The following is a 288,358-nucleotide window of genomic DNA, read 5'->3' on the forward strand; positions in this document are numbered from 1 at the left end:
AGCTCATGGAATATATATCTTTAGAGTTTAGATACTCAATATCGCAATCGAATTGTGTGATATAGGGTATATCTACTTGTTTGAAGAAAAGAATTGCGCAATTTACGTAGTCTTGCTTATTAAAAATTGAAAGTGGGAGAAATCTGCGACTACAGGGAACATACAGATCATGTTTATAGACTACTATATCGGAAATGTATTGTCATGTACGTATAGGTTATAGAATTTGTATGAAAAATATGACAACCGAGTTTTTGGCGCGTAAACGTCCACGACAAAAACCGAGGTCGTCATATTTTCCAATATAAAGTATATAACCTTTTTATTATATACTTTAAATTTGATTTAGAAACTAACAACAATTTATAATTTTATTTTTAACAATTTCTTTATTGGTTTAACGGCGTAGTAATTCTTCTGTGTATTGATTGTAAGGTAATGTTTGCGGGTCGGAATGTTTCCGGGCATATACCGTGTGATATATGCCCGCAAACATTTAAAGAAGAAAAAAAGAAGAAATGGAATTGAAAGGATATAATAATGAGTTGTACGTCACAATGTCTTAGAAATAGGGTTTGTAGTTGGTTCAACATATATATCATCCGATTTGGGTATATTATAGTGGGATATCCATAAGTCATAAACTTAGTCAGGATAAAGTACATGTGCATAACAAACTGTATTGCAAATCAAGGGATGGGTTTCATTGTATGTCTAAAAAGTCCCTGCTGTAGTGGGAATCTGCATTAAATAGTTAGCGTTCGAAATATCATATATTTTAGTGGCATGTGTTTGCACAAAGACAATTTAAAATCCAAATGCACAATGGGCATGAAGGCACCACTAGCGTTCTTCAGTCGATGAGGAAATATTTAATGAAGTAGAAAATTTTCAATGGGAAAAGAAGTGGTCCAACTTAAGCAGCAAAACAAGAGATAGCAACTTATTCCTTTGTTGCTCATTTGAGATTAAAACATGGAAGATCAAGTGTTTGCATTAATTTACTGAACGCTAAGTTGCGTGTAATTTACTGACAGAGTATTGATCCCTGCAATCTGATAACATATTCGTTATAAAATATGGCATAATACCATCTCAAATATTATTTATTTCTATGGAGTATTGAAATGATTCACAATTGCATGTTTATATTCTCAAAGTTGAATGTTTGGCGGTTTAGTTAACAGTGGTATTTTGTCCTCTCCTATTCATTATGTTTAAAGGGTTCACTTACTCAATTTACTTCCTTGTTCGGAATGGCTGTTCCGTATTGGTTCTGCTGTATTTTGTCACTGGGATTTATATATTGCTACGGTATGTACAGTGTTCTGTTGGTAGTTTGTCCTAGTGTTTATACGCCCGTCATTAGACATGCCGTATCATGTTATGGCGCTGTTCGTGCGTATGTCTGGTTGTTGGCTGTTTCATTTTCTCACTGTGATTTATATATTGCTACGGTATGTACACAGTGTTCTGTTGATATTTTTCCTTGTGTTTATACGCCCGTCATTAGACATGACGTATCATGTTATGGCGCTGTTTGTGAGTCTGTCTGGTTGTTGGCTGTTTCATTTTCTCACTGTGATTTATATATTGCTACGGTATGTACTGTCTTGATTATATTTATCGTTCAAAGCATCCATCAAAATTTGTCTATGTAGCCGTTGGTTGTCTATGATCTACTAATACGTATTTGTTGTGAGGTATGAAGTGTTTTCCAGTTGTAAAGAATGGGGAATTCTATGACTCAGCTTTTATAATTGATGAAAAATGATAATACAGATCATCCACAGCGTGTCCTTTTAGAATTTTTTCCGCAACATACAATTTTTTTCCGATTCTTGTTTTCAATTAATAAAGTATTGAAAAAAAAATGAACGATAGGGTACAAACTTGGGAAGTCGCTGAACAAGTTGTTTTGAAATCCATCTCATCTGAGACGTTTTATACGTAAAAACGTGTCTGCAAAAATTAATAAATTGGGATCTTTTACCATGTTTAGCAAGTACAGCAGGTATTGGTTTATTTATTTCATAACATCGAAATATAGAAGTACAATGTTGGCTTGAAGATCAATAGTACAAAAGGAAAATATGTACAAAACCCGCTGATGATTTGATGACATAATCGATGAATATTGGGATATACATAGAAAATTGATATGATGAAGGGCACTCTTTTCAAGGAGTTGAAAACTTGCGAAAAGAAACATTTTCCTTTTATAGCGTCACAAAACGACATACATTGTGAAACTATGTACATGTCAGAAAGGATTAGATAACGGTATATAAATACATAATAAGATAAGAATGATTTGAGGTTTTACTTTAAAAACTGGTAATACTGGCGATTATCAGTCTAGTTGTTGGAAGCTAGCTTCATTTTCAAATCATCACCTAATGTCATTTCTAACACAGACCTTATCAATGTACGCCTAAAGGTTCTTTTACATACACCGCGATGTGCTAATTCAAATATTAATTTCAAAAGACTAGTTTCCTACACATAAATGTTTGCAATTTTCGAATTAAATCACTTCATGATATGGGGCTCACGGCGGGTGTGACCGGTCAACAGGGGATGCTTACTCCTACTAGGCACCTGATCCCACCTCTGGTGTGTCCAGGGGTCCGTGTTTGCCCAACTCTCCATTTTGTATTGCTTGTAGGAGTTATGAGATTGATCACTGTTCGTTATCTTCACCTTTCATGACAACTTCATTTTTTTAACTCTCAAATGAATCTCCCTTTTAATTATCAGTGTTTAATTGCATGGGCGTTTGGGCCATGAGTTCAGACATCTCCCGAAATGAAAATCAGAACATAAACAAAAATAAATTATAATTAAATGTAACTACGATAACAACCTCTTTTTTAATATTAAGGTTACCCCTACCACTGTGTATAATTACAAGCAAGACCCAGTATGAGTCCACACATCCATGTAATATATATGAAAAGTTGATACAAAATTTAACATGTTTTGTATGTATTTTATGCAGTAGGTACTGTATTTTTGAACCCCAGTAGATGCACATCCAAACTCCAACAAAAAAATCAAAGGTTGATTCCCAAGGTATATTGTTGGGTTTCATTTACCACTAATGAACATATGTACTTCATCATGTAAAACTTGCACGGTACCAATTTTGATGCACCAGATGCGCATTTCGACAAATAATGTCTCTTCAGTGATGCTCAACCGAAATGTTTGAAATCCGAAATAACAATGAAGTTTTAGAGCTATTATAGGAAAAAACAGTGTGCCAAAAAATGTGAAGTCAAATTCGTCTAAGGATAAGAGCTATGCATTAGGGAGATAATCCTTAATTTTGAAATAGATTTCTAAATTTTATAACAGCAATTGAATATACATCCGTATTTTCAAGGTAGAAACGAAGTATTTAGCCACTGGGCTGTAGAGACCCTCGGGGACTAACAGTCCACCAGCAGAGGCCTCGACCCAGGGATCATGATGTAAAACTTACACGATACCAATTTTGATGCACCAGATGCGCATTTCGACAAAGTATATCTCTTCAGTGATGCTCAACCGAAATGTTTGAAATCCGAAATAACAATGAAGTTTTAGAGCTATTATAGGAAAAAACAGTGTGCCAAAAAATGTAAAGTCAAATTCGTCTAAGGATAAGAGCTATACATTTAATTCAGTTCGTTCTGTTAGAATGCTCAGCAAAACAATAATTCACGAGAACACAAACGACAAAGTACACATGCTATACTAATGTTCGACGAAATGCGGATAATTCAACATTATATTGGACTCTGAGGAATAAATACATAATTGTTTCCATAGCATGGCATGAACAAAGTTTACAATATCCATACAGTCAGAAATGTTATCAACACAATAAATATAGAATGTGCCTCGGTCAATACCTTATGATTTAACTTACCTATTTTACTGTCTAACCATTTGCACATTTTATTTCAATTTATGTTCAAGCAATTTTTTTTCAGAAATTAATTCCTGAAAAATCATTCATATTTAAAGTACCCCCACCTTTTTTGTTAGATGAAAGTCGTCAATTATATTTGAAAAATCTAAATTATTTTTAATTTTTAACAGATCTTAAGAGCCATTCTCTGTAAGCATCAAAACATTTGGAAAACGACCGACACGGATTTTGACGAAATTTTACACAAAGTATACATACTTCAGTCCTTTAATCATGACACCTTTAAAAATGGGAATTGACTCGTGTTTCCATGGCAACAAGACATCCAATTTTGTACAAAGACGTGCCCCTCAGTAAATATTGAATTTTCCTTTATAAAAATGTGTATATTCATTTTTCATTTAATTTCCATTGCTATTTAATTAAGCTATGTTGTGTATAATTTTTAAAAATAAAATTAATTTGCTGCAACACCTTAACATGAAATGTATGCCCTCAAATACCCCCAAATCCCACTGAAAATGAGAAAAAAATTGTTTCAATTTTGTGTAGAAACACAACCACTGGTGGATTGTTCTTACATTGACAAATGTGTATCGTATCTACTAGAATAACATATCAAAAAATTAGAGATGTCATATTTCATTTAAGAAAATAAATTGATTTTAAAATTTGCACTATTGCGAAAACATGCGAGTTTTTCCGAAATCTAGATCACCTCGACTCTTGACTGCAATGCGTATTCCAAGTATATTCATGGTCAAGACAAGTTACGTCCCTTTTCTGAAGTGAAAGTAGAAGTTCGTGAGTGGTGATTTGGATATTTTGAGCTGGTTTAAGTCTTTAAATCAACTAGAATTTTACATTTGATACTTAAGTGTTTGTCGGAGACCGTTATGCTCTCGATGGGTAGCTTTCAATGATGATGTATCAGTGGATTTACGCTGCGATCGTGATTACAACAGGGAGAACTTGTATGCAAAAACTTCTGAGAAGATTAGCCGAAAAAGAAACGCATAGGTGGCATTAAATGTGTCCAATGCTGTTGTCATAACAATTCAGATCCGTAAGTACTTTACTATCATTCATTTTGCCTCAGTTTGTAAAATAACTAGACAGTAAACAAATATATTATATAGTTCATCCATTTCCACATGCAATTCACCGTTGAATATAAACTTCAAGCAAAATCTTGTATATGAGAAATGCCTGTGCCGATAGGTGTTTGTGAATAAGATTTATCACATTAACTTTAATGTTTGTAAATATTCATAAATCTGTCAATTTAATTTCATTTTGAAGTTTCCAATTGCCAATTCTGATGTTATTTAAACTTATCAATCAGCAAGAAATATTTATTTTTCTTAATATACATTTGTAGCTCTGACAGTCAGGGGTGCAGATTCAAGATTGGATGTTCTAAATGAAATTAAGACAGAAATATTTTCTGTGAGGAATGTATAAGACTCAGCATCATCATTATGACAACAGAGTTGTGGGTCATTAAAATTTAAGTGGATCCAACATGGTTGGAACTTGTTTAAAGATTGTTCAACTGGAATGTGTCCACTGAGAAAATCACAGAGGCTGAAACTGTTGGAGAATATCTGACAACCTGTTTTTGAATTTATCATCCCCTTTCATGAAAGGAACTGTACTCAACTGAACAATGCAACTGTGCATGTCCATAGTTTACAGAAAAATACTGATATACATTGTATATGCAAAAACAAATATAGTGTGTTAGTCATTGTTTACAAACTCATTTTTAGATAAAGCTTGAACATATGATTGAAGATTGTTTAATTTATTTTCTGGAATGACTGAGAGCTTCACAGACGGCAATTTAAAATGTACAATTTTAATCTAATACAAAACAATCAGGATAAGTCTGACAGAAACAGGACAACTTTAAATTGATATTCTTAATATAACCAAGATGGACAAAAAATTTGCTTTTAAAAACAAAATAATACCCCACCCCCCACCCCGAATTGGAAGTTGGGCAGTATTGTTTGTAATGCGTGCATCTTATAAGTCATTCATCTACATGTACGACACATAAACCCACATCACAATTTTGATACAAAACCAAAACCTATTTTTAACAATAGCAATCCCCCACCCCTGTAAATTGTGTTGTTATAAACAATGGATGTTTTGGGAATTTTAATGGGCATTGATTTTGCATTGCAAGTCTTTTTTAATGTCATCGTCACAGAATCTGGTATTCATGGAAATGAATGAAATTATTTGCAACAGAGTAATTAGAAAAGTGCACTTATGTACTTATGGAGAAAGCACTGACACAAGCCAAAAGGCCATCCATATTCAGTTGTTTTTCCCCCACTAAAGTTGGATTAATCGAGAAATAAAGAAATGAAATGAAAGGGCATATTAATGATTGGGTATGCATTCTTTTCCCAACATTTTCTCGACACTGATTTTTATCAGCTACCCACATACATATGTACTAACGATTTCTAAATTGTTTTGTGTGTCAACTAAAGCTGCAAGGTATCAGGAAGATGATGTTACTTAGGTCATAATCTACTTACACCAGTACACCACCCTTTCATTTCATTTCTGTTTAATCATTTGAATTTAATTATTACAAAGGGGAAAATATGAAGAAAAATGTGTTACTATGGAAAAATCAACCATAATCATTGAAAACAATTTAATGTTCATGTACTTCAGTAGATTTATTCTACAATATCATAACTTCATCTTTGTATTCTATATATACTAATATACTAATTAAGAAGGAATTCAATTTGCAGTTTAGTTGCTATAGAAACCTACTTCCATGGAAACAGTATGTTGACGATTTAGATTTCTTTTCATTTACATTTTAAAGTACAAGTATTTTACCTACTTATACTCAGTTGAGTCAGTTTTGACCAGAGATGGCTAGTCCAAAAGTCCTGTTATGAAAATGTTGGTAATCTGACTGTTTTGTCTCCATGGAAACATTAAGTAGGAACTGTTATGAAACAGCTGCTACAGTTCCTATTTAATGTTTTCATGGAGACAAAACAGTCAGATTACCAACATTTCATCACTAATACTATAATTCAAATGATTGAACAGTCATATAATGCTTTTACAGGAAATACCTAGAGATAAATAGATATAAATCTTGTGAAAAGTAAAAATTCTATTCAATACAAAGTAATTCAAACACATTAAAAAAAATTCATTTTCATATTAAATGTAATGATCTTCTACCAATGCCTTTTGACTTGAAGATTTTTTTCAAATGTTTGCTACACCAACTAATCCAACTTATGACTAATCCATGGAAATTATGAAATTTGTACTTTATAGCAATTATTAAGATTATGACAGAACACTTTCACTTAATAATAGGCACACACGTTTCTGCTTCCTGACACAAATCAGTGTTATAGTCAGCACTTTTCTTCAAAACTAAGGAACCATATACATTTATCTTATAATGGTTGCTATGGTAACAAAAGAATTAATCATTTATATGGCTAATTTAACTAGACTTTTACATCAATTTACATTTTCAAATATAATATGACAATGAGTTTACACTATCACATGGTAATAAGCAGATCTGTAATGATTTCTGATACAAATTAGCATACTAGATTACTTATTAAGAGCCATTCTCTGTAACCACTTAAACATTTATATAAGGGGTCCGGCACGCACTGTCACCGATTTTTTTCAAATTCGGCACATCGACTTAATCTGGCATAAGTAATGTAAAACCATCATAATTTGGTTGCTATGCAACTCTGTTGCCATGGTAATACGTGCATGCCATTCAGGTCACAAAAGAGTCAATTTTCGCATGAAAAATGACATTTTTCATTCAACTATACTGGATTAACCTATTTGAGTTCTTATTTAATCATTATCAAATGATACTATATAGCATTTTTATTTTTTAGTTTGATATTTAGTTGAAGGTTTGAATAATTCTGTTATATTTTCATTCTGTCTGGAAAAGAGGGTTGTTTGATACATTCTGAAAAAGCTAATTTAGAGGCACATTTGAATGATGGATAAAAACTCCCACATTCAGCTTGAAATCTATAAATGCTTGTACAACATACATTAGATATAGTACTATCATATAACAATGAGACATGTTTGGGAATCTACCATCTAAGCTGTGTTTCCATGGGAACAAAATGATGCATTTCGTCATGATATGACAGTAGAGATGCATTTTTCAATGTAATTCAAAATTCAATTTTCTATGTATTCAAAGTATATAATCTTAATAACCGATTGCTACTGATGTTAGATTTTAAATTTTAACAAGTGTAATATGAGAATTCATGTTGGTTGCCATGGAAACGAAAATTGCTATTTCTTTTCAAATTCGAAATTCATGCAAAATAAATAAATGTTTAGACCAAAAAAAAACAACAACTTTTATAGACAGATTCAACTGTAGTCAATGTTATAGTTGATAAATTATTAATACTGATAGTTAATTCATATTACATTGTTGATATGGTAACAAACTATCATATAACAGCAAACTCGATGTTCACATTCTTTTCAAGTAAATCTCATTTTGTTATACATCATGCATGTTCTTCAATCATACACACTCCTAATTTGTAACAGATAATTAGATCAATGCATAGTTTTTGGTTTTTTTCTTCTTTTTTTCTTCAAATGTGCATGATTTCTATTTGTGTATTGTACATGTATCACAAATTGCAAATGTATATCTTAAGAATTCATCAAAATAACTACCATATCTAGAAAATGCATATTTGAATATTTCAGTTATTTCAAACTATAATGTACATTTTTTCACCTTACCAATCGAATTAAGTGTGACATTGAAATCGAATAATTGATCTTAAAAATTGTTCAAGTTAAATAAACTAAATAAGATACATAAAGATTGTAATTTATCATAGATTCACGAGGAATTACCCCCCTCTATGCAGTTCAATATTAGCTCTGCTTACTATGTATGTGCAAGAAATGTTATGCCAGTGCCATATATGAAATCTATTAAACTAACATTGTTTATTACATGACTTGACAATTTACAGTTACTTATGAGGAAGTATTTTGACCTTGACTCGTGACCTTGGCATTTGATTAAAAACAATTGAGGGCCTCTGTTTTCTAGAGTATGGACGTTCATCATGGTCACTCGTTTAACGTATCTTTTTAAACATAGGTATGCGAATTATATTTCAACATCATAAGAAGACCTTGCTTATAACTATAACATACCAATGATGTTCATATTGAAGTCATTTAGTATGCTGGAAAAGTCAATATCTTTAATATCTGACATCGTTGGAACCCACGGGTTGATTCATTGATTATCATTTAACGTACCGCCGAAGAATTTTTCACTCATATGGAGACGTCACCATTGTCAGTGAGGGTTGCAAAATTTAGGCCTATGCTCGGCGCTTAATTACGGCCTTCGAGCAGTGGGTTCCGATGATAAATATTTCATAATCGTATCCTATTATAAATAGTATCCCTTTATTTTAGAATCATATATTACAAAATAGACAAGATAAGCACACACAATCTTTTTCATTTTCTAATTTTGCGCATATATAGTCATCATGGCTAATCGTCTTCTCAATGGCATAGAGACAACTAAAATATAATGTGATCTGCTGTCCTGATAGAAATTCTTTCCGGTTAAATGAACCACACCCTATCATATCCTTTGAGGCAACATAAGCATCGAACATACACTGATGCTTCTAACTTGGCCCCCACCAAAATGACAATATGACACTTCCTACAAAATCAATAGATAATATTAATTTTAAGAGAAATACCAAGATGAATATATGCAAGCATATCAAAATCTTATGTCCCATCTCAAATGTATTACTTGTTCTCCCCATGTCATCTACGTCTACTACTACATGTAGCTGTAATATGTATTCCTTAAATTATATGTTTGAATGAAATCTTATTCAAACCCTTTTCTTACGGTAGGTAATAACCAATCCAATTAAAATTAGATCTTCCATCCGCTCCCCAGTTTTCGATACGTCGCGTATCGAAAACTGGGGAGCGGATGGAAGATCTAATTTTAATTAGATTGGGTAATAACTTACTTAAATACATGTATTCTTATCTAGATTTAGTTTCATCTAAACTCTAAGGTGATTATATGACTTCAATTAATCAACACATGGGTTAATTATAATATTAAAAACAGAGAGAATTGTTTTGCGGTATTTTATCACTTGATGACTTATGCGACGTTTCTCAACAATATATATAAATTTTCATGAATGTGCACTCTGCCTCGTTTCTACAAAAACAAATCTTGGGGTACGTCGTATTACCATGTCTGTTTTAGAGATAGCATTCTGGTACTCGGTATTTTGATAGTTTCTAATATTGTTGCAATCAAAAGTTATGTATTACATCAGGTTGTATATATAAGGACAGTACAAATATGTTTGAGCAAATAATGGATCAAATCCAGGACCCCTACATTACAAGATAGGTTATCTAATCGCTAAGCTACCCAGACCGGTAAAATTTGAATTTATTTCCGAAATCATACGATAGCTTTTTATATCAAGAAGATGGAAAACAAATAAATGTCAGAAATGTTGCTTGTATGTCCTTAATGCAAGGTGAAGATAACGAACAGTGATCAATCTCATAACTCCTACAAGCAATACAAAATAGATAGTTGGGCAAACACGGACCCCTGGACACACTTAATAAATACTTTTGTTTTGTTAGTGGCATGTGTAAAATGAAAACAAAATCAAGCTGAACAAAAAAAAAAAAAAAAAGAAGAGTAAATTCCCATGCATAACATGTATAGTCTAAGGTGTATCAGTATTGGTATTTCTACAATATTTCAATTCTGTTTAATTAATTGAATTTATTCATAGAATTGATTTTTTTTAAAGTGTTATCAAAAGTAAAGAATAATTAATATGTGGATGTCTAATAATACTGAATAGTGTCCCCACCTCAATTCACTTCTCAGTTGAGTATCTGTACATGTATAACACCCCCCCCCCCCCCCCCCGAACTAATACAAGTAGAAAGGATTAGAGATAAAATTCAATGTTATGACCCATTACTTTATTTCATGAAGGATAGCTTATTCAATGTTTTGGCATGTATCATTGGGGGGGGGGGGGGGGAGTATGCAATAGCTTAATCACAACAGGGCGTCTCTTTTCTTTTATGTAATATGTATAATAACGAAAGGTCATGCATTTTTCAAATGAATAAATATCTATGATTTTTTTTAATGATTCTATTACTTCATTCTATTATAAAACAAAATTATAATGATAACGATTTTGCATTTATTATCTCGATTTCATCCTAGTCATACGATCCCCTACAGAATAAAGCGTGCTGCATCAGGCCTAAGTAGATCTAAGTACTGTAATGTATGACGCCACAGTCTACATTTTGACGTCATATCAATACAACTGAAGCAGTGGCGAGTTGAAGGGTGAATATTTAGCACGCACGCACATCATATGTGCCATGCTATATTGGCAGATCTAGAGAAATCCATAATTGTACACAATGTGTATGAAAACATTTGACATCAAATGATTGTGATCAAGTTGATTAATTCTAGGCTTGTGAATGGATATCAAAGTAAATAGAATAATTACCTGTATTACTAGAACGCTGGTACTCGGAGATATGTCTCTCACACCTTCTTTCGTGTGGGTGAGTGGAGAGAATATTTTGAATGCCACATGTCTTCGTCTAAACTTCTGTCAGCATGCAGTAAGACATTATCCCGCCAAATTATATGTGTTTCTATGTAATTTTACTGCCTTATCACGTTGAAGAGTTTCAAAGGGGAATAACTCTTGGTTACAGAATGCATTTCCCCCCATAAATCATTCATTTCAAATTGTATGAAATAGGCAGATTCCCAAAAGTTTTAGTTTAGATTTATGAAGAACATAGATTAGTTGTTTTAAAAACCTTTGTCACTTTATTTGAGGTGGATGCGAATAAAAGTTATTAAGACATAAAAACCATTGAATTTAAACACAATTTTACAGATTTGTTCAATTATAAAAATCACTTAGGATTGTCCATTATTCATTTTTTCCCTTAAATGACAAATATGGGATCTGTTTTATAATTTAACTTGAAAATTAGAATTTTAAGACTATTCATAATCTTTTATATTCAACTTTTGTGCCAAAACTACCAAATTCTAGAAAATGGCCAAACTTGATAAAAGTGTACCTGTTTCTATAGCAACCATGATCACTATCTAATTTTTAAATATATTTTCTTGAATATGTTATATAGATGTTTCATTCAGGTGAGTTTCGTGAAAATCGGTGACTATGCGTGCCGAATTTTTTTAAGTGGTTACAGAGAATGGCTCTTAAAACCTTGTTATAAAATACTGAAATATGGTTGCTATGGCAACTGAAATATTTCATAACATGATAATTCATGATATTTATCATTGTTTATGTCAAATTTAATAGATTAAGGATATTATATTGAAAAATTATTAAAATTGGACTCATATATTCATATTATGAGATTTTTCATATTACCATGGCAACCAATTTTTCAAGCTATATAATTTTATTTTGCAAAATAAGACATTGGTCGTTTTTTTTATTTTACACATAATGGGATGAATTAAATCATATATAACTTTCATTGATGTGTGTTGTTGTGTTTTCTTGTAAATGATGTCATAAAATGGCTTTAAAATGATTTTTTTTCAAAAATAGTCAAAATGCTAAAATATTGATTTTTCAACCTTAGGAACAATAGGTAATCCAATATTGATTTATTGATGTTTTATTAAGAATTCATTATGCTGAACCTAATCTTTAAGCAAGCAGTAGAGAAATGTGTACATCAGTAAAATTAATTTGTTTATGTTTAATCAAAAACAGGCCAAAATCGAGCATTTTTAAGCATCTTGGGAGCTGTTTTCACAGTGTTCTTGTTACCATGGCAACGGTACCTCAATTTCGAAATTTGTTACCAAATTCTATGAGAGGGTATCAAATAATCACTATATGCCAAATTTCAGCAAAATCGGTGAGGGTACTTTTCCACCCCTATAATAAAAATTTTGATGCTTACAGAGAATGGCCCTTAAAGACACTGTGTATATTGGAGATCTGATAATGGCTTGGGAAAGCAATCGGAAAGTTCTTCTATCCTGTGTTGTGAATAGCATAAGAAATCATTCCATCACAACAGTACCGTGAATTTAAATACCCTTTCCTATTTATTTAAATGTGTGATAAATTTGTAATGCATTTCTCATAAGTGATATAACTAGATATGAACAAGTAAACATAGTTTGATGTTTAGTTTTTATTTTATACATAATACATATCATCAATTTACATAAAATATGAAATTTGGGTTTAACCCAAAAGGTCTACAGGCCCCAGTCACCTGAATTTGACACATGTTTGTAGGAATATGTGATCAGGGCAGGATAATTACCAACAACACCCACTATATTGACTTCCTGGAGTTTCTGTATAAGCCAAACTGATCACTTCCTGAATCAATTCAATAGCTTAATCTGAAATACAAAATTGATAATAAAACGTTACAATTCAATAAACGTGTACTTATTATCTAGTATTACGAATATCCATTCACATTCATACATGTACTAATTATATGGGTCGATTTAAAAAATATAGATATTTGAGCTGAAATAAAAAATTTCCAATGTCGCAGAAAATTAATTTTCATATTCATGAAGCACTGTAAAATAAATGTCTATACTATTTAATAGCAATGTTCTTTAATATTTTCTTCATTGCGATTGCTAATTAAATCAAGTATTTCAAATAATTTAATGCAAATTAGTAGATAAAAAGTAAAATAAGTATGTCAATGGTCAAAATCGACCTAAATGTAAAATGTGTACATGTATTCCGTTTCTTCGTCTAACAACTGCATTTATCAAATGATGCAAGTCTAATTTTTCATTTCATAATTATAAGAATATTATCAAAAATATGGTTGTACGAAATATTCTTTTATTAATTTCACAATTTATCAATTTAGTCAATTGTAAAATTGCTCTTTTTTGGTTCTGTAACTTGGAAAATTTGCGTAGTACATGTATCGACATATATATTATATTGTAAAGCTTATATGGTACCAATTTTGATGCACCAGATGCGCATTTCGACAAATAATGTCTCTTCAGTGATGCTCAACCGAACAAGCTTTACAAAAATATATACATAGCAGTATCATAGTAACGGTGGTTATGACGTCGAAGGTAGCGGAATGTTACATCTATATTGTAACGTCATGGATAATATACAAAAATGATCTGAAAAAAGTACGGGAAAATCATCGGCAATTATAAAATATATTTTTAAGACATTTATTTTACAGTGCTTCACGAATATGCAGTTGAATGTTTTTGTTGATTGACTATGATACTGCTATGTATACATTTTTGTAAAGCTTCTGAAGATGAAATGAAAGCGCTAAAGCTTTACCGAGGATTTTTGTGTTTTTTCGTTTCATATTTTTTAATATTATTATCCGATTATTGAGACTCTATTTCAGTTTTGGATATATATATATATATATATATATATATATATATATATATATATATATATATATATATATATATATGTGTGTGTGTGTGTGTGTGTGTGTATGTGTGTGTGTGTGTGTGTGTGTGTGTGTGTGTGTGTGTGTGTGTGTATGTGTTTGTAAGCCCTGTCAATTGAACCAGTGAATAAGAAGGCACGCGTGTAAATCAACACGGGGTCGGCCAAAGGAACACGGAAATGGTGGTGTTCAGTTGGATTTTTATAAAAATCAGCATACAATCATTAAATAGGTCATCTACCATCAAAATCCTGAAGTGTTTACTTAACAGGATTTATGAGATGTGTGTAACAGGTGTGTAAAGATTTAGCACTCGTCCATCTTTTTTCCTTGCGAGCATGGCTTACACACTTTCGAAGTGCGCATGCTCTGTTTTAAATGACGTCATTTGTGATATCATCATAATGGAGTTTTCCAGGGAAAGAAGTTGGCCCATCTGAGGTAAGTAAACACGGTTGAAAGAAATTTTTTGCATGTTATCAATGGGTTTTTTATTACATAGACTGATTAAATGGTGTTTCATACCGATCGTGTTATGTACAAGCGACAGAGTACCCGAGTTACTGAAAATTTCGATGATAAAAGTGATAAATCTGCGTGAACTGTTTGGTGGTTTTTTTCTTTTTGAAATATAATCTTTGCAGTTAATGTACTCTGTATACTAAGAATTCATATTGATTTTGGATAGAATTTCAGAAAAAGAAATGCGCCAGGTCCTTAGGAATCAACCCCCCTACCCAACCCCCCACACGGCACATTTTTTGGATGATTGGAACGTATACCCCTTTACATCTGTCTCCCTACTTTGAAGTTTTTTCCAACGCCATGACATAAATAATAAATAGATAAATAAATAAAAATGCAAAAAGAAAGATGTATATGTATTCGGATTGGCATGTTCCACTTTGTCCGGGTTGAAATCCCTGAGGATGCAAGTGTACATTACGCCGCACTGCTTGCAGTACGTACATGGTACAGACGTACCGCATAGGCATGTAACTACTAAGACTATAAACTAAACATAATATGATATGTAAAACTATTACTCTGAATGCATTTTACTTGTTTACAATGTAGCCTGTCGGGCTGTGGTGTCACACGCGTGGTTTACACGTGCACTTTAGGTGGCAGTGGAGGAAATTCGAACGATGTATGGATTATTGTCTCCTGGTAACTTTAGCAGTTACCTTTTGCTTTCAATCTACTTTTTAAGAATAATTCAACCTTCGCTAATCATTTCCAAGCTGCATTTCGATCTTCGAAGAATGATCTTCAGCTACAATACAAAATTAAGGAATGATGTTGTGTACTGAGTTTTTCTTGATTGTTTACATCTGTGATTGTTTATGTGATGTATACTGATCAAGCTGTACAGTGTCATGACATATAGTGGCATAGCTTCCATTTATATGCTAGCGCATCATTTTGTCAGAAGAAGAAATTTCTAAAATTAAGATTTTTAACATGTATATGATTATATGTGTTTGTTTGATTTTAGTATAATACCTGTAGAGAATATTTCAGTAATATGAAGTGCGACACATTTAGACGCATGCATGTGGTGTTTGAAGGTCTCATCTGAAATACCAGCAACTTTCTCTTTTGAATGCTAAATATGACGATGGAGCATTCACCTCACTACCTACATTTACACCCTAAATAAAGTACATTAGCATGGCTCGAAACCATGATTTCTTCATCATGAAGCAAATGCTGTGTTACCACTGAGCTACCAATTTTTTAACATGAATTCATAGCTAAAAATTTTAAAAATGTATAACTAATTTTTTGGTTAATTCCATAAATATTATTCCTCTCTCTAGACACAATTCTGGGTAACCCCCTGCCTTTTGGGGATATAAGCACATCATTTCTTTCAGAATGGGACAATGTCAGGAGAGCTTTTGTTATTTGTTATACTCTTAGTGTTGATGGCATCTATGAACAACAGGATAATGTTTTTAGATTATTATTTCTGATATCATATTTGTAAATTGTTTATGAGGGGTTGTTAACGTTTGTGGACAAAAGGACACACTTATTAAAAATTCAAAGTTATGATAAGTAAAAAATATAGGAGATGTGTAACAAGATTGTAGATTTGAACATTTTAATTTTAATTAATTTTTATAAGTATTGATTTCAGATACATGTATGACATTGTATGCTTGATCGGGGAGGGGGGCTACAGTTAGATAATATTCTGGTCAGCACATTCGATAAACTACAGTTGTACATGGAACTCATTAAATCACTTCTTTTTCTTTCAGTGGTCTTCAATTTTTAATCTCCAAGAAGGAAATGTAATTAAAAGATGAATAAAGTATCCCTAAGAATACCAGAAGAAAGGCTGTGTTGAGAAAAACAGCCCTTCCTCAGTACCTCAGAACTAGATGATAGCCCTTGTTACTTTATGCTGAATATGACACAGTATAGAAGATCTGATCATGAAGAAGTTACACCATTGATACACTTGCCAACTACCAAAACTACTTTCTGATAGTATGACGAGATTAGAAGATATCATGGTGTAGTCATGACACAAACTGCAAATCAAAGATTGTCTTCCCCAGAGGATGAACAGAGTGCTTCACATGGATAACATTTCCTTTTCGAGTTTTGAAATTAGTAAGTATACAAAATATTTTAGGCCACATAGTCATAAAATTATTTTTTAGATTTCCATCCTTGCTTGGAAAAAAATGGGGCAGGTGGTGTATTTTTTATTTTTCAGAATATATATTTCCCGTTCATTATACTCGCGTGTTGCTGTAGAGTGTAGATTACTTCATTTTTTTTTTTTTACATTGTTTTCTTTGGACAGAAAATTTTCATACAGCAATATTATAATTGTTTTTAAGTGATTTTGAAGTACATTTTCATGTAACACTGAAGTTGAACATTCTTTTGCGCTTTTTTGAATAATAGTAATTTTTAGCTCACCTGAGCTGAAAGTTTAAATGAGCTTTTCCAATCCCCTGTTGTCCGTCTGTCTGTAAACTTTCACATTTCTGACTTCTTATCAAGAACCACTGGGCCAATTTCAACCAAACTTGACAAAAAGCATTCTTTGTGAAGGGCTTTCAAGCCACACCCCCTTTCAAAGGGAAGATATAATTACAAAATTGCAAAAATAGGGTTGGGTCATTAAAAAATTTTCTCCTAAAGAACCACTGGGCCAGAAGAGCTGACATTTACATGAAAGCTTCCTGACATAGTGTAGATTGAAGTTTGTTCAATCATGACCCCCATAGGTAGGATGGGGCCACAATAGGGGATCAAATATTTTACATACAAATATAAAGGGAAAATCTTTAAAAATCATCTTCTCAAGAAACACTGGGCTAGGAAAGTACAAATTTACATAAAAACTTCCTGACATAGTGCAGATTCAGGTTTGTTAAAATCATGACCCCCTGGAGTAGAATGGGGCCATAAAAATCTTCTTCTCAAGAACCATTAGGCCAGAGCAGTTTACATAATTTACATGAAAGCTTCCTGACATACAGCTCTGTAGTGCAGATTCAAGTTTGTAAAATTAAAATTTCGAAAAGGTGTCGCTGTGTTTGGTGTAATTTTTGTTCGTTCTGCACAAACTTGCTCACTCAGCTTGACACAGTCTAGGTGTTCATATGTATTTTTTTTATTTTTCGTAACTTAAAATGTCGTGTAGCAATGGTGGCCAGATCAAATTTTCCTTCCAATGTTATAATAGGACTAGACATGGGTATCATTTTGCATACAATTTAAAGTATGTTTTTGCATATACACATTTTTCTAATGCCTGTACACATTGAATTATTAAACACCAGGCACGTCCTCCTATCCCCTTTACAAGCTATGTTTGTGTGGGGTTTTTTGGAGTTAGATTTTAGGTAGGAGAAATCATGGCCCCATGAGTAGGTTGGGCCACAATACTTAAATAGGGATCAAAGTTTTAGAAGCGAATATGTAGAACAAATCTTTAAATATGGGCCAAGGTGAATCAGGTGAGCGATGTGGCCCATGGGCCTCTTGTTTGAATATGCAGTTTATGCAGGATCAGGATATGCCATTGCCGTATCCGCTAATTAATGAGTCATAATTACCATCATTGTACCACAAAGCAACAGTCACTGTACTGTAGTTCTTTTGCTTAACATTATTCAATTCAGTTTGCCATCATCTTCTTCTAGTCTAAGACACGCACACTCAATAATAAAAGTTCCAAACACATAATTGGGAAATGGCATGGTATCGCATACTTTCACATTCAATAGCATCTCCATTAATCAATTTTAACAAGGCATACATGTGCAGTCACTTGACCAAATGCATATCACACTGCAACAGTCCTTCACAACTACCACATCTTTGGGTACCCTTATAATAGAAACATGTCAAATATAACCACAACATGCCAAAATGTTAGGGTCAGTCATTGAAATGCTCTAAATGTTTGATATACAAGCCAAATATTTGTTCTCAACTTCTTTTAAAAAAAAAAAAGGTAGAATAAAAAACAATGGGGTGGATAATTTTGAGAGGGGTGGGCGTGGATGATAATCTGTAAATATGAAATTCTATGTGGCCTTAAGTACAGTAAATATGAAAGCAGATCTTAGTATTTAACAATTTTGTTGATCCATAATTTATTTACAGATTTTATATGATATTATTTTGTATAATTAAAATCTTAGATGATATGTGTAGAATAATTATATCATTTAGCAAAATGTAATGATTTGTAAACTATAGATACATATACATGTAGTAAATTTGTGTAACAATTAATACATTCAACCCAAAAATGAATTTGCATATTTGAATTGATTTTTAGCTCACCTGAACCAAAGGTTCAAGTGAGCTTTTCTGATCACATTTTGTCTGTCGTCTGTCTGTCTGTCCGTCTGTAAACTTTTCACATTTTCGACTTCTTCTCCAGAACCACTGGGCCAATTTCAACCAAACTTGGCCAAAAGCATCCTTGGGTGAAGGGCTTTCAAGTTTGTTCAAATGAAGGGCCATGTGCCTTTCAAAGGGGAGATAATCACAAAAAGAGGGTGGGGTCATTTAAAAATCTTCTTCTCAAGAACCACTGGGCCAGAAGAGCTGAAATTTACCAGAAAGCTTCCTGACATATTGCAGATTCAAGTTTGTTCAAATCATGGCCCCCGGGGGTAGGATGGGGCCACAAGGGGGGAATCAAAGGTTTACATACAAATATATAGGGAAAAACTTTAAAAATCTTCTTCTCAAGAACCACTAAGCCAGAAAAGCTGAGGCCAAAAATAAACATTGATTTGTTTGATGTACTCCGACCGACCAATCAAATTTGTTCCTACACGACCATTTTTTCCAGCAATTTAAAACTTTTTTGGGGGGTGGGGGGTCCCTTGAAAAATAGAAAATTCTCCTTATTCTAAAAGAAAATATTACAAATTTTCATGACGTTAAAAAAAAAACAAAAAAAAAAAACCTACCTACCGACCCACCTTGAAAAATGTGAGTCAGAGTACATCAAACAAAAATATTTTCAATGATGGCCTGAGATTCACATGAAAGCTTCCTGACATAATGCAGATTCAAGTTTGTTCAAATCATGGGCCCTGGGGGTTGGATGGGGCCACAATAGGGGATCAAAGTTTTACATACAAATATATATGAAAAATCTTTAAAGGCCGGGAGTAAACTAGAAAAATTTACACCCCTACAGCAATTAAGCATATATGGCAAGAGGGCAGGGCTTAGCAGTGTTATCAGAATAAGCAGCAGTCTGATGCTTGACTCTACACGTGCTCTGTAGCAGACGATATTTTGAACAGGGAGACTGGCATGATTTATCAAAATAAACTAAAGTTTTCCTGCATTTTTCTACCACTCTGCTCAATCTGTGAGGCACTGAAAGGATATGTTTTTACTTTAACAAAACTTCACCCTAGGAACTACAAATGAATTCATCATTGTTTTATGCATGTCTTTTAAAACACGTAGATTTTTGATAATATACACAAATATTGGTATATATAATATACTAATACTTATGATGTTCCTCTTGATGCCTTTCAATTATGAGAAGAATTTGGGGGGAAATTGTAGCTGTGCAATGGAGGACATGTGCATTGAAGGATTATTAAGAAACACTTTGTCCATTATAATATTTGGAGACCTACTATCTGTGATTGTCTCTTTTGACATTGTAATGTTCACACGTAAGAGTCCAGATTGAGGGTAATTTTAGAGTGATGGTTGATCAATTGGACATTTGTCATCATTGGTGAGAGATAATGGGAGTTACACAACTGGCCTAGGATATTGTTGCTTAATCAGACAAACATCATGCTTGACATTATTCGAGAAAAGGTACCAGCAATCCTGCAAAACTCTGAAACAGCGATCAGACTGAACAGTCCTAATGAGCTATTTTTATAAAGTTAACCAATTTTTTAAAGGAATGTGATTATATATAATTAAAAAATAAAATCTGGATTTAACAATGATATATGAGTAAGTACTTTTTTTCCACGTTATATACAGTGATTTGATTACATGTTCCCTTTGGTACAATCCCCCTTATCTAGAACTAGACAAGCATGCTCATGCAATATGTGAGTCAACATCCGGTGTAAACAATAACAAAAGATAATCACACCCACAAACTGCCAATCTCTAGTTTGAAATACAAATTTAGCCCTGCTTCAGATTTTTGAGGCCAAAATTAAAACTTCATGAGAATTTATATCTAAAATAGATATGGCCAATATATGAACAGTTATGAGGGGAACAAGCATACCCATTTAAAAAATTCAGTACAACAGCTTAATCTTTATTTTTGCAAAATAAGTGCTGCAATCTGAATGTGTCCAGAAAATTCATATATTCCACCATTTTCACCGATTGGCTGCTTTTATACCCAATTGCCGGCCTTTAAACATCTTCTTCTCAAGAACCACTGAGCCAGAAAAACTGATTTTTACATGAAAACTTTCTGACATAGTGCAGATTCAAGATTGTTCAAATCATGGCCCCCGGGTGTAGGATGGGGCCACAATTGGGGGGGGGGGACCCCATCAGTAAACACGCCCCTTACTTCCGGTGTAATGGCAGTAACTGCAAAAATGAAGGCCATTGTGTACAATACTTCATTATCATTTAATGTTGTTCACGTTCTTCTGACCCAGGGATCGAATATTTTCCTACAATTTACAGTGGATCAAAGAGAATTGTTTTATAGTTTTTTTCTTCTTTATGCATATATGACCCAGTATGTCTCTGTAGAGCACAGATCTACATCTGGTATTTTCTAATTACTTAATGCTCACTATTTTTAGCGATCAATTAAGTTTTTTAAAATTAGTTTTTCAGTCAAAATTAGCATAAATATAAATCTATAGCTAACCAGGGGTATGATGCATGTGACCCAAATTTGTCATTATGCAGGGGCCTATATCTATTCTACGAAGTATATTTGATGTGCATTAAAGTTTGAAAATTTTAATTCAAAATATGCATTAAAACCGCTGTTTGAACAAGGCATAAGTATCATTTTAAAGTTACATATGTACGTAAGTATCTTTGCTAGATATGATGTTCAAAAAGATTAATCAGTTTTTTTAATTACTGATTAGATCACCTGAGTGGGTATAAGGATTGATAAACTAAGATTTTGAATTTTTAAAAAAGCTAACAGACAGATGAAAGAGCTTGATAAATACCATAATACAGTCCATCATAACATGGGTGCATAAAATCAGGTTCTAGAGCAGATATTAATATATTAGGTAGAACATTAATGATACGTCTTATCTGGTATATGTAAGTTGTAACACCCTCTTCATTAATACTGTGCATTTTGACAAAATAGTATATGAAGTCCAGTGGTTCCATTGAATTTGAACATATGTTGAATAAATATATAGTTAGTAGTGGTAGGGAACAGGTATTGCTTGAATGTGTCTACTAGATTTCTTGTTAAATAACCTTCACTTTAATTTCAGTCAAACATAATTTTGCATCAAAGAGAAAAAGTGGCTTTGACATAACCTAGAAAATACAATATTCATTAAAAAGAGCATGGCACCAGGATAGCTAGATGCCCATATTCCCAGCTAAATGAGCCAGTCCTAAAGAGAGTCCACTAGAGATGAAATAAAACGCATTAAAATGTATTGAGAAAAGGTATACAAGTTTTGATTTGCACCTTAAGAGTATATTGATAATTTGTATTTTGACAGTCTCCAACTGAAATACAGTGAAAATATTGCTGCAGTACTGTAATTATGTCTCCCCTCTTTCAGGGGAGACATATTGTTTTTGTACTTTCTGTCCGTCTGCCACAAAATCTTGTGAACACTTCTCCTATATGGCTTATCGGATAGACTTGAAACTTTGTACAATGCTTCATTGCCATTTGTAGATGTGCATATTGGTGGGACGGAAGGATCCAATTATTTTCCTAAAAGTTAATAGATCTTAGAGGGGTGGAGGATGTAAAATACCTTGTCAACACTTCTCCTCCTATATGGATTATTGGATAGATTTGAAACTTTGTACAATGCTTCATTGCCATTTGTAGATGTGCATATTGTCGGGACAGGAGGGTCCAATTATTTTTCTAAAAGTTAATAGTAGATCTAAGAGGTGTGGAGAATGTTAAAATAGCTTGTGAATACTTCTCCTATACGGCTTATCCGATAGACTTGAAATTTTGTAGAATACTTCAATGCCATTTGCGATGTGCATATTGCAGGGACAGATCAAAGATCCAAATGTTGTCCCTAATATAGTGGATTGTAGGGGTGGAGGGTGTAAAATAGTTTGTGAACCCTTCTCCTATGTGGCTTAATTATTGGAGTTCATAATGTCTATGTTCCTGCTCATGCTTTATCTTCCATACCATGTAGTACATTAAGGGGTTGGAGGTTTCATTTGGAGCACTTCCAATTTGGGGAGCTGGGGATACATTTGTTTTTCATAAAAACAATCTGAAGTTATGATATATTTGTCATAACATTTTTATGATATCTGTATCACTTTGAATCTTTAAAAATGATAATTGATGTGTGAATTAATATTTACAGCTGATCATTTGATAAACACTTACTTTGTAGAAATAGAAATTATGATTTTTATCTAATTGTACATTTCTTGCTACCTTTTACGAAGACCTTTTACTAATCACTTCTCTAAATATTTTTGCAGATTTGTCAGAATGTTATGCATCATGATCAACAGAAAAGAACTTCACAGGTAGACCAAAGCTGACATGGGATGAGATCCTAAAACGAGACCTAGAGTTTAGAGGATTGGATAGGATCAATCCACTGGGTCGCCAAGTGTGGAAGTACAAACTTCAACCTCGACAGGACAGCCAGGCCTCACCCTTGCAAAAAGATTAATTTGGCCTGGATAGTCAAAATGAGTGATGATGATGATATCAAGGTCTGACACTGTAAGCTCAGTAAGGGTAGATGCTGGCAATGGAGCTGTTAAGCAATACAACAAACAGGTTTAACATTGAACATGTTTATATACTTTTTTAGCTCACCTGAGCCAAAGGCTCAAATGAGCTTTTCTGATCACCTTTGCCTGTCGTCTGTCTCTCTGTAAACTTTTCACATTTTCATTTTCTTCTCCAGAGTGAACCACTGGGCCAGTTTCAATCAAACTTGGTATGCATCATCAATAGATAAAGGGTATGCAAAAATAGGGTGGGGCCATTTAAAAAACCTTTTCAAGAACCACTGGACCAGGAAAGTTGAATTCACATAAAAGGTTCCTGTTTTGTGCAAATCATGGTATCCAGGGGTAGGGTGAGGTCATAATCGAGGATCAAAGTTTTACATTCATATATAGTACAGATTCAAGTTTGTTAAAGGTCATGGCTCACAGGGGTAGAGTGGGGTCACAATAGGGGATCTAAGTTTTATATATGAAATATATACAAGGAAAATCTTTTAAAATCTTCTCCTAAAAAACTAGATGCAGAACTAAACCCAAAATCGTAGCTCTTTGAGAAGATATCGGGGCAAGTCAGAGCACTAGAGCTTCAGATGAGCCCCTTATTAAACATCTTCAATTTACGGCACAGAAAAAAAGTGCATGGTTAAGTCCCTCTATCACTGCATTCCTGCATCGCTGTCTCATGAATTTAATATTAAATAATTCCTAACATATTTTCCCACTATACTTGTTTCCAAGCATACTTTCAAATATTCCTTAAACCCACATATAACCTAAAAACTCACAGCTTCAAGTGATTTTCTTTGTTGATGTAGCCATGTTAGGTATACGTAGCCAGTCAATTTGAACCCCAGTTCATTTCCATACTCGTACTCATTTTGAAACATAATGTCTGTGTGAACTAATATCCCCACAAATATTTTTAGTGAAATATTTTGGATGAAATCATCCCAGTTGGGTTAAATACTTATTATTCAAAAACTGTAGGTTTGAATATTGAACTAATCTCACAGCTTTCTTAAGTTTGGTCCCCATCCACTCCAGTCTGTTTTTACGCTTAACTATTGAAATGGAGTGTAAGGGATCAGACTAGGCTTTAATAACATTATCAATTTTCAAAAGCTTTAGAAAAATTATACAATTTTAGGTCACTTGAGTAAACTCAGATGACATATTGCTATTGGTCTGCGTCCGTTGTAGTCCGTCGATGTTAACAATTGAAAGTTTTTAACTAAATTCTATAACTGAAAGGTGAAGATAACGAACAGCGATCAATCTACGATTGGAATAACAGAATTCTTTTCAAATTTAGTATGAAGCACACAAATTTACATTAAACCTTCCTGACATAGTGCATATTCAAGTTTGTTAAAATCATTTCCCGGGAGGTATGGTGTGGTAACAATAGGGGATCAAAGTTTTATATGCTGATATATTTAAAGGAAAAATCTTTAAAGATATCTCTTGAACTATTTAAGCTAGAGCTTTCATATCTTGCATATACAATTTTTATGGCAAAACAAATCTGACCTATTCAGTGTGTCCTGAACTACATTGTGTTTAAGGTAAAACTTATACGGTACCAATTTTGATGCACCAGATGCGCATTTCGACAAATAATGTCTCTTCAGTGGTTGGCGTGGGTTCGAATCCTGCTTGCACCGGTAAGTGAGAAAGTTTCCCAGTTTACTCTCGGAAGGTCAGTGGTCTCTTCCCAGGTACATTGTACCTGGGTTCTCTCTTCCACCAATAAAAACTGGGCACCACCAGATAACTGAAACATTGTAGAGTGTGGCGGAAAACAGCTAAAACAATCAATCATATTATGTTCTTTAACCTTGTGACCCTGAACTCTGAGTTTGACCTACTTTTAAGAAAGTATAACTTATTAAGTATATCCAGGACTATTTTAGATAGGGCTTTCATGTATTGTATATAGATTACTTATGGCAAAGTCTTTCATATCATACCAAGACCTATGACTTCATACCATGGTCTTATCCAGAACAACAATATCATGCTTGTCATATCTTTGTGTTATATGATTTCATTTTAGTAATGTTGTGTTCTTTAGAGGTAGGTTTGGGTCACATTATTCATGAGAATAAAGATTGATAAAATAGCATTTAAAAATCAAAACAGCAGGACCAAGGTGACTCAGGTGAGTGATGTGGCCCCTGGGCCTCTTGTTGATTTTGATATTTGTACAGATATTATTTGTATGAGAAATGGAACTCTTTTTTTTCTTTTACAAATACATGTATTATCATATGGATCCATCTGTGTTGATTATTTAATCAAAGGACTACATTCAATGTATTAAATGCAAATTTATTGATATGTCTGTGGTTGAATTACTCATGTATGTATACATTTTTTTGGCACATGCAATTACATATTTTATGTATATATATATATACTAATTGTACATATAATATCCCCTGTAATATAATAAAATATATGACTGAGAATAAAAGACCTGCTGTTTTCATTGCTACCATGAAACATTAAAAGATTAGAATAATTCAAATATCTTAATGAATTCTGTAATATATGAATTTGACATTTGTATACAATTGCCTCACTGGTGTTGAATGTGAACTTTGGTTGATCATTTCAGTTTGCTCTTTATATCAAATCAAAATTTAAGACAAATAAGGAATTATTTCCGAAATTGGTTAATATGGTACACTGTAGTAAAATAATCAAAAGTTTATTCATATGAGATAGCTAAATTCCACATGGATAACCAGTGACTGATTCTTAATTGTCAACATTTTCACCAAACAGTTTAGAAATTACCCCGGTACATATTATTGGGGGATTATAAAATTCCTTGAAAAGTGACATATTTTTAAATATCACCTTTTCAAGGAGAAAAATTCCTTTAAGTATATGAATCCTATGAAGAAATTAAAAGAGAGGTGGCTATAGGTATATGCGACCCACCTGATCTTTATTTGTCTGCAAGATATTCAAGTGTTTTTATCACTTGTATGGTGAGATTCATTTGTAGCAAGAGCTGTTATGATGTCTGAGTCAGAAAGCACCAGAATCCACTAGGAATAGTTTTAGATCTATGGAGTGCCAAATTAACAAACTCAAATATTTGAAGATATCTTTAATTATTTGAAGATATTATCAATTCATTTCATGCACCAACATTGCAATCAAAGATCTCTTCAAATAATTAATATCTTCAATTCTGCATTATATATATATTGTGAGCATGAATTGAATTATTGATATCATTATTTATTCTGCTGAATTGATGCACGCAATAATTTAATTGTTGCTCTCCTCAAATGAATATAATTTAATGATACCAACAATATAATTAATGCATGCTACAATTCAATTGAAGAGAGCAATAATTCATTAATGCTAACATCACTTAATGTGCACAATAATTGAATTATTGCTCTCTTCTATTGAATTAATGATATCATTAATTAAATTGATGCGTGGAATAATTATTTTAGAGAGATTATCTAATTGAGATATAATATTCAATTCAAGATATCCACAATTGAATGATTTCTTTAATTGAATTGTTGCTCTTTTAAAAAAAAAAAATGATGCGCGCATTAATTGCTTATGAAATAGCCTTGTATATATAATTAAAAAGATCCTCCATTGAATTAAAAGAGATAATCAAGTCATTCATACAGAGCTCTAAATTAATTTTTGCAAGCAATATTTCCACCACATGGATGTGCGCATCAATTGAATTAATGAGAGCGATAATTGATTTGATGTGCGTATATTATTGTACTTTAATTTGAGCTTATGTAAAACATTAATAAGATTTTAAAAATCAACCTGGTGAATTTGTATTATAAAGGTCATGAGAGGACACGTCCAGTTTTTGAACAAAAACAGAAGGTAATATATTCCCTTGAATTTGCAATTGGTCATCTCTATCCTCAGATCGGCAGGGAAAGGAGTGGGGGTCCAAATCACTTTTATGAGGGAGATTATTTCTCATTCGAAGGCGCGAATTGTCGATGTTCAGGGAATGTTTTAAATCTCTACTTGCCTTTCGAGACTGGACGAAGTTCATCAATAAAACTTACAAATATGTAACTTGAATTTTACCTTTTGTTATAATAGTTCAATTTATGCGCAATGTACCAGGTTCAATTGTCGGTGTGTTTCAGATGTGGTTAATGAGGGGGGGGGGGTGTCCAACACGTAACACGTTTAGGGAAGGGCGTAATGAGTGCCAAAGGCACGAAATCTCTAAACAAAAATATCTAAGATGTTCAGCAAAATCGTGATTTTTGGGGGTTATCTATTACAATTTTGTCCTCATATTTCAAGGTGAGATGATAGTCAAAATTGACATAATGTGCATGTACATATCATAAACATGTAGATATTTTTGTAACAGTATATAAAGGAACCGGGAACAAATCCTGATTCTGAAGTTATGTTATATAAACTGGTGTTATAAACCGGATTTTCAAAGAATTTATGGTTTTTGCAACGTTTGATTAAAGTTTTCTGTAAGGTCACATCTATGTAGTTACATATATAAACAGAATGTTCATGAAAATGTTCCCTTTTAGAGTGGAATTAAGATATCGCGTAACATTTCTTTACAAAGATATCTAATTTTTATTCATGTCAAAAGTCAACGAAAAACTTAAAGTGATACAAAAAATTTATATAATTATGAATACTTGTTTTAGATCCTTTAGGCACTGTATTACAGAATTTTGATTTTATTCATCATACTTTTTGGTCGAATTACTACAGAGTCTGGCCCGTACAGCATGCATTGGCAAACGAGGGAGTCTATAATCATAGAAGTATATATATATATATATATATATATATATATATATATATATAATAATAATAATAATAATGATGATTATCATAAGTTATTATTACATTAAAAGTCATCATTATGGACACTACTACCCCTCCCCCCCGACCGGTCGCGGAAGCTCAATGGTAGAGCGTTCGCTTCGTAACCGGGAGGTCGTGAGTTCAAGCATCGTTCATGCGTCAAACCTAAGACGTTAAAATTGGTAGTGTTAATTGCTCCTTCGCCAAACGCTCGACATTTAGAAGTGAGAATCACGGATCTTTTGGATGTGACCTTATAAACGTATATCCCTTGTCGTACATGTAGTAGGTGTTGGCACGATATTTCAAAGAACCCTCACTGCTACGACCCTGAACCCTATGGATACATTGGATAGGTCTAAATTCGTGGTACTCCGCTTAAAGCTGGTTACGTCTCAATATGAATAAAATATTCTCGACGGGACGTTAAATATATAATCAATCATCCAATCAATACTACCCCCCCCCTTTTTTATTTTCTTGCGGCGATAATTTCAACGAAATGTGTGGATTCCATGTCTATCCCATGCCAATTTCGATTTATATCATCGTTTCACGCTTTTTTGTAAGCTTTAGAGATTTGGCCTTATTTATTTAGCGTGGTGAGAATGATTGTTTGGATGTTTCAGAGTGTTTGATTGCCGTGTGTATCAGAGTGTTTAACTGGCTGCGTGTATCAGAGTATTTAATTGGCCATGTGCGTCAGAGTGTTCAATTACACGTGTGTGTCAGAGTGTTCATTTGCCCGTGTGTGTCAGAGTGTTCAATTGCCTGTGTGTAAAGGAAAGTGTTCAATTGACCGTGTGTAAAGGAAAGTGTTCAATTGACCGTGTGTAAAGGAAAGTGTTCAATTGCCCGTGTGTAAAGAAAAGTGTTCAATTACCTGTGTGTAAAGGAAAGTGTTCAATTGCCCGTGTGTAAAGGAAAGTGTGCAATTGCCCGTGTGTAAAGGAAAGTGTTCAATTGACCGTGTGTAAAGGAAAGTGTTCACTTGATAAGCAAAAATTCAAGGAGTGAATAAAACATATTTCACAAATTTCGACCGCAGCAATGTAATCTGTTATTTTTAGTACCAAATAGTAAATTTTCGTACTAATATACCAATAACTGTAGAAGTGTTCAGTTGCAGGTGGGAAGTTAAGGTGTTCATTTGACACGCGTTACACGTATGTATGTGTGTGTGTGTGTGTGTGTGTGTGTGTGTGTTGTGAAACTGCAGAAAAAGTCCATGGTGTGGAAATTTTAAAAGTAGAAACAAATATATCCAATGATGACTAAGTGCATATGCTTCACATTTAATTAATCAAATGTGGATCATGTGTACTTAGCCATGTTGTATGTATATATCATAAAGTCGATTAAGTATATTAGACTAGTGATATTTTTATTGTACTTAGTCTACATCTTGTGTAGATTTTTCTACACCTACTTCTGGATTTTATATCATTATACTTGAGAGAAACTCATTACAAATATGTGTACCTATATTTACTTGTTTTAAATATTTACATTTATGACAAAAAAATATATGAATTTTAGAAAAAATACAAATTTGTCATATGTTAGGCCAATAATTGTTGACACTGTATTGAATTTGTATTCAAACTCAGTAGCAGTATCAAGAGTAACATCATGGACAAGGTGTAAACAAATCTAAAGGGGATGTATGCAGAGCACAAGTGACAAAATATTCAGATTTTATACAAAGTTGATGATATCATTCGTGTCATGTGGCCCTAGTACACGTTTTGCAATTATTCCATATGTGGTTTGTGTAGTCAGTCCATGTGTTTGTCCCATTCATGATCAAATAATTTCGAATGCCAGGATCATAAATGGAATTGGATGCATGTTTTTGTTGATTATCGTGGAATTGGGGAGGTGGGGGAAGAATGATTCGGATATTGTCATCAAATTCTAACTAATATAAACTAATATAAACAAATCAATAAAAGTAAACTTCAGTTATGAATGACTTGTGTGACTGAGGGGTGGGGTAGTAAAATAAGCTTCAGTATGAAATAAGAACTGTGTAACGGGTGGGGGTAGGGATATATTCGTACATAAAGCAAATAAATCGTGTCATACTATGTCAATGTAAATAGAAAAGTCAATACGATTTAGATCAAAACTTACGTTCTTTTCACCACAGTTCTGGAATTTTTGTTTTTGAAGGGGAAACTCCAAATCTGTTTTCCGTTTTTTGGCCATTTTTTGGCCTTTGTAGCTACGTGTAGCGGTTGGTAATTAAAGACAGCTGGAGTTGCCTCTTCTTTCCATTGCATTCTTGAGTGTCCCATGCAAAGATCGTGCCTTGGACGGCTTATCATGTAGGCCTTACAGTTGCTAATAGAGTGCTTCAACGGCCAATAATCAATACATTGTTTTTAATTTCCTCACCAACACTCCGCAAGTTTTGTGTGTTTAGGGAAACTAAACATTGTTTCTCCCTGTGCATATTAAGCATGGCAGACTGAAACTGCACATAACATCATATTAACTCGTTGTTTATCGGACGTCACCTGCTGATTAGCGTCTTTAGTTTCAATATGGTGGGTTCGTGTGAAGGGGCATAACTCTCGCATTATTTTCTGCTCTGACACAGATGCGCTATCTTTATCCGCGCGTATCGCGTATATATGACCAAAATAAACCGAACAAACCCGCATACTCATTTTATACGATCTAAATGAAGCAAATGCATACTTAATATAGAAAAACTTACATTTCGTTTCAGTTTACCTTTAACTGTATTAATCAAACTCTTATTTTTGCCAGTATAACAAACGTTTTTTAAAAATGCATTTTTTTATATCTTGCAAATAATGTATTGGTAATTTCAAATAAAAAGCAAAAAAAAAAAAAAAACCAAAAAAAAAAACAACAACAACGTTGAACTCAATTCATAATGTAATGAGATGAGGCAATGTACATACCACCGGTGGATTAATTATTTCATTATACTTTCATTACTATACATTCGTGTGAAATCGTATTGGTCGAGAATCATTTGAAAAAGAAATTTCTCCCTGGGGATAAAAAATAAGAAGCTCCATGGTGATCGTATCTAACAACGGGTGAAACTACTTGACAACGGGTGGTATTATAAAAACATATCACATGCGTTAAATTTATGCACGGACGTTTTTTTTTTTCTGCTTTGTTGTTTGTATGATAATTCAGTATAATAAAACAAATATTACATGACTACACATCGGTAGACATTGGTTTACTCGTGGTGAAATTTTCAAAGTTATCAGCTAGTACAATGCCCTTGATTCCAAATGCATGATTATACTGACGCGTAAATGATTGTAATGGTAAAAGAACACGCCTTTATTTTCTCCGGCATATCTATATGCTTTAATAATTCTTTCGAACCAAAAAAAAAAAAAAAAAAAATGGATGATCTTTTCGTAGAATATGGTATCACAATTTCCGGGTTTTGTTTTTTTTCGTGATAGCGAGAAAATTGCCTTACAATTACGTTGGTATGAAGGCATTTGATTTACTTAACAAAGAAGCATGTGCTTTACGTATATATCATGTAATGGTTATCATCCTTTCTTCAGAAAATCTGAGCAGAAGATCGACAACAACTCTATCGCAGAGCTCGACCCACTATGATCGATTTGCATACTATGCCAATGATAATGACTTGCGGACAAACTATGCCCGGTGTGCCCACACTGATGCAAACAAATCTATAGCCTGGTTTCAAGTGGATCTTGGAAAAGAATACAGTATAAAAAGCGTTAAAGTATACTATAGAAAAGAAGATGCAAAGTGTAAGTAAACATATTTAAAGTTTTATATGATTCATCTGTTTTGCATTCACCAACATTTATTTCAATAATGTAGTGGTTTGAACCATGTGTACAGTGGATATATGCTAGGATAGTTTGTTGGTTAGAACACCGTACGTGACCAGTAATGCTGGGGTCACAGATTCGATATCCAGTTAAACCATATGTTTCTCCGTTCTTCTCAACAGGGTGCAAAATTGAGTGTACAAAAACACCCCGCCGTCTTATTTGATCTTGCAAACTTGCATCTTGTTCACCTGGAGTTAGGTAGATGAAATTAATTCCAGTTAATCCCCAACTGTATATTTCTGTACGCCACATTAGGTCTACTATATCTAATAGTTAATATTAATTAAATGTCAAGTACGGTAAAAGTAGATTTGATAATAAAGTTTACAGTTCATTAAAAACCGTTTTGAAAAGTTTATTGCCGTTGTTTTATTTAATCCAAGGAAAAGCGCAAAATACCTATTTAAAAATCGTTATTTAGAGAATCGAATGACAGAAGTATCGCCCTTAACTATGGCGTCATCTGAAATAATAACATTTGTTTAACAATAGGCTCTAATCAACAACACGAATTCCGAATGGTTAATTGTTCAAACAAAAGCAGTACACTAAAAAAGGTATACACTATACTTTTTCAAGGACCAAAATCAAATAACACCCATCTCATATTCTGATTTTTTCACCTACTGTGATAGTTGGAATCCCCCGTCATTATTAACATAATGGAATGTAATTGGCTTTTAAAATTTGGAATAAATTACAGATGTGTGTTCTCCTTTTGTTGCTGTCTGAGTGTTAGGCAAAAACACGTCCCTGTCTCTGGTGATTTTATAGTAGAATCTATGGAAGGTCTATGTAAAACTACGATGTAAATATCATTATTTTTCTTCAGTATAGACAAAAACAGGTACAAATTAAGTTTTAATTCATAATTCTAATATTAACTCATTTAATTCATTTCGAAAATCGATAATATTAAATCATTTGTTATGTAAGGATTGACTGAAATGCAGTTTGCTCATGTTACTATAGATATAATGAACTTCATCTATATTTAGGTCTCACGATTCACTCACTTTAGACAATGCATTGACATAATATTATCATCGTTGAACAGTTTTAACACCCCCCCCCCCCCCCCTTGTGGAATATGTTTCTGATTTTCCTTGTTTCTCTCTCAGACAAATACTTAATATAACAGCATGCTTTACACATTGCACATCTGTTCGATATATTTAGCCTCAACTACAAATAAAGTATTTGCATTCTTTCTTTTCCGTGACGTTATGCAGGAGAAATTCGACAGTTTCTATTTGTTTCCAGATATGAATAGAAAGAGTGTCCACTTATTTGACTGCAAAAAGATGGGAGGTGTTTCATTATTAAAGTAGGAGTTTACTTTATTAAAACCGATTTTCTTAAATCGTGAGATCGTCCTCATCAAAACGTTACCGAATTTTGTAGTATTCTTTTCTACACAGATTTCATAATCAGTAAACGTAGTGGGTGGTCACTTAACCGGCGTATTTATTTTTTAGGATATGGTCTTTGTCTGGAAAAGTGAAACTCCCATCCCCAATATATAACATACTTAAGGTATTCCATGTATAATGACCATATTTCATATCTAATAAATGGATGGTGGAATTTTTGTAATCATGGTATCATTTTGAAGGGTTCATCAAATAAAAATAATCCACCATAGGAATTTTCAAAATTTTGTTTACTGCTTGATTTATTTCACATAGAATTTAACATTGAAGTATATGGGAAAAGCATGTTTTATTACAATATTTGAAAAAGAAATTATATTTTCATATAAATCTCTTGGTAGAAAGTTACAAACACTTTCTCTTAGTGAAAATATGAAATAAAATTAATCATTGACCACACACATTTTTAGAAAAATAGATTTTTCTTATTTTTACAAAGGGCAGACAACTCTTCCAAAAAGTCTTAAGTACAAAAAGGTCAGCTTCTAATCATTTACCATTCATGTGAATTTCATCTGCTTCACGTTCATCATTATTTAACAATAAACATTTATGTTGATCTAAATCCTTCAAAATTGTTCATTATCCTTTCATTATACATGGAATACCTTAATACGTTCAGTCTTACTCCACAATGAAGAACACATACACTTTTAAACTAAAGAATATAGTGTATACTACAATACATTATTTATGCACGTATTTAATTTACAACCACCTTCTACCAATGTATACAATTACTCTTAGGCATGCATGCAACGAATCCTTTATTTTATTTCAAAAGCGAATACAGTGAAACTTCTCCAAACCAGCTCCTCAGAAAACCGGTTGGCCGATTATCGAAGTCCCGTCAGAAATCTCAACATTTCGTTACAAAGAAATTTTTACAAAACTGGCCACCCCCGAAAACCGGACACGGCCACTTTTTAATGACCATTTATTAACAAACATGTGTAACTTACCCTTATGATAACGACCACTTTTTGAAGACGAGAAAATTTTGGCAAGATGGTGATCAAGATCGACCTGGTGTGAAAATGGCTGATTAACCAGCCAGGTGGGAAATTATCCATCAGAGTTGTGAAAAACACAAGTGGCCCCTATAATCTCCATAATTTACCTGTGCTGTCAAGGGTATTAAGGTTCACTTGGCTAATTACAAATGGTCTTCGTTACACCCCAAATCGTCGCCCCATTCCAAATCGTCGTCCGGTATCCCAAGTCGTCGCTTGGGCGACGATTTGGGACAGCATTGCACTGTCATTGGGGCGACGATTTGGAATGTACTATTGTACACCCCAACTCGTCACCCGTCCTCAATCGACTCTCCGCTAATATTTCATTGACGTTTTTAGGATACATTACACAGAAGTTATTTTATTGTACCTCCTCTTATATGGGGATATATAGGTTTCACTTGGTCTGTTTGTCTGTCTCTCCACATCCATAGCTCTTGTTTTTATCAATCTAATGGACTGCAATTCTGTATGTATATTACAGGTAACCCTCTGTCATGTCTCCCTAAAAATTAGAATTTTGGAATTAGAGCTTAAAGCGCTTCGAGCTATACACACTTTTCAGCAACTCTGCAATATCTCTGGTATTTGTGAACCGATGTGTGGGTTAAATGTGTTCCTGACATGTGGTTCTCGTCACAAGAAATATCTTGATCGCGATCTCAAAGAACCGCGAGCTTTAATCATAGCGAACTATTTTCGAATGTCACGTTGATGTTTGTGAAACGATTTGGCTAGAATTTTGTATATAGGTTATATGGGACCAAGCACATATATTCCATTTATTTGTTGCTTTGCTTGTTTGTTAATTTACTTATTCAGAGAAAGAGAGTGAGAGTAACGAGTTAAACAAACACAAATACTGAGAAATAAAGAGGAAAGGTGGGTGTTTCTCGAGGTTTTCACGAATATCTAAAACGGCGGGAGAGTGTCCAAACGGCGGCTAACAAAATTGGAGGTTACTAACAAATCTGAGGTGCACAAGACCTATCAAACCCATGTTCAGCAGAATGACCCTACAACAAAGGGACAAAACGATTTATTGTTGGACACACACCCCTCTCTTTCTCTGGAAGACTGGGCGAAAACAATTTATATTTACAAAAATGACATCACCACCACCAACAACGAAAACAACAAATACAATTATTTCAATATTAACAAAACCACTATCAACCAAAACAACAATGACTAATACTGTGATCATAATAAATCTTTTTACAAATTATACAACAAAACAAGTAGAAGACAAAGTAAAATATTAAGATGCTTGTAAGGTGGAGAGAACCTTTGTGATCATACGTGTAGCTGGACAGAAGAAGAACAAGAAGAAGAACAAGAAGAAAGTTGCGGAGAAACGACGGAGTAAACACACGGGGCCATTTTGTATGTAAATGATGTTTCCAAATAGTTGGAGCAAAGGGGTGACAATTTGGAGTGTGAGGCTATACCCAAAATCGTCACCGCCGACGATTTGGGACGGGCGACTATTTAGCGTGTTACATAAGACACCCCAAATCGTCGCATCCCAACTCGTAGCCGGCGGCGATTTGGGACGGGCAACGATTTGAGGTGTAACAACCCTTCCGAATTCTGAATAAAATGTATCAAACATGAATACAGTATCAAAAGTCATATTGCTGCACCATACTATTACATGAATATAAGCGGTAGTTAATAAAGAGCAAACTCATGACTGTTAATGATAATTGTCATAAGAGAAATTAATTTTCTTGGTTTCCATAGACTTAAATACCTAAGAAGTATTAAAATTGTAATTTCATATTTACTACTGTACTCCTCAAAAAACGTCAAAACAATTTTTTTAATGGCATAAGAGATTGATGTAAACAGAATTCTAATTCGTAAGAGGGACTCCAATAATAGGTGTCTGTTTTTTATGTATTCTGTTATAGATTTTCAGTTTAGAATTAGATGATTTCAGCGATAATATATATAGTAATAATAATACCATTTTGACAATCAAAAGTATGACCAGCCGGCGCTCCATACACGATGTGGATATTACATCCGGTTACGACGATGTAAACAAAGAAGCAAAATAACGACGTTTTGCTCATGAGAATGAAAATAAAACCGTCCTTGTACCTTTCAGGTATGTAAAAAAAAAAGACTGAATATTCCGCATAATGTCTAACGTATACATTTGTGTTAAACTATTTTGAAACGCAGAAATGAACTGTAGGAGAAAATCAACATTGTTGTTGCATTCGTTCTCATTCGCATTTTATCAAATAAACGGGGTAGGGACGGAATCTTCATTATTGGTCGTTTTTCAAAATGTGTTCTCTAAGTAAAAAACCTCAGTTTATCAACATTGTTTCATGAATTATTGAATACAAAAATGAAAATCAGTTACATTATGATATGCAATGGAAGTATTCATCTGATATTTAGTAGCTACACGTTTGTTTGTTTATTGTCGACAAATATCTCGTAGATGATTCTGGGAAGAAACGCAGACCCCGCTCTTCTGTCAGGAAAATACCCAGTCGAAGACGCTGATCATTCAGAAATATTTTTGATAAATAACATCAATTGAATTAAGGTGTCCCATTCAGAAATAAAGTAAAATACATACATAAAACATGTCTAATATTCAATGAAAATTTTTCGAGAACGAATAATGTTTATACCGATATCTCGTAGGTTGCCATACATTTTCGTCGAGGCAGGTATTTATTATTACGAGACTATCATGTGACATTATCAATTCAGAACTAACAGAAATACTTGTAATAATCACAAAAGTACAACGATATCGGCTATTTCCAGGCGGACTCGTTTTAAATTGAAAAACAAAGCTTACGTTATATTAAATGAAACGTCTTGGGACAAGTTCTCCGATAAAACGAAAGTAGTTTGAAATGCATCTAATGCAGCATATTTTTTGATTTCCTAGAGTACGCAAGAGATTATTAGATGTGGAAAGTTTCTTCTTTTTGTGTTGGAAATTGCTCATAAAACTTCTATGATATGTCAATATAATACGAATATATATATATATATATATATATATATATATATATATATATATATATATATATATATATATAATTCAATAAAAAAGCAGGAAAAAATACAGTTCCAAAATATATTTAAATCACTAGCGCTTTCTGGATTTTAACATCCATTCTCAGGTTATTAATTTGTATTCACCTGAGGATGGATGTTAAAATCCAGAAAGCGCTAGTGATTTAAATATATTTTGGAACTGTATATATTCCTGCTTTTTTATTGAATAATTTTGACTGTGGGAAATCAACTCTTTTTATTTGGATTATATATATATATATATATATATATATATATATATATATATATATATATATAAAACTAATACAAACAGAATAAAACTTTCTAAGCAGTTTTGGAATATGTTGAGTCATAGTGGGGAGTGGGACGATGGTCGGTAAATATGCTGTACTTAGCCAGAAAACCTGTGCAGTACAGAGGAACTCCCGTCGAAAACTGTATGTTGGCAATCATATATCGTTGGATACCAGGTATCCGACGAAGGCAGTCAAATGGATACAAGAAAATTTAGAATAAAGAATTTTCTGCCTAATTGTTGAATGATTAACGTTATCATTTATACAAAATGAATTAATCGAGCTTTAATTTTTACATGTTTGATTCATTAGATTTAATTGTCAACATTTCGATTAACCTGCACAAGAAACATGATTACCCTGAGTTTTTCAATCTTACAAAAACGTACAGGTAATGCAGGTAACATAGGTAACATCCTATATATTTTGGACGGTATACACATCTAAATTTAGCGAGCAGGATTCGTTTGGGCTCGTTCCTTCACACCTGCTAAAAATTAGCTCCGCCCCGCACTTACCTTTTCTGAGGAAAACCGACCGGTTCAAAACCTCGGCCTTTATCCATCCTCATCTAAAATATCCTTATTTAGGTTATGCATTACGTAATTAGGAGTTTAAAGGGCCAAAGCCATAATTTCTTGTCTTTATATCTTGTAAAGGAAACATATTTTCTAAAGCATTATTCCATAAAAGTTGTTCAGAAAACTGTTTTTCAAAAATGGAATTTTTATTTTCTCACTATATGCTCCCATTAGGGAGTTACGTAGTCAACCCCTATTAAATACTGATTTAAATAAATCGAAAACGGTAACGAATTTCTAACTAATTATTGAATAATAATGTTTGAAAACAGAAGGTCTCTCCTTTGATATCAAACAAAATGGGCTGGCCCTTCAAATAAGGGGTCCATAAAATGTATTTCATGTGTATCTCCTGAGCTATTTATATTTGTTATAAGTCATAGAGTCATAGAAGAGAAACTGTTAATCTTAACCAACCTCATCTAAGCACATATCTAGATCATCTACCACATTATTATGGGTTTAAAGGGTCAACAGCATATTTTTTGATCTTTATCTTAAAAAAGACAAATATTTCGTAAAGCATTATGGAACAAAAGTTGTTCAGAATGATGTTATTAACAGTATGTACTTTTTATGTTTTTGCTAAATGCTCCCATTAGGTAGCTACAGGGTCGACCCCTATAAAACATATATTCTAATAACTCGACAATGGTAAAGAATTTCTGAATACTTACTAAACAAAACATGTTTCAAAAGAAAAGGTCTGTCCTTTGATGTTAAGCAAAAAAAGGGGGGGCTGGTCATTCTAATAAAGGGCCTAGGAGAGTCTAAAGTATTCTAAGTATATCTCCTAAGCTATTTATATTTTGTTACATGTCAGAGACGCGAAACTGTTCACCTTAACGATCCCCATCTAAAGATATCATTATTTAGGCCATCTATTATATAATTAGGGGTTTAAAGGGCCAAAACCATATCTTTTTATCTTCTATATCTTGAAAAGGACAACTACTTTATTGAACAAAAGTATTCAGACTGATGTTGTGCAGAAAATAAATGTTTCGAGGTTTTTTTTTTCACTAAACGTTCCCTTTAGGGAGTTACAGGGTCGGTCCCTTAAAGATACTTACCTAAATAACTCGAAAACGGTAAAGAACTTCTGAATGTTTATTGAACAAAAATGTTTGGAAACAACCGACAAAGAGTATAAAGCCTTTGATGTGTATCCCCTGGACTTTTTATATGTTGTTATAAATCATAAAAGGAAAATGTTAAGATTAACGATGCTCATCTAAACTTATCAATATATCCGTCATTTATCAATAATTAAGTCAAATATTATGTAATTTAGGGGTACAAAAGGGCCAAAGTCATCAATATATCACCTCTTATTTCTAGAAAAGGACCAGTATTTTGAAAAACATTATTGAACAGAAGTTGTTTAAAATAATGTTCTTAACGATATGCATTTTTTTTATTTCTTTGCTAAACACCCCCATTTGGGAGTTAGAACGTCAACTTCTATATAATATTTATCTAAATAACTTGGAAACGGTAAAGAATTTTTGAATACGTATTGAAGAAAAATGTATGAAAACAAAAAACCTTTCCTTTTATAATCAGAAAAAGGGTTGACCCTTCAAATAAGGGGCCCAGAAGAATCTAAAGTCTTTGAAGTAATCTCCTGAGCTATTTATATTTGATATAAGTCAGAGAATCGAAACTTTTTATCTAAATTTAATTTAAACAATATTTTATTATGATAACTCATAATAGGCACTGTCTATATAAATCCTCTATATAAGTCCTCTTATCTTAAATATCCTTATTTAAACATATCATTATGCATCTAATGTATTAGCTAATTGGGGGTTTAAAGGACCAAAACCATAATTTTTTGATCTCATATATCATGAAAAAGACATATATGTTGTTAAGCATTATTAAACAAAAGTTGTTCAGAATAACGTTCTTCACAAATGTACTTTTCATTTTTTTCACTAAACGTTCCCCTTATGGACTTAGAGGTTCAGCCCTTTAACAATACTTACCTAAATAAATATATTAAATATTGTTTAACGCCCCTCTAAAGAATATTTCACTCACATGGAGACGTCACCACTACTGGTGAAGGGTTGCGAAATTTAGGTATATTCTTGGCACTTACGGCCTTTGAGCAGGGGGATCTTTATCGTGCCACACTATCTGTGGCACGGGACCTCGATTTTTGCGGTCCCATTTGAAGGACCTCCCCATTTAATCGCCTCTTACGACAAACAAGTGGTACTGAGGACCTATTCTAACCTGGATCCCCAAATCAAAAACGGTAGAGAATTTCTGAAAAGTTTTTGAACAAAAACTGTTTCAAAACACAATACCGTTTCTTTCGATATAAAGGGGAAAAAAAGGACTGGTCGTTAAAATAGGGTGGCCAAAAGTGTTTAAAAGTATTTTAAGTATATCTCCGAATTTATGTTAAAAATTGATATGATATTGAGATACTTAATCTCTTGAAAATGGCACTTCTCAACATTCTGTATCTATAAATCCAGAAAAGTGTAATGCTTTTTTCTACCTTCATATCTCATATATTTCTGAATCCTACGGAAGACATAATCGTTGTTTCAAAGACATATCTTCTAGTTATCCTTCTTCTTCTTCTGCATCTTCTTCTTCCGCTTCTTTCTCGCGCCTAAAACTGTCCGACACCGTTCCCCGTAACCAATTGATGAAAATAATATATATTCAAGGATATGATACGCCAATGTATCTAGATATGCGGAAATGTTTTTGTGTTCAGATTGAAGGGGTTTATGTTACATTTTGGGGGATTCAATGGGGGTGGTGTTTAACATAGATCTCCATGGAAAAAAATCAATTCCAAAATTCAACAGATATAACTTGACAAATATGATAGATAAAGTCCTGGAATCTTCAGAAATGAATAGAGAATAACAGGGTTTACAAATTAGTATCAATGTCAAGTAATTCCAGCAACCTTCACCTCTGAAGTGACCATGGTATAACTTTAAAACCGGGAAAAATAGCGACATGGAATCTCAGAAATTGTGAGAAAATGAGAGGACCTACTAACTAGAATCAAGGTCAAGTGAGTCCAGTTACCTTGACCTCTAACCTTAGAACATAGAATTCGTATTACTTAAGAACCTGGTCTGATAAAGACATGCGGTCTTCAAAAATGATGAAAGGATGATGGTATTTACAATTTGGTATCAAGGTATAGGGACTTCAGTGACCATGACATCTGACCTTGAACATACAAACTCATATGATTTTAGAACTGAAATTGATAGACTTCGGAGCTTCAGAAATGATAAGAGGATGATAAGGTATACAAACTAGTATCAAGGTCAAGTGACACCAGTGACATTGACCTCTGACCTTATATCATAATCTTGGTATTACTTAAGAACAAGAGGTCTGATCAAGAGATGGAATCTTTAGAAATAATAAAAGGATGATGGGATCTACAAATTGGTATCAAGGTAAAGTATCTCCAGCGACCTTGACCTCTGACCTTAAACCTAAGCCTGGTAAAACGTTTGAACTAGGACTGATAGAGACATGGATCTTCATAAATGATAACAGGGTGGAGTGACAAAATTAGTATCCCCAGTGACTTTGACCTTGATTTTAAAAACTTGAATAACTCTAGAACCAGAATTGATAGAGATATGAGATTATAAAAAATGATGACAGGATGTTGGGACCTACAAACTAAGAGCAAGGGCAAGCGACAACATTATTACTAAAGGAATAAATGGGGATTTAAAAAAAATCAAACTCTTCGTGATCTAGAATTTTTTATTAAGTTAGAATTGGCATATATATTGCCAAGGGAGGAAAGTAGTAGTACTCACAAAAATCCACTTTGTACAGCCAGTCTTCTTTGTTTTGGAGACTTTATAATCGGTAGATTATAATCATATTATTTTATCAAACTGCAATTTTGTTTCAATGATAGTGCGCATATTTTCAAACTTAGATCTATTCACTGTTGTTTTTCTTTTTCGCCTTCAAGACACCTTTTTCTACCTACATACATTGCTAAATTGATTGATTGTATGGTCTTTAATCCTTATTGGCAATATTTCAGCCATTTTATGATAGTTAAGTAAATATAATCAGATTGTGGTTGAAGAGTGTTGGAGCCGCTGTAGGATTTGACTACAATATGTAAGCAGTATATATAACATTATTATTTTGTGACATTTTGGATTGTTCGTCAACTCCCTTCATTGCGTTGACTATTCATTATTATAAATGATTTATTCCTTTTTACCCTACATATTACCGGCTTCAATACAGATTTAAACATTTTTATATGGACGTATCTATCTACAATAATTGCTACAATCATGCATTTGCACATTCATTATATATTCTTAATTTTGTTTTACACTACAGGCCGAAGATGTTTTTCAATTACAGAGCATTGGACTTCCGACTATTGATGTTTTACAATGATTCTTATAATAATACACTTGCATATTCATTACATATGTTTGATTTTTTACCTTGCAGGTGATGGAGATTATTCTTAGAAGCAATGGATATTTAGATAGTCTTATCTGACGTACATATCTACAATGATTGTTTTCAATCATACATCTGCAAATTCGTTATAAATGTTTTATTTTTACGTTACAGATAATTGGTTACAATACAGATTTAAACATTTTTATCTGGACGTCTCTAACTCATCAGCTACAATGACTAACACGTCAGAGAGAACTCGTTGTTATACCGACCGATCCACGGGATTACCTGACTATATAATAGACATTCCATGTAAACAAACGGCAAGATACGTCATTGTAGAAACAACATATGATGCTCCTGAAGATGATCCTGTAACTGGAGCCTTCTTGGAAATTTGTGAAATACAGGTTAACGGTAGGTTCCATGATATACATCATTCATTGCTTGGGTCTCTATGTAATAACCTCAGTTGAGTATATTGCTTGCTTCGCTTAATCTATAATCCGACGGATGTTGTGCTCGAAACAGAATACTAGTCAACGCAGCACAATATACACTCAGACCCTATATATAACGTTAACAGTACAATGTTATATGACTAAGTGACCTTGACATTTGGCATAGTTCTTTAAAAAACGCGATACGCCATATGATTTATCATATATTAAAGAGAGGTATATTTGAAATTTCCAAATAAATTTGTAAAAAATTCTATAAAGCTACGGTGTATTATCAAATGTTTAATAAAACCCACATATACTACATACGTTTCTATGAAACCACCTTTATTGTGATAGTTTTGAAAAAAAAATATTTACTCAATAATTCAACAGAAATACATTTCTCAAGAATTGAAAAATTTCTAAAAATGTTTTATTGGTGCATCAATAATACATCTCATGTATTAATAACTGATTTACATTAATGTTTTATCAACCAATAGAAAATACTACGTAAAGACGACACGGATTTTATACACCCCTCTGTGGAAACGACACGGTGAAAAATCCACGGAGATACACCGTGTCCTTCGTGTTCCACGGCGTATGTTATTTGCGAATATACACATCTTTTGGGAGCTTTGTTGTGACACTGATTCAGTGGCCTAATTTCCCACACTTGTAAAAAAGGACCTTTTCCTTGGTTTTCGTGGCTTTCTGAGGGGAATCTGGCGACCGATGCCCCGTTTTCCCATACGTAAAACAAGGGTTACTGGCTAGTTCCTTCCTAGGCCTGGTTGTAAAGTCTTTACAGGTTCTGGGTTCTGTTATTTCCTCGATTTTTTGTACCAGGACACCCGTGTGATTGGATATCTCATCAGTCAGGACGTTGATTCGATTAACAATCCCGTGCAAATTTAATGGTGGCAAAATCTTCTCAGTGGGAGGAGTGTACTGGACAAACTCTAACCCCGTAGCTGTGTCTCAGTAAAATAAAAGCCTAATGCCGGGTCCGTTGGATTCTGGCTAGGGAGGAAATCCGAGGTATTTGCCATCTTCACTTGATTAGCAATGTAGGCTTGCTGTCGCTGCTCTTCAGTTAGGTAATCTCTCTGTGGCGCTGTTTCTGTAGCAGCTGGTGTACTTTCTTCTGAGCTTTGTCGACACATTTTAGTTGTTTCTGAGCCATGTCTTCTATAAAGTGACTGGATCTCGAATGTTGTTCTGCTTTGATAGTCAGTAAAGTGTCTAGAATATTTTTCTCGAATGGAGCGCGTGCTTGCATCATCTTTTCTTGAAAAACCAGTGATGGAAAAATATAGAACATTCTGTATGGTACAGCGCGTGCTAGTGCACTAAATGAACTTGAAAAAAAATAGTTACATCTAATCTAGAATATTCTCTGTACCCACACGACCTTTTACTATAAATGCTCTTGTGTTCTTAGTTTATTTATTCACTATGGGTTGAACTTTTAACACAAGGTTAGCGATCTTGCTTATATCACGGATTGTGTCTTGGTATACAGCTACCAAAATCTATGTGAAATCGACGATATCCGATGTGTGGAAGTGGTAGATCGTTATCTAACGGCACAAATACCGGGTGATTGATCAATGATCTAGGTGTATGGCGAGGAGCTCAAGAAATTAATCCTAGATCAAATGCGAGACATCGAGATCATTCTACAGGAATGTTTACAAGGGGGATTCATGGAAATGATACGTTTAATTAAAGAACGATGATTGTTTTGTTTTTTTTCATTAAGAAAGCATAACTGAAAGGGAAAAATCATAGGAAAAGAAGAAAGGACTTGCATTCTTTTACATCATTTACAAATCATGGATGGAAGTGACAACATAGCAGAAAAAGCGCAGAAACCTGTGTTACAATGTATTGAGAAAAGACAACATGATGTGGTATTTCGAATTCCTAAAAGGTATTTCATATCAGGTGTAATTCTAATGACCCTAGACGAATATTCAGACATACTCAAGTATGTGAGCTAGATCACTTATACTGACGATGGAATGATATTGATTCATATCATGGGGGAGGGATTAAAGAAACGCATGCAAGACAATACCCGCGAGATTGAAACTATCACAAGGGACTGGCTCCGAGAAGTGTACATCAAGTATAAGGGACTTTCATAGTTTGATTTTTCAATGATGGGTCATGGCTGAGAGGGATAACATCGCAGAAAAAATTGTTCGTTTGTCGAACAGTATATTGAGGAAATACAACATTCACCAGAATTTCAATTTGTGAAATATCATCTTCGTTCAGAAATAGTTCTAATCACCCTAGACCAATATTCACGGCTATGCAGACATTTGATCGAGAACCGTAGCAACCGCGAGGCATTGGTGTTGATTTATCAATGACAGAGGAATTAAAGAGAACGATGCCGCACAATACAAGAGAGATCGAGACCCTCCGACTGCAGTATCTTCACGACGTTTACATCAAATTACCAGAAAATGCGTTACCTTCAATCTGGACAAAAATCAAGTGTATCTGTTACCGGGAGAAAATCAAAATAATCAAATATTGCTCAGTTGATATAAATTATGTTCCATAGGTGTGCTCCGGGGTGGGGGTGCAACTCTCAGATGTACTCTTTGAGGGATAAGTTTAAAATGCTTTTGACGTTTCTGTACCTTCACTCTTTTTCTCTTTTATTTGTGTTTAGCCCCCTTGCGATGTTTGATTATGTAGGCACGCATCGTGTCATAACATAAATTGCAATGATGTCAACAGATTTAGAGGGGGTGTTGCCACAACTCTACGAAATAATATGAGTATAACCACCTTTTTTACCCAAAATGGCTATATTTTCAGGTACATCCCTATATATTAAATTCAGGGGTTTAATTAGTTTTATTTTCAAAGATGTGTAAATGTTAGTTTAAAGATGGTTTGTGACTATACATTTCTATATGGATATACTTGTATTTGACGCTGATTTTGTGAGTAGTCTGCTGGAATCTGTCATTGGCCTATCATTTATAAATACAGACTGGATTCAATTTTACTCGCCAATCAATGGAGGTGGATCACTTTTCCAGAATCTAAAATTCTTAGTCTAACATACCTAAACCTATATTATGTCAGCACTTTCATCGCTGAATGTATTACACTGATATTGAAAAAAGCAACCATTGACATGTTATTAAAAATATAACTGTGTTAAAAACAGGGGCCTCTAATGTAAGGTGCAGAGTAAAGATCCTGAGGAAAGTTATGCAATATATGATATAAACTAATTTCAGTCATAAAACACGTGAAATCCCGGAAGGAGGGTAGTTACTATGATCTACATGTAACTGTGTCTCGCGACAGCCCCCCCCCCCCCCCCCCCCGTAGTAAATTGCATCAATTTAACGATAGAACATTCTATTGGTGGAGGGTCCTTTATTGACAACATCAATTTTCTATTATTTTTACATGCAAATTTGGTTATTTTAACGTTTATGAAGGAACCCTATGCATTGCGAATTTTTTTATTAAAGGACACATCTCGTGTTTTCAAAGTATACAAAATTAAATGCATTTTGTCTTTCTGATTCTTATAGAAATTAATTGTAATAATTCGTTCGCCGAAATCTAAGCCCCAAATCTCAAAAAGCCTAGTTAATTAGATAGGTAGTCACGTAATACAGTGACGTCATCAGCGACCTTCGTCGATCAACTTAATGTAAAAGTAGTGTTAGATATTTAAAAAAAATTTTGGGCCTAATCTATTTACCATGGATAATATTTAATTCGATGTTGACAAATTCCCCAAGTCATATCTTTTAGCCACCAGTGCATACAAATAGCGACCCAAATGTAGCGAGGAGAGCAAGTATGAAATCTGCATTTGCGAGTAAATAATGTTTGTAAACATGGGAGTGATGTCTAATGATTATTCGGTAATTCTATTCCTTTAAACATCAGTAATTAGCGCTGTTTGGTTTTTTTTTCTAAAATAAACAGTGCAATTATTATTAAATTTATTTTTGGATAACTTAGATAGGCCTAAATTATGATACGATGTATCATTGACAACTAGGTCTAGGCCTACTATCGAAACCAAAAAAAAAGAGGTAAATATGATCAAATTTATAGTGAAAATCACAATACTTTCAAATCATTCTATTAAAGCAATTTTATTTATCATTATTTTTTATTCTATATGTTGTTAGGAAGTGGGAGCGAGGCGTAGGGTTACTGCTGTTGAACATTACGTACGCGTTCTTTAAAGAAATGAATTAAAACATAATGATTGAATTAAAAGTTAGGAAATATAACATTTCATTATTTATAGGTGAAAATGCAATTATTTTGTATGTTTAACTTTTTTTAAAACAACAAGTTGGTAGAAACTGCGAGCACGAGTTCTACCTATATGTTTTTACAAGGTGAAGGTCAGTTGGTGCGAGTGTGTATTGAATTTGAAATGCATATACCGTAGGCCTATATGTAACAGTGCTTAGCTTTGATATCTCCATTTTCTCGCAGTTTATCTACGTCTTTGCCTAAGTGCTTTTTATGAAAAAGTACAAGGACAAATGCTACTGGGTTTTTTATGGAAAAGTAATTGTGCCGACAAAAAATATTCAAGTCTTTTCCCTTATAACTTCTTTCGAAAATTGAAAAATAAACAGTCTAAATCCTCTCTACTGACAGCAAGTGCACCCTTAAACGTCATAAATTACCCATAATGCAGTGTTATTTACAAGCCGTTAATGTGATAATTGGTTTTCTTGTCAATTAAATCTAATCTGTTTATGAAATGGCTAACAACTGTTTTCAAATCTTCTCGCTCGAGGTCGCGTATGACATCACAGAAAATAGCGCATAGAATATCGAAGAAAATATGCATATCGCAAGATTTGAATTTCATCGCTTTCACACTCGACAACTACACAGGTTGTTTCATTTAAAACATTTGTAAAGGTGTTTTATGCATGGAATAAATTAATTTTGCTGAAAAAAAGAATAAAAAGTTTAGACACATGCGATGTGATCTTTATTGTTGACATATTCGTTGGCATGGTTGCTGTAAAATTATACAGCAATATCTTTGTGGTTTTCTGCACTGTTGATGATGGTGCTGTTCGAATATACTACCCGGAAGTCTTAAATTAGTGTTACACAAGCGCACTTCGTTCCGGGTCAAAGAAAGATAACTCATGTTTTCGGATTGGCCTATAGCTCACTCTCTATTTTTACGTCTTTCATTCGTTTTTGTAATCAAAAAATAATTATATCACAGGTAAATAACAAACTGCAAATCGAAAATGATTGATAAGAAACACTTCAAATCATCGTTTGTTTTTAAGGATGCGAGATTGGCAAGTATGGTGATGGATGTCGAGATTGCAGTGGATGTCGAACATGTGACGTCATTAGCGGTGTCTGCCGTAAGAGGAATTCAACAACCTTTGTCTATCTAACTTTACAATATTAGTATTACACTTCCTCTCGTTGAACAATATTTATATATTCCCAATAGAATTATTGTTTTACGTCCATAGATATTTACAACACATTTTCCCAGTAGTACTCCATTATCATTGTCTAACTATAATTAAACATTTCAAATTAACAGCATCGGTACCCTGCAGTGTTAATTGTATCAGTGGATTATGTGATTCCACGACTGGATATTGTACCCAAGGCTGTGTTAACGGATACTGGGGGAAAACGTGTACATCAATATGTCCACAAAACTGTCAGGGTGGAAGTTGTGATAGTACCAGTGGTTACTGTAACGACTGTAGTAATAACTACTGGGGACAAACGTGTAACACTTCGTGTCCACAAAACTGTAACAGGGGTGTGTGTGATCAAAAGAATGGATCTTGTTATAATGGCTGTACACAAGGACGGTACGGATTACAATGTGAAAACACTTGTAACGCAAAATGTTCGGGGAATGCTTGTATACAGAACAATGGAGTATGCACGAACGGATGTTCTGATTTTTATTATGGAGATACATGTGATTACGAGTGTAGTCCTTACTGTAGTCCCAGACGTTGTAACAGAGTTTCCGGTACATGCACTGGATGTAGCAGCGGTTATTTTGGTTCGTCTTGCCGAGAAACTTGTAGCGTAAACTGTGCTGAGGGAACGTGTGATCAACAGATGGGAAAATGTCACAGAGGATGTAAACCAAGCTGGACCGGGGACCAGTGTGACAGTAAGTTAAGATTTACTAAAGTAATTGATATCAAGTTGTTTATATTATTGGAAATATAGAGATAGTGCAATACTAGTACGTTGATCAGGATAATTGTTACTAATTCTCGTATAGTCTCCTGGTCGCAATGTGTATAATAGGAACAAACTAAATATTGTAGATTTATTTATTGACGAAAGCTTACATTGAGACTTTATATTTATGCACAGACAAAAATCATTGTGGTGAATAAATGAATCATAAGAAAGCCAAATCTTTTATGAAGATAAAGGTCACTTTAATTGTTTGACTCAGTATTTTTATTCAAAACTACAAATGATGAAACATTAACTGTTTGATAATGTCAAAACAGATAAATGTAAAAGGTTATGTTTATCATCACACGGTTTATAGTGCATTTTAAGATTGGTCACCGCAAGAGACGAAATGGTACGGCATCAAACCTTTTATAGAGTGAATACTTTCCCTCTGGGTGTCAAGTTCTGACGTGCGAACCACTCGTTAAATTTAGTTCTAGAGAGATACATGTATTTCATCCCGGCAGTATGGTTTAAAGTCAGACTCCTCAAGTGAACCTCGTCTCAGAAAGATATTCCCCAGCCTTCCACACAGATGACCAGTCACAGTACTAGTTCAGTGACAGGTCGTTCCATTCGTCACCGTGACCTCCTAAGTTCAAGCACCACACAAGACAGAAACATTTCAAACCTAAGATGTAAACATAGGTAGTGGTTGTTCCTTCGCCAAACGCTCGACATTCAGACCTGACAATCACGGGCCTTTGGGATATGAATTTAACGGAAATCACGTGTCGCGTTTTTTAAACGTATATTTATTTCATGTAATGTAAATGATGGATTCAATTATTCTACTATATCCACTAAAAGAAAAATATATTGTATGTTGTTTAACGTCCCGCATGAGAAAATGTTCGATCATATGGGGATGTCACAAAGAACGATGAAGGGCTTCAAATGTAGGCCTATGATCGGCGCTTACGTCCATTTAACAGTAACAGTTCTTTAGCGTGACGAGCATTTGACGATGGAAATGTCACTACCTGTTTTAACGCCTTAGGTCTGTCGCGGCTGAAATTCGAACCCCGACCTTCCGTTTTAGGGGCGAATGCTCTATATCTAGACCACCGCGATATTAGAGACAAGTATACAGTGCATATATCCTACAATTACCGTGTGCTATAAAATTCAAAACTATTCAGAAACTGTACTCATCGAATAGGCTATATCTTTAAATTCAAAAACGAATTACGATTACACATATACTGTAAAAAAAAAAAAAAAATAGCACGAAAATGCAGATCTGAATTATTTGCATTATAATCAAGGATTTCATTCTTTTAGGCCATCAAATGAAGTTGATTCTTAATAAATCATTCATGATTTAAGCATACAGCTTGAAATATAAAAATTCAATTCAGGTCAACGAGGACCGTCGGGGAAGGGTTTCGTCACATTTGTAGATAAAAATGTATATGGAATATAGAGGATATCAATTAAAATATTTTAAAAGTAACCGGACTACACTCAATTATATAAAATGTCAAAATGCGAACGCCCTTAAGTTGTTTATAACGTTGGATGGTGAGTGAATGTGCTCTCATATCTAATATACGCATTCCATGTGATAATATTTTTATTTTGATACCAAAATAGTTGACCTTGTGACCTTGATATTTGAGTGAGACCTATCTGAAAGAAAGCCTCACCTAGACAATATCCCTGCACTATTCATGACAGTGATTTAATGTTCTGTACATGTATATGCGTTTATCAGGGATGACAATTAATTTCACTACCATGTTTTATGACCTTGACGTTGGAGTATGACCCAAATTTGAAAACTCTAAACTTGGTCCAATCTTTTTAATTGTAAGGGATTTTGGTCTAATATTTCAAATACACACTTCTTGTAACAAGACCTTTTTTCTTTGTACAATCGAGGACAGAGTGTTTCACAAACAAATCGTTCGTTACGTGCTCTGTCACCGTTACTCTAAATTCAGAATATATTATATGATATGATATATATATAGTATTTTCTTCTATAGCTTGTGATTCAACACATTAAGGAATTGATTGTTCTCATGAATGTAACGTAAATTGCAAAAATCGCGTCTGTAGTTCTGTAAATGTATTGTGTACTTCAGGATGTAAAAGTGGACTTTATGGAGACATTTGTAACAATGCTTGTACAACGTGTCCATCTGGATGCAATAGGCACTCCGGCGATTGTGAGGGAACATGTCCGAATGACAAATATGGAAAACTGTGTGATTTACCCTGCAGTCCGGGTTGTTCAGGTGGATGTAATAAGTACACTGGTATGTGTGATCATGGCTGCGTCTTCGGTAAATTTGGAGTCAACTGTAGTGAAAACTGCAACATTGGATGTATTGCCGACTGTGATCAGAACAACGGACGTTGTGAATGCAAAACTGGATGGAAAGGGGACAGATGTGATGGTAAAAAATAGGTTATTTTGTAGTTTGTTTATAGGTAATTACCTATCCTTTTGTAATCTGTGTAGTAATCACAAAAACAATAGCTTCATTTAATCGGGGAACTATTTATTATCCAATATTTTTTAATTTGATTTCATTTTTCTTTGTTAAGATTTTTTACACACTTTTTAAACTTATCAATATACATCCTATTATTATGAAGAATACCTGAAGGGACGTAAAGCAAATTAATATGAATAAGTGTAGAGTTGCATGGAAAGTTAATGGAAATGATTTGTTGTAATTCCAGAGTGCAGCTCAGATCATTATGGTCAGTCATGTGATCAACGATGTAGTTCGCATTGTGTAAATGGAATCTGCTTTTCAAACAACGGGACGTGCGTGAGGGGATGTACTGGTACATTCAGTAATGACAAGTGTACCCAAGGTAGGAGACATAGTTATGTAGCCCCTTGGTATGATCTATCACCTCAGTACAAAGGAATTACTATATTTCAGTACACATATCGCTCTATTTGATTTTTTTTAGATCTAGTAAACCATACATGGTACATATAATATATGAAACAAGTTCAATTTAATATACAATAACAAAAAATATAGAGTACATAATGATTATAGGATATTGTTTGAAAGATTATCAATAATAGCAATATTTTTAGTATCCCATGCATGGGCATTTTGTTAATTTTAGAAGCAACAAATTAGTCTTATGTTACATGATTAAAGATATCATTTATTAGAGTAGTAAATTTCTTATATGAACGTTAACTACATGTAGTTTGTTTTGTAAGATTATATATATATATATATATATATATATATATATTATATATATATATATATATATATATATATATATATCAGCATTATACCAAAACTTATTAACCTTTTGTGTGTGATTATACTGTTGATATTCATTACAGAAAATGTGCAACCCTTTACCACTGATTGTGACAACAGCATGGTCATCGTCAGCATTGTAATGTCTGTTGTCATTGTTCTCACAGGAAGTGTCGTAAACTTCCTGTTGTGGAGGAGAAACCAGTGTAAGTAAACCGATTATCAACAAGAGCAACTAATTCTGATAAGTTCTTAATTTTCATATTTTAAAGCCCTTGTTTAAAAGTAGAATATTATATACCAAAAGAATGAAGGGAATACATTTTTTGTCGTAAAATGTCTAAAATCATAAATTAATTTTTAGAACCCAACTGTTGGAACATATGTCTTCCCTAAATTCATTTGTTACTTATATTCCCCATATATTTCATGTAGTTGAATTTGGTAGAGTTAAAGTTTTATTAATCTGATATATATTTTTTTATTTCAGCCCAGAATGTAAAAAGAAGGTGACTATCATGTTTAGTGTAATTGTTGATAGTAGGTATGTTCAGTTATTTTCCCATTATGCAGGTAAACCACAGTCTATTTTTCTTCTTGTTTCAGATTAAAAGAAAAATCTAATAGCCACACTACAGTGCATGGACTTTCAGGTAACTTAATATTGGAAATAGAATGATGAGTGTGTCACCGCATGGAATAGCTAGTGTCGCTATGGAAATGTGAATATACCTAACATTGATCAATCCCATAATTCCTATAATGTATTTGAAATCAAGGGTAGAGCACACACATACCCTTAAACACTAGAGGTGGGATCAGGTACATGTAATTATGACAAATAAACATGTTCAGTTCACAGGTGACACTCACCGTAAACCCTCTTGATAACGTAAATGAAATAGTCAGTAGTCAAAGTCAGATTGTAAAGAATGACCTGCCAATTGGTCTGAGAAACGCCAGGCAGCATTTAACCCAATACCAGGCTGCATTTTGAGTACTATTGAATATTATGCATTTATTGCATGATAACAAGGGATATATGGATATTTATAAACCAAAGGAAAATCATATTCATGTAAAACTTACACGGTACCAATTTTGATGCAACAGATGCGCATTTCGACAAAGAATGTCTGTTTAGTGATACTCGAACCGAAACTTTGGAAATTCGAAATTAAATTAAGCTTGTAAGAGCTACAAGGAAAACTAGAGTGCCAAACAAATAGAGTCAAATTCGTCCAAGGATCAACCTATTTATGAGGGAGATATAAACATTAATTTTGATGTGAATTTCTAAATTTTTATCCCAGAAATTAAATATACATTCGTATTTTTCAAGCTAGTAACGAAATACTTAAGTACTAGGCTGTAGAGACCCCCAGAGACGAACAGTCCACCAACAGAGGCATCGACCCAGGGGTCATAATGTAAAACTTATACAGTATAAATTTTAATGCACCAGATGCACATTTCGACAAATAATGTATCTTCAGTGATGCTCAAGCCGAAATGTTGGAAATTCAAAATGACAAAAAACTTGTAAGACCTAAAAGGAAAACTAAAGTGCCAAAAACTGTAGCCAAATTCATCCAAGGATCAGAGCTATGCACGAGGGAGATATCATCCTTAATTTGCAAATTAATTTCTAAATTTTATCCCAGCAATTAAATATGCATCCGTATTTCCAAGCTAGTAACGAAGTACTTGGCTTAAATTTTCATATCTCCCGAACATTCATGAAATAAATTGTTTATTATACCGGAACAAAGGAAGACTACAAAAATGCATTTAAAATTGGAGTCCGCTCATCTATACATTTTATGTAGCTGAGATTTCCCTAACGGTAATACCGCGCCAACAACGCATTGGAAGGTGCAAACAACGAAATGCATGTACAGCGATAACCAGGTTTTGTATTTCCAATCTCCCTGAATGCTGATTTACTTGCTTGTTTTGTGTATCGACCAAAACAAGGTGATTCAACTGTGTATCAGAGACCCTCATATTTTGTGTCTTGCGAACTATGAAAGTAGAATGACTCTTGACTTATTGTGACTTATTGTGACGTCACAATACACTTGGTCTACATTGCCGTTAAATACCGAGAATAGCCTAAAAATGTTACACCCCTACGGTAATTAAGCATATATGGCAAGAGGGAAGGACTTAGCAGTGTTATCATTAGAAGCAGTAGTCTGATGTTCGTCTCTACACGTGCTCTGTAGCAGACGATATTTTGAACAGGGAGACTGACATGCATATATCAAAATGAACTTAAGTTTTCCCGATTTTTCTACCCCTCTGCTCCATATGTGAGGCACTGGAAGGGTATGTTTATACTTTGACAAAACTTCACCCTAGGAACTACAAAATGAATTCATCATTGTTTTATCCATGTCTTTTAAAACATGTATTTTTTAGATAATATACACAAATATCGGTATATATGATATACTATTACTTATGCTTTTCCTGTTAGTATCTTTCAATTTTGAGAAGAATTGGGGTGGGGGTGTGGGGTGTTGTAGCTGTGCAATGGAGGACATGTGCATTGAAGGATTATTAAGAAACACTTTGTCCATTATGACATTTGGAAACCTATCTGTGATTGCCTTTTCTGACATTGTAATGTTCACACATAAGAGTCCAGATTGAGAGTAAGTTTAATGTGATGGTTGATCAATTGGACACTTGTTATTATTGGTGAGATAATATGGGAGTTACACAACTGAACTAGGAGATTGTTCCTTAACCAAATAAACATCATACTTGACATTAGTCGAGAGAAAAAGCTACCGGAAACCCTGTAAAACAGCTATCAGATTGAATTATGAGTTATTTTTATAAAATTAACCAATTTTTTGAAGGAATGTGATTATATATTATTAAAATCTGGATTTACCAATGATATGTGAGTAAGTATTTTTTTTCCCACGTCATACAGTGATTTAATTGCATGTTTCCTTTGGTGCAATCCCTCTTATCTAGAAGTAGACAAGAATGCTCGTGCAATATGTGTGTCCGAACCCGGTGTAAACAATAACAAAAGATAATCACACTCGCAAACTGCCAATTTCTACTTTGAAATAAAAATTTAGCCCTGCTTCAATTTTTTAAGCCAAACTTAAAATTTCATTAGAATTTATATCTCAAATAGATATGGCCAATATATGCACAGTTATGAGGGGAACAAGCATACCCATTTTAAAATTTCAGTACAACAGCTTAATCTTAACCAGAATATTCATATCTTCCACAATTTTCACCGCTTTGCTGCTTTTATACCGAATTGCCGGCCTTTAGATTTATGGAAAATGCATGAGGCTGTCCAAGTGGTGAAATATGATAGGGAGGTATGATGTTTGAGAGGGATAAATGAAGTTTTATCACCCCTGACACTAGACCAATCAGATTCCGCGTTATATAGAATTCTCATACTGAGACATAATGACATCTACAATGATCACTGTTTATCAACGTGTGCATTACAATCCATTGCTGTCAATGACGTTTTCTTGTTTTTTAATTATATAGAAAAAAAAATTCTTACATTCATTTGATATATTTTGATCTGATGTTTCTATTTTATTATGATTTGTTTTCACTCCATGTTAGTATGTTCTTTTTAATCCAGGGTACATTTGTTCGATGCATAATTACGTTACTATTAAAGGAATTAACCAAGCATTGTACAGATATAACTGTAAAATGTGATAACAGAATTATTTCATTTCCAGACATACCAAACAGCGAAAACCAGTATGTACTACATTCATTCACTGCTTTATTAGAATTGTGTTCAATGTGATGTAATATATGTCATAACAAAATATCAGAACTTATTTTGAATTTTCATTTATACCAGGGTTATATCCTCTTATGCAGAACTCGGAGACCTCGACAGACCGAACACATACGAAGCCCTCCACCAATATGCCAACGCTGTTTAAAAGAATGAGACCTGGATTTGTATGCTTATAGATCAAAATAAAACTGTATATTAGTATTTGAACACTCTCATCGAAGACAATGACAGGTGCTACTGCATCACATGTGAATATTATGTTATAGAAACATGTTTGGCTTTGAATACATTCTACGGAAACTCAAAATCTAATAACAATACTCATGTTTGCTTCATTTGCTTACCACTATCATATTAATACACCATTTTATGAATCAATTTAGCTTCTTCAATGCAAATTGTTTTATAAGCATGGACGGTTGTTTTTTTAATGCGTGTGGGAAACATCTTATAGACAAGGGCTCTATTGTCCGCTTTTAGATTACCAGTTCGCTCTGATAGGGCCCAGGAGTACCCCAAGTTCCGTGATCTGTGGTAAAGCTAATGTAATTTTGAAGTATGCATTCTGCATTTAATTTGGGAAGAATTGTTTGTGTTTCTAAACTTCATCCAATCATGTTTGGCTCCCTATGTTTAGTATTTTTTTATAGACAGTCTTGTGTGACGTCCGTATTTTGTTATGTTTTCTCTGAACTTCCTCGGTATACATGATGTAGCACTTGTAAGTTTGAAATCTTTCGAACTGCATCTGCTGATTTTAAAATGAATCATTTTAAGTTCCGCTGCGATTTTAACTGGATACATTTTAATACTGATGCGTAAAAATGACATTTCAGATAATCATAACTTTTTTTGGAAAAAAATTAAGTGTTCTTAAACAAGTTGTAGTATTATTAAGGATGTTTAAAGGAATATTCAAATTATTTTTTCTTTATGTTTCCGTTTTTAAATAAAATATTCCCTAATACTATTTCTCTGTGTTTCTTTCGAAATAGTTGAGAATATTCAAACTTTTATCAACCGATTTGATGATATACATTAAGATTAAATGGTATCAATATTTATATTATTTTGACCTTCATGTACAAACTTACATATGGGAAATAAACACTTTTTAAAATTACATTTATGTTAAAAATTAAAAAATCAGAACATACACCCCTAATTTCTTTTTCTTTGAATGTGAAAGCTGCTTATTATCTAATCTGTCGGAATGAACTATATTAAATGATTGACTTCAGGGAAAGTAAGATTTGATTATGATTAAAATATGAAGATTTCTATATCGTTGGCTTTACATAGCATGTGTTACATTTACTTGAAACCTCTTATGCTGGTAAAATAATTCCGATAGTCATCAACATGTCACAGCCAAACTTCACGCTAGTGTCAATGAAAGGTGTAGATAGCGAACAGAGATTAATCTCTTAACTTCAAGGAATGCAAAATACAACGTTGGGCAAACACGTACTCCGGACATATCATATATGAGATCGGGTGCCAATTAGGAGTAAGCATCCTCTGTAGACCGGTCACGCCCGCTGTGAGACCCATATCTTGATCAGGTAAATGAAGTAATCCACTGTCAAAATCAATGCGCAAAGAACGGCCTAACAATCGGTATGAAACACGTCAGACAACATTTGACCCATTGATATGTTTATTTCACAAACTAGATCATTATACGATTACAACATTTGCGAAAAACTTACTTTAAACAAGACTGTTGGAACTTCTGTAACATCAACTTCTTTGTTATTAGTCTACCTTGATTAGAAATTGATCATACACAAAACAAGCTCTTAAGTATCTAATCAGTTGAGAGATAAAAATATCATATGCGAATGACAATGGAATATTGCTAAAAGCAATATCAACATTGCTACATAAATGAAAGAAATCGTAAAAACAGATATAGTCGGACTGTTCAAATATTATAACATAAAAAGTACAGACATCTGCCCCACAGAAAACCATGCGATTTCTCAAATTTTATTTCATGTGATGGGTCGTCATATTAAAACAGATGAACAACAACTACAGTTTCTTCTAGCAACACTGTATACACTGGCGCATTGAAAATATTGAATAGAAATACCATTGTTATTCAAAATAGTATCGTACTTATAGCTAGGCGATATAAAATAACTTTGAATTTTTAAATTATTAACAACACTTCTGGAGTGCATAGCGCTAGCTGAATGAAATACAAGGATGCAATGATTTAAAGCTGACGAGAATTCTCAAATAATTACTAATTACAATTTTCAGTGCCCGCTATATTTCTCTATTTATCCATTACATTTTTCTATTCATACGTCTTATTATTCTATTTTATCTATAATAGATTTGGCATACTATGTAAGAGGATGAATTCTGCTATGTTTCACTTCACGTCACTGATTTACCTGTGCGGATAAAATAAATAGGGACATGCACATATTTTATAGTACTCTGTTTAGATAATATAAAAGGAAAAAAAACCAACATTTGCATGCATATACATGTGTGTCAGTATGTGCCGTAGATATATCAAAATTATGTTATAAAAGCTGAGACATAATTTACTCTTTGACTATTGATAAAACAGAAATCAAAGGACATGGTATTCATTATTCACATCGATCAAAACGCAAATGTAGAAATGCAAAAAGGAAGATAACAATGACTATTTTTTATGAATCTCACAAAATAATACAAGGTAAATATAGGCCCTTGGATACACCTGAGGTAAGATTGGGTGCCTGAGAGGAGAGAACATTTCCTGTTGACCGGTCACAGCTGCCGTGAGTCCTATACGTTGATCAAGTAAACGACAATGGGGTTCCGGAGTCTTTATTTAGTAAAGTTTAACAACATCAATAACAACTTTTTAGTAGTAGGGCAAACACGGACCCAAATATAGACAGACTACTGACAAATAAACTGATGTTTCAACACTATCGTTTAAAGTCAACATTTCGAAAATGTTATGGTCGTTATAGCAATCTAATTTGCAAATACAACATGTGTTATTAGGTAAAATGCTGCCTGGTGCATTCCATACCAATTGTCGGGGCTTTTATTGCCTGCTGATCTTTACGCATATTAATTACTTTACTTACCTGATCAAAACAGAGGGCTAACACCCTGTGTAACCGGTCCACAGGGGGAACGTGTTTCGCTTGTGAACAAGTTGACCAGTTAGTTTTTTTTAACATTGTGACATAAAGAGCTAATATGGGAAATAACAGGATATTCTACTGAGAGTACGGGTGATTTATTTCTATAAAAGGAAATGTCTCTAGTCTTGTCAACTCTAGTCAGTGTAATTTACATTACAATTATTTCATTGTCTTTATACCTTACAACTTTTCACTCCATAAGCGCTAAAATTCACATCCCTTTCAATCTCATAAAATTGTTCGTTTTCTGTAAAATTTGATAAATCAGATGTCCAAAATTAAGGATTATCTCCCTCACACATAGCTCATATCCTTAGACGAATTTGACTCCACTTTTTTGGCACACTGTTTTTCCCTATACTAGCTCTAAAACTTCATTGTTATTTCGGATTTCAAACATTTCGGTTGAGCATCACTGAAGAGACATGGTTTGTCGAAATGCGCATCTGGTGGATCAAAATTGGTACCGAATTAGTTTTACATTATGACCCTTGGGTCGAGGCCTCTGCTGGTGGATTGTTAGTCCCCGAGGGTCTCTACAGCCCAGTATCTAAGTACTTCGTTACTAGCTTGAAAATACGGATGTATATTTAATTGCTGTTTTAAAATTTAGAAATTCACTTCAAAATTAAGGATTATCTCCCTCACATATAGCTCCTATACTTGGACGAATTTGACTCCACTTTTATAACACACTGTTTTTCCCTATAATAGCTCTAAAACTTCATATTTATTTCGGATTTCAAGCATTTCGGTTGAGCATTACTGAAGAGACACGATTTGCCGAAATGCGTATCTGGTGCATCAAAATTGGTACCGTATTAGTTTTACATGTTAAGGATAGTAAACTTGTTTGTATTCCTATTACTCCTTTATTTGTAACTGCATTAACTCGTATTTGACATCCGTGGAATTATGTTTTTCCTGCTCTGTCGGCATTTCTTTTCCGTGATGTGAAAAGTCGTTAATCAGACGACATTCGTAATTGTATTCCACAAAAAAGTAAGTCATAGGATTTTCATACCGGACGTTTTATGAGATCACATGTGGTGGTGAGTAAGTAAAACTATTTTTTATCTAAGATTATTGTTATCGAAAATACTAAGACGTCCATTTTGTGAATTCATTTATGATACGTGACCGTATGTGTCTTATCTTCAGACAAATATCTACAATAATACAAAAGGAAATACTTTATCATTATCCTCAACATATAGTATATTGGCCAACGTAAATCGAATTACAATTTATAAAACACGCCGGATTATATCTTGCCGTACCTTTATATCTCGCCATTACTTCTGTTTCCTGATAGTTCAGCACAACGTCCATATTTATACTGTTATGTACTCGAATTCCCGTCAGATGATATCGTATTGCCCTGCTTTATGCGATAAAATCAGATTAACTTTATGTTTATATTTAGTATATATCTGGTATACTATACATGTTATGACATGTGCACATAATTTTATTAGCTTTGTTATAGCTTGTAAAATATCACAACGTGTACAGAACATGTCCTTATACACATGTGGAACCCATCTAAAGTTCAATAAAATCTTGAACTCGACACCTCATTGACGTGTATACTGCGTAATGTAAAGCTGTTCGGGGCAAGTTAGAACAAAATATAACACAATTGAAATCAATCAAGTACATGCATTTTGATGGAGAAAAAGTAACGCCCAAATATATGGATAGTAAATACTAATTTACCCCAAAAACCATTCATGTCTGCCCTTCTTTAAATATTGAATTATTTTCGTCCTACACATACCAAGCAGTGTCTAATGATCTTAATAACATTTCCCCTTGCAAATGTAATGTTTTATCGAGACATCTCTTCCGATTGATAAAATGACCTTTGTGTTATCAGCCGTACCTAAATAAACTTCCTAGTTCCTGATGCACTAGAATGAAGGGGCTTACATTTCGTTTTAAATTCACGTCTTAAGGTAGGGATACGAAAGTATGTACGTTTGAAGAAATAATATCGATTTTAAAGCATGCGGAATCATTATGTTGTGTGCAATGCTTACTTGTTACTTCTTATTTGTGTTTTGTGTTGTACTTTATATACCCTGTGATATAATTTTTAATTACTCAATGTCACAAAAAATAGCTCCAAATATACCGATGGTGTCCGTGTGATTTATGTTTCGAGGTTTGTCTTTACGTGACGGACCGGGTGCATTGTTAAATGACCTTATACACATATAGTGCATAGTGTATAGGAATTAAATACCTGACTAAGCTGACTAAGCAAAAAACAAATAAAAACAAAAATATATTAATTTTGTCGAGCCTCTATTGAAATCACTATGAAATACAAGCATACTGGGGGGGGGGGGGATCAAGAAAATATTGAAAGGCTAAGAAATATTTGGTTGTCTTCATTTACTCTTGAAATATAATTTTACTCTAGTAGAAATAGAGAAATTTTCTTGAAATGAGAAGTAATTGCAACTAAAGGCGTGTGTTTTTTCTTTCATTTCCTGTTAGTGTGATGTACTTGTAAACACATGTGGGAAGTTTAGAAAGATATATATATAGAGAGAGAGGAGATGGCTGTTATTTTGATGTTAAAACGCTATTTATTGATGCAAAATCATTGAAAATGGAAATTAATCAAAATATATTCCAATTCGACTTTTTTATTTATATATTTGGATTTATTAATGCATCCTCTAACACTTATGCTAACTTTAGAAAAAAAGATATTGATAGGAAAGCTGCTATTTTGAGCCTAAAACACCATTTATTAAAGAAAAGTATTTGAAAACTCAAAAATCAAATTAAAATTTATATTTCAACAAATGTTTATCACTATGAAAGGCAAACATAACGAACAGTGATCAATCAAATTTAAATATATTAATATATCATATAACACGTATAACAAGCTTAGGAAAAAATATTGAACGAAAGATTGTTATTTTTGGCTTAACACTATTTATTGGTAAAAAAAAAACCAATTGAAAATAGGAAATTGAAACTAATTGATTTGGTATGGTATTTAGAAATATTAATGCATACTTCAACATATTTTTAGAAGTTTAAATGAATAATACGGAAGGGGAAACTGTGTTTTTTTAAAGGCTGAAACACCATTCGTTGATGAAAGATTAATTGAAAATTTGAAAATCCAATCAAAATATATGTTTGAATTAAAACTCTTTGATCTTTATTGTATTTGGGTATATTAATGCAAAGTGAAGATAACGAACAGTGATCAATTTCATAACTCCTACAAGCAATACAAAATAGATAGTTGGGCAAACATGGACCCCTGGACACACCAGAGGTGGGATCAGGTGCCTAGGAGGAGTAAGCATCCCCTGTTGACCGGTCACACCCGCCGTGAGCCCCATACCCTGATCAGGTAAACGGAGTTATCCGCAGTCAAATCAGTGTGCCAAGAACGGCTTAACAATCGGTATGAAACACGTCAGACAGCATTTGACCCAATGCGAGGTTATATTGACGAACTAGATCGTTATAACGACCATAGAATTTGCGAAATGCTGACTTCAATCGAGACTGTTGAAATCCCTGTACCATGAACTTGTTTGTCAGTAGCTTACTTCGATTTAAAAACTGACTATACCCAGAACAAGCTCTTGCATATCGAATCAGTTGAGATATATAAACACCATATACAGGTGATAATGGAATATTGCTACATAACTGTGGGAAGTTGACGATGGAGAAGCTGAAATCATGACGTTTGTCATACAGTTGAGTTGTCAGTTTGCCGTTAATATCTACTTTCAATAAAATATCTAAGTATGAAGCAGAAGTGGACGACTCTGTGGTGTCCTTTATTTCGAGATCACAGGGATATATCAAATCGACATATGAATGAAAGCTATCATTCTTAATAGACAAAACGTCATCGATATATCTAAATGTATCTTTAAAAATGTACAAGTTTAGGAACAATGCTAAAGGACGAGCTGTTAGGTTGAGGCTAAAAAATAATTTAATGCCAACAATCGATGGAAAGATGAAGTCAAATTTATACATATACATTGATTGCAATTATTTGTTTTACACCATTTTTAGATGACGCAACACATCATATAAGACACATTAAAAAACTTAGTACAATCGGGATGGAAAAGTTTATAACTGTAATGTCAAATTGTCACGTTTGAATTGAACATCATCGAAAGCTATGGAATTTCATTCATAATCCATTGTTGATATTTTCAAAACCAACCTTTATTCTAATGATAAATAAGAATATGTTAGAGTCCAAAAAACCGAAGTCCATGACATAAATGATTCATTTTAGGGAAAATGACCATTAATGTAAAACTTATACGGTACCAATTTTGATGCAGCAGATGCGCTTTTCGACAAATAATGTATCTTCAGTGATGCTCAACCGAAATATTTGAAATCCGAAATAAATATGAAGTTTTAGAGCTATTATAGGGAAAAACAGTGTGCCAAAAAAGTGGAGTCAAATTCGTCTAAGGATAAGAGCTATGTGTGAAGGAGATAATCCTTAATTTTGAAATGAATTTCTAAATTTTATAACAGCAATTAAATATACATCCGTATTTTCAAGCTAGTAACGAAGTACTTAGGTATTGGGCTGTAGAAACCCTTGGGGAATAACAGTCCACCAGCAGAGGCCTCAACCCAGGGGTCATAATGTAAAACTTATACGATACCAATTTTGATCCACCAGATGCGCATTTCAACAAATTATGTCTCTTCAGTGATGCTCAACAGGGAAATAGAAAACATAGGAAAGAAAAAGAAAACAAAAACCATACAATTATAATTTACATTTATTTGAAGTTTCTTTACAAACAGATAGTTTGCATGTAACATTGGCATTCGACTGCTTTATCTATAGAAGATAAGGATCATCCCTTTGTGACAGAAGTTCTTCATGTGAAGTTTCATAGCTATATACAAACAGCATTTGAAATATAGTTGTGCATTATGTAAAATGTTGACGTTTGGTAGACCAAATATTAAATGAACTTTATTGATACCTCCGCTATGGAGGAAGTACATGTCATGTTTGTGTTGGTAAACAAGGCATGACGGATTGCCTACATTAATCATGGAAGGCAAGTACATGTATGTATCTTGCAATCCCGATGACTGGACGACCTTCCCTCTTATGTTGTCCTCTAATTTGATAAATCGGATGTGTTTAAGCTGCCTTTAGTGTCTGGCGGACATTATTTACAGTTACCAAGTTATTTTCTATTTGCTGAATATTTCTACGTATACCACATTGTCAGGATGCTTATCTTGAAAAGAAACCAGTTATTGAACTTTTAAATAAATGGGCATCCTTTCATATAATATATAATTTAATGTGGATTTTTTTTTATTTTATAGATTCAATATCATATCAACACTTCAAAGTAAGTGATTTCGCAAGGTGCCAATTCAATTAGGTCGTGTTTGGAGTGCCGGGTTGTCACTTTCGAATGTGAAAATTACCATATTTTAATTAATATTCATGTATTTATATAACCTTTCTGAAGTTTAAATATGATATATCAAGTCACATTATTTCGTTAAAATACATTTTGTTGCAATTTGTTCTATTAACTTTTCATTTCTATTGGACTATTAAAGTAGTTCACTACTCAATCACGGGGTATCGGATTCAATTATCAAACACGGCCTTGTGTGAATTACGACTTTTAAAATGTTTTTACACTCCACGACACTTGTTCTTGGAAAGCATATAGTCATTGTCGTGTATGTCCGTTCGAACTGATACCTTCTAAACTTTTCATCAGAAAGGTCCTTTCTAACAAGTAATTTTTTTTGGAAAGGTCTGGGTCACTCAGAACATATACCTTACATATGAAAAACACCCTTTATCTCAACGATATTTCAGCAGTTATTGCTGTTTTGGACAAAGGTCTCGGAAGGTCATTTTGAAAAGGTCAAAGTCAATCAGAAGAAATACAGACCTCGATGCGTACCACTACACTATCTGAACAGTTCCGTTCTCGATAAGAACCATCCCTTTCCTACATCAAACCGTTCTGTTCAAACCATTCAACACTCCATTTTCAGTCAAAAGCGTTGCATTCTCAGACCAAAACATTCCGTTCTCTTCTAAAAATGTTTGTTCCCTCAAACCGCTCGTTACCGCATGGTCATCGCGCTTAAGTACTTCATTATAGTTTAATGAGGCGCTTAGTTGATGTGAAAGAAGAATATCCTCTTGATTCAACACCATATCTTCAAGTTCTATAAGGCGATCAAGGGTGATTAGTCCCACAGTCCATAACCATATGCTTACCTACAGTATTTGTTATGGTCAACCACTTGTTGCGTTACAAGCGATATCCAATACTCACAATTCTTTGTAATGTAAACAAGGCTCGTGCCATGTTTTGTTTACATACATATTACTTAATAGAAAATAGCAAGTTTAAAGCAAAATAAGATGTGTCAAACACTAGAAACTATTAAATTGTGTTCAGAATTCAATTTTCAATTTTAAATTAACTGCTTTAAACGAAAGTTTTACTAGTATATTCAGCTTATGTAAACAAAAACATGGATCGGTCCTTGTTTACATAACAAAGAATAGCGAGCTCTACATATCGCACATACCTTGAAACCTGACACTTAAATTTTTCTTAACATTTAAAAATGCCTTAATTAAGCATTCTAAACATTAAAAATGAAGGAAAGGAAATTGAAAATGTTCAACTCAATTCATGTCGATGTTCTTTTTAAGGGGGCGAATTCTTCAACTTTGTTTAGGTTTACACATTTTACACAAAACCCCAATCAGAAATATATTTTAAGAACAACCGTTGGAAGTCGGCTATTCATAACATAAATTCAAAGAGCATCATTGTATTGCAACTTATACAATTTATTTTTAAATCCTTGAAATAGCAACAAAAGGTAATATTGGAATATGTACTACTCCCTTTTATTTTCATATCCAAATTTGGGTGCGCACCCTGCCACTTTCTTATGGCAGTAATGAACCGCAGTGGAGTGATAATATTGCTACTGAATCGAACCCCATCCCACTTTCACTTTCAAAAGCGATGCAATGAAGCTGTACTCGCAGTACTATCATTTCAGGAAAAAAAATACATTCAATACTTCTATTATATTTTGTTTATTGTAGGACATACAGTTCTTCCATTTTGGTTCATTTCATTATTTAGTCAGCAAATAAGGATTTTTTTTAAAGCTTGGACCCCCCTCCCCCCGCCACATCTTACAATCAATGTGCATATCTTTTGGTGAGCCATTAAAATAAACTTTTCTAAAATATTGATATTCATAATTAAACTGCATTCAAAGAAGTGTACAAGTAGTTTTCATTAATTATAATCTTGTTTGAAATAATATTAATTGATACAGTTCAACTCTACATACACCAATAAACAATAATAAAATTACTAAGCGTCATATCTCAACAGTTGATGGAATCAGTTATGAATACTCACCGTTAAACATGCTAAAGAACTTTCAAATTATCCATTAATTATTTTTTTCTTTTCATTCATTGCAATTTAATTCATCGTATTCTAACTATTTTTTCCCCCTGTTTTCTTCATGTAAGAAACCTTTCAGTCAACAGCCTTCGAATAAACGTATATATTGTAAGAAACAAATATTTAACTATGCGATATACACTGTACATTTAGATATGTATCATGTTTCCCATGATATAACATGTGTCTTTTTTTCTTTTCCCGTTCTGGAAACTGTTTGCAAAATGCTTCAAATGCAGATTGGTGATATCGGTACTACAGAATTGATTCATTACTTAGATACAAATATATTTTTTTTTACTCATCCGTTTATGAAGGAGGTACAATGCATGGACAAATTTAAGACTTTCCGAATAAATTCTTCATCTTGCGTTCGCTGTCCATTCACTTTGCGCTCTGTTCGAGTTCTGCGTTCGTTCAGTGTTACAAATCACTTGCTGATAGCGCATTCATCGTTTGGGAAAGTAGAACGTTTCAGGGACTGTATAGCAATTCCATTTCGTAAAATTTCTATTCGGGGTCTGAAACACACCACTCGCCGTCAACACGTCCCGATGGTCTTGCTAATTTTTTTTTCAAAATGCCTGATAATACTTGTACTGACTTTAACATCATTTATTCACAAAAAGATGTTACACCATATTCTTTTGACATTTAGGATCAATACAAAGCCATTTTCTTGACACTCAATGCTATGATTAAAGCACCATTCCATGTGCAAAATAAAACTGAATATATCAAGAAATTGGAGTCGATGACTAAAGATCAACTGGCCAATGGAAGTGAACTTTGACAGGAGTTCAAGGTCAGTAAAGTGATTCGCTACTTGTGTATGATGCTTGCAGTCATGTATATTCAATTAATGGTTGCTGATTATTTGTTTTCTATTAAACGTGTATGTAGAGATACATTTTATGTCCATACAAAATAATATATTCATTCACTAAAATTAAACAAATCCCTACATTCAGAATTTATTCAGTTTGCGGCCATCGTACACTGAAGTTGATTACAAGTTTGCTCTACAGGCTGGGAATGAAATATCTTCCATCCTACCACGTAAGTGTAAGGCTATAGAGCGTGTTGGTAAAAATATTACCATTTCATTAATATAGCTCTGTTACAATTATATATGTATATGGTAACAAATTCTCACCATAAGCTATATTTTAGGGAATTGTAAAACCAGGTAGTGTATAGTATACGTGCTATATTTTTCCTCAGATTGAATTTCCTTATTATTACATCGATAATTGTATAATAAGCTGCTTGTGTAACATCATTTTAAAGTTATTTGTCATTTCGTTTGCTTCGTTCGGAAATCGGTGCCATCTTATTAATTTCAGTTGACAAGTACAGTCTCTTCCTAACCTCCAGTGCACCAAACCGTACCTGTTACATCAATGCAATTAATCTTCCTGTAAGCATGTTCCATCATCAACGTCATAATTTCGTCGTCGTCGTCGTCGACGATTTCTTCTTCTTCTTCTTCTCTTTCTTCTTCAGTTCTAACCTTACCATCATCATCAATCTCAATAAATTCTATGTGGGTAAGAAACATATGCACTGATGAATACAATTCTTCAAAATTGCAACAGTTTTAAGATAAATCCAGGTAATGACCAATGAGGTAATGATATCGTACTGATGTGGTGTGTACTGTTTTCAGCCAAAAAACACAACACTAAAAGTTCATTGTTGTTTGCTTCACTACATCATCTTTCATAACAAATCTCGCAATTGTTGAAAAGTTCCATATTTACAAAGTGCAGTTGTTATATGTGTACCACTTCTTGATTTCTGTATCGACAGTCTTCCACCAACAACAAGGCATTTATTGTAACACATTATCCACCACCAGAGGACGCTGTTGACTTTCTGCGCCTGCTTACAGATCATGAATAACTCATACAGGTAGTTACTCTCAAACACATATGGAAATCAACTAATCTATGCGTATGCGTAGTACATAATCAAATAAAGTAAGGGTCATGAAGCTATTTGTGATGGGTTTTTTTTTATGGTTTTGTATGGATAAACCAGTGAAATTTAACAACTCTTTCGTCGTCGTCCGGAAGACTTTTTGTATGGATTGAAAATTTATGAAAGAACTGACAATTCCTCTTAATATCATCCCAGACGACGAGGGAAGAAGGGTTAAAATATCAATTGAAAGATGCTTACATAATTGTCATCATGACGTAATTTCGAGTGATGAAATTCCCACTTCTTGGCAGTTGAAGAGGTAACGGGAATCATTGGGGTAGTACATGTATTTTCAAAATCTATATGCTCATCGGATATTTATTTAAAGGGTTTAACATTTATTGGAAACATAATAATGAAAAAAAATGAAAAAAATCCGGATGTATTTAAGTCAATCTTACAGACCGGATTTCATATTTGTTGTTATTGCCAGTGTAAAGACAATGGTGTATCTATAAGACCTACCAAAGCTCCATGAGAATTCATGTTACACACAAGATAATCAACATTTAAATAATTTATCTGATGATGAATGAATAATATCACAAACAATGTATTCGTTGAAAATTTAAGCATTATATCAACTATGTACATACATTTCATTAAATATAAAACAACATGTGATATCAACAGTAGACGACAATGTTTTACTTAGGCCAATTTCAACCAAGGAGCCTACGTACATCAATGATATTTAGTGGACGTGTGAAATTTTTAAGAAAGTATACAATTGTAATCCGAGAATATAAATTTTTACGTACCACCCATCCCCTCAACATTTCAAAAAGGACGATACGTGTCTGGTGATGCATTATACCATTCTTGTATACTGATTGTGTGTTGTAGCATTGTACCATTCTTGTATACTGACTGTGTGTTGTAGCATTGTACCATTAGTGTATACTGATTGCGTGTTGTAGCATTGTAACATTAGTGTATACTGATTGTGTGTTGTAGCATTGTACCATTCACCATATTTGTTTTAACAATTGTTTTTACACATTTATTACTTTTGTAAACAAATTTCATCATCAGGAATTTAACTGTAAAATAAAATTCGAGGTTATTCTTCAATTTAAATCCCAGAATGTCACACTATAGTGCCCAGGTATGCGCGTTAGCTGCAAACATACTAGCATACATTGTATATGTTATCGCCCGAGAGTGCTACAATGCAGCTACAATGGAGGGAATTCCAACAACGAATAACTATTTCTCTCCGATCTAAGTTGTCTCTTTTTTAAATTCACAAATCATATGTTTTAGGAAGCTTACACACCAGAGAACACTAATTTATCCACGTTTTAAACAACGCCATATCCCACTGATTTATGATATATAACAAGGCTTTTAATTCAATCCACCCCTTTCCGTACTCCATGAGAGATATTTCACGATTAAAAATATATATATTGCTTACCAGCTGGTTTCATAGCCCCCTTCACTTCCGGTAATTTTCTTTATGATTAAAATCCTCTAATAGCAACTACCTACCCGTTATATGTTTTAAAATGGAAGTAATATCAGCCCCGTCAGTGTTATTGACAATGCGCTTTCTTTAGAATGGTAAAGAAGTTCGATTTGCTGACAATCCCCCTCCTCTCTCTCTCTCTCTCTCTCTCTCTCTCTCTCTCTCTCTCTCTCTCTCTCTCTCTCATATGATAGGCAGTCGAAACGGTATACAGTAGTGAGAAATTCAGTTTAAACGATGAATGAAGTGATGTTTTGAGGATTTGGTATATTGAGTATGTGCTTTATTTGAATAGCTTTCGGCATTGGGTTCAAACTCACTACGTCCCGGTTACGGAGCGAATGTTATACCACTGATTTCCGCGACCGTTTCATGCTTATCTCCCCTCTGAAGTTGTATTTCTAGTTTCTCAGAAAAAAGATTTTTTTTCTGAGCATACCTATAACATGACATTTTGCTCCAATTGCCAAGCGTATGCTATCGAGAGTCTACATTTATGATGTTTTATCATCAAATTTCATGGAATATTGCGTATGCCTATTAAAACAAATACCGATGAATTCCATTGTGTTCCGGTTCGTGAAATACTACATTGGTTATTACCCAAACTTTGTATGAAATTATGTGATTTGAGTGTGAGCTACCTTTGATATCGTCATCTTTTTTTTCTCAAATGCACGCAGGGCTCTAATAAATATAAACATTTTTTTTCTTAGAATCCGCCACAATAAAGAGATTTGGAGACATAAATAAGAAATCGCTGTTACCAGTGTATCAATACTTCTTTAATTTCGTGTTCGGGCCATTATATTTCTGGAATAGAAAAGCTTTCTGCGAATACCTGCAGTTCTTGTCCTGCGCGGCATATTTGGTGTGGTTTCAATTTACATTTAATACCCATTCAAATCAGTACAAGAACCAATAATTTCAAATTTATTAAAAATGAATAATTCTATGCGTGATACAGTTTTTATTTTCCTACCAAGAACATCCCTTGGGGAGAATTCTCGAATATTGCAGATGTACGTCAAAGTTGGTGACGTCGATAGTTTAATGTAGAATATTCCGTTGAATATATAACAGCTGCTATGGTAGATTAAGAATAACAATGGTCATTTTCATAAATGGCACATTCTCAAATACCAGATTTACTATTTTGGTGAATTTTCTTGTCAGGGCAGATTTTGGCTAAACCGTACCTTGTTCTTCTTCACCCCCCTTAGGCACTTAGTATACAACGACTTAGCAAAATCACACTGTGGCTTCTTTGCTAGTTACACAAATTAATTATAGGATCCAGCGATGTAGATGGGGGAGGGATGTTATCCAAAAATGATTCGATAAAAACACGTGTAACACCCAGTGCCAGTTAATCTTTTATATAAATTGTACATTAAAATAATTGCCTATAAATAGTAGCAGCATCATATTGAAAAACCACAAAAATGTCCCCCAGATTGGGGGTGGGAAGGGCCAATCCTCGGAAATTCCCTCTGGGTGTGACATTTGGATGGAGAGTATATTCAAAGGCAAACAATTAGGTGTGGGTTTTACTGTCTTATGACAGCATCTAATTTGTATTGGAGGCATTTCATTTGAATGATTGTATCTTGTTTAACGTTTCTCTTGAGAATGTTTCACTCATATGGAGACGTCACCAACACCGGTGAAGGACTTCAAATTTAGATCATTGCTCGGCGCTTACGGCCTCTAAGCAATGGGGGTTCATCTACTGTGACGGGAAATTCACTTCCAGTGTCATCTCCGAGGACCCGTGACATTTACACATGATGCCGAACGTTTGGCGATGGAACTGTCACTACCTGTTTTAACGATCGAGTCTGTCGCGACCGTGATTCGAACACAGACCTTCCACATGCAGGGCAAACGCTCTAACCTCTAGACCACTCCAGCGTTACTTTTTCATTAACTTCCTATGCAACTTATTAATGTTTTCACTTGAAACGTCTAAGTAGTAAGTCGTAATAATTTTATATTGCATGTTTTGTCATATTATGGTAACTCTTTTATACGCGGACCAGTCAGAGTTCTCTTTTTAATGCTTTATTGCGAAGTTGATCTCAAATTCTGTTAATGTTGTTTTCGCATCATCGAATCATACCATGGTTTATCTCGTGGGCGAACTGTTCTATTTTGTTCAGGTATACGTTTACGAATACAGGGAAGGAATACACTCAATATCGGCGGGTTCAACGTCTGCCTTTTAAATAGTGGGCTACATGGGGGTCTTGTTAACTGTGGTATTTTGTCCTCTCCTATTGATTAAGTTTAAAGGGTTTACTCACTGAATTCACTTCATCGTTCGGAATGACTGCCCCATGGTGGTTCTGCTTTATTTTATTAATGGAATTTATACATTGCTATGGTATGTACCCACCGTTCTGTTGTTTTATGCTCCCGAGATCGAAGATCGGGGACATATTGTTTTTGTCCTGTCTGTCATTCTGTAATTCTGTCTGAAGCTTTAACATTTATTAATAACTTTTGAACAGTAAATGCTAGAGCTTTGATATTTCACCTGAGTGTTTCTTGTGACAAGACCTTTCCATGGGTACCAACATTTTTTACCTTTTGACCTTGACCTTGGAGTTTGACCTACTTTTTGAAAATGTTAACCTTGCTAATAACTTTTGAACACTAAGTGATAGAGCTTTGATATTTCACATGAGCATTCCTTGTGACAATACCTTTCCGTTGATTCTAAACCTTTTGACTTTGACATTTGACCCACTTTTAAAAAAAAATGACAATGGTTTAAATGGTAAATAATAGAGTTTGCATATTGCTCATGAGCATTTCTTGTGACAAAATCTTTCTACTGCTAACAAAATATCTGTCCTTGTTACCTTGGCCGTCTTTGGAATTGGTCATTATCAGGGGCATTTGTGTTTCACAAACACATCTTGTTTCTTTTGTTTATGCACGCGTTATAATGCTCTGCAATTCTGTCACATTTTGTGACATTAATTATAGACATATATACTGCAACTCATTATTAAGTTTTTATGATTGGCAATAAGCACGTAGCACTTTTTTGAAGTTTGAGAAGTTGACTTTGCAATTGTTACACCCACCGGGAGCCCTATATATATCTAAGCAAGCAAAAAAATGATATAATTTTTTATGTTATGGCGCTGTCCGTGCGGCTGTCCGGCTGGCTGGTTGACTGACCGTTCGTTTGAGGTCATGTTTTCCGGACTTTTTTTCTGTAACATATGCATGTATGACTTTGAAATTTGGTCAAATTTTCTCCTTCAAAAAGGGTAAGAGTGAGCTTGCCTTTCAGCTGGATTGGTCCATCCTTGACCTACTTTAGAGCTATAAGTAGGTCAAACCGTTTTCCGGACTTTTTTCTTTACGAATATAGATATTACTCTGAAATTTACATATACGGTTCCTCTCAGAGGAATACAAGTTCAGTTTGTATTTCAGCTGGGATGATTCGTCCTTGACCTAATTTTGGGCTAAAATAGGTCAAACAATTTTCCGGACTTTTTTCCCATTACAGATACAAATAATGCCCTTATATTTAGTCAAGTCTTCATCTCGGAGGAATACAAGTGGCCTACTTTAGGGGTAGAAGTAAGTCAAACAGTTTCCCATATTTTTGGCGGTATGGTCACAGTTATTGCTCTGAAATTCTGTCACATTTTGTGACATTAATTATAGACATATATACTGTATCTCATTATTAAGCTTTTATGATTGGCAATAGGGACGTAGCACTTTTTTGAAGTTTGGAAAGTTGACTTTGCAATTGTCACACCCGCCGAGAGCCTTATATATATATATATCTAAGCAAACACAAAAAATGATATAAGCCAGGGGGACAAGCCTTGATCCTAAAGTGCATGGATTCAACCTCATGTATTCATAGATACATGTTCTACTCTAAAATGAAATGGAAAAAGGCGGGACAGATGGGACAAAGACGTTGCAGGTTGATATAAAGTTTTGATGTAAAAAATAAAAACGTGTATGCCGTCAAAAACATTGCACCCGAAGTGCCTAATGAATGAGGAGTACATGTATGCATAGGTACGTATGTATGTACGTATGTAGGTACGTATGTATGTATATGTATGTATGTATGTATATATGTATGTATGTATGTATATGTATGCATGTATGCATATGTATGTATGTATGTATACATATGTATGTATGTATATATGTATGTATGTATATATGTATGTATGCATATGTATGTATGTATATATGTATGTATGTATGTATACATATGTATGTATGTATGTATTTATGCATGTATGTATGTATGTATGCATGCTTGCATGCATACATGCATGCATGCATGTATGTATGTATGTATGTTAGGGCTGTGCGGTGCACCGAAAATTTCGGTGCACCGCGATTCATACCATTCGATTCGATGCACCGATTACAAATTCCGGATTTCGGTTCGGTTCGGTTTAGATTTTACTTACACCAAAACAACAAATATGGCGTCCGAGTGATGTTGAAAACATGTGTTTTTTTATGCAATGGAGATTTAATTCACTACTGTGTTAAGAGTTAGCATTTTCACCACTCAGATACCAACAGAATATGGTCCGTAAGATCATTGCAGTTTATCTTTACATGACATATAGCATTTCTGTCAGTGGTGGAGTGAAATCAACATCGTAGGTAATGACACAGATTTGACAGTTAACATTACATGAGAGAAGTAAATCAATAAAGGAGAGATTTTCAAAGACTCTCAATTGATAGAATTGTTGAATTTTTGCATATCAATGAAAACGATATCATATAGATTTTAGATTCACTATAGATTTGTTTAATAATCCAAAACTTATGCAGCACAATAATATAACAAATTTTGATAGACTGTCAGTTTTCTTTTTTCTATCAAAGTTATAAAATGCCATTATGAATAGATATGATGTTTACAAATGACGACATATAGTTATATAACTTGAATTAAATCAAATCAAATATGCTACTCATTAAAATTGCTAATTTTTGTGGTGTCATTAGATAAATTGGACCTAACATGAACCGAATCGAAAATAACCGAACCGTGGTTTTCTGAATCGAAACCGAACCGAATCGAGCTAACCCTGAATCGTCCCAGCCCTAATGTATGTATGTATGTATGTATGTATGTGACACATATCATTCCTACTTAAAAATATGTACCCCAGTAGACTAATCAGTGCTTACTATGAGTCCTATATTGCACTTCTATCTGTTCTTGTGGAGATCATTGTTAACAATCTTCTTTGTAGTTCATACAATGACGGTGTCTCTAAACTTAACCAAGGATAACAGACTACATTGCATATACAAAGAGCAATATTTAAAATCCACATACACAAGATTAAAACAGGAAGTTTATATCCTCGTGTAAATTTAGACGCCGAGTGTAGATCACCACGGCCTGATAACAGTGTGTTGTCGTCTTAAATGTAGCTGAATTAAGTGGACCCTTGAAATGATAGGCAATGTGCATGTTAACAATTAAGGGGGTTACTTGACGGTCTTTTTGTATATCCTATTTTATTTATACTTTTAAAGGGACGGGTTGTTGATTTTATTTCCTTTTTCGGAATGGCTGTCGCGTGGTGGCCCTGCTTTATTTTGTCTTTTGGATTTATATATTGCTACGGTGTGTTCTGTTTGTTGTTCTTTTATTTATTTATTGCTACAGTGGAATAGACTGACCATCAAAACTTTGTTCCTGTAAGCTTTTTGTATTCGTTGATGGTGCACAACTTTTCACATGCATACCCCCGGTTTTGAAGCAAGAGAACATTTTTTTTTTAAATTTTTGAAATATTTAATCAAAGTATACCCATATACTCTTTTACATGCACAGTAACAAGGTTTTTCAAATATCAATTTCAAAACAATAATTTCCTACATGTATATGTATGTAATTTTCGAATTAAATCACCCCATGACATCTTCATATTTTAAGTGTCAAATTTAACACATTTAATTATTTAAGTTCATTGCAAAAATGTTTGCAGCAATTGAATAATAGAGACATAAATACATAATGAAGAAATATATCTCTTCGTGACCACTTTCTCTTTTTAGATATGAAATTCAATCTCCCCCAATTGTTTCATTATTAGACAGATCCAGCCTGCGTAAACACATCCACCCCTCAATAATAAAACTGTTTTTGCTATATAAATGTTAGGTGAATAAATTTGCTATTTCTTCATGATAACGCTAGCCGTGAAATAGTTTCTGAACTATCTGCCCTAGGAAAATAGTTTTGAAACTATTTACCGGATGCGATATTTCCCCGTGTTTTCTTTTCTGTGACGTCAAAGTCTGATAACTCTAATTAGTTTACCACTCGGATCACCTCAGTCGATTCCACCTAATGCCGAATGTTAGTTTACTTCACTGTGGTATGTCTGACACAAGTAAAGTCTACTTTGGTATAATAAAACACCTACATACTGACTATTCGGACAGTATAAAGTGTATTGTCCTCATTGCCAGTAGATAGGTGAATACAATTTAAAAGAAATACAGCGGATATAATTAGAAACGTATACGTATTTCAGCGTTACGGAATACAAATGGTTCTGTTGGTCATCATTTCGCATGTCTTTTGTCGTCTTATAGAATTTTCACATGGCGATTTGTCTTTTTTTTCCCAAAATTCGGGGCGACAATTTCCCATATATTCCCGTGTCATCTTTTCATTACCTTGGTTTTGTTGTTGTTGTTTTGTTTTTTTTTTTCTTTTTTTTTATTCGAAATATTGACAAGCGAAATCACAGACAATGGTCGCTAATTTACAGGTTTTCTTTGTCGTCTTTCTGCGGGTATTTTCTCCTTTGCTTTGTTTGAATGTCTTTTCGTTTCGTTATTTCGGCATGTATATATACACTGCCCACCATAACTAAGTATACACTCACTATGGTAAGTTTTTTGCGCATGAAAAAATGAGCTACATCATAGATACATTTCGATGCAAAATACATAACTCTTACATATAAACATATGTCGTTAAGCTTTCAACTTTTTATATCCTTATGTTTTTGTTAAAATACCCGATTTTTTGAATTCTCTAAAGAGATGTATTATATGCAAACCTCAACTTAAAACCATTTCAAATTTATTGCTAATACATATTATTGTGTATTTGATATAGACTTTTATAAGATCCTTTGATTTTTCACCTTCTTGAGAGAGATATACCGGTATATAGAACGGTGAAAATTGCCCCAAATAGTTTCACATACTAAATAAATATCTGCGGCGCAATCAAAAGTTCTTCTACGAGGGTTTGTAAATATTCAACTAGTAAAGGATTATCCATTGACAAAAAAATGTATATATAAACACACACGTGTTTGTATAATATCACAAAATAAACATATAGAGTAGACACCTAGCTTCGGCTCTAGAGAAATAACTTGAGAAAATTGACGCCGAGAATCGTGGGAAGTTTAGCGATGTACAGAAGTTTGTTTTATCTATAACTGCTGTGTTTGTTGAGGGATTTCTATTCTTGTGGAGTGAGGAAATGTTACCATGGTAACCATAATCGGTCATATGTTACTGTGTGTAATATACACCACAGCGTATGGTCTCTCTCTCTCTCTCTCTCTCTCTCTCTCTCTCTCTCTCTCTCTCTCTCTCTCTCTCTCTCTCTCTCTCTCTCTCTCTTATTATATTGCACGTGACGTTATCATGTATAGGAAGTAAGCTAATTCATTTTCATGAAAATGTAAAGATAACGAACAGCAACATGTGCACTTGGCAATTCTATTAGTTACAGACCAGATTTTATTATCAAGATACAGTTGAGTACTGGGTGCCCTGGGGACGACCAACACACTCCTTTCCTTTCTGATTTTTCCCACCCCCTCTAAATTTAAATCCTACAGTCCCTGAAACGTTCTTCTTTACCATTTTTCCGTTCGCTCACCGTTCGTTCACCGTTCGCTCACCGTGCGTTCACCGTTCGTTCAGCGTGAGTTCACCGTTCCTTCAGCGTGCGTTCAGCGTGCGCTCTCCGTTCACAGTTTTGCGTTCAGCGTGCGCTCACCGTTCGTTCACCGTTCACAAAGCGTTCAGCGTGCGCTCACCGTTCGTTCAGTTTTTCCATTGTCATTCGGAACACCAAAGTGAAAGGTCCAATCTTGATAGCAAGGCGAAAATGAAAGTGGAAGGATACTTTCTTACTATATGAGAAATTTAATATTGAAGTACAAAATATCAGGATTATCCACTGTGAGTGCCGAAAGGTTTATTTGAGCTTTTATTAAAAACAATACTAAATGAGAGACCAATATAAGAGCTTGTCGTTATGAATTTAACCCAAGTACAAAAAATAAGGCAGGTATCAGGTAATGAAAACATCTCCCCCTTTGTTCACGATTTAGCATTTACAAGTTCGGGCACAAATTATTATAATTAATTTGCATTGCTTGACAAAAGTTTTAAACAAGTCACCAACCCCCCTACTTTGAAAAATAAAAACAAACAAATGATGCTACATAATGTATATTGTACCGTATGTACGTGTCAGAATGTCAAACTGATGTAACTATTTTCATGCCTATATTTATGAATGGCATTGTCATTACTACTCTTGCCAAATTTGAAACGTTTGTAACATTTGTCCTTAATGCAAAGATGTAATTGTTTATCTGGTACGTTTCTGCATTAGCCTTAAAACATTATACGGGTAGTTCAGTGTAATAAACAGTTTTATCTACATCAAATATATACAAATATTGCACGATCTAACTGCAATCTATGGTCACATCAATAATAAAAATAAAAAGTTTTGTATTGATTATTTCCTCGGGTCGATGTAGCTGTGACAAATGAATGACACAAAATGTAAGTAGGAATATTTAATACTGTTAGGAGTGTTGAGGTGTTGACACAAGGTTTACCGTCCGTATTGTTTGTTTACTGCATCTATCTTGACTCCTTTCGGGGGTGTTTGTTAATTACAGGTATCCCAAACGATCGGGCTCGTGAAGTTTGAAGCCATACATGAACACCTGTAAATTCTGGATGTCACTACGCATATAGAATATAGTGTTTTCCTTTTCACATGCATTGTATATATATTATACCCATGCATTAAATGTATATGTATACGTAATGGTACATGTATACGCAATGTACATACAAAATTTGCTTTTGATTGTGTATGACTGTTGCGTGTATTAATGTACAATTTGCGATAATTTCATGAAATATATAGATGTATACTCGGTATTTGTACAACAATATGTTACATTGAATGTATCCAGAACTGTAAAATATGCTGTATCATGATTCCAGTTTATTTTTTTTTTTTATTAATTGATGAAATATACATGTACATGTATTTTATTACTTGATTATGAAATAAGTAAAACCCCAGGGGAAAATCCGAAACATTCCGAGTAAATAGATCATTTTGCGTTCAGCGTGCGATCAGCGTTCGTTCACCGTTCACTTTGCGCTCTGCGTTCGCTCACCGTTCACTCTGCGTTCGTTCGCCGTTCACTCTGCGTTCGTTCACCGTTCGCTCTGCGTTCGTTCGCCGTTCACTCTGCGTTCGTTCATCGTTCGCTCACCGTGCGTTCACCGTTCGCTCATCGTGCGTTCATCGTGCTCACCGTTCAAGTGGGAAAGAAGAACGTTTCAGGGACTGTAAATCTGCCCATACTTGTAAGGAAATTTGCATTGACGAAGCTAATTAGATTTTTAAGATGATAAAGTCCAATTATTATGGTATGTACATGAAGCAAACATGAATATCATTTGATTTTGATATTCAATAGATTGCAGAAACCAAACTTGCATCAGAAATGTGCTTATACAATGTAGTAATATATTTATATTACAAATCACATTTTCCTCTATGAATTAACCAACCAATCTCAGCGCGCGACACAATCCGTTCACATTGACTATGAACGGATTAAAGCACGTGACTGAGAGAGCGTACTATGATTTGAAACAAATACAACATGTGTTACAAATATCTCGCAAGCCATACCTTTGGATTAAGATAGTAAACTTACGTGGATTAGCATCCCAATCTTGAGGCCTCCTACCTCCAAAATACAGGCACCTTGCAATGTTGATAAAAGGCAGGATGCCATAGGCTAGGAAATCGTTTTATACAACAAAATAGAAGCAATGTAAAGAAATGATGTTTTAGTAAATGAATATAAATGTAAGAAATGAACATCACTTTTGAGCTGTTCATGGTCAAAATTAACGGATTTGGATTTGAGGCAAATTCTCTGTGAATCGCGCTAAGTGCCCAAGAGTTTATAAATAAAATGTAATGACAAGACCTATATCTATATATCACATGATGATGACGATATCATCTGCTAGACTGGCTATACTGTGCATGTCTGTAACTCTGATTTGCACGCCAGGTATTTCAAATAAAGCAATAACCAAAATACACATACATGTGAATGGCAAAACCAAACCAAAACAACTTGTTTTAATAAATTAATTTATTTAAGAGTGACAGACGTAATTTGTTTCTACAATAGAGATTGCATTCAAATTTTGATATAAGGTCAAACATGTAATGATTTAAAATATATGGGAGAAAACCCAACTACAAACAAATGAAAATAGTATTTGATTTTCAGCGGGGGGGGGGGGGGGGGGGGGGGGGGGGGGGCAGTAATCGTAATTGCAAAGGATATATACGGGTATTTTCAATGTGAAATTGTGAAATATAAAAGATAAAATCAAAATAGTTGTACAATAAAGTTTTAATCGAAATCAAATTAAAGACCGATTTTAAGAATATAGTAAGCTTATTAACTGTCAGAAAGACATATGGGTCATTGGCAATTTCTTTTAAGGGGAGCATGTCAAAGGACGATTTTTGGCCAGTTTTCAAGGACATTTTCTACGTGTATTTTCATATTTTCCCATTAAACTAAATAATTATATAGATTAGGAGGAAAGTTTATCAATCATATATAACCACTTTGTCATTTAAGGAATTACTTTAATTCTGGGTCAAGTTAAGCGAGTATAACCTGGTTTCGGTCAGTTTACTCTTTATAATCCGTCTCAAGATCTCAACCAGTGAGAGGTTATCGTTCATCTCCAACAACACGGTATAATATTCGCTCGAAGCGTCATTTAAGAACAAGTACTTAGAATTGGTTGTGATACTCCATATCTTTCAATTGTTGACTGCAAACTAGCGGAACACTCTTGTGCAAGAAGGATTTTCAAGTAGATTTCCCATCATACCGCAGATCCGTGTATCTAGGTTAGTTTGTACCCGTACCCATTGCGTGTCTCCTTCATAAAAGTACCAGTGACCTGGAACGGGGTGTGGGACACTGGGGTTAGCCCCAAGTTGGAACGCCCATGGAATGGCGTATAATATTCTGGTAAATGGGGCCGAAAATGGACAGATTGGTCCTGCCAATGATATGGGACGGCCATGTCAACGATGTAGTGCATATATGTGCCCGCATAGCCACAATACACAGGGAATATCAATGATTGGACATACTGGGCACTTGTCCATACATACAGTCAGGGAAATGGAATGCATATGTTTTGCGATGCTAAAGTGCATGGTGAAGGACCAGATGATCCTGTGAGATCAGGACAATGGAGGGAATACGGGACCTGGTGAGTTACAAGGGTAAACCCGATAATAGGGCAACCAGGGGATACGGTCTTGGTGTAAGGATATGCTGGCAATGATCAGAACCCCTGATTCCAACCATGACTAAATTGACTTGAGGTCTGGTCTTCAACCTATCGGTGTGGTGGTTGGGCTGAGCTCAGACACTGGAATGAAGGGATGTAGTGACTGGAGTATGATATTTTGGGAGATTCCAAGAGCTGGGTATGTAACCCTCGACTGTATAGTCGTAGTAGGTCTCACTGAGATATGGGATATAAAAGAGCCCCTCTCCCATGGGAGACGAGTAGTCGTCAAGCCAACCTATGTATGTACCTAAACCGTCGAATATTATGACTAGGACTTTTCTTAGGTGAAGCGAAACTATTCTCCGGGGATTCGCACTTGCACTATGGATCCCCATGTAAAATCTAAACTTCAATCTCCTGAATACTGAACCGGGAACAAGTAAACCTCACCTTTACAATTACCACCCCTGAACCTTCAACACCCTCCCTCAAACAAAAAGGCAAGGACGGAGTGAAATAATCACCATCTACTTCCCTGAGAAAAAACTCTAACTTAGGGCCTATCATACCGCCATGGGCACTTCCATTCCGTGTGTTGTATAAACTAAAACCTACATTGCCTCCCAACCTACTCATGTGTAAGTACGGGGATGCGGGGTTATTTCGCGTTATCGATGGCGTATCGGGGGCACGTCATCCATATACAAATACATCCCCTTTATACACAAAAATATACTAAGCTACCAAATTGTGATTACAAACTGTCTAAATAATTGATTATATTTATATCTAAAACAATTTCTAAACCTCAATTTAATTAAAATTGAATAACATTAACTAAATTGAAAGACCCGACAACAATGTCCACAGACCAGCGTTCTGCAGAGAAACAAATACTTTGCAATATCTTATGGAGATAAGTCCGTGGCTTGGTGTTAGGCGCCGATAAAGCACTCATATTCAACCATGAAAGGTGTCTGAAAAAGGGACCGAGACTCGGAAGTCCCAAAGTGGAGCCCCAGCAGTATAAAAATGAGAGCGGAAAATTATAATCCGAGGGCTTCCCTGTCTTACTTCCGTATTCCTTTTGTGGATACTTCAAAGATTAAGTTGTTATTAGTCTTCCTTATATATGATCTTACTTGATGGAAAATCCTGAACTTTCGAGTGAGCTAAATTACCCGTAATTGCCTATTTGAACCTTTTAAAGGGTTATATATGTTTGGTTTCGTTGCTCTCTATCCTTATATCAAAATTGTTTCGTTCATCACCCAATATTCAAACATAAGAACATAACAAACATAAGAAATGTTGTCCCACTCTTGGTGGGATCGAGATACAAGGCTGTACCTTTACAGTCCAAACCTGAGAGCGGAAAATTATAGTCCAGGAGACCCCCTTCCCTGCATGCATACTCCTTTTGTGTACTCTTCAAAAAATAATTTGGTATTGCATGTAGCCTCTATTATGACTACATTATGTAAAATGAAAAACTTTCAGGTTAACTCAATTGTTCGTATCGTAACGGCCTGTATGACCTTTTAAGGGTTGTATCTGTTTGATTTTGTTGTTGTCTACCCGTCTGCAGACTCATTTAGCGGACTCTTTAAAAAATCAAGTTGTCATTTGTCTTCATTACAGGTATGACCCTGTATGATGCAAAAAAAATCATGTGAAGTAAATTGTACTTTAAGGTCTATGTGGTCTTTTAAAAATTATGTTTTATGGAACATAAAAACATATATGTTTAAAGTGTATATATGTGTCATTTACCCTATTGGGGACCTCCTATAACTTTACCCCGTTGGGGGCCTCAAGTTTGGTAGCCAATCAATGGCTTGGATAGGCACGCGATAGCTTGCGTTTTGTTCACGTTTGCCCATTCGATATACATGGGATTCAGTGAATACAAATTGTAAAGCGGATCAAAGTTTTTTTCATTTTGTTCAACCCTCCACCACCCCAACTTTCCGTCCTAAATGTGGAAGTTTACTCCGGTGCTATGTAACTTTTTATATACGCTTTTTAGTCATTTGGGTTGGCCTTATTTGCTCGCCATCTTTTTGCTCTGGGTTTGTTTTGATGAATTTTTGTTTGTCATCTTATAGCGTAGCATTATATAAGTTATTTTGTCTTCTTTGGGGAAAATCAAACTTTGAGTAATTTAGCTTTACAGGTACTTTGATGTCGAATGTATTATCTGATTTCCCCCAAAATCTTATGTTGAAGATTTGGTATTGTAATAAATGACAGTTTTTCAATCTCAATCATTCTTTTGTTCAGATTTTTTTATGACAGCAAAAACGAGCTACGGTGAGCAGAGTTTTGGGTAATAGAAGCTATGTCAATATACATTCATAAGAGATGTTTGAAAGAAGATACCACTCTTGGAAAGCCCCAGGTGGTACCCCTACATCATCAAACTGAGGGTGGTAAATGATAATGCTAGACATCGGGGTAGGCGTCTCCGATGATTCCTAACCAAATGTTTATTCATGAAATGCATTGCATTATGAATAAGAATAGGGGCGGATCTTCGTAACCATCAATATTACTTTCAACAAATCTTCATAATGGTGGGAGTGCCCACTATTACCTTACCCTCGGAAATTCAGGCCCGGGGATAGGGATCTTCGATGATTGCGAACCCGATGTTTATTGACTAAGTGCGAATTGTTATTTATAAAAATTGGATCAGATCTCCGTAACTAGAGAAAGTATTATCACCATCTCTTCATAGTGGTTTGGTAGACCACCAATACGCTATCACCAACATTTCAGTTTCCGGGGTAGCGGTCTTCGATGATTCCGAACCCGATGTTTATTCACAAAGTGAAATGCGTTATGTATAAAAATTCGAGGGATAGATATCCGCAAGTAGAGAGAGTACCATCACCATCTCTTCACAGAGGTGGGGGTAGACCACTAATACATTGCCCCAAAAATTTCAGTTCCCGGGGTTTCGATGATTGTTAACCCGATCTTTACTCACTAAGTGTAATACGTTAAATCTAGAAATTGAGAGGCGGTTCTCCATAACTAGAGAAAGTACCATTGTCATCTGTTCACAATGCGGGGGTAGACCACTAATACCTAAACCCCCAAATTTCAGTCCCCGGGGAAGGGGGGGGGTCGATGATTTCGAACCCGATGTTTATTCACTAGGTGGAATGCGTTATTTATAAAAATTGTAGGGGCGGATCTCTGTAACTAGATAGAGTACCACCACCATTTCTTCACAGTGGTGGTGGTTGACCACTACTGCCCTAACCTCAAAGTGTTTGTCCCCGGGGTAGGGGTCTTCGATGATTGCGAACCCGATGTTTATTCAATAAGTGTGATGAATTATGTATGAATATTGGAGAGGCGGATCTCCGTAACTAGAAAGAGCACAATCACCATTTCCTCGAAGTGGTAGGAGTGGACCACTAGTACCTTACCCCTGAAATTCCTGGAGCAGAGGTTTTCGATTATTTCAAACCAATCCTTATTCACTAAGTGTAATGTGTTATGCATAAAAATTGGAGGGACATATATCCGTAAGTAGAAAAAGTACAATCACCATTTCCTCACAGTGGTGATGGCAGACAACTAATAACTAAATCCCGAAATTTCAGTCCCCGGGAAGGGGGCTTCGATGATAGCGAACCCGATGTTTATTCACTAAGTGTGATGTATTATGTATAAAACTCGGAGGGGCTTATATATAGTACCATCACCATCTCATCACAGTGGTGGGGGTAGACCACTAATACCCTAATCCCGAAATTGCAGTTCCTGGGGTAGGGTCTTCGGTGATTCCTAACCCAATGTATATTCACTAAGTGTGATGCGGATCTCCGTCACTAGAAAGAGTGCTATCAACATTTTTTCACAGTGGTAGGGGTAGACCACTAATACCCAAACCCCGAAATTTTAGTCCCCGGGGAAGGATGATTCCTAACCCGATGTATGTCATTAAATGTGATGTGTTATATATAGGAATTGGAGGGTCGGATCTCCGTAACTAGAGACGCAGTTATGTTAAATCACAGAAATATGTCAGAAAAAAGCATTAATAAACAGATTAATTTTTGACAAATTCTGTAAACACAACCCTTTTATACAAAATAATTAGTATATAGCATTAAATGCATATTGACCTCCTATACATCTTTCACCAAACCGACAGTCTCTACATCAGCTGTTTATCCCGTTATCAAATATCAAGATGAAAACGTACCGTATATGTATACATCGTTCCATTGGCACGATATCCAGATATCAATGCAAGTTGAAGTTAATATAACTTCAAAGCATATTAAATTCTTAATTTGAAAAAATGTTGGGACCAAGTTTATCGTGACTTGTAACATGTCTAATTTTTGCATTGAATATGCAAGATGCAGCGATTTTTGCACATACGAATTTGAATCCAGCTTCTGTTGAAGCCACAACTCCCTCCCCTAACTCTCCTTTTGCACTGAAGTTCACATGTCACATAAATCAAATATCTTTCACTCAAAAATTTAGGGGTGTCGTTCCGATGATGAAATCTTTATGTACGGAAACCATTTTTTATGCAAATGAGTGCATTGTGAAAATCACTATACGTGTATATTAGGAGCGATATCAAGACCACAATCTAATATGGATATTACTTTAGCATGTATGTTATATAAAGAAGAAATTGAAACTATTTCAATATCAAAGAGAAAAAATATATAACCCATTTGATAGAAAATTTTACACGATTGTGGTTTCTCGTTTGACAGCGGTGATAAGTAACTAAAATTAGTTTGATATTTCCAACTGCAAAAGGAGAGTAGATATATGATTGCGCCCATGACAAAAGGGCCCTTATGGCAATTTTTACCCATTTCCACTTTTTAGCAGATTTAGATAGATAATAGGTAGAGGATTAAAAATATGTAATTGTATGGTCTTCCTTCACTTCTAAGACGTAATTTTTTGCGTTTGATGCACTGATATATTCTATAACATCAGCGCAACGTCATGACGTTATTGGCGTCATTACGGAGAACAACAATTTATTTAATCTGAAAGAGAAAAGGTGCTGGATATATCTTTTAAGTTTAATTTCAATTCTTTAAATGCTTGTGTGTGTGTATTATTTGATAGAGAAAAAAGACACTCAAATTTTAGGCACTTAAATTTTTTTTTCAATACAAATAAATCAAATCACTTAAATTTGATATTCATGGCTTAAATTAAAGGAACATTAGATTTTCACATTTTTAGTCGAACATAAGACAGTCAATTTGATGAAAACATGAAAATTGCAATTTAATTCATAAAAATTCCGAATTAAAATACACTGTACAAGTTTACTAGCACACGCACGCACCACACACGCGCACGCACACACATACACTTGATTAATCAAAATTTCAAATAAAAATACAAAATGACTGCCGATTGATACAGAGCATGTTTCAAGTGACTATTCTTCCGACGGTGTAGGGCACAGACTATCTTGGTGTGCAGGTCGTACATTAGGCCGTACATTTCTGTATAAATACTGCTGCCTTTCCCTCGTCAGTCCGACAGGAAGAAGAATTTCTGGTAGTGCTGCGGCATCAAATGAAGGTGATCCATTCTTTTTCAAGAAAACCATTTTCTCGTCAGAGTCGACACGCTCCTTGATGTAAACATTCCATGGTTCCTCTGATGTAAAACGGAAATGGTGGTATTTCCTTATGCCTTTAACCGCTCGGTAATAAGTGGAGAGAAAGGTTTTCCAGTCTCTCCAATTCCATGCATCTCCATAAGGCACTGCTTCATTGGAAACTGAAGATTTATTGACTAGCGTCTGGAACTGGCCTAGGGAATCAACGTCTGACCTTCGGAAGAGCTTACGAATGTGGGCAAAACCACTGTCTACAAGACACCTGTAATACAAAAACGACAACCTTTTACTATTAACATACATTTTCATTACCTGGGTATTTATTCTTTTCACAAATTATTTTTGAAACTCCCATTTGTTTACCGGGTGTGTCCTGGAATCTGCATACTGTAATTGATGTCACTGTGACGACCAGTCATAACTCGCCAACATAAATAACCTAGTACATACTGGTTTTTGTTTTGTCCTGTTGGAATAAGTATATATTTACTGTTCTTACTATCATTACTAGAATCAAAATCTTAAACAGAGCTTCCAAGTATATTTATCTTTCGTAATTTACAAACATCTCACCAGAACAGTTGTCTGCGTGAAGTGAACAGGTCATCTCTCCAAATCCATGCTCACTAAGGGCGTGGTCTAACATGCTGATCACTGCATTTGGCCCATTTGTCAGTGTTCCATCCGCTCCTTTAAAATAAAAGTGGATATTGAAAAATCATTATATTTGTAACAATATACATCATACCATTTCATACATCTATTAATGAATATAGAATGTACCTATTGTTTGATCTTCATCTATGATGTAGTTCAACTGTTTTGACACACTATCGACTCTCACACCAAATACTTGGACCCGGCGGAGCTGTGCAAAGTAAGTAGGACCCATCTGGCGAGAGTGATGTGGTAATTGGAAGTGCTGAGCGAAGTCGAATGGGTAGTGCACATTATTTAGTTCTCCTCCCTCCCACCTCCCCATCTCATTTGTTGCAGTTTCTATGCAGCTCCTATAATGCAATCTTTCCTTCTTTGCGTCTGCTATGTGTTTTTGAAAATTTTCAACAGCTGCTAGCTTCTCTTCTTCAGTCACGGCATCAATAATTTGTTTGCGCAAACACTCACATCTCTGGCAAACGTCATCCCTGGGTTTGCTGATCTTTATGTGTGGAACACATTTCAACCATGCATCCTCAAAAGATGATATTCGCAGAGCACGAACTCCTGTCTCTTGACATGAAGTGTTGTATCGCTGGTGAATTGCTTTTTTGGTGTCAGAAGAGGGTAGATAGATAGGAGGAATACCGTCACTTCCTCTGGGGGCTTCTGGTTGTGGCATCCCCACTTCAGCAGCATAATTAGTTATGAACATTATGGCACGTTGTATTTCCTCGAATTGTAGAGCATGAACCGGTTTTTTTCCTTTATTTCCGTGCTCTCGTGGAACAGCTCCATGATCATCAAGATGTTTTGCAATATTTTTTAAAACTTTTTCTGTTGTATCATATACGATGAGAAATGCTTTTCTACAGATTGCCTGACTTTCAAAACTATACTCATATCTCGCACGTTTGCGTTCCTTTCGTTTGGATGTTACTTTCTTGTTCCCAACCTTTTTTATCGAACCCATTATATACATTTCTTTTTCCTCTTTTGTCATTTCCCTCAGTCTGTAAATGTGGTCTGTAATTTCTGATTTCAAAAAATTATCCAAGCAGTTACTAGAACAATTGCACACAAATTCATCTTCCACTTCAGTATTTTCGTCATTACTGTCATGTACAACACTATTCTCAATCTCTGAATACTGTGAAATTCTAGACATAATTAGCTCCTGCTGATCGCATTCATTTGCTGAACCTTCATCCTCACTACATGTATAGCTATCACGTTCACCCTGATGGAGCCCAAAATGTTCCCGAAACAGGTCATCAAGTTCCTAAATGAAATTGATGTCTCGTATTTTAATGAAACATGAGAAGAGAAAAAAAAACGATTTAAACATCACAAGGATATTACTAGTAATAAAAACTTTAACCCCCACCCCTCAATTTAACAATATCTATTCAATTAATTTAGCATATCTTATTTCAATACACTGTAGAAATGAAACAGGACAGTAAAGGCATCTCAGAGTCGGGCTTCATAAATGGAAAGTCACAAAATACATGTAGATTGCAGAAGGTAGACCACTTCAGTGGCGTAGCTTCCTATGAAACACGGAAGTATGTGCTTCCACATTGTTGCGTAAAAAATGAAGTAATTTAAAGTCAAGTTAAAATGAATGGATAATCTTTTTTTAATTGAAGGAAGTTACGATGTCCTTACCCTATGTGCCTGGGTGTAAAATTAAAGAATATGTGTATTGGAGACTTTGAAAATACCTTTTTTAATTGTCTAAAATGCACCAGCTTTCGGGGGCTTCGCCTCCTGGGCCCAACCAGGCCTTTGCCCTGGACCCATTTGGGGCCATAGGGCAGCCCCCCAACCCCCTGCCCTTTCTGCTTCCATATTTATCTTCCCCAAGCTACGTCCCTGCACTTGCATGTATACTAACCAAGTTATAAGTTATTTCCCGGGAGAATTTTCCCTCTATTCACTTTCGACTGACAATATTCTTTTCGTATAACCAGGTTCATTCTAAAAACATCTATATGTTAATCATGCTCTCTCTCTCTCTCTCTCTCTCTCTCTCTCTCTCTCTCTCTCTCTCTGTATATATATATATATATATATATATATATATATATATATATATATATATAAGTTACGGATGTCAAAATATTGTTCTACATCATTTAGCCTATAGACTATATGTTTTTTTTTAATGAGGACGATAAAGTTTTATTAAATAATTCTTCTTTTTTCATGAAGATATTTAAAAATTTTAAAGTTTCACCGGTTTATCAATACCAGTATATTAACATCTATCGACTATGCATGAAATCGTAATTTTGTTAAATTCACACATAAGATTTTCCTTTGGGGTACCCCAACAATTAAGTTAATGTCAAAGAGTTATTTCTCTTGGATTTATAAATAGGACTACCAGACGCACAGACTTTTCATACAAAGTGTAGATGTCTAAGTACTATCCCCAAATTTATCCAATTTTTTCATGACTACGTTGTAAATTTTATATTGACTATATAATGAATTTTAATAATATATAGCTTTATATATAGTGGCGTACAACAATCGTCTGTTTGACATTGCGTCGATCCCGTTGACAACTGTAAACATTGCAAATAACGAGGCGGATCTTGCATATTTTGAAAGTGGGTTCAACTTTTGTATTGATAATTATGAATTGTTTTTACCTCAAACTCATCCATGATTAGTTGTTCAATGAAATGACATAATCTTTGATGAATCTTCGTGGAGTTGTTATATCTAGGCCCTATTTGCTAAAAGTTTATTTCGGTCCGCTGCATATGTAGAAAAAGAAACCGACGCGGAACATTCCGACTTTTTTTTTTTTAAAAAAGAAAGAATATGTTTATCATGAAAATCATTGGATATATAAATGTTTCATTCAAACATATTGTTTTCAAATTGTCTTCCTCGTTTTGGTTTAAAGTGTAGAGCTCTATATCATATGCATACATACATTAATAAATTTAACACGTGGATCTCTGAATTATTGGTGCACGAATCTTTACGGCGCGGCGCTACGTAACGTCAAATCTTTGTGACGTTATTTCTCTGTTCTACTGAATATGCCATAAGGACCTTTTGTCATGGGCGCAATCATATACGTTATGACCTTCTTCATGATGCATTTTTTATTATGACGTCATGTAATGTGCCAGTGTGGTAAAGTACAGTTATGTACAGCACTGGTATTTACGGGGAAGGTCTTAACTCAGCCGCGGAGAGTACCATCACCATTTCATCACAGTGATGGGAGTTGACCACTAGTATATTACCCATATCTTCATAGTAGTAGGGGTAGACGCCTACTACACCAACTCCAAAATTTCAGTTCTTAGGGTAGGGGTCTTTAATGAGTCCAAGCCCGGTGTTTATTCACAATGTGTGATGGGTTGTGTATAAAAACTGGAGGGCGGATCTACGTAACTAGAATCAGTGCTATCGTCATCTCTTGAAAGGGATGGGGGTAGACCAATAATACCTAAACCCCAACATTTCAGTCCTCAGGGTAGGAGTATTTGATGATTCCAAACCCGAAGTGTATTCACTAAATGTAACGAGTTATGTATACAAATTAGAAATAGAACCATCACCATCTCTTCACAGTGGTGGGAGTTCACCAATAGTACCTTACTCCAAAAATTTTAGTTCCCGTGGCTAGGGTCTTCGATGATTGCTAACCCGATGCTTATTCACTAAGTGTGATGCACTATGTATAAATTTGGTGGGGCTGATCTCAATAGCTTAAGAGAGTACAATCACCATCTCTTCACAGTGGTGGGGATAGACCACTAATACCCTACCCCAAAAATGTCATCCCCGGGTTTGGGGTCTTTGATTATTCCAAAGTTGAGGTATGATCACTAAGTGTAATGCGGTATGTATAAAAACTGGAGGAGGGGATCTCTCTTACTAGATATAGTACCATCACCATTTCTTCACAGTGGTGGGGGAAAACCATTAGTACGTTACCCCCAAAATGTCAGTCCCCGGGGTAGGGGTCCTCGGTGATTTCGAGGCCGATGTGTATTCACTAAATGTGATGTGTTACGTATGAAAATTGGAGGGGCGGTGTAACCGTGCTGGCGGTCGCTGGTGACCAGGGTCGCTCTTAATAGAATATATAGGGAAAAGAACGACTCGGATCACCGGCTTCTGCGCATGCGTGGTATTTAACTCGAAGCGGTGCCCTACTGGTTTTAAATCCATAGTAATAATAAACCCCCTTCTCAGTTTTTCTGTTTCGTATGCACATCATAACTTGAAAGATACAAATTAACTTGTATTATCCAACTTCAAAATTGATATTTTAATGCATAACATTTCTGAATTATGTCTAAGATATCTAATAACGAATAAACAACTTGAAAACAATGACTGTTTATTCAAAGCATATTTACAATAGTGTTATCTCCATAACAATTCCTAAGTCATCTTTTATATTTTAATCACACGATAACAGGTGTGAACAAGGCACAGCTAGACGCCTTGAACTTGGATTAACGTGCAGGTTTAAACAATTACCTGTAAATAAAATAACACCAGGTTATTCTACCGTGACCAACTTTCGTAATCATAAGTACAAATACCACTCGCCCAATTTACGAACAATACGTAGGCACATATTCAGCATTGTTTTATTATTTATTTATCTATTTTGCATAGTATGTTTCTTCTCTCACCCTCTTTTATTTCAAATATATTTTCTGATTATCTGAATTCAAATTATCTCCGATATGCGAACAACCACACATCTACTGTATACAACTTGGAGGTTTACTTTGGGTGTTTTTGTACAAAAGTGGAAGACTTTCCTATTACGAGATAATTCTTTTTGTGTTAAAATTTAACCAACTAGACTCTATATACATGTACATATAGCAGGATCGTGTATAGGAACCAGCAGGCATGAGGGATCGTGCCATCCTTCTTATTCCCAATAAAAACCATAAGACAACAAAACTAACGTCTGGCGGTTTTTTCGTCTTTATTTACCTAATATCTATTTATTTATTTTCAAGGTCAACGTATATCTGTTCACTTATGCCCCAACTATAATTGCTTACAAAGGACACGTTTCAGTTTCACGAAATTAGTCAAAATAGGATTCATGTTTGGTATACGGACAAAAAGTCACAGGATAAACGTCACTGGACAGAAAGTCACACAATATGTAGAAAAGTCACAAAAATGACTTAGCAAATGAGACCCCATATATACTTTTAAGATAATAATAACAGGTGGTACCCAAATGCTCACTAAAGCTGTTGTTCAGACACCAGCCATTTCTTACAGTGGATAGGAGGTACAAGGGAATACATGTCATCATTATTGATGTTTGTTTAGCCACATTTAGCACCTTCAGTTCATTATTAAATGTTCATTATCAGATAATAAGAAAGGAAAAATCATTAACTTGTTTATATATCAATTATTATATGATAGTTCACTTACTTCTTGTTTTGACAATGATCTGGAGTGAAAGGAAGCCAACCATAATTCTGTCATCAGATTTTGTTTTGACAATCATTACATGTAATATGTAGTATACTAAACCAAATGATCATCAAGCTTATTTCATCGAAATAAGAAATCTCTCTTTTTAAAAATCAAAATGATAGTTTACAATAAATATGATAAAAGGAATAACAATTTTATAATTATTATCAAAATCTCATAGAAAATATAAAGTTTGCATATATATTTTCTTAAACTTTACAAAAAGAACAGATATGTTTTCAAATATATATAAAAAAATCAATAGTTTTTTTATTTTCTTATAAACTGTGACTTTTTGTCCTATGACATTTTGTTCTACTATCATAAAATTCTAATTGTGACTTGGTCTTATTTTCTTATAAAATTGTGACTTTTTGTCCTGTGACATTTTGTCCTGCTTTCATAAAATTTCTTATTGTAACTTTTTGCCCATGGTCATATTGGCCGTGTCTTTTTGTAATTTGTAAAGCTGTAAATGGTTTGAAAGGTACATAATTTCAGCACAATGTATATATTAATTATGACTTTAAAAGTTGAAATATTTTCATAATCCTGGTTCTAATTAGGAACATTTATTTGAATATTTTTTTTTATATATCATAAAATTACAATTTTCTTATATCAAATTCATGACAAGGAACTACGTAAAAATGAGCAGTACTTTGAGTGAATCTCATTCTTTGCAGTCAGCCAATAATATGATAGGACTGGCTTCACGAGTATGTACAAAAGCCACGGTATCGACGTCCAGTTGTTTAATATCATCATGAAAGCTGCTGTCTTTGGATCGTATTTTGCCTCGCGTCTCGGAAGATCTACCGAAGCAGACCCGAGAATAAAATATTTTGGAGTTGGTGGCATGACAGCAAAGGAGCCAATCAAACCTGCCTGCAAAACCTGCTTCAGTATTCCCCTGATCGAGTTTTCATTCATCTCGGTGGAAACGACATTAGCGTTGACGGACAACCTAGGAAGGTGGCTGAAAACGTCCTACAACTGGTGCAGGTCCTAGAAGACAGCGGAATTGGAACTGTTCTCGTGGGACAGATTCTAGACAGAAATAAGAAGACCTAGGGAAGGGGACTCACCCCCACCCCCTCTAAATCCGCAACTGCATAGATATGTAGACTTCTATATATTTCGAATTAAGGTATGCCATGTATAATGAAAGGATAATGAACAATTTTGAAGGATTTAGATCAACATAAATGTTTATTGTCAAATAATGATGAAAGTGAAGCAGATGAAATTCACATGACTGGTGAATGATTCGAAGCTGACATTTTTGCACTTAAGACTTTTTAGAAGAGTTGTCTGCCCTTTGTATAAATAAGAAAAATCTAATTTTCTAAAAATGTGTGTGGTCAATGATTAATTTTATTTCATATTTTCATTAAGAGAAAGTGCATGTAACTTTCTACCAAGAGATTTGTATGAAACTATAACTTCTTTTTAAAATATTGTAATAAAACATGCTTCATATTTTGTCAGAAATGACTAGGGTATGGTCTGTAGAAGTTGCACAAGGTGCAAATGGGTGGCGGTTTGATTTGAACTAGCTAATTTAAGTGTAGTTTCAGAATTCAGGAGAGAAAAAATGGGGAAAATAATTATTTTGAATTAATTATGAGCGTCGGTGTCTGGGGTCGCTCTTCAGAATGACCGTTTCATATTTTGTCAGAACTGACTAGGGTATGGTCTGTAAAAGTTGCACAAGGTGCAAATGGGTGGTGGTTTGATTTGAACTAGCTAATTTAAGTGTAGTTTCAGAATTCGGGAGAGAAAAAATGGGGAAAATAATTATTTTGAATTAATTATGAGCGTCGGTGTCTGGGGTCGCTCTTCAGAATGACCGTTTCATATTTTGTCAGAACTGACTAGGGTATGGTCTGTAAATGTTGCACAAGGTGCAAATGGGTGGTGGTTTGATTTGAAATAGCTAATTTAAGTGTAGTTTCAGAATTCAGGAGAGAAAAAATGGGGAAAATAATTATTTTGAATTAATTATGAGCGTCGGTGTCTGGTGTCGCTCTTCAGAATGACCGTTTCATATTTTGTCAGAACTGACTAGGGTATGGTCTGTAAAAGTTGCACAATGTGCAAATGGGTGGTGGTTTGATTTGAACTAGCTAATTTAAGTGTAGTTTCAGAATTCAGGAGAGAAAAAATGGGGAAAATAATTATTTTGAATTAATTATGAGCGTCGGTGTCTGGGGTCGCTCTTCAGAATGACCGTTTCATATTTTGTCAGAACTGACTAGGGTATGGTCTGTAAAAGTTGCACAAGGTGCAAATGGGTGGCGGTTTGATTTGAACTAGATAATTTAAGTGTAGTTTCAGAATTCAGGAGAGAAAAAATGGGGAAAATAATTATTTTGAATTAATTATGAGCGTCGGTGTCTGGGGTCGCTCTTCAGAATGACCGTTTCATATTTTGTCAGAACTGACTAGGGTATGGTCTGTAAAAGTTGCACAAGGTGCAAATGGGTGGTGGTTTGATTTGAACTAGCTAATTTAAGTGTAGTTTCAGAATTCAGGAGAGAAAAAATGGGGAAAATAATTATTTTGAATTAATTATGAGCGTCGGTGTCTGGGGTCGCTCTTCAGAATGACCGTTTCATATTTTGTCAGAACTGACTAGGGTATGGTCTGTAAAAGTTGCACAAGGTGCAAATGGGTGGCGGTTTGATTTGAACTAGCTAATTTAAGAGTAGTGTAAGAATTCAGGAGAGAAAAAATGGGGAAAATAATTATTTTGAATTAATTATGAGCGTCGGTGTCTGGGGTCGCTCTTCAGAATGACCGTTTCATATTTTGTCAGAACTGACTAGGGTATGGTCTGTAAAAGTTGCACAAGGTGCAAATGGGTGGCGGTTTGATTTGAAATAGCTAATTTAAGTGTAGTTGCAGAATTAGGGAGAGAAAAAATGGGGAAAATAATTATTTTGAATTAATTATGAGCGTCGGTGTCTGGGGTCGCTCTTCAGAATGACCGTTTCATATTTTGTCAGAACTGACTAGGGTATGGTCTGTAAAAGTTGCACAAGGTGCAAATGGGTGGTGGTTTGATTTGAACTAGCTAATTTAAGTGTAGTTTCAGAATTTAGGAGAGAAAAAATGGGGAAAATAATTATTTTGAATTAATTATGAGCGTCGGTGTCTGGGGTCGCTCTTCAGAATGACCGTTTCATATTTTGTCAGAACTGACTAGGGTATGGTCTGTAAAAGTTGCACAAGGTGCAAATGGGTGGCGGTTTGATTTGAACTAGATAATTTAAGTGTAGTTTCAGAATTCAGGAGAGAAAAAATGGGGAAAATAATTATTTTGAATTAATTATGAGCGTCGGTGTCTGGGGTCGCTCTTCAGAATGACCGTTTCATATTTTGTCAGAACTGACTAGGGTATGGTCTGTAAAAGTTGCACAAGGTGCAAATGGGTGGTGGTTTGATTTGAAATAGCTAATTTAAGTGTAGTTTCAGAATTCGGGAGAGAAAAAATGGGGAAAATAATTATTTTGAATTAATTATGAGCGTCGGTGTCTGGGGTCGCTCTTCAGAATGACCGTTTCATATTTTGTCAGAACTGACTAGGGTATGGTCTGTAAATGTTGCACAAGGTGCAAATGGGTGGTGGTTTGATTTGAAATAGCTAATTTAAGTGTAGTTTCAGAATTCAGGAGAGAAAAAATGGGGAAAATAATTATTTTGAATTAATTATGAGCGTCGGTGTCTGGGGTCGCTCTTCAGAATGACCGTTTCATATTTTGTCAGAACTGACTAGGGTATGGTCTGTAAAAGTTGCACAATGTGCAAATGGGTGGTGGTTTGATTTGAACTAGCTAATTTAAGTGTAGTTTCAGAATTCAGGAGAGAAAAAATGGGGAAAATAATTATTTTGAATTAATTATGAGCGTTGGTGTCTGGGGTCGCTCTTCAGAATGACCGTTTCATATTTTGTCAGAACTGACTAGGGTATGGTCTGTAAAAGTTGCACAAGGTGCAAATGGGTGGCGGTTTGATTTGAACTAGCTAATTTAAGTGTAGTTTCAGAATTCAGGAGAGAAAAAATGGGGAAAATAATTATTTTGAATTAATTATGAGCGTCGGTGTCTGGGGTCGCTCTTCAGAATGACCGTTTCATATTTTGTCAGAACTGACTAGGGTATGGTCTGTAAAAGTTGCACAAGGTGCAAATGGGTGGCGGTTTGATTTGAAATAGCTAATTTAAGTGTAGTTTCAGAATTCAGGAGAGAAAAAATGGGGAAAATAATTATTTTGAATTAATTATGAACGTCGGTGTCTGGGGTCGCTCTTCAGAATGACCGTTTCATATTTTGTCAGAACTGACTAGGGTATGGTCTGTAAAAGTTGCACAAGGTGCAAATGGGTGGCGGTTTGATTTGAACTAGATAATTTAAGTGTAGTTTCAGAATTCAGGAGAGAAAAAATGGGGAAAATAATTATTTTGAATTAATTATGAGCGTCGGTGTCTGGGGTCGCTCTTCAGAATGACCGTTTCATATTTTGTCAGAACTGACTAGGGTATGGTCTGTAAAAGTTGCACAAGGTGCAAATGGGTGGCGGTTTGATTTGAACTAGATAATTTAAGTGTAGTTTCAGAATTTGGGAGAGAAAAAATGGGAAAAATAATTATTTTGAATTAATTATGAGCGTCGGTGTCTGGGGTCGCTCTTCAGAATGAACGTTTCATATTTTTACTTCACACAATCCGAAAAAAAAAAATCACTTGAATTACATGTAATGCATTAAGAGAATTACACAATTTGAATTTATTTAATACTAATAATAATGCTTTGATTAAATAATGTACAAGAAAGTGGTAGTTAAAACAATTATGGGGGTTACTGTTCATGGTGTAGAAGGTAATTTGAAAACAGCAAAATAACAACTTTATTATTTTTAATGGATCCATAATAATAAAAAAAATTCAGCACAGCATGAAATTCTGATTGGCAAGACATTCTTGAAAACTTTGGTTTAAAACTTTTGTTTTCACCTTTTGAGCACTGACCTTTTCTTCATTATTGTTCAGGCCAAATAAAAACATGTGTGTTACAGTTAAACAACAGTCCATAATTTTTACCCCCGACCCTCAACTATCTTTTTTTTTCGGTTTTTAATATTTCCTAAATTCGTTACCATATACAAATAAAATACACGCCTTTTTCAAGATTTTCTTTTATGAGAAGGGTTAACTTTATTTACCACTATATATAGGTTTTTGGCCCATTTTTCTTCAGGTGAAGCTTTAAGTTCTTTCATAGCCAATATATAGATACCGTTCAAATGCTAAGCTGTAAACACTTACAACAGGCCATCTAACGTTAGACAGAGAGTGACATAGAACTAAAAAAAATGCTTAAATACACAACTGAGCTATCACCCTACTTATTTTTGAAACAGTAAGAAATATTAAAACTGTAACCTGGGTGAAATATGACAACATGATTTTGGAAAATGCACTGATTTTGTTCTGCATTTTTATTTTTTAAAAATATATATATAAGTCTTAGAATTGTAAACACTAGGGTGATCCCTACCAATTTTGATAAATATATGTAAATGGTATATGCAAGGAAGTGACGATAAAAGAAAACTGTTTCCATCTTAAGTCTATAATAAAAAAGAAATTAAATATCATTCCTACATACCAACACTATATTTCAAGGGATTGTAACTGAAACCACACATAGTATTTTATTTCGTCTCTTCATTTTGGCTTTCTATAACATTTATTTTTATTCATTCCAAATTAGATCATACTTTTTACATTAAGCACTGAAATTTTTTAAAGCTTCATTATAATTGTTAATGTTTTGTTTTTACTTACTAAGAAAATTTCAGGACTTTATTTTTCATTTGGGTTTAAATTTTTATTCAAAATTATGGCTCATATGAGGATACCTCCACATGGTATGAGCTGGGCAATGATGTCACAAAATTACCTTCTTTCTTAGTCTTATTAAAAGAAGTGACATTAGCAGACATCCTCGTATTGTAAATATATATCTGTATATAGTTTAAAAAGAACGCACTTTCACATTATGACCCCTGGTCTACTTTTTTGGGGATTGACAATGTTATGGTTTTGGCAATTATTTAATTAAGGAAATCAGAGGTCATGATTTGAAAAAGATTGAATCTACAATACCTGAGAATGATTCCATATTAATAAGACTGATCACTGTTTGTAAACAAATTTCTTCATTCCTCCTATCTAAAACTAAATTGCCCATTGCCAATTGTGTTCCTCACTTACCCCTGGAGGGTTAAGATTTGACCAAACTGCTTCACTACTTGAAGATGCTTACATATAACTATGAATAATCATGACTTTGCTGTTCTTAAGAAAAAGATTTTTACGGTTTCTTCCTATGTATTTGTATGTAAAACTTTGATCCCCTATTGTGTCCCATTCAACACCCGGGGGCCATGATTTGAGCAAACTTGAATCTGCAACTATGTCAGGAAGCTTTCATGTAAATCTCTGCTTTTCTAGCTCAGTGGTTCTTGAGAAAATTTGAGTCTGCAATATGCCAGGAAGCCTCAATGTAAATTTTAGCTTTTTTGGCCCAGTGGTTCTCGAAGATTTTTAAATGAAACCCACCCTATTTTTGCATTTTTATGATTATCTCCCCTTTGAAAGGCTCATGGCCCTTCATTTGAACAAACTTGAAAGCCCTTTACCCAAGGATGCTTTGGGCCAAGTTTGGTTGAAATTAGCTTAGTGGTTCTGGAGAAGAAGTCGAAAATGTAAAAAGTTTAGACAGACAACGGACAACAGGTGATCATAAAAGTTCACTTGAGGTTTCAGCCGGTTTTGATATTTTGATATATAGCCTATCAAACTCCAGTAAGATGAGGGTGATACCAGACAGTCAACATTAGAAAGTGCACTGTTTCAAAATTACTTGTTGATATATTACAAATATGCGTGATGCTGTTTTATAACTGACCTTTAGGATGTTTCTTGGTGTTTGAAATTAACCATAGACCGAGTCTATGTCAAATGGCACTGGTCTATAACAATTGTAATTGGGATATAACAAAACGTGTATGTTAATTTTCTTAGTTTGAAGCAATTGAGTTATCCCACAAGTCAACGTCTGATAAACGTTATGAGGAAAAGAGAACACTTTTTTGGAAATGGAAAGAAAATATGCTTTATAAGTACTTTAAAAGTCAATAAAAATGTTTTAAATTTGTGTTATTTTTTTTCAATGTTGCGGTCTATGCCAATTCGATTAGGTTTATGTCATCTAGTTTTGGCATAAACCCAGTCTGTACTAAGTTTTAAACGAATTTCGAAAACTGCTTTTCTGTTACTTTAATTCAGAAAAATATACTGACAACACGTCACACCAGCATATTTCTTTTCTGTTTTACCACACCCAAACATATAAAAGATGTGGTGACTACAAATGAAGGGAAGAAATGCATTAAAATACACCATTTTAAATCATTCTTTTTAAATGGGTTAACCTCCCCCCAAACCCCACAGTAAGGTATAGATGTATTTGAGTGCAACCTGATGTTATTAAAGAACAGACGTAGCTCAAAAATTGCAAATTCACATGAAATTATGCTACTCTACAGATTACTTCGAAAAAAATGTATAATTCAAATCCAACAAAAAAATCAACAGACTGATTGAAATGGATCACAGATTAAAATGTATCACAATGAGGGAAATTGGGATGTTTTGGAGAATTGACAAATTCAATGCAGAAAGAATTAAAAGGATCAGTAAATGATGTCATAATACTTGCCCTTTGACCTCTAAATATCAAGGCTCTACCATATAGAAATTTCATGCAAATGATTATGCACATTTTTACTGTATGCTCGAGAATGTCCAATATATAGGATGTTCTCTATTCGTTTTTCACAGGATAAATAATTCATATTGTTCATTCCAAAGATAATTGATTATTGCATTAGTATAAATTTTCTTCTGGCATGTTTTCAAAGAAATGAATTTAAACTAATTTCACGTGTTTTGAACTACGTGAAGTAAATTATTTTAATGGGATATAAACTCCACATCTCCATTCTTAACATTAATTCAACATAAATTATCCACTTTTCAAATACTGAATGTCTGATATCATCATTGAAAAACACTAGTCCTAAGATATATCTATAGATATGATGTTTACCTAGAAATGTAAACCTGAGTCGGTCAAAAACAGGCACCTATCTTCTTAGTCAGGTTAGTGTTACATAACCATGATAAGTTTATTGGATTGGCTAGTTGTGCTTTGTGCTCATTTAATTACAAATGAAAATTAGTCATGGGGCTTGGATTATTCTGACCACAAACTATGTCGAAAATCTGCTTTAAATTCATAATTCATAAGTAATTGCGCAAAAAATTAAAACTAAATACCTAAGCATATCAACACCTACATAAAAATATTTCATTGACATAGCTGATGGCTTTTCGATATTAAAAAACACAATAGAGGAAATTCGAGTCACAACTTTGTTTTGAATTAAACTGGTACAGTGTGATCATGATTCGCATTTATTCATACTAGCAATTAAATCATAGACAATAAAAACAATATTATATTTACTTTTTCTTTTTAAACCACTATCTTACTTTCAAGGTATTGTTATCATAATCATAATGATATAAATCAATCGAGACTCGATCGCTCGAGTACAGGACGACATTGGTGGGATGCCGATCTCGATGATTCTTGCATGTAAAATGAATAATTATTAGTAAGTTTCTGTTGATATTTTTGCTAAAGGAGCTGCACTAGTTATATAATTTAATATATTAGTTAAAATGCACGTCTTCTTATTAAAATATGTGCATAAATGAAGTTCATATGCCGATCACAACTTCAGATGTAGAATTAAAAACCAAAGCATTTTCTGGTTTTTAAAACAAAATAATTCAATAATACCAATTGTTTTATTGTCTTTTGGTTTTTTTTCATCACCAAACTTCACACTAATTGCTGATTACAACCATATAAAATGTTTACAATTACCTATGGGTCGAATTATGCGAGCGTCGAACAGCAGGGCTACCGCTATATTTAGAGCGACCCTGAGCACTAGCGACCGCGATCACCGCTACAGGGGATCGCCGTAATTAAAGAGAGTGACATCAGCATTTTTTTTCATAATGTTTGGGGTGGGTCACTGTACTCCTTCTTATAATTCCAGTCTAGTTTTCTTTTTATGCATATATAAATTTTATTTGCGAACTGCGTTTTACAATACAGTTCACTATTGAATTGCGAATAGTGAACTGTGAACAAAATTTAATTGCCGAAACTTACTCAATTCATAGGAACTTACCAAATATATCAAAATAGTATATCGGGCGTGCATCATGGTAGAGAATGAAATCAGAAGATTGATTAGGGGATGTTTCAAGTTTTCATTTGTGAATCAACTTATAGTTGTAACTGCTGCATATACCAAGAGTGATATATTAATGATTTAGTCATATGTGTCATGGATTAGATAATCTAATGTTTAAGGTAGTGATTGCAAGGCATCACGTGGTTTATTCATGTCGCATCTAAAGATAAACTATTTTCCTTTGCGATTCCGGAATACGTCAAGCGCTTAAAGTGGCTCATTACACCCACAGGTAGTTTCTTAAATCAGTACGAATTGATTTAATTATAAAAGATATGATGATATACAATAAGTATATATGCCAGAAGGAAAACCATGTAGAAATTTGGATAAAAACAGGGTTTTCAAAAAAAAAAAATACTTCAACACATATTTAATAAAAGAGTGGGGGATTTGAACCCGGGATATGCGGTTCACCAGCCTAATGCTTTAACCACTGAGCTACGATGATAGAAAAATAAACCAATCGATACAAATGATTTCATAAAGTATTTAAATCGACATCTTGTGACGTGGTGCCATACAGAGTATAAGCTTTAGTGTAGTGAACTACCTTAAGCATCAGTAATAATGACAGACAGTGGAAACAAAAACTTGTCAGCTACAACCAGAATTCGGTCAGTTATGTTGAATTTAACAAAGTTGGACTATCCACTGTAAAAATTAGAAACATTCTCGAAAAAAAATTATTGTTCACGGTGTGTGTTATTTGCGAATTTCAAAATTAAGGATTATCTCCCTCATGCATAGCTCTTATCCTTGGACGAATTTGGCTCCACTTGTTTGGCACGCTGTTTTTGGCTATATTTAGATCTAAAATTTCCTAGTTATTTCGGATTTCAAACATTTCGGTTGAGCATCACTGAAGAGACATTATTTGTCGAAATGCGCATCTGGTGCATCAAAATTGGTACCGTATAAGTTTTACACAGCTCCCAATAATCATGATCAGGGTGGAATTATAAGAAAAGAAAAATATGTCAATACCCCCCCCCCCCCCGCCCCCATGATACTTATATTGTTTTTCAGCATTTTGAACCAATTCCAACGATACCAAACACTTTATATTATTTTTTTGAGAAAACCTGGTTTTGATTTTTTTTCTTTTAGTCTTCTTTGTTCATTAAACTATTCTTAACTTCTATATTTAAATAATGCGTACTTGCAGGCAATTCCTGTTTTGAATGTGAAATAGTATGTTCAGTAAATGAAAAGCAAACTTGTACAATATGTGATAGGGATATTTAATAATTGACGATGTGCTCTCTCTCTCTCTCTCTCTCTCTTTCTCTCTCTCTCTCTCTCTGATTAACAAATTGGAATCAATTTAATACATAATTAATAGAAGCAAATATACAAACCATCGAATGATTTGTTTTTAAAATCCCGAGTTCATTACATTTGACCGAGACTTATGTTCAATGTACTTTGATAGAAGTTTTCATAAAAAACAATGTTCATCGAGAGTGTCTGGATAATGTAAATTAAATGATTTTTGTATAATAAGTATATATACCATGCAAATTCCTAGGTTCTTTGTCACAGTATAACTAAATGACGGTTAGCTAGTCTGGGTTTTAACTTCTTATGAAAAGTGTGAAATATATTGGGTCGGCGCGATATCAGATTTAGTCTAAGATCACAGGTATCTCGCGCTGACCCAATATACATGTACATGTATTTCACATTTTCCGATAGAAGCCAAGCACTTCTGTTGATTTCAAATACACGGATTAACTGACCCCCAATTGTTCTACTGAGGTGAAAAACACTTCGAATTTGCATGGAATGTACAAGTTATACACAGGTCATTGTTATAGTAATACATCATAGTACCGTTAACCTGACAAACATTTTTTTTTTATTTTTTTAAAATAAGTTATTGAATGACGAAGTATGACCAAACTGCAGATTGAACTTTATAGAGCCCCGTGCTAACATGACTTATATTTTTCAATGTATTAGAAGGGGTATGTTGCCGGTTAAGTTGGGTAAGATTCTTGACAAGCAATAAGATAACAACAAAAAATGGTGCTTAAATTATCCGATTACGAAAACCTGTACATGTGTGTGTGGGCCAAGGGGGGGGGGGGGGGGGGGGGGGGTAGTCTGAAACTCCCAATTTCCCCTTCCGACTTCAATTTCTTAAATCGCGCAGTGGGTAAGTCGCTACAAGACTAAATCCCTAGCTTTCATATTACACCCTCTCCGACTCTACGTGCCTGTAATCAATATTTAGGGATGTAAAACGTCGGTGTCAAATGCAACTAGTTCATGAAAAAAGACTTAATACCAATATAAACAGAAATGACTTAACGATTATTTGCTCTTATTCATATACACTATCGATTATTAAAATCTTTAATTGCTATATGAAATCATTTTAAAATTTAGATGCATTAGATAATGAAAGCAAGAGAGAGAGAGAGAGAGAGAGAGAGAGAGAGAGAGCATTGGTAATCATTGATTATAATATTCATGAATGTATGCAGATACTGGAAGTTTAATACGTTCAGTATAAATCTTGAAAGTACAATTTCTTTCTGATTAATTATCCATCCCCTTTCATTGTGATATTTTTTTTTATTTTCCATTTTGTTTCTTTAAACATTATTTTTTTCCGCTGGCACGGGTTAGGACTAATGAATGAGCTCCTCCCCCCTTTTTTAAACGATGTTACGTGTTTCACTGTCTATCTCCCTCTCAGTCAAAAAATAAAATAAATACAAGCTATCTATACTACAACATCATTGAATTTACTGGAATTTTTTTCGATTTAACCTCCATAATACATGTTTATGCAAGCGGACTATCTAGGCATTTTTTTCCATCTTCGCTAGCCAAGATTATTCGTCCACGAAGGCACAGTTGACCCAAAACCCATTGCTAGCGGAGATGAGATGAATTTTACTCCCGCATTATGTTATAATTGACCAAAACCTAGTACGTTTGATTTACAACTTTTATTCAGAAGACGCGCAAGTTTGTGAGTCACTGAATAAACAAGAAAACGTCTGCATTTTTATTTCAATCGTTGTTTACTGTATACTTTGTGATATTTCAAGACTACATGTACTCAATTAAATTTATTGGATCTCATGACCATTATGCAATTGCATACAATATATAAAGACAAAACGCTGTGTTATATATATATATATATATATATATATATATATATATATATATATATATATATAATACATGCATGTAATAAAGTATTTATCAAGTCAGAAAAAATCGTGTTATTATTAATGTGAAGTACGGGCATTCTAGTTAGGGGAGCACATTTTATTTTATTATTTTCTTAATGAAAGTACGAAGTTTTCTAAAGCTTTGTTTAAAAGTAAAGATATTTTTAATTTTTATTTGTTTAGATGATAACAATTTACGTATATACATGATTAATATCTGTTTTGACAATGAATAATCGAACATCAATATCATCAATGAAATATTTATACAAAGCACATTTACTGGAGTTCGATAAATCCCATATTGTGTTGGTTTGTATGTTGTTTTTTTTCACGCATTCCGTCAATTATTGTAAACGAATTAAAAAATCCACTTTCACTTCCTTCCAAAAATGACCAAAACCTAATAAATGTAAAATTTTAGTGCTTAATTTTACTAGTCATTATTATCAACTGTTTAGTCATAATTAAAGCGTGCAGACCACACCTGCCGTTTCATGTAAACCATTCACAATAATTTACAAAGCGTGCAAGCCACGCCTACCGTGTCGTGCAAATCGTGCAGACCGTTCAGGAAATGGGAAGCGTTTCGTGCAAATGGTTCCGTGCAAAGCGTTCAGCGTTTCGTGAAAAACGTTCACCGTTCCGTGCAAGAATCGTTTCGTTCCGTGCAAAGCGTTCAGCGTTCCGTGTAAACCGTTCAGCGTTCCGTGCAAACATCGTTTCGTTTCGTTCCGTGCAAGTGGTGTAGTAGTACGCTTCAGGGTCTGTAATAGTCATTAGGCTGTAGTTCTCCATGATGCATATACCTACATGATACTTCTTCAGTTTTACAACACGTAAATTTAATTCACGAACCACTAGGCCTATTAAAACAGTATAAATGGAAAATTCCTTATGTTTTAATTATTGTTTAAATGATAGTCATAGTTTAGGCCATAAGTCTCCATGGACATACGTTTCCTTTTCAGCCAACATTTTTATTCATCAATATTAGGCCAAATTTGTCGGATGAAAGCGAGTATAATTTTTTTGCCAATTTACTCAATTCATAGGAAGTTACGTATGCTTTTTTTAAAATATATTATATATGGATCATGATGGAAAATAAATTTGGGGAATTGCTCAGGGAATATCTCATTTTCTTCTGATAGTCTGAAAGAGTTATACCCGTTACATGTAATACTGATTTTGTGTGCGTGATTTGGGTGTTTCTTAGAATCTGGGATACTTTGTAATTTTAGTGCATTACTAACTTCCAAATTATCTGGAAAATGAATTAAATAGCTATATGCATATTTGATATAGAATAAAGAGATATCAGGAAATATTTCTATGTAAATAAATACAATGCTACTTTATAAATAATGCTATCAAAGTTTAATCATATGTAATTACCAATGGCTTCATGCCTACCTCAACAATGGAAAAATATGCATAGCATGGTCAGAGAACATAATTAAAACCACCAGGTCGTTAAGTTTACTATTCAGGAGGGAGGGGGTGTCATTATACATGTATGTTGAAATAAGTAGGCATCAAGTATTTCTATATCGATATATCTATGAAGTGCATTGTTTTACCCAACTGCATGTACAATATAGATGTGATCTGAAATATATCGATATGAATTACAGAATTTGAAATCAGAAAACGTGGACACTATATCCATAGTTTTATAAACCCATTTATTGGGGGAAGTTATAAAAAAGAATTAAAATTTATGTCGTTCTATTAATTTACCTTCATTGAAAAAGACAGAAAATGGTAAATTGACTACTAAGGAAACATATTTCAAGCCCAATGAAATATATAAACCCCAGGAGCTTCCGGGGGCTTAACTCTTTGATGACCACCATAAATTGAATAAAGTAAAAAACAATATCTCACTTTAAGAGTTATATTCTGTCATTGCACAACACAAATGATATCTTCATGAATGTTGACTAACCACATGGTGTTGGCAATGCCGTGCGTTAGCAGTTTCTTGGAAAATATAATGCGTTAAGACATCTAATTTACTTTGCGAAGAAAATGTGCTTGACGTATAGATCGTGTAATGGTTATCATCTTTTCTTCAGAAAACCTGAGCAGAAGATTGACAACAACTCTATTACAAAGTTCGACGTACAATGATCGATATGCATCGTATGCCAATGATGGGGACTTGCAGACACGTTGGGGATTTTGTGCCCATACTTCTCCAGGACGGCCCTTAGCCTGGTTTCAAGTGGATCTTGGTAAAGAATACAGCATAAAAAGTGTTAAAATCTACTATAGAACAGAAGGTACAGTGGATGAATATACATATTTAGAACTTTATATAACTCATTCACCAACGTTACCGCGGATATGGGTCTGGATAGTTTAATGGTTAGATCACCTGAACAGTGATACTGCAATGAAGGGGTCAATGTTTTGATTTACGGTCAAAACTATTTTACTTCATCCGAGATGAAGGCTCAAGTGAGCTTTTCTGATCAAAATATGTTCGTTGTGTGTCGGCGTCGTAGTCGTCGTTGACTTTTCACATTTTCATCTCCAGAATCACTGGACCTTAATCAAACCTGACATAGATTATTCTTGGGTGAATGGGGTTCAAGTTTGTTCAAATGAAGGATCATGCCACATTCAAAGGGGATATAGTAAAAACAAAACAAAAAATAGGGTGGGACCATTTAAAAAATATTCTCAAGAACCACTGGGCCAGAAAAGTTGAAAGAGTCATATGGAAAAAAAGGAAAGGCCCACAGGGGTTTAAATTAGTGTGCATGATGTATAAAATAGAAGTCGAAACTGGTTCCGGATTTCATTCAACATTTTAAAGGTCATCTACATTTATATATACGTTTACCAAATAGATAGTCCATTTATTTGTAGTTACCTTACTGTTCATATTTGCAAGCCAAGTGTCCGATTCGCTTACTCTCATTTCCTCCTTGGTTGATTTAGTTGCGACTGAACTGCCATATAACGGATCGAGCGAGTATCGTTCTTGACGAAAACAAAATCTAACCAATTAGATAACGCATTTTAATTTCTGTTACAAGTGTATGTTTTACAAAATGGAGTTGACAGATGAAAGCAATAAAATTGATTTTCTTTTTTTATTGATGTGTGCATACTTGCTGGACGCCTATGTCATATTTGTGTTTAAGGCGTAAATCACGTATCAAAACCATTCATATTTCAGCGTTTCTACTTTCGGTTTGATATTGTACTTAATTTTGCAGTTTGTTCGGTTTATTCCAGCACATACCGTCCTTTAACGTTATTTGGGTGATGTACATGCTATATTTTCTCTAGAAGTTTGATCGTAAACCCCAAAACTTTCTCTGAAAATCCCCTGTCTTTGTTTTTTGAGACAAAATGTCGTGACAAAGGCGACAGCACGGGCTAGACATGGCGGTCGCCATTACTCAAACCAAACTGTATGTATGACGCGATTTGATCGGATGTCTTGGAAAGCCAAAGCGTGATATTTCGAAGGCTTAGAGATGCGACTGAATCTGCCAAGTGGGAGATGAGAGTAAGCAAATCAGACACTTAGCTTGCTGAGATGCGTATCATTTTAAAATATATTAGTACAAATATATGTTTGCCTTCAACTTTTAGAATTGCTTGACTTTCGTACCTATGTCAAATGGTGACCTAGTGGTTCAGATAGAGTTCAATTGCATCAGTGATTTCGGATTGTTACTGACGAAAGTCGAAATGACTTTAGCCCCACTTCTTTACTGTAAGAAACGCTGTCATTCGTGCCTCGCTACCTATTAATCAATCCCATGGTATTTGCACTGTTTTCTATCACATGTATATTACTAATGAATGAAAAGCATGGGTGTAAATTTCAGTTCAGATTATTGTCAGTCTTATGATGTCCTTTGTAATTCGAACAAATTTCAAATCAAACATCTAAACATGAAATGGCGATCAAATCACAAATTACATTGCAGTTAATGAACTATTCAATTGTTCGAGTGATAAAAACAAACATTTGGTGGCGAAAAACCCAGGGGTGGGGTAGTTATTTATGACAAGTTCTTATGATTTGAATTGAATTTCAATGTCTGATAAAAGTTTTCAACATTAGTTATGTCATTCTAGCCCAAAATATAGTGTGACCTCAAACTAATTGCACCAAAAATGTGAGTCAAGGGATGCTCTAACGTACATAAAAGATCGAGAGCACAAAACGAAGGGGAAACGTGTATTTTGGGGACAAAAACATACATTTTGATAAAATAAATCACCGAAACCTGGGAATTATCATTTATCTTCACACATGGCAGAAATTATGAAACACAATTGCTATAAATATCGGGAACGGTGTTAACATTCACAAACTACTTTATTCATACAAACATTTAAAATTAATGAATGTTTTTTATGAGGCGCAATGCCTTATTTCAGACGAAAAATCGATGAAAATGAGAAGAGTTAATATGAAACTCGCAAACAATGATTCTGGCACAAAATGAGATACTATTTATATGAGACTGTTAATGAAGTGATAATACCAAACAATTCAACAGTTTGATATTTTAAGATCATGAGTGTGTATCAGTGGCGGATTTAAGGGGGCGCCGCAGCCCCCCCCCCCCTCCCTGACATTTTCAAAATTAATCCTTTTTTTTTTTTTTAGAAAAATGTAAACGATAAAACAAACAATAATTTCTTCCACTCTCGGAGAAATAAAGACAAAATGTTTTGATTCTTATTAATTACATTTCTTGGGAGAACGTGCATTTTGTCCCCAAAACCATTAGAATTTGCGTCATTTTATTAATTTCACTTTATTATAAATGGCAGAAAATAGTAAAAATACTTAGGAGACATATTCTAAGCCCTATAAAATCTGTAAACTACAGGAGCTCAAGGCCACCCCCAGACCCCCTGCCTCATAAACTTGCCCCCTCCCTCCCCACGTAACCGCTATTCCTGGAGCCGCCCCTGTGTATGATCCCATAACCATGTTTGCTCTGTTCGTTTGCTTGTCAGTCTGCAAAATGTTTAACTTTAACAATAGCATTTGAATGGTAAAGGACAGATTTTTACATTTGTATTCAAACAAATAGCAACAAAAATGTATGTGACAAAACCTTTATATAGTACCAAAAATTTTGACATTGTGACCTTGATGATTGATCTACTTTTTGTGACCTTGGAAAAAACTTGCTTAGAGTGTTGGGATTTGCTTACTAGTTAGAAAATTCACGCTACATGTTTAGTGATAAATTGAATCGGATACATGCAAATTAGTCGGAATGAGGATGTTGTATTTGACCATTCATCAATTCTTTCTGTGCATACCTATACGTTTCTATGAGAAATCTACAGTTCGGATAGAAAAGTCATTAACTCTATGTTTCCTATCAGAAAATTTGCACAAAAGATACCGTTATTGTCGAAGTAAAAAGTAGGTGTTGTTGAGCGAAGATCGTGACTTAATTCATAATTAAGATTTGTAGATGAAAACACCAAACTTTCATTTTTATGCCCCCGAGATCGAAGATCAGAGGGCATATTGTTTTTGTTCTGTCTGTCATTCTGTCTGAAACTTTAACCTTGCTAATAACCTTTGAACAGTAAGTGCTAGAGCTTCGATATTTCACATGAGTATTCCTTGTGACAAGACCTTCTCTGTGGGTACCAGTATTGTTTACCCTGTACCTTGACCTAGGAGTTTGACGTCCTTTTAAAAAACTTTAACCTTGCTAATAACGTTTGAACAGTAAGAGCTAGAGCTTTGATATTTCACATGAGAAGTCCTTATGACAAGACATTTTTTTGACTCTCTGACCTTGGAGTTTGACCTAGTTTTTAAAAACTTTAACCTTGCTAATAACTTTTGAACAGTAAGAGCTAAAGCTTTGTTATTCCATATGAGTATACCTTGTGACAAGACCTTTCCGTTGGTACTAAACTGTTGGACCTTGACATTTGACCTATTTTAAACAAAATAGACATTGGTCATAACTTCTACATGGTAAATATTAGAGCTTTCATATTTCACATGAACATTTCTTGTGACAAAATCTTTCTACTGGTACCAAGATATTTGTCCTTGTGACCTTGGCCATCTTCGGAATTGGCCATTATCGGGGGCATCTGTGTTTCACAAACACATCTTGTTTAATCATTCTTATTGTGTTGGGATTGGTGTAGTCATGGTGACATTTTTGATGCACTATATTACCACGCATTGTTACAGTATGTCAGTAATCATAGTGACATACACCATTTTCTATAAATGCGAATTCAAAACACCCGATCCATCGGACCTATATAATTGTGTAAACTGGGTAGGTTACCGATTGAAATTCGTTAATAAAAAATAATAATACAATCTAAGTTGACATACATGTTACACAATGTGGAGTTACAACAAGTAAAACAATCTGTTCTGATATTGAAGTATGCAGTACAATGTAGTAAAACGCAACTTTCATCTTGTACATATAAAAGACTAAGTATAAATGATGTCACGTTTGATTCACTTTTGCCTCACGTCAACAGTCAATTGGGTCCACATCATATTCGTACAAAACTTTACTCTATTCCATTGAGGGTTTTACATACGTTATTTGAAGAAGCTATGGCTAGTCTATACTTGGATTTTCAACACCTGAATATAGATTTAACTCTATGACTATGGATGTTGCCTACCACAGGCTCTATGAGCCAGCACGGACCATGGATGATATTCCTTCCAAATCATGCCGTCAGTTCCTTAAGCTCAAATTTTCAAACAAAGGAATAGATGCCGTCAACATAAGCAACATTCTTCGTCATAAAAGGGTTCAGTCGTGTATTCCAACTTATTTCAAGTTCAAGTCTACACCCTGTATTTCCCACAGCTATACTTCTACAATTGCATCCAAACTTTTTAATTATAAACAAACTTTGCAGTGCTTAGATATAGACCATCTTATACGTAATCCACCAACATATTCTTCATCTTCTTTCAACTACAGTCCAATTGGACATGTCATTACTGGTGATGTTGATATAGTTGAAAATGAGGACTTCAAATCACTTATTCTTAAAGGTCCTAAATACAGAGAACCTCGGTCTTTTAATTGGCGACAGAACTTCATCTCTATTATGAGTTATGTCGAAGATTATGCCAGACGATGGGCTAAATATGAAAAAGAAGAACTTGATACATTGTCAGAATGGGTTAAAAGCATAAGAGGGATATTAAAATCCCGCATTAGACACATGAAAACAAAAGTACGTACCATCTATCCTTCTATGTTTAGTAAATCAGAAGTGATAAAAGAATTATATAGGTTACATGAGGAATATGTTTTGGTTCCAGCTGACAAAGCTAGTAACAACATTGTCTTTGTTTGTAAGGCTCATTATTATAACTGTATTTTAAACGAACTTGGCATTAATTCCACTTTTGGTAATCATACTTATACTCCAACTGCCCTTTCAAAAGACGAAATTCTTCAAAACCATGCTTCAGTTTTAGACACATATAATATTCCAGTCAATGGGTCGAATGAATATGAGTTACCGTACCTATACTGGATTCCTAAACTACATAAAAACCCTTACAAACAAAGATACATTGTTGGATCCACTAAGTGCTCTACCAAGCCCCTATATTTGCTCCTCACGAAAATGTTAACAGCTGTGAAGGAGAAACTTCAAACTTATTGTGCGACTACATATACCAGAAATGGTGTTAATCAAATGTGGATTCTAAAAAATTCTAAAGAACTTTTATTAAACTTGAAATCACAGAATTTTTCCCAAATCAATAGCATTAAAACCTATGACTTTTCAACACTATACACGACCATTCCTCACGATAAATTAAAGACTAGAGTTTTTAACATCATAGACAGTTGCTTCTTCAACAAAAACGGAAAACGGAAATATTTATATCTAGTGATCAGTCATTCAAAAAATTACTTTGTTAAACACCACTCTGATTCCACGCACAAGTACTCTGAAGTTGAAATAAAAAAATATGCTAGAGTTCCTTATTGACAATATCTTCGTGGTCTTTGGTGATTAGGTCTTCCAACAGTCTGTTGAAATTCCCATGAGCACGAATTGTGCTCCTTTGTTAACTGACCTGTTTTTATATTCATATGAAGCAGAATTTATTCAAAAACTTCTACGTGAGAAGAAAAAATCTCTCTCTGTGACCTTCAATTCGACTTTTAGATATATCGATGACGTTTTGTCTATTAACAATGATAGCTTTCATTCATATGTCGATTTGATATATCCCTGTGAGCTCGAAATAAAGGACACCACACAGTCGTCCACTTCTGCTTCATACTTAGATATTTTATTGAAAGTAGACATTAACGACAAACTAACAACTCAACTGTATGACAAACGGGATGATTTCAGTTTCTCCATGGTCAACTTCCCACATTTATGTAGCAATATTCCATTATCACCTGCATATGGTGTTTATATATCTCAACTGATTCGATATGCAAGAGCTTGTTCTGGGTATAGTCAGTTTTTAAATCGAGGTAAGCTACTGACAAACAAGTTGACGGTACAGGGATTTCAACAGTCTCAATTGAAGTCAGCATTTCGCAAATGCTATGGTCGTTATAACGATCTAGTTCGTCAATACAACCTCGCATTAGGTCAAATGCTGTCTGACGTATTTCATACCGATTGTTAAGCCGTTCTTGGCAGACTGATTTTGACTGCGGATAACTCCGTTTACGTGATCAGGATATGGGGCTCACGGCGGGTGTGACCGGTCAACAGGGGATGCTTACTCCTCCTAGGCACCTGATCCCACCTCTGGTGTCTCCAGGGGTCCGTGTTTGCCCAACTATCTATTTTGTATTGCTTGTAGGAGTTATGAGATTGATCACTGTTCGTTATCTTCACCTTACACAAACTATTAAAAGGGATTGATTGTATATTGTTTAACGTCTCTCTCTCGAGAATTTTCAGTAATATGGATACGTCACCATTGCCGGTGTTCACCCAAAGGCACTTCAAAGGGCTGCAAAATTTAGGCCTATATACTCGGTGCTTATGGCCTTTGAACAGGGAGGGAACTTTATCGTGTCACACCTGCTGTGACGAGGGACCTCGATTTTTTCGTCCCCCCGGAACACAATTTAAAGAACACAGAGTACATATCTTGTCTTCTAATTCTTCTTATTTGTATCGCCCCGTTTCTATTCCAATTGGAAGTATACCACATCTTCATAGATCTTTAAAGATCTTAGATATTCTTAAATGCTCGTGGAAAATTAATTTTCAGTTCTAATTTTTTTTTTTAATATCTTTATATACGCATAACGTAAAAGTTGATTTAGTTTTACATGTACTAGCCACTTTATTCTTATAATTATGAAGAAAAGTGTTCTCAAATTTCCAGTGTCACACGATAATACATGTATGTAAAACTTATACGGTACCAATTTTGATGCACCAGATGCGTATTTCGACAAATAATATCTCTTCAGTGATGCTCAACCGAAATGTTTGAAATCCGAAATAACGATAAACTTCCTAAAGCTATTTTATGGAAAAAGTGCCAAAAAGTGGAGTCAAATTCGCCTTATCCTATTATATATTTTCTGTAGAATTTAAAAATTCAAATAATGACTTCATTTGTGAATTCCAGTTAGACTTATTATATTGATTTACACATGTTTCGTAATGTTGTTCATTGATAATAGATAATTCCAGTATCGTATAGTTTATACAGTGTCAGTGGTAAGGAATCTTCCATCTGAATTCGCCATGTAGTGCAGGTAAAGGAATGAATCTGTGATACTGACGAAATGCTCGATTCTGAACCATCTCAATGTTGTTGTAGTTTCGGAGACCTACAATACAATAGTTTAAAACGGGAGCTACACAAATTAAGAAAAGTTTTTCGAAAGGCGAAATTCCTATGTCTTTGTAAAAACGAATGTTCGATACCATCCTTCCCAATGCTCAACCACCAGCTTTCAAAAGAATATACAAGTTACGATGGAGTCATTTCTGACGACACTCGTCCTGGTCACACTTATGATCCCTTTTTCTCTTAGTTACACAATATCTTAACTATCACCAAGAGATGTATAGCAAAATCAAGTGTTATATCACTTCCTGAAAATTAAAAAGTTGATGCAATTCACTTGTGAGGGACAAATGCCTAATGCTTGGAAACATTTGATTCTACTAAATCAGATGAAAATAATTATCATGTATGTAAAATTAGAAGCTAAGTTCAAGTCCGCTGGTGACATGGCCACATCAAGCCTAAGATGCGATTACACTTTCACCAAACGCTCGACATTTCGAAGTGAAAATCATTGGACTTCCAACTATTGATGTTTTACAATGATTTCATATAATACATTTTTACATATATTATATATGTTTAATTTTTGCACTACAGGTGATGGGCCTAATAATTGGAAGCAATTCAGATTTAAACATTTTTATCTGGACGTCTCTAACTCACCAGCTGCAGTGACTAACACAACACAAAGAACTCGATGTTATACAGACACATCCCCGGGATTACCTGACAATATAATCGAACTTCCATGTAAACAAACGGCAAGATACGTCATTGTAGAAACAACATACGATGCTCCTGAAGATATTCCTACGACAGGGGCCATCTTGGAAATTTGTGAAATACAGGTTAACGGTATGTTCTATAATATACATGATTCATTACTTGATCCTTTATATTATAAGCTGAGCCAAATGTCAAATGCTTGGTGTGCTTAAACAAAATTCTAGTGAATTAGACACTAGGTAATCCCAGCATCTAGTGAACCCACCACCTGTTATATGAATGATAATGAGTACCGAAAAATATTTCTAGATGTTTGTCTTCATGACTTCAAGTCTTCAATTGGAGATATACAAGCTCACTTTCGATTTCTCGATTTTCAAAACCTATACATGTATATGGGAGAGATGTTGTGTTAGGTCAAACTAAAAGGACTAAGACCATGTTTAGCTATATCGGCCCTGCGGTGTGTTAAAAAATAAAGCAGAATGAATTGAAATAAAATTGTTATCATTTGATAATATAATCTTTATACCATCGCGACGTACCAAGATTTCCCCGCCAAAACGTCAGCTTGTGGAATTCTATACAAGACAAAACCGGTATCGGTCTGGTTTTCTGCAGAAATCTCCACTTTTTTTCAAATCTAGTCATATAATTCATATAAAACACGACCTTCGATCCAGAAACTGACTGTAGTCTTTCAAAATCTATCAATACAAATAAATTTTGCACGAACGATTTTTTGGATCGAAAGGTGTGCTGTTGATGAATATCAACTTTGAATTAAATCAAGAGCAATCCGGAATTATTTATGTTTGTGAGAGTTGTGGGTATTTTATTAATTATGTTGCTTTGAAAAATTAAAACAATATACTTATGTGGAGTCTACATCATTTCCATGCAGAATACACCCCTATGTGGTGTTTTTATCACAGGTTTGTGCAGCAATTCTAAAAGCTATATAATTTTGATGCGTAAACAAACGAATCTGCTGTCCGACAAATCGGACCTTCAATGCTATAGAAAGTTTTTATTTAGACGACACCAACAGAATTACTAAGATCAAAATGAAAAGAATTTATAGAACATGCATTGATATAACTAAAACTATTGCCGATATATCGAAAGTATAACGTTAACTAGGGCAAGTAAATGTATGAAGGATTGTTGAGTGAATGACGTCATAGACGTCGTAGTATGACGTCGTAGCTTAGTGGTAGAGAGCCCGTCCTTCAATCGGGAGATCCGGGTTCAATTCCTACCCGTGTCAATTTTTTTTTTAAATCATACTGTTAACTACATTTTCCTTTGCGTTATTGAAAAATTAATTTCTTTCAAGACACTGAAGATGAAATTATACCTGAATACAAATAAAAATAAATAGGCCTATGTAATCACAGAACACCAAGAAAATATGCAATTTTTTAAAATTAATTGAAAAAAAAACAAACACACCAAAATACTTTATTTTCGGACTTGATTTTATTTCAAAGTATGAACCAGCAAAAGATAATGGAAAGGAACGTTTTTCCAATGCATCTAATGTACAGAAGAAAAGTCAGAAAAAATGTGAATCCATTAGCTATTCGTCATTTCCTGCAGAGTAAGAACTTTCTTGTTGAAACCACCACATGCTATATTGTGTAGCAAGTGTAGACATGTGTGTCAGTAAATTCACATCCAACAAAATTGTCACAACCAATCTCGGCCACTTCCTGAGACAAAGTCTCTACAGACAATTTCAATACCTCTCGACAGAACCAGGCCTGGGGTAATGGTAATTAAATGACAGCCAGTTTCAATGTAATGGGGGTGTAATGGACCATTTTTGCATTACAAGTAATGGTAATGTAATGTATACTGTACTGCACATTATTTTTCATTACATTTACACTACTTCAAATATTTGATGATATTTTGAAGATTTAGAATAATTCATTATATTAGTGATTGACTGAAGCATTTGAAACATTGATGACAATCAAATGCAATGAATAACTTAATAGATATGTTTCCTAACATTGCTGAATATGTTGTGTACTTATATTAAAAATCATAATACAGAAATAATTTTTCTGCCATTTCTTTAATATCTGACAGTATGTTATGTAAATGTGTAATGTAAATTCACTCTCAAGTGATGTAATACATTATATTTCAAAATAGGAGTAATGGTAATGTGAAATTTTCTAGGTAATGTAAGGTGTTACATTGCTATGTAATTGACCTCAAGCCTGGATAGAACACCTTCTCATGCATATATGCAAGTGCCTTGGACCCCAACTTGTCATTTCCTCTTTTACAGGATTTTCAGCATTTCTTCATAGAGATCATAATTCCAACTGCAAGGTGTCCAAGATGATGAATTCAGACCTGACCAGTGTTTTTGACAATTTGTTAACTTTTGACTCTACACTTTTTATCAGGACAACCATTCTTGAACTCATTCAAAAAGTACATTTATTATGACATTCATAATTCAACATGCAGATTTTCATTTGAATCATCAAATATAAATTCTTCCAATTAATAACACCCCCCCCCCAAAAAAAAAAACACTTTAAAAACCTCCACAGGTATATTTCAAATGGCATAGAACCATGGTATCAGGATGTCTCTGGAAGTGCCATGGGTTAATAAGGGTTAAACTTCAGAGTCGACATGTTTCTTCCAAGAAATATAGTCTTGTTTGGATCCAGTTTTTCCAGTTCTGATATAACTGCCTGATACTGTACAATGTAGGTGTCAATCTGGTCCCCCTATTGTGGGAATCTGTTTCCACATAACTGCTGTATAATCTGGTACCTTGCTATTGGCAGGCACAACAAGGAAGCTATTCCTGCAGTGATGCCCAACACTTATCCGCATGTGTCACTGATGCCACTATCATTGATGAATCTGATGGCAGTGATGATAGCATTATTGAGGAGTAGGAATATGGATTCTTGTCAATCTGATTCATGTCACCCTTGCCATAAATTTTTGCTGTACATATTATATCATCCTGAAATTCAAATTACTCCAGTATTATATCATCATCAAAACTATATCATAAATGAAAGGTGAAGATAACAAACAGTGATCAATCTCATAACTCCTACAAGCAATACAAAATAGATAATTGGGCAAACACGGACCCCTGTATTATAATAATCATATAAAAGTTGTACTTTCATGCCCTCATGTATTTTCATTGATATAGAATTCAGAAAAATTACATTTATGTATTCGGTGGGAGATTGACATGTCTCCAACTAAACAATAGAGGACAGTTTAGCTACATGTACATTTCTGCATAAATAATTATATACACAAACATTTCATTTGAATTTGATTCCCCATCTAATATTTTTTTGTTGTAGCTAATGTTGATATATTATCTTACTTCACAATTATCAGCAAATTCACAAAACATTTTTATCTTTCATACTCTTTCTTGTGGTAGATGTATGGAAAAATTTTATATTCAATAATATAAAGGAGATTTAAGCTAACAAAAAATTATATGCTTAAATCATGGTAGTACTCATGAAATTCAACATTCTCTGAGTGATTCTATGTCTAATCCCAATGCAGGCATGTAAGTTGTAAGCGTAATTGTTGAAATTAAGTTTGACATGTTTACAATTTATCTTGAAATAAGGCATATTTAAATTATAAAACCAAACTGTTCTTATGATTTTCCGGGCTTAATGGTGCTTTTAAGTATTTAAAAATTATTGAATGTAAAAATCATTCCGACTTTTCTAATCCATGTTTCCGCGTAAGGCCAAAAATATATATATATATGTTAATTGGTTTCCACTTTCCCGACCTACCCTAATCAAAAATTTATGTTGACCCTAACACATTTTTTTTCTATTCTCACAGATTTTGCAAATGTCATCACTACAACAAGAATATATTTATTGACTTATGAAGTTATTTATTATGCACTAATACCAGACAGATTCCAAAACACAGAAACAGTTTTTGTTTACAGTAAATTGAAGAAATGTATCGATTCATCATATAACTTTTATTTGATTACTAAATAATCACTAAGTTAAGTTTAAACATAGTAGAATACTAGAATACCAAATCATTCGAAAATTATTCAACCCACAGGCCTACATGTTACCCCAGAGACATATACCATTATGGAAATATACATCTATATACAATTATATGTCTCTTTAACCTATACAAATACTTTTTAGACCACACAATGATACATGGAAAGTTCAAAGTGTAAAGTGAGTCAAACATCATGTAAGAAAATTCAAATAGACCCGAGAAGGTCATGCACTCGGAATTGAAAATGGCATGATCGTGAAACAGCTGATTTTTCTGATCAGCTGATATACATACAATTTTAAATCTTAACAATATATAATTATAATAGATAAACAATAAATATATGTTGACAACATTTAACAGATTTGTTGTGGGATTTCCAACAGCCCAATGCGTGAATATTATGAGTTTATGTCAACACACCACAGGCGCACCATACTATACGTTCCATGCGACTTGTTTATTATTTTTAAGAGCAATTGGTACACCTATTTGGTTATACAGTTTAACGAGTAGAGGTGAAGTATATTCATATTTCTAAAACTTACGTTGAAATGCGATGAGTACATCCTCTGCAACTTCCACGAAAAGCGCAAACAGGCTAACGGCGCGGAGTGTGAAAATGGCCGAATGAAGGATTGAAAAATATGGTGTGCCATTCGGGCTATAAGTAAAATAACCTTCTTGCGTATTTGGGAAAGAAAATTTCTTTTTCAAGATCTTATTATATATTAAACCACTCATTGCATAATCATGTTTTACAATACGTTACCACTTCTAATAATATATAGCGACGTTGTATGACGCAATCTTAAAAAGTAGCGCACATTATAGGATTTATACTAGTAATGTAAACCTAAAAATTGTGTTCTTTCACCAACTCTACATATAAAAACCAGTACATTACAGGAAAAGAACATGTTAGAGAATATTTCTAACAAAAAAATATTCACTTTGGACGTTAGGCCGAATTTTGATAAACATGGTCTTAGTCCTTTTGTTACTTTTATAGGCCCATAATCTGCAAACTCTACCTTGAATTATAGTTATTTATACACTATTTCAACTCCATCTTATTTGTAGTGTGGATGTGTGCTAAACACAGGCATATATTATTTTATATCAATACATTCGTATGTAACTCATCATAAGCATTTGTGAATTGGAAATAACACCATTTGTCTTAATAATAACAAATTGTATCATATTTTTCATCAACACCATTTCAATACTGAGTCCGTTAAGCATAAGTAATAACATAGCAACTTACAATTGTAAGCAGGGATAAATGGAGGATATTCACTGCTTTGTTGTAGGATATACAATCTAATTCACGAGTAAAACAGGATTTTGTTTATATTTTCACGAGTGTGAATATTTTAATATTGTGTGACTACAGCATCAAAATATGCATACATGTAACAACGTAAATTTGTAAACAGAATTAATCAGGATTAAACATATATAATGTCGTATAACACACCGTAGATGAAGGCGCGTCCGTGAATCAGCTAGAATACATGCTTCGGCACCTTACTTGACATTTGGATTGTTTTCGATGGAAGACACGACCCTGGACTAGCGGGAAATAATCATTTTCACTATTATAATGTATCTAGATAAGCTATCCTGCTGCCCAATCTCATCTGTTTGTTGATTTCCGAAAGGATGCATACAAATTACTGGAGTACAAAATTACATGATGGAAAGTGTGACAAAATGCATGCATATTATTACTAATGTGTTATGAAGAGGTCAGCATTTTGTAAAATAAAAGGTTGATCACGAACAAGGGAAGCAGAAACATAGAGTGGGGGAAGCCATTCACAGAATCCATCGTTTCATATAATTGATACTAATGCATATGTATTTTAAAATCATTAACTTACCATGAAAAATATTAAAAAATTAAAAAGAAAAATCATACTGAAATAGATTTGAAGTTTCAAATTTTATATTTAATGAATCCCCCCCCCCCCGAAAATAACATACAACGTAGTAAAATTTAAGCTATTTTTTTCAACAATTTCCTCAAAACATAGTCTTCTTAAATGGAACTTGTTTTTATTCGTAATTTAGTTCTAAACCTTGTGTAATACATGTATATGTATTTATGCACCATATCTAATTTTAAAGAAAACGAGTCTGGTGTGCAAAATATTTGCCTCATTTCGTATGAATTGTTGTGAACGTTACATTTACCGACATCCCGTGGATTAGTGTTTTACTCGAAGAGATACAGCGGGAAAGAAAGATTGAAACAGAATCATTGAAAACTAAGATGGAGTTTACGACCCATGGTACATGTATGAGGAATTAATAAATATGAAATAGTTAAAAACGTTAACAGACAATTTATGCTTGAATGGAATTAAAAGGTAATCTCATTATTAATATAAATATTAAGATACAAGTATTTAAGTAGAAAATAAACTGTTAGAAGTACTCCCCATTTAAGATTGAGGTGTTGCGGTCCCCCAAGTCTCCGTTAGTTAAAAAATAATATATCAAACTTGCTGACTTAACAGTATCATGAATTGTCGTTATTATGTACAACTACCACACACACTGTTGTAAGTATACACATACACGGTATTATGTATAGATTTACATGTAAATCTACGGTAATGATGTTTTGCCACGGGGGGAGAGGGCATATAAAGTGTGTTTGTTTTTTTTCCCATTCCTGACCGATATATGTCGCTGTTCGCTAACACATCTGACAATGCCAAAATTTCAAAATTCTTGTAAAACGCTTTGTAAATTCTTATACAAACGTTGAATACGCAATTTCCGAGTTGCCCAATAGTTCTCTTCCTTTGTGGAACTCTTACGCAGAGTGAGACGCAAAACATAATATGGTCCACACGCGGTGGGTACAAATGCTTATCGCTGCCTTCATATATTGCCTAAAGGCCGATTATCAGACATCATGCAATCACCCAAACTGCAGGGACACACAATATTAGTAAGTTTATTAGTATTTAATAATAAAATAGCTCAAACAAACATCGATAATCATCTGTTTTCTTTGATTAAAATATCACTCGTGCAGGAGAGGAGATAAAAAATAATTTCGTATTTAATTCAATGGCCTAATTCAATCAAATATTATTCTTGATATTGTCAGTTTAATAAACAAAATCTACACTTTCATGACTTTTATCCGTATTTACATAGCTAGTCTCTAGTATATGTATACATCTTGTACCCACCCAAGCGTTCAACAGAACACTGAACGTACCTCTATCACAGAAGAGCTGGTATATCGGAAGTTGCGTATTAACTTCGTTTAATCAATCTATGATGCATAATTTAAAGATAAAGTTGTTTTACCGCTTGTAAACAAATTCCCAAAATTTTGATTTTAATCATAACAAAGTATGTTCTTCCGATTTTTGATGTTAGTTTAGATACATTAATCATTCTAATTCTTCAACTCTATTCCGTTTTCCCTTTTGTTCCGTTTTCAGTTCCACGTTTTAGCAACACTCGAAATTTTCGTCGAAAATTGCAAGCGATGTAGCTAGTACAAAAGAAAACCAAGATGGCGGCATGATATACCTTGCGAATAGTTTGTTAATTGAATACATTTTTTAAATTATAGATATGTAAAACCTCGAATATATATGCTTAAAACTTCTAAATGAATAGTGATTGTTCAAGGCATTTATAAGGGAGAGTCACGGGTCTTTCGTTGTTGGCTTTACTGTTCCGTCCCTGAGTCCTAAGCATAGGTCTAAAATTGTACTTCCCTTCGTGTCCGGGTTAAAATAGGTCCTCAGCACCACTTACTTGTTGTACAAGAGGCGACTAAATGGGACGGTCTTTAGGATGAGACTACAAAAAACGAGGCCACTTTTCACAGCAGTTGTGATACGAAAAAGGACCCCCTTGCTCTAAGACTGTTAGCGCCATGCATAGGCCTACATTTTGCAGCCTTTCACCGGTAATGGTGACGTCTCCATATGCTTGATTGATTGATTTATGTTTTCCGCCACACTCAACATTTTTTTCCGGTATATGGTGGCTCCCAGTTTTTATTGGTGGAAGAGAGAACCCAGATACAATACCTGGTTGAGACCACCGACCTTCTGAAAGTAAATTTGGAAACTTTCTCACTTACCGACGCGAGCGGGATTCGAACCCGCGCCGACAGAGGTGGGATGCCGTGTTATTTTGAGCAGGATGCTAAACCATATAGGAGAAACGTACAACAGTTATTTTAACATCCTCATCACCTCTTAGATCCACTATAACTAAGTTAATCCTCCTGTCTCGTCAATATGCACATCTACAAATGGCAATGTAGCATTATACAACGTTTCAAATATACCCAATAATCCGTATAGGAGGAGAAGTGTTCAAAAGCCATTTTTAATCCTCCACCCCTCTTAGATCCACTATAACTTTTAGGAAAATAATTGAATCTTCCAGTCCCGAGAATATGAACGTTTACAAATGGCAATGAAGCATTATACAAGTTTCAAATCTACCTGATAATCCACATAGGAGAAGTATCTAAAAGATATGTTGCATACTCCACCCCTCTTAGATCCACTAAAACTTTTTCAAAAATATTTGGATCCTCCTGTCCCACCTTTTGGTAAATGCACATCTACAAATTGCAATGAAGCATTGTACAAAGTTGCAAATCTATCCGATAAGCATAAAAACATTATGTCTACCCCTAAACGAGGGGAGACAAAAATAACACTCTCATCAAAACCGTGCCAAATTAACTAAACTGGTGCTGACTTGATCAGCTTCATTAGGTATCGAGTTAACCTAGTGTGGAATGTATTTTTCCTTAAGGTGCCTACTTAAACATTGATGGTGACATTTGATACAATTGAAAAAAAATAAATCAATATCACATTTTATGTGTTGATCTGTACCTGACAAAAATTCAAATTTCACAGGTAGTTTTCATTGGTAGCAACAACTATTACCTTGGTTTTTTGCGGACCACGCATTTTATTGTAAATGAAATACGAGTTTCATGGTTTACTCCAATTTCTTGTGACAAGATGCCGCTACGTTTGATATTGATATTTTATAAACTTAAAGTCATTGGCGTTCAATAAAATAGAATATTCGTTCTATTGGTACTAAAATTCTTGGCTTTATTCCGCATACTTTATTTTTTTTCAGCCATGGGGTGTAAAAACAAGAATCCCAAATTAGTGTTTGTGTGTGTGCCACACATTTCTACAGAAATTCAAAGGATCTGAAAAAATTGACTGAAGATAGATGGATCAAGTTAACGTTAAGATCTTTCTCGGGTTTTGCAAGTTTTGGGAGAAAAAAACCGGCATGTTCATCGTTAAGACTCGCGGTTGTAGCCATGCAGGAGACGATTCCAGACAGTAGGATATATTCTGACAAAGTACAGATACGTTGCGTCTTTTATTTACCTTCAGTGTGTGTAACAGAATTTAAAAACGAACGACCAGAGTTTTTGCTAACATGAAAGATTTATTTTGTAGGATTTTAATGAAAACTTGCAGGGGTACCCTGACATGAACATATTTTTTCGAGCCTCGAAACCCGCCTCGCTCATGCCGAGTCATAGCCGTGATTGCAGTAGTCCGGAAACAACTGGTTATCATCATCAAAAAGTAAATAGGCCGATAACTCTGCCTCCATTTAATCGCTTCCAATATCAAAGTCATCTTATGAATTCGCCATATTGCAGAAGTTGCAGTTAAGGCATAATTGCAAACGGTATATAAAACTGTTTAAAATTATACTGAACGGTATGTTTAATGTTTCTGTTTTATTAATTGATGAACGTATCGTTTGTTTAAAAAAATAAACTCTGTATAAACATACCCATGCGTTTGTTTCTTTTATGATGGCGGTTCCATGATTTCCACGGGAGGTGGTGTGTGTGTGAAAGTCAAGTATTAGCCAAAATACTTAACCGTTTTGGGTGCTAATCTGAAATTTTACTCATACTATTTCTATTTTTCAAATTTGTGACAAAAAGAAGGGTAGAGCCTTCAATTCCCCAGCTGTATTGCATAGGCCAGGTGAAATTACCTGACTCGTATTGATACGCAAGGAAGACCATTCACGTGACTGACTTCATGTTATACTAACAACTCAGCTTTATGATAAGCGGGATGATTTCAGCTTCTTCATCGTCAACTTCCCATATCTATATAGCAATATTCCCTTATCATCTGCATATAGTGTTTATATAGCTCACTGATTCGATACGCCAAAGCTTGTTCTGTGTATGATCAACTTTCAAATCCAGGCAGGCTACTGACAAACAAGTTGATTGTGTGGGGGTTTGAACAGTCTCCTTTAAACTCAGCATTTCGCAACTGCAATGATCGTTATAACGATCTAGTTTGCCAGTACAACCTATCAATGGGTCAAATGTTGTCTGACTTGTTTCATAACGATTGTTAGGCCGTTCTTGACACACTGGTTTTGACTACGAATAACTTCGTTTACCTGATCAAGATATAGGGCCAACGGCGGGTGTGATCAGTTGACAGGAGATGCTTACTACTCCTAGGCACCTGATCCCACCTCTGGTATATCTAGTGGTCCGTATTTGCCCAACTATCTATTTTGTATTGCTTATAACTAATTTGACTCCATTTTTTTTGGCACACTGTTTTTCCCTATAATAGCTCTAAAACTTCATTGTTATTTCGGATTTCAAACATTTCGGTTGAGCATCACTGAGGAGACATTATTTGTCGAAATGCGCATCTGGTGCATTAAAATTGGTACCAAATAATTTTTACATTATAGGAGTTATGAGATATATCACTGTTCGTTATATTCACCTTACGAAATTGATTGATAGAATATTGTTTAACGTCCCTCTCGATAATATTTCACTCACATGGAGGTGAAGGGCTGTGAAATTTAACCCTATGCTCCGCACTTATGGCTATTGAGCACGGAAGGATCTCTATAGTACCACACCTACTGTGACACGGGAACTCAGTATTTGCGGTCTCATCCGAATGACCGTTCCATTTTGTCGCCTCTTACGACAAGCAAGGGGGTACTGATGGCATATTCTAACCCGTATCCCCACGGGAATTTACGACATTGAATGTCAATTATATTAGTATTGTCATATAAGGAAAAACATTGGCAAATGTAAATATAGAAAAATATATCGCATATATATGAATTATAAAAAAAAAATCTTGAAAAATTGCTAGGAAACACGTCAAATAATCAATCTTAATGGTTTATTTTTAAGGATGCGAGATTGGAAAGTATGGTGATGGATGTCGAGATTGCAGTGGATGTCAAACATGTGACATCATAAGCGGTATCTGCAGTAAGAATAATTGAATAACATTGATGTATCTGGTTTTGAAATATTAGTATAAACCTTCCTTTCGGTGAGAAACTTAATATATCCCCAATATGGATGTTGTTTACTTCCAACATATTTCCATGGCATTCGTTTTTTCTCCAGGAATACATTGATATTTTCTAAACACAATCAATCATTTTATGATCAACAGCGTCGGTACCTTGTGGTGCAAACTGTGTGAGTGGATTGTGTAATCCCACTATTGGATACTGTACCCAAGGCTGCATTAACGGATACTGGGGAAACACGTGTACATCAACCTGTCCACAAAACTGTCAAGGTGGAAGTTGTGATAGGATCAGTGGTTACTGTAACGGCTGTAGTAATAATAACTATTGGGGACAATCATGTAATACACCATGCTCACAATACTGTAACGGAGGTGTGTGTTATCAAAACAATGGATATTGTAGCAATGGCTGCACACTAGGACGATACGGAAATAAATGTGAACATCACTGTAACGAAAAATGCTCGGGGAACACTTGTGATCAAAACAATGGAGTATGTACGAACGGATGCGCTGATTTTTATTATGGGTATACATGTGAGTACGAGTGTAGTCCTTACTGTAGTCCCAGACGTTGTGACAGATATAACGGTACATGCACTGGATGTAGCAGCGGTTATTTTGGTTCGTCTTGTCGAGACAACTGTAGCGTAAACTGTGCTGAGGGAACGTGTGATCAACAGACGGGAAAATGTCACGGAGGATGTAAACCAAACTGGACCGGGGACAAATGTGACAGTAAGTTAAGATTCACTAAAGAATTGATATACAGTTGTTTACATTATTGGATATATAGAACAAAATCCATTATTAATCCGTTTGTACGGTTGATTTCTGAACAGTTGTTCGATATTCTGCTTGTGGCAGTTTGTCTAATATAAATAAGCTACATATTGTAGATATCTACATCTTGTAATTGATCTTATTCTATTAAAAAGACCTGCTTTGAAACTTCATATGGACAAACATTATGTTGCGCAAGAAAATATATTTTTTGAAGATGAAAGGTCACTTGAATTATCAGGCACATTATTTATTTGATCAAAACTACATACAATGAAACACTAATAGTTTATTAATGTCAAACACGAAGTAAATGTACAGCATTCCCTTCATTGTGGCACGGATTGTAATGCAATTTAAGATTGATTACAACAGATGACGAAATGGTATGAAGTCAAACCGGTTTTATGTAGTGAATAATTTCCCTCTCAGTGACGGATCTGAAATGAGACCTCTTCAAATCTAGTTCTAGAGAGACAATTCACCATCGCTTGATCGGAAGTCTGGTTTAAAGTGAGACTCCCTAAGTGAATATGGCCATAGAGAGATATTGCTTTTTAGAGAAAACACCTCTCAAGGACAATATCCCCCTTTAAAACTGCACTGCACCTCCAGTTCATGAGGAAAAAATTATGTGCAGAACCAGTTATACCCCCCACCCCTCCCTTGAAAAAGTGAGACTCCATCTCGGAAATTTGGCTTGAAAATGGAACTTCCGTCTCCAATACCGAGGTCCGGTCGCAGTAGCTTAGTGGTAGAGCGTTTACTTTATACCTGGGAGGTCGTATGTTGAAGCTTCCATCGAGCCATTCCCGCGTTAAACCTTTGACATAAACATAACTAGTGCTGCTCCTTTGCCGAACGCTCCGTATTTAGAAGTGAGAATCGCGGTTTTTTTTTATATGACATTAAAAAAACGGAGATCCCGTGTCACGGCAGGCGCTCGCATCTTTGAGAATCATCACTGTCACGGCTGAAAGCGCAAAGTATAGTTCTAAATTTGTGGTACTTCATCTACAAATGTTGACGTCTCAATATGAGTGAGAAATTCTTGACGGGACGTGAGTCAGCCAACCAACCTTTTAACTGATGAGTTAGACGCCATCTCTGAAATCTGCCTTTAAAATGAAACTTCAGCCTCCTACACCAACAAGTTTGACCTCCGGAAGCAGTATTTCACTATCTTAATGGAGGCGATACGGAAGCAGTACGTCACTATCTCAGTTAATCCCCCTCCCCTCCCGCGGCCGGTTTATATCTATAAACCCACCTACAATGCAACAAGCTACACTGTACAGTTAATTTTGAATAATAACAATTTGATCAATGGCTGTTTATCAGTTCTTCTATGTATGGTGTAAATTTAAGTTATAATTGTGTATGGCGATTTACATGTAACATTATGCAGCCTTCCTCATAACAAAATTTTCATGAATTTTACTCTCATCATTTGAAACAAAAAAATATGCTACGAAACATATCAACAATTGTTTGCAAAATCAATCAATGTATACTTCTTGCAGAACAGAATGTACATGTATATCAGACGTTAAGGCAGACCCATACTCGGCCTTAAATGGATCCAATCATGACAAATGCTTTTATAAGAAAGATATACATTCCAGTAATAGACATTGAGAAATATATATGTTGACATGCTATTTTTATTGTCATTGATTCGCAAAGGTAAGCACCCCATTCACATATAATCATCATTAGGGAAAATGTACTTCTCCTTTGTTTTTCTTCATAATTATTATTTTTCCAAACAAACGGGCTTTAATGAGCAACGCAGACTATACATCCTTTATTCAATTATATGTAATCATTTATGTTGATAAATTGGAATAAATACTTTCATAGTATACAATTTGTGAGCCCAAACATGAAAGAAAATACTGTTAACGATACCATTTGATGTCAATATTAGTTTTTTGCCCCTAAGTTTTATGGAATAAACCTTAACTAAATTGCATTTATTTTACAGACTTTAGGAAGGTTTACTGATTGGAGAGCTGATAGTTTCTAAAATAATGCGTCAACAAATGATTTTCGCATGCTAATCCTTATCTAAAACCTTCCTAAAATCTTTATATATATATATATATATATATATATATATATATATATATATATATATATATATATATATATATATCATATTTCATAAAAGATATGATTGATCGAACAAATATTGTTTAACGTCCCTCTAGAGAATATTTCACTCATATGGAGACGTCACCACTGCCGGTGAAGGGCTGCAGAATTTAGGCCTATACTCGGCGCTTATGGCCATTGAGCAGGGATGAATCTTTATCGTGCCACACTTGCTGTGACACGGGACCTCTGTTTTTGGGGTCTCATCCGAAGGACATAATAATTCAAACTATGCTCGAATCTTTAACTATTAATAAATAAGTGTAGTTTGCCATTAAATTTTACATTTTACCAACAACAAATTTATATATTGTAGAGAGGACTGTTCACAATGTAAATGTAAAACGAAAGTAACAAACTGAATTTTGATGATTTTGTTTATATGATGGATATACTGTGCATGAGTCTAATGTGTGTCATATGTTATATCCTTAGACAAGTTTTATATAAATATATACTGGTAAAAAAATCATTTCCATGTACATAAATAGAATACATGTACGTGTATACCACTTGCGTCGTAGATCTCAATAAGGAACTAATCGCGTTATGCCGATGCTGCCCCAATAATTTTGAAAGTAAATGAGAGAGGATGTGGAAAATATGACAAGTTTATGGCGGTCGGTAAAATGAAAAAATTCTTTCACATCCTTTATCTCTTTCCTTATTTCTTTTAATAGCATTGCCATTAAATATGCAATTTTATTTTCATCTTAAGGATGTGATTCCACACATTACGGAATTAATTGTTCTCAGATGTGTAATGTTAATTGCAAGGACCGCGTTTGCAACTCTGGAAATGGATTCTGTACTTTCGGATGCAAAAGTGGATTTTATGGAGACACTTGTAAAAATACTTGTCCATCCTGTCCATCGGGATGCGACAGGTACTCCGGCGATTGTGAGAGAACATGTCCGAACGACAAATATGGAAAACAGTGTGATTTACCCTGCAGTCCGGGTTGTACAGGTGGATGTAATAAAGACACTGGTGTGTGTGATCGCGGTTGCGTCGTTGGGAAATTTGGAGCCAATTGTAGTGAAAACTGCAACACTGGATGCATTGCCGACTGTGATCAGAATGAGGGAAGTTGTAAATGCAAAACTGGATGGCAAGGGAATCGATGTGATGGTAAAGCTATTAGGTTATTTTGTAGCTTGTTTTTATACTGGTGTACTCTATATAGTACATGTATCACGCACAAAAAAAACACCCACCCCCCCACCCCCCGCCAAAAAAACCCCAAAACAATAGCTTCATTTAAGTGGCAAAATATGTACTATACAATATTTTTAAATTTTATTTCATGATTTATTTGTTAAAATTTGTTGCACACTTTTTTCATTTATCAAATTTACAAAATGTAAAACCTTTTTAAACTTATCGATATACGTCCTAATATTAGTGATCATATACTAAAAGAGATGTAAAGCAAGTCAATATGAATAAGTGCAGAGTTGCCTGAAAAGTTAATGGAAATTATTTGTTGTCATTCCAGAGTGCAGCTCAGATCATTATGGTCAGTTGTGTGATCATCGATGTAGTACGTATTGTGAAAATGAAATCTACTTTTCAAACAACGGGACGTGCGTAGGGGGGTGTATTGGTACATTCAGTAATGACAAGTGTAACCAAGGTAGGATACATGATTTCGTAGCCCTTTGTAATGATATATCACCATATAACAAAGAAATTACTATATCACAGTACACATATCGCAGTGAGTGTATCAAATATATTTGATTTTGATTACGGATAACTCAGTTTACCTGATCAGGATATAGGGCTCATGGCGGGCGTGCCCGGTCAACAGGGGATGTTTACACCTGATCCCACCTCTGGTGTGTCCAGGGGTCCGTGTTTGCCCAACTCTCTATTTTGTATTGCTTATAGGAGTTATGAGATTGATCACTGTTCGTCATCTTCACCTTTCATCAAGTAAACCATACATGGTACATATAATATATGAAACAAGTTTAAGTTAATATTCAATAACAAAAAAATATCAAGTAAATAATGATTATATGATATTGCATGCATGGATATTTTTTTAATTTTAGGAGCTAAGAATTGGTCTTATGTTACATCATTGAAGATATCATGTTTGAAATAGTAAATTTCTTATATGATCGATAACTACATATGTATCTATATATATCACCATTATACCGAAACTTATTAACCACTGATGTGTAATTATAGCTGTTGATATTTATTACAGAAAACGTGCAATCCTGTACCACTGAATGTGACAGCACTATGGTCATCGTCAGCATTGTAGTGTCTGTTGTCATTGTTCTCACAGGAAGTGTCGTAAACGTCATGCTGTGGAGGAGAAACCAGTGTAAGTAAACCGATTATCAACAAGATGCAAATAATTCTGAGAAGTTCTTAATTCTCATTTCTGAAAGTCGTTGTTTAAAAGTAGAATATTGTATGCCAAAACAGTAAAGGGAATACAAGTCACTTTGTGTCATGCCATATATAGAATCATAAATTACATTTTAGAACCCAACTGTTGAATCACATTTATTCCGTAAATTGATTTGTTGTTTATATTCCCCGTATATTTTATGTAAGATGATTTGATATAGTAGATGTTTTATTAATCTTGTATATTTTTTGAAATTTCAGCCCAGAATGTAAAAAGAAGGTGACTATGATGTTTAGTGTAATTGTTGAAAGTAGGTCTGTTCGGTTATTTTGCCATTATGCGGGTAAACCACAGTCTATTTTTCTTCTTGTTTCAGATTCAAAGAAAATTCTAATAGCCAAACCACGGCGCATGAATTTTCAGGTAAATTCATATGGAATATAGAGTGATGAGCGTGTCATCGCGTGAAATAGCTAAGCTCGTCATGGAGATGTGAATTTACCAAACATTGATCAGTCCCATAATTTCTATAATGAATTTGAAATCAAGAGTAGAGCAAGCACAGACATGTAATTATGAGGAATAAACATGTTCAGTTCACCGGTCACACTCACCGTAAACACTCTTGATAACGTAAACGAAATAATCAGTAGTCAAAGTCAGATTGTAAAGAACGGTCTAACAATTGGTCTGAGAAAGGTCAGGCAGCATTTAACCCAATATCAAGCTGGATTTTGAGTAGAAATATTATAACGGTCATAAATTGTGCCTAATAAACGTATTGAATATTATACATTTATTGCATGATAGCAAGGGGTATATGAAGATTTATTCACCAAAGGAAAACATATCCATGTAAAACTTACACGGTACCGATTGTGATGCACCAGATGCGCATTTCGACAAATAATGTCTCTTCAGTGATGCTCAATCCGAAACTTTGGAAATTCGAAATAAAACTAAACGTGTAAGAACTAAAACTAGATTGCCAAAAAAAAAAAATGGAGCCAAATTCTTCCAAGGATCAGAGCTATGCATGGGGGAGATATAATCCTTAATTTTGAAATGAATTTCTAAATTTTATCCCAGAAATTAGATATACATCCGTATTTTCAAGCTAGTAACGAAGTACTTAGCCACTAGGCTGTAGATACCCCCGGGGACGAACAGTCCACCAGCAGAGGCCTCGACCCAGGGGTCATAATGTAAAATTTATACAGTACCAATTTGATACATCAGATGTGCATTTCGACAAACAATGTCTCTTCAGTGATGCTCAAGCCAAAATTTTGGAAATTCGAAATAAAATTAAACTTGTAAGAGCTAAGAGGAAAACTAAAGTGCCAAATAATGGAGCCAAACTCGTCCAAGGATTAGAGCTATCCATGAGGGAGATATAATCCTTAATTTTGAAATGAATTTCTAAATTTTATCCCAGCAATTAAATATACATCCGTATTTTCAAGTTAGTAATGAAGTACTTAGCTACTTGGCTGTAGATACCCCCGGGGACTAACAATCCACCACCAGAGGCCTCGACCCAGGGGTCATAATATAAAACTGATACGGTACCAATCTTGATGCACCAGATGCGCATTTCGAAAAATAATGTCTCTTCAGTTATGCTCAATCCGAAATTTTGGAAATTCGAAATAAAATTAAACTTGTAAGAGAACTTCTAATCATATATGATTTTTCTTGGATGAATACATTTCCATATCTCCCGAACATTCATGCAATAAATTGTTTGTTATACCGAAACAAAGAAATACTACAAAAATGCATTTAAAATTGGAGTCCGCTCATCTATACATTTTATGTAGCTGAGATCTTCCTAACGGTAACACCACGTCATCAACGTATTAGAAGGTACAAACAACGAAATACATGTATAGCGATAATTAGTTTTTGTATTTCCAATCTCCTTGAATGCTGATTTACTTGCCTGTTTTTTGTATCGACCAAAACAAGGCGATTCAACTGTGTATTAGAGACCCTCATATTTTGTGCCTTGCGAACGATGAAAGTAGAATGACTCTTGATTTATTGTGACGTCATAATACACTTCGTTAACATTGCCGTTAAAGGCCGGGAATAAACTAAAAAAAATCACACCCCTACAGTAATTAAGCATATATGGCAAGAGCGCAGGACTTAGCAGTGCTATCATTAGAACCAGCAGTCTGAACAGGGAGACTGACATGCATATATCAAAATGAACTTAAGTTTTCCCGATTTTCCTACCACTCTGCACCATCTGTGAGGCACTGGAAGGGTATGTTTATACTTTGACAAAACTTCACCCTAGGAACTACAAAATGAATTCATCATTGTTTTATCCATGTCTTTTAAAACATGTATTTTTTTTTTTTAATAATATACGCAAATATCGGTATACTAGTATATGATATACTATTACTTATGATTGTCCTGTTAGTACCTTTCAATTTTGAGAAGAATTGGGAGGTTGAGGTGTAGCTGTGCAATGGAGGACATGTGCATTAAAGGATTATTAAGAAACACTCTTTCCATTATGACATTTGAAGACCTATCTGTGATTGTATCTTCTGACATTGTAATGTTCACACATAAGAGTCCAGATTGAGAGTAAGTTTAATGTGATGGTTGATCAATTGGACATTTGTCATTATTAGTGAGATACTATGGGAGTTACATTACTGAACTAGGAGAAAAGGCTACCGGAAACCCTGCAAAACAATGATCAGATTGAACAATGAGTTATTTTTATAAAGTTAACCAATTTTTTAAAGGAATGTGATATAATATGATGAAAATCTTGATTTACCAATGATATGTGAGTAAGTATTTTTTTTTCCACGTCATACAGTGATTTAATTGCATGTTTCCTTTGGTGCAATCCCTCTTATCTAGAACTAGACAAGAATGTTCGTGCAATATCTGTGTCCACACCCGGTGTAAACAATAACAAAAGATAACCACACCCACAAACTGCCAATTTCTAGTTTGAAATGCAAATTTAGCCCTGCTTCAATTTTTTAAGCCAAAATTAAAACTTCATGAAAATTTATATCTCAAATAGATATGGCCAATATATGCACAGTTACATGTATGAGGGGACTTGTACAAGCATACCCATTTTAAAATTTCAGTACAACAGTTTAATCTTTATTTTTGCAAAATAAGTGCTGCAATCTGAATGTGACCAAAAAATTTATATCTTCCACCATTTTCACCGATTTCCTACTTTTATACCGAATTGCCGGTCTTTAGATTTATGGAAAATGCATGAGGTTGTCCAAGTGGTGAAATATGATAGGGATGTATGATGTTTGAGAGGGACATATAAAGTTTACTCATCCCTAACACTAGACCAATCAGGTTACGCGTTGTATAGAATTATACTGAGATATAATAACATCTACAATGACCACTGTTTATCAACGCGAGTGTTACAATGCCTTACTGTCATTGACGTTTTCTTCTTTTTTAATTATATAGAAAAAGCAATGCTTACATTCATTTGATACATTCTTATCTGATGATTCTATTTTATTATAATTTGTTCGCATTCCATGCTAGTATGTTGTTATTATTCCAAGATACATTTGTTCGTTACATAATCACGTTACTATTAAAGGAAATAGTCAAGCATTGTACAAATCTAAATGTAAAATGTGATAACAGAATTATTTCATTTTCAGACATACCAAACAGCGAAAATCGGTATGTACTATGTTCATTCACTACTTTATGAGAATTGTGTACACTATGATGCAATATATAGCATGGCAAAATATCAGAACATAAATTTGAATTTTCATTTACACCAGGGTTATATCTCCTTATGCAGAACTTGGAGACCTCGACAAACCGAACACATACGAAACCCTCCACCAATATACCAACGCTGTTTAGAATTTGTATTTTCATTGATCAAAATAAAACTGGATGTATATTATTATTTGAACACTCTCATCGAATACAATGACAGATGCTACCGCATCACATGTGAAAATTATGTTAGGGAAACATATTTGGCTTTGAATACAATCTATGGAAATTCAAAATCTGATAACAATACTCATGTTTGCTGCATTTGCATACCACTATGATGGTACTACAACATTTAATGAATAAATTTAGCGTCTTCAATGCATATTGTTTTATAAGAATGGACAGTTTTTTTATTGCGTGTAGGAAAAAATCTGAGAGACCTATGGGTTATTGTCCGCTTTGAGGTTCCCAATTCGCTCTGATGAGGCCAGGGGTAAAACCCTCGGAAAGCCTCGCGTTTAAGTGTATCTGATGTAAAGCTAATAAAATCTTGGAGTACACCTTCTGCATTTAATTTGGAAAGAATTGTTTGTGTTTGTAAACTTCATCCAATCATGTTTGGTATCACTGTTGACTACCTATGTTTAGTACCCTATTCATAGATAGTCTTGGGTGACGTCCGTGTTTTCTATGTTCTCCCTGAACTTCCTCTCCTCGATATACATGTTCTGGCACTTCTAAGTTTAAAATCTTTCGAAGTGAACCTGCTGATTTTAAAATTATTTATTTTAAGTTCTGCTGTGATTTTAACTGAATGCAAGGTGAAGATAACGAACAGTGATCAATCTCATAACTCCTACAAGCAATACAAAATAGATAGTTGGGCAAATACGGACCCCTGGACACACCAGAGGTGGGATCAGGTGCCTAGGAGGAGTAAGCATCCCCTGTTGACCGGTCACACCCGCCGTGAGCCCCATATCCTGACCAGGCAAACGTAGTTATCCGCAGTCCAAATCAGTGTGCCAAGAACGGCTTAACAATCGGTATGAAACACGTCAGACAGCACTTGACCCAATGCAAGGTTGTATTGATGAACTAGATCGTTATAACGACCATAGAATTTGCGAAATGCTGACTTCAATCGAGACTGTTGAAATCCCTGTACCATCAACTTGTTTGTCAGTAGCTTACCTCGATTTAAAAACTGACTATACCCAGAACAAGCTCTTGCATATTGAATCAGTTGAGATATATAAACACCATATGCAGGTGATAATGGAATATTGCTACATAAATGTGGGAAGTTGACGATGGAGAAGCTGAAGTCATCCCATTTGTCATACAGTTGAGTTGTTAGTTTGCCGTTAATGTCTACTTTCAATAAAATATATAAGTATGAAGCAGAAGTGGACGACTCTATGGTGTCCTTTATTTCGAGCTCACAGGGATATACCAACTCGACATATGAATGAAAGCTATCATTGTTAATAGACAAAACATCATCGATATATCTAAAAGTCGAATTGAAGGTCACAGCGAGAGATTTTTTCTTCTCACGTAGAAGTTTTTGAATAAATTCTGCTTCATATGAATATAAAAACAGGTCAGCTAACAAAGGAGCACAATTCGTGCCCATGGGAATTCCAACAGACTGTTGGAAGACCTGATCACCAAATAGCATGAAGATATTGTCAATGAGGAACTCTAGCATATTTTTTATCTCAACTTCAGAATACTTGTGCATGGAATCAGAGTGGTGTTTAACAAAGTAAGTTTTTGAATGACTGATCACTAGATATGAATATTTCCGTTTTCCGTTTTTGTTGAAGAAGCAACTGTCTATGATGTCAAAAAGTGTAGTCTTTAATTTATCGTGAGGAATGGTCGTGTATAGTGTTGAAAAGTCATAGGTTTTAATGCTATTGATTTGGGGGAAATTCTGTGATTTCAAGTTTACTAAAAGTTCTTTAGAATGTTTTAGAATCCACATTTGATTAACATCACTTCTGGTATATGTAGTCGCACAGTAAGTTTGAAGTTTCTCCTTCACAGCTGTTAACATTTTCGTGAGGAGGAAAGATAGGGGCTTGGTAGAGCACTTACTGGATCCAGCAATGTATCTTTGTTTGTAAGGGTTTTTATGTAGTTTAGGAATCCAGTATAGGTACGGTAACTCATATTCATTCGACCCATTGACTGGAATATTAAATGTGTCTAAAACTGAAGCATGGTTTTGAAGAATTTCGTCTTTTGAAAGGACAGTTGGATTATAAGTATGATTACCAAAAGTGGAATTAATGCCAAGTTCGTTTAAAATACAGTTGTAATAATGAGCCTTACAAACAAAGACAATGTTGTTACTAGCTTTTTCAGCTTGAACCAAAACATATTTCTCATGTAACCTATCTAATTCTTTTATCACTTCTGGTTTACAAAACTATATGTAAAAAACTGACAATTCATATAATTATAATTTTTTTTAATTCTTAAATTTTCTTAAACAAACTGTAGTATCATTAAGGATTTTTAAGGGGATGTTAAAACTAATTTTTTCCTTGATGTTGTTTCCATTTTTAAATACAGTATTCACTACATTTCTGTCTGTTGCTTTAGAAATACTTGGAAAATATTCAAAATTGTATCAACCGAATTGATGCTATGCGTTAAGATTAAATGGTATCAATATTTATATTATTTTGACCTGGATGTACACACTTACATACGGGTAATAAACACTTTTTAATATTACATTTATGTTTAAAAAAACAGAACATTCATCCCCAATTTCTTTTTCTTTGGATGTGAAAGCTGCTTATTATCTAATCTGCCGGAATGAACTAGAGTGAAGGATTGACTACAGGGAAAGTAAGATTTGATTATGATTAAAACATGGACGTTTCTATATCGTTGGCTTTACATAACATGTGTTACATTTACTGGAAACTTCTTATGCTGGTAAAATAGTTCCGATAGCCATCAGCATGTCACAGCCAAACTTCACGCTAGTGTTAATGGAAGGTGTAGATAGCGAACAGGGATCAATCTCTTAACTTCTTCAAGGAATGAAAAATACAACGTTGGAGAAACACGTACTTCGGGTATACCATATATGAGATCGGGTGCCAATGAGGAGTAAGCATCCTATGTACACCGGTCACGCCCGCTGTGAGACCTATATCTTGATCAGGTAAATGAAGTAATCCACTGTCAAAATTAATGCGCAACGAACGGCCTAATAATCGGTATGAAACACGTCAGACAACAATTGACCCAGTAATATGTTTATTTCACAAACTAGATCATTATACAATTACAACATTTGCGAAAAACTGACTTTAAACAAGACTGTTGGAACTTCTGTAACATTAACGTCTTTGTTATTAGTCTACCTTGATTAGAAATTGATCATACACAAAATAAGCTCTTACGTATCTAATCAGTTGAGAGATAAAAATATCATATGCGAATGACAATGGAATAAAGCTAAAAACAATATCAGCATTGCTACATAAATAAAAGAAATCGTATAAAAATATAGTCGGACTGCTCAAATAGTATATCATAAAGAGTACAGACATCTGCCCCACAGAAAATCATGCGATTTCTAAAATTCTAAAATTGTATTTCATGTGATGGGTCGTCATATTAAAACAGATGAACAACACCTATAGTTTCTTCTAGCAATGCTGTATACACTGGCGCATTGAAAATATTGAATAGAAATACCAATGTTATTCAAATTAGTATCGTACTTATAGCTAGGCGGTATAAAATAACTTTGAATCTTTAAACTATTAACAACACGTTTGGAGTCCATAGCGCAAACTGAATGAAATACAAGGATGCAATGATTTAAAACTGACGAGAATTCTCAAATAATTACTAAATACAATTTTCAGTGTCCGCTATATTTCTCTATTTATCCATTACATTTTTCTACCCATACGTCTTATTGTTATATTTTATCTATAATAGATTTGGCATACTATGTAAGAGGATGAATTCTGCTATGCTTCACTTCACGTCACTGATTTACCTGTGCGGATAAAATAAATAGGGACATGCACATATCTTATAGTACTCTGTTTAGATAATCTAAAAGAAAAAGAAAACAACATTTGTATGCATATACATGTGTGTCAGTATGTGCCGTAGATATATCAAAATCATGTTATAAAAGCTGAGACATAGTTTACCCTTTGACTATTGATAAAACAGAAATCAAAGGACATGATATTCATTATTCACTTCGATCAAAACGCAAATGTAGAAATGCAAAAAGGAAGATAACAGTGACTAGTTTTATGAATCTCACAAAATAATACAAGGTAAATATAGGGCCTTGGATACACCTGAGGTAAGATTGGGTGCCTGAGAGGAGAGAGCATCTCCTGTTGACCGGTCACAGCCGCCGTGAGTCCTATACGTTGATCAAGTAAACGATAATGGGGTTCCGGAGTCTTTAGTTTAGCAAAGTTAAACAACAACAATAACAAGTTTTTTAGTAGTAGGGCAAACACGGACCCAAATATAGACAGACTACTGACAAATAAGCTGATGTTTCAACACTATCGTTTAAAGTCAACATTTCGAAAATGTTATGGTCGTTATAGCAATCTAATTTGCAAATACAACATGTGTTATTAGGTAGAATGCTACCTGGTGGATTCCATACCAATTGTCAGGGCTTTTATTGCCTGCTGATTTTTACGCATACGAATTACTATACTTACCTGATCAAAACAGAGGGCTAACACCCTGTATAACCGGTCCACAGGGGGAACGTGTTTCGCTTGTGAACAAGTTGGCCAGTTAGTTTTTTTAACATTGTGACACAAAGAGCTAATATGGGAAATAACATGATATTCCACTGAGAGTACGGGTGATTTATTTCTATAAAAGGAAATGTCTCTAGTCTTGTCAACTCTAGTCAGTGTAATTTACATTACAATTATTTCATTGTCTTTATACCCTACGACTTTTCACTCCATAAGCGCTAAAATTCACATCCCTTTCAATCTCATAAAATTGTTCGTTTTTTGTAAAAATTGATAAATCAGAAGTTCAAAATTAAGGATCATCTCCCTCACGCATAGCTCTTATCCTTAGACGAATTTGACTCCACTTTTTTGGCACACTGTTTTTCTCTATAAAAGCTCTAAAACTTCATTGTAATTTCGGATTTCAAACATTTCGGTTAACCATCACTGAAGAGACATGGTTTGTCGAAATGCGCATCTGGTACATCAAAATTGGTACCGTACTAGTTTTACATTATGACCCCTGGGTCGAGGCCTCTGCTGGTGGATTGTTAGTTCCCGAGGGTCTCTACAGCCCAGTAGCTAAGTACTTCGTTACTAGCTTGAAAATACGGATGTATATTTAATTGCTGTTTTAAAATTTAGAAATTCATTTCAAAATTAAGGGTTATCTCCCTCACACGTATCTCTTATCCTTAGACGAATTTGACTCCACTTTTTTGACACACTGTTTTTCCCTATAATAGCTCTAAAACTTCATTGTTATTTCGGATTTCAAACATTTCGGCTGATCATTACTGAAGAGACATGATTTGTCGAAATGCGTATCTGGTGCATCAAAATTGGTACCGTATTAGTTTTACATGTTAAGGATAGTAAACTTGTTTGTATTCATATTACTCCTTTATTTGTAACTGCATTAACTCGTATTTGACATATGTGGAATGATGTTTTTCCTGCTCTGTCGGCATTTCTTTTCCGTGATGTGAAAAGTCGTTAAGCAGACGACATTCGTATTTGTATTCCACAAAAAAGTAAGTCATAGGAGTTTCATACCGGACGTTTTATGAGATCGCATGTGGTGGTGAGTAAGTAAAACTATTTTTTATCTAAGATTATTGTTATCGAAAATACTAAGACGGCCATTTTGTGAATTCATGTATGACACGTGACAAATATCTACACTAATACAAAAGGAAATACTTTATCATTATCCTCAACATACAGTATATTGGCCAACGTAAATCGAATTAAAATTTATAAAACACGCCGGATTATATCTTGTCGTACCTTTAGATCTCGCCATTACCTGTGTTTCCTGATAGTTCAGCACAACGTCCATATTTATACTGTTATGTACTCGAATTCCCGTCAGATGATATCGTATTGCCCTGCTTTATGCGATAAAATCAGATTGACTTTATGTTTATATTTAGTATATATCTGGTATATTATATATGTTATGACATGTGCACATAATTTTATTAGCTTTGTTATAACTTGTAAAATATCACAACGTGTACAGAACATGTCCTTATACACATGTGGAACCCATCTAAAGTTCAATAAAATCTTGAATTCGACACCTAATTGACGTGTATACTGCGTAATGTAAAGCTGTTCAGGGCAAGTTAGAACAAAATATAACACAATTGAAATCAATCAAGTACACGTATTTTGACGGAGAAAAAGTAACGCCCAAATATATGGATAGTAAATACTAATTTACTCAAAAAACCATTCATGTCTGGCCTTCTTTAAATATTGAATTATTTTCATCCTACACATACCAAACAGTGTTTAATGGTCCTAATAACATTTCCCCTTGCAAATGTAATGTTTTATCTAAACATCTTTTCCGATTGATAAAATGACCTTTGTGTTATCTGCCGTACCTAAATAAACTTCCTAGTTCCTGATGCACTAGAATGAAGGGGTTTACGTTTCGTGTTAAATTCACGTCTTAAGGTAGGGATATGAAAGCATGTACGTTTGAAGACATTATATCGATTTTAAAGCATGCGAAATGATTATGTTGTGTGTGATGCTTACTTGTTACTTCTTATTGGTGTTTTGTGTTGTACTTTATATACCCTGTGATATAATTTTTGATTACTCAATGTCACAAAAAATAGCTCCAAATATACTGATGGTGTCCGTCTGATTTATGTTTCGAGGTATGTCTTTACATGACGGACCCGGTGCATTGTTAAATGATCTTATACTCATAAGTATACTCACAGTGTATAGGAATTAAATACCTGAATAAGCTGACTAAGCGAAAAACAAATAAAAAAACTAAAATATTTTAATTTCGTCGAGCCTCTATTGAAATCACTATGAAATGCATGCATGCTGGGGGAGAAATCAAGAAAATATTGAAAGGCTAAGAAATATTTGGTTGTCTTCATTTACTCTTCAAATATAACTTTACTCCAGTAGAAATAGAGACATTTTCTTGAAATGAGAGGTAATTGCAACTTAAGGTGTTCTTTTTTTCTTTCATTTTCTGTTAGTGTGATGTACTTGTAAACACATATGGGAAGTTTAGACAGATATATAGAGGAGATGGCTGTTATTTTGATGTTAAGACGCTATTTATTGATGAAAAATCATTGAAAATTGGAAACTAATCAAAATATATTTCAATTTGACTTTTTTTTATTTATATATTTGGATTTATTAATGCATCCTCTAACACTTATGCTAACTTTAGAAAAAATATATTGATAGGAAAGCTGCTACTTTGAGCCTAAAACACCATTTATGAAAGAAAAGTATTTGAAAACTCAAAAATCCAATTAAAATTCATATTTCAACAAATCTTTTTCACTATGAAAGGAAAACATAACGAACAGTGATCATTCAAATTTAGATATATCAATCTATCATATAACACGTATAACAAGCTTAGGAAAAAATATTGAACGAAAGATTGTTACTTTTGGCTTAACACTATTGATTGATATAAAAAAAAAAACCCATTGAAAATAGGAAAATGAAACTAATTGATTTGGTATGGTATTTAGAAATATTAATGCATACTTTAAAATATTTTTAGATGTTTAAATGAATAATACTGAAGGGGAAACTGTTGTTTTTTTTTAAGACTGAAACACCATTCATTGATGAAGAATTTATTGAAATTTTTAAAATCCAATCAAAATATATGTTTGAATTAAAACTCTTTGATCTATATTATATTTTGGTATATTAATGTATCTTTAAAAATGTACAAGTTTAGGAACAAAGCTAAAGGAGAGCTATTAGGTTGAGGCTAAAACATAATTTACTGCCAAAAATCGATGGAAAGATGAAGTCAAATTTATATCTAAACATTGATTGGAATTATTTGTTTTACACCATTTTTAGATTAATCAACACACCATATAAGACACACTAAAAAACTTAGTACAATCGGGATAGAAAAGTTTATAACTGTAATGTCAAATTGTCAAGTTTGAACTGAACATCGTCTAAAGCTATGGAATTTCATTCATAATCCATTGTTGATATTTTCAAAACCAACCTTTATTCTAATGATAAATAAGACTATGTTAGAGTCCTAAAAACCGAAGTCCATGACATAAATGATTCATTTTAGGGAAAATGACCATTAATGTAAAACTTATACGGTACCAATTTTGATGCACCAGATGCGCTTTTCGACAAATAATGTCTCTTCAGTGATGCTCAACCGAAATGTTTGAAATCCGAAATAACAATGAAGTTTTAGAGCTAGTATAGGGGAAAACAGTGTGCCAAAAAAGTGGAGTCAAATTCGTCTAAGTATAAGAGCTATGCGTGAGGGAGATAATCCTTAATTTTGAAATGAATTTCTAAATTTTATAACAGCCATTAAATATACATCCGTACTTTCAAGCTAGTAACAAAGTATTTAGCTACTGGGCTGTAGAGACCCTCGGGAACTAACAATCCATCAACAGAAGCCTCAACCCAGGGATCATAATGTAAAACTTATACGGTACCAATTTTGATCCACCAGATGCGCATTTCAACAAATAATGTCTCTTCCGTGATGCTCATCAGGGAAATAGAAAACATAGGAAAGAAAAAGAAAACAAAAACCATACAATTATAATTTACATTTATTTAAAGTTTCTTTACAAACAGATAGTTTGCATGTAACATTGGCATTCGACTGCTTTACCTATAGAAGATAAGGATCGTCCTTTTGTGACAGAAGTTCTTCATGTGAAGTTACATAGCTATATACAAACAGCATTTGAAAGATAGTTGTACATTATGTAAAATGTTGACGTTTGGTAGACCAAATATTAAATTAACTTTATTGATACCTCCGCTATGGAGGAAGTGCATGTTTCGGTCATGTTTGTGTTGGTAAACAAGGCATGACAGATTGCCTACATTAACCATGGAAGGCAAGTACCTGTATGTATCTTGCAATCTCGATGACTGGACGACCTTCCCTCTTATGTTGTCCTCTAATTTGATAAATCAGATTTGTTTAAGCTGCCTTTAGTGTCTGCCGGACATTATTTTCAGTTATCAAGTTATTTTCTATTTGCTGAATATTTCTACGTATACCACATTGTCAGGATTCTTATCTTGAAAAGAAACCAGTTGTTGAACTTTTAAATAAATTGACATCCTTTCATATAATATATAATTTAATGTGGATGTTTTTTATTTTATAAATTCAATATCATATCAACACTTCAAAGTGAATGATTTCGCAAGGTGCCAATTCAATTAGGTCGTGTATGGAGTGCCGGATGGTCACACTTTCGAATGTGAAAATTACCATATTTTAATTAACATTCATGTATTTATATAACCTTTTTGAAGTTTAAATATGATATATCAAGGCACATTATTTCGTTAAAATAATTGTGTTGCAATTAGTTCTATTAACTTTTCATTTATATTAAAGTAGTTCACTACTCAATCACGGGGTATCGGATTCAATTATCAAACACGGCCTTGTGTGAATTACGACTTTTGAAATGTTTTTACACTCCACGACACTTGTTCTGGAGAGCTTATAGTCCTTGTCTTGTATGTCCGTTCGAACTGATACCTTCTAAACTTTTCATCAGAAAGGTCCTTTCTAACAAGTATTTTTTTTTTGGAAAGGTCTGGGTCACTCAGAACATATACCTTTCATATGAAAAACACCCTTTATCTCAACGATATTTCAGCAGTTATTCCTCTTTTGGACAAATGTCTCGGAAGGTCATTTTGAAAAGGAATTGGAATTTAAGTTGCATTATCACACTGTGTATTTAACTGGCAACACCGTATTACCCAACTATGCGATTGTGTGGTTATTGTGTAATAAACACAGTGTTGAATACAAACTTATCAATTACAAGGTGAATATAGCGAACAATGATCAATCTCATAACACCTATAAGCAATACAAAATAGATAGTTGGGCAAACACGGACCCCTGGACACACCAGAGGTGGGATCAGGTGCCTAGGAGGAGTAAGCATCCCCTGTTGACCGGTCACACCCGCTGTGAGCCCTATATCCTGATCATTAAACGGAGTTATCCGCAGTTAAAATCAGTTTGCCAAGAACGGTTTAACAATCGGTATGAAACACGTCAGACAGCATTTAACCCATTGTAAAACTTATACGGTACCAATTTTGATGCACCAGATGTGCATTTCGACAAATAATGTCTCTTCAGTGATGCTCAACCGAAATGTTTGAAATACGAAATAACAATGGAGTTTTAGAGCTATTATTTTACTCTTTTAAGGGAAAAACTGTTCCAAAAAGGTGGAATCAAATTCGTCTAAGGATAAGAGCTATGCGTGAGGGAGATAATCCATAATTTTGTAAAGAATTTCTAAATTTTATAACAGGAATTATATATACATCCGTATTTTCAAGTTAGTAACGAAGTACTTAGCTACTGGGCTGTAGAGACCCTCGGGGACTAACAGTCCACCAGCAAGGTTGCAAGGTTGTACTGACGAAGTAGATCGTTACAACGACCATACCTCTTATAATAATGCAAAATCAGTTCCTCAAACAGCATACCATGGCAAAATACAATCCCCAATACCCTTTTCATAGTTTCTGTTAACTGTAATACAAATAGTTCCGAGTAAGCTATGTTCATGATAAAATAGATAGAATTATGAGAATCCCTGCTTAAATGTATGGTATATACATATCACATCAATTTAGAATTACTTGTAGGAGTTGTACTTTGGAAATACATGCAGAATAACACAGCTACTCTAAATCGTGTGTTTAAAGTTACAGCTGTCATTACAAATCACATTGGGAAATAACAGAAATGTGAGTTGATTTCAAGTATGATTTATGACATTTTTTTCACTTACCAATCGAAATTATGATTTCGTTTTCCAAGTTGAATGTATACACTGAATTCCTCTTCTCAGAAGAAAGTTTATCTGTACTCTAAATGGCTGTATAAAGTGTATCTAAACTCGTATGAATTAGCCATTACGATGTATGGACAACTTGTGTACGTAAAGCAGCTATGCGTGGTGGTTTACATTTCGTTTGGTGGGAAGTACCCCACGGACGAAATATCTGATATACCATTATCATATTGACGTATACTATTAATACTCTAAACGTCTTTAACTACACGGCAGACCTTCCCTCTCAATCATCGAGTCAGTCACAGCCACAACACACTTTCAGAACACATTTTTTTGTCAAGTACTCTATGACGGTGTGAGGCATTTCAAGTAATGAATTCATGTTACACAAGTTTGCTGATCACATGGTCGCTGTCTGTCGCTACCTTAAATTGTTTGTATTTGTATACAAGTGCGTCGTATCTTTTATTGACGTAAGACAACAATAGTTCTTTTAAAAAGCGTTTGGTGCATATGAATACGCGAGCGCGTGGATGAACAACCTGTTGAAATATTACTGATCTTGACAATTTATCTTGTTTCAAAGTCAAGTATCATGGCGAATGGAAAAAAAAACCAAAATCGCATTTCCTATTTTACCGATGTTTCTTAGACGATTTTCATATACCGTTGTATTGAAAGGTGCCAAGCAAATATGAGAAAATGTTTATTGACGGGTCAGTGTACGATGCGGATCAAGGTGCGCGATTCATTAACATTCAAAGTGAAATTAAAAAAAATAGTAAGCTGGTAATATTAGACTGAATGTTAATACATTGATTTCTGTAGAATGATATGGGGGGATACAAGTTTTTAATAAAAAACTCAAATTATTGCAAATCAAGTACAGCATTTCCCGTAATTTGGTTCCCAAATTCAAAGCAGTTAATGCTCTGTCAGATTCGCGAGTCGGTGGGTTGTCTGCGGATATCTATGGATTTTAGTTGTTAAAATCCATGAATATGCAACTGTGAAATTATGTTTCGAATCGAGAGCAGCAGCAGCAGCAGTTATCCTTCATCCCTATCGAGCGGCATATTGTCTACAATGACTCAGTGACAGTGCAAGAGTTCTGAATGACAATGTGGGAACAAAAAGTTTATACTATATACAGTAGGAAATGAAAGGTTTTAGATGATAATTGAAAACTTTGTTTTGGGAACTTACCGTTAACAGAGCCTATAACGTCTACAACGGAACTGTTTGGTGTGGGGGATGCAATGATTGAAGTTGAGAACGGAAGGGAACGAATCTTTTGGTGTAATATTACGCCTCAGCGTCTGTAGATCACTATTGCTAAAACAAACTGATCTGTACGATTTGATTAATTTTCATCCACAACAATCCCATTGGCGCTCTGTACGTTTTGTACCCAGTGCGTAATGCTTAACAATCCATTTTCCTGTATCAACGGCAAATGTACTAACAAGGAATGCAATTTAAATCTCAAACACGCCCATGGCATTGCAACTCATATACAACGAGTTATAACTATAGATGCCTTCATTTAACAGGTTATCAACTTATGTTAAAACATTATTTTTTCTAATGTGAAAGAAGTCCGTCTGATGGCAGAATGTAACATTTATATTAGCAATTAAGAAAAGAAGAAACACATGCAGACATTGGGTTTGAATTGTATGTTGTTGGTTTTTTTTAACAATGCATGCACATACTAGAACTAACGCCAGCATGTAAGTTATTCCCATGCTATTAATGTATATATTTTATTTTCAGGGGACAAAACTTCTTTTCCAGGATAAAAGTTACAATGACATGCGCCGTTGCCCATTGTATGCTGTTGATAATTTATACAGAGGCGTATGGTAAAATTCAGTTCACTCTTTCACCCATTTTTTGTTATATGTTATTAAATCTGCAAAGCATACGAGAATACTATTTCACTGTCCATACATGTATAGGTATTTAAAACACAATAGATGACTGAATAATTATTGTAAATTCTATCGAAAATATAATTTGAAAATATGATATAATGTGATCCCAATGGAGCAATGTAAGTAATCTTTAGGGGATAAAACGTTACATTTACCTACTTATTGTGTCTATCTTGAAATCATACAGAATGACATAATAGCTTAGCCTCAAATAAAAGCTACTGGGATGTTTAATTTTGCCCAACTCTAAAGAGTGTACATGTAGATTCGTTTTCTTAACTTATGTATATTAGTGTCATCGTAAATAATTTTTACCATTTATATATAAAACAAAGTGTGAGTGACTGAAATCATTTTGTCTGTTTTTGGGTAGAAAACCTAGCATTAAACAAACCAGCATGGCAGGAACATGTCTGGCCTGAAGAACCCTTTGATAAGGACTGGGAGGCAGGGAAGGCTGTGGACGGACTATACACAGACCGCTCAGCAGGAGGAAAACAATGCACCATTTCGGGCCCAGGTCAAACAACAGCGACGTGGAGAGTGGACCTGGGGAGTGTGGTCAGCATCAGTCACATTGACATCTACTACAGAAAAGAAAAGGACCCCAGTAAGTGTTCAGAATGTAAAAGATTTCAGCTCCTGAAATTTCAAGTTCTCAATATTTACAATAGTTAATAAGAAACAGCTGACGATTGTGTAAGGTGAAGATAACGAACATTGATCAATATCATAACTCCTACAAGCAATACAAAATAGATAGTTGGGCAAACACGGACCCCTGGACACACCAGATGTGGCATCAGGTGCCTAGGAGGAGTAAGCATCCCCTGTTGACCGGTCACACCCGCCGTGAGCCCTATATCCTGATCAGGTAAACGGAGTTATCCGCAGTCAAATCAGTGTGCCAAGAACGGCTTAACAATCGGTATGAAACACGTCAGACAGCATTTGACCCAATGCGAGGTTGTATTGACGAACTAGATCGTTATAACGACCATAGAATTTGCGAAATGCTGACTTCAATCGAGGTCCTGTGTGTCAAAGAAAAACAGCCGAATCATCTGCTTCATTAACGATAAAATATTTATCGATTACTCTTCGCCCGAATTTGTCACACTGTATGTTAGTACGTACTTAACATTAAACAAGTTATATACGCAAAATATACCCAATGAGAAATGTAAAATAACAAACAACGATCAGCTTTATAGGTTCATTCAATTTTCATATTAGAAGCATGAATATTTATTTTCATTAAACTTTCGGTTACTATTTTTCAAAGCTATGTTGTATATTTTATAGGAGGGCACATTTCTCTTGACTCTCATGAATTATATTGCATGTAAGAAAGACAAAAACGATAGTTAATATTCAATTTCCTGATTTCATTTAGTTGTTCAAAGGTATCAAGTAATTCCAAAAGTGAGCCGCTGCTCAATCACTTAGTTATTTAATTCAGCATTTGGCAACATGTCATGTAAGCTCATGACATAGTGCATACAATGTGGATACTCTATTTTCATGAAAGTAATGCGGTACGTTTTACTCTAACAAAACCAATTGATTTAAACATGTAATTTTAGGTCCGGGTAGGTACCCCAGTAGACTTGCCGGATTTTTCCTTTACGTGTCCAACACTACGACAAAGCATGACGGCCATCTTTGTTTCCATGAGATACAGAATGTGACCGGCACACCAATAGAGAACCAGAGAATAAGTTGTTCTGTTCACGGACGATATGTTATATACTACAACGAACGGACACCGGGTGTCTCCTATCCTAGTTATTACTCACAATACGCATACAATGAACTGTGTGAAGTGGACGTTTATGGTAAGTTCGAAACTTACACAAAATGGCATATATTCGTTTCATTAATGGGATGTGCTCATCAATTATTGTTGAAATAGATATCTTAATGTATATATATTTTCAATTTCATTAAATAGGGTGTCCTGACCCAAAATATTATGGAGATAATTGCAACCAAACGTGTCCTGGTGGATGTCAGGATAAATGGTGTGACGTCATTAGAGGATATTGCATGAACTGCATTCCCGGATATCAAGGTCCTCGCTGTAATCAAGGTATATATATTTTGATCAATATTGGTAGGAAAAGCGTAGTTGTTTTTTGTGGGGTTGTTTTGTTTGTTTGTTTTTTTTTTTTTTTTGTTTTTTTTTTTGTTTGTTTGTTTTTTTTTTTTTTTTGGTTTAATGTGTTATAGGGCAATATCTTATCAAGAACGGTAATCCTCTGCTTAGTGTTAGAAAAAAACAAAACTGAATGGAAATATGATGTTTACGTTCAGGGAGTCGACAACAGATGTATTATCATGGATGGGTCCGTGTTTGCCCAACTCTCTATTTTGTATTGGTTATATTAGTTATGAAATTGATCACTGTTAGTTATATTCACCTTTCTTCAATTCAAGTTTCATTTCAAGTGAAATTATACAACAATTTCGCGCTCTTTGGAGATGTTTTAAAACCGTTGAAAATTTCTTAATGTCGAGGAATATCTGCAATCCTTGAATATTTGTGATATATACACATAACGAGCACATTTTTAAACAAGAGGAACAGGATATGATTGGTTGAGTGTATCCTGATTAAATATTGCTTAACGTCTCGCTTGAGAATTTTTCACTCATATGGAGACGTCACTGAGAACGGTGAATCGCTTCAAATTTAGGTCTATGCTCGACGCTTACGGCCACTGAACAGTGAAATGCATTTAAATAATCGTCAAACATAGGGTTCAGATACCATTTATATCATACACTTTTATTGTAATGCAATTATTATAAACTATCTAAGCATATTTTGCAGCATGTGATGTGCAGACATATGGACCCGAGTGTTCTTCACTATGTGGTACTGCAGTGATGGAGAGACCTGTCACCATGTCAACGGCACGTGTTTACAGGGATGTAACGAGGGTGTGGAGGGAGAGAAATGTCAGACACGTGCGTTTCTTTACATTGATTTTGATAGAACGGTTTACGATTCTGATATAAGATATTAAGATTTAAAACAATACATAAATGTATATTTTACCAGGTGTGGAACTAAATTCGAATTCAGTTATCTGAAACATATCTACTTCGATTAAAAACAAGTTCGATTTAAAAAGCCTATGTTTGGGGAAATTGTATTAAACATTATTTCATCTTTTACAATGTTGTTTACGTGGATGGGGGGGGGGGTACCTTTTATTCCTTGGGTAGGCACATGGGATCTTTTCTTAAGGGAGCAGCCAGAATAAAGTAATATAATTTGAAATTATAATTCAAGTCTTTTTCAGTATGTTTATATTCTATCTTTTTTTGTTCATTTGTGAAACAACATTCTATCGTGTAACCGATATATTACCTGACAAACGAACACAGGACATACAAACAATGTCCTGCCTTAATTCAGCAGGGATCCATCAAATGACATGCAACTTGAATATCAGACATAACACATAGGGACACATCATCATAGGTGTTGGGTAAATCGTCGACTGCTGGACAGGTAGGTGGGGAGGGCTGAGTGAACTGGAGCTGCAGGTCACGGGGTAGGAATAGGACATACCAGTTCAAGGAGCATTTACGAGTACATACATATACACAAATACGTATCACTACAATACTGTTACAATCGGGGGGGGGGGGGTACCAACAGGCGGTTGCTTGATATTTTTTATTAAAACTTGCTATGTCAAATATTAAGAAAGCGCCTGTTGGTATACATTCATCCACAAAATCCACCGTCTTTAAATTCATAATAATGTATTATTATGAAGTATTAATTTGAAACGGTGGATTCTGAGGATGACTCTCTGTTTTCTTTGTAATTTCTGCTTCCCTTCTTCCTAATAAGCCTTTTGATTTTACAAAATGCTGACCTCATAACATTCTTGCATAAAATGTTTTCCATTCCGTCTCGTTTTCCGTTCCACGTTTTAGCAACACCCGGTTAACACCATGGCTTCGTGCCGCATGCCATTTAGTTGAGTTTGACTAGGATGTATATAAACTCTATGTTGAACACCTTTCCATTGTTTGTGTAACTCAAGAGTACTGTTTCTGTAATATACATTAACACTTATTGTAAAAGAGGAAAATAGTCATTTGTGTATTTGCTCAAGGTAAACTTACTGTGAAAAGTGAATTGGAATATTTTGACATTTTTATTATTTCCGATCTCTATTATAATATTGTCATGTTAGATTAACAGAATGCATGTACTGTAAAAGATAACTCATGTATGTGTGACATTTTACGTTTGACATGTAGGTACTGGATTCCTTTCTAAATTTCAAATGTTGACATAATGTAAAAGATTGTCTTATATTGGATTTGTTTATTGTAACTGTTTGAAATTAATTCTTATGAAATGTGAATATAACAAACACTGAGCAATCTCATGTCTCCGACCAGCAATACAAAATAGATATTTGGGCAAACATGGACCCCTGAATATACCAGAGGTGGGGATAGGTGCCTAGGAGAAGTAAGCATTCCCTGTCGACCGGTCATACCAACCGTGAGTCCTATATCCTCATCAGGTAAACGGAGTTATCCGTAGTCAAAACCAGTGTGCCAAGAACGGCCTAACAATCGGTATGAAACACGTCAGAAAGCATTTCACTCGACGATAAGTTGTATTGGCAAACTAGAGCATTATGACGACCATAAAATTTGCCAAATGCTGACTTTAAACGAGACTGTTGAAATCCCTGTACCATCAACTTTTTTGTCAGTAGCCTCGATTTAAAAACTGACCATACGCAGAAAAATCGCTCGCATATGGATTCAGATGAGAAATATAAACAGCATATGCGGGTGATAATGGAATATTGTTACATAAATATGGGAAATCGCAACTGTATTTGCAGTTTCGTATCCTCATCCTATTTGTAATCAAACGATAATTACCTGAAAATTCCTAGTCAGAGGCTCGCGTTTGCACATCAGTCAAGGTCTGGTTATGACAGGCTCATCAAAACTCATATTTCTTTTTTTTTATCTAGATGCATGTCTTTTTATGTGCATTTAGTGTGTAGTTTACGACCAAACATTGCCTGTGATTCATACATGCTGGTGCTGGTATGCTATAATGTGATAAGCATGCGCCAATTCCTATCTAGATTTTCTCTAACTCTGACTAAATCCACACCCCATCAGAGTCCCATGCAAGGGTATTTAAACACTGTGTAGAAGAAAAACCAAATTAATTCTACTTCAAACATGGGACCATTCACTTTCCCACATACTTAAAGAATCTCCGCTGGGTCCTGTAGGTTTTGGTTGGAAACTATCAATATTATCAAAAATAGATCCCGTGTCACAGTAGGTTTGGCATGATAAAGATCATTCCCTACTTAAAGGCCATACGCACTGACATAGGCCTAATTTTGGCAGCCCTTCACGAGCAATGGTGGCGTCTCCATGTGAGTGAACAATTATCTGCAAGGACGTTAACAACACACAATCAATCAATTGTATGATGGGTGTCCAATAGTACTCATTTTGTCTTTATTTCCGTTAATAATATCTGACACGCAATTGTTTTAGTTTCTCGAACATAGCTAAAATTTACACATGAAACTTGCATTAGGCAGACAAGAAAACCCCGTGGGACATAATTTTTAAAAACATTAATTGGATAGTACCACTTTCTACGACACACAATAATTTGAGTTTGATTAAGAAAATTTTCACAGAATTTAAAAGCAATACTGGAAAGCCTATTATAATTATTTTGTTTTCATTCCTTATATGTAGCTTATCGGAGTTCATAATGTGTATGTTCCAGCTGATGCTTTCTCCTTCATACCGTGCATTACATTAAAAGGAGGAAGTTTCATTTGGAACACTTTAGGTTTGGGGAACTGTGGAGACATCTGTTGTCATAAACAATCTCTAGTTTCATTATGTCACTCTAATCGTACACTTCTACGAGCGATACTTGTTTTCGCTAAATCTTCTTTCACTCAGAAATCGTGCAATCTTATACCAGCAGACATAAATTACATAAGCTAGTAGGCTACATCTAAATTCATGTAAACTATGCAGGATTGTATACACGCGGACAAAATAAAAAATGATTACGCCATGGAAATAAATATCCAATCCTGGGATTATGCAGAGGAAGACCCCTTTCGATTTTCAGATTTATTGCGGGGGTGTTTCTGACTTTTCAGTTTTCTGGTTAGTTTTCTTGGATTTAAGTATAAACGAAAAATTGATAACCTCTGGAAGAAGACCTGCTCTTTAGTACTTAGGGAAATGTTCTCTCAATATTTCAAATCTTGTCATCCCATCGGAGTTTCCCAATCTTAAACTCCAAGGTTCTATTAAACTATTATTGTATTGATGATGTCTGATTCCAGCCATATGTGACACTGTACATGTTACTAGAGAGGGATTGTTTATGAATAACAATGCTCGGAACGGTTGAAATTATTTGAAATCAAGAAGGATATACTGTTTCATATCAACTATCTTGCATAGCCTGGTTTTCGATGAATAAAGAAGGTGAAGATAATTAATGATGATCAATCTCATTGTTTCAATAATAAATAGAACCTTAAGAGTATTTCAAACAGACCCCTGGGCACACTAAAGAACGAAGCAGATGCCCAGGAGGAGTAAGCATCCTTTGTTGACCGACCATACCCGTTATGAGCCCTGCATATTGATCACAGTAATCCGTAGCCAAAATCAGTATGTAAAGAACGGTCTTACAATTGGCATGACGTACGCCAGGCAGCATATGATCTACTAAAGGTTGAATTTGTAAATTAGATGCATACAATGACTGTGTACCAACAACTGTTTCCATATTTGTACCGCCAAATAAAACGAGGAACGAATGTTTGTAAGATTGAGACATTTAACGAGAGAATGTTTTGCTTTACATTATATCTTTATAGACTGTATACCTGGTTTTTATGGAAAGAACTGCGGACAGAGATGCAGTGAGAACTGTAAAGTGACACACCACTGCAACAGATTCACAGGGGAGTGTGACGGGGACTGTAAACCGGGATGGCAGATGCCAACCTGTCAGGAAGGTAAATATATGTCAGAGGGAATCTAATTAAAACAAATCAGCGGTCAGTGTTTAAAAATATTTTATTTGATAATGAAAGGTGAATATAACGAACAGTGATGAATCTCATAATTCCTATCAGCAATATAAAATAAAGAATTAGGCAAACAAGTATCCCTGTATATATCAGAGGTGGGATCAGGTGCCTAGGGGAAGTAAACATCCCCTGTCGACCGGTCACAACCACCGTGAGCCCTACATCTTGATCAGGTAAACGGAGTTGTCCGTAGTCAAAATCAGTGTACCAGGAACGGCCTAACAATCGGTATAAATCACGTCAAACAGCATTTGACCCAATGGTAGGTTGTATTGGCAAACTAGATCATTATAACGACCACAGAGTATGCAAAATGTTGACTTTAAACGATACTGTTGGAACCCTTGTGCCATCAACTTGTTTGTCAGTTGCCTGCTTCGATTTAAAAAAGATGACCATAAGCAGACCAAGTTCTCGCGTATCAAATCGGTTGAAAGACATAAATACAATATGTAGGTGATACTGGAATATTGCTGCATAAAAATGCGAAGTTAACGATGTAGAGGCTGAAGTCATCCCGTTTTCCTCAAAGTTGAGTTGCGAGTGAAACATCCAATTATGAAGTAGAAGTGGACGACTATGTGGTGTCCTTCATTTCGAGTTCACTGGGATATATCGAATCAACATCTGAATGAAAATTAGTATTTTTAATAGATAATACCTCGTTGATAAATCTATTTGTCGAATTAAAGGTCACAGCAAGATGTTTTTTCTTCTCATGCATATTTTTTTAATACATTCTGCTTCACAGAAATATGAAAACAGGTTAAATAACAAAGGAGCACAGTTCGTTCCCATGGGGATTCCAACATACTGTTAGGAGACTTGATCACGAAAGACCACAAACATAGTGTCCATGAGGAACTCAAGCATAGTGTTTTATTTCAACTTCCGAGTACTTGTGCGTGGAATCAGAGTAGCGTTTAACAAATTCATTTTTTGGATGACTGATCACTATATAAGAATGTTTGCGTTTTCCATATTTGTTGACGAAGGAACTGTCTATGATGTAAAAAAGTTTAGTCTTTAATTTATTGTGAGGAAGGGACGTTAAAGTTTTGAAAATCCATACGTTTTAATGTCGTTGATTTGAGAAAAGTTATGCAAATTCAAGTTTACTAAGTTCTTTAGAATATTTTTGAATCCACAATTGATTTACACCACTTCTGGCATATGCAGTCGCACATTACGTTTGTAGTTTCTCCCTCCCAGCTGTTAATATTTTCGGGAGGAGCAAAGATAGTGGCTTAATAAAACATGCATCATTGTTTGTAAAGATTTTATAAATTTTAGGAATTCAGTATAGGCACGGTAACTCATATGTATCCGACCCACAGACTGGGATATTAAATGTATCTAAAACTGAGACATGGTTTTATAGAATTTCTTCGTTTGAAAGGGCAGTTGGATTATGATTACGATTAGCAAAAATGGAATTAAAATACAGTTGTAACAATGAACCTTACAAACAAAGATAATGTTGTTACACGCTTTGTCAGCTGGAACCAAAATATATCATAATATTCTTCTGATACTTTTAATACATTCTGACAATGTATCAAGTTTTTCTTTTTCATATTTAGCCCATTGTCTGGTATAATCCTCGACAGAAATCATAACAGAGATGGAGTTCTGTCGTCAATTTAAAGACCGAGGTTCTCTGTACTTAGGAACTTTTCGAATAAGTTATATGAAATTCAATTTTATGAACATAACCAGTAATGACATGTCCAGCTGGACTATAGCTGAAAGAAGATGAAGAACAAGAACACGTAGGTGGATTAAGTATAAGATGGTCTATATCTATGTACTACAAAGTTTGTTTATAATCAACAAGTTTAGATACAATAGTAGATGCACATTTGTAGGAAACACTGTGTGTAAACTTGAACTTAAAATAAGTTGAAATACACAACTGAACTCTTTTATAACGAAGAATGTTGATCATGTTGACGGCATCAAGTCCTTTGTTTGAGAATTTGAGCTTAAGGAACTGGCAATGTGATTTGGAAGGAATATCATCCATGACCCGTGGCGGTTTATAGAGTCTGTGATTGGCAACACCAATAATCATAGAGTTAAGTGTATATTCAGGTGTTGACAAATCCAAGTATAGACTAGCGGTGGCCTCTTGAAATAACGTGTGTAAAACTCTCAGTGGAACAGAGTAAAGTTTTTTGCGAATATGATGTAGACCTAATTGCCTGTTGACGGAAGGTAAAAGTGAATCAAACGTGACATAATTTATATTTGGTGATTTATATGAACGACGTTCATGACTGCGTTTCCGTCTTTTAATATTGAGAAAGAGTCGCATCACATTCATGTTATTTCCTTGTTGACTTATCAAATTCTCCACATCATATACATGATCATTGCATCCATATGGAAATGCAGTACCAAAAGTCCTGATCCAGTTATCATCTCGTTGTCTACGAAAAGGGGTGCTTAATGTCTGGCTTTTTGTGTAATGGTATTTTCCCCAAAATCCTGACTTTCATTGACAAGATGGAGTGGTCGGTGAATTGAACTGCTTGTAAAGACCATCATTTATTTGAAATATGTGCCCCGATATCATTTTATTGTAAACACTTAAGATCATCCACATAAATTAAAATTACACCCAATACTGTAGACGTTAAATGATTTACAAGTCAAATTATCAAAAGTTTTGGTACAGAAAATATTTCTGGTGAGATTACTACTAAATTAATTTCTACATTGTTGTACGGAACATTTGGAGATCCAGGACATGAGATCTGAAAAGGAATCATCAACAATATTTCTTAAAAGAACATGACAATATTTAATTTGGGTATACGTATTTTAATTTTTGTACCAAAGCTGATAATTATTTGACTACATACGACCAATCTTTTATGTTTTGAAGAGTAATCCAAGGGACACCAACCAAACTGTTGGAGCATGTGCCCCATACTGGACGACGTGTCAGTCAGTATTTATATTCATATCGAGCGACACGTATCCTCGGGAACATACTACCCACCTGTAAAGATATATGATCGATGGTTAAATGAAAGGTGAATATAACGAACAGTGATCAATCTCATAACTCAAAATAGAGAATTGTGCAAACACGGACCCCCTATTGATTTTGAGGTCACAGGGTCAAACTAGACATAGGTATATATTGACAGCTCAATTCTAGAGAACTATTTGCTTGACAGACATCACTGGTGTATCTTCAGAAGTAAATGGCCCCTATGGATTTTTGAGGTCAAGGGTCAAACTGAACAGAGGAATATACTGCCTGTTGAATGTATATGGAGAATCCTTTACTCAACAGACATCAAACTTGTTACACTAGTACATATCTAGCAGATGCCCCTATTGATTTTGAGGTCACATGGTTAACAGGCAAGGGTCAAACTGGACAGAGGAATATACTGACCGCTCATTATCTACAAAAAACTTTGCTTGACAGACATCAAACTTGTTACACTGGTATATCTTCATAAGTACATGGCCCCTATTGATTTTGAGGTCACATGGTCAAATGTCAAGGATAATATTCGGCATAAGAATATACTATCAAATCAATATAATAAGAACCCTTTTCTTGATAGACATCAAACTTCATAAGAAGATGGCCCCTATTGATTCTGAGGTCATATGAGTAAAGGTTAAGGGTCAAAATGGACATAAAACAATATTGTCCGTTAAATATCTGGAAAATCCTTTGTTTGACATACATCAAACTTGGTACATTATTACATCTTCAGGAGATGACCCCTATGTATTTTGAGGTCACGTGATCAAAGGTCAAATGTCAAACTAGACATAGCAATATACTGTCTGTTCAAAGTATGGAGAGCCCTTTGCTTAACATACATCAAACTTGGTATACTGATACATATTAAGGAGCAAATGACCCCTATTGATTTTGAAGTCAACTGGTCAAAGATCAGGGTTAAACTGGACATGGTAATATATTGTATACTATATTTTAAGAGTAATGTGCTTGATTGACACCAAACTTTGTATACTGGTATAGCAAAATGGGTAGATGATCCCTATTGATTTTGAGGTCACATGGTCAATCCACTCTGGACATAGGGATATATTATTAGCTCAATAATTTGAAATGGTTTGACACTGCTATAAATTAAATGATGCATGTGTATGAACTTTTTCAATGTTGTACCATGGAGAACATATGTTTTACAAACATTTATTGTTGTGTGCCTGGTTTGATATTTCTCATACACCTTTATTATCAAGATCGGAATAACCCTATTTATTTTGACTTCAAAATTCAAGTTTCTAATTCACTTCACATAAGAAGCGTGAAGAAAATCTATATTCCACCTTCCTGTGCGTTTGATTTGATACTTGATTCTTGGAAGACTGGATTAACTAAGTTTACCTGATCAAGATACAGGGGTCACGGCGGGTGTGACCCTCGATAGAGGATGCGTACTCCTACTAAGAACCTGATCTCACCTCTTGTATATCCAAGTTATGTTTTTGTCCAACTGTTTATTTTGTATTGCTTATAAGAGTTTTGAGATTAATCACTGTTCGTTATCTTCACTTGTCATACTTCACATGTAACTTTGTTGTCAGGAGACGAAACATCCTATCGATTTCGGGAGGCAAAACTCAAGATCACTACGGGACTTCAAAATAAAGTTTTATAGACACTCATTGTTAGAGGATTTGCCCCACCTCTTGTTATGCCCCCTCCCAGAAGTGGGACATATTGTTTTAGTGTACTTCTTTCGCTTTTCCCTTTTCCCACTTTTTCTTCTTCCGATTCTCATACGAAGTTTGTCCGGGTAACAAGTTTTTTGTCTTTGTAATAGGCCTTTGATATTTAGTATGTGGGTATACTATGATACGACAATATGTCCTGTGTCATTTTTGATGGCCTTTGACTTTTTATGTAATTGTCAAATAATACAATTTTTGGGGCATTTATGTTGTCCGGACCATAGTTCTTTGACATAGGCATGTGATATTTGGTATGTTGGTAGGTTTACTCTACTACCATATTTTCAATATTGTTCCTTGTTTGAAGCACATACACATTTTCTGTACATATAGGCGAATGTAATATACCGTAAGCCTTATTTTTCTACATTGAAGATGATTCCTAAAATGTTTGTAAAAAGCCATGGAATATGGAAGGGAAAACATCAGTTTTATTGTGCTAAAACAATTCTTCCTCGTATGAAAATATAGTTTTATAATATTTTTTTTAAAATTTTTATAATGATTCTATTGTACCTTTAAAATAATTTGTTTCCTTCGTTCAGGAATGAAATCTTTATGATTTTCATGCTGACTTTAAATATTCTATATAGTTTATTTTTCTATGTTGGTTTCTTCCAGAATGTGGCGGTGGGATGTACGGCGCAGACTGCACACAGAGATGTGGTCCCTGTCTAAACAACAAACAATGTCACCATATTAACGGCACGTGCTTGAATGGCTGTTCTTCCGGATATCAGGGAGGCCACTGTGAGGAGAGTGAGTTTTTACGTGACTCTATGTATACATGTAATCGGTATCAAATAGACATATCCAAAGCAAGTACAGCGATATGACCTTAGGAATGAATACATTGACAATGCTAATAAAACATTGGAGGGTAATTACTAGCATTGCTACTAGCGTTAATACACCAAGGATTAGATGTTGTATATTTTGAATGGCTTTCACTACATCACAGGAACTGTGAACGAACGCTGGACGGTTTGGGCACGGTTTAAGCGAAATCGTTCTCAGCAAGAACGAAATCTTTTTTTATCTGGAACGTAGAGCTTTGAGATTGGAAACGAACGGTTTTTTGTCGATAATGGAACGTTTGGTCGAAGATAGGAACGCACGGTTTGACCTCGATTTTAAATTCTGTCGATCTGATATTTTGGTACTTTTTCAAATCAGTATTTTGCAAATTGTATGGTTGTTATAACAATCTAGTTTGTCAATACACTTATCATTGGATCAAATGTTCTCTGACGTGTTTCACACCGATTTTGTGACCGTTTTTTGGCACTGATTTTGATTATGGATAACTCCGTTTACTTGAGTAAGATATCGAGTCATTCTTTAATACGATATTGAATGTCAAACATGGATACCGATGCAAAGACATGCTTCTCATTTACAGTTGAGTACCGTGCTATAATTCGGTAATGGTATTTTAAAGGTAAATCAGACAAAGAAATACACAGTGAGTTAGTAGATGTTTATGGGTATTCTGAACCATCTTATGCTCAGGTTAAATTCTGGGTAGGGGAATGCAAACGCGGTAGAACGTCTTTAGAAGATGAAGCCAGTTCTGGACGCCCACTAGTTGCCATCACCGAAGAAATATGTAGGAAAGTTCGGGTCCTGGTATACTGTGATTGGCGAATTCAGGTGAAATACATAGTGCAGGCATTAGGCATTTCACGTGGTAACGTTTCAACAATCGTACATGGTCGTTTAGCCATGCGCAAGCTAACAGCCCGTTGAGTTCCCAAATCCCTTAGTGATGAGCAAATGGCAACAAGAACATCAATATGCAGCGCCTGGTTGAAGCGTTTTCGGTAAACAAAATCAATATATGCACCCATGGTTGCATGAGCCGAGTTGCATGGAATACATTGTAAAGTCAGGAATGATGTGACATATTTATAATTGTGAATATTCCGATTTAAACTTTTAGAGTTAATATGCATATCCGGATATTTCTAAAATTGTCAAACTTTTTTCAGGACTGTGACCTTGACCTTTTTTCTCCAGAATCAATAGGGAGTCTTCCTATCCTGCTATCCAACAATATAACCAAGTTTCATTTGATTCAGTTTTAAACTTTTTAAGTTACTGTCCAGAAACCATATTTGTCTGAAGTTTTCAATCTATTTTCCGTCACTGTGACCTTCACCGTTGACCTTTTTTCTCCAAAATCAATAGGGGCGTTGCTGTGCTGGTATCCAACAATATATCTAAGTTTCATTTGATTCAAATTAATTTTTTTGGAGTTATCCTCCTGAAACCAAAATTTTTTGAATTTTAGATCTATTTTCGGTCACTGTGACCTTTCACCTATTTTCTCCAAAATCAATAGGGGTCTTCCTTACTTCGTACTTAACAATATCTTTAAGTATCATTTGATTGGGATTAAACAAATTGAGTTATCATCCGGAAACCAATTTTTTATGAAATCTTCAATATATTTTCGGTTACTGTGACCTTGAGCTTTGACCTATTTTCTCCAAAATCAATAGGGGACTTCCTTACCTGGTACCTAATATCTCTAAGTATTATTTGATTCAGATTTAAACTTTCTGAGTTATCATCCGGAAACCAAATTTTTCTGAAATGTTCATTTTCGGTCACTGTGACCTTGATCTTTGACCATTTTCTCCAAAATTGATAGGAGTCTTCCTTACCTGGTACCCAACAATATATCAAGGTTTCATTTTATTAAATTTTACACTTTTTGAATTATCATCCGGAAACCAATTGTTGACGCCCGCCCGCCCGTCCGCCCGCATCATCAAACTAATAGCCGAGTTCAACTTCGTTTCAACTCGGCTAAAAGATTAATTTTGCGTCTGGTGACTGTAGATGATACTTGGATTCATTATTATGAGTCAGATAATAAATCTCAGAGTCGGCAGTGGGTAGGGCCTGGGTTCCCGATGCCAAAGAAGTTCAACACTCAACCATATGTTGGCAAGGTGATGGCCACAGTATTTTGGGACGTAAACACGTTACTATGTTGGACTTTGTATCCAAGAGAAGTACAATAACTGGAGTGCACCATGCAAACTTGGTAGACCAGGGGAGAACCGCCATCCGTGAAAAAAAGCCTTGAGGTATACTCTCTAAAGATGTTTTGCTGCAACAGGACAATGCAAGAGTCCACGCTTGCAAAGTTTTAATGTATGCTGTAGGGCAAAACGGGTATGAATTAATACCACATCCTGCCAATTCGCCTGATCTAGCTCTTAGCGACTTCTTCCTATTCCGAAACTTGAAGAAAGATACCCATGTACGTCATTTCCGATCTGACGAAGAAGTAGTTTCAATATCCACTATCAAAAAAAAAAGAAAAAGAATCTGCATATTTTTTTCCATCAACAATACCCCTTTTATTTATTTATCGGGTTCAACATGAACTATGTATTTTCACATATTGTTTTTCTTCAGTAAGTTAATGTCCGTTCACATTGTTGATGAGAGTAAATTTGTCGTTTACCAGCCAAAACAGGCTCTGTCGTATCGTGAAGAACTGGTAATTTGTCTGTAAACTTGTAAGATATGAACTGCAGAGATCCCCAACTTCGTACAACTTTTAAACATTGTGTTGAATCAAAAACGAGTCTTCTTCCACCTTGTCAAAGCGCCATGTTGACCTAAAATAACATATTTGACGCGTGAGTTCCCAATAACTACATACATACGGGGACAAACAATTTGAGGGAGTAAATGTTTAAAGGAACGGACAGTTTCAGATGAAAACCGAACGGTTTGGTCTGGAAATGGAACGCTTTTGTTTGGGAACGTAACAATTTCATACTGGAATGGAACAGTTCTTATCGGGAACGGAACGGTTTAAGTGATGTAACAGTGCACTTCAGGATCTGTATATTTATAAAAAGAAAATTTACCTCCAGAGGCGAGATATTTGATGGAGTTACTCAGGCACAAATCGTTTGCCTTGTAATGAAAACTTTTAAAAAAGGTTAAACGCGCATACATCTACACACTTCGTTGGTATTCTCTACCCAGAGTTCCGTGCGCTTCTCGCACTACACTTCTGTCAACGGCTTTTTTACAGAAATCATGTAAAAAGTTTCTAATATCCTACATCTATGTTTGGACTAATTATTTAATCATATTATGAACTGTTTTTGGTGCAATTGAATTTATGCTTACTGTAAATTGTTTAAAATCGCCGATTTTTGTCCTAAATTTGGAACTACTTCGTAATATGCGTATGAATGCAGGGCATCCACGTGGTGGAGATTTAAATGTAAACATGGAATCAAAAGTAAGAAAGGTTGTAAAAATACGATAACACTTGTAAAATAAGAGATAAACAGCTAAATGGCAAATATGTACTCATTAAAGTGTCACAGAGCTATGAAAGGAACCGTATGTACCACTTATTGCCAGAACCTTTAAAGGGAAGGGAAAAACGAGAATTATTATTTATATCATGTGATTATATTGTCACGTGATTCCAAGCGTTGACAGAGGTGTATGTGAAGGTTGCGTAACGCGCCCTCTGGTGCGAGAATGACTTCGTTGGGCGCCATAGATATTGTTATTTAAAATTGTGTTATAGTTATAACATTTAAGCGTCAATAATTCTTTTCACTAGATTGCACCAGTGGATATTTCGGTATCAATTGTGAGAACAGCTGTACGGTGTACTGTGGTAGAAATAGTAGTTGTGACGGGATCACCGGGATATGTGACGATGGCTGTATAGAGGGTTGGAGCGGACCTCTTTGCGGTGCAGGTAATCATATACAGAAATATGTAACCTTCCGTTTTAACTGTTTGAATGACAACTTCTGTGCGGAAGTGTCAATCAGATCTTTTTTTGTTACAAATATATTTGTAGCATTCCATTTTACAATAAAAGAATGTAGTTGTCTTCAAGATGAAACAACATACACAGGAATAAAATAATTATTTCAAATGTTTTTAAAGATAAGTCAAAATGACAAATAACATAACTATCATAGATAAGATTTTTCAATTATTGCTGAAAATGTATAGGAACTAAATGCATAGTCAGGAAAATCAGAAAGGTATCTACAACAATTGTGAATTTTGCAACCCCTGGGTTCTGCCTCTAGGGTCCACAATAGTCATGTAGTGTAAAGATAACTTATATAATGTGCACATTTTTCCCCATCAGTATGCATACTTTCTTGAGCATTTGTTTTAAGAGCACACATTCTTTTATACCGTTGTGGAATATTATAATTTATTTCATTGATATACTCGTACATGAGGAAACGTATATATTGTATAACCATGACGCTAGTGGTACTTTTAACTAATAATCAGGTGACCTATAAGGTGTGTGGGTCTTATCTTGAGACTATCAGCAAAATCAAAGTTTTGCAATTGATAAAATTGATAATCACTCTGATGATTACAGACCCATCCTGTAACCAAACCCTTTACCTCCAGGGTCATGATAGTTAAAATATTGGTAAAGGACTGCCTGTTCCTTCTTCATACCCATTTACTTTTAATTGCATGACAAATATTTTAAATGCTTTATACATAAACACTATATCCCAAGTTAGACCCTGACATGGGATCCAAGTATCTACCCCGTAGATACTTATCAAGACGAAGTTGAGAATGTTCAATTGAAGACACATAGAATAACTATTATAAATTTGTTACAACACTGGTACCAAAATTCCCCACCCCCATGATGATACAATTTGTAATTTTGGTGAAGTGTTATATGTACCTGCTTCTTCTAAATATATATGTAGTTCCAATTCAGCATCAATAAAGATGTTATCTAAATATTTCCCCTGATATCACAAAATTTACAATATCTATGAAACATAACTATTTAGTTTTATATTCTTACAGATGTGCAATTATATGTAAGATATTGTTTGAAAACTGTTCATATTTTGTCAGTTTTAACCTCGCACTTTTGCTGCATGGGTGCAGGAGTCCTGAAAGTAGTAGCTTACGTCTCCCTTACCACAAAGGTGTTTCATGCCAAATTTTAAAAGAATTAAAAGGGTAGTTATCAAGAGGAAATTAAAAAAAATGGTTCAATTGTTAATGAACGACGTAGACCAGGTCACATAAGCGAGTAAGATGATGTAAAAAATTGAGGAATACATTATATTGAAAATATACTTGATATAATTAGTAAATAACGACAACATATGCAATAAGGTCGTTATACAACTACAGTACCAATCAGATCCAAACTGACACCCAAACAGTCCTGGAAAGCAGTCCCGAAAACTGCTCTGGGGCTGCTCTTTAAAAACGTGGGACTGCCCTTGGACTGCTCTAGAAAGCAGTCCCAACAGTCCCCGGTACTGCTTTCTTAGACTGCTTTATTCAATCAAGCGTGATTGAATCACGAGCTATTATGATTGACAAGAAAGTCTCGCCTATCGTGTATTCAAAATATACACGATCACTTCAGGTTCTTTCACCGCTTACTGACACACTTTCACTAGAGAATTTGAGAAAATAATGGATGGAAATAAAATAACAAGAATATCTCCCTACATTCGGCGGCGGATAATTTTGATTAAAGATAATGGATTGAATAATTCCCAAATACGCGAATCCATCAACAGTGAAGATAATGTTCTAGTATTCAGACAAGGAATATCAGAATATTTGATAAAATGAAATCCATTGGACCATTCATTTGATAGACGAGTCTGTAGATGATTTTTGAGGGGAGATGGGGTATGGGGTCGGCAGCTTCGATCTGAAGGGGAAAGCTACTCAGGTATACTGTGTTCATGGAGACGGGGGATATGGGATGCCGTCGTGTGTTTACAGGTGTCAAACAGGGCTATCGTGAGTAGGAAAAGAGCAATTATTGTTAAATGTTGTCGTCTGTAACGCTTTGAACAGGTCTATTCGGGAACATGCACTTTACAAACACTGTACCTTAGATTTCAGGTTAAAATAACAAGTGTACATATACACTTTGATTGGAATCTTCACAATTAATTAAATGTATCGAAATGTTGTAGTGAAATTAAACAATTTTACAATGATGGCAATAAGTAACCCATATCTAACCAACTATTTACAAATTAAAAATACATGTACACTTACATGTAAGTGGAAAGCAGTTTTTGCTAGTTTAATATAGACGATAAGTGAATAAATCATTTAAACACACGTATTTCAATAACCCAGTAAAGAAATAAATATAACTATGCTACATGATTTTCAGAACCCAAGATACACTTTACATATATGAAATATTAAAAATAATAATAATGAATGACAACAACAAAATTGCCGGATAAAACATGGACGTCAATTGATTCTACGTTGTGAAATTGTGGTTATCAGACTTATTAACTCTGCATGTATCTTTCTCTCTCGTATTCATAAATTATCATTTTGTTCTAAAGCCAAGAAAAGGTGCCCCACAAGTATTTTGAATATATACTGTTTTCATGTATTATGTATTGTTTTTCCCTTTAGTTGCAATTTAAGTCATTTATCTTCGATTTCGACTATCGCATTGACGCACTCCAGCGATTATCGACAATGTTTATTGATAATCTAACTGTCGGTTTAGCTCCTCCCATTTGTTGTTTTAACCCCGCCTACTGGGACTGATGGGACTGCTTTTATGTTTGTTTACTGGGACTGCTCTGGGACTGCTTTCTGTAATGTTGGGTCTGGTTAGTAGTGTAACGATCTGTACGTCCTGACCTACATTTTTATCATGAATTCATAAAGTATGATGTGCACCGAGATGCGATTTTTAAACAGCGTTGTGATTTTCTTTTGTTTTGCGGGAAGCCTTAGCTACGTGGCGTACATTTGACTAGTTAGTTTGCCAATAAAATCTAGGTTCAATGAAATATCCAAGATGAAGCAAATATGGAAGATTCTTTGGTGTCTTTAATTTCGAGTTAACTGCACTGATGCAGGTGAACTTTGTTAATAGACAACATGCTATCGATATATCAATGTCTTAATTTGCTCTTCATACGGTTTAGTTTTAGAGGTATTATCTTTTCCGACAATTTAAAAGGACGTAATTTAATATTTACCACCGCACAGCAGCTCTTAAAACTTAGGTTGAATATTGCGTCCTAACATTAAGTATTGCTGATCGAGTTTATAACCTTTATTTTCAGAAGAGTTAACATCATGCACTACAAGATGTTCGGATGACAACACCGCCATCATCATAAGTCTTGTAGTATCTATTGCCATAGTGCTCATCGGAAGTGTCATCAATTTCCTGATATGGAAGAGAAATCATCGTGAGTAAAAACAAGTTAAGACAGATGTATATTACAGGAAATGTATGTCGATTCCATATATCACTGCACTCGAAATAAAAGACAGAGTCGCCTACTTCTGCAGCATACTTTGAAAATAAATATTAACAGCAAACTAAGAAACTGAACTTTATGATAAACGGAATTATAATGAACAGTGATAAATTCTTTAAAATGCTATGAAGAATACAAAATGATAAATCACAAAAAGCAGGGCAGACATGGACCACTGGGTGCACCGGAGGAGGGATCAAGTGCCTACGGGGAGTAAGCATCCTCTGTTGATCGGTCACATCCACTATCAGCCCCATGCTCTAATCAGGTGAACCGTGACGTGTAGTTAAATTCAGTATGAATACCATACTATTTATGAAACAGATCATATTAACGTCAGGTCGTATTATAGCCACAAATAATTTATTTGCGAAATGCTGACTTTAAACGACATTGTTGGAATCATTGTATCATCAACTTATCTGTCAGTAGCCTGCTGATCATGCATAGAAAAGGTTCACGTGTTTCAAATCAGTTGGAAGACATAAATACAACATCGATCTACAAACCTCTTTACAAATGTTGTATTTTAAGATATACTACTTGTGTTTATTAACTTCATAATGTTCTCACATTACAATTATTTTACATTAATAAACATTTCTTGTCAGTATCCATTACATGTGCATTATATAGACGTCTGACTGATACATGTTATTCATTTCTGTATTGTTATTTCAGCTGAAAACGTAGAGAGGAGGTAATTATTATGTTCAATTTTGTATACCATTTCTCTAAATTAAAACGCGCATGAACAGTTGCTTATACATGTTTATTATTATTGATATAGATTTTACTATCAATTTCAGAGAAAACTCTAAAAGTGAACCAAGGACTGGTCATAATACAGGTGGGAAAGTATTTAACAATAACCTGCCTGTCACGATATAGTCAGTTTTATAGATTTTGCACACTTTAAATAACTGCATTGGAGCTAGTATGCGACTGTTGTTGATAAATGTGCACTAGTACATACAATTAAAGATCTAAACATGCTATGTTACATAATGAAATTTCATTGTTTTCTGTTTACTCTGTTTTAGTACAGTAGTTCTTGCCTTCTTTTCAAATGGTTATGTCCAACGATGTTTGATTTCACGTCAAATGACGTAATACTGAAAACCGCAGCAAATCTTACTTCCAAAACTTTGACGCTTGATATAATTTTACAACATTCCTCGTCGTCACGTCACGTTACGTTTTATCCGTATGTGGAAGGAAATCGACCTTCATTTGTTTGTCGGTTGATAAAATTTATATATTCTTAATTACTTTCAAAGCTCCAGATTAGTTGCTTCACTTGCTTCATGTGCTTATACCGATTGTTAGGCCGTTCCTGGCATACTGATTTCGTATACGGATAACTTCGTTTACCTGATCAGTATATAGGGATCGTGGCGGGTGTGATCAGTCGACAGGGGACGCTTACCTATCCTAGGTAACTGATCCCACCTCTGGTGTGTCCAGGGGTCCGTGTTTGCCCAACTATCTATTTTGTATTGCTTTTAGGAGTTATGAGATTGATCGCTGTTCGTTATCTTTATCTTTCCTTATACATTTAATTGTTGTTGTTGTTCAACATGCAGCGGTAATTTACGCCAGGAGTACAGATAACCCTTAAAACTTGCTAATGTGCATATCACTCCGAAACTAATTTATGTTACACTCATGATTCTGGAAACAATTTATACATGTATTTTTCGCTTAGCGGATTATAAAGCGTAAACTGACCCAAACCAAGTTATACTCGTATAACTTGCCCCATAATTAAAGTCATTCCTTAAATAATCCTCATTAAATTTGAAGTCGATTTTTTTTTCAGATAAACCAAGCTCTTCGAGTGGGTATGTATGTGTTGATTTGTTTAAAGAATTAACTTAATGTTCGGGTGGTTTATAAACAAGTGCACCTTACATTATTTACTGCCCCACCTTTTGGCAATATCTTGATACTACAATGCAAAACACACTACAAAAAAGAAATCTTATTATTATTTCATCATTTGAATTAATGCACAATGGGATAAATCGGCAATTTTAAAAAAATGACATCAACTGAAATTTGCCTCTCGTGTATTTCTCTATAACAGGGTTGAATCCCCGTATGCAGGACTGGGTTACGTCGACAGGGCGAACATGTACGAGGAACTCCACAATTACACCAAATGTGCTGGAAAAATATAAGACAAAGATATTAATTAACTTTGTTTCCTTGCATATATTTCCACCGCATTCAGTTTTCTCTGGTGAACTTTCACATAGAACATATTGAATTTTTTTTAGTGAGTATAAATGGATTTCAATATAATGTTATACATTCAACAGAATCGAAATCTTTATTTTGATAGAATCTTAAACACAGTCAGGATATGCTTTTTTCATGTCTCTCAAATAGTTTGCTACACACGGACGTGTTCTTCGTATGATCAGTTTAGAAATCAAGACAGGCTACTGACAAATACGATACTGTTACAGGGGTATCAACAGTCTCGTTTAAAGTCAACATTTTGGAAATTACAACAGTCTCTTTTCCTAAAAAAAACCCATCATTGGGTTAAATGCTATATGACATGTTTCGTACCACATGTACGGCCGTTCCTGGCACAATGATTTTAACTATGGTTTACTTCGTTTACTTAATCAAGATATACGGCTCACGACGGGCTTCACCGATTGACAGGTGGTTCTTACTTCTCCTAAGCATCTGACCCTACCTGATACCTGATACATCTGGTGTATCAGAGATCCCTGCCATTTTATGTCCAGTGTGGAAATTGTGAAATCGATCGCTGTTCGTAATTTTCATCTTTTCAAAAGTATTTGTTCAATTGCAAGAGAAAACATGTTTATCAAATAATTGAATATTACAAATTCAAGATTTCCAAGTGACGGAAGTGACAAGTCAAATGTCAATAACATTTTCGATTGTTGTAAAGGCCTTTGTGACGTGCATTGCTTGTCTTTGTGTTTCGATGTATTTATATTTCATTCTACTAAGTAGGGCATGTATTATCCCCATAAATTGTTCAATATTCATTCTTCACCATGAGTTTGCCGAAATAGTTTTTTTGTATGTAAAGCCATTTGGGTAATACTTGTTACACTCCTGATTTTCCAAACGTCTGCTGTATATTGTGCGAAAATCATGTCATATTTCAAAGTAATTTTGATTGATATTTTTATCACAAATATAAAGACAATATTGTCATGATGTTTTTTTTTTAATATTCCAATGTCATCGTCATTGTTCGTATCTTTAGATTTTCAGTTTTGTACCTTCCTAGGAGGTGTATTAAAGTAAGAAAATACTCGACGTGTTCAAATTCCATTATAGCAAATCACCTGACACTTAAATCAAACGTTTTACAACACGGGTAATCACTGCTCAAAATCACACAGCATTTGACAACGGACTGACACAGGGAAGTTGGCATTCCTAACTAGATGTTTCTTTCGATTCGACACAATATTCTTAAGTTGCACAATGTTGGACTTTCCATAGTCAAATCCGTAAAAGTTTACAGATAAACTACCAATTCACCACAACACGACAGAGCACATTTTTACATTGGGTAAAAAGGAAATCAACTTTCTCCAAAGATTATGAACTGAAATCAGCTTACTGAAAAACGTATGTGAAAATGGATTTCTCATTTTAAAGAATAAGTAAATAACGATAATGTTACGTGATGAAAAGAAGTTCGTGGCTTTTTCTTTAAATATTTGTCGATAGAGGATTTTGAAACAAACAAATGCCAAAATACAAAATAAATTTGTATTTATATTGGTGTGGTGCCAGACACTAGGAGTTCCGAGAGTAACGATGTACTAGTCTGCGGTAGAATTGAGACGGATTCATCCCTACAGGTCCCGTGTCTTCCTTGATATCACTATCTAAATGTTGACAGGCATCTTCAAAGTATTTCAAGGTATACTAGCATTTTAAAATTTAGTATAATTTTTCTATATTTATTGTTTACATTTATAAAATCTAAACAATCGATAAAGGTGATGGTTTTGAACAATATCAGAGAGTACCCGACTCAGATGCACGGACTTGTTCATGTTTAGTGAACACATGTTGTTTATTGATGTGTTCGTACGCACGAGTTTTACTGGCCAATACTGTTTGAAGTAAGAAGTGTAAAAGGTTGGTTTGGACAGTATTTGTTAATGAAAGCACTTTAGTTTTGACAACACTTACCCTTCTGTCATGCCAGAACTCAGCAAAAACCAACGTAATCGTGCTGTTGGGATGCTTCAAGCTGGAATGACACAAATATCGTAGCAAGACACATTGAAGTTCTTTAGAACACCATCCAGTCATTATGGAAGCGTTTCCAACAATCTGGTAACACATGTGATTGACCACGTCCTGAGTGTTCTCGTGCGACGTCCCGTCAACTGGACAACCCAACCACATTATACTTGTGCATCTGAGAAATCGTTTCCAGACAGCAAGTTTGACTGCTCGTAGCAATCCTAGACTTCGACCAATTAGTCCAAGAACTGTGCGTAATCGTCTGCGCGAGCACAACATCAGACCAAGACGTCCATCAGTGCGCCTAATACTGCTTCAACGTCATCATATCGCTAGACTAGCATGGTGCAGACGACATCTGCGATTCAAAATACAGGACTGGGCCAATATTATGTTCACCGATGAATCCAGATTTATTTTAGATAGAGTGTGTCGTCGCGTTGGGGAGCGGTACCAGGACGCTTGTGTTGTGCAACGTCGATAATTCCGTAGAGGTAGCGTTATGATGTGAAGTGGAATAACAGCAGGTGGAAGGACTCCTCTACAAATTGTCAATGGAAATTTCACCGGCGAACTCTATCGAGACGAAATTATTCAGCGTCATGTGATACCTTTCATAAAGAGACAGCAAAATCACATCACTCTGCAGCAAGACAACGCAAGGCCACATGTTTTACATGTACTCATGGACTGTATTGTTCAACAGAATGTCGATGTCTTGCCTTGACCAGCTGTTTCTTCTGATTCATCGCCGATCGAGCACGTCTGGGATGAAATGGAACGAGGTCTACGCCGTTTACCAAATCAGCCAGTGACATTGCTGATTTAGGCCAGGCTTTAACCAATATCTGGAACAACATTCCTCAAGTATTTTTGAACACCTTAGTGGCATCAATGATGCACAATTGTCAAGCATACGTGAATGGAATGGTCACAAGCGTTATTAACTTCGTTAATTCAAGTTCGAATACCAGTGTCTTTCGAGTATGCTGAAACTGACGTTATTCGACGTTAACATTAATGAATTATGAAATGTAACGAATGCATTTGTTAACAGTATTACAAAAAAAATTAGCTTGTTGTTATTTTTTCATATATTGAATAATGCAGTTTCTTTTCTCAGCTAGTTTACATGTCTTTCGCAAATGCTATGGTCGTTTTTATAATTGAATTTGCCAATACAACGTATCATATGGCCAACTGCTGTCTGAAGTGCCCCATACCGATTGTTAGGCTGTTCTTGGTACACTGATTTTGACTACGGATAACTCCGTTTACATGATCAAGATAGAGGGCACACAGCGGGTGTAACTGGTCGACATTGGATACTTACTCCCCCTAGACACCTTGTCCCATCTGCGGTATATCCAGGGGTCCGTGTTTGCCCAACTCTCTACTTTATATTGTTTATATGAGTAATGAGATTGATTACTGTTCGTTACCTCCTGTACAGTACGGGTATCATTGCATATTACATCAGTCAAACTGGTAAGTCACCATGTTTATTGAAACAATCATGTATTCCCTTATCGAATTTAAAAGACAAAAAAATCATTTTCATCTGAAAAATAACTATTATAAAAGATTTTCCATTTTCGCACAAGTATTCATCGTTAAAATGCAAAGTAAATGTATATTCATGTATATACAAATCCCGATTTCCGACTGAAATAAATTCCATATTCAGCTCCAATATCCTCTATGTATATCCAGTGCGAATTGTATTTATATATTCACAGACAGTATTAGCTATATTTATATATTTACAGCCAGTATTGATTAATATTTACAGCCAGTATTGATTAATAGTTACAGTCAGTATTGATTAATATTTACAATCAGTATTGATTAATATTTACAGTCAGTGTTGATTAATATTTACAGTCAGTATTGATTAATATTTACAGCCAGTATTGATTAATATTTACAGTCAGTATTGATTAATATCTACAGCCAGTATTGATTAATATTTACAGTCAGTATTGATTAATATTTACAGTCAGTATTGATTAATATTTACAGTCAGTATTGATTAATATTTACAGTCAGCATTTATTAATATTTACTCTTTTAAAATGTATGTCCGGCACATCCACAGCAACAGAGCGCACTTTCTATAATTTGAAAATATGTAACCGGGTGAACATGCTAAGAAATGATATATCTGCCATTGATATACTGTGACCTGTCAAAATTTTAAAACATTTGCTGTAAATAGCACATAATGAATATAATTCCATATTGTCGTCTTAGAGTTTAGCATCCCGCTTTCAGATATATCAATTCGACCAAATTATCTTACAATCCTTTCTGAATAGAACTTTTTACAGCAACATATTCTTGGAAAACTATTCACAAAAGTGGATGTTATTCTAAAAATTGTTTGACACAAAACAAAACAAAAAACAAAACAACCCAGCACCCCCTAAAATGTTGTACTGAAACACGTCAGACAGCATTCGATCCATTATAATACCATGTAATTTCACGAAACGCTGCCTGTAAACGAGACTGTTGAAACCCATGCCACAATAGCCTTCCTCGATTTAAAAAAAAACGTATCGCACGCAGTTAGGAGATTGATCACTGTTCGTTATCTTCACCTTGCACGCAACTGTTACATATCGAATAAGCTGAGAGATATCAACACCGTATGCAAGTGATAATGGAACATAGCTACATAAATACTGGAAATTTACGATGGATAAGCTGCAATCATCAATGAATTATGGTCGGAAGTTTCACATATTATAACATGAATAGTTTTGTTTCCCCGTGGCCATATAAAGTATGATATAATCAATGGCTGTCTGGCGTGTTTCATACCAATTGTTAGACCGTTCTTGGGACACTGACTACGGATAACTCCGTTTACCTGATCAAGATATAGGACTTATTCCTCCTAGGATCCTCATCCCACCTCTGGTGTGTACAGAAGTCCATGTTTGCTTAACTCTAATGTGTATTGCTTATAGGAGTTATGAGATTGATCACTGTTCGTGATATTCACCTTTTATACATACTAAATAGAATAGTCAGTCTTTAGTAGAAGACTTCCGTGGTAATAGACAGTAAATATCCAACTTATCAAATTGTATCGCATATGCTGGACCGGTATATAAACAGGGATGAACAACATTTAGAGTGCCTCCCAACAACACTGTATACGCTAACTTGCTGAAAATGTTAAGATGATGAATCCAATTATCAATGTCATTCATAATAATAGTTTGCTTATCACTTGGCGGTATAAAACAACTATGAATCTTGAAATTACCAGCAACACTTATCCATTCTATTGTGATAACTGAATGACTTGTAAGGTTGCGGTGACTTAAAGCCAAAGCCCGGAGATAGAAAATATAAAACATACTTGTTGAATAATAACCATATCCAACCACAAACCATGGGAGAAGAATATATATATATATATAGGTAAAACATAAAAAAGATACACGGAGACGTTTAGTAAAGCTTTAGCGCTTTCATTTCAAATCTTCAGAAGATTTACAATTAGTAACATAGCAACGTTACGTCTCAAACAGCTGTTACTAAACGTTTTCGTGTATCTTTTTTTACCGATCATTGCGAAAAGTAATTATCTATCTATCTATCTTTGAAACTATGCTCCGACTAATTTCCATACAAAACAACCAAGAGTTCTTGCTTGTAAGTTTGTAAATATTCAAGTAGTAAAGGATTATGTATTGACAAAATATTGTTTATGTAAACACGTGCGCGTGTTATAACAAAACATCTGCTCTAGAGATAGTATCTTTCGCCTCTAGAGAAATAGGACACCGAGAATCGTGGGAAGTTTAGCAATGTACAGGAGTTTGTTTTATTTATAACTGTGGTTTGTGTTGAAGGATTTCTATTCTTGCGGAGGGAGAACATGGTAACATGGTAGCCATAATCTTTCAGATATTACTGTGTGCAATATACACCACAGCGTATGGTATGTTTCTCCTTCTCTCTTCCTCTCCTTTTCTCTCTTTCATTAATTATTTGTATGAAGTATGGTGATCCATTTCCATGAAAATATGAAGATATCGAACAATGTGATTAATCTAATAATTTCCATAAAGAATAGAAAAATCAAAGAATAACCTTTTTCATTTGCAACTTTTTTTTTACATTTCCTATTTATTATTTTCTCTCCATGTTTATACCACTGATTACGAAAGAGGACGTTGCACCGAAGAGGGAATTGCCCTAATCGGGGCTCGGCGCCAGCACTCGTGACGTAGAACTAACGTTCATTCATATTTAAACTTTTTGCACATTTGCCATTTAAATACATGTAGGATCTCCAAGTACTAAGGGTAAGTCTGATATACTTTATCTGTCAATACAGTATGCATGTAGCCTAAACATACTTTTTTGAACTCGTGCAAATTAAATTGTCTTTTTTCCCTTCCGAGTAGCAGATACAATGCATACGGTTACATGTCACTGTTAATGATTCTGAATATTTCCAAAATGAGGATTTTTAAAATGTATAATCTAAAAATTGCATTTTATCCAAATTGTACCTTCAACCATGACTTTTGTAAGTGGGTTTTTTATACTGCGACAATCTGTGTATGAGTATGGATCCTTTGGAATACATAAAAAATGGATGGAACTGACGGTGGCCGGTAGAGTTGTTGTTGATGAAACTCGAGTGATTTTATGACCAAATATTGAACAAGTGTCGAAGTGAACAAATCAAAGAACTGCACATGGCTGCAGATGTTTCGTTTTATCAATATATCTGTACATTTGTTAACAAAGTTTTGAATTGTAACTCTTAAAGTTTCATTAGGATGTAATAAATATTCCTGTAAGAATTTATATGAACTTTATTGAAGAGTTTTTTTGGGGTTTTTTTTGTGTGTGCATTTGTTACATATTTCCGTATCCCTGTTACAGATTTCAGTATCTCTATTACATACTTCTGTATTTATGCATTTTTACTAACAAATTTCGGCATTTCTGTTAAATATTTCCATATTCTCTCGTTTCCACATTTTAAAAATTTATCCGGAAAAAAAAGTCCCAATACTCCCGTCCGCATTTTTTCCATATTTCAAATGCGGAAAAAATCTGGAGATCTGGAGTGCGGGTGTGCACCTGGATTCCATTTACATTCTTAATGCGTTGTCAACTTTAGAGGGATATGTACATAATTTTGCTCAATTGAAAGTGTTCAGCTTTGCTCAGCCGATATGTTGATAAAGGATGAAGGTAACAAACGGTGATCAACCACATACCTCTTATAACCAATACAAAATAGCGAGTTGGGCAAACATGGACCCCTGGATATATCAGAGGTGGGGTCAGGTGTCTAGGAGGAGTAAATATCCCCTGTCAACCGGTCACACCCGCCGTGAGCCATATATCTTGATCGGGTAAACGGAGTTATCGGTGTTCAAAATCAATGTGCCAAGAACGGGCTAAAAATCAGTATGAAACACGCAAAACACCATTTGACCCAATGATAGGTTGTATTGGCAAACCAGATCGTTATAACAACCATAGAATTAGCGAATTGCTGACTTTAAACAAGACAGTTGTAAGCCTTCACCACCAACTTGTTCGTCAGCAGCCTGCTTCAATTTCAAAACTCACCATGCGCAGAACAAGCTCTTGCGTATCGAATCAGTTGAGAGATATAAACACCATATACACGTGATAATGGAATTTCGCTACATAAATAAGGGAAGTTGACGATGGAGAAGCTGAAATCCACCCGTTTGTCATAAAATTGTTAGATATAAGGGAACATTTTCTCCAAAACCACTGAGCTAATTTCAATCAAAAATACAACATCCCTGAGTGAAGCGGAATCAAATGAAGGAGCATTCCCGCTTCAAAGGGGATATAATGACGAAAAGGTAAAAACACTGTAAGATCATTAAAAAAATATTCTTAAGAACAACTGGTACTGAACAGTTGAAATTTAATTTAAAGCTTTCTGACAAAGCAGAGATTCGTGTTTTAAAATCATGGTCCCTGGCTGGGTGGGTGGGTTGGATTGGGTGGGGGGGGGGGGGATAGGTTATCGAAGTTTTACATATCCTTAAATCTAGAGAGAAAAAAAATATTGAAATTACATAATTTTGGTCTTTCTTATTTTGTATGGACGCTCTTTACAGCAATCTATTTTCTGTTATGCAGAGGTGTATGATATCCTGATGCAAAGTGAAGATAACGAACAGTGATCAATCTCATAACTCCTATAAGTAATACAAAATAAATAGTTGGGCAAACACTGACCCCTGGACACACCAGAGGTGGGATCAGGTGCCTAGGAGGAGTAAGCATCCCCTGTTGACCGGTCACACCCGCCGTGAGTGCAATATCCTGATCAGGTAAACGGAGTTACCCGCAATCAAAATCAGTGTGCCAAGAACGGCTTAACAATCGGTATGAAACACGTCAGACAGTACTTGACCCAATGCGAGGTTCTATTGACGAACTAGATCATTATAACGACCATAGAATTTGCGAAATGCTGACTTCAATCGAGACTGTTGAAACCCCTGTACCATCAACATGTTTGTCAGTAGCTTATTATAATATTATTATTATAGATTATTCTAAAAGTTTGACCTACTTTTAAGAAAATATACCCTATGAGATATATCTAACGAGCTCTATTTGAGGTAGGGCTTTGATATTTTCTATATACATTCTTTATGGGTAAAGTTAGTGATACAATAGTGTTTGATCTTTAGATATTGGAGATTAACTTACTTTTGAAAAACCTCACCTATTCAATATCTTCTAAAATATATAACACCAGATTTTCATGTTTGTACCGCCGCAGTGGTCTAGAGATAGAGCGTTCACCCTGCATCCGAAAGGGCGGGGTTTGATTCCAAGCTGCGGCAGACCTAAGCCATTATAACATGTGAAGATCGTTCCATCTCCAAACGTTCAGTATCAGGTGTGAATATCATGGGTCCTCGGAGATGACCTTAAAAACGGATGGCCCGGTCACAGTAGGTATGGCACGCTAAAGAGCCCTCACTGCTCAATGACTGTAAACGCCAAACATGTGCTTTGATTTGACGCCCCTCGCCAGTATTGGTGACGTCTCCATATGGGTGAGGGATTTGCGAGAGGGACATTAAATAATTTATAATCAATCAATCATATTTTGTATATAGTTTCTATGGCAAGACCTTATTATTCTGCGTCTGAACGTGTGACCTTGATCATGTACTTGGACCCACTTTTAAACTGACCTATTCAATATTCCATGAACTATTTACGGTAGATGTGTCATATATTTATATATCTTTTTTATGGAAAGACCTTTTGATTCTGTGAAGTTTAATTTGTTACCTTGACCTTAATTTTGAATCTACCTTTTACATATCTGATCCAATCAGTATGTCTGGGTTATTTTAAAAGATTATAACTTTCATAAATATGCACATATATTGTTTACCGCAAAACTTTTCATTTCACACTACGATGTTGTGACCTGATAGTTTAACCTACTTATTAAAAAATGTAACCTCTAAAGTATGTTGGAACTACTCCAGTTACGGCGTCCTTTTGTATATGCATACTTTATGACAAAACGTTGTGATACATTCGTGTTTGATCTTGAGACTTTGACAAAAACCAGATCTAATAAAATATTTAAGATATAGCTTCTCATGTCATGATCTTTCATTTAACACCATGATTTATGACTCTGTGGCGTTTGCTTTAAGCAAAACAGGAAGGTAGTGTTAGTCATATCTGTGGTGATTTAAAACGTGTTTTATGAATTTATTTTCATTCACGTTGTCATCCTTTGCGACCACAATAAGAGGTAATTCTTTTCATGGGAATTAATATTAATAAACATTGTTTAAAACACTATGTACAGCTACTGAACAACAGAACCAATGCGACTCGGGTGAGCGATGTTGTCCATTGACCTCTTGTTTAGATCATGCGAATCATTCAGGTGACGTAGTGCCATCCATCCACGTCCCTCGTCGTCTGTTGACAATTTAACATTTCTAACTTAATGAAAACTACAAAGGCAATTGTTACCATTGTTGGTGTGAAACATCTCTAGGATAAGAGGAACATAATTTATGAATATATCACCTTACTTTTCCTGGCGCCTCATGGACGGGCCATATATGCTAAAATTGGCATATTTTCAAAACTTTTCTTCTCTACTTCAACACACGTGGGAGAAAAAATAAGTACATGTAAAACTTATGCGGTGCCAATTTTGATGCACTAGATGCGCATTTCGACAAATAATGTATCTTCAATGATGCTCAACCGAAATGTTTGAAATCCGAAATAACAATGTAATTTTAGAGCTATTACAGCCACAAACAGCGTGCCAAAAAGGTGGAGTCAAATTTGTCTAAGGATAAGAGCTATGCATGAGGGAGATAGTCCTTAATTTTGAAATGAATTTCTGGATGTTATACCCATAAAGAATACCACGATTTCTAATAAAAGTATGTCAAAGTAGCAACACCGCCCATTTAAAAAGAAATACCCCAAACAATCAAAATCAGGTGTAATTACCAATTTTGAGTATGCTGACTTCAAATCTGAATTCCTTTTACTCCAATGTCTTATAGAAAATGAGGTATAGTGTCTTAAACACCCCTACTGTCAGGTTGTCAACAACGGAAAATGCTCCATTTCACATTAAAAAGTGACCCAAAGTTATTTCTTGAAATAAGGCATGAAGGCATACAACATGGAAAAGAAAACAGTTGATACTAAATTGTTCCATGAACATTCTTAGTGATTTTGGAAAGAATATATCTCACCTCTGGACTTCACATATAAAGGAAAAGAAAAGGTATACGGAGCGGATCAAAGATCTTAAATAAAATCAGATTTGGCCAAAGCCTAATGAACTGATAAACAGGGGCAAAAGTAAAACTAATAGGAAAACTGATTTATTAAACATCAGCAAGAATTTTTCGAGAACTTCTGGTAGAGCTGTAGGGGTGGGGGGGGGGGGTGAAGCTGAGTTGGATCATTGTCAGAACTTACCGAAACACTGGACTCTCTCGCCAGTCTGGGGGCTGAGTTGCATCAGAACTGACAGAAGCAGATTAACTATCTGGCCAGTCTGGGGTCCGAATGGTATCAGAATCTGTCTGAGAATGAATGGTTGAAATGTTTATTATTTAGTTATGTTTCTTTTTTCAGAATTCAGAAATTCAAAAACTGCATGATCAGATTTTTTTGTAACACCAATAATGTCCTTTTATTGCAATGGCTCTTCAAGTACAAACCATGATATTAAAAAAAAATGAAATGACATGATATCTAAATAAATAAAATATTTGTTTGTAAGTTACTTTATTAATCTGTAAGTAAATCCTTGAGTGTAACTATTGGCACTGTGGCAGTGCAACTTGCAAGTGAAAATTGTATCATCTGTAGCTTATGACCCCTTTTAAATTTGCCTTGCCTTGTAATTAATATTGTTGAAAATTTGGAAAACAGCATTTTTAGCCCCCCTCCCCCCCAGTCCATACTCCACTTTTCTTTAAAAATCCTGCTAATTCAGTGAAGAAGAAATGTCACTACCATATTTCGAATTTCCTCTAGACTATATCAAATTATATACCGCACTACTATCAGTCACAGATTGACACTGGTAGGGGTGTGGGGACCTGGTCTGTGAGTGTGATGGAAAAGATTTTGATGAACTCATCATTCAGAAATGCATGTGATGATGTATAAACATTGTATTGTTGTATACTCCCGGTACGTTGTGTGTACGTTAATAATGAGAGTGATCTTTCCTTGGATATTGAAATCAATCAAATACTATATGAACACGGGCAATTATCGTCCATGCTTAACCTCAGTATAATTTATTTATGCATAAAATTTAATAGTATGTCACTCTTTGTTGCGCATTTCAACGTTAAGTCAATGTTTACATATATTCGCTCTGCTTAACCGCTTCAATTTCAAAGGGATTTTCTGGAATGTGCCTCATCACGTGAGATATGCTAAATATGGGTATTATAGATCCAACTTCGCATCATTCGTAGGCTCTAGGTTTATCCATACTAGCCCGTAAAAAACAGGGTGGAACCTCGTCCCACTTTTCCTGTAGAAATAAAAATAGAACATGACGCGCCACCTAGCGAGCGCGATTGTGGCTAGTCAAAGGCATTCGTCTTTTCTACAAATGTTAATGATGAATTAATATAGGGAACACACAGAAAGAAGAAATAACAGAAAAATTTCATTGTAAAAGTTTGGGTTCGTTTTTTTTTCCAGTGAAGCCAATAACTTATGGTTAAGGCGGATGACATGTTAAACATCAACAGAGCTTCTGCTTTGTTTTGAAAATGAACAGTGTAAATGTCTTAAATACATTCTAAAAAGGTTTTGAAATTTAGGTTTCTTGCTATGTTCTATACGAATCAAATTTTGTCATATTATTACGTATCCAAATATTTATTATTGCACAACAATCATGCCCACGTCCCTCACAATATATTCATCGAGATTAAGTATAGTGACACCAAAATAAAACAATGTGAATGTTTGATTTCTGGTTAAAGATGGTATTTCCCAACAATGTGTGATTTTTGGACGATACATACAGGTGTATATATCTACGAAATGCCCTATACACACTCGGTGAATATCATGGACGTTTAAATATATCTCTATGCAGTAAGGTTATGTAACAAATTGGTGAAATTTTAGATTTAAAGGGAAAGGCAACCCTAACCAAATCGTTGCCTTTATGGATAAAGTATTACTTACTGATATCGTAAATGACAGTCTTTAACAACAGAAATCCTTGAATAACAATTAAATCAATATTAATCTATCTTAAATTTCAAAATCCGAATCTCGCTCGCGCCTGTAAGTGAGGAAGTTTCTCAGTTTACGTTCGGAAGGTCAATGGTCTCTTCCCAGGTACATTGTATCTGGGTTCTATCTTCCACCAATAAAAACTAGGCGCCACGATATAACTGGAAATATGCTGAGTGTGGCGGAAAACATCAATCAATCAATCAAATTACCCGCCGATAAGAGAGCGGTCATTGAAGTTTAATTATTACGTCACATCGTCGGTTTCGGCTTATTTCATCAGTAGCATTTGTAAACATGACAAGACACGAACAGTTAAGTTTGGAGCCGTGTATATTTTAACCCGTTCTTTTGCAAGAAAAAAAAAAGAAAAGAAGACGTTCAATCGAGTCGCAAACCAGGCTGGTACTCGTTGTTTCATACATGTAATATCAACTTGTCTTTACGCAACTGATGAATCCACAGTTCATATAGTATTTTCTTTACAAATAACTATGTTGGGTCAGGAATTTTGGGGGAAAACTTTTTCACACCCCCTTCGCATTAGTGTAAGTAAATGCTTCACAGGAAGGCATCCACCTATTTACAATGTATTCGTAAAATCTATCACATGCAGATATTTGATGATCTTTGTATCTCATGAAAACCGGAATAGACAGTGTGAGGTCAAAATTATTGATTTTCGTGGTCTTGAATGCAAAAGAGTTTCGCATCATGGCAGGAATTTCAATTTTTAACGTTTCAAAATGAGTACTGAAGCTTATCTAGGCCGTATATCAACAGAGTAGTATGACAAATCTTTATCATATAATTAATCCTATCATTTATCATGTAAAAATATTTGGATTGCCTTTCCCTTTAAGGAGATACAAGTAATCCTTGTATAGACGAAATCGCCCATCAAGTACACTATGGTCCTTGACGTATGGACACTCAGTACAATATTTGACAAGTATTGATCTGATTTTCACGTTTGATGCATGAAATAATTGCAATATAAAACTAAATCTAAAAGATTTTCAATCTGTATTATGTTTCCATACCTTTCGTACTTTCAAGACAATTTAGCGTTATGGAAACTCGCATGGGTGCAACATAACTTCCCTGGCAAAGAAGTGGACTGGGGAGCAGCGAAGGCTGTGGACGGACTGTATAATGATCGCTCAGCAGGAGGAAACCAATGTACTCTGTCTAACTTTGGTCAAACAACAACGACGTGGAGAGTGGACCTGGGGAGTGTGATCAGGATCAGTCACATTAACATCTACTACAGGACGGACAATTCTCCAAGTAAGTTAATTGATGATTGTATATATCATATACCTAATAATCCGTGAGCAATGAATGTTCCTAAATCCTAAAGAAGTTTAGTGCTCAATATCTGCAATTTTTCGTGAAATAATAGGGTTTGCAACGAAAAATTTCAGGTATAAGTTAATGTATTGCTCTCTTACTGTTTAAAACCATTGATGGTCTATACATTATGTATACAAGGCAATAACAAAATGAAATTATAATCTTGTCTGATTAGTAAGTGATTGTTCATCGTTTCACGCCGTTTTGGCAATATTTCAGCCATTTTACGACAGTAAACCAGCTGAAATACATGTACATTGGATTTTCTGATAAAAAACTATATACTGTATTTCGACTATAAAATCTATAAAGTAATTATATATAATGAAAATGGATGTGAGCGTTAATATTCTTCACAGGTCAACAAGTTGACGTTTACACGAATTCGGTTTATGAGCAAAAGTCCACAAGAATTGTGAAGATAACAAACAATGATCAATCTCATAACTTATATAAGCAATACAAAATAGATAGTTGGGCAAACACGAACCACTGGGTATACAAAGGTGTGATACAACGTCAGGTTTTATATTCAACATTTACTTTAAATGCCCGGTTTCAGTGTGTATACAAAACGTAGCTTTAAACTTCAAATATTGATGCTACACAATATCATGACTTACTGAAGATGAACGCAATAGAGACGTTGGGATGCTACATGAACATGTAGGCAGGCTACAAACAATGTTGGGTCTCAAAGATAGCAATAACCAAACTCATGAATCACTTAAGAGCAAGACTCATTATTAATGACATACTCGGAGTGGTCGTCCAAGAGAAACTACGCAACATGAAGACTGTCGAGCTCACTTTTCGCATCTGCTTATCCCATACATGTCCACCACAGTAGATGAAAACCAAAGGTAACAATTCATGCCTAAACAGTTCGAAATAAGCCTAGCGAAGCAGGATTACGTTCTCAACTTACAATGGTGAAAGTCAAGCTGTCTCAACGTCTCCAGACAGCTCTTCAGTTTTATAATGATCGTATTCAATGACAAAACGTAGATTTAGTGACAAATCACAATATCTCATTAGCTTTAGCGATGGTAGGTTGAGAGTCTATTGGCATCGAATCGAACCCAACATTGATGTTAGTGTGTAGGAAAGCGACAGGTTTGGCAGGTGAAGGATTATGACCTGAACCGATATTACATATTTGTGGACGCACAGAGCTTAATAAAATCAAATGAAATCTCAATGGAATCCATTGCCGTGATGGGAGTATGTTCCTTACAATGCAGCCATCCATTGGAAGCTAATGAAATCGCCACACTTTCCAAAAGGATGTCGCTCGATGTCATGGAGGATGCACCTGAATGGAGTTTTCTGAGCAAAGTAACAGATTTTCATCCTCACTTGACCAATACTTGTTTTTGTGAATTATCTAAGGGAAAATAAATTCAGTCTTCAAGACAAATCTACTTCCCTGTAGGCCTAAACAATAGGGATAAAAAGAAATTCTTAGGAAGTCAAGTACCGAACAGCTTGAAAGCAGCAAATTTTGAGTTTCTGCGTTAAATACGGAAAGTGTGATTTGACATTGCAGCTAAAAAGACAAAAATACCCTTCACTGGCGATCAGAAGGCCTTAATGTAGGAGAGTTTAATGGTTGAAAAATAGTAGGAAAGACGATCCCTCCAAAGTCGCAGAAGAAATTGTTGTTGAGCATCATTCAGGCAGCATTTCTTTAAAAAAAGGTTCCATTAAAAGACAACAATCAAATATCGAGAACCGTTGTTCTGTGCTAGGAACATCCAACAATCGAGATGTACAGAAACTGCTCTCAGAAATTTATGGAAATAACTTTTTTTTTATTTCCCTTAAATTCTATAAAATATATATCATATAAACAATAACACCAGATGCAATAAACAGGCAATTCATCCTTAATCAAAATAACAAAAATGTATGAAATTTTGAGCTGCAGTATGTGTTTGTTTGGTTATCAAAATAATGATATTGTCCTTACAAATTTGTAATGCAGAATCATTAAAATAATATAAAGTGATAAAACTCTTCAAAACCAAACATTTATGCTACCAGTGAAGTTATTACCAAACATTGTTATATGTTATCCAAATTTTTCCAATTTAAAAATAAAATGTCAATTAATGACCTCTATGGAGTTTGTTCAGGACTCAATTCAGTCAGTTGATTAGAGCAAGTGAAAAAAAGAACTGAATGACTGCTAATTGTTGTCATGAATATAATGGATTTTCAGTACAATAAAAAATCCTATACCCTTATGTTTTCTCTTCTTAAAATGTAATTTTGAAGAGGGGGGTGTTAACCTTGCAACGACAAAATACATAAGATGTAAGTAGTTTCACTGAAAGATTTTATTTATTTGTTATTGATAAACAATCTGATTAAATTTCAACTTTCGGTAGCGACATTAAAATGACGGAGCGGATCAAAGATCTGATTTTATTCAGATTGGTTGATTTAAAAATCCTATTAAATATGTTAAATAATCATTTTCTAGAAGAAAAAAAAAACACTGTACAAACCTAGTTTCTTGGTGACTCATCACAATTATCTAGAAAAATTCAGCAACAAATTACTAGTATGCGCTTCTTATTCCATCAATATAGTAAATACACTTATAAAACTGAAAGTTGATCATTCTGTATCTTAAGAAAAAGTAAGAACTTCATTAAAAAGGAAACTCCATTAGACCTCTTCTCAAATGCTGAATAGTATTCCATGCACTTGCACAATAAACCTGTAGTAAAATAATTTGTTTGGGATTTTGTAATTTGCAAGAAAAAAAGTAGTGACATTCACATTACTCCTTTATCAAAAGTTGTTAAGTGCCAAATGGAAGAGCACAAGTAGAAACTAATTACTGGATGGTTATTTGCTGATTTATTTTATTTGAAATATGCACCATTAATTGTTATTGAAAAAAATGATTTTGCATTTAATTGTTGCATTCTATAATCAGCGCATCGGGTATGTCATGCAAACAAATTAATAAAAGTTCAAGAGCGTATTGTACTTCATTTCTTAATATGTACTTTCATTTCTTAGTGTATACACTAAGCGGTTTTTCATGTAATTATATGCGATTACGAAAAAATGCCCAGATGCGGCAGCACGTCATGATGAGAAATCGGCGATAGAAATCTCTAGATGTTTGCGTCACAATGAAAAAAAACGCGAGGAAAATTGTTTCGGTACACGTGGTTATATTTTTTCCTCTTTGCCTTGCATTTGATGTATGTATTACAAAAAGGCACAAATATTATTTCTTATCTTTAATTGCTTGCAATATTCAAATTGTTACGACTTCATTTGTCGATCTAATTTGATTTTACCGCGATTTCAAAGATCAATAACTCTGCCAAGTGAAAGCAGACATGTTTACATTTCCGGCCAAAATGAAAGTGCTTGCGAAATGTCACGAAATGAGCCAAACCTCCACATCGATATGTATACCACCAGAAATTGCTCTTTATCAAGATCATGAATTCTTAGAAGATATTGAACGTGTTGATGAATTATATTTCTTCAAACTTATCGCTTCAAATATAGACGCGCGCGACAAACAGTTTTACGATTTATCCAGTGACAGCGAGACACAGGCAAGTAATGATGACATATTAAATTATGATTATGATTTCGAATATGAAAATAACAACAATGATGGAGATGTTTATGTACAACATGAATTTAATGATACGGACACTAAGGGATACATAATCCGATCGAAATTTCAAAATGACGCTTGCAGTTGTAAGGAGTTTTATGGAATTGCATGTAGAACAAAAATTGACTTTGAATCAGCATGTGAATTCCGTGATCACTGTCTTCAATGTACTAGAGAGGAACTTGCCACTATCATTAAGGCAGAGTTATTTGCACACAGACGGTATGGTTCTGTAACACAGGCCAATAAACACAGAGAGAAAAACAGAGAAATACAATTTCAAGAACATTTCTTTAATGGCCACAGAGTGTGTCGTACAACGTTTTGTTTTGTACATGCTGTTGAGAGGAAGAAGCTACATAAACTTGCCAGATATCTGGATACAGATGGATTTTTACCAAGAAAACATGGTAACAGTGGTAAAGCACCGCAATGAAGCTTAACCATGAAGGATCGGGAGCGGATTAAAACATTCCTTACCAAGTATGCTAGTCACCATGCACTGTCATTACCAGCTCGATTGCCAAACTATAAATCAGAGAAAATTCTTCTTCCTTCAGACACAACAACTGCTGATATGCATGCTCTATATGAGAGACTAGCAAAAAAAATGAGCTTCAGAAGTATACATCTAAGGACTTTCCAGAGAACATCGCATGAGTTATGTCCATACATTACTATTATGAAACCATGCATTGATCTCTGTCAACTTTGTCAAGATTTTTCCCATAAATTTTCTATGGTTTCAAACATGAATGACGAGGAAAAAAAGAAATCCTGTCCCAGTACACTCAACATGTATCAGGGGCAAAACAACAAAGGGACTACTACAGACAACAATGCACACATAAAGATACATTATTTTCCTTATCAGATGAATCGAAACAGACAGGTAAATTCAAATTCTACTGAAAATTTTCATTTACATACATGCTTAATTTATGACATATAGATGTATGTTCTAGATATTCATGCACATGTATGTCATGGGCAGCTTTTCGTATGAAAATACATGAGTTGATACATTCTGGTTGTAATTCGTTTCTAGGATATCAATTTAAACTTTGAAATGCTTTCCATGATCATGATGATGTTAAAAAATTATACAATGTAGATAAAGCCCCTTTCAATATTTGGCTTTGATCATTGAAAAACCATGACGGAAAATTATTTTTGTGGATACATATAACATCTTCCTATTTTTAATTGATTTTGCATTACAAGAAAATGATTTGAAATACCGATAACTATCATACACATGATATGCAATCATATTTTAGAAAATCCACCATGCTATGTGGACATGCACATGCATTATTCTTGGGATTATGCACAAAAGGTCCATTTCCCTCATCATGCCCAGCAAGTGGGTCTCATATTTTTAAAGACACCAATGAAGTGTAATGTGTTTGGTGTATGTTGCGAGGGTTCAGGTATATAAATTTCTAAACAAAACATATTTTTTAATTATATTATTAGGTTCTTTGAATAATACAATACATATAAACTATGCAAATTATCAGGCATCATAGAAACACTTTGTGAATATGTACTTGACATATTGTTACATGCTTCATATACCTATATCATGTGTTGTATAAAATATTATTTAAAGAAACTGTAAAATCTTTAAATAAACTTGGAATCAGTTACAGATCAATTTAGTCAGCTGTTTGATGTAAAATATATTTACAGTAAATCAAAATTTTATTAAATATATTTGATATCTTTATATCAAATCTTATTTCATTTTTGGATTTCTAAGCAATATATTGTCACATTCTAAATTTTATCCCTGATGAATGATGCTGCATGTTTAAATAGTATTCAACTTGCAGTTTTATGATTAGTTCACTTTAAAATCAGTTGTTTTAATTTTTGTAGGAAGGTAAATGTTTTAATAGATTGATGAAGCTGAGAACACTGGGAAGGGTGCAAATTCTATCATTAGTATGGCTCACCACTTCTTTCAGCACCATGATCATGAAGAGAAAATAGCCTCCATACATTTTGACAATTGCAATGAACAAAACAAAAACAATTGTGTATTATGGTATGGACTATGGATAGTTCTTGTTGGTAAGTTTCATATATATGTATTAACTATTAAAAGTATATTTTGATCTTTCAATTTAATTAGTCTTCAATTATCCATGTTCATTTAACTACTCATCTTTGATGATTGTTTTCTTGAGTAAGGGCAAGCACCTCATATGTAAGACTTGTTAAAGTGACATGAAGTACAGTAAAATGTAATGAAAGTATGATAGAAAATTTAGGACTGTGACATATTTAGATTAGGACTCCATATGATTGTGGAATATTCCATGATGGTCGCAGGACACACCACGTTTGATCCGGACTGGCATTTCGGAGTCTGGAAATTGAAGTGGCGTTCATCCATTGCTGAAACAATGACTGAGATTGCAGAAACAGTCCGTCATTCATCTCGGCGAGGGCATAACATTCCTCAGCTTGTGTCCGATCCACAAAAACCTGTGCAATTTAGAGATTGGAAGTCATACCTACAGCGCTATCTTAGGCCTATGAAAAAAATTAGAGGTTATCATAATTTCTATGTGCATGCTGAGACTCCTGGTGTTGTGGAATGTAAGGAGCTTTGCAATTTTGTCCCTGTATGTGTGAATTTCTTGAAAGATTGGAACATCCTTCCCTCCATAGATGATCCTCTGTCCCAAGAGATTCTAGCACCTGGTCTTGAGCCTAGGAGACGATGGTCTCTATTTGAGGAAATTCGTGAACATTGTCGGTCCCCTACTGCGAAAGACATATCATGTCCCAAACCAGTGGTACCTAAAAGGAGGCGACAGTCGATTCTTCCGCTGCCACATCACACATGGGTAAAAGGAAATGTTTACTCCTTAGATGATTTATGATACATGTAATGTGTGATATAAACAGTATATATTGTTAATGAAAGTGCATTTTAATGCAAGGATGTATTTAATTGTTGATAGTAATTATTTATTTTACATAGTTGTCTATTTTTGCGATGGTTGTCTTGCAGTTGATACTTGTACCGATTTGTAATTTTTTTTTTTTTTGCTGCGCTCATTTTTACTGGAACATGATATCTTGTCTACATGTAAACATCTTGTAGGAATGACTATATAATTTCAATTTACATGTAACTTGCATGTAATTCTTATTCCAATGTTCATTGTTTATTTGTTTTAAACATTCATTGCTTGTTTTTGTGCAAATAATGTTTCTTCTTATCTTATTATTTCAAATGAAAACTGCAGTTGTTGTCTTCTTCATTGAGGTCTAAAAAAAAGTATTAAAGAGGCAAGGTAGTCATGGTCATTTTAGATACCTTTTCTTTTTCCTGAAAAAAAGAAAATGCTTGTTCTTTTAACTGTTTTAACTAATGTAAAATGCAATTAATAATTAATTGATTGCAAATATATTTCAAATGTATGAAAATGTCAAATGGGCTACTAGTAATTTAAGAAGTCTTAGATAGTTGAAAATGATTGTATTGTTCAGCTATTTTATTGAAAGTAGACATTAACGGCAAACTGACAACTCAACTGTATGACAAACGGGATGATTTCAGCTTCTCCATCGCCAACTTCCCATATTTGTGTAGTAATATTCCATTATCACCTGCATATGGTGTTTATATATCTCAACTGATTCAATATGCAAGAGCTTGTTCTGGGTATAGTCAGTTTTTAAATCGAGGTAAGCTACTGACAAACAAGTTGATGGTACAGGGATTTCAACAGTCTCGATTGAAGTCAGCATTTCGCAAATTCTATGGTCGGTATAACGATCTAGTTCGTCAATACAACCTCACATTGGGTCAAATGCTGTCTGACGTGTTTCATACCGATTCTTATGCCGTTCTTGGCACACTGATTTTGACTGCGGATAACTCCGTTTACCTGATCAGGATATGGGGCGCACGGCGGGTGTGACCGGTCAACGGGGGATGCTTACTCCTCCTAGGCACCTGATCCAACCTCTGGTGTGTCCAGGGGCCCGTGTTTGCCCAACTATCTATTTTGTATTGCTTGTAGGAGTTATGAGATTGATCACTGTTCGTTATATTCACCTTGCATTTGTTGACAACAGTCTCCTTAAATTATAGTCAGCCTTATGAATTCCATTGTCATAATAACTCAGAAAAATGGTTTATACAATAGTTTATTTGATTTTATCTGACATTTTTAAAGCAGGAATTAATAAATGTTTAAAGCTTAGATTAAAAAAAGAATGTTTCAGTATTGACTGAAAGCTGTAAATACGTCAGAACGCTTGATGACGTTATGAATCTTAATGGATGTGTTGTATATATAAGACTATATCTTCTTTGTTTTAAGAGATATTTAAATGATTTTTTTCTGTATTTAATTTGTTCTTCAAAGTTATAAAGTTATAAAGAAGTAAAAAAATAAATTCAGGTTTTTTACTCATCTGGGCCCTTTTTCGCCGTCGGAATTTATTTAAGGTTGATTCTATCTGTAGGTCCCGGGGTGTATAATAATCGATTTGCCGGATTTTTCCTTTACGTATCCAACAGTACGACAAAGGATGACGGTCATCTTTGTTTCCATGAAATACAGAATGTGAACGGTACACCAGTAGAGAACCAGACAATAAGCTGTTCTGTTCATGGACGATATGTCATATACTACAACGAGCGGAGGCCAGGTGTTACCTATCCTAGTTATTACTCACCATACGCATATAATGAACTATGTGAAGTGGAGGTTTACGGTGAGTTTCTGAATTGTGTCAGTCTGTCTTTGCTTGGAGTGCAGTTTGAAATTATTAATAAATGTAAAAAAAAATAAAAAAAAAAATGGACCATTAGAAGCTTGAGTAGTTCTATTTCCTTTATACAGGATGCTCTGACCCAACATTTTATGGAGTGAAATGTGATCAACAGTGTCCCGATGAATGTCAAGAAAAAAAATGTGACGTCATTACAGGCCACTGTCTGGGCTGTATACCGGGATATCAAGGGTTTCGCTGTAGGCAGGGTGGGTGTATAGATTTGCTGGAATTCTCATTAGTACCGTAGGGAGACAAATGCTATGTTTCGTATAGCCATCCTAGACTGGATATCCTGCAAAAAACCTTTAAAGGGTCATTGAAACGAATGTGTATTCATTTCCACAATACTGAAGTTCGCAATAATGATTATTTAAAGAAATAATGCAGGATCCCGAATATCGAACTCGTACACAAGCACTTCACATATAATAAACCATAGGAGAAAATATCAAAGTCAAACGTAGTCAAACGGTTGTGGTAATGGAATCCAATTTGAATAACACCACGTTGTTATGAATAAGGTCTAATGTTGAAAAGTTTAGAGTGCCGATTTTTCTGATAGATATCGTGCGTTTTTCTGGAGAAATGAAGCATGTTTCACAAACAATATATTTCTTTATTTTCCTCTTTGTCAAATTTCCACTAATGATACCCCCCGCAACAAGTTGTTGGGGGGGTATACTGGAATCGGGTTTTCCGTCTGTCTGTCCGTCCGTCCGTTCGTCCGTCTGTAGACGCAATGGTTTCCGGGCTCTAAAGCATTATCTTTACCACCTACAGTCACCATATCATACATATGGACTAGCCATGGGATGAAGATGTTCCCTATCGATTTTGGGGTCAAAAGGTCAAAGGTCAAGCGCACTGAATATCGAAGTAGCAATATGGTTTCCAGGGGCTAACGCGTTATCCTCTCCACCTACAGTCACCATATCATACATATGGACTACCCATGGGATGAAGATGTTCCCTATCGATTTTGGGGTCAAAAGGTCAAAGATCAAGCGCACTGGACATCGAAGTAGCAATATGGTTTCCAGGGGCTAACGCGTTATCCTTTCCACCTACAGTCACCATATCATACACACGGACTACCCATGTGATGAAGATGTTCCCTATCGATTTTGGGGTCAAAAGGTCAAAGGTCAAACGCACTGGACATCGAAGTAACAATATGGTTTCCAGGGGCTAACGCGTTATCCTTTCCACCTACAGTCACCATATCATACATATGGACTACCCATGGGATAAAGATGTTCCCTATCGATTTTGGGGTCAAAAGGTCAAAGATCAAGCGCACTGGACATCGAAGTAGCAATATGGTTTCCAGGAGCTAACGCGTTATCCTTTCCACCTACAGTCACCATATCATACATATGGACTACCCATGGGATGGAGATGTTCCCTATCGATTTTGGGGTCAAAAGGTCAAAGGTCACGGGCACTGAACATTGAAGTAGCAATATGGTTCGGTTTGGCATGCCATTTGTTTTTTACACTCAGAAAAGAGGTAGTTTATACCTATTACCAACACCCTTTGGGAGATTGGGGTAAGCGGGGGGTATTCCTAGTGAGCATTGCTCACAGTACCTCTTGTTCAAACTATTCTGAACTCCAGCTGTTCTTGGATAATTTGAAAGACGTAAAATAGTTTATTATTATTTTTTTTCACACCATTATATATTATTGATTTGTATTTACGCTGATTTCATACTGTGCAAGAAATATGGAATATTAAATGTATTTTTATTCAGTAACCTATTACAATGATTCGCTGATGTATTTTTCTCAACCACTTTATTAAACAAGATTTGTAATTGTTTTTAATTAACCATAACATTACATGTACTGGCTTCTAGATCAATCTGTGATAATAATATTCGCATGCAAAGAATCATCAATGAATAAATATTTGACATAAAACGCCTATAATTACAGCCTGCAATAAAGGATTGTTCGGCGCCAATTGTCTTCATGTCTGTGGACATTGTGCAGGGAACGCAACATGCGATCACGTGAATGGTTCATGTCCCTCTGGGTATTGTGCACCAGGATGGAAACACTCATCTAATGGAAAATGCGACCAAGGTATCATTGTACCATATAGTGGCGAAGTATCTGTAGTCTGATGATACATTTTTTGTAATCAATCAATCATATTAAAATCAGACTTCTTAGATCCGCGCTGTATACTCTGCGTAAGTAGATCTGACATAATCCAACTAGGGCTCATGTTCATACGAACTGTATGTTAGCCAATCAGCGCCTCGCCTATGAATTCATCGGTGTTCATAATTCAAGGAAAATCACTGCGATTGTTTGCTTTGAAAGAAAACATACCGCAGCTAGATGTGACGTCGCAATGCACCATTTACGTCGATTGACATTTCATTTCTCGCTTTAATTAAGTAAACATCTTGAAAACTATTCAAATCGTACCCACCCCTATTCATTCATAAATTACAATTCACAATTAATTTACTATGGGTGTATTTTACATCGTACATATTGTTGTTTGTATGGACGGAATAGATTAGGCATTGCTGCGAAAGTTTGAAATTCTTTATATTAGAATATCCAATTTTATAGTATGGAATAAAGTTCGTGGGAGAGAAATACTGCAGCTTGTTAACAGATTGCCGGGAACCACCTAAATAGTCATCATTGTATGGCGCAAAATGACTGGCTGATAGTTCTCACGGATATTTCAAACGAAAGGTCGTGTGGACATGACTCCTGATGGGATTATGTCAGATCCTATTATTGCGATTGTGAGCGTATTTTATAATCTGATTTTAATTAGATTGTGTTATAAAGCAATTTACTTTTTATTCACAAAACTAGGAAGAATTAGTTTAGCGCACTATAACGGATGTTCCCCGTTCCATTTTCCATAATTCTTTAAACATCATTGTTAGGGATCATCATTAAAGCTGAAAATTAAGATTTAAAGCACAGTACATTCCCCTACATGTATATGTGCTTCAAACGAGGAACAGTGTTGTGCACGTATGATAGTAAATTAAACGTACCAACATACCAAATATCAAAGGCCTGAGTCAAAAGACAAAAATGCTATGGTCCGAAAAACAAAAAATGCTCCAAAACTTATATTATTTGACCTTTACATAAAAGGTCATCAAAGTGACACGTGACACTCTGTTTTATCATGGTAAACCAAAAATACCAAATGTCAAAGGACTAGCCCAAAACTTCGATTATTTGACCTTTACATGAAAGGTCAATGTCAAAGGTTATAAAAAATGGCGCGTGACAAACTCTTATCATGGTATACCATATTCAAAATACCAAAGACAGATGTCAAAAGACCAAAAAGTTATCTGGGCCCAGTTTTTTGAAAGGTGGTTAACTTTAGCAGTGTTAACTCGGTGTTACTTTCTGTGAGTACCTTTTTTTTCAAAATGCGAGTTTGCGTTGATACTGTGTTAACTCCGTGTTCACTTTAATCTACCTCCAGTACCTGTAGTTATATATTCAGCTTTGACAGAAAACAGTCCACACTGTGTTATGTTTAAATGTCTTACCACAGTGGTTAAAAATGACCGTCGACTTAGTTTTCTGTCCGTCTCAGACCACAAATCATGAAAATTTCAAAGGAGATGTGTATTGATGCTGAACTATGACGGTGTGTTGTTTATGTTGTCATAAATAGATATATTCGTCAAATCTCATGAAATTTACCTAAGGGGAACAGCTAATAGAAAAACTAGTACAGATTGATGATGGTGTTACATTTTTCTGTCAATGGAAATATCTTCCACGCATCTATAGATACTTCCGGCATAAACTTTCAATAATGGGGGGAGGTGGGTGTCAATAAAACTCGTATTATATTCACTTATATGAAACCCTGCAACAGGAACCATGCTTAAGATATAATTTGACCTATTTTTGGCTTCCAAATGTCAAAGTGCATGCAGACCCTTAGGCCATGATGATAATCTCCAATGAAACACCAACTTTAAAAACACTATCGTCTGCACTGGCCTTGACCTTTTCAAAATCCCTTGTATTATTTAAAACTGATTCAAATGAAAATGTGCATGCATCGAACGTACATACATGTATTTTCTTTTTGAAGGCTATCTAATATGAACCGTATTCAATGCAGGCTAATACAGAATAGTTGTTAACACAAAGTTAGGAAGAAGAGTTTTTCATTGTTGATATTCCTGATTAATCTCCCTTAGGGGAAATGGAGTGGTGGATCACGTGTTATGTTTAAAATAAAAAGAATATTATAATGATTACATGCATAAAAAGAACATATATATACAATGTTATAATCGAGGTAAACTACTGATAAACAAGTTGATGGTACAGGGATTTCAACAGTCTCGATTGAAGTCAGCATTTCGCAAATTCTATGGTCGTTATAACGATCTAGTTCGTCAATACAACCTCGCATTGAGTCAAATGCTGTCTGACGTGTTTCATACCGATTGTTAAGCCGTTCTTGGCACACTGATTTGACTGCGGATAACTCCGTTTACCTGATCAGGATATGGGGCTCACGGCGGATGTGACCGGTCAACAGGGGATGTTTACTCCTCCTAGGCACCTGATCCCACCTCTGGTGTGTCCAGGGGTCCGTGTTTGCCCAAGTATCTATTTTGTATTGCTTGTAGGAGTTATGAGATTGATCACTGTTCGTTATCTTCACCTTGCATAGATATGTATGTGAACAGACTATCATAAGGTAAATTAATTTATCATTTTCTTCATGAATATTTTTAACTGTTTTGGGGGAAATAAGGCTTTAAAGTATATATATATATAAGAAAGTTATGTATTCTTGGAAATTTAGAATTGTTTATAGGCTAGCATCGTCGTTAAACCCCTCCCATAAATGTTGTCCAAATATGAATCAAACAATATGGACAACCATATGTTTTATTTCGTAGTTCAAAACATATAGCACCCCATCCTCTTATTTCTGACAACATACGTTTACTGTTATTTTTACCTACAGAGTCTGACACCCCCATTTCCCGCTTTTTCATATCATAGCACCAGTGATTGGTAGTTGAAATGTAAGCTTGAACTGAATGCGTATATTTTACTGATAAATAATGAAACCGACCCCCCCCCCCCGCCCTCCACAATCACGCAACTTAGGATTTTAGGTTCGGCCCGTACAGAACAACTCATTTTAGGGGGGGGGGTATAAATTATTTTGTTTTGACTTGTCAAGTATTTTCAGACAATCGTGAAGTCAACTTTTTCTGCTCCTTATAAACTCCCACTTTGATAAACTATGCAATGAGCCTGCTTTCTACAACATAAGCACCGTTTTTCTTAACTAGGCTTCTAAAGGCCTAGTATGCAAGGTGAAGATAACGAACAGTGATCAATCTCATAACTCCTACAAGCAATACAAAATAGATAGGTGGGCAAACACTATATGATGATCTAATACCTCTATGATTATTTAAATTGAATAGATTAATGAATGCATTTATACAAATATAAGTGCTTGGCTCACAGTCACTGTCATGTATTTCGAAACTAACGATGAAAAATATCTCATCAGCTATCTCCCACAAACAAGACTTATTTACGCCTGCATACGTTTTCTTTACATAGGAAGTACATGTACATTATGGGTAATCGAATGATTAGCAAGTGGTTAACTCGGTTAACACAGTGTTAACTAACAATGTGTTAAATTGCTTTCGAAAAACAGAATTTAACCATTGTGTTAGCTAATCACTTGGTTAGGAGTCAACACTGCGTTAAACTTAACCAATGTGTTAAAGTTAACCAGCTTTCGAAAAACGGTGTAAAACCCCAATTAATCAATCAATCAATCTTGAATGTGACTTTTAACCCAGTTCCAGTTTCTCCAGAACACAATTTACATTTTACAAAACCCATCGGTCAAGGTTTGTACATAATATGCATCTCAACTATATTTCCCTTTTTAGTATAAAGATAAGTTTGCTTTCAGAGTGTGATGACGGGAATTTTGGATATAATTGTATGTTGACTTGCAATGGTCACTGCGCTGATCGATTGCCGTGCAGTAAAACAGACGGCGTGTGTCCCGGGGAATGTATGGAGGGATGGACAAATCCTTATTGCAACGAAAGTATGTCATTATGAAGTAACAACCCAAGTAGATTTACTACACTCTTTCTGTAACCTTTTTCCCATTTAGAAATGTCCTTTTAATCAAGCTTTAATATGTAACAATCCTTAAATAATCCAGAGTTTTGTATTCTCATTATTAGCATTATAACGGTTTAAAGACTTTCAACTTGGCATAAAAGGAGAGCACTACTATCCCAAATAATATTTACGGTGATATCATTTGGGCAAACGCAGTTATATATCCATGAACGGATCCGGGTTTTTTTTTTTTACAATGATTTCAAACTAACCTTAAAATCATGCCTCTTTTCATTCAAAAACCTTGGATTCCATCACGGTAATGGTGATAATTTGATTTCAGTCCTGCAGCGAGATACGAGTACAAGGTACAGGGTCTCTATCATAATGAGTATTTTTTTTATCTTAAGCGTGTGTGTTAAACTAACTATAAATCAATAGTATAATTTGGAGTAGATTGTCACAATTGTTCACCATTACAAGACATGTTAAACACTTTTGAACGGTTGCTATGAGCAAATACGGGAAAATCCAAATGCTTGTCTTTTCTGCTATACAGAACAGTATCTTCCATTAGATTCACCAAGTCATCAGTTGTAGTATACAATCACATAGAGACAGTTAGGTTAAGCATATCGTCTGACTATGATCGATATTGTATTTCATTATATATCTAAAGAATTTCCAATGAATATGGCAGGGAACCATGTAGTGTAAAACTAAGATGAGCTAACCCATGTAAGTTTAAATCTCAGGTTATTGGAGTGTGAATATGAAGTAAGAAATGGACGGTCGTTAGGGTAATGGGATATTCTTCCCACGTTTATGTAGCTATCATTTTTTCTGTCAATTCTTTAGAGATCAATGCGCTCTTTATAAACCCAAAGAATAAAATGCCTCTCTGTACTGTGTAAAGCTCAATGAAAGGAATAAAATATCTAGCTAGTTTTTTGTTTCTGTGACACAGTTTGTATGAAGCAGAGGGTATCTTCGTCATAAACGATTTAATTGTTTAGATTATAATGATTTCTATTCATGAAATAAACCGATATGTTTTTAATTTAACAAAGATGAATTTCAGAATGCAGCCGACGATCTTACGGGAAAGCTTGCATGGAAAGGTGTGGTTATTGTGCAAACAACGAACCGTGTAACCACATCAACGGAACCTGTCCTGACTCATGTGAACCGGGATATAAGGGAGAGAAATGTGACGAAGGTTGGTGCCATGTTTGTTATGAAATCATGATAAAGATATAGCTGCATGTAGTATTCTCCTGTTTATAGAGGAATCTCGCTATAGAAATACAGAACGCGTTGTCATTAGGAAATGCCTATTGCTACATTTATAATAAACATATATATAAACTAAAGAATTTGTTGATTTCTTTGTTGTATGTTCACTCATATTGAGCTTTAATTGAAGTACCTATACACACCCTTAGCGCCCATGACCGTGATATTCAGGATTTCTTTATCGTGCCAACTCTTGTCCGATCACGGGGTCCACAGGCACTTGTTTCTGTAAATAACTTATGACCTCTGTATTCTTACAATACATGTAACACAAGGCACCAACCTTCAAATGACACAGAATGGTACCCCCTGAGAATGTCGGCCTTCTGAACTTCTGGGGAATATGTGATGCAAATGTATTTACTACCGTTCTATTGTACAATCATTCAACTAAAAAACATGTATGACATAACTGCATCCATTGCCTCTTATCGCTGAAAACTGCAACAAAACATGGGTCTACAGGTCGATTTTCCCTTTCGTACCACGAAGTGCTTTGTACTGATACCGCACAGAATAAGTGCGCGATTTCGACTGGGTTGCACGCTTCTAAAATATATGTCAACACCGATAAATAGCTGTTTACAACGTAATTTATTAACTTGTTAAACACTTCATTATAGTCAATTCAAATAAACTGTTTAAAATGAACATCGAGTAGATGTCGTAAAACATCACCTCCTACTGTGACGTATTTATTAGAACTAGAAATAGAGATTATCCCATCACACGGTTCAAGATTGCTTGCAAACTCTTTACAATTATTTTCTTTTAGTTAATAAAATATATAACGGTTTAAAGTAAAGTTTCTTGTTTATTCTTATTTTTTAAATACGACCAGTCGGACAAGTAAATCGGAATTTTACCCGACCGGACCTATCATTTAGTAGACTCGGTCGGTCGGACGTGCCTTAGTGTCAAACCCTGCGAAGCGAACTATATGTCACAAACAAGCGGAATGGACAATCATGTAGACGGACCAGTCAATGACTAGTAGTTGATACACAACTTGCTTACATCCAAATCCGCATCTGGTGCATCCAAATTGGTACCGTATACGTTTTACATCCAGTCTAGCGAACACTTCTTGCAGCAAAATGTCTTTGCATTGGAATATAATGAAATATATTTCTAAATCCAAGGTAGTACCATGATACTATCTATTTTTAAAAGATGTACATTTCTTCTTTCAGAGGCTGACCCTAGAATCTCTGGATTTCTGTGTAAATCGCTTTGTACTAATGTGTGTAACGCGGTATGTAAGAAGAAAATCGGGAATTAAGAAAAGATCGTGAACTCTACAAACAGTAGCATAGATGTTTTATGTTTTATAACCATATTTATAGTATTTTGATCACTGCATGTGTATAAAATTATTTGGAATATGTGTAACATGGATATGATCATTACCATTACCAATACGTTTAATTGTTATTCATTATTAAACAGATAGTATGAATGTACGACTTTATACGATTTTATTTTACGTACCACCCGTAATGACAGTATGCAAGACATAGAACAATAAGTGAATTTGGATAAAATATGCTACATCTGCAGATGTTTATGTATACATTTCCATGTGAGTATATTTTACTGTGATGTGCAATCAGAGCTACAGACATGCATTATATATAGCCAGTCCACCAAACAGATTTGTCATCATGATTTTCGAAACGTGTGTGGCTTAGAATACAATCTCCTGAAACCCAAAATCTAATAACACTCATACTTCCTTCATTTTCATTCCATCATCATTCAAATCGCTTTATAAGCGTGGGCGGAAATTTGATGGGCGTGGAAAAATCATATTAGAAGGAAGAACTCTACTGGTCGCCTTTAGGTTCCAAGTTTGATGAGGGCCAAGACGGAAAAAACCCCGATACGTTCTATGCTTAATTGTATCTGGTTTAAAACTGATATAATTTTAAAGTACACATTCTGCATTCTAATTTGGGTATAAAATGTACATTCTTCAATTCCAGTTTGAATTTTCTTTTTAAACACTCAGTAAACAAAATATCCATATTTATTTTGGGTTAAACCGAATAAGAGTTGGGGCACCACGAAAACAATCTTGACATAACAAACTTTGGAAATAAAACAAAGTTAAGCACGTGGCACTGAATGCAAAAGGAAAGTTTCAGACAATGAATCTAGTTATTCGTCTCTGACAGGAAGCCTGAATTATTTGTTTGTCGTTTCATGATTCTTTGCTTTTTTATTGATATTTGTTATATTATTACACTTGCATATGCAAGGTGAAAATAACGAACAGTGATCAATCTCATAACTCCTACAAGCAATACAAAATAGATAGTTGGGCAAACACGGACCCCTGGACACACCAGAGGTGTGATCAAGTGCCTAGGAGGAGTAAGCATCCCCTGTTGACCGGTCACACCCGCCGTGAGCTCCATATCCTGATCAGATAAACGGAGTTATCCGCAGTCAAAATCAGTGTGCCAAGAACGGCTTAACAATCGGTATGAAACACGTCAGACAACATTTGACCCAATGCGAGGTTGTATTGACGAACTAGATCGTTATAACGACCATAGAATTTGCGAAATGCTGACTTCAATCGAAACTGTTGAAATCCCTGTACCATCAACTTGTTTGTCAGTAGCTTACCTCGATTTAAACCTGACTATACCCAGAACAAGCTCTTGCATATCGAATCAGTTGAGATATATAAATAGCATATGCAGGTGATAATGGAATATTGCTACATAAATGTGGGAAGTTGACAATGGAGAAGCTGAAATCACCCCGTTTGTCATACAGTTGAGTTGTTAGTTTGCCGTTAATGTCTACTTTCAATAAAATATCTAAGTATGAAGCAGAAGTGGATGACTCTGTGGTGTCCTTTATTTCGAGCTCACAGGGATATATCAAATCGACATATGAATGAAAGCTGTCATTGTTAATATACAAAACGTCATCGATATATCTAAAAGTCGAATTGAAGGTCACAGCGAGATATTTTTTTCTTCTCACGTAGAAGTTTTTGAATAAATTCTGCTTCATATGAATATAAAAACAGGTCAGCTAACAAAGGAGCACAATTCGTGCCCATGGGAATTCCAACAGACTGTTGGAAGACCTGATCACCAAAAACCACGAAGATATTATCAATGAGGAACTCTAGCATATTTTTTATTTCAACTTCAGAGTACTTGTGTGTGGAATCAGAGTGGTGTTTAACAAAGTAAGTTTTTGAATGACTGATCACTAGATATGAATATTTCCGTTTTCCGTTTTTGTTGAAGAAGCAACTGTCTATGATGTCAGAAAGTCTAGTCTTTAATTTATCGTGAGGAATGGTCGTGTATAGTGTTGAAAAGTCTTAGGTTTTAATGCTATTGGGTTATATAGTCTGAAGAATCCTCTGTTTTGGTAGTCTTAGATATGATTTTTCGTTAATGTGTTACATCTAATAAATATAACAAACAACCGATTCTTTATCAGACACAATACATAAACAAATATATACAAGTTATTTTGAATGAGATATTAAATTCATTTGCTTCTAATATCCATATATTGAGAAACTGATTATAATCGATAATCGCATCGAAAGGCTTCTCTAATTATACCGATTAATCAATTATGCTTGATCATACGATTGCCAACACTAACTCTTCTACTAAAACTTGAATCTGGAAAGCTAAGGAAACTATTTTAGTTTAAACATATTTTATTGAGAAACTCAATGGGATCGGGCAACAGGCATAGCCAACGTAGGTCATCCTCCAAATACAAAGGTCAAGTACGGAGTCTTGATTCATAACAGGATTCTTTGAAGATGTGACAATATTGTTATGAGGTTTACATGAAAATAGTTGATAACAGTTTTACTGAACTTTGCTATGTATCGATCTTATGATCCACATTGTTTGCAATGTGATTATGAATTTGAAGGAAATGTGCATTATTTCCTTGAATGTCCAAAATATAATCAGCAAAGAGATATTATTCTGCAGCAATTTCATGGCATTGGTGTCCCTTTCAACTGAACTCTATCTTGTATGGTAGTTCTAGGTATTCATATCACTTGAATTGCAAAATTATGTATTATGTTCATAACTACATTTGATCTTCTAAACGGTTTTATACAGGCTAATTTTTGCACCATTTAAAAGTCTTAAGGTAAACATTAAATACATGTTTACAATATAACAGATACCAGTGGTCGGATGGAGGGAGAATACACCATAGGTGATCAGAAAATTAAAGCTCACTTTGAACTATTCTTTTAAAAATGACTGCCCTCTCCAGATCGACAGATGAAAACAACCCAACTCTATTTTTTACATGTCTGAAAAATTATTTTTTTAACGTTTCCATTTTTTCCATCCTTTTCGACATCAGTATAAAATTTACATATGTTATTGACGTGACAATTAAATGTCTAACTCAATGTAGGTTCATCAATACCTTCGCAGGGGCCCAATCCCCATTTGGAAATGAGGGGTCCAGGGGTCAATCCCTACATGTTTTAAGGTAACCAAACATGCACTAGTTTTTGATCACCAGTGCCGCTCATTCACACCATGTTACATTGGTTGCTTAATGTGGCATACGACAGCCGTATCAGATGATTGATTGGTTGATTGTATGTTGCTTAACAGAGAATACTTCACTCATATGGAAACGTCACCGTACCAGACGACCTTTCATTAGAAACTTTGTTGAAAATTAAAGTAAAAACAAGTAATGTTTGTAAAACATATTTATCCCCTTGATGCAAAATTGAAAAGGGTTATACATATGCATCATTTGATTCATAGTAGTGCCAAACCAATTCAAGATATTGAATAAACATCTTCTTATGTCCAAAGTGGATTGACAATGTGACCTAAATGAATAGGGGTCATCTCCTCCTTACACTCTAACAGTGTGCCAAGTTTGGCGTGGATCAAGCAAATTATTCTTAAAACATAGGATAAAATATATGACTATGTCCAGTTTAAATCTTGATTTTACATCTGTGAACCCAAAGTTGTAACTGTCATAAACTTTTTATGATGTCCCCCATCTACCAAGTTTGATGTCTGTAAAGCAAAAGGTTCTCAAGATATTGAACGGACAATATATTTCTATGTCCAGTTTTTGGACCTTGACTTTTTACCATGAGTTGTTATATGAAGTGGGGTTTTCGTGATTATAAATAATTTCTCAAAGCAGACACTTCACAAACAAGAAGCCCCTGGGTCGCGTCATTCCGCTGAGTCATCTTAGTCCACATCTAAAGGTTTTATTTATATATTAGTATGTAAAAATTGATATTGTATTGTGGTCACATCCTACCCCCGGAGCCATGATTTGAATAAACTTAAATCTGCACCATGTCAGGAAGCTTTCATGTAAATCTCAACTCTCCTGGTCCAGTGGTTCTTGAGAAGATTTTTAAAAAATTCTACACTTATTTCTATGCAAAACTTTGATCCGCTATAGTTCACCCAACCTAACCCTGGGGAACATCATTTGAACAAATGTAAATCTGCACTATGTCAGGAAGATGTCATGTAAATATCCGCTTTCCTGTCGAAGTAGTTTTTGAGGAGAAGATTTTCCCGATATATTTGTATGTAAAATTGTAACCCCCCTATTGTTGCCTCATCTTACCCCCGGAGGCCATGATTTTAACAAAATTGAATCAACACAATGTCAGGAAGCTTTCATGTAAATATCAGCTTTTCTGGCCCTGTGGTTCTTGAGAAGATTTTCCAAGATTTTCCCGATATATTTGTATGTAAAATTGTGATCCCCCTATTGTTGCCTCATCTTACCCCCGGAGGCCATGATTTTAACAAAATTCAATCAACACAATGTCAGGAAGCTTTCATGTAAATATCAGCTTTTCTGGCTCTGTGGTTCTTGAGAAGAATAGTTTCCCTATATATTTGTATGTAAATCTTTGATTCCCTATTGTCGCCTCATCGTACCTCAAGGGACCATTATTTTAACAAACGTGAATCTGCTCTATGTCAGAAAGCTTTCATGTAAATTTCAGCTCTTCTGGTCATGTGGCTCTTAAACATATTTTAAAAAATTTTCCCTAATTATTACATGTACAACTTTGATCCTCGGATTTTGACCCTTAACCCGGGGGTCATGATTTAATTATTTCCCCTTTGAAAAGTACATGACCCATCATTTTTAAAGACTTGAAAGCCCTTCACCCAATAATGCTTTGTGTCAAGTTTGCTTAAAATTGACTCAGTGGTTCTGTAAAAGCTGAAATTTTGAAAGGTTTACAACAACGATACCGACGACAGACAACGGACAAATTTTGATCAGAAAAGCTCACTTGAGCCTTCGGCTTAGGTGAGCTAAAGAGTCTGCCTAAACATATGTTCCAATATATCAATGATGTCACACAGGAAGTCTGGAAAGAAAGTAATACATGCTACACAGACGGCGTCCATGATTACATCGTTCTTCCTCTATGACCTTTGAAACGCATATATAATTAGGTAATTCAGTATATCGACATTGTGTGCACAAAATATCCGTCGATTCTGTCTCAATGTGTGCATCGTTAATTATATGATTATATGTCATAATGCAAAGAACACCCTGTATATATAAATCAATCTCTTTCCAATTAATTAAAAAAGGGTGTATCCTGAATGAGAAAGTATAAGTCGTTTGACAACAAACAAGTTGTGCCTTTTATGCCTTCACCGATGATTATCTTTAGTTTGACAAGAGGTAATTTTGCAAAATCTAAGGCCAATAAAATTCATCACATTTCCTGTACCCAATCTGCTTTTCAAATAACCATACGTTTCGAGTATCAATTAAATATTGATTAATGCTATTATTCCAAGATATCGGGTATTTGAATGTACGAACTTCACGTTCACTGAATATAACATGGGAATCCCATTATATATTTTTTAAACGCATGGTATCACAATCAATTTTCGATCTCTTGATATGCAATGTGACATTTAGAGTTTTATAAACAAGAACGACTTGCAGCATGGTAGTTGCCAGATGGATGAAACCATTGGAATATCTTGGATATTTGCAAGTTTTTATGTTTATGGTGAGTTCTCTTACATTTACTGTTAGAAATGAGAATCATGGTTTTATTCAGCATCGGTCCTAATTGGGTGTTTGGATTTGCGAATATTTGGCCAATGTTGTGGGTTTTTAACACCTAAAGAGTGTCGATATAAACCGTCATTAAGTCATTAGTTCTTGTATGGAAAATATATTTCAAACTTTTCTAAAAAATGATAATTAATTTTAAAGTCAAGGGTAGACATCAATATTCAAATATATACACATATTAATGGTCGTGAAATATTTAAAATTAATTAAAAGGGTGATGTTTTCGTATTTTGGTTGTAAATGAGAATAGAAATGTTACAATAATCAAGTTTATAATCATTTTATAATCAAGAATTCATGTTATTGTTCTACGTCAAATTCGAAAATTTCTCACAGATTTAAAAAGGTCACAAACTTTAGATGGAATATCAAATATTTTGACTTCAGTAGTGCGCTTACAACATTATTATTGAGGGTTCGTTATTGAAATACTACTAACTTCCCCTTTTAATGTCGAGCGATTGATGACTGAAGAGATGTTACCTATTTCAAACGTCGTGGGTTTGACACCGGGATTGAATCCGGACAACCCTTCCCGGTAATGATGAAAATCTATGTCGTAGGCATAATTTATTTTTTCTCCATGATGCAAAATGGAATGGTAAGTTTTTACTGCATGATTCCTATAGCATGAAGTTAAATACCTGGTCCAGGGTTTATCAAGTTTACATATGGCACAGAAACACATGTGTTCAATATTAATATGTATGGTCGTTTGAGGTCCATGTAGTTTTTACCTTTGACCGCCTTAATTCCTGTCCAAGGGGCCATGGTATTTACGATTTCTATACAAACACATATATCCTTACCAAACATGAATGTGCACATAAATTGACTTAGACATCTGAAAATAATCTTGAACGATTGCTTTATCTTAACCTAGATATAGGCAAAGACCGCGAAATTCACCATCATTGTTTCTTATAAATACTACAACTATCAGACCAATCACATCCGAGAAATTGAAAAAGTCCAAATATTAATACACCACAAACGAGGGAAATTGGAAGATGTAAACTACCTAAATGATGTATTACTAAAATAATTGAGAAATCAGATCAATTTAAATAAAGCATCATATTTTGTATTTTCACTAGATGTTACACTGCGCGAAATTTGAAGATTGAGAAATTGAAAAAAGTCCAAATGTTAACACTGCACAAACGAGAGAAATCAGAAGATGTAAACTACCTGAATGATGTATTACTAAAATAATTGAGAAATCAGATCCGTTTAAATAAAGGATCACATTTTGTATTTTCACTAGATGTTACACTGCGCGAAATCTGAAGTTTGATCTACCTGGAAACGGCATGGCTGGCGCTGTAACAAGGAGACGTGCTGATATAGGTAACTGTGAGTTAAAATATATTGTTGAAATTTTCTCAAAGTATCAATGTAAGAATTGACTTGATCAAGACAAATGAAAACACCTTTCAAGTTATTCAAATTATAATCAAATCGTTCAAAGTAGCAACTATCTATGACAAAACAAATCTGCTTAGGATGTATAGGTATAACACAGGACGAAAACAACGATTTGAAATGGTAGACAATGAAGCAATACGGAGAAATATACGTTCGACACTATAATATTGCACTAACATGCAAGTTGAAGATAACGAACAGTAATCAATCTCATAACTCCTACAAGCAATACAAAATAGATAGTTGGGCAAACACGGACCCCTGGACACACCAGAGGTGGGATCAGGTGCCTAGGAGGAGTAAACATCCCCTATTGACCGGTCACACCCGCCGTGAGCCCCATATCCTGATCAGGTAAACGGAGTTATCCGCAGTCAAATCAGTATGCCAAGAACGGCTTAACAATCGGTATTAAATACGTCAAGGAAGGGTATCACGCTTTCTGAATAATATGTGTCAGTTACCAGACTTGGTATGAAGCATGAAAGGCGAGATAACGAACAGTGATCAATCTCATAACTCATATAAACAATACAAAATAGATCGTTGGGTAAAATTTGACCCCTGGACACACCAGGGGTGGGATCAGGTGCCTAGGAGGAGTAAGCATCCCTTGTCGATCGGTCAAACTCGCCTTGAGCCCTATATCCTGATCAGGAAACGGAGTTATCCTACATTCAAAACCAGTGTGCCAAGAACGGCCTAACAATCTGTAAACATGTCAGACAGGATTTGACCAAATGCGAGGTTGTATTGACGAACTAGATCGTTATAACGACCATAAAATTTGCAAAATGCTGACTTCAATCGAGACTGTTGAAATCCCTGTACCATCAACTTGTTTGTCAGTAGCTTACCTCGATTTAAAAACTGACTATACCCAGAACAAGCTCTTGCATATCGAATCAGTTGAGCTATATAAACACCATATGCAGGTGATAATGGAATATTGCTACATAAATGTGGGAAGTTGACGATGGAGAAGCTGAAAGCATCCCGTTTGTTATACAGTTGAGTTGTCAGTTTGCCGTTAATGTCTACTTAGTGATATTGTATTGAAATACATCTCTCTAATGATCCAAAAGTAAGGAAAGCAATTTGAAAAGCACAGGGGTGAATCCTGGAAGAACATCAAGGTAGAAATTACAGCCATATACGGTTGCTTCCCCGTCTAAAAGCACCGAATACCATAAATGGCAGACAGATGACAATTTCATAAATAACTCAACAGAGGTGAGAATACCCTCATAGCCCCTTTCAGATACGTCACTGGTGCGCGAAGAGTGAGTAAGTGAGACAAACACTCCAGAATAAGAAAAAAATGTCACTAGCCTTCTGTAAGTGTTTAAACGGAAAAAAAATGACCCCAGAGTTCTTCCATTATAAGGGTTGTGCGATATAGTTTGGTATTTTATACATGTAGGTAGAGTTGTTTACTTGTAAGATGGTGAACTGTCACTTCCTGCTGTTTTGTTTGTTAATTTACGTTCCACTCTCTGAATTCTCACCTATACTGGGGTGTAATTTCAGTAACTTGTGGGAGTGTCAAAAAATAACTTATGCTTGGAGTTGAAAATCGTAAAATGGAAGAGTTTTTGTGTCTTATCGTGACAACACCTATTGTAGTATTCGCTTATTTAACAGTTGGTGACGGAACAGCCACTGTTTTCTTTAACAAGTCATAAGTTTGACACTGTCCTCGGTATGGATTGAACTAAGAACATTCTGTTCATGATGGAAGTGCCCTAACTACTATCATATTGTGACCTATTCTCTGTGATATTCTTTAATTACACAGTGTACATACATTTCATTATCTGCTAATATATACATGTATATGTATTTGGAAAAAAAACGACTTCTATCCTACTATGAAATTGCAAGTGACAAACAACCTCTGGTGTGTCCAGGGGTCCGTGTTTCCCCAACTTTATATTTTGTATTCCTTATAGGAGTTATGCAATTCATCACTGTTCGTTATTTTCGCCTTTCATCAAATACATTTCTCACACCAACACACCGTTCGTGGTACAGTACTTCAGTAGAAGTGGAAGAGCTTCGCTTCGTAATAGAAATGACGTGGTTACTAATATGAATTCCCTCTACCCATCGATAATGAACACTGATCAATTTAGTAATTCAAATTTTAGAGTAGAACAAACACGGACTTCTGGACTCCCCATGGATCTGGTCTTAAGAGCAGCAAGTATCCCATTATCGAACGGCCACACATGTATTTAGTCATATCTCATGATCAGGTAGTTACCATAGACAAAGTAACCCCTAGTCAAATTCAGAGTTCCAGAAACGTCCTAACAATCGGCATGAAACATGTCAGACAGCATTGATCAAATGATAGGTTGCATTGCTAAAATAGATCGTTATAACGACCATATAATTTGCGACAGGCTGACTTTGAACGAGACTGTTGAAAGCCCTGTAATTTCATCCTACTTTATCATGCCTGAATATTGATTTTATCGACAAGGATTCTGTTTCTCAGGCTTAAGTTGATCAATTATTTATTTTCTGCAGACAAGCTGTCTACATGCTTATGTCATGCAATGTTAGGAAATTTTATCTTGAGTAATATTGACTTCAAATACTGCACCTCATGTATTGATTATTCTTTGTTTTAAACAGACATGTTGAAAGTTTATTTGGGTTTTTTTTAATAATGGAGAAACTCAGATTGATTTTGCTATGAACACAGTGCAATTTATATTTTGCATTATTATGAAATAAAAGCAATCGGTACATTCTCATTTTAGGTTTATATGGAAATCCACCGAAGCCAATTAAAATCCCAAGACTGCAAATGAGGTAAATCTATGTTTGCAAATGTTGAGCACAAGTGGAATGCACCTAAAGTATATAATGACACAAAAATAAAAACATTTCAAAATGATATTTTTTTTTCTTTTTCCTAAAACACAAGACGCACCGAACCGTCCCACAATGTACGTAGCAGGTAATTTTGAACTGTGTTATGCTTATGGTGATAATACTACTGATTGGATGTCTTCACAGTTATAAGAACACGTATAATTCTTCTTCTATGCATTAAAAACAACTTTTGTTTTGCGATGAGTCACCAATACCTAATTTACAAAGCAATGTTTTAGCTTACCTTGGCTGAAACTCAAGTGAACTTTATTCATCTTATTTTGTCCGGCGTCCGTCCTTCCGGAAATATATTGACGTTTTCAACTTCCTCTCTAGAAACACTGGGCAAATTTGAACCAAAGTTGTAATAAAACATCCTTAGGTGAAGGGATTAAAAGCTGGTCAATTGAAAGATCACACCTTTTTCAAAAGATGATCCTAAACTAGTGAAAATAAGTCGGTATCTTTTAAAAAGCTTCTGTTCAAGAAGGATTTGACTCGAGAAGTCATGGGAATCATGTTTTTACATGGTGACATTTAGGGATAATCTTACGAAATGTTCTTTACATTTACATGTTTAAGATAAGAGGTGATGATGGCTATTATTTATAAAGAAATCAGATTGATTCCATTTTTTTTTCAGATCTTGTATTTTCAGCACCAAGTCATCGATCAGTCAGGCTTGGATGCACTTAAATTGAAAGTAATCAAATGATTGGATTCTGATTGCAATTTTATCTGCAATGGGTATGCTCATTATCAATGGTGATTGTCAATTTTAGCATGTGCATGTGATATAAATTCAAAAGAATATCTATTTTCACACGATTCAAATGGAAGGTCACAGCTGCAGTTCTTGTACCGATCATCAATGTTCAACTTTATAAACACTTTGCAATGTTTTTAGCATTCGCATGATCAGAGCTTTTGACCTGTATGTTCTTGAAATATAAATTGAAATGGGTTTTAGATATTTTAACGTGGTCGAATTTTTAGGACTATTTTCTGAATTCGCATGCTCATAATGAGGGATGATATTAACTACTGTACTATAAAACAAATACCCCATTTGTATGTGATTGAAAATTAAATTGATTTTAGTGTTGTGAAAATAAAATTCTAGGTACTTCATCCCTTAGGGACGAAATGAAAAAAAAAAACGTTTCTCTTTTGATGCAATACTTATGATAAGGAATTCAACACTGCATGTCAATATATTCAAGTTATCTGATGAGATCATTGGCCGTTACCTGAACAGTAAATAAAACACACACAAAAAAACTCCAAGTCAAATCAGTTTATGCTTACTAGTTTGCTGCTTAACAATACAATTTTATGGTAGAAGTGATTATGAAAATGATAACAAAAAAAAAATCATCGTGTCCAGAAATACAACGAAGACAATACATGACTGTTTTAAACTTTAACTTAAATATCATGAGTTATGGTTCTTCCAAAAAGTTAGAGAGAGCAGCAAATATTTTTGTTCGCTTGGTATCCCTAGGTTTGCCTTGAAGGCACTGAAATTCATATATACCATCACAGCCCATTATGTGATGTGCTAGCTGTTGCGATGTAAATTTAGAGAGGAAAAATTCCAGTTCCGACAGCTTGTTGTCAATGGTGCATGTCCCTTTACCAAACCAGGTTATACAAAAGCAACTTGCATTTCTCAATTGGAATTTGACCAATCAGAGACTAGAATACAACAAGAATTAAATTACTGAACCTTATGGAGAATCAACGTTCATTACAAATATTTGTGATTTTGCATTCATTTGCATACTCACGATCAGAACGACTGATCGCTTTGGTTATTTACCCTACCATCTGTGTTTAATATGAAAATTCAAATGATTTTCATTTTGGGAAGGGGGTGAAACTTGACAACTGTTTGATATTGTTTCATCATTAGCATTTCGAGATATAATTGGTCATCAATATTTCCGAAATTATCACAGTAGAATTGCTTAATCTGAAACGTATCCCTAGACTTGCCGTAAAGTCTCTGTAAAGAGGTCAAATACCGTTATATCATCAGAACTAACCCTGTGATGTGGCAGTTGGTGCTTTTGACACATGCAGTTCGAGTTACCGAACATTGCAGAGGATCAATGATCATTCAAAATATTTGAAGTGTTCTGTTATTTTGCATGTTCACTATCAGAACTACTGATTGCTAACGTTATGAAATATGTTATGTGTGTTTAATATGAAGATTCTGTTGATTTTTTTGTTGTTGAAAAAATGAGTTGCTCAAATGCTGGGAATTGTCTTTTAATTTGCATTTCCAGATATAATGGTAATCGATATCTGTAAAGCTACTGCAGCAACACTGAATAATCCAGCACCTGTGTACCTCGTTTTGCTGTCAATTCGGACCTTTTTTTTCATTCAACATTTCATATTGTAATTGCGTTCCGCTGGTTATTACGACATAATGTGTTTCCGATAAAAAAAACTTGTAAGTTCAGACCACTGTATAACATAGTCGATGCATCAATAAAACTAGATGATTAATTATTTTCAGTTCATCTTGTGAAGAGTTTAGAATTAACAGACTACAACCTTCCTTAATCACATTTGAATTTGGTCCATCAGAACTTAACCTTTACAAATACGTTGCTGAAGAATCATCATTTCTTTGGAGAAAAACCAAAGAAACATACGCCTTGAGGAATGACAGTGAGCCGTTAGATGGACTGATCTTCATTCATGGAGGATCGGATAATATACAGGATACATGTCTGAAGCTTTTTGAATTTGCTCCAGAGACAACAAAGTCCGATGAAAGTAAGTAGCTGGAAGATAAAGTTAATTTTTAAATGTGTCACTACACTGAATGACCAAAAGTTATGTAACTAAGGTGGCTGACGTCATCACAATTGAAACAGCAGCTATAATGGGTGGGGTCCCCGTAGGGGATGTAGTGGTACATGGTGAACAAAAACAAATTAAAGTGAATTAAACATTACTTATTGTACTAGTATTTTCTTGCAAAGCTTTTTTTGGAAATTGAAACATATAAGCTCCGATTTATTTTAGAGAGGTCATACCGATTCCTATAATGCAGGTCATTAGCTCATCCCGGATTTCAATGTTATATATCTCACGGGACAGTATGGTTTTGATGCAATGTCAAATCTTGTCGTTAAGCTTTGGGGATTGTGCAGGCCCGTTGACGTTTGGAATACCGTTTTCTTGTTTCCACGGATTGGTATGTCTAGAGGAATGAGGGCTGGCTTTGTCGTCTTGAAAAATGAATTCCAACTTCTAAACTCTTTGGCAACAGACCTACATACCAAAGCTGATTAGCCAACCATTCAATATACTTTACTGACTTTATATTTCCATTTATATGTACAGGAACACCAATACTAGCATTGGTGCACTATGTTACACCCCCAAAACATGCAGCGTAATTCCAAGTGTGTTTTATGTTGGTTCAGACAGTAAAGCTTCCATATCTCGGATGATTTGCTCCATAGACTCAGGGTTTTTTTCAATCCCTACCTGTGTTTCGTCTGAGAAAATACCTTTCTGAAACTGTTCAGGTTTCCATTACCTTGTTTTCTTCGGCACTATATAATTTAGTGTTATCTGTTGACTTTACCTATATTATATGTTTTGTGAATTTTGCTTTCCTGTATCCCTCCTGATCTAATCTACGACGTACAGTTCCTATGGACACATGGGTACCTTAAGTCCTACCAAGAGTTGATGCACGTGTGGTATCTTGAAGACACGGTCTTTTCATTCGATACTGTACGGAAAATCGTCTGGTACTGTGAATTACAAACTCTTCCCGATATAATCCGTACCCTAATTACTTTACGCATATGCTAATATGTTGACAGTGCTACCCGTTGAACGATCGCAACTTCATGTATGCACATATTTTATAATGTTCATGCTTTGCTCAGGTTCAATTTAAATAATATATATTTGCCAAATATTCATTACATGAATAAGATTAGGTAGCTGAAACAATTTGCTCGTTTTAGTTTTCTCCCAGGGTTTTATATTGAAAATCATTAAAACATAAAAAAAAATATATACATGGATGTGATTGAAAAATTTTATGCTATATATTCATTTCATTTCTGCTGCCTTCACTGTGACTTGCTTAACCTTTGATGTACGACTTGTTCTGAACGCTATGCTCTCAGCACTCGACTCCCTCTATTTTCCCTTTTTCTACTCTCAATATTTTGAAGTTACTAATTGTATGATAGAAATGTCCAAACCTTCAAAGTTTGTAAAACTGTGTACACGGCACTGCCTTGGAACATAAAACGCATTTCAATATAATGATAATTTTAGATAAATCAATATGTATGTGCGCGGATATATACAATTTATATTCGATGTCATATTATGTATGCTTAATGTTTACGTATATTCAATATTGTCAATGATTAAGAACATTTTTGAAGTGAGTGATACGTTGGCAGTAACCGTTCGCTAACAAAGTAACTAAAACGAGAAGAGGAAGCCATAGGTCCTCTGATATGATCGGATAAGGGGGGTTCCGTCATCAAACACATTCGTGAGTTAGAAACTACCATGTACCATGCGCATTGGCAAAACAATATCAGTAAACCCATGGATGCTCCCCAAACTTCATATGACGACTGATACTACGATCAATAACAGCTAAAATACTGTAGAAATGAAGAAGTTTTATATATATATATATATATATATATATATATATATATATATATATATATATATATATATATCAATATATTTTAGTGACCTTGATCGTTAGAAAATGGCATTCCTTGACATTTGCTTGGAAGGTATTTGCCTATTACTTATCTGCGTGACATATCATCAATGCGGTTTCAAACAATTATTGAGATAAGGACCATTTTCCTCATATAAAATATATGTTCTTAGTGACATTTACCTTTCCAAAATATTGGTGCAAAAAATCGATCAATGTTGAACCATTGTTGAAATGAAAGCTTTATATTCAAGATCAATTCATGTTCCAAAAAAGATGCAATAAAGTATATTATCCAAGTGACTTTTATCCTACCAACAATTATCTTGGTCCAAAAATCGTCTATGAAATGTTTGTTATCAATTATGATCAATTTCCGATGAAAAGTTTGGGAGATAGACACCTTTAAAATCTGCTCACATAAAGACAATTATGTGTTCTGAGTGCCCTTGAAGTTTCCCAAAAATGGCCTTGGTTTACAATTAATTGTCTCGAGAACAAGTGTGATCGATTATATCAATTTGTGATGATATGAGCTCAGGTGAACGGGCAGATACAATGGCGACTACATATTCTTCTGAATTTTTTGGGGGGAGCAAGGAGATTGTTGCAATTCAGATTCTCTGCTATTGAAAGCAGTGTTGAAAGAGGTAAAAATGATTAAACACTAATACTGTAGAATATATGGTCATGTACATCTCTTTATTCACAGCTGGAACAAGATTACTTAAAGAAAAGGACTACATAGTAGTATGCTATCTTGGAGTATCATTTTGGAATGAAAACAAGGTATACGTCACATTTACATTTAAACATTACTAAATCATCATATGTTAAATACACGAATCCGATAAACGTTCAAAAACATGTTTTCCTGTGGTAATTAGTTACATAAAAGCATTACGATGCATATTTTAAACACAAAATATTACATTTCATCCATATGCTATTGTTACAAGCATTATGTTAACCTTGAGACTTAATAAAGCTGGGTTTTTTTAAAGTTAGAAGAATATATTTCCCCATAAAAAGAATGTATCTTTATTCCATATGAAAGTTGAAGATAGCGAACAATTATCAATCTCATTACAGATGTTTGCTACATATGTAGCAAACTGTATATTTTTGTCAAGGCGTAACATTTATTAACATCTAGAGATATGTCTTGATATATTTTACTGTAGGTAACATTGCAGGAGGTGGGTGATGCAGTGAAAGATGTTGAAGATTCGCGTTTGTTTATCGTAATTGAATCGCAGGATGGAATTGAGAAAAAGATGAAGCTGGTCAAGGGTCACAGTTTATGTCCAGCTTCTCATATCATCAGAGCAAATGGGGACAAAGGGGTCATCTACGATGGACTCTATGCCATACTCGAATCAAATTTGTCTAGGTTTTTATCTGATTTGGAAACGAAAACAATAACTCGCCATCTTAGTTGGTACAAGTCACAGCTGGAAATTCTGATAGGAAAACTTCATTCAAGGAAATCCATAACTGTGTCAAAGCTGAGAGAAGCTTGCATCGGAAAAATCAAAGCGTAAGAAAAGTTGTCCTATATTTCACTAAATGTAACATATCATGTACATCACCTTCTTTGAACAATAGGTAAATATTGGTTTGCACCTGACGGCCACTCGTTTAACCATGTATCGAGAGCATTTTATTTCACAAACATAAAGTTGTAGTCCTTATAGAATAAATTATACTAGAAAATAGAGTTCACCCATTATCTTTTGAACTCTTTGCTCGTTATCCATCGAACTATTTACACGGGTACTGTTAATGATTATATGAATACGGGAATAATTATATGAAATGATTTTTCTTGATTTATTCGTGTACCAGTAACCAAATATTTCACATGTACGTAATCAGCGTGTGCGTAACATCATTATTGCATATCACTTTCAGTGGAATTCGATTTGGAGTCATTGGATACAGGCTCTACGGGGACACTTTGTATATCTTGGAAAACGAAAACCTTGTCGTGAAGAATGAAAAATTCATGTTACCAATTAGAAAATCCATCCAAGAGAATTTCCAAGGAAAAGTAATCTTTCACGCATTGGCAAATACATCATTTAAGCCACATTGCACTGTCAAATGTGGAGAGTTCTTGGAGAATGCTGACAGAGATAGAAAAGGAACGATAGGAATCTTCGGGGAATTGAAAGACCCTACGCGTGGAAATTCACTAGAGAGTTCAGAGGTCGTAATTCTGTCTTCGGGGCACCTCTTTCATGAAGGGGAAATTGCAAAATATTCTTTCAGTGAGAGTTTAAAGAGGATTGGCCATTGCATATGGCCAACAGGAAACGAAAATCCGATTTTAAACTTACACGATATATCCATTATCCAGTTAGATTCCTGCATGTTAGGAAGGTTGCAAAAAAGCATACTTAAGGAAAAAGTCATTGTCGATGAACTCTCAAAAGCAAGTTTGAATTACAAAAAAGTTTTCAAATTTGGGGCAGAAACGAAGGAAACATTTGGCTTTATTGAGAAAATTGACGATTTTGAAATGTTTGGTGGTGATGTGATGATCATCGTGCCGAAAAGCACTGATGCATCTAATGCACACGGGAAATTCTCTGATAGAGGGGATAGTGGGGCGATCGTCTTGACACGGGAAAAGGATAAACTGTATGCAATCGGGATGGTTTATGGAGATCAGATTGATTTTCTGAAAGCAGAATGTGCAAGTAACAGCAACGAGTCTATTGCAATTGGTTTAAGAAAAGCAGTGGATCGGTTTACAAAATCTACAAATAAAGCAATTGTATTTGACAAAATCTGAAATTGATTTTCTGTGTCAATTTAAGAATTGCAGCATTTCGATCGGGATTTAAAAGTATTTTGAATGTGATCAACTGCATACAGCTAGTTTTTAAAAGACAGCATTTCTGTGAGATGTTGGTCATGCTATATTTCAAACCTGTATTTTGCAGGTATTTCATTCCTGATCCAATGTCCATTTTCAATCGAACCTATGAGTCATAATTTGATTGTTTTTAAACAAACAATGCCGTCCGGGTCAGAGTGATTATGCATTTGTATAGTTTATGACAATTTTGCCATAGTTCAATTTTTTACCTGAAAAAAAAAGTAACTTGATGTTGATATAATGGTAAGGTGATTATTCATTAAACTACCCAGCTTCCACGTAAAGAATTAATATGGGGATAAAGAGAAATAACTCTAATCTATGAATCAAGCACGATAAATATTAAGCATGGGTAAAAGATATTTAAGATTATTTTCATAATCAATCCGAGTTACTTGGGCATCTGTGTGTGGTCTATACTCGTCAGTTGTCATATGTCCTGCAATAACATTTTAAGATTATCAACATTTCAGGAACTTCACATCGCAGTCTCCATAGAGCAGTTTTCCAGTACAGTGAACGTTGCTTAATTCGACACATATGCAATCCGTTTCCTTGGACATTCCGACCCTTGTTTTTATTCTAGATACCATATCTTCAATGTTTTTCACTGTTTATCCCGACGCACTGTGTTGTGCGGCAAAAAGTATCTCCAAGTTGGTGGTGCAGAGGTATGACCAGTCTCGGTTTATAGTTAGCATTTCGCAAAATCTATGGTTATTAAAACAATCTAGTTTGTCAATACAGCCTATCATTGGGTCAAATGCTGTCCGACTTGTTTCATACTTAATGTTAGCCTGTTTATGTCACAATAATTTTGACTATATATAACTCCGTTTATCTAATCAAGATAAAGGGCTCAGGGCGAGTGTGACCGGTCGACAGTGGATGGTTACTCCTCCTAGGCAACTGCTCCCACCTCTGATATATCCAAAGGTCCGTGTTTGTCCAACTCTCTATTTTGTATTGTTTGTGGGAGCTATGACATTGATCACTGTTCGTTATATTCATCTTTTATTAGACATATTTTGCTGTATTTTAGGGACTGTAAAATAATAATGAAATACATGAATTTTATCCCTAATAGTACATACACTTCTAAAGATTGGATGAAATCTTTATTTTTATATATTCCGAACTTCAATACATATTAATGCGAAATATCATGGTATATTTTTGTCGAAATATCGTAATTCTGTACAAAAAGCATTGTCAATGAATGCGTTACATAGGATCGTCATAAGTGATTCAAATGTCGGTCACAATATATGTAACACCCAAACCACTTGTCCACAGTTTATCAAATAGAATAGTAGCATCTTCATACAAAGTTAATTCAAATTTGTTCAAATCATAGCACTGGGGAGGGATCAACATTTATATTTAATCACTTACACCCTACATATGTTGTGGGTATTTTCCAAAATATTTAAAATCAAACATGTCCCGAAATAGTTTGCCTACGCCAAACACCCAAATGTGAAAGTAACGGGTTTTTCAGTAATAAACTTCAACACGGAAGTCCCCAATCAGGATCGGCATTTCACGATATCATACATAATTTGCATGGTCATAAGAGCCATGCATAGATCAAAATGTTGTATCATTTCAATTCAAGCTGATAATGTCTCAATATAAGTGAATAACCTCTCGAATGGAAAGGAAAATAACACGCAACCCCCCCCCCCCAAAAAAACAATTAGTCTAATATTTTGTTGATAGAATAAGGTAGTATCGTACTGTCGATTCAATTGTATTCAATTTATGATTTCCAAGTCAGGGCGGGTCAACAACTTCGGCTATTAGTTTTAAAAGACGCATTGAATATTCACTGGAGTTCATTTTGCGCATAGATTTCACTGATGACTATTGTGGTTTAGATATTTTATGACATCCACACGTTATTGTGTCACAAATTGTACATATGTAGCTTTTATGTAGTTTACTTGCATTTAATCAGTAACATAAATATATTATAAAACGATCATCATGTTGTAATTAGAAAAGGAGCCTCTCGAATTAATTTTTGACGTTTTACACCTCAAATCCGATACACATTTTTCTGAATATACACTACAATTGTAATCTATTAGATACGTTGGACTGAATTCAAGAGCACTGTCTATGAATGCACATGCTAGCTCTTTTTTTTCTAAATATGTTCACTTTATTCAGAGTACATTTTACCATACATGCATTGCTAAGCTACGATGATACGATGAACACATATATCAGTGGGATTTTTTGGTTTTGGGTTTTTTTGTTTTTTGTTGTTGTTGTAAATTTTGGTACTTAAGCTGTATACTTTTAAATATCCACAACCTTTAATTTTTATATATATATTTAATCAATCATTATTATAAAATTTTATATCAATTTTCAAATACACCATAACATTTGCAGTTTATTTTTGAAACAGAGTACTATTTTCATTAATATTTTCGTAAACTATTTGTACCACGATCTTGTTATATTGAGGTGGTTTTTTAATAAATTGATTTCTCAAATCCATATTGTTACCCCTGTCTGTATATTATTATGAGTACGTAACGGTCTACTAAGTTTGGAGGTTTCTTCTTCACAGCGGTGAGAAGAAAAAAAATAATGGCCTGCAACTTGATCCAGCAATGCATATCTGTTTGTAAAGGTTTGGGGAAGTTTTTGAATACAGTAAAGGTTCGATAACTTTATCAAATGGGAATTCTACACACATTTAAAGAACATTTAGTAACTTAAAAACCTCAAAATTCCCCTCATATCAAACAGCCATTCAAAAATTTCAATGCTTATATAAGCAATACAAATTAGATTAGGGTGTGACCGGTCGACAGGGGATGCTTACTCCTCCTAGGACCGGTCACATTCACCGTGGACCATAGATCTTGATCAGGTATGTATTTTGTAAAGCAACACTCTGATTCTATGCACAACTATTCTAAACTTGATATGAAAATATGAATTCCTTATTGACAACATCTTCGTAATCTTTAGCGATGGGCTCTACCAAAAGTGTAATGGAATTCTTATGAGTACAATATTTGCTTCTTTATTAGCTAAATTGTTTTATGTCCTTGCGAGACAGAAGTCATTTAAAAGTTTCCTCGTCAGAGGACAAGAATCTCTGATGGCGGTCTTCATCTCCAAATTTAGAAATGTTGATGACGTTTTATATATAACTGTTATCATTTTTATTCATATATTGATTCTATGCATCCAACTACATTCAAACTAAAATTTAAAAAAACCACAGAGTCGTCCACAGCGTCCTGTAGATGGTGTATCAAAATACACATTGTAGGTGTTAACGACAAACTAAGCAACTCAAGATACATGACACACAGGGTGACTTTAGTTTCTATATCGTCAACTCCACATATCTATGTAGTAATGGTCCGTTATCACTTAGAAATGCAATGATTCACAATTATCACTCAGGTGACCTACAAAGCCAAACCCTTTAGGTCTTGTTATATCTTTTGAAGTCGAAATTGCGTCTGTCAAAGTCTTATTTAATAAATGTTGATCATTATTGTATTAGTAATTGTAGGAACTTGAGGCATGAACAACCAAACATGATATATTATTTAATTTCAATGTACTTTACCAAAATATGTCCCTTAGGAAGTTGACTTTCGTAATACGATGATATTTAATGAATCACGGGTTGATATGTAATGAAATAATCAACACAACATGCGCTATTCTTGCAAATGGATTTATTAACGGACTGTATCTTATTTAACGTCTCTGTCAAGATTTTTTCACTAATATGGAGACATCACAAAGACCGATGAAGAACTTCAAATTTAGGCCTTTGTTCGGCGCATCCGACCAATGAGCAGTGATGGTTCTTTACCGTGCCACATCTACTGTGACACATGGCATCCGTTTCAATGTCATCTCCGAGGACCCGTGACATTCACACCTGATGCCGAGCGTTTGGCGATGGAACTGTCACTACTCGTTTTAACGAACTAGGTCTGTCCCGCCCGAGATTCGATATTGCAGAAGGAAATATGATAAATTAGTTTAATGCTGGATCTGTTCAAATGACAACCATCAAATATCAATTTCATATACAAAAAAAGAGATTGAAATTGCACGACAACAGTACAAAACAATACATGTGAATTATACTACCTTTCAAAAACAAAATTAACTCATATCAATGATGATACATATGTATCTTGTACTGGTCTAGTAATATGTTGGTAAATCGTTTATGCCAAATACATTTTGGTTCTGTATATCGTTAGCATCAGTTTAATAAACACATCTATCTTCTTTTCTGCTCAAAAACATCCACCGGAAAGGAAACTATAACTTAGAACAACCCCCTTTACATAAAAGCTTCGTTTTGTTTCTTTAACATACTACATAATTAATTTTTTAATATAAAACAAATAAAATATCTACAAGGTGGAGTATATCCCCTCACAATGAGTGTTCACCATCATTTTTATCAAGCCTCGTAATAACATTTACTCTTGATCACCAAAATTATAGGTTCTTCCTCTTTGATAACAAAGATACATGTGGAGTATGGAATCTAGAAGATCGCGGTGCACACATAAATCACCCACAAACGAACATTCACATCACTATATCTCCTCTTGCAATGAATGGTAAGGGAGCAATAATACACAAAATGTGCTATTTTACCCAAACTTCAAAATCGTAGATTCGGGGTTGGAGACAGCATGCAAGGCAACACATTAATAAATAAATAAGCTACACCCCCTCCCCCCAAAAAAACCCTTAAAAACACTATAAATGATTAAAAGAACAAGAAAATGTAGGTCTAAAGTTCGGAAATGTTAATTCGGGAAGGTGGACCGTCCGTTTTCACTACATGATGGAATTCATAAGTTTGTCATTTGCTACTACATGTACTTACCGAATCTATATTTACGTTTCATGTTTCTGGGGGAAAAACACACCTACGAAATGAATATGAAAAAGCAGGGATTCTCCTACCAATCTAAAACTAGGTGAAGGCTTAGCGTCCATTTTATTATGTACTTCGTGCTATAATAATCACTAATCGACAGAGAGTGAAACTTCATTCTGTCGTTTTAAGTTGTCTGTGGATTTATAATTCTCTGAAGCTATTGAAAGTAGATAGATGTTTGTTTAGGAAACCGAGGACATTAAATTTGACAATTGTAAAATGGAAACCCTTTCATTTGAAAATCACAAATAGCTGGTTCTATCTAATAAAGAGAGGAGTGAAAATAGGCTTAGAAATAAAAAAAAAATCAATAAATTAAAATGCTTATAATGTGCAAGGTGAAGGTAACGAACAGTGATCAATCTCATAACTCCTATAAGCAATATACAATAGATAATTTGGCAGACACGGATCCCTGGGCGCACCATACGAGGGATCAGTTGCCCAGGAGGAGTAAGGATCCCCTGTTTCTTATTCTTATGAAAGGTGACGATAACGAAAGTGACCAATCTATATTGTCAATTTGTGTTAATAAAAGATGGGAATATGAAAATGGAGTACTGCTATTTCCATTTCAATAGTTCGTACCTGTACGCATATTCCACTTGAATTCTGACTTCTAAACCTCTGTGCGTTCATGTACATGTAGTGGGTTATGTGCATTTATGTACATATAGTAGCTTCTGTGCGTCGTGTGTGTATCGCCAGCAAATATTCTCAGCGGCAATATATTTCACGCGTTTAGAGGAATGCGGGTTTTTTTTTTCAAACATATATGATCTGGTCATTGTAAGTTACATATTTGTATCGCATACTTTTCCAAATACGTACATGCGTCGAGTTTAAGGTACATGTATATTTTGTTGATTCCTAGGTAACGAACAGTTACTTAAATTAATGCTTAATACCAAGCTTTACATGGGAGTAAGAAACAATGAAGGGATCAGATTCATTCATCATTATGTCTATGTTCATCATAGACAAGAACATGGAATAAAGAACAACATAGTGTCACATGAGAAATCTGACTCAGTTGCGAGGCAGGAGTGACACTTAGAGTGTATTCGATTAAGCCACCTGAGTTACACGGGTAACTAGAGTTGTAAATAAAATGTCCAATTATCGACACTAGTGTTGAACTCGTGTTACTCAAGTATACTCCCCATTTTACCAGGAGTAACACGTGTTCCAATATAGTGGCGTGTTAGGAAGAAACATAGGGTGAAGATTAATTTTGTCTATATTTCGTACCAGACATGTAATGCATCGATAAAAACACGATACGAAACATAATTTTGACACTTAAATTTGAACTGGATACTAAAATGAAACTTTAAATCACATTCGCGAATGTACAGACTGTCGAAATACTGAATTTACTAAATAATAATAAAACTATGTAATGATTTTTTTTTCGTAATTGACGTTTACTAATTTTACAAAATGCAATTATAAATGATTATATGATAATTAGAAGATATAAAACAATTGCCTATGTAAATACAACAATGAATTTATTATATTACATTTCCCCATCAGAGTTTGCATTCCTTACGTTCCTACCCTCCATGTTGTAAACAAACACCACACAACACGATATGTTTTATTTTCACATCTGGAGTTCATTAACTGAGCATGCGTAAATTCAACTATAGTGTAACAAGAGTTGTTTTAATCGAATTCACCCTTAATTATCCAAAGCCGAGAAATTTGCCATTATTGCTGAAGCTGACAACACATGTTTTAATTGTTTCTGGTAAGAATGGTATGACACCTCAAACTTATTATCCATCTACAAGAGCAGATTTTGAAATGTGTATCCATATTTGTGCATATATACTTGTGAGTGTGATTCTTAAGATATCAACATGCTCAGGGATTTCTGGCAAGCGACAACATCGTATCATTTGCATGGCTAGTACACGGCACCTACCTGTCATCCGAGTGAACAATTATGATATAAAGTTGATCGAGGAGATCGCCAGTATCAAGGCATTTGACAAACACCGGTGAGCTGGTACAAACAGTGGCGGTAGAGTGGGATAGCATCTCAATAACAACATTTAACAGACTCATTCACGCGATTCAAAGAAGAGTCTTCGCAGCAGCTGCTGTTCGAAGTCGACACTGTCGGTATCAATGACTAAACTCAAGTGCTGAAGTTTGACATAGGTCGCCTTCTTAACGGATGTTTGTTAATTTTTAAATCGTTTAATATTTGATTGTGAAGAAACATTGATTGCATATCTAACATTTACATTTACATCCTGCGTCGAGGCCTCTGCTGATGGACTATTAGACCTCGAGGGTCTCTACAGCCTAGTAGCTAAGTACTTCGTTACTAGCTTGAAAATACGGATGTATATTTAATTGGTGTTATAAAATTTAGAAATTCATTTCAAAATTAAGGATTATCTCACACATAGCTCTTATCCTTAAACGAATTTGACTACACTTTTTGGCACACTGTTTTTGCCTATAATACCTCTAAAACGTCATTGTTATTTCGGATTTCAAACATTTCGGTTGAGCATCATTGGAGAGACATAATTTGTCGAAATGCGCACTTGGTGCATCAAAATTGGCACCGTATACGTTTTACATTATTATGACCATTTAAAGAAGAGGGATATCTCGTACTAGGCACCTGTGGGTCGATCGGTCGGTATGTCGCTAGGTAGACCACATGTTGCCCGTTCAATATCTTGAGAACGATTCACTTTATCACTCTGATATCTCATACGTGGGTTGTTTATGAGACGAAAGGTAACCCATTTAAACTTCATGTTAAAAGGTCAAAGGCCAAGGGTTAATATGATCTGGATATAAGAAGATACTGTCCGCTAATTACCTTGATAACTCTTTACTTGGCAGATATCCACCTTGGTGTACTGGTACGTATTCATAAGTAGCTGACCCCTATTGATTTTGATAGGACATGGTCATAGGTCATACTGGACATAGGAATATACTTTCCACTGAATATCTTGATAACCCTTTTCCTGAACAGGCATCAAACTTGGTACACTGGCACATCTTGTCGATTTTGAGGTCTCATGAGAAAGGTCAAGGGTCATACTGGATATAGGAAAATACTGTCCGAACAATGTATTTGAAACCCTTTGCTTGACAGATATGAAACTTAGTACACTCTTACATCAGAAGGAGTAGATTAACCCTATGAAATTGGTGTTCATATCGTCAACGGTCAAGAGTAAAACTTGACATTGCCATATATTGACTCCTATGTTTTAAGAATGATTTGCTTGATCGACAACAAATTGACTGGTGCATCAAAGGAGTAGATGCCACCCGTTGAAATTTAGATCGTATAGGCGATCTAGTCTTGACATGCTGTCTGCTCTATATCTTAAATTGGAATGAGACTACAATGATTTGAATGATGCATGTGTATAATTCTTTTTCATCACGGGGCATGTATGCTTTACAAACATTTTTACTTATTTTATGTACGTTGGCGAATAAACGGGGCGGTCTGTCGGATAAAAGCACAAAAGCCGAGAATCTGTGTTACAGCAGGCGTGGTACGATAAAGATCCCTCCATGCTCAAAGGCCGTTTGCGTGCTTACATAAGCGTTTCACGTCTCCATATGGGTGAAAATTTTTCGAGAGGGACGTTAAACAATATACAATGAAATATTCAAAAAGATTTCCTCGCGTCTATCTTTTTGCATTTCGATCAATAAACAAAAGTATCAAGATAATGGGTTTTTCTTTCTAACTACAGTGGATCACGATTGGATTCAAATAAACGTACCCTTTCACATGCGCACACTGACTTCCCTTGATTATAACCAAAGGATCTACGCAATTAATGTATTCCTTCACAACACTTCCTGCAGAATGACAACGATATGTGAATGAGTCAAGACCATTTCTTATCAAAACCTAAACAAGAAATAACCACTTAATTGCTCTATCGTCAATTGGACATTAAAACAGGGAAGTTCATCTGTCCGTGTAAACTCACTGACCGGGTCTAAATTATATTGCCATTGCAAAATACGGCATTATGTTGTCTTAACTTATCATATAGAGAGTTGAAAGCATTAAGAAATCCGCGTGTTTAAATTCTCAAAGTTGTCTTTGTCGTTTGGAATGGCCGTCCACGGCTTGATATGTCTTATTTTATTAATAGGATGTATACATTGTTATGGTAGGTATATCTTTTTTAAAGATCAATTCACGATAACAAAAGGAGCGGAAAACATTAGTCTGGATAAGGTTTTAATCTTTATAAAACGCTTATCAATAATCGTTCTAGAATTTCACCTAAGACTGAGTAAATGTCTTGAGTGTTGTTCAAATGGTTCGCACCTGAGAATTATAGTAGTAGCAATTTCATGGGGAGTATGTCTTTCATTTCTACATTGAATGGGGATTTGGAAATCAAAAAGACAAAAATAAGGTCATAACTCTATTCCATAGACCTCTGTCTTAAAATTCAAAATGAAACTTTACAAAGTAGGGGTTACCGATCAAATTTTCAAATGATTGACCAACATTTTGAATTTTATACAAAATTTCGAGCAGATTGATTTAGATTCTTACAGGAATCGGTGTTGTGCCTGAGACAAGTATCTCAACCAAAGTGATAAATTACAACATTTGAACTAGTTCAAAGATCCAACGACTTTTATCAGAAATTATAAAACTGAAAACACGTGTAGAAGTATATACTTTTACTTTTAATAGATTTGAAATCGCAAAACTTTTCTCAAATTAACAACATGAAAAAAGCATGATTGTTTAACACTTTACACAATCATTCCTCATGATCAATTAAAGACTAAATCTTGTTGTATCATAGACAGCTGCTTCCTATCATATCTCATGATTAGTCGTCCATAAAATTTGCTTTGTTAAACACCACTTTGATTCCCTGCACAAGTACTCTGAAATAAAGATATGTTAGAATGCCTCATTGACAATATGTTCATGGTCTTTTGTGATCAGGCCTTCCAAGGGTGTGTTGGAATTCCCATGGGCACGATTCGGTCTCCTTTAGTACGGGATTTGTTTTGTTCAAAAAATTCTATGTGAGAAAAAAATCCTACCGTGTCCTTCGAGTCTGCATTTAGATATATCGACGACCTGTGATCTATTAACAAAATTTCTATTCATATGTCGATTCGATATATCCCTGTAGACTCGAAATAAAGGATACCACACAGTCGTCCACTTTTGCATCATAGTTAGATATTTTATTGGAAATCGATATCAACGGCAAACTAACAACTCAACTTTATGACGAACAGGATGATTTCAGCTTCTCCATCGTCAACGTCCTATATTTATATAGCAATATCCCATTATCACCTGCATATGGTGTTTGCATATCCCAAATGATTCGATACGCAAGATCGTGTTCTGTATATGGTCATTTGTTTTAAATCGAAGCAGGCTGCTGCCAAACAAATTAATGAGGCAAGGGTGTCAGCAGACTCGTTAATGTCAGCATTTTTACAATTTTTTTGCTCGTTATAACGATCTATTTTGCCAATACAATCTATCAGTGGGTCAAACATTATCTGACTTGTTTCATGCCGATTGTTAGGATATTTACCTGATCAAGATATAGGGCTTACGGCGGGTTTGACCAGTCGACAAGGGATGGTTACTCCCCCTAGGAATCTGATTTCACCTTTGGTAAATGTAGGGTTCCGTGTTTGCCCAAACTTTCTATTTTGTATTGCTTATTGATCCCTGTTCGTTATATTCTCCTTTCATGGAGAATATATTGGGTGGAACAGAAACTATAGAATTACGCAAATTTAGAAACTGTGCTGTGAATCAAACATTCTGCCACAAAATACAGTTCCTGACAAACCCTTTAAAATTTGAATTGACACAATTTTTAAACTGAATATATGTGTAATATGTTTCCACGGATGAGATCAGTATTGAACCCGTAAATACGCGTAGTTGTGCTCAAAAGTTCAGGATTTAACTTCCTTCTGGCTTCATTTCTTTAATGATATACATCCGTCCTTAAGTACGTTCGGGTTATATCCCTACTTAACTTAAATTCATGTAGCAAAAAAAAATATTTGATAACAATGAGACAAAAATAGATATAATATACATTCTCAGAAATGAAATACATAACAGGTCTGTACAAGCAAACACACCAATCCTTGTATGGAATGCTTTATGTGTAACACAGCGTGAATGAATATTGTCCTTGGAGTAAAATCTTTATGACAGGAACATATTCACTTGACTGCGTTTGGCGGAGTTTACAATTTAATGCAATTTAATGCCTTTTAATAACCGATTAACAATATCACCATAGAAAGGAACATCGTGAACGAAATTCGCATGTGTAGTCTTTACCTTGAACATTTACCTCAAGGTCGACCTACATTTTTACGAGATACAACATCCACATGAATATTCGATCGCTTGACGAACACAAATAAAAACATCGTAAACATTATATAACATGTTATTATAAACCATCATCATAACTGATATGAATGCCATGAAAAATAAACATGGTCTCATCAACGTATCTTCAATTTTTCTCAGTTAATGATTGTCTTACCTGCACTGCATAATATGATTATGATGCTAGTTTTGGCAGTATAACATTCATTTTTAAAAGCAATATGTATTTCTGAAGATTTACCACGCACAAAAAACCCTGTGTTTTACGTGCAGAGCATGTCAAAGGATTTCATCTTTTCTTTAGAAAACCTGAGCAGAAGACGGACAACAACACTATCACAAAGTTCAACGTACAACAATCTATCTGCATCATATGCCAACGATAATAACTTGAGAACAGATGATCCATTCTGTGCCCATACTCTTCATGGGAATCCTATAGCCTGGTTACAAGTGGATCTGGGAGAAGAGTACAGCATAACAAGCGTCAAAATATACTATAGAAAACAAGGTAAAGCGAATAAATAAACATGTGTACAGTAGATCTTTATACGAATCATTCACCAACATGTGCTTCAATTTAATTGGTTTCGGTTGGGGGATGTACTTTGTTTAGAGAATGTTTCAGTCTTTTGGAGACGTCACCATTACCGGTGAAGGACTACACAATGTAGACCTATGATCGGCGTATAAGGCCTCTGGGGTGTGAGTAATAATACTTGCTGTGACACGGTATCTCGTTTCTTGCAGTCTCATCCGAAGGACCTCCTTATTTAGTTACCTTTTATCACAAGCAAGGGCTACTAAGGACCTATTCTAATCTCTCTCTCTCTCTCTCTCTCTCTCTCTCTCTCTCTCTCTCTCTCTCTCTCTATATATATATATATATATATATATATATATATGCGGAAATAATAATGAATTCTTAAATGAACATAACTGTCCTAAGTGAACAAATGTTTGGTATAAAGCACATCAAATTTCACTTTATTTCGATACCCACTTCCACCCCTACCCGGGGTTGAATTCACGACCTGCGGAATTAACTCTCCTAGCAACATGTAACCAGCGCGCTAAACCCCTCGATCATCTAGGCAAGTTAAAAAACTTGCCTTTGTTGACTATGCAAGGTGAAGATAACGAACAGTGATCAATCTCATAACTCCTACAATCAATACAAATTAGATAGTTGGGCAAACACGGACCCCTGGACATACCAGAGGTGGGATCACGTGCCTAGAAGGAGCAAACATCCCCCGTTGACCGATCACACCCGCCGTGAGCCCTACATGGAATTCTCGCCACGCTGTCAAATGCTACACGGTCATTGAAAATGGAAATGAAATACAGTTATTTAACGTACATTCAAAAGGACCATACAAGATACACATTGCATTTGAAGTATTTTGTATAAAGAACGGAAATAGTAATGGACTCTTAAATGAACATAACTGCCTTAAGTGAAGAAATATTTAATACAAAGCACAGGAAATATCACTTTATTTGGATACCCACTTCCACCCCTACCGAGATGAAGAAAATGATCAGCGATCAATCTCATAACATCCACAAGCAATACAAAATAGAAAGTTGGTTAAACACGTACCTCTGGATATAACAGAAGTAGGATCAGATGTCTAGGAGGAGTAAGCATCCCCTGTCGACCGGTCACATCTGTCGTAAGCCCTATATCTTTATATTTTTACACTTCAGATGATTGGCTGCAAATACGCTTTAAATATTTTTATTTGGACGTCTCTAACTCATCAGCTGCAGTGACTACCACGTCAGAGAGAACTCGATGTTATACCGACAGATCCATGGGATTACCTGACAATGTAATAGGCATTCCATGTAATCAAACGGCAAGATACGTCATTATAGAAACAACATACGACACGCCTGAAGATGATCCGGAAAAAGGTGCCATCTTGGAAATTTGTGAAATACAAGTTTATGGTATGTTCTTTGTTATACTTTATTCATTATAAATGTTTGGTTCGCTTAATGTATAGTCCATAACATGTGTTCAAAACACAAAATGTTTATACCCGATTAATTCTCTTTTGTTCCTGTTTACAGATGCATATTCAGGTGTATATACTGATTCGGAATTGCCACGATATTGAAATGATGTTGATGTAAAACATATGATACAAAGTGTTGTTGTTAAAAGAAATATAATTTCACATTGACAAATGTTTACCATATAGCATCATGTTCATGATGAGATAAAAGGTGCATATTGATATGTAAAAGTATGGTAGAGGGGTTACAAAAGTTTCGATTGAAGTCAGCATTTCGCATGAGCAAATGCTATGGTCGTCAATACAACCTAGCATTGGGTCAAATCCTCTCTGATGTGTTTCATACCGAATATTAGGTTATTCTTGGCACACTGATTTTGACTACGTACAACTCCTTTACCTGATCAAAATATAAGGCTCACGGCGGGTGTGACCGGCCGACAGCGGATGTTAACTCTCCCTAGGCACCTGATCCCACCTCTGGTGTGTCCAGGATCTGTGATTTCCCAACTATATGAAAAGTGAAGATAAAGAACAGTGATCAATCTCATAACTCTTACATGTGTATAACCAATACAAAAAAGATGGTTGGGCATAATATAATGTCCTGATACATGTAAGACATTTTTTACAAAAATAATACATTCGTACAAGATTATAAACCTATTTTAATAGTGGTTATGGATTCTAATTAATTTTCATGTTTAAACTATACAAAGGTGTAATATAGTGAATATTATATATGTTGACATATCTAGGGTTTTCTTTGTTTGTTTAAATTGTTTATGAAAGCAAAGTCATCTCAGAAAACCGTTATTGATGTCAAATGGGGATGGTGTGTACAGGTGTCCTTTTTTACTTAACTATCTATTTTGTATTACTTATATGAGTTATATGGGATTGTTCAATATTCGTTATATTCACCTCTCATCATTACATGGAAATTGGTATCTCCACGAAAGCTACACTATTCCACCAAATTTCCATATTTCATCTGTAATGCCAAATTGCAATTGCATTTGGCTCTGTCATTAATCATACGAAGACGCAATCAAAGCGAAATATTAATAGTATTGAATTCTAATGCATGCTTTGATGATATAATAAAAAATAAAAAAGGGTTTATAATTATTTGATTAAGCGTCAAGCATCAATAGTTACTGTTATATCATTGCTATATATTAAAACCATTTGTTCCTTAAAATAGAAACACGTTGAGGAATTGCAAAGTGCATTTTTCAGATCATGTTACACTTTAGATAAAAATAGGATATAACAAAATATATGGAGTTTTCTATGTACCCATTTGGAGGATTTTAGTGATGTTGCATGTTTTATCTCCGAGAGCACCTCTTAAAAGAAAATTATTCGATTTTGTTTACTTCTTTCACAAATGCAATAGGGAACTATATTAGCATGTTTATGCTATTTTTGGAGATGCCAATACAACGGTAGAAGGTCTCAGCCATGCATATTTTTTTTCGCCGTAAATCGAAGGTTTTTATTAGGAGCTCTCAGATTGGCTAAATATTTTATCAGATATCTACATATTTGGAGATAAATGTCTAGATATGTGAAGGTTACCTAAAATAAAAATAAAAAAGATTATTTGGAATTGAAAGAAGTTTTAAAGGATTTTGACAGCCTATAACTGCATATTGTAAAACAAAATACAAATGTATGCTATAAAAGCAAAGTACCCTATGTAATTATTTTTATGAGTTCTTATCGACACTTGAAATGAACTTTCAATATCTAAACTTAATATATGTATATGTGAGAGGACCAGTACTTAGTATCAAGGTATATGGGGATGGATTGCCATTATTTTCCCCAGATGTGTGATGTAGGAATTGATAAAGTGATCACAGGAGGGTTCCGAGCCCATTGATGCTGCTAAGTATATAGACCATAAATGAATGGAGAAGACAACAAACAGTGACCATAACTCCTACAAGCAATATAAAATAGATAGTTTTGCAAATACGGACTTGTTTGTCAGTACCTTGCCTTGATTTAAACTGACTATACCCAGAACAAGCTCCTGCGTATCGAATCAGCTGAGAGATGTAAACACCATCTGCAGGTGATAATGGAATATTGCTACATTAATTTGGGGAGTTGACGATGGAGAGGCTGAAATCATCCCAGATGACATACAGTTGAGTTGTATCGCAAAGCCGTGATGATAATGGTTTTCCAATGTTTGAGGCTTGCGATAAAATGTTATGACTTTCTGATCTTAATTTTTACCACACTTGTAAAAACGCTTTGGTTTTGCCACATATTAAAGAGGGGTTTGTTTTAAAATTATGTTAAGGGCATGGGATACCCAAATAAATCTGTTAAAACATGTTATATCAAGCAAAACAAGGCTCTAAAGTTAACACGTATGTATAAAGGAAAAAATGGAGAGAAAAATATCAGCAATTGAATAGAGATGATATCTGCATACGTTAACTGAAAATGTTGTGATCCATATCGGAGCCGTCATTTTCTTTTGTTCATTGGTTATTTGTGTTTTGATTTTAATGATAAAAATACAAGACAGGCTTGCAATTTGTAATTAAAACACCCAGTCTGTTTAAAATAATCGGTGTGATCATTTTGTTTGTTTAGTGTTAGCTGGGTTTTTTTATTATTGCAAACGGGAGTTGTTGTTTGTAATTGTTTTATTTGAAAGACAAACAAGTCAAGTCTGCATGTGACGGAACAAGGAACGGTTTATGTCGGTTGGCGTTATATTCCTCGCGGTAAAGGAATAGGTGGATCCTGCAATTTTCCGCATATACCCCCTTTAATATGTTGCTAAGCGTTTAGCAAAGGGGCTATTTAATAAATGATAATAATATAGTTTTAAATGTTTGAACGTACTTTACAGAATCATAATTATCATTTGGGACACGACAATGGTCACCTCATGCTTCGCTCGGTCCAACCGTCACACCGTACATATCAAACGATTTGTAAATGTTTTGATATTGCTAAAACCCCAGAATATCCCCATAAACCACATTCATCTTTGTATTGTTCACAAATTTCTACTTCAAAATTCATTGGAAAACATTACTAAAAATGAAAATTCTTCTACAACAGCATCATATTGAGGCCTTTCTTGTGTTAATGACCAGTTTAAACATCTTGATATTCAGGCCTTTCTTGTGTTAATGACCGGTTTAAACATCTTTATATTCAGACCTTTCTTGTGTTAATGACCGGTTTAAACATCATCATATTGAGGCCTTTCTTGTGTTAATGACCGGTTTAAACATCTTTATATTCAGGCTTTATTATTTTTTTGTGTTAATAAGCAGTTTACATTGATGCTTGATTAGATACAAGAAAATATCAAATGGTATCTTGTGACATTAAAGAAGACAAAATATATCAGCAAGGTTTCACAGTTCCATACAAATGACTCGTAACTCTCACTTTTTAAAGCCAAAAAATCGACAAGGATTCGATCACTTCCCAATTTTTGCATCTTAGAGTCGTGTTGTCGTGATTTAAAAAATCCTATCGCAAATAACTGGATAAGAAATTATGAAAAAAAAAATCGAAAAAGAATTCCTTGGAAACATTTTGAATAATTTTAACGATTTACTTTTTAAGGATGTGAGATTGGAAAGTATGGTGATGGATGTCGAAATTGCATTGGATGTCAAACGTGTGACGTCTTCAGCGGTCTATGCAGTAAGTGAAATTAAATGACATTTGCTTATCTACTTCTGAAATATGTGTTATATCCTCCCCTTTGGTAAAACATATCCCCGATACAGTTTTTCTTTACTTTCACAAATATTCACACATTTTTTTTCTCTTTCCAGGAATATTACATTACTAATTTCTACTCATAATTAAACATTTTACAATTAACAGCGACGATGCCTTGCAGTGCTGACTGTGTGGGGGATGTATGTGAATCCACGACTGGAAACTGTACAAACGGATGTACTTACGGATACTGGGGAAACAGGTGTACATCAACCTGTCCACAAAACTGTCAGGGTGGAAGTTGTGATAGGACCAGTGGTTACTGTAACGGTTGCAGTGATAACTATTGGGGACAAAATTGTAGTACGATATGCCCTCAAAACTGTAACGGAGGTGTTTGTGATCAAAGCAATGAATATTGTAGTAAGGGCTGCACACAAGGACGATACGGGGATAAATGTGAATATACATGTAATGAAAAATGCTCGGACAACACTTGTTTTCAGAACAGTGGAGTATGTACGAACGGATGCGCTGATTTTTATTATGGGTATAGATGTGAATACGAATGCAGTGCTCATTGTAATCCCGGACGATGTGACAGATATAACGGTACATGCAGTGGATGTAGCAGCGGTTATTTTGGTTCGTCTTGCCGAGACACGTGTAGCGTAAACTGTGCTGAGGGAACGTGTGATCAACAGACGGGAAAATGTCACGGAGGATGTAAACCAAGCTGGGCTGAGGACCAGTGTGACAGTGAGTTGAGATTTATTAGAGTAATTGGTATCCAGTTCTTTATATTATTGGAGAGATAAAAAATAATGCAAGATTAGAATGTATCAAGGGATACTTTTTGAAAAATCGTCCTATATTCTGCTTGTCGTATTTTGAATAGTAAAAACAAACTGTATATTCTGGATTTTTTTTGTATTTTTTAGTTTTTCTACATACATTGAAACTCTACAGATATGGGCATACAGACAAAATAATGAGAAATAAATGACCCGCAAATATTTTCATCATCTCATCAAGATTTAAGATAACATCATCTCCCAAAACAATAATTTTATCAAAACTACAAACAATGAAACGTTAATAGTTTAGCAATGTTTAAAAACGAACTAAATAGAAAACACCCTGTTCATTATAATACGAACTGTAAAGCACTTTAAGATTGGTTACCACAATTGACGAAATAGTTCGAGGTCAAACCGGGTTTGTAGATTGATTACTTTCCCTCCAAGTCTTAGGTTTTGAAGAGATACTCTCTAATGAAATCTAATTCTAGAAAAATGTTTCACTGTCGGAAGTTTGGTTTAAAGTGAGACTCACCAAGCGAATATGGACAAAGAGAGATACCCGTATTAGAAAACAACACCTCCCCGTCAAAATCGATTTCGGGAGTGATACTCTGAAGACAAAGCACTGCACATCCGGTGAGAGTGTGCTTATAATAAAAAGCAGGTCCAGGACCAGTCTAAAGGGAATGATTGTTTCCTTTTCAAGTAGTAGAAATTTTCACAGAGTTAAAAGCTGCAAATTATTGCATTTTCTGATATTTCAAACCTTAGCTTGGGTAGGCTTAAACAATGTAATCTCCTAATTTTCTCAATCTATCTGAGATGAGCGACTTCAAAGTCGATCTCTAAAGGGCAGAAAAAATACGCATTGTATGTATAGCCTACACATATTTTCTGTCATGACAAACTTCACCATCGGTACACTATTTAGATAAATATGCTCCGTAGAACTAACATTAAAGATGGCTGCCTTCGCAGCTAGACGCTTTGTCGTTGTTGGTAAGTGAATTATTATGCGGCTCGATTGACTTGATTTTTCCGAATTGATGTACATTTTGATAAAGAAAGGTTAGTACCTTTGTCTCTTGCATTGAACTATAAGAAAAATATAGATCTGGGATATATTATGCAAGTATAACCTGGATTGAGCCAGTTTACGCTTGTTTTATAATCCGCATCACGGATTTAACAGTTGTGAAGGAGAAACTTCAAACCTACTGTGCGACTACATAAACAAGAAGTGGTGTAAGTCAAATCAAATGTGGATTATAAAAACTTCTAAAGAACTTCTATCAAATTTGAAATCACGAAACTTCTCCCAAATCAACAACATCATAACGTATGACTTTTTAACTCTTTACAAGACCATTCCTCGCGATAAATTAAAGACTATACTTTTTGACATCATAAACAGTTGTTTCTTCAACAAAAAATGGAAAACGCAAATATTTCTATCATCCCAAAAAGAAAAACTTTGTTAAACATCACTCTAATTCCATGCACTAGTACTCTGAAGTTGAATGATCGTTATAACGATCTATTTTCCAATACAACCCACCGTGTATTATTGGGTCAAATGTTGTCTGACGTGTTTCATACCGATTGTTTGGCCGTTCTTGGCGCTCTGATTTTGACCACGGATACATGTATCTCCGTTTACCTGATCAAGATATAGGGCTAAAGGCGGGTGTGACCGGTCGAGAGGGGATATTTACTCCTCCTGGGCACCTGGTCCTCCTTGTGTGTTCAGGTGTCCGTGTTTGTCCAACTATCTATTTTACATTGCTTGTGGAAGTTATGAGATTCATCACTGTTCGTTATCTTCAGCTTTCATTAATAAACGAAGGTAAGTAAACTGCTAGCGCAGGCTTGCAGTCAAAGCAAATGTTGCTGAATGATATCTTGAAATTGGGAGGACACTATCTGTTACTGAAAATAAAATTAGTGAAGATATTTTGAACCTCTCCAACCAAATCTTACTTGTATGATCTGGAAATATGGTGTTGAAAGGAGCTCTAGGATTACTTGTCTTGGCAACCGATATCTTGCAAACAAATCTGCTTCATCGCACATATATAACAGATTAGCCCCCCCCCCCCTCTCCCAACCAATAAAAAAAAGTGGACCAAAATAATAGAAAAGGAACTAACTACAACAACACAGCCATGTTTGATTTGATCTATCTTACGACAAATAGTTTGCACTTACGAGAGTTATTTTACACTGAAGATAGAGAGATAAGATAGATGGATGTTTTCGTCGAATTACCACTTCCAATCTTAAGTAAGATTCTGTGTCAAAAGAGAGAAAATCGTACGTTTTCTCTTGCGATAATTGTTTATCGATTTTTTTTTTTTTGTGTGGAATGACTACAGGTTGTTAAAGATAACATGTCTTCAATAAAAGTAAAGTAAACTCTGTCGGATGATACGTTTTCATATATTGATCCACAAATGTGTATTATACATGACAATTTTTCTTTACTTCGCCATTGATACACATTGCCCCATTGTTTCATTACTGACATACATAGGCGTGTCCAACATAATGCCAACCTACATGCATTTATATACTGAACCAAAATATTAGAAAGTCACGCTTTGAGGACTTCTTTTAGATGAACGTATGCCGATTGTACGCACTTACCGTTATACCTAGATTTATTAGCCACTGGTGTGTTATTATAGCTGTTGATATTTATTACAGAAAATGTGCAACCCTCTACCACTGAATGTGACATCAGTATGATCATCATCAACATTGTACTGTCTGTTGTCATTGTTCTCACAGGAAGTGCCGTAAACTTCCTGTTGTGGAGGAGAAACCAGTGTGAGTAAACCAATTTACAACAAGAGGCAAATAATTCTGATAAGTGCTTAATTCTCATATTTGAAAGCCATTCTTTAGAAATAGTCAAAAGTATGTCAAAAGAGTGAAAAGAATTTGAGTAATGCTCTTGTCATCAAATATCTATACATAATGATAAATTACCTGTTAGAACACAACTGTCGCATTACTGGGTACATTTCTTCCTTGAATTTGTCTGTGGTTTATAGTCTCTGTATATTTTGTATCAGCTAAATTTGGTAGAGTTGACGTTTTTTAAGTATGATCAAATATCTTTTTTTCATTTCAGCCCAGAACGTAAAAGGGGGGTAAATATGTTTTATTGTAATTGATGAAAAATATGTGTGTTAAGTTATTTTGTCATTGTTCGGGTAAAGCTATGTTTATTTTCCTTTTTTCAGATTAAACGAAAATTTTAGCAGCCCAAACACCACGGCGCATGAACCTTCAGGTAAATTCATATTTATAAACAATATTCATCAACGAACTTTGCAGTACCTTGATATAGACAATCCTGTACCTAATCCACCTACGTATTCTTTTTCTTCATCTTTTTTCAACTATAGTCTAGCTGGACGTATCATTACTGCTGATGTTGATATATTTGAAAGTGGGGACCTCAAATCACTTATTCCGAAAGACTCGAAATACGGAGAACTTCGGTCTTTCAATTCGCGACATAACTTCATCTCTATTATGAATTATGTCAAGGATTATGCAAGACGATGGGCTAAATATGAAAAAGAAACACTTGATACATTGTCAGACTGAATTAAAAGTATAAGAGGAGTATTAAAATCCATTATTAGATATATTAAATCAAAAGTAAGTACCGTCTATCCTTCTGTATCTAGTCAACCAGAAGTGATGAAAGAATTAGATAGGTTACATGATGAACATATTTTGGTTCCAGCTGACAAAGCTTGTAAAAACAATGTCTTTGATTGTTAGGCTCATTATTACAACTCTGTTTCAAACGAATTTGGCATTAATTCCACTTTTGATAATCGTACTTATACTCCAACTCCCCTTGAAAAGACGAGATAAAAGCATGCTTCAGTTTTAGAAAAATTTAATATCCCAGTCAAAAGGTCGAATACATATGAGTTGCCTACCTATACTGGATTCCTAAACTTCATAAAAAAAATTTACAAACAAAGATACATTCCTGGATCCAGTAAATGTTCAACCAAGCCCCTATCCTTGCTCCTCACGAAACTATCAACAGCTGTGATGGATAAACTTCAAACTTACTGTGCAACTACATATGCCAGAAGTGGATTCAATCAAATGTGTATTCTAAAAAAAACTCTAAAAAACAAATAAAGAACTTTTAGTAAACTTGAAATCCCAATACTTTTTTTTTAATCAACAACATTAAACGTATGACTTTTTAACATTTTACACAACCATTCCTCTCAATAAATTAAAGACTAGACTTTTTGTCATCATACCAGATGCTTCTTAAACAAAAATGGAAAATGCAAAAAATCCTCTGTCGTGATCAGTCATCCAACACAAATTACTTTGTTAAACGCCACTCTGATTCCACGCACAAATACTCTGAAGTTGAAATACAAAATATGATTGAGTTCTTCATTGGCAATGCACAAAAATGTCACAAGAAAATCAACACTTACTTGCTTTTAATTCATTTTCAACATGTCCCCTGTCCCGGGTTTACGTTAACTGGTATTGGGAGTTGTCAAAATAGGGGGCCAGTTAAGAGAACGTAAACAGAGTTGTGATTTAAACCCGGGACAGGGGACATGTTGAAAATGAATTAAAAGCAAGTAAGTGTTGATTTCCCTGTGACGGTTTTGTGCATTACTGCTAAATGTTTGAAAACAAGTTGTCTATTGCGTAAATCCAGGCACATCTGAGTCGAAACGTCGGTCGAAGCATAAACCGTCACCGACTCCGGCATTTACACGTTTTCCAGAATCAAAATATGAATGCTTGCGAAGAGAAGTCGATGAAGGCTATGCCTCTCGACTTCTCTAAAGAGAATATATAATGCGATGTCCGACCTCTAAAGCATTTGTTTGACGCCGAGTTTCTTAAAAAATCATAAAAGAAAATCCGGATAGAAACGGCTGTTGAAATCATTCGTTCATGTAAGCGTTTGTATGATTTTGAGTGCAGGTTTAAGACAAGCGAATGGCTCATCGCGGCTTAAAACGGATACGATACGATCATGGTTTGTAAATCCCCACTCGCTAAGATTTGCGAGTGTCCACTATTTTTACGCGCTATTTTTCAAATCTACTCGCAATTTGCGAGTATTTATCGCTAATTTCGAGCCCTGCTGCTCCGTAAATAAAAATTATTGAAATCCCTCAGTTTGCCTCGATTCAATAACCGACACAGGTTCTTGCGAATCAAAGCATCTACAGGTGATAAAGAAATAATGTTACATATATATGGGAAGTTGATGATAGAGAAGTTGATGCAATCATGATTGTTATAAATTTATTGTTAGTTTGCCTTTGACATCTCTGTTCAAAGTGAAGATAATGAACAGTTGTCAATTTCATAACCGCTATAAGCAATACAAAATAGATAGGTGGGCAAACACGGATCTCTGGACACACCAGATGTGGGATCAGGTGCCTTGGAGGAGTAAGCATCCCCTGTCGACCGGTCACACTCACCGTGGGCCCAATATAAAAATTCAAACATGCATCCTAGGTAGCTGTTATGTACATAAGTTCACACAATTCTCCTAAATATTACCTACTGTTAATGCGTTGGTAATGTGATTAAAATACAGATCCCTCAAATAGTGCACAACGCTCTACACTATTTGAGATATCGGTATTTTAATCTGATTGAGTGGGTAGATACACTTAAAAAACACGGTGTGTATATTCACACAGCAACTTTCTATTAGTGGTAAATAGATCAGACCAAAAAAATTGGTATTCATTTCATTGGAATCAGTAAATTCTGAACAAGGACATTAGCGAATGATACATGTAGCGATATTCTTTGAAAACACCAACGTTCCACTCTATGGAGGACTCCTACCCGGGACGTCATATGTAATCTAAAAACATAAAATACTAGTCCTTCCCAAAGCTTCTGTTGACAGGATTAATAAAATAATAATAGCAACAACTACAGTGTACATTCCGTAAATTACAAGTTGGCAATAAAAAAAATGGAATTAGTTAAAACTGGGGGGTGGGTGGGTTAATCAAATTTTAAAAACTTAAATGATCAACTTTTTGAATTAGAGATAGCTATATGCATCATATATGTTTACCATTATTTGACTGGTTTTAATTCTGTAAAACATCACTAGTATGCATGGACATCGGCTTTCGTAAGTATTTTTAGAATTGATCTGTACCTATCATCCGTTATCAACTGTTTAATACATGTAACTTCTATTCAATTTTCAAATTTAGTAGGAATTATCTATTGGGGAAAAGGGGCATTGATTCCAAATTTAAGGTTCCTTCATCCATAGGACCTTTGGGGATCGGAAAATTTGATGTCCACAACTCTTGCTCTGTAAAAGCACACATCTGAACAGAAAACTATGCATGCATTCCCATGCAGAGCAGCAACTAGTCTAAAACAATTGTAAATTTCTTAATCTTGGGTGTGGAGATTCTGACTCCAAGGCAAGATCACAACTTTTATATAATATTTATGTGTAAAATATTTAATTGACCTTTTAATAATATTGTTAGTAAAATGAAAGTAAATAGATATTCAGAAGAAGCAGATGGTCCTTTATCATCATAATTGTAAACAGCACATCCAAATGTAGGGGTGTTGCTTCTAAAATGGATCCCAAAATATCATAGTGAGTATTGTTTTTATCATTTCAAACATTTCTTCAATTGTAAAAAAAAAAAAACGAATTGCATATATAGACATAAGCAGAAACAGATGTATTGCTTGTAGGAGCTATAAGATTGATCACTGTTCGTTATCTTCACCTTGCATGTACCAAGATTGTGAATTGTACAACCATGGCGTCCTGACTCTAGAGTGGGCCCAAAGTAGTCGTATACTATCATGTCATTTAATATAAAGTCTTTCAATAGTTTGGACATTTTGGGGGAATTGTATTACGTTTTACTGCTACTGAATATTAGATATTTTTCTTAAATATGCAGAATATGGAAAATATTATCAATTTCATAGCCTAGGTGCTGTTGGTGGTTCTAACGTATGCCCGGTGATCAATAAGATATGTGGGCCTCTTGTTTGATTATACTTTGGCTTACTTTTGAATCTTCCAAATGTAACTTAATTTACCTGCATCAATAAATTCCCATACCGATATTTGCACATTTCAGATTAAACTATTTGCTGTTAAATGTATTGAATATGATCTAAAACGATCAATATTTATCAGCCTTTGTATCACGTTCCCTTGCCTTCTTTGTCTTTTTTCATGTTTTTCATTATAGACAATAAATATTTATATCTATTTATATATTCTTATCTGGTGATTTTACTTCATTATAATTTGTTTTCACTCCATGCTAATATGTTGTAGTTATTCCAAGGTACAAGGTTTGTTGCATAATCGTGTTAATATTACAGGAGAGAATATACGAATTTGACTCCACTTTTTGGCACACTGTTTTGCCCTATCATAACTCTAAAACTTCATTGTTATTTCGGATTTCAAACATTTCGGTTGAACATCACTGAAGAGACATTATTTGTCGAAATGCGCATCTGGTGCATCAAAATTGGTACCGTATAAGTTTTACATCATTATGCAAATATAACTGTAAAATATGTTAACAGAATTACTTTATTTTCAGACATACCAAACAGCGAAAATCAGTATGTACTATTTTTATTTTCAGAAGTATGAGAATTATGTACGCTATGATGTAATGTATAGCATAACAGAATCCAAAAAATCTCAATTTGAATTTTCCTTTTACCAGAGATAAATCTCCGTATGCAGAACTCCGAGACCTCGACAAACCGAACACATACGAAGATCTCCACCAGTATACCGAAGCTGTTTAGAAGAATTTGGCCTGGAATTTTATGTTCTTAAATGAAGATAACAGAAAATATACAAGTATTTGAACAGTCTAAACAAAGGCAATGTCATGTGGTATTGTTTCATGTGTGAAGATTATAATATGTAAATATAGAGTGATGTGTTATTGGAAAGTGATGCGCATTTAACGTAATTTGCTAATATTTTCCTTTAACATTTTACTTTAAGATGTCAAGTATTGGCTTTCATTTTATTATGTTGCAACTCGTTTTACCTATTCAAATACTTCCCAATCTATTCAACCATTTTGTATAAAACAGATAAATACCAGTGTATTCATAGGGGATATGTTTGATAATGTTTTTGTTCATAATTAGTCATACCAAAGGGTAAATCCAATATATGTTGAAAACATACATTGTGTTATGTGTGACTAAGTGAACGAACCCATTACAAAGCCTATATTTTATGTCTTTGGAGAAGGAATGAATAACGGAAATTATTGATAGAAGAGCATTACCGGAATCTATTATGTAATGGCAATCAGAATGTAAGCGAATCATCATATACTCGGTCCTCTGACACAGTAAAATAACTGGTAGGGGAAAAAACCTTATGAACATCGACAAAGTTATGAAACCTTGCATCACGAGATCCGACGAAATACGCAATATCCGCGTTCTCAGCTTTTTTGTTAGTAGTGATGATATATGCCCATTCATCGACACTATCGCTAGTTTTAACAATTGATGGATATCGATTTTTCTTCGAGTTATTTTATTTCAAATATTCACAAGCGTACTAAATTTCTGTCTCCGCATATCCGAGTTCCACAAAACCGAGTGATAATGAGACATCATGTTTTACTAGTATATCACTTGAATATATATTTGGAAGGGAGAAATTCACACATTTTTTCGTCACAACAAAACAGGTTCCATTAACCTGCGAATGGTGCGTACCCGAAAAGGTTGCAGGTTTCGTTTAGCTGGTGATACTTCCTTATATCTCATGGCGCATTAATCTTGGTGAAACTTTCTCAAAAGGGATGTAAAAATAACAATTTTTTATTAACACTACAATTTTCCTCATCCGAAGGACTGCCCCATTTAGACGCCTCTTACGACAAGCATGGGGGCACTGAGGACCTATTCTAATCCGGATCCCCATCAAGAAACAAACTACATCAGGAGCCACGATATCCTGAAATCCTTGTTCACCCCTGGGTCGAGGCCTCTGCTGGTGGACTGTTAGTCCCCGAGGGTCTCTACAGCCCAGTAGCTAAGTACTTCGTTACTAGCTTGAAAATACGGATGTATATTTAATTACTGTTATAAAATTTAGAAATTCATTTCAAAATTAAGGATTATCTCCCTCATGCATAGCTCTTATCCTTAGACGAATTTGACTCCACTTTTTTTTGGCACGCTGTTTTTGGCTATAATAGCTCTAAAACTTCATTGTTATTTCGGATATCAAACATTTCGGTTGAGCATCACTGAAGAGACAGTATTTGTCGAAATGCGCATTTGGTGCATCAAAATTGGTACCGTATAAGTTTTACATGTAATTAAAATATATGTAAACTCACTTCCTGTCTTTTAAAAATAGTGCAAATACGTCTAAAGATAAAGTGGTTATGCGCGGTAATATATGGTCATAAGAAGGTCAAGATGAAGTCTGAACAATGTCAAACACATGTAGTTAAAGTCATTATAAGCGAGTGCCATGTATAGTGCATGTATCGTTATTTTCTATTTATTTTGTTTTCCCAATCCATAACTACATGTATATGTACTTTTGTATATTTACATCTCCATTAGTTTCGCTTTGATCTCTGTGGAAGTTGTAATGAGTCATTGATGTGTTGCAGCTTTGAAGAATGCACTTTTGAATGTAGTTAAATTAAGTTTAAACGATTAAATGATTACGGAATGTAGATATAAGAACTGAACTCCTTTTTTGAAAGTATATACGGATATGAGCTGAAATGTTTAACGCCCGCATCATTCAGAAGCGTGTTAAATAAAAGCTTAAGCTATTCCATAAAGCTCTCATTGTAAATAAACCTCAAGATTAGTCATAGTCATACACTACTTTAACAGTTCTATATAAACTCATGTTTTCTATAGTTTTATCAAGTATTTTATTCATGTTTTCCCCATCGGGTTTTCACATCAGTAGTCTGCAAAATTCAAAAAGTAGGTTACTGTGACCTACTTTTTTTTATAAATATGTTTTGAGGCCTCTAGACGCATCAACTTACACGGTTTGATGATTCTAATCCTCTCGGTATCTGAAATAACCTTAAAATGTATTCATAAATGATTAGCCATAAAATTCAGAAAGTAGGTCATGGTGACATACTTTTCACATGACGCACTTCAAGGTCCAATGATTCATCAACTTACAACTTTTGATGATCATAGGCTCAAATGTGTCTAAGATATACATCAAATTCATTGAATAATAATTACCTGCAAAATTCAAAAAGTAGGTCAACATGACCTACTTTTTTGACAACATGATATTAAGTCCTAAGATGCATCAACTGACGAAATTTGATGATCCTAGTCCTTATACTAAGCAAAATATCAAAGTTTTAACAAAACAAAATTTAAAGTCAACTTTGAAATGACCTTGAGACAACACCCTTTTCCCCAGAATGATGCCTTGAACATTTTTTTTTTATCTACAACCTATCCTCATCCTCATCCTTATGCATAAGTTTGGTGATAATTTGCCCAGTGGTTTTTCTAGCAACAACTACTTTTGTTTGCATTTTTCTAATTATATCTCCTTGTTAAAGGGTCACAACCCTAGTTTTAGTAGAAATGAAAACCCCTGGGCCAAGGATACCCTGAGACCAATTTGACAAAAAATGGACAAGGGGTTCTTGAGATATAGCCCTTTTTCCAAAAGGTTGACGCACACCGCACACCAAACATGGCCATATGATTAGCTCTTGGAATCAGTTATGTAATGTCAAACAGAGTGTGAGCGAACCATCACAGGATCGGTCCTCTGACAAAGTAAAAAGACTGCAAGGCGGAAAGATTTGACTTCCCAAAACCTTATTAACATAGACAGAGTTACGAAAACTTGCATCATGAGATCCGACGAAATACGCAATTTCCGTGTTATCACCTCTTTTGTGATGGAAATATATTCAATAATATACAGAAGCCTAGATTAGTAGTGATGATTTTACACCATCATCGACACTATCGCTAGTTTTAACAAAAACAATTGATGAATATCGATATTTCTTTGAGTTATTCTATTTCAAATACTCACAAGCGTACTAAATTGTGTCTCCACAGATCCGAGTTCGACACAACGAGTGATAATGAGGCATCCTGTTTCACTAGTATATCACTTGAATATATATAGAAGGGAGGAATTCACATATTTTCCGTCGCAACAAAGCAGGTTACATTTAGCTAGTGGATAATGCGTACCCGAAGACATTGCAAGTTTCGTTTAAATGGTGGCACTTTCTTTATATCTGATGGCGCATTAATCTTAGTGAAACTTTCTCAAAAGGGTGCAAAAAAAATTTAGTTACACTACAATTGTTCTGACTTTGAGGAGAAATCAGTCTATGATTGTGAAGGTTTTTTTTCGGTGGTCTTTTTGCAAACCTACTCGTTTATCGGACACCAGGAATGTGATCTTTGTTTTCATGCCAGAGGGCCAGCAGTATGAGGACACATGTCACAAAGCAAGAATTATGCATAATTTAGACCTATACGACGTGCTTTCTGAAACAAACATGTGATGGAGTCGCTATGGTTGAGCTGAAACTTAATACAGTTGATGTGAATATGGAATTAAACATCTGTGCTGCAATGTGGATGGTATATGAAAATATTTTTCACAATCACATTCGGTAGAAAATCTAACATAATGTAATGTGATTGAAAGGTAACCCAGTAGGATTTGAGCCACCGTGTGGAGTTTCAGGGATCACTGGATAGTATTATAATAACAATAACAATGGATTTAAAAGATCCCAACCGCACTATACTCGTCAGGGCATGAGTACGGTATTAAATATAAACCTGAATTTGTCATCAATTAAATAGTTTTTACTTACAATGAATCAAAGGACATTGATTGAATGTTATCTAACGTCCCTATGGAGAATATTTATCTCATATTAAGACTGCGAAATTTAAGTATATGCTCGGCGTTTATGGCCCTTGATCTTTATCGTGCCACACTTGTTGTGACAAGGGACCTCGGTTGTTGTGGTCTCATCCGAAGAACCGCCCCATTTAGTCACCTCTTACGACAGGCAAGAGGTACTGAGGACCTATTCTAACCCGGATCTCCATCAAAGAACACACTACTCCGGGAACCACACTATCCGGAAACCCTTGTTCATTATAGGTAATTCAAATATATGTAAACTTACGTTATTGTTCCTGTTTTATAAAAATAGTTATGCGCAGTAATATAAGGCGGGCTCATATGAAGGTCAAGATGAAGCCTGAACAATATCATACACACCTACTTAAAAGTCATTGTGTCATGTAGTATATGTGTCGTCATGTTCTATGTTGTTTTATTTTCCCAATCGATAACCATGTATTTCTGTATCTTTAGGTTTCCCTTTGGTATATGTTGTAAAACGTCATTGATGTGTTGCAGCTTTCATGAATGCACTTATGAATATAGATAAATACAGTGCGTTTACCTAAACGACTGGGAATCTCAACAGAAATGAAAGAAAAATGTAAATATAAAAACTGAACTCTTTTTTTGAAAGTACATAAGGATATGAACTACAATGTTTAACGCCCGCATCATACACAAGCGCGCTATTTAAAAGCTTAAACTATTCCCTAAAGGTCTTATTGTAAATAAACATCTTGGTCATCGTCTTACATTACTTTAACAGTTTTATATAAACACCTATTTTCTATAATTTTATGGAGTATTTTATTCATGTTTTCCCCGTCGGGTTTTCACATCAGTTAAATATATATGTTATATTGTTCATCTTCAGTTCAATATTTTGTTCATACCATGTTTTATCAATTTCTTCTACAATTCATAAAATATATCATACGTATGTATTTGTAATAAAATCATTAAATGCTCAACAATCTTGCTTGGTTTACTCCTATGTTTTTTTGTGTGTTTGTTTGTTTTTTGTTATCGGGCTTACTTGATTTGTCTACACCCGGTGTAATCGGTTTAATCATTATAGTCAAGTGCAATTGGGCTTAGTGTAGCACACTTATATTACAAATCGTAATTTCCTCTATTTTCAGAGGGAGACACAATCCGTTCATGTTGACTATGAACGAATTATGAACTAGATTAAAGCACGCGACTGAAAGAGTGTAGTGATTTGAAAAAATACATAATGTGTTACTTATCTCGCAAGTCACATCTCGTATTAGGATTGTGAACTTACGTGGATTATCATCCCAATATTGCAGTCTCCTACCTCCAAAATTTACAGTGCACCGTGCAATATCGATTAAAGGCAGGGTAAAGTGTGACGTCATGTCTGCGTTGAATTACGTCTCAATACGACTGTGATAGAGACTGGAGGTCGTTTTAAACAACAATATAGAAGCAGTGTAAACAAACGATGTTTTGTTTATTGATTGGTTTGCTGTTTTCCGACACACTCAACATTTTTTTTAGTTATCTTGTGGTACCCAGTTTTTTATTGGTGGAAGAGAGAACCCAGATAAAATGTACCTAGGAAGAGACCACCGACTTTCCGAAAGTAAACTGGGAAACTTTCTCACTTACCGGCGCGAGCGGGATTGGAACCCGTGCCGACCAGAGGTGAGAGGCCGTGTGATTTTGAGCGCGATGCTTTAATCACTCGGCCACGGAGGCCCCTCAAACGGTGTTTTACTAAATGAATATAGATGTATGCATAGAATTTCAACAACACTTTGAGCTACTCATGGTTAATATGAATGGATTTGGATTTTAGGCAAATTCTCTAGGCTAGCGCGATTAATAGAATTTGCCTTAAATCCAAACCCGTTCATATTGACAATGAACAGGTCAAAAGTGCTGTTCATTTCTTAAATATTCAATATGGGTGTTCAACAGCTGAGGAGATTTTCATTGAAGTTAAAGATTTTGATAAAAACTAAAGAACATAAATACATTTGGATGCTGATCTCGATATTTCTCGCATATAAGTATAGTTCCATGAAATTTATGTTGCTATTTAGTTTTTTGAAAAGATGTTTAGTTATTCTTATATCTTGTAACCGCCCTGTTTCATTGAATTATGGTATACTGCTTTTCTTGTTACCGATGAAGCAAGGATTTGATAAAGTAGATATATTTATTTATGATTTTAGAATACTTTAAAATAGCAGTTCCGTAGAACTGCGACAATAATGGGGAGATGCATTATGTACTTGTCCATTTGAATATTAAAACAAGGAAGTTTATGTGTTTTTCCAAATACTTGATCGTCACATCCAGTACACAATCTGAAGTACTCAAAAAGAGTGTCGAAATGATATGCAATCCGCATGCTTACATCTGGTATTTTTCCTCATATGTTGAATAGTTTTAAATGGTTTAATTACTGAGTTTACTTTATTTTTGAGAATGACTGTCCTGTGCTGGTCCCATTTTATTTTGTTACTGGGATTCATATATTGTTACGGTATGTAATGTTTGTGAAATTCATTTCTAAATCAAGTTACTGAACGTACTGAAGTAGTGGTAGTTGGTGATGAGATACCACACTGCAGTCGAGGTGAAAGATCACAAGACTATCTTATGAGTAACCATGAAATATAAGGTGATTCCACCCGAAGGCTGCTAAAAAGCTGTGAAACCTGTGGCTTTGCCGACGCTTTTACCGCTTTTTTACAACCCCGAGGGTGGAATCACCTTAATATTTCATGGCAACTCATAAGAGAGTATTTTTCTCTCATATTTCTATAAATTTCCCGTTTCCCTTGTGCCTAGCGACGCCATTTTGAAAACATTCCAATCAAAACTGTACTTGATAAATTCAATATGTAGACGTTCAATTTATCTCTGATTTTGTGGTCTATTTTAGTGTTAGTTAAATATAATACATTGAATTATAGTGAGGGAAGTTTTGCGTTTGACCCTTATAGTAAGGAAACTTTTGTCATCAAATAATTTGTCGAATAAATACATCCTTATACGTATATATATTTAAAATATAATCATTGTTGACCGACGAGCCAATTTTACATCCTTACTTTAGACTTTACCTTATGATCCTTTCGTTTGAAGTTAAAATACAATATTCTTATGTTAACTACACATTATACATTCACATTCTAAAATTTTCGTACAGATGTATGCCAAATAATAGAAAGAAAATTGTATAGAAACTTCAACCGGATTAAGTATAATGATAGGGAATTCCTAGCATCTTAACCCTATACAAATATTACTGATGGGAAGCTGACGAAGGAGAAGTAATCCTCCATCAACTATCCAACGAACTTCCAGTAATCTTCAAACATTCTATTCGCGGTCGGTATATACGCGAATGGTTTACATGTATATAAGTAAAAGAACATATCGTGAGTTTCCCTGTACATTTATATGCCTTAGAAATAATTCGAAAAATGGAGCATCGATTTGCATTTATGGAATCTTTTTTATCACAAGATCACTTTTTTTATCGTGATAATAAGACGCTTATTGTGAAAATAGGCTGCACACCCATCCTCGACATAAAATCCGCCTCTGAAAAAAAATCACTCTTACCAGTTAAATCTTCTAGCCCTTATTCACGAAAATTGGTTTGTTGGAATAATTGCACAGTGATTTCAGTTCAATGCAGAAATAATTATGCTGCATTTACTTTCTTTTCTTCAATTACGAATTCATTGCTTAAAATCCAACTTGAATAAAGAAAACTATTTTTTTCAAAGCTTTATGAATTTTATTTTAAAAAAAAAACCAAAACAATGATGTTCCCTTTGTTGGCGATGCACTCTCTCTAATTTTGTTGTTGTCAGTAAACAATATATATATATATATATCCAACTTGTATATATATATATATTCTTTATGAATATGCTGTTGGTAATACCTTTTATCTCATACGTGTGGTGTATATTGAGAGTGAGATAAAGCATTAGCTTTATCACACGCCCGTTTGATAAAGCACTTCCGGTTCGAACTACTTTTGACACTACCCCCGCTTGGATGACATAGTTTCTGTGTTTATGCATATCCATGCATGAAATAAAGCGTAAAACTTATTATTCAGTATTTATTTAAAATTTCTTTTATAGCAAAATTAAAACGATGTTGCTCCCACTGACATATAATGCAAGTTACCGCCCACAAGAATGCCAACTCGGTTTGTAACTACTCAAAATTACGATCAGAAAACAATTTAAAGTGCCTCAGGATTTCCTCTCGCCCTTAGATCCAAAGAAACTACGTAAATAAAATTCTAATGCACAAACACTTCTACTTTTCATTGTAAACTGTTGAACATTCTAATAACGCTGCATTAAAATATTACTTTCATTGATCGTTATTACACATGTTTATTTCGAAACGACGACTACATCAAACTTTTATCAGAAGGTCAGACCTACGTCGCAAAATAAATACTCCCTCAGTAGTTGTTACTTTGTTGGAATGACAAAACCATTATTAATTATAAACTATAATCCCTTTTAAAATACTTTTCATCCATGGCTTCTTTTATAAAAATGACCTTTTGTACTGTATATTAATGGTTTATAAGTGCACTATTTTTTTTCCCCGCGTAAGGTAGACAGATTAAGCACGACGTCTGAGCCACGGATTCAAAGCAAATATAATCAGCTGTTTCTACTTTACTGGGGATCATCTCAAAATTAAGTGAAAAGAAGATGCATGAGATAAATAGAACATCTATAAGTGCGTACTTTGATATTTGGTTTATCCAACTCGTTGATAGAGTGTATTTATTCGCTCGGCAAGCCTCGCGAATAAATACACCATATCAACGCATTGGATAAACCAAATATCAAAACCCGCAATATAGATATCCTCTATGTATTTAGTAGCCACTTGATACAGATTTTAGCATCCCTGAGGAAAATGTAAATCGTGAAGACACCTGGTTGACTTCCCGGAGAATATTGTGCTTTACTTTAAGATTATGTCAAATTATATCATCTCTTCAGAAAACCTGAGCAGAAGATCGACAACAACTCTATCACAGAGTTCGACTTACAGGAATCGATCTGCTCTATATGCCAATGATGATAACCTGCAGACACAAGAATGCGTTTGTGCGCACACTGCTACAGGAAGCCCTATCGCTTGGTTTCAAGTGGATCTTGGAGAAGAATACAGCATAAAAAATGTTAAAATATACTATAGAAAAGAAGGTAAAGTGGATGAATAAGCATAGTTAAATATTTATATGAGTATTTCACCAATATATGTATTTATATAATAGTTTGGCACATATCCCATTGATATTGGCCTGGATAGCTTAGTGGTTAGAACACTTCATCAGTAATGCTGGAGTCCCACGTTCGATTTCCAGTCAAACTATATGTCAGTTCACCAGAGTTGAAGGCTCAAGTGAGCTTTTCTGATCAAATTTTGTTCGGCGTATGTTGTCCTCGTCGTTGGTGTTAATGTTTCACATCTTCATTCATCTTGCTCAGAACCACTGGACCAATTTCAAACTTGGGACAAATTATCATTGAGTGAACGGAATTCAAGTTTGTTCAAACGGAGCGCCATGCCCGCTTCAAAGCGGAGATAATCAAATAAAGGCAAACATTGGGTGGGGTCATTTTATAATCTTCATCTCAAAAACTACTTGTCCAGAAAAGTAGAAATTTACATACAATTTACATGCAACGTTCCTGATTAAGTGCAGATTTAAATTACTTGAAATCACCCCAACCCCCTGACCGTTACCCCCTGGGATCATCAGATCATGTTCGGCATATCTAAGCTAAATCATAATTTTCAGCAGCAGTATAAAAGAAGATGTGTTCTTAAAACTGCAATAATAATTATAACTATCTAGTTTTCCAATATAACCTGTCATTGGGTCTATTGCTTTTTGATGTGTTTCATACCGATTGTTAGACCGTTCTTGGTACGGTAATTTTGACTACGGATTATTCCGTTTACCTGATCAAGATATAGTGGACAAGGCGGGTGTGACCGGTCAACAGTGGATGTTTTCTCCTGCTATGTTGATCACTGTTCGTAATCTTAGTCTTTCATTTAAAAAATGACACACACGACAAACTTTGACGTCAACATATTTGAAGTTTAACCTTGATAAATGGCATTGGCCTCAATTATGTTTTAGGACAAATCAAAACAGAAACTGCTTATGCATATATCCACATGTACATGTATCACTAGCTGTATAACAAAAGTTAAACATTGCTTTACAATAGACAGTCAAATTTCACAAAAATGAATGCATTTCACTTAAAATTTGAACTCCTAAACCTCCAATATAATTTACTTTTCCTCTACCTGTTTTCAAGAAATGCTAAATACATATCATGGGTTATATTATTTCTTGAACAAACATAGTCGAATATATGTATTAGGGATATTTGATTCATTAGGCAACAGGTGTGAAAGTCACGGGTCCTCGTAGATGCCCTAATGAACCCTCACTGTTAACTGGTGATAAGCGCCGAGCAAAGGCCAAACTCCGGTTTTGGTGAGGTCTCCATATGAGTAAAAAAGTTTTTCGAGAGAGACGTTAAACAAGATACAATCAATCAATTTACACTACAGGTGATGGGCCTAATGATTGGAAGCAATACAGATTTAAACATTTTTATCTGGACGTCTCTAACTCATCAGCTGCAGTGACTAACACAGCACAGAGAACTCGATGTTATACCGACAGATCCACGGGATTACCTGACAATATAAAAGACATTCCATGTAATCAAACGGCAAGATACGTCATTGTAGAAACAACATACGATGCTCCTGAAGATGACCCTGTGAAAGGGGCCGTCTTGGAAATTTGTGAAATACAAGTGTACGGTAAATATTTGTTCTAAGCTTTACACTAGTCATTACTTGATCCTTTACATTTTAAGCTCTATGTAGGCAAATAGTTGTTTCACTTAATGTATAACCCATACGATATTGTGCTAAAACAGACTACAAAGTTTCTACAGGCCTGTTAACATATAATGACATGATTTATAATGTCAAAATATTGCCCATAATATGAATCAGTGGGATAAGATGATTTTTTAAAACGTGGATAGATTATTTTTCTGTCGTAATGACACATGTACTTAAGTTTCCCGGACCCTAACAAATGTAAAAAAAAAAAAAGAACATAGATGGATAAAAATGTTTATTTATTGTTCGAATTTTCTCTATTTTTTTATATGCCTGACCTAAAAACCCGCAGTTGCGGGCCTATCTGCATGCTAAACATGCATCATAACATTTATAGTTTTAAAAGAAATGTTTCGTTGTTTAGTATATTATATCAAAATAAGCTTTCTGTCATATTTTAAGATTATATGCATGTACTCTTTACCCTTTAATCTATTGTGACCTACATTTTGATTGGTTAATTTGGATTTTGAATTTCGAAATTCGAATCTCGTATATTGAATTTCGAATCTCATATTTTGAATTTCGAATCTCGAATGAGCCTTCTGGGCTTTCGTAGAGGTATTCCATATGGCCGTATAAGTTTGTACTGTACGTTTGCTTCGAACATTCTTTCAGTTTCGAACAATATAATTTTTAAAGTAACAAAAGGTAAAGAAATCGGTACTTTTAAAGCCATCCGGAACGGACTTCAGAATCAAATACATATATGTAACATTTACTCCGCGCTACATGTAAACACGATAGGTCTAACCCCCCTCCCCTCCCCTTCCTCCTGTAATTTTTTAACATAGGCCATGACTCTCATATTTACTCGTTTAGATATTGAATTTTTATTTAATAAATATATAACAACATAAAAACTCACCTCTTTGCTGTTTCTTTTTGAGTCGTATCAACTGCGTTAGATGTATGTATTGACTTCTTTGGAATATGACGTATCCAGACGACACTTTTGTTAGTATTATTTTTTTTTACATGGCCGCATTGATGACGAGTTTTTGTTTTTAATGGAAAGTGTTAATCTAACTCTGCATTTTAATTTTATTTTACAAAATTGAGTCGTGGGTAATGTGGCCCATGTGAATTTTTAGACTGAAGTTGGCAAATTTATGCAGTTTTCCCGGAACACGTCAAACCGCGGTAGGTTTGTGCATTTACTTGAGTGCTTCAAACATCCGGTGTGAGGAAACGATTACGTAATACAACTTGGCTCATCCCCAAATTACGAAATGTCACAATATCAATCCGGTTTTATGGAGTGACTGGTTCTAGTTGTTGAGAAATGCCCCACTCTCGAAAGCATGGTTTATGATGAATGCATTTGTTAATTACATGTAAATGTAAGTACTGATAAGGAGTGCTTTATTTGACGTACACAGTATCGCAATTGATATGACCTGTAACAATTTCACGGACTTGGGATACAAACCATCAGTGAAAATTGTACAGTCTCCATGTATGTATAGGTTATTAACTGTACTGTATTGTGTTACCGTTCCCCTGTATACCCCGAACTGTTCTTGGTGATGTGAGGTAGAGGGACGCTATTGTTTGGATGATCCTAAAACTCGGAACCAAAATAAAAAAAGGAACGGAAAATTATAAATAGTATTTTTTTCCTGACCGTAATAAAGGATATCTTAGTGATTATATATTAATGTATATCAATTAAGACAATATATACTACTTCCACGCAATATATTAAGGTTTTGCTCTCAGCATTGAATAAACTTATGAATGACTGTCGCATTGTTGTCAGTAATCCAATTAAAGAGAACAACTATTGAATTATTTCTCTAAATTGTATTAGAGGTATATCTATTTCGTGTAGTATGAATACTGGATTCAGATGTTCTATTATATTAACTAAATGAAAATATAGAGTACATACCTTCGGTGATTAGATTTTGCTATATAATTAAAAACTTTTAAAAATATATATATGTGCATTTGATATTTTTTTAGAATAGAAAATTGAATTATGATTACACACACGGTGAAAAAAATCAATGTAAAAGCAGATATAAATTACTTGCATTATTTCTACCAAAACCTCTATCAAATCACTTCAATTTTTAATAAATTATCCATGACAAAAGTGTACAACGTAATTTATTATTATTCAATTCAGGACCCTGGTATAGGGTTAAGCCTCAATGAAAGGCAAATATAACGAACAGTGGTTCATCTCATAATAACTCCATTAAACAATACAGAAGATGGAGTGGGACAAACAGAAAACCCATGATATACCAGAAGTGGGATCAGGTGCCTAGGAAAAGTAAAGATCCCCTGTCGACCGGTCAAAACCATCGTGTGATCAAGGTTTTATATTGGAAATCAATTAAAATAAAGATTCTTTATACGCGTAGCATTACTACACTAACGCATATGAGACGCCTGTGTGCAAACGTTGTGGTATCCAAGTTATCTCCATGTCCCGGCAACTAAAATTCCATTTATCTCTCGGTCAGTCTGTCCCTCCGAAACCTTAATCTTGCTTAAAACTTCTGAAAATAGAATGATGTGACTCTGATATCTAATATTCACAATCGTTGTGGTAAAACCTTTCTTTTGAGACCAACATTTTTAAACGTGTGATCTTGAATTTTAAGTGTGACCTGCTTGTACGAAAACCAAACCTAGACAGTATCCCTTTCACTATTGAAGATAATTATTTAATGTTTTGTATATACATTTCTTTTGGGAAGACCTTTAATTTGAATATCATAATGTTTGACCTCGATTTTAGAGTTTGATCCAAATTTCAAAACTGTAATCTTTATCCCAAACCTTTGAATTGTTAGGGATTGTGCTCACATATTTCAACTCTATATTTCTTGTGACCACAGTTTTTGTACAAAGGTTTTTACCTTTATATTGTACACTAGCGGAAAAAAGAAACCGTGCATTATTCAATATATGAAAAAAAAATAATGAAAAATAACAATGAATAAATTTTATTTTTTGTAATACTGTTAACAAATATATTTGTTACAATACTACACAATCCATTAATGTTAACGTCGAATAACGTCAGTTTCAGCGCCCCCGAAAAACACTGGTATTCGAACTTGCATAAACAAAGTTAATAACGCGTGTAATCACCATTTGCATTCACGCATGCTCGACAACGACGTCTCATTGATGCCACTAAAGTGTTCATAAATGATTGAGGGATGTTGTTCCAGATGTTGGTTAAAACCTGGCCTAAATCAGCCAATGTCACTGGCTCATTTGGTAAACGGCATTGACTTCGTTCAATTTCATCCCAGACGTGCTATATCGGCGATAAAGGGTGGAAAAAGCTGACCAAGGCAAGACATCGACATTCTGTTGAACAAAAAATTCCTGACTACACGTGCAACATGTGGCCTTGCGTTGTCTTGCTGCCGAGTAATGTGATTTTGCTGGGTCTGTGTGAAGGTTATCACATTGCACTGAATAACTGCGTCTCGATAGCGTACGCCGGTGAGATTCCAATTGAAAATTTGTAGGGGGGTCTTTCCACCTGATGTTATTTCACCCCACACCATAACGCTAGCTCCACCGAATTATCGACATTGCACAACACAAGTGTCCTGGTACCGCTCCCTAACGCCACGATACACTCTACAACGACTGTAACAGCAGTGACTGCTATCCAAGTGAAATCTGTATTCATCAGTGAACAGAATATTGGCCCAGTCCTGTATTCTGAATCGCAGATGTCGTCTGTACCACGCTGATCTAGTGACACGATGACGTTGAAGCAGTATTGGGCGCACCGCTTAACGTCTTGGTCTGATGTTGTGCTCGCGCAGACGATTACGCCCAATTCTTGCACTGATTGGTCGAAGTCCAGGAATGCTACGAGCAGTCAAACTTGCTGTCTGGAAACGATTTCTCAGGTGCACAAGTTTAACATGGCTGTCGTGTCGGCGTGACGTCACACCAGGACGCCCAAAACGTGGTCGATCCCGAATGTTACCAGATTGTTCGAAACGTCTCCATAATGACTGGACGGTGTTCCGATGAATTCCAAAGTGTCTTGCTACACTATGTTGTGCCATTCCAGCTTGAAGCATCCCAACAGCACGATTACGTTGGTTTTCGCTGAGTCGTGGCATGACAGAAGGGTAAATTTTGTCAAAACTAAAGTGCTTTCCTTAACGAATAGTGTCCAAACAAACCTTTTACACTTCTAACACCAAAAAAGTATTGGCCAGTAAAACTCGTGCGTTCAATACTTAGCATGTGTTCAAAAACCATGAAAAAGTCCGTGCATCTGAGTCGGGTACTATCCGATATTGTTAAAAAACATGACCTTTATCGATTGTTTACATTTTATAAACATAAACAATAATTACAGACAAATTGTACTAAATTTTATAATGCACAGTTTCTTTTTTTCGCTAGTATATATTGTTCTTTATTTATATCGAGAACACATAACGTTTCACAAAAAAAGTATATTCTTTTACATGCTTCATCAATGTTACCCTAAATGTAGTGTACGATTCACCTAAGTCATAGAATATATCTTTTAACGACGTGTTTTGTTCTTTTAATTAAAATAGCATAGGCATAGAGGATACATTTTTAGTTTCTATTCATATGATAATATAATATCATTGGCATAAAGGATTTTTTTTTCTTTCAAAGGATGTGATTCAGCACATTATGGACTTAATTGTTCTCAGCAGTGTGATGTTAATTGCAAGGACCGTGTTTGCAACTCTAATGGATTCTGCACTTTGGGATGTAAAAGTGGATTTTATGGAAATACTTGTAAAAATGCTTGTCCATCGTGTCCCTCGGGATGCAACAGAAACTCCGGCGATTGTGAGGGAACATGTCCAAATGACCGATATGGAAAACAGTGTAATTTACCATGTAGTCCGGGTTGTACAGGTGGATGTAATAGAGACACTGGTGCGTGTGATCGCGGCTGTGTCGTCGGTAAATTTGGATCCAACTGTAGTGAAAACTGTAACACTGGATGTATTGCCGACTGTGATCAGAATGACGGACGTTGTGAATGCAAAACTGGATGGCAAGGGGATAAATGTGATGGTAAAGATGTGTTATTTTGTAGTTTGTATATATGGCATGCCCTATCCTGTTGTATTCTGTTGTACTCTGTCTAGTATCACTAAACAAGGCCTAATGTTTAGTGGAAACATACTATTAGATTTTTTTTTCAAAATTAATTTTTGTGATTTCATTATTCAGTTATTGTTGTACATTTGTTTATTTCATTGATCAAAATTACAATATGTCAATCAATTTGAAACACACATTGATCAATAGACGTCCTAGTATCCCAGCATTAGTGAACAATTATTTGAAGGGGCGTTAAGCAAGCAAATATGAATATGTGCAGAGTTCCATGAGAAGTTCATAGAAACCATTTATTGTCATTGTAGATTGCAGGTCAGATTATCATGGTCACTTATGTGAACAACGATGTAGCTCACATTGTGTAAATGGAATCTGCTTTTCAAACAACGGGACGTGCGTGGGTGGTAGTGCTGGGAAATTCAGTAATGACAAGTGTACTCAAGGTAAGATACATGATTTGTAACCCATCATAATAATATGTATATGTTGGTACACATTTTTTTGAGTACCAAGAGTGTTGGTGCCGAATGAAGCGAGGGGCCAAATCGAGTAGCGGGAGAAAAGTTTAGCAACATACATAATGCACGTTTCACACGAGAAATGAAAAAGAAATGTGGTCTCTATGGAATTGATTATAACCCTTCCATATTTCTTATCCTTTCATCAAGATCATCAGCATTTATCTTGATTGGTGCAATTTTATATTGGCTGGTTCTGATAATTTGTGCCCTCAAGGGGAGTTTACTTGATGCACAGTGAGTGGTTTTCAAGTATTATTAGGTTAACTGTACACATTCAATATCTCTTCAACCATGCTTCAAGAGTGTCTGTCATGTCTTTCCGAATGGATTGAAGCTAAGAACTTGCTAAAGCTATTCTTTTTGAAATTTTCGGGCATGACAGAAAATACTTCCCTGCGTGTCCTGAATATGATTTCTGAAAATCATTTTGAAAACAGGCTATTTGGGTGACAAATAAAAACGATTGAAATATGCTGCTATAGTGATATAAAACTGTTCTTGTGTCTTTTAAATTTGTTTCGAATGATATATTGCAGGGTGTATCAATTTGTGATCCAAGCCCAAATACAAGATGGTGGGTACAAATCCTATACTGATAACTCTTGATGGCTCGAACTTCCATTTCTTGAAGTTATCAATCTCTCGAAGTGAAATCATGGTCCCAACTAAGCAAATTTACTATCGATCTTTCGAACGTTCGATCACCCGAAGTTCTCGATCTCTCGAAGGGAAGTTGGGTCCCGTAAAATACATTTCATTGATTTTATTTGGAGATGTAATTTTTTCATGAAGTGTTAGTGATGGGGCATAAAAGATATCTAAGAGAGAGAGAGAGAGAGAGAGAGAGAGAGAGAGAGAGAGGGAGAGAGAGAGAGAGAGAGAGTGTGTGTGTGTGTGTCTTCAATTGAGCATGTCTGATCTCTTGTTTCTGTTGGCCACCCATTTTCTGTGTTCATGATTTAGTATTTAGTAAACAGGATGATTTCAGCTTCTCCATCGTGAACTACCTATATCTACTCCATTATCACCTGCATATGATGTTTCTATCTCTCAACTGATTCGATACGTAAGAGCTTATTCTGCGTATAGTCATTTTTTTTTAAATCTAGGCATGCTACTGACAAACAAGTTAATGTTAATGGGGTTTCAACAGTCTCGTTTAAAATCAGCATTTCGCAAATTCTATGGTCGTTATAACGATCTAGTTCGTCAATACAACCTATCATTGGGTCAAATGCTGTCTGACATGCTTACAGATTGTTAGGCCGTTCTTGGCACACTGGTTTTGAATGTAGGATAACTCCGTTTCCTGATCAGGATATAGGGCTCAAGGCGAGTTTGACCGATCGACAGGGGATGCTTACTCCTGCAAGGCACCTGATCCCACTCCTGGTGTGTCCAGGGGTCAAAGTTTAACCAACGATCTATTTTGTATTGCTTATAGGAGTTATGAGATTGATCACTGTTCGTTATCTCGCCTTTCATGCTTCATACCAAGTCTGGTAACTGACACATAATATTCAGAAAGTATGCGGCCCTTCCTAGAGTATTACCATTCATTGATAATTATCGGTTTAATAATTACAAATACAATGATATGGTTACTCAACCATGAAGCTTTGGCTTGGGTGTACCAAGTTATTTGGTACACGCAACAATATTTTGTTCGAGGTGTGAAACATGTATCAATCCACCTTAGTAAAAAGAATAAAAGCCAGAATATAACAGTACACATTTCACAGCACATGTACGATGCGACGTACTTTTACATTGTGACATCATATGGTACGAAGTGCACAGAGGTACATTTATAACAGTATTGCGATTTTTCTCGGATAGCCTTAACTTAGCTGCGTAATGATTTGATAATAATTATATTATGTTTAATGAAAGATTGTTAATAATACAAAAATATTCAGCATTCGCAGCATGAACATTTTGTCAAACTTTAAAACAAAAAAGTGATCTTATGTAAAATCATTAAATATATCAAGTTTAAGATAGGAAACATATTGGTGTAATTGACATAAAATACGGCATTTTTTATTTGAACGATCAATAGTTTGTTTATTATATATCTAAAAAAAAAAACGCGTCGTGTTAATGATATAAATTACACGTAATACTAGTCTGAACATAAACTAACGAATAGTATAGCTACAGAACTGGTTTTCCCTGTGAACAATAGGGTATACTAGAACTAACTATTCTTTTTAACCTTTTCCAACTACAACGCACTTTTTCTGTGCGCACTTCAATTGTCCTTTTCATAAAAATCTTAAGATTCATTTGTAGTGTTACCACTCATTGATAATTATTGGTTTAATGATTAGTAATATAATTACAGTCTTGATAATCAGTAAGGGTAATCTAAAAGGGGATCATATTTGTGTATGTGGCGACAAAACATTAATGTTTTTGACGACATTAACTACCTGGGTATCTTATTCAGCACATCAGGATCATTCAAAAAAGCTATACAAAAACAAGTAGAAAAAGCCAATAAAGCAGTTTATGAGATTCTTAAAGAGGACGTTTACATATTTTTTTTTTCAATACAGTATCAGATAGTTTTATCTGATGAAATTGTTCAATCAGTTTTATTAAACGACTGTGAGGTGTGGGCATTTTCAAATAATGCAATTATAGAAGGAGTCCGCCTTAAATTTTGCAAATTATTATTGAAATTAAAGCAATATAGCCCCGACTGCATGGGGTACGGTGAACTTGGCTGACACCCCATGCACATAAAAATTCAATTTGATTTTGGCACACAATTACACTTAGTAAAGAAACAAAAATAACGAATATCCTGTTTAAACCGAGTAATAATGTTAAAAGCAATATGCGAGAGAGATTACTTGGTTCAAACATTTGGCAATATAAGACATGTAATCCACACTAGCTCAAGTCAAAAGTAAAAAAAAAAAATGCATAGTTTTCCTTTATTTACAAAATTAACAAAAAAAGAATTCATTTGTTTTCATCCCAACGTGTTCATAAATCATTGATCTAATAAGCAAAAATAAAATTTACCGCGTCGTACATGAGCAATCATTTTAAATGAATCATTATAATTTCTTTCTCAACCACATTTTAATATCTAGAATACTGCAATTACATTTAAACTATTTGAACCAAATAATACCGGGAAAAAATCAAAGCGCCTACCGTATCGTGCAGACCGTTCACAAAGCGTGCAAGCCACGACTACAAATTGGTCAGCATTTCGTGCAAAGCGTTCGGTGCAGATCGTTCAGCGTTTCGTTCAAACCGTTCACCGTTCCATGCAAGAATCGTTTCGTACCGTAATTAAATCTTCTTATCCTTAGACGAATTTGACTCCATTTTTTGGCACACTGTTTTTCCCTATAATAGCTCTAAAACTCCGTTGTTATTTCGGATTTCAAACATTTCGGTTGAGCATCACTAAAGAGATATTATTTATCGAAATGCGCATCTGGTGCATCAAAATTGGTACCGTATAAGTTTTACATTATGACCCCTGGGTCGAGGCCTCTGCTGGTGCATTATTAGTCCCCGACGGTCTCTACAGCCCAGTAGCTAAGTACTTCGTTACTAGCTTGAAAATACGGATGTATATTTAATTGCTGTTCTAAAATTTAGAAATTCATTTCAAAATTAAGGATTATCTCCCTCACGCATAGCTCTTATCCTTAGACGAATTTAACTCCACTTTTTTGGCACACTGTTTTTTCCTTATAATAGCTCTAAAACTTCATCGTTATTTCGGATTTCAAACATGTCGGTAAAACATCACGGAAGATACATTATTTGTCGAAATGCGCATCTGGTGCATCAAAATTGGTACCGTGTAAGTTTTACATTACCAAGATATTATATTAGAATTAATAATTTACCAAGTAAGCATTGTCCTGTTTATTTTGCAATACATTTCTCACGGAGGAAAAGGGAGAATGATTGTTTCATTTTCAAGTAGTAGAAATTTTCACAGAGTTAAAAGCTGCAAAATATTGCATTTTCTGATATTTCAAACCTTAGCTTGGGTAGGCTTAAACAATGTAATCTCCTAATTTTCTCAATCTATCTGAGATGAGCGACTTCAAAGTCGATCTCTAAATGGCAGAAAAAATACGCATTGCATGCACAGGCTACACATATTTTCTGTCATGACAAACTTCACCATCAGTACACTATTTAGATAAATAGGCTCCGTAGAACTAACATTAAAGATGGCTGCCTTCGCAGCTAGACGCTTTGTCGTTGTTGTTAAGTGAATTATTATGCGGCTCGATTGACTTGTATTTTTTTCGAATTGATGTACATTTTGATAAACAAAGGTTAGTACCTTTGTCTCTTGCATTAAATTATAAGAAAATATAGTTCTGGGACATATTATGCAAGTACAACCTGGATTGAGCCAGTTTACGCTTTTTTATAATCCGCATCACGGATTTAACAGTTGTGAAGGAGAAACTTCAAACCTACTGTGCGACTACATAAACCAGAAGTGGTGTAAGTCAAATCAAATGTGGATTATACAAACTTCTAAATAACTTTTATCAAATTTGAAATCACGAAACTTCTCTCAAATCAGCAACATCATAACGTATGACTTTTTAACTCTTTACAAGACCATTCCTCGCGATAAATTAAATACTACACTTTTTGACATCATAAACAGTTGTTTCTTCAACAAAAAATGGAAAACGCAAATATTCCAATCTAATGATCAGTCATCCAAAAAACAAACTTTGTTAAACACCACTCTAATTTCACGCACTAGTACTCTGAAGTTGAATGGTCGTTATAACGATCTATTTTCCAATACAACCCACCGTGTATTATTGGGTCAAATGTTGTCTGACGTGTTTCATACCGATTGTTTGCTCGTTCTTGGTGCACTGATTTTGACTACGGATGCATGTATCTCCGTTTACCTGATCAAGATATAGGGCTAAAGGCGGGTATGACCGGTCGACAGGGGATCCTTACTCCTCCTAGGCACCTGGTCCTCCTTGTGTGTTCAGGTGTCCGTGTTTGTCCAACTATCTATTTTACATTGCTTGTGGAAGTTATGAGATTCATCACTGTTCGTTATATTCAGCTTTCATTAATAAACGAAGCAAATGTTGCTGAATGATATCTTGAAATTGGGACGACATTATCTGTTACTGAAAATAAAATTAGTGAAGACCATTTGAACCTCTCCAACCAAATCTTACTTGTATGATCTGGAAATATGGTGTTGAAAGGAGTTCTAGGATTACTTGTCTTGGCAACCGATATCTTTCAAACAAATCTGCTTCACAGCACATATATAACAGAATAGCCCTCCCCCCAATAAAAAAAAATCTCGACACAAAGCTTGTTCATTTATAAAGTGGACCAAAATAATAAAAAAGGAACTAACTACAACAACACAGCCATGTTTGATTTGATCTATCTTACGACAAATAGTTTGCACTTACGAGAGCTATTTTACACTGAAGAGAGAGAGAGAGAGAAAGAGAGAGAGAGAGAGAGAGAGAGAGAGAGAGAGAGAGAGAGAGAGAGAGAGAGGGGGGGGGGGTAGATGTTTTCGTCGAATTACCACTTCCAATCTTAAGTAAGATTCTTTGTCAAAAGAGAAAAAATCGTACGTTTTCTCTTACGATAATTATTTATCGATTTTTTTTGGTGTGGAATGACTACAGGTTGTTAAAGATAGCATGGCTTCAATAAAGGTAAAGTAAACTCTGTCGGACGATATGTTTTCATATATTGATCCACAAATGTGTATTATACATGACAATTTTTCTTTATTTCGCCATTGATACACATTGTTTCATTACTGACCTACATAGGCGTAACCAACGTAATGCCAACCTACATGCATTTATATACTGAACCAAAATATTAGGAAGTCACGTTTTGAGGACTTCTTTTAGATGAACGTATACCGATTGTACGCACTTACCGTTATACCGAGACTTATTAGCCACTGGTGTGTGATTATAGCTGTTGATATGTATTACAGAGAATGTGCAATCCTCTACCACTGAATGTGACAGCAGTATGCTCATCGTCAGCATTGTAGTGTCTGTTGTCATTGTTCTCACAGGAAGTGCCGTAAACTTCCTGTTGTGGAGGAGAAACCAGTGTGAGTAAACCAATTTACAACAAGAGGCAAATAATTCTGATAAGTGCTTAATTCTCATATTTGAAAGTCATTCTTTAGAAATAGTCAAAAGTATGTCAAAAGAGTGAAGAGACTTTGACTAATGCTCTTGTCATCATATATCTATACATAATAATACATTACCTGCTAGAACACAACTGTTACATTACTGGGTACATTTCTTCCTTGAATTTGTCTGTGGTTTATAGTCTCTGTATATTTTGTATTAGCTACATTTGGTAAGTATGATCAAATATCTTTTTTTTTTTCATTTCAGCCCAGAACGTAAAAGGGGGGTAAATATGTTTTGTTGTAATTGATGAAAAATATGTGTGTTAAGTTATCTTGTCATTGTTCGGGTAAAGCTATGTTTATTTTCCTTTTTCAGATTAAAAGAAAATTCTAACAGCCCAAACACCACGGCGCATGAACCTTCAGGTAAATTCATATTTATAAACAATATTCATCAACGAGCTTTGCAGTACCTTGATATAGACAATCCTGTACCTAATCCACCAACATGTTCTTGTTCTTCATCTTTTTTCAACTATAGTCTAGCTGAACGTATCAATACTGCTGATGTTGATATAGTTTAAAGTGGGGACCTCAAATCACTTATTCTGAAATACTCGAAATACGGAGAACTTCGGTCTTTCAATTGGCGACATAACTTCATCTCTATTATGAATTCTATCGAGGATTATGCAAGACGATGGGCTAAATATGAAAAAGAAACACTTGATACATTGTCAAAATGAATTGAAAGTATAAGAGGAATATTAAAATCCCGTATTAGAAATATTAAATCAAAAGTACGTACCGTCTATCCTTCTGTATCTAGTCAACCAGAAGTGATGAAATAATTATATAGGTTACATGATTAATATATTTTGATTCCAGCAGACAAACCTTGTAAATACAATGTCTTTGATTGTTAGGCTCATTATTACAACTCTATTTCAAACGAATTTGGCATTAATTTCACTTTTGCTAATCGTACTTATACTCCAACTCCCCTTGAAAAGACGAGATAATTCAAAAGCATGCTTCAGTTTTAGACAAATTTAATATCCCAGTCAAAAGGTCGAATACATATGAGTTGCCGTACCTATACTGGATTCCTAAACTTAAAAAAACTTACAAACAAAAATACATTCCTGGATCCAGTAAATCTTCAACCAAGCCCCTATCCTTGCTCCTTACGAAACTATCAACAGCTGTGATGGATAAACTTCAAACTTACTCTGCAACTACATATGCCAGAAGTGGATTCAATCAAATGTGTATTCTAAAAAAAACTCTAAAAAACAAATAAAGAACTTTTAGTAAACTTGAAATTCCAATACTTTTTTTAATCCACAACATTAAACGTATGACTTTTTAACATTTTCCACGACCATTCCTCTCAATACATTAAAGACTAGATTTTTTGTCATCATATCCAGATGCTTCTTAAACAAAAATGAAAAATGCAAAAAATCCTCTGTAGTGATCAGTCATCCAACACAAATTACTTTGTTAAACGCCACTCTGATTCCACGCAAAAGTACTCTGAAGTTGAAATACAAAATATGATTGAGTTCTTCATTGATAATATCTTCGTGATCTTTGATGATCAGGTCTTCCAATAGAATGTTGGAATTCCCATGGGCACGAATTGTGCGTTGTTAGAAGATCTGTTTTGATATTCCTATGAAGGAGAATTTATTCAAAAACTTCTAAACGAAAAGAAAAAAATATATATTGATGTGGCCTTCAATTCAACATTTAGCTATATAGATGACCTAATCACTGTGAACAATAATAATTTTCATTTATATATTGATTCAATATATGCCAGTGAACTCGAAATAAAAGACACCACAGAGTCGTCTGCTTCATACTTATATTTTATTGAAGGTAGATATTAAGGGCAAACTAACAACTCAACTTAATGACAAACGGGATACTCACCATATTTATGTACGCGAGTATGTTGAGGCAGGTTATGAATTCTTTACTGGGATAAATTCCGCAAAACAATGTAACGTCATAATTGAAATAAGTATATCACTAAGTGCATATTAAATTTCGATTTTATTTTTTATATAAGTTTTATTTTCGCAGCTGCAAAATGTTATACTGTTATCGTGTATCTTCTGATCAATATGAAAGTAAACTGATGACGTCATGACTATACATGGAGTGGCAGCTAAGTAGCTAGTTACTAGCTTGAAAATACGGATGTATATTTAATTGCTGTTATACAATTTAGAAATTCATTTCAAAATTAAGGATTATCTCCCTCATGCATAGCTCTTATCCTTGGACGAATTTGGCTCCACTTGTTTGGTACGCTATTTTTGGCTATATTTAGATCAAAACTTCATAGTTATTTCGGATTTCAAACATTTCGGTTGAGCATCACAGAAGAGACATTATTTGTCGAAATGCGCATCTGGTGCATCAAAATTGGTACCGTATAAGTTTTACATTATGACCCCTGGGTCGAGGCCTCTGCTGGTGGACTCTTAGTCCCCGAGGGTCTCTACAGCCCAGTAGCTAAGTACTTCGTTACTAGCTTGAAAATACGGATGTATATTCAATTGCTGTTATAAAATTTAGAAATTCATTTCAAAATTAAGGATTATCTCCCTCATGCATAGCTCTTATCCTTGGACGAATTTGGCTCCACTTGTTTGGCACGCTATTTTTGGCTATATTTAGATCTAAAACTTCATAGCTATTTCGGATTTCAAACATTTCGGTTGAGCATCACTGAAGAGACATTATTTGTCGAAATGCGCATCTGGTGCATCAAAATTGGTACCGTATAAGTTTACATTGACACATGCAAGGTGAAGACAACGAACAGTGATCAATCTCATAACTCCCACAAGCAATACAAAATAGATAGTTGGGCAAACACGGACCCCTGGACACACCAGAGACGGGATCAGGTGCCTAGGAGGAGTAAGCATCCCCTGTTGACCGGTCACACCCGCCGTGAGCCCCATATCCTCATGCAAGGAATTTGTTTATGTGTGCCATGCAAATATCGACAAAATGTGGAGTATTTGAAATATATGACATGGAATATATGGAATGTATATGGTATGTGAAGCGCTGAGAATTTATGAATATTAGGAAGGTATGTTGATGTCATTCATTGACAATTTTGTTTAACAGGGAAAGCAAACTCCATTTACCTGATTAAGATATAGGACCCACGATGGGTGTGGCCGGTCGACAGGGTATGCTTACTCCTCCTAGGCACCTGATCCCACATCTAATATATCCAGGGGATTGTCGTTACCCAACTCTCTATTTTGCATTGTTTATAGGGGTTAAGAGGTTGATCACTGTTCGATATCTTCAAATGGTCAAACCCTCCGTAAACCCTACTGATGAGGCAAACATAATAATCAGTAGTCAACATCAGACGATATAGTACGATCTAACAATTGTTCTGAGAAGCGACAGAGTTTGACCCTATGTAAAACAATATTTAGATTAGGATCATTATAAAGACCAAATATTTTGCGAAATCATTGAAGCTGCAATCACACCTCACCGGATAACGCTAATGGACTTTTCTGCAAATGTCAGATGACCATATACCTCAATTTCTTGTTGACTAAACCAAGTGGTCATACTTTAATAGCACAATAGAATCTTTCAAAATAATTTCTTTCTAATTCTGAAGTTCTAAAATTTCGGACAAGCAATGGTTCAACCGAAGATGTTTAATGTATACCAACAACATGCTTACGAAAAAAAAAAACCCGCATGGGCATGGCGAATAAAGGTTGTCAAACAGAGGTCAACGGGAAGACAGGTACTGATCAGTTCATCTAACGTTCTATCAGTTTCTATTGTGTCCATTGTCCGTTATTCAGACGCCAATGTCATTAATCGAAAGTTAATTCTTCGGTACATGTCCAGTAATCCTGCGGCGTTTGTGTGTTTTATACACTTCACACCCGAACAACGGTGGAAGCGACTTTCATCAACGGATACCAACGGACATCATTTTCTCAAAATTGTTTTTATCTGTGCTACATCTGTTTACACCACCCGCTAAGGTGTGACTGCTCCGTAAATAAAAATTATTGAAATCCCTCTAGTTTGCCTCGATTCAAAAACCGATCACAGGCTCTTGCGAATCAAAGCATCTACAGGTGATAAAGAAATAATGTTACATATATATGGGAAGTTGATGATAGAGAAGTTGATGTCATCATGTTTGTTATAAAGGACTAAGACCATGTTTAGCTATATCGGCCCTGTGGTGTGTTAAAAAATAAAGCAGAATGAATTGAAATAAAATTGTTATCATTTGATAATATAATCAATATACCATCGCGACGTGCCAAGATTTCCCCGCCAAAACGTCAGCTTGTGGAATTCTATACAAGACAAAACCGGTATCGGTCTGGTTTTCTGCAGAAATCTCCACTTTTTTCAAATTTAGTCATATAATTCATATAAAACACGACCTTCGATCCAGAAACTGACTGTAGTCTATCAAAATCTATCAATACAAATAAATTTTGCACGAACGATTTTTTGGATCGAAAGGTGTGCTGTTGATGAATATCAACTTTGAATTAAATCGAGAGCAATCCGGAATTATTTATTTTTGTGAGAGTTGTGGGTATTTTATTAATTATGTTGCTTTGAAAAATTAAAACAACATACTTATGTGGAGTCTACATCATTTCCATGCAGAATACACCCCTATGTGGTGTTTTTATCATAAGTTTGTGCAGGAATTCTAAAAGCTATAGAATTTTGATGCGTAAACAAACGAATCTGCTGTCCGACAAATCGGACCTTCAATGCTATAGAAAGTTTTTATTTAGACGACACCAACATAATTACTAAGATCAAAATGAAAAGAATTTATAGAACATGCATTGATATAACTAAAAATATTGCCGATATATCGAAAGTATAACGTTAACTAGGGCAAGTAAACATATGAAGGATTTTTAAGCGTGTGACGTCATAGACGTCGTGGCTTAGTGGTAGAGAGCCCGTCCTTCAATCGGTAGATCCGGGTTCAATTCCTACACGTGTCAGTATTTTTTTTTTAAATCATACTGTTAACTACATTTTTCTTGGCGTTATTGAAAAATTAATTTCTTTCAAGACACTGAAGATGAAATTATACCTGAATACAAATAAAAATAGCAATCACAGAACACCAAGAAAATATGCAAGGATTACAGATTACATTTTTTAAAATTCATTGAAAAAAACCAAACCAAAATACTTTATTTTCGGACTTGATTTTATTTCAAAGAATGAACCAGCAAAAGATAATGGAAAGGAAAGTTTTTACAATGCATCTAATGTACAGAAGAAAAGTCAGAAAAAATGTGAATCCATTAGCTATTCGTCATTTCCTGCAGAGTAAGAACTTTCTTGTTGAAACCACCACATGCTATATTGTGTAGCAAGTGCAGACGTGTGTCAGTAAATTCACATCCAACAAAATTGTCACCACCAATCTCGGCCACTTCCTGAGACAAAGTCTCTACAGAGAATTTTAATACCTCTCGACAGAACCAGGCCTGGGGTAATGGTAATTAAATGACAACCAGTTTCAATGTAATGGGGGTGTAATGGACCATTTTTGCATTACAAGTAATGGTAATGTAATGCATACTGTACTGCACATTATTTTTCATTACATTTACACTACTTCAAATATTTGATGATATTTCGAAGATTTAGAATAATTCATTTTATTAGTGATTGACTGAAGCATTTGAAACATTGATGACAATCAATTGCAATGAATAACTTAATAGATATGTTTCCTAACATTGCTGAATATTTTGTGTCCTTATGTTAATGTATAATTAAAAATCATAATACAGAAATAATTTTTCTGCCATTTCTTTAATATCTGACAGTATGTTATGTAAATGTGTAATGTAAATTCACTCTCAAGTGATGTAATACATTATATTTCAAAATAGGAGTAATGGTAATGTGAAATTTTCTAGGTAATGTAAGGCATTACATTGCTATGTAATTGACCTCAAGCCTGGATAGAACACCTTCTCATGCATATATGCAAGTGCCTTGGACCCCAACTTGTCATTTCCTCTTTTGCAAGATTTTCAGCATTTCTTCATAGAGATCATAATTCCAACTGCAAGGTGTCCAATATGATGAATTCAGACCTGACCAGTGTTTTTGACAATTTGATAACTTTTGACTCTACACTTTTCATCATTCAAAAAGTACATTATGACATTCATAATTCAATATGCAGATTTTCATTTGAATCATCAAATATGAATTCTTCCAAATAATAACCCCCCCCCCCAAAAAAAAAAACACTTTAAAAACCTTCACAGGTATATTTCAAATGACATAGAAGTGCCATGGGTTAATAAGGGTTAAACTTTAAAGTCGACATGTTTTTTCCAAGCAATATAGTCTTGTTTGGATCCAGTTTTTCCAGTTCTGATATAACTGCCTGATACTGTACAATGTAGGTGTCAATCTGGTCCCCCTATTGTGGGAATCTGTTTCCACATAACTGCTGTATAATCTGGTACCTTGCTATTGGCAGACACAACAAGGAAGCTATTCCTTCAGTGATGTCCAACACTTATCCGCATGTGTCACTGATGCCACTATCATTGATGAATCTGATGGCAGTGATGATAGCATTATTGAGGAGTAGGAATATGGATTCTTGTCAATCTGATTCATGTCACCCTTGCCATCAATTTTTGCTGTACATATTATATCATCCTGAAATTCAAATTACTCCAGTATTATATCATTATCAAAACTATATCATAAATGAAAGGTGAAGATAACAAACAGTGATCAATCTCATAACTCCTACAAGCAATACAAAATAGATAGTTGGGCAAACACGAACCCCTGTATTATAATATTCATATAAAAGTTGTACTTTCATGCCCTCATGTATTTTCATTGATACAGAATTCAGAAAATTTACATTTATGTATTCGGTGGGAGATTGACATGTCTCCAACTAAACAATAGAGGACAGTTTAGCTACATGTACATTTCTGCATAAATAATTATATACACAAACATTTCATTTGAATTTGATTCCCCATCTAATATTTTTTGTTGTAGCTAATGTTGATATATTACATGTATCTTACTTCACAATTATCAGCAAATTCACAAAATATTTTTATCTTTCATGCTCTTTCTTGCGGTAGATGTATGGAAAAATTTAATATTCAATAATATAAAGGAGATAAGCTAACAAAAAAATATATGCTTAAATCACGGTAGTACCCATGAAATTCAACATTCTCTGAGTGATTCTATATCTAATCCCAATGCAGGCATGTAAGTTGTAAGTGTAATTGTTGAAATTAAGTTTGACATGTTTACAATTTATCTTGAAATAAAGCCAAGATAAATAAATAGTGTGTTTCCTATTCCAGCCTGGAAAAAAATAGGGTAGGTAGGTAGGGTAAATGTTTTATTTTATTTGAACATTTTATTGTTTAAAATTCAACTTTGACAATATGACATTTTATATCAGGATTAAAGCATATTGTGAACATGTAAAACTATTTTGAGAAATGCATATTACACCGACATAGTTATGCAAAAGCTACCTGGATATTTTTTCTTAATATTTAAATGTTCGTCTTTTTGACATTAAAACCTGGAAGGCATCAATAGCTTTTTTGGTCGCTGATTCAGCTGCCACTAACAACCCTGCATCTAATGTAGGGTCAACGTCTGGTTCACAAATAAACTCTAAATATTTCATTTCAAATATGGCTAAATCACCAACAGAAATACTGCCCTGAACTTCATACGGCTCCATGTTTTTGGAATGCGATTTATTTGGCCAACATAATATTGTAGTTTCGCAGTGTTTTGGCCAATCAGATTGCCCTTCATGATGCTTCTCAAAGATACTAAACAATGATTCATTGTTTTTACCATAGTTATAAAGTTTTTTCCCTCTTGATGTTTGCATTTTCCTATCGTAATTGCCAGCAATATGCTTGGCGAGACAAACACGCTGCTGCCCCCCCCCCCCCCTCCCCCCGGAGAAGTCGCTCTCAGAACATTTTTGTTTAATGCATAAAGGAATATGTATTTTCTCAAACACAGAAATGATTGAGATTTGGATTTCTAATAGTGAAACCGGAATTGTTTACTTCCGGGAAGTATATCGGTGTATAAATTTTTCAGGGTCGGCTAATATATTTTAGGGTCGGTCGGGGAACCGGAAACACACAATTTATTTATCTAGGCCTAAGGCATATTTAAATTATAAAACCAAACTGTTCTTATGATTTTCCTGGCTTAATGGTGCTTTTAAGTATTTAAAAATTATTGAATGTAAAAATAATTCCGACTTTTCTAATCCATGTTTCCGCGTAAGGCCAAAAAATATATATATGTTAATTGGTTTCCACTTTCCCGACCTACCCTAATTAAAAATTTCTGTTGACCCTAACACATTTTTTTCTATTCTCACAGATTTTGCAAATGTCATCACTACAACAAGAATATATTTATTGACTTATGAAGTTATTTATTATGCACTAATACCAGACAGATTCCAAACCACAGAAACAGTTTTTGTTTACAGTAAATTGAAGAAATGTATCGATTCATCATATAACTTTTATTTGATTACTAAATAATCACTAAGTTAAGTTTAAACATAGTAGAATACTAGAATACCAAATCGTTCGAAAATTATTCAACCTATAACCCCCACAGGCCTACATGTTACCCCAGAGACATATACCATTATGGAAATATACATCTATATACAATTATATGTCTCTTTAACCTATACAAATACTTTTTAGACCATACAATGATACATGGAAAGTTCAAAGTGTGAAGTGAGTCAAACATCATGTAAGAAAATTCAAATAGACCCGAGAAGGTCATGCACTTGGAATTGAAAATGGCATGATCGTGAAACAGCTGATTTTTCTGATCAGCTGATATACATACAATTTTAAATCTTAACAATATATAATTATAATAGATAAACAATAAATATATATGTTGACAACAGTTAACAGATTTGTTGTGGGATTTCCAACAGCCCAATGCGTGAATATTATGTGTTTGTCAACACACCACAGGCGCACCATACTATTCGTTCCATGCGACTTGTTTATTATTTTTAAGAGGAATTGGAACACCTATTTGGTTATACAGTTTAACGAGTAGAGGTGAAGTATTCATATTTCTAAAACTTACGTTGAAATGCGATGAGTACATCCTTTGCAACTTCCACGAACAGCACAAACAGGCTAACGGCGCGGCGTGTGAAAATGGCCGAATGAAGGATTGAAAAACATGGTGTGCCATTCGGGGCTATAAGTAAAATAACCTTATTGCGTATTTTGAAAGAAAATTTCTTTTTCAAGATCTTATTATATATTAAACCGCTCATTGCATAATTATGTTTTACAATACGTTACCACTTCTAATAATATATAGCGACGTTGTATGACGCAATCTTAAAAAGTAGAGCAAATTATAGGATTTATACTAGTAATATAAACCTAAAAATAGTGTTCTTTCACGAACTCTACATATAAAAACCAGTACATTATAGGACAAGAACATGTTAGAGAATATTTCTAACAAAAAATTATTCACTTTGGACGTTAGGCCGAATTTCGATAAACATGGTCTTAGTCCTTTATTGTTAGTTTGCCTTTGACATCTCTGTTCAAGGTGAAGATAATGAACAGTGATCAATTTCATAACTGCTATAAGCAATACAAAATAGATAGGTGGACAAACACGGATGTCTGGACACATCAGAGGTGGGATCAGGTGTCTTGGAGGAGGAAGCATCCCTTGTCGACCGGTCGCACCCACCGTGGGCCCAATATAAAAATTCAAACATGCATCCTAGGTAGCTATTATGTACATAAGTTCATACAATTCTCCTAAATGTTACCTACTGTTAATGCGGTGGTAATGTGATTAAAATACAGATCCCTCAACGCTCTACACTATTTGAGATATAGATATTTTAATCTGATTGAGTGGGTAGATACACTTAAAAAACCCGCTGTGTATATTCACACCAAAAACATTTATATTCATTTCATTGGAATCAGTAAATTCTGAACAAGGACATTAGCGAATGATACATGTAGCGATATTCTTTGAAAACACCAACGTTCCACTCTATGGAGGACTCCTACCCGGGATGTCATATGTAATCTAAAAACATAAAATACTAGTCCTTCCCAAAGCTTCTGTTGACAGGATTAATAAAATAATAATACCAACAACTACAGTGTACATTCCGTAAATTACAAGTTGGCAATAAAAAAAATGGAATTATTTAAAACTGGAGGGTGGGTTAATCAAATTTTAAAAACTTAAATGATCAACTTTTTGAATTAGAGATAGTTATATGCATCATATATGTTTACCATTATTTGACTGGTTTTAATTCTGTAAAACATCACTAGTATGTATGGACATCGGCTTTCGTAAGTATTTTTAGAATTCATCTGTACCTATCGTCCGTTATCAACTGTTTAATACATGTAACTTCTATTCAATTTTCAAATTTAGTAGGAATTATCTATTGGGGAAAAGGGGCATTGATTCCAAATTTAAGGTTCCTTCATCCATGGGACCTTTGGGGTTCGGAAAAATTGATGTCCACAACTCTTGCTCTGTAAAAGCACACACCTGAACAGAAAACTATGCATGCATTTCCATGCAGAGCAACAACTCGTCTAAAACAATTGTAAATTTCTTAATCTTGGGTGTGGATATTCTGACTCCAAGGCAAGATCACAACTTTTATGTAATATTTATGTGTAAAATATTTAAATGACATTTTAATAATATTGTTAGTAAATTGAAAGTAAATAAATATTCAGAAGCAGATGGTCCTTTATCATCATTATTGTAAACAGCACATCCAAATGTAGGGGTGTTGCTTCTAAGATGGATCCCAAAATATCATAGTGATTAATGTTTTTATCATTTCAAACATTTCTTCAATTGTAAAAAAAAAAAAAAAAAATTGCATATATAGACACAAGCAGAAACAGATGTACCAAGATTGTGAATTGTACAACCATGGCGTCCTGACTCTAGAGCGGGCCCAAAATAGTCATATACTATCATGCCATTTAATATAAAGTTTTTCAATAGTTTGGGCATTGTCGGGGAATTGTATTACGTTTTACTGCTGCTGAATATTAGATATTTTTTCTTAAATATGCAGAATATGAAAAATATTATCAATTTCATAGCCTAGGTGCTGTTGGTGGTTTTAACGTATGCCCGGTGATCAATAAGATATGTGGGCCTCTTGTTTGATTATACTTTGGCTTACTTTTAAATCTTCCAAATGTAAATTAATTTGCCTGCATCAATAAATCCCCATATCGATATTTGCACATTTCAGATTAAACTATTTGCTGTTAAATGTATTGAATATCATCTCAAATGATCAACATTTATCAGCCTTTGTATCACGTTCCCTTGCCTTCTTTGTCTTTTTTTCATGTTTTTCATTATAGACAATAACTATTTATATCTATTTATATATTCTTATCTGGTGATTTTACTTCATTATAATTTGTTTTCACTCCATGCTAATATGTTGTAGTTATTCCAAGGTACAAGGTTTGTTGCATAATCGTGTTAATATTACAGGAGAGAATATACGAATTTGGCTCCACTTTTTGGCACACTGTTTTTCCCCATAATAGCTCTAAAACTTCATTATTATTTCGGATTTCAAGCATTTCGGTTGAGCATCACTGAAGAGACATTATTTGTCGAAATGCGCATCTGGTACATCAAAATTGGTACCGTATAAGTTTTACATCGTTATGCAAATATAACTGTAAAATGTGATAACAGAATTACTTTATTTTCAGACATACCAAACAGCGAAAATCAGTATGTACTATTTTCATTTTCAGAATTATGAGAATTATGTACACTATGATGTGATATATAGCATAACAAAATCCAAAAAATCTCAATTTGAATTTCCCTTTTACCAGAGATAGATCTCCGTATGCAGAACTCGGAGACCTGGACAAACCGAACACATACGAAGACCTCCACCAGTATACCGAAGCTGTTTAGAAGAATTTGGCCTGGAATTTTATAGATTTCATAGATGAAAATGACAGAAAATATACAAGTATTTGAACAGTCTAAACAAAGACAATGCCATGTGGTATTGTTTCATATGTGAAGATTATAATATGTAAATATAGAGTGATGTGTTATTGGAAAATGATGCGCATGTAACGTAATTTTCTAATATTTTCCTTTAACATTTTACTTTAATGTCTTAAGTATTGGCTTTCATTTTATTATGTTGCAACTTGTTTTACCTATTCAAATACTTCCCAATCTGTTCAACCATTTTGTATAAAACAGATAAATACCAGTATATTCATGGGGGATATGTTTGATAATGTTTTTGTTCATACTTAGTCATACCAAAGGGCAAATGCAATATATGTTGAAAACATACATTATGTTATTTGTGACTAAGTGAACACACCCATTACAAAGCTTTGGAGAAGGAATGAATAACGAAAATTATTGATAGAAGTGCATTACCGGAATCTATTATGTAATATCAAGCAGAATGTAAGCGAATCATCATATACTCGGTCCTCTGACACAGTAAAATGACTGGTAGGGGAAAGAACCTTATGAACATCGACAAAGTTATGAAAACTTGCATCACGAGATCCGACGAAATACGCAATGTCCGCGTTCTCAGCTCTTTTGCTAGTAGTGATTATATATGCCCCCTCATCGACACTATCGCTAGTTTTAACAAAGACAATTGATGGATATCGATTTTTCTTCGAGTTATTTTATTTCAAATATTCACAAGCGTACTAAATTTCTGTCTCCGCATATCCGAGTTCCACAAAACCCAGTGATAATGAGACATCATGTTTGGCTAGTATATCACTTGAATATATATTTGTTATGAGATTGATCACTGTTCGTTATCTTCACCTTGCATTTTGAAGGGAGAAATCCACACATATTTCGTCACAACAAAATCGGTTCCATTAACCTGCGAATGGTGCGTACCCGAAGAGGTTGCAGGTTTCGTTTAACTGGTGACACTTTCCTCATATCTGATGGCGCATTAATCTTGGTTAAACTTTCTCAAAAGGGATGTAAAAATAACAATTTTAGCAACACTACAATTTTCCTCATCCGAAGGACCGCCCCATTTAGACGCCTCTTACGACAAGCAAGAGGGGCACTGAGGACCTATTCTAATCCGGATCCCCATCAAGTAACAAACTATATCAGGAGTCACGATATCCTGAAATCCTTGTTCATTACATGTAATTCAAATATATGTAAACTTACTTCTTGTCTTTTAAAAATAGTGCAAATACGTCTAAAGATAAAGTGGTTATGCGAGGTAGTATATGGCGGGGTCATAATAAGGTCAAGATGAAGTCTGAACAATGTCACACACATGTAATTAAAGTCATTATAAGCGAGTGTCATGTATAGTGCATGTATCGTTATTTTCTATTTATTTTGTTTTCCCAATCCATAACTACATGTATATGTAATTTTGTATATTTACATCTCCATTAGTTTCGCTTTGATATCTGTAGAAGTTGTAATGAGTCATTGATGTGTTGCAGCTTTGAGGAATGCGCTTTGGAATGTAGTTAAATTAGGTTTAAACGATTAAATGATTACGGAATGTAAATATAAGAACTGAACTCCTTTTTTTGAAAGGATATGAGTTGCAATGTTTAACGCCTGCATCATTCAGAAGCGTGTTAAATAAAAGCTTAAGCTATTCCTTAAAGCATTCATTGTAAATAAACCTCAAGATTAGTCATAGCCATACATTACTTTAACAGTTCTATATAAACTCATGTTTTCTATAGTTTTATCAAGTATTTTATTCATATTTTCCCCGTCGGGTTTTCACATCAGTTAAATGTATATGTTATATTGTTCATGTTCAGTTGAATATTTTGTTCATACCAAGTTTTATCATTTTTTCTACAATCCATAAAATATATCATACGCATGTATTTGTAATACAATCATTAAATGCTCAACATTTTTGTTTGACTTGCTCCTATGTTTTTTGTTATTGGCCTTACTTGATTTGTCTACACCCGGTATAATCGGTTTACTTATAATAATCAAGTGCAATTTGGTTTAGTGAAGTATATTAATATTACAAATCGCATTTTCCTCTATTTTGCAACAAATTTCACCGCGCGACAAATTCCGTTCATATTGTCTATGAGCGAATTATGAACTAGATTAAAGCACGCGACTGAGAGAGCGTAGTGATTTGAAAAAAATCAGCAGGTCTTACTTATCTTGCAAGTCGGATTATGATTGTGAACTTACGTGGATTATCATCCCAATTTTGCAGTTTCCTACCTCCAAAATTTACAGTACACCGTACAATATTGATGAAAGGCAGGGTAAAGTGTGACGTCATGTCAATATGACTGTGATAGAGGCTGGAGATTCTTTTATGCAACAATATAGAAGCAATGTAAACAAACGGTGTTTTGTTTATTGATTGGTTTGCTGATTTTCGACACACTCACCATTTTTTTATTGGTAGAAGAGAGAACCCAGATGTAGCTGGGAAGAGACCACCGACCTTCCGAAAGTAAACTGGGAAACTTTCTCACCTACTGGCGCAAGCGGAATTCGAACCCGCGCCTACCAGAGGTGAGAGGCCTTGTGATTTTGAGCGCGATGATCCAACCACTCGGCCGCGGGGGTCCCTCAAACGGTGTTGTAGTAAATGAATATGGATACATGTATAAGAATTGAACAACACTTTTGAGCTATCCATGGTCAATATCAACGGATTTGGATTTGAGGCAAATTCTCTGTGAATCGCTAGCGCGATTAACAGAATTTGTCTTAAATCCAAATCCGTTCATATTGATCATGATCAGGTCAAAAATGATGTTCATTTCTTAAATATTCAATATGGGTCTTCAACAGCTGAGGAGATATTCATTGAAGTTAAAGATTTTGATAAAAACTAAAGTACAAAAATAAATTTGGATGACGATTTCGATATTTCGTGCATATAAATTGTAGTTCCATGGAATTTTTGTTGCTATTTAAATTTTCTAGAAAGATGTTTAGTTATTCTTATATCTTGAGACCGCTCTCTTTCAATGAATTATGCTATGCTGCTTTTCTTGTTACCGATGGAGGAAGGATTTGATAAAGTGAATACATTGATTCATGATTTTAGAATACTTTAAAATAAAAGTTCCGTAGAACTGCGACAATAATAGGAAGAAGCATTATGTACTTGTCCATTTGGGGAAGTTTATGTGTTTTTGTAAATTCTTGATTGTCACATCCGGTATAAAATCTGGAATACTTAAAAATAGTGTCGAAATGATATGTGATCCGCATGCTTACATTTGGCATTTTCCCAATCTATTGAATAGTTTTAAATGGTTTAATTACTGACTTTACTTTATTTTTTTGAATGATTATCCTGTGGTGGTCCCATTTGATTTTATTACTAGGATTTATATATTGTTTCGGCATTGTAATATTTATGAAATCCATTTCTAAACCAAGGTACTGCAAGTAATGAAAGTCGGTAATTTATGATGAGATCCCACACTGCATAGTCGATGTGAAAGATAACAAAGTTGACTACCTCTATGTTGTTTGAGTTTTTTGATTCAGTAGATCAGGTTTTAAAGAGGATTCCAGCAAATATATCAAACATAACATCATGTTGTATTGAGTTATAGATATACATGTTTAGAAAATGGTACAAAAACGATTCCTATGTTGAATAAGTACATAGTGGAATGGAACAAAGCAATATCCGTGATTTTTTATTTATAATTCAATTTCACAGCAATGTATAATTATACGGTACCGATTTTGATGCATCATCTGCGCATTTCGACAAATAATGTCTCTTCAGTGATGCTCAAGCCCAGATTTTGGAAATTCGAAATAACATTAAACTTGTAAGAGCTAAAAGCAATTTAATCCCATTGTAATTATTAATAGATGAAAGGTGAAGATAACGAGCAGTGATCAATCCCATCAATTCCATAAGCAATACAAAATAGACATTTGGACAAACACGACCCCCTGTACACACCAGAGGTGGGGCCAGGTGCCAAGCAGGAGTAAACATCCCCGTTCGAGTGGTCACAACCGCCATGAGCCATATATCTTGATCAGGAAAACGGATTTATCTATAGTCAAAATCTAGATATCTGTAAAATCAATACAATATGCAGCAGTTATACATTATAAAACAGTGAAGTGGGGAAAGATGAACAAAACAAAAGCATCCATAAAGAATCCAGATTTCTTGATGGCATATTTACATTAAAAGCTCAAATTATCATGTGCGATGGGATCAAGTGCTTCTTACAGTTGCTACATGTATGCTGCATAGATATATTTTCTTTGTAATTAGGATATAGTATGCACGTGCTTTTGAAATTGAATAAAAAACAATGAACGAAATCGCTAAAAAAAAAAAAAGAAAAAAAAAACAAGAAAAAAAAAACATGAAAATATTACCGGTCGTATTTTTGCAGTACTTTTAAAACATACCCTGCTTTA

General features: G+C 34.7%; 8 protein-coding genes, 5 long non-coding RNA genes and 1 pseudogene across 18 annotated transcripts; 11 read left to right on the forward strand and 3 right to left on the reverse strand.

Annotated features, from left to right (window-relative positions):
• The first annotated feature begins 1,482 nt into the window (after window positions 1-1,482).
• LOC130049104 (platelet endothelial aggregation receptor 1-like) lies at window positions 1,483-58,268 on the forward strand. Its single transcript, XM_056146269.1, has 12 exons — window positions 1,483-1,601; window positions 32,404-32,619; window positions 43,704-43,949; window positions 49,306-49,386; window positions 49,575-50,168; window positions 52,336-52,650; window positions 52,940-53,077; window positions 53,577-53,699; window positions 53,984-54,002; window positions 54,100-54,146; window positions 57,234-57,255; window positions 57,362-58,268. The coding sequence occupies exons 3-12, from the start codon at window positions 43,766-43,768 to the stop codon at window positions 57,444-57,446; spliced, it is 1,608 nt and encodes a 535-aa protein (XP_056002244.1). The 5' UTR covers window positions 1,483-1,601; window positions 32,404-32,619; window positions 43,704-43,765; the 3' UTR covers window positions 57,447-58,268.
• A 4,095-nt stretch (window positions 58,269-62,363) lies between these two features.
• On the forward strand, window positions 62,364-68,778 carry LOC130049126 (uncharacterized). 2 transcript variants are annotated; one of them, XR_008797634.1, is made up of 3 exons: window positions 62,364-62,437; window positions 65,836-65,861; window positions 68,638-68,778. It is a non-coding gene; the product is annotated as an uncharacterized LOC130049126 (long non-coding RNA). The 2 variants fall into 2 exon arrangements; XR_008797635.1 differs by having other exon boundaries at window positions 62,364-62,423.
• Window positions 68,779-76,952: 8,174 nt separating this feature from the next.
• LOC125661338 (multiple epidermal growth factor-like domains protein 6) lies at window positions 76,953-138,875 on the forward strand. The gene is made up of 12 exons (XM_056146244.1): window positions 76,953-77,086; window positions 109,563-109,721; window positions 117,875-118,132; window positions 129,297-129,377; window positions 129,568-130,164; window positions 133,085-133,498; window positions 133,866-134,003; window positions 134,589-134,711; window positions 135,002-135,020; window positions 135,118-135,164; window positions 138,425-138,446; window positions 138,554-138,875. Exons 1-12 carry the CDS (start codon window positions 77,029-77,031, stop codon window positions 138,636-138,638), a joined length of 2,001 nt encoding a protein of 666 aa, XP_056002219.1. The 5' UTR covers window positions 76,953-77,028; the 3' UTR covers window positions 138,639-138,875.
• Window positions 88,544-91,456, reverse strand: LOC125653207 (uncharacterized). Its single transcript, XM_056146252.1, has 4 exons — window positions 89,513-91,456; window positions 89,303-89,419; window positions 89,093-89,195; window positions 88,544-88,991 (listed from the first exon to the last, which is right to left on the reverse strand). The coding sequence occupies exons 1-4, from the start codon at window positions 90,552-90,554 to the stop codon at window positions 88,544-88,546; spliced, it is 1,710 nt and encodes a 569-aa protein (XP_056002227.1). The 5' UTR covers window positions 90,555-91,456.
• LOC130049120 (uncharacterized) lies at window positions 120,446-122,861 on the reverse strand. The gene is made up of 2 exons (XR_008797627.1): window positions 122,608-122,861; window positions 120,446-121,007 (listed from the first exon to the last, which is right to left on the reverse strand). It is a non-coding gene; the product is annotated as an uncharacterized LOC130049120 (long non-coding RNA).
• A 10,583-nt stretch (window positions 138,876-149,458) lies between the features above and the next one.
• On the forward strand, window positions 149,459-152,225 carry LOC130049720 (uncharacterized). The gene is made up of 3 exons (XM_056147666.1): window positions 149,459-149,560; window positions 151,387-151,475; window positions 151,921-152,225. Coding segments are annotated over exons 1-3 (396 nt in total). The 5' UTR covers window positions 149,459-149,558.
• Window positions 152,226-153,497: 1,272 nt separating this feature from the next.
• Window positions 153,498-174,790, forward strand: LOC130049721 (multiple epidermal growth factor-like domains protein 10; annotated as a pseudogene).
• A 5,007-nt stretch (window positions 174,791-179,797) lies between these two features.
• On the forward strand, window positions 179,798-205,527 carry LOC125661352 (protein draper-like). 3 transcript variants are annotated; one of them, XM_056146303.1, is made up of 8 exons: window positions 179,798-179,968; window positions 187,879-188,109; window positions 196,325-196,576; window positions 196,705-196,842; window positions 198,575-198,724; window positions 202,608-202,748; window positions 203,850-203,987; window positions 205,258-205,527. In XM_056146303.1, exons 1-8 carry the CDS (start codon window positions 179,914-179,916, stop codon window positions 205,344-205,346), a joined length of 1,194 nt encoding a protein of 397 aa, XP_056002278.1. In that variant the 5' UTR covers window positions 179,798-179,913; the 3' UTR covers window positions 205,347-205,527. The 3 variants fall into 3 exon arrangements, with proteins under 3 accessions (XP_056002278.1, XP_056002279.1, XP_056002280.1); XM_056146304.1 differs by lacking the exon at window positions 202,608-202,748 and having other exon boundaries at window positions 179,811-179,968; XM_056146305.1 differs by lacking the exon at window positions 187,879-188,109 and having other exon boundaries at window positions 179,829-179,968.
• Window positions 189,849-195,100, forward strand: LOC130049113 (uncharacterized). Of its 2 annotated transcripts, XR_008797624.1 has the most exons (3): window positions 189,849-192,722; window positions 193,715-193,909; window positions 194,132-195,100. XR_008797624.1 is itself a non-coding variant. In XM_056146321.1 (2 exons), the coding sequence occupies exons 1-2, from the start codon at window positions 193,783-193,785 to the stop codon at window positions 194,725-194,727; spliced, it is 723 nt and encodes a 240-aa protein (XP_056002296.1). In that variant the 5' UTR covers window positions 193,627-193,782; the 3' UTR covers window positions 194,728-195,100. The 2 variants fall into 2 exon arrangements, 1 of the variants encoding a protein (XP_056002296.1); XM_056146321.1 differs by lacking the exon at window positions 189,849-192,722 and having other exon boundaries at window positions 193,627-193,909.
• Window positions 205,528-210,976: 5,449 nt separating the features above from the next.
• Window positions 210,977-225,634, forward strand: LOC125661349 (uncharacterized). Of its 2 annotated transcripts, XM_056146258.1 has the most exons (7): window positions 210,977-211,124; window positions 212,460-212,542; window positions 215,392-215,443; window positions 218,037-218,299; window positions 220,951-221,027; window positions 221,423-221,778; window positions 222,153-225,634. In XM_056146258.1, exons 2-7 carry the CDS (start codon window positions 212,506-212,508, stop codon window positions 223,036-223,038), a joined length of 1,671 nt encoding a protein of 556 aa, XP_056002233.1. In that variant the 5' UTR covers window positions 210,977-211,124; window positions 212,460-212,505; the 3' UTR covers window positions 223,039-225,634. The 2 variants fall into 2 exon arrangements, with proteins under 2 accessions (XP_056002233.1, XP_056002234.1); XM_056146259.1 differs by lacking the exon at window positions 210,977-211,124 and having other exon boundaries at window positions 212,384-212,542.
• On the forward strand, window positions 215,565-217,874 carry LOC130049134 (uncharacterized). Its single transcript, XR_008797643.1, has 3 exons — window positions 215,565-215,580; window positions 216,150-216,209; window positions 217,801-217,874. It is a non-coding gene; the product is annotated as an uncharacterized LOC130049134 (long non-coding RNA).
• Window positions 225,635-232,092: 6,458 nt separating the features above from the next.
• LOC125662944 (cell death abnormality protein 1-like) lies at window positions 232,093-267,532 on the forward strand. Its single transcript, XM_056147667.1, has 10 exons — window positions 232,093-232,254; window positions 236,202-236,447; window positions 240,128-240,208; window positions 240,395-241,044; window positions 241,521-241,668; window positions 243,739-243,861; window positions 259,697-259,880; window positions 264,600-265,030; window positions 265,384-265,521; window positions 267,519-267,532. Exons 1-10 carry the CDS (start codon window positions 232,197-232,199, stop codon window positions 267,530-267,532), a joined length of 2,073 nt encoding a protein of 690 aa, XP_056003642.1. The 5' UTR covers window positions 232,093-232,196.
• Window positions 267,533-271,605: 4,073 nt separating this feature from the next.
• On the forward strand, window positions 271,606-272,179 carry LOC130049135 (uncharacterized). The gene is made up of 3 exons (XR_008797644.1): window positions 271,606-271,723; window positions 272,019-272,037; window positions 272,130-272,179. It is a non-coding gene; the product is annotated as an uncharacterized LOC130049135 (long non-coding RNA).
• Window positions 272,180-276,998: 4,819 nt separating this feature from the next.
• Window positions 276,999-281,129, reverse strand: LOC130049121 (uncharacterized). The gene is made up of 2 exons (XR_008797628.1): window positions 280,973-281,129; window positions 276,999-278,497 (listed from the first exon to the last, which is right to left on the reverse strand). It is a non-coding gene; the product is annotated as an uncharacterized LOC130049121 (long non-coding RNA).
• Between the last annotated feature and the right edge of the window lie 7,229 nt (window positions 281,130-288,358).

This window comes from Ostrea edulis, chromosome 8 (genome assembly GCF_947568905.1).
Source record: "Ostrea edulis chromosome 8, xbOstEdul1.1, whole genome shotgun sequence".
Lineage (NCBI taxonomy): Eukaryota > Metazoa > Mollusca > Bivalvia > Ostreida > Ostreidae > Ostrea > Ostrea edulis.

Excerpts from the sequence above, each read along its gene's own strand:
- LOC125662944 (XM_056147667.1), top strand. The coding sequence starts at position 232,197 with ATGGCCGTCCACGGCTTGATATGTCTTATTTTATTAATAGGATGTATA. Across the intron at positions 232,255-236,201 it reads AGGATGTATACATTGTTATG|ATGATTGGCTGCAAATACGC; the intron begins GTAGGTATATCT and ends TTTACACTTCAG. Across the intron at positions 236,448-240,127 it reads TTGTGAAATACAAGTTTATG|GATGTGAGATTGGAAAGTAT; the intron begins GTATGTTCTTTG and ends TTACTTTTTAAG.
- LOC125661338 (XM_056146244.1), top strand. The coding sequence starts at position 77,029 with ATGGCTGTCGCGTGGTGGCCCTGCTTTATTTTGTCTTTTGGATTTATA. Across the intron at positions 118,133-129,296 it reads TTGTGAAATACAGGTTAACG|GATGCGAGATTGGAAAGTAT; the intron begins GTATGTTCTATA and ends TTTATTTTTAAG. Across the intron at positions 138,447-138,553 it reads ATACCAAACAGCGAAAATCG|GGTTATATCTCCTTATGCAG; the intron begins GTATGTACTATG and ends CATTTACACCAG.
- LOC125661352 (XM_056146303.1), top strand. The coding sequence starts at position 179,914 with ATGGTAGCCATAATCTTTCAGATATTACTGTGTGCAATATACACCACA. Across the intron at positions 179,969-187,878 it reads AATATACACCACAGCGTATG|ACAATTTAGCGTTATGGAAA; the intron begins GTATGTTTCTCC and ends CGTACTTTCAAG. Across the intron at positions 196,577-196,704 it reads ATGTGAAGTGGAGGTTTACG|GATGCTCTGACCCAACATTT; the intron begins GTGAGTTTCTGA and ends TCCTTTATACAG.
- LOC130049720 (XM_056147666.1), top strand. Across the intron at positions 151,476-151,920 it reads AATTTATACAGAGGCGTATG|AAAACCTAGCATTAAACAAA; the intron begins GTAAAATTCAGT and ends GTTTTTGGGTAG.
- LOC130049113 (XM_056146321.1), top strand. The coding sequence starts at position 193,783 with ATGGCTCACCACTTCTTTCAGCACCATGATCATGAAGAGAAAATAGCC. Across the intron at positions 193,910-194,131 it reads ACTATGGATAGTTCTTGTTG|GACTCCATATGATTGTGGAA; the intron begins GTAAGTTTCATA and ends TATTTAGATTAG.
- LOC130049104 (XM_056146269.1), top strand. The coding sequence starts at position 43,766 with ATGACTAACACGTCAGAGAGAACTCGTTGTTATACCGACCGATCCACG. Across the intron at positions 43,950-49,305 it reads TTGTGAAATACAGGTTAACG|GATGCGAGATTGGCAAGTAT; the intron begins GTAGGTTCCATG and ends TTTGTTTTTAAG. Across the intron at positions 49,387-49,574 it reads CGTCATTAGCGGTGTCTGCC|CATCGGTACCCTGCAGTGTT; the intron begins GTAAGAGGAATT and ends TCAAATTAACAG.
- LOC125661349 (XM_056146258.1), top strand. The coding sequence starts at position 212,506 with ATGGCTGGCGCTGTAACAAGGAGACGTGCTGATATAG. Across the intron at positions 212,543-215,391 it reads AAGGAGACGTGCTGATATAG|GTTTATATGGAAATCCACCG; the intron begins GTAACTGTGAGT and ends TTCTCATTTTAG. Across the intron at positions 221,779-222,152 it reads TGCATCGGAAAAATCAAAGC|TGGAATTCGATTTGGAGTCA; the intron begins GTAAGAAAAGTT and ends TATCACTTTCAG.
- LOC125653207 (XM_056146252.1), bottom strand. The coding sequence starts at position 90,554 with ATGTCTAGAATTTCACAGTATTCAGAGATTGAGAATAGTGTTGTACAT. Across the intron at positions 89,420-89,512 it reads AGATGAAGATCAAACAATAG|GAGCGGATGGAACACTGACA; the intron begins GTACATTCTATA and ends TTTATTTTAAAG. Across the intron at positions 89,196-89,302 it reads TCACGCAGACAACTGTTCTG|GACAAAACAAAAACCAGTAT; the intron begins GTGAGATGTTTG and ends TTATTCCAACAG.